Here is a 288,358-nt window from a genome sequence, read left to right as displayed (position 1 = left end):
CTCTCTAGTCACCCCCAAAACCAATTCTTTCTTTGGCCGCCTCTCCTTCCAGTTCTCTGCTGCCAATGACTGGAACGAACTACAAAAATCTCTGAAACTGGAAACACTTATCTCCCTCACTAGCTTTAAGCACCAACTGTCAGAGCAGCTCACAGATTACTGTACCTGTACATAGCCCACCTATAATTTAGCCCAAACAACTACCTCTTTCCAAACTGTATTTAATTTTAATTAATTTATTTATTTTGCTCCTTTGCACCCCATTATTTTTTTATTTCTACTTTGCACATTCTTCCATTGCAAAACTACCATTCCAGTATTTTACTTGCTATATTGTACTTACTTTGCCATCATGGCCTTTTTTGCCTTTACCTCCCTTCTCACCTCATTTGCTCACATTGTATATAGACTTGTTTATACTGCATTATTGACTGTATGTTTGTTTTTACTCCATGTGTAACTCTGTGTCGTTTTATCTGTCGAACTGCTTTGCTTTATCTTGGCCAGGTCGCAATTGTAAATGAGAACTTGTTCTCAACTTGCCTACCTGGTTAAATAAAGGTAAAATAAAATAAATTAAATAAATAAATAAAAGAGACAAGTGTCAGTAAGAGTATCCATGACTGAGTCTTTGAATGTAGAGATGGAGATAACTGTCCAGTTTGAGTGTTTTTTTAAGCTCGTTCCAGTCACTAGCTGCACCGAACTGAAAAGAGGAACGAACAATATGTTTTAAAGGTATTCAGAACAAGGTTAAGGGCAGAGAAAGCTTGTTGGACATTAAGAAAACATTGTTTCGTTCAGCACAAAATCTGGGGAGGGGCCAGCTGAGTATAAGATTGTATCATCTGCATATAAATGGATGAAAAAGCTTCCTAATGCCTGAACTATGTTGTTGATGTAAAAGGAGAAGAATGTGGGGCCTAGGATTGAGCCTTGGGGTACTCCCATGGTGATAGGCAATTGCTGAGACAGCAGATGTTCTAACTTTATACACTGCACTCTTTGAGAGAGGAAGTTAGCAAACCAGTCCAAAGACCAATCAGAGACACCAATAATCTATAGCCAACCCACAACAATGGAATGGTCTTTATATATCAAAAGCTTTGGCCAAGTCAATAAAAATAGCAGCACAGCATTGCTTAGAATCAAGGGCAATGGTGCCATCATTTAGGACCTTTAAGGTTGCAGTGACACATCCATAACCTGAGCCGAAACCAGATTGCATACCAGAAAGAATACTATAGACATCAAGAAAGCCAGTCATATGATTATTGACAAGTGTTTCCCAGCACTTTTGATAAACAGGCAATATAGACATTGACCTATAACAGTTAGGATCAGCTTGATCTCCACAAGGATCTCCCTGACTTCCAGGGGCAGCAACCTTAAAGAAGAAAGGATCTAAACCATCTGACCCAGATGTTTTTTGGGGGTCAAATTTAAGTAGCTCCTTTAGCTCCTCAGACTCAGTGACAGCCTGCATAGAAGAAACTATGTAGCGGGGCAAGGGAACGAGTGGGAAGAGCATCAGGGGTAGTCACATTAGAAGGGCTGAGAGATGAGGAAGTGTTGGATGGCAAGGAGGCATGGCTGAGTTAAATAGGAATCCTGACTTAATGGAGTCGTTATTAAAGCGCTCAGGCATATGCTCCTTGTCAGTAACAACCACATGATCAACAGTAAGTGACACGGGCAGCTGTGAGGAAAAAGCCAAACCTTGACCCAGAAAATATAAAAAACTATCGGCCTATATCGAATCTTCCATTCCTCTCAAACATTTTAGAAAAGGCTGTTGCGCAGCAACTCACTGCCTTCCTGAAGACAAACAATGTATACGAAATGCTTCAGTCTGGTTTTAGACCCCATCATAGCACTGAGACTGCACTTGTGAAGGTGGTAAATGACCTTTTAATGGCATCAGACCGAGGCTCTGCATCTGTCCTCGTGCTCCTAGACCTTAGTGCTGCTTTTGATACCATCGATCACCACATTCTTTTTTGGAGAGATTGAAAACCCAAATTGGTCTACACGGACAAGTTCTGGCCTGGTTTAGATCTTATCTGTCGGGAAAGATATCAGTTTGTCTCTGTGAATGGTTTGTCCTCTGACAAATCAACTGTAAATTTCGGTGTTCCCCCTTACTGGGGCTCTTTCATACCGTCCCTAGGAGGGGTGCATCACTTGAGTGGGTTGAGTCACTGATGTGATCTTCCTGTCTGGGTTGGCGCCCCCCCTTGGGTTGTGCCGTGGCGGAGATCTTTGTGGGCTATACTCGGCTTTGTCTCAGGATGGTAAGTTGGTGATTGAAGATATCCCTCTAGTGGTGTGGGGGCTGTGCTTTGGCAAAGTGGGTGGGGTTATATCCTTCCTGTTTTGGCCCTGTCCGGGGGTGTCCTCGGATGGGGCCACAGTGTCTCCTGACCCCTCCTGTCTCAGCCTCCAGTATTTATGCTGCAGTAGTTTATGTGTCGGGTGGCTAGGGTCAGTTTGTTATATCTGGAGTACTTCTCTAATTCTCTCTTTCTCTCTTTCTTTCTCTCTCTCGGAGGACCTGAGCCCTAGGACCATGCCTCAGGACTACCTGACATGATGACTCCTTGCTGTCCCCAGTCCACCTGGCCGTGCTGCTGCTCCAGTTTAAACTGTTCTGCCTTATTATTATTGGACCATGCTGGTCATTTATGAACATTTGAACATCTTGGCCATGTTCTGTTATAATCTCCACCCGGCACAGCCAGAAGAGGACTGGCCACCCCACATAGCCTGGTTCCTCTCTAGGTTTCTTCCTAGGTTTTGGACTTTCTAGGGAGTTTTTTTTCTTCTTTTTTTTCTGTACAGCACTTTGAGATATCAGCTGATGTAAGAAGGGCTATATAAATACATTTGATTTGATTTGATTTGATTTGCGGAGGAGGATTTATTCTTCAGGTTTTACCATTTTTTCTGAACTTCCTGGGGTTAGACCCACAGAGAGAGAACTGCTCCTTGGCCTTCCGGATAGCCTGAGTGCACTTAATTCTCATTTGCCTGAACAACAGCCAGCCGGTCTTAGTTTTTGTGTGCCGAGCCTGTCGCCAAATGGTGTTCTTGAGGTGAAGTAACTGCCAGATCACGGTTGAACCAGGGGCTGAACCCGCTTTTAATCCTTGTTTTCTTTATAGGGGAGTGCTTGTTAACAACACCACTGAAAATATCAAAAAGTAAGAGGGAATTTGACCTAGGGGATCAGACTGATTCTATACCAATTTACAGAGGCCAGGTCATGAAGGAAGGCTTGCTCATTCATGTTTTTCAGCAAACATCTATGATAAATCAGGACAGGTTGTTTAACTGAGCAGCCATTATGATCACTAAGTTCATTACAGAAAACATCAGACTAAATACAGATATCATCAGCAGTAATACAATCAGGGCACTGCAGAGGACTAGGAGAGCTTTGTCTGCAGTGTTGATGTTTTTATGACATTTGAATGTGCATCAGATGGCAACAAGATCATATGGTACAGCAATTATATCAGGTAACTTCAATTTTTAAAAAGAGGGTGTTAGAAGAGGATGGGAGGCCAAGAGCCCGTGTAACCACTAGAGAGTCAGAGTCACCAGTGTAGGAACAAACATTGTATGTCCCGCAGTCAGGTAAACGAGCAAGTTCATAGTCAACAAAGCGTATATAGTATGGCTTGGGGCTAGCCATTGTAAGTTCAAAGAGTCTGCCAGGGCAGATGGAGAGCAGATCGCTGGGTGGGATCCAAGCAGCAGTGCTGCAGGCAACGGGAGTAGGTGTCACACCCGCTTGGGAGAAGCTTTTGTCGGGAGGCTGAGTAGGATAGGAGGCATTGAACCTTATCAGACAGGTGCGTGGTAGAGCGTATTAAAACATCTGAAGCAAAAAGCTTAACGAAAAACGTTGGGCGAAGACAAAACCAAGTAGCCAGCAAAATCACTACATTTCAAAGCCAGATCAACAGCAGTTAAAGTAGAGTGAAAAGGTAAACTCTGCATATATCTCAGCAGTGTCCCTGGCCTCCATATGCCACCAGATTAACTTTTTTCAGCAGTATTAACAGTTACAGTAGGTTCAATGTCTTTCCACATCTCTCTAGATAGTACATTGCACTTAAGCACCAGTATCCAGTTTCATTTTGAGCTTGGCTTACTGTCAGAGTAGCGAGTGATCAGATCGACACTTTGGTAGAATGTATCACCAGCTTCATATTCAAGTTTACATTCCATATCATTAACTCCGCTGAAGTTCTGTGCTCTAGGTTGATATGCATTAGCATGGTATCTGTTGCTGTTAGCATAGCTGCCGGATGGTTGCTGTTGTGTTCGTGGATGCCTGGACCTACAACACTTGGTCCCTTCTACAAAGACGGATGCTTCCGACTTTTCCCCGGCGTCTGGTCCATCCAAGTTAGGAGAGTTTACGATTGAACTTTCTTTGCCTTGTCCGATATATACTGCAACACAGGTCTTCGCCATTCCTTCTCAAACTTTTTACAGTTGTCTGTGATATTTTCATTGAAAACCAGCTGGTCGATGGCACAATACCGGTGCCATTTCACCACTTTGACACCATGCAACGTGTGGGCAATGAAGGGTCAACGTTACTGCAGGTGTAAAATGTCCAATGTTTACTTCGCCATTGGGATTCTATACATTGTGTCATGCCTAATGATGTACGTATACACCAAACTTATAGTGTACTAGTTCCGGAGTGACATCCACCAATATACAGGAATCAATTGTTTGGTGCCCACAAGGATAGTAAAACAATGTCTGTCTGAATGTCTGTCTGTGGGTGTGCGTGCGTGCGTGCATGTTGTGTGACTGAGAGCGAGAGAGAAAATAATTTATGATAGATCGAGGCGTAAACATCTGAAACATAATACCATCAAATGTTATGAAAAGATGAAAGAATAGGCGGGAAGGAAAAGGCTTACAGGAACTGCTATCTTTATGAAGGACATTCTGACAATCTTGAAAAGTTGATTAAATAATAGTAAGAATTATATTGAGTGTGTTTTTCAACCGCGTTTTTCTAATGCCCACATATTTTCAAGTATTGATTTCTGGAAAGTCATGCCATTGCATGTCATCAGGGATGGTGACACGATCGTCACTTTTCACAGTCAACCAATAATAACTGACCTACAGTGTAAGGATATGGAACTCACCTCATAAGATACGTTTTATAGGTCAACAGTAGTCCTGATATTAGGGTCAAGTTCAGTAGGCACAGAATGGAACAAAACGTTCAGAAAAAGAGTGTGAAATGGGGAGTAACTGCATCTGAACTTGTCCAATAAGTTTTAGTTTTACGTTGCACAACATATTGAAATGGTGTGCCCTGATGAACGGAACCAACACTGAGAGTGGAGAGTATCTAGAACTCCCTTGTGGTCATGCGTTAGACATTAGTGAAGTCCGTCACATCTCTGTGGACCTTCACTGAGGATGGAATTAAATTAAAGGTCCATTAAAATGTAAATTCAGCTTCCATATGGAAACTGATAGAATTATTGCTTTCTACCCACTGGGCATAAAAATACATTGGATTTGAAGTTGTTTTGATGTAATTTCAACCACATGATTACGTTATCATGGTAACCTAATTACAACATAGACAAACCTTGTTTAAAATATGTTGAATTCATACCTTTAAAACAATGTCAGATCTTCAACGTCATATCCACAACATCATATCCACTATCAGAAAAAAATACTATCTGCTGAGGGCAGAACATCCTACTAAAGAATTGATCTACAGCTATAATTTTGTATCCCATTCAGGGTTTTAAGCAAACCCAGTTCTGCCTAGCTATGATATGTCACTGACTATTATCAATGTGCTATCGTGTTTGTCTACAAATTAACAACTGATATGTTGGATTCACATCTCCACCTCAACCAAAAATCGAATTTAAAGAATAGGACTCAATCAAATCCAACTTTAAAGTGCATTTAAAATTTGTTTTAGTCATATTCTTTGACTTAGATTTTTGGTTGAGATGTAGATGTGAATCCAACATAATAATTAATTTGTAGATAAACTACATTCTGACATTCTGATTCATCCACAACACTATCCAAGCAGAAGATTCAAACACACTATCCAAACACAATTCAATACCACTTGAAATACAGTAAATAGCCTATTAAGTTGTTGACAAGTCTCCAACTCCAAAAAAGTTAAAGAATGGGATTAAGCCAGTGTCTCAGCTAGAACTATCCAAACAGTACTGTAGATACAGCACATACAGTGCCTTGCGAAAGTATTCGGCCCCCTTGAACTTTGCGACCTTTTGCCACATTTCAGGCTTCAAACATAAAGATATAAAACTGTATTTTTTTGTGAAGAATCAACAACAAGTGGGACACAATCATGAAGTGGAATGACATTTATTGGATATTTCAAACTTTTTTAACAAATCAAAAACTGAAAAATTGGGCGTGCAAAATTATTCAGCCCCCTTAAGTTAATACTTTTAGCGCCACCTTTTGCTGCGATTACAGCTGTAAGTCGCTTGGGGTATGTCTCTATCAGTTTTGCACATCTAGAGACTGACATTTTTTCCCATTCCTCCTTGCAAAACAGCTCGAGCTCAGTGAGGTTGGATGGAGAGCATTTGTGAACAGCAGTTTTCAGTTCTTTCCACAGATTCTCGATTGGATTCAGGTCTGGACTTTGACTTGGCCATTCTAACACCTGGATATGTTTATTTTTGAACCATTCCATTGTAGATTTTGCTTTATGTTTTGGATCATTGTCTTGTTGGAAGACAAATCTCCGTCCCAGTCTCAGGTCTTTTGCAGACTCCATCAGGTTTTCTTCTAGAATGGTCCTGTATTTGGCTCCATCCATCTTCCCATCAATTTTAACCATCTTCCCTGTCCCTGCTGAAGAAAAGCAGGCCCAAACCATGATGCTGCCACCACCATGTTTGACAGTGGGGATGGTGTGTTCAGGGTGATGTGCTGTGTTGCTTTTACGCCAAACATAACGTTTTGCATTGTTGCCAAAAAGTTCAATTTTGGTTTCATCTGACCAGAGCACCTTCTTCCACATGTTTGGTGTGTCTCCCAGGTGGCTTGTGGCAAACTTTAAACAACACTTATTATGGATATCTTTAAGAAATGGCTTTCTTCTTGCCACTCTTCCATAAAGGCCAGATTTGTGCAATATACGACTGATTGTTGTCCTATGGACAGAGTCTCCCACCTCAGCTGTAGATCTCTGCAGTTCATCCAGAGTGATCATGGGCCTCTTGGCTGCATCTCTGATCAGTCTTCTCCTTGTATGAGCTGAAAGTTTAGAGGGACGGCCAGGTCTTGGTAAATTTGCAGTGGTCTGATACTCCTTCCATTTCAATATTATCGCTTGCACAGTGCTCCTTGGGATGTTTAAAGCTTGGGAAATCTTTTTGTATCCAAATCCGGCTTTACACTTCTTCACAACAGTATCTCGGACCTGCCTGGTGTGTTCCTTGTTCTTCATGATGCTCTCTGCGCTTTTAACGGACCTCTGAGACTATCACAGTGCAGGTGCATTTATACGGAGACTTGATTACACACAGGTGGATTGTATTTATCATCATTAGTCATTTAGGTCAACATCCTCACTGAACTTCTGGAGAGAGTTTGCTGCACTGAAAGTAAAGGGGCTGAATAATTTTGCACGCCCAATTTTTCAGTTTTTGATTTGTTAAAAAAGTTTGAAATATCCAATAAATGTCGTTCCACTTCATGATTGTGTCCCACTTGTTGTTGATTCTTCACAAAAAAATACAGTTTTATATCTTTATGTTTGAAGCCTGAAATGTGGCAAAAGGTTGCAAAGTTCAAGGGGGCCGAATACTTTCGCAAGGCACTGTATTAATATGTAATTGCTTTGCTTGTGTAATATAATACATAGTCTAAAGTTTAGGTTCTTACAAACTAATGTAACACTCAACTTTAAAAAGAGTAAGACACTCATGGCCACATTGAGGTTACAACAACTACACACTGAGTATACAAAACATTAAGAACACCTGCTTTTTCCATGTGATAGACTGACCAGGTGAATCCAGGTTAAATCTTTGATCACATTGATGTTGCTTGTTAAATTGACTTCAAATCAGTGTAGATGAAGGGGAGTAGACAGGTTGAAGAAGGATATTTAAGCCTTGAGAAAATTGAGACAAGGATTGTTTATGTGTGCCATTCAGAGGGGGACAAGACAAAAAAATATAAGTGCCTTTGAATGGGTTATGGTTGTAGGTGCAAGGTGCACTGGTTGGTGACAAGAACTGCAACGCTGCTGGGTTTTGCCACACTCCCGTGTGTATAAACAATAGTCCACCACCCATAGGACATCCAGCCAACTTGACACAACTGTGGGAAGCATTAGAGTTAACAGGGGCAAGCATTCCACAGGGATGCTGTTGACACTTTGAAGAGTCCATGCACCGACGAATTGAGGCTGTTATATTAATTGCTGTAATAATCTGTGCACCATATACTTTTAATATAATCTCAACTGCAATCCAGGTAATTTGATTCTGCTATTAGATGAAGCACAGTGATAACACAATCATCTGCTGTATTTCACATCTGCAGCCATGAAGGCCTTTGAAAGGCTGGTCATGGCTCACATCAACACCATCATCCCAGAAACCCTAGACCCACTCCAACTCTCATACTACCTCAACAGATCCACAGATGACACACTCTATTGCACTCCACACTGCCCTTTCCCACCTGGACAAAAAGGAACACCTACATGAGAATGTTGTTCATTGACTACAGCTCAGCATTCAACACCATAGTATCCTCAAAGCTCAGGAACCTGGGACTGATCACATCCCTCTGCAACTGGATCCTGGACTTCGACGGGCCGCCCCCAGATGGTAAGTGTAGGCAACACCACCTCTGCCACGCTGATCCTCAACACGGGGGCCCCTCAGGGGTGTGTGCTTAGTCCCCTCCTGTACTCCCTGTTCACCCATGACTGCGTGGCCATCACAACAGTGGTAGGCCTGATCCACGTCAACAATGAGACAGCCTATATGGAGGAGGTTAGAGACCTGGCAATGTGGTGCCAGGACAACAACCTCTCCCTCAACGTGATCAAGAAAAAGGAGATGATTGTGGACTGCAGGAAAATGAGGGCCGAGCACGACCCCATTCTCATCGATGAGGCTGTAGTGGAGCAGATTGAGAGTTTCAAGTTCCTTGGTGTCCACATCACCAAAAATTTGTGTTGATCCCCCCCCATTTTTTTTACGTTGATGCTGCTCGCTGTTTATTATCTATGTCACTTTACACCTACCTACATGTACATACAGTATCACATCAATTACCTTGACTAACCTGTACCCTCGCACATTGACTCGGTACCGATCCCCCCGTCTATAGCCTTGTTATTTTATTGTGTTACTTTCTTTTTATTTAGTAAATATTTTCTTAACTCTTATTTTTCGTCGAACTGCATTGATGGTTAAGGGCTTGTAATGGTAAGGTCTACCTAAACCTGTTGTACTGTATTTGGCGACAGTGACATACAATTTCATTTGAAATAAACAAAACATCTGACATTATATTCCCATTTTAACTTTGCAATGCTTTAAAATGGTTGAAAGAGCAGCGAGACATTTGGGTGACAACTAAACCAAAAATCGGACGTAGTTTTTCCATTGAAATTTGGTTGTGCTTTAAGATGGTTGAAAACATAGTGATAACACATTAGACATTCAACTAACTTTTGGCGGGTGAATACAGGCTGTAGTCTCATTGTTCAACATCTCAACCACATATTACCCAATTATCCAGGTTGAAATGACGTAGTGTGCGCAGTGGGTAATCTGTAAAACCTCATTATAACCTCAAACATTCCAAAATTAAGATTATTACAGTATAAAATGGTTTTGAGTAAGTATCCAATGATGTCCTTTATGGACATACTTTCATAGATAACACAGTATCCCTGGAGATATCACCAAAAGTATGTGGACATGCCTTCAAATGAGTGGATTCGGCTATTTCAGCCACACCCGTTCCTGACAGGTGTATCATTTCGAGCACATGCGATCTCCATAGAAACACACAAACACTGACAGTAAAATGGCCCGTACTGAAAAGTTCAGTGACTTTCAATGTGGCACCGTCATAGGATGCCACCTTTCCAACAAGTCCGTTCATCAAATGTATGCCCTGCTAGAGCTGCCCCGGTCAACTGTAAGTGCTGTTATTGTGAAGTGGAAACATCTAGGAGCAACAATTGCTCAGCCGTGAAATGGTAGGCCACACAAGCTCACAGAACGGGACCGCCGAGTGCTGAAGCACGTAACAATTGTCTGTCCTTGGTTGCAACACTAACTACCGAGTTCCAAACTGCCTCTGGAATCAACGTCAGCACAAGTACTATTTGTTTGGGTGCTTCACAAGCCTAAGATCACCATGCGCAATGCCAAGCGTTGGCTGGAGTGGTATAAAGCTCGCAGCAATTGGACTATGGAGCAGTGTAAACATGTTCTGTTGAGTGATGAATCATGCTTCACCATCTGGCAGTCCAACAGATGAATCTGGGTTTGGCGGATGCCAGGAAAACGCTACCTGTCCCAATGCACAGCACCAACTGTAAAGTTTGGTGGAGGAGGAATAATGGTCTGGGGCTGTTTTCCATGGTTCGGGCTAGGTCCCTTAGTTCCAGTGAAGGGAAATCTTAACGCTACAACATACAATGGCCTTCTAGACGATTCTGTGTTTCCAACTTTATGGAAACAGTTTGGGGAAGGTCCTTTCCTGTTTCAGCATGACAATGCCCCTGTGCATAAAGCGAGGTCCATACAGAAATGGTTTGTCGATAACGGTGTGGAATAACTTGACTGGCCTGCACAGAGTTTTGATCTCAACCCACTCGCACACCTTTGGGATGAATTGAAACGCAGACCACGAGCCAGGCCTAATCGCCCAACATCAGTTCCTAACCTATTTTAGTTTGGTCAGGGCGTGAGTTGGGGTGGGCATTCTATGTTTTGTGTTCTATGTTTTCTATTTCTATGTGTTTGGCTTGGTATGGTTCCCAATCAGAGGCAGCTGGCAATCGTTGTCTCTGATTGAGAACCATACTTAGGTAGCCTGTTTTCCCACTATGGGTTGTGGGTAGTTATTTTCTGTTTAGTGTTTTTTGTGCACCGTACAGAACTGTTTGTTTGTTTGTTTGTTTGTTTGTTTGTTTGTTTGTTTTTGTTCAGTATTCATCTTTATTAAAATGATTATGAATACGTACCACTTTGGTCCTCTTCTCCCGACGAGAATCGTTACAGGCATTATGGTTGCAATAATCTTGAACACATTTAGCCATTTCTATGAGCACTGTGCATTATCGACTGAGTGTTGCCGATTTTAGCTCAAACACTAAAAGGCCAGCTTTTGTGACTATTGCTTTTTCATACGCCATCATTCATATGTTGAGTCCTTAAGAACAATTATGCTAGAGTAGATGAAAATGTTGGAATGGTTGCACTCACAAAATCCATTGTGCTGCATGCGTCCTGACGTTATGGGCTACTATACCTAACGTCTCAAGCATTCATTTTCACAAGGATGCGTTTTTTTCACTAAAACCATTAGTATTCAGGTATGGCTCCCATGCCATCTCTTCTAAAGTTAGTTTTACAGGAGTCTGATTGGAAATACCATGACCTTATCACTGGGACCGGCTAGGAGAGCAACTCTGTGCACAGTCGTTGAGACAGCAAATGGATGGAAGGCAAACACCCACAGTTTAATGGAAAGGTTTATCAGGGCTTTTTCTGCACCTGGCGGGCACAAAGACATCCTGGGGTTTCAGGAGAGAGCGAGGGTGGGGCTGAGGGATGGGAGCTTTAAGTGTGCGTCTACCCCTGGTAAACATGGCTGTTTTGGCCAGAAACTGAGAGAAACAGATCATCAAAAGATAAGATTTCACAGCATCCTTTTTCTCTGTTTTTGTGTGCGTGCAGAGTGCCTTGGGACTTGAGTAGACTTGGGTATTGATGTAGTGCCAGACAGATGTGTCAAGTCTAAGGTTTGTTGTTTGATGATGATGTGTACATAGTTTGTTTTGGATTTGAAAAACTTTGGAATGCCAATCGAAATGCAGAGGTTTAGGGGAAAATATATATAAATTCTATATCTTGGATATCTCATGTTTGTTCAGACAGTGGCTGTTGGAAGACTACGTGTAGAAACAGAAAATGTTTGTGGCGTGTCTACACTTTAAAACCTTTCCCTGTAAATTGACAGCATTATACTGGCAGCAGAGATGCCAGTATAATGCTGTCAATTTGTTTTCTGTTGTGTGTCTGCACCAGCCAGAACTGTTTTTGGTCGTTCTCTTTGTTATTTTTGTTATTTACGTGTTCATTTAATAAATATGGACACATACCACGCTGCACCTTGGTCCTCCTCTTCTTCCACCACCAACAGCCATTACACTTGTTATACAGTAAGAAAAATAGCACAATACAGAAATATACTGTACATGAATGAGCCTACTGTAGTCATTAGCACAGCTGTATTATATAATTACAATAATTTGCTAGCAAATCTGCTGCCAGTATAATGCTGTAAATTTACCAGGGTTTGCATTTTACAGTATTTTAATGTAATTGGTGCAAGCAGGCCGGCTGCTTAGTAATGTATTTTCATATTACAGCATATCAAATATATTGTGTAAATGAATATTTCCAAACTTGCAGTGACTACAGGGCAAAACAGACATGACAAGCCACTTAGCCATACTATTGGAGTGGCTTGCCGCCACTCCAATCTGTCCTCTATACACGTAATTGTGTATAAATGTAGCCTCTTACAAGACACGCCTCAAAATATGTTAATGAGACAGAAACAATACCATGCACCCACTAGCTGTCAATCGTTTTTGGCGCTCAAAAATATACGGTAGGGTGCTGTATTCTGTGGGGTGGAATTACAGCACTATTTGAAATACACTACTTCTTTACAGTAATGTACTGTAAAATTAATGTTTCAATGTCATCTCCGGTATCATTTACCAGTTATGCCTAAAATCACCCAGAGTGCATTGCGATTTACGACTATTCACTGTACGTAACCAAAGCGGCGCATCATTACAACAGGTATTCAAAGAGTATATTGTGTGCGGGGTTGGGGGGAGAAGAGGTAGATGCAGTTTAAATTAGGATTCTATGATCAGGAACAAATATATTTGGAGTAAGGGAGCTTATAGTCTGAGCTTCATGCCTCTCAACCGACAGCATGAGGTTGACGCCTGTAACTGAAAATGTGATTCTAGTCTGCAGTAGGTGCGAGCCATTAGGCCTACTAGAAATACAGTATGTTAGAGTCCTTTTTCAGGAGTGTTATTCAGCATTTTACCCATAATACAGTGCAATCTACAGTATTAATTCTGTAAAACACATTTAAGGTATTTTACTGTGCATTCACCAACCAACACCACTACTATATTTTTCAGGAGGAACTTTTGACCCTCTTTACTCTTTCTCTTACAACTAGATACAGAAAGTGTTCCTTTCCCTCCAGACTATCTCCATGCACAAACGTAAACACTCACACAACTGAGACACACATACACACCGATTCTGTCCCCCACCTCATCACCACATCACCTTGGTGAGGCAGCGAATAACTTATAGGAAAGCCTGTGATGATAGAGTACATTAAGACATCAGTCCATGCAGTCCCACTTAAATTATCAAACAGACACAGGGGAAGAGCAAATGCCGCTCTCCCTCTCCTCAGACAATTTCCCTGGTAATCTCCCTCCCTCTGCGCTGGAAAGGGAGGCTCCTCCATTGACCTAGGGAAAGAACCGGTGTTGATTCAGCTATGATTGAACCAGCTATGATCCCTTATGATGTCACCTGTTAAATCCACTTCAATCAGTGTAGATGAAGGGGAGGAGACCAGCAGGAAACAGGTTAAAGAAGGATTTTTAAGCGTTGAGACATGTATTGTGTATGTGTGCCATTCTGAGGGTGAATGGGCACGATAAAAGATTTATGCCTTTGAACGGGTATGGTTAGGTGCCAGTGTGAGTGTGTCAAGAACTGCAACACTGTTCGGTTTTTCACTCTCAGCATTTCCCTGTGTGTATCAAGAATGGTCCACCACCCAAACGACATCCAGCCAACAGCAGGCCAGTGGTCGAAAACAGTTCATTGATCAAATAGGACAAAGGAGGCAGACACGAATTGTGCAGAACAACAGACTACAGTTAGTCAACTGACTATTTAAGATACTCTTTGAAGAGGTTGGGTTTCAGGTGCTTTTGGAAGAGGCACAGGGATTTCTGTCCTAGCTTCAGGTGGAATTTGGTTCCACCATTGGGGTGCCAGGACAGAGAAGAGCTTGGACTGGGTTGAACAGGAGCTGCCCTCCCATAGGGGTGGGAGGGTCAAGAGACCAGAGGTGGCTCGGGTTGGGGTGTAGGGTTTGAGCATTGCCTGGAGGTAGGGAGGGGCCGTTTCTGTTGCCGCTCCATAGGTCTGAGCGGGCAGGCTTTCCCCAAGAAGAAGAACAGCTCTGTCTTGTAAAGGTTGAACTTGAGGTGGTGAGTCAACATCCAAGCTGAGATATCTGCCAGGCACGCATGCGTGCCGCCATCTGGGTGTCAGAAGGGAAAAAGGAGAAAATGAGTTGCGAATCATCTGCATAGCAATGATAGGAAAGACCATGTGAGGATATGACAGAGCCGAGTGACTTTCTGTACAGAGAGAAGAGGGTCTTGAACCGAGCCCTGGGGGACACCTGTAGTGAGAGTACGTGGTGCAGACACCGATCCTCTCCACATCAGCTGGTAGGAGCGGCCTGTCAGGTAGGATGCAATACAAGAGTGTGCAGAGCCTGAGATGCCCAGCCCTGAGAGCGTGGAGAGGAGGATCTGAAGGTTCAGTGTTGAAGGCAGTGGATAGATCTAGGAGGATGAGAACAGATGAGAGAGTGTCAGCTTTGGCAGTGCGGAGAGCCTCCATGACACAGAGAAGAGCAGTCTCGGTTGAGTGACCTGTCTTGAAGCCTGACTGGTTAGGGTCAAGAAGATCATTCTGAGAGATAACCAGAGAGTTGATCAGAGACAGCATGCTCAAATGTTTTGGAAAAAAAGGGATACAGGTCTGTAGTTTTTGTTGTCAGATGAGTCGAGTATTGGTTTCTTGAGGAGGTGAGCAAATTGGGACATTTTGAAGTCAGAGGGGACGCAGCCAGTGGTCAGGGATGAGTTAATGAGGGGAAGTGAGGAATGGGAGAAGGTCTCCAGAAGGGAGGAGAGGATGGGGTCGAGCGGGCAGGTTGTTGGGCAGTCAGTCTTCACTGTAGCAGGATTTCATCTGGAGAGAGAAGGGAGAAAGAGGTAAAGGCGTAGGGTAGTTCTGTTTGAGTGGGACCTGTGGACTCAATGGGCTGAGTGGATGAGGAGCGGATGTCAACCTTCTTTTCAAAGTGTTTGACAAAGTTGTCCACAGAGAGGGAGGAGGGAGTGGAGGATTAAGGTTGGACGAGAAGGTGGAAAAGCGTTTCCTAGAGGCAGAAGCTTGAAATTTAGATTGATAGAGAGTGTCTTTAGCAGCGGATACAGAGGGAGTGGAGGGAGTGAAAGGATGATAGGTCCTCCGGAAGTTTAGTTTTCCTCCATTTGTGCTCAGCTGCCCACAGCCCTGCTCTGTAAGCTCGCAATGATTCACTCAGACACGGAGCAGGAGGGGACAGTGCGAGTCATAGAAAGGGTGAAGAGTAGGGTCGAAGAGGCAGAAACAGGACACAGAAGGGAGAAGGATTTAGCAGAATGGAGAGATAGGATACAGGAGGAGAGAGTAGTGGGAGAGATCATCTTGGTAGGCACTGAGTGGCTAGGGTTGGAGGAAAGAGAGACAGAAAAGCAAACAAACAAAGTAGTGATCAGAGACCTGGAGAGGGGTGTTGCAGTGAGATTAGTAGGCAAACAGCCTCTAATAAAGATGAGGTCAAGTGTTGCCTGCCTTGTGAGTTGGAGGGGATTGGGAAAGGGCGAGGTGAAAAGAGGCAAGGAGGAGAAATAAATTAATCGAAGGCAGACATCATGAGATTGAAGTCGCCTTGAGCTTATCAAGGGTGTGGTAAGTATAATTGTAACTTGGGGACCATTATGTAAGTGGTTAAATAATTATAGCCAGTTATAATTGTAATGGCTTAGCAGATACAAATAGCAATTTTAAATAGCTGAAAGAAACATAATATAATATCTATTGTTTACAGGAAACTCATTCTACAAATATAGTTGGGTGGAAAAAGGACTGGGAGGGAGAAATATATTTTTGTCATGGGCAAAGAAACTAAGAAGGGGTGATTATATTAATGAATACACATTTTGATCTGATTGTGCAAACAAATTCGCAAGGAAGATGGATTATTTTAAATATTCTATTGGACCAAAAACAGATCTGGCTAAATAACTTCTTATGGTATAGGGAACGCTTGCGTCCCACTTGGAAAAAAAACAGGGAAAATGCAGCGCGGCAAATTCAAATAATGATATAAAATCAAACATTCATTAAATCACACATGTAAGATACTCAATTAAAAATACACTTGTTGTGAATCCAGCCAACATGTCAGATTTTAAAAAGCTTTTCAGCGAAAGCATAAGAAGCTATTATCTGATGATAGCACAATGTCAACAAAGAGGAGAGCATATTTCAACCCTGCAGGCGCTACACAAAACGCTGAAATAAAATATAAAACATGCATTACCTTTGACGAGCTTCTTTTGTTGGCAGTCCAATATGTTCCATAAACATCACAATTGGTCCTTTTGTTCGATTAATTCCGTACATATATATCAAAATGTCCATTTATTTGACGCGTTTGATCCCCAAAAAAACAGCTGCCAAAAAACACAACGTCACTACAAAATATTTCAACAGTTGCCTATAATTTAAACTTTGCCAAAATATTTCAAACTACTTTTGTAATACAACTTTAGGTATTTTTAAACGTGAATAATCAATCAAATTGTAGATGGGGCTATCTGTGTTCAATACAGCAAGTAAACAAACCATGCTCCTTTTTACGTCTTGCGCAACTCTCAATAGTGTAACGTTGTTCCAGGATGTCCTTCTTCTTCATTGCACAAATGAATAACCTCAACCAAATTCCAAAGACTGGTGACATCCAGTGGAAGTGGTAGGAACTGAAAAAGGTTCTTATGAAATATCCCTTGGCAAAGACAACTCAGGGAACAGTCAGAGGCAAAAAAATAAAAAATCTGAACAGTTAGTCCGCTGGGTTTTGCCTGCTACATAAATTCTGTTATACTCACAGACATGATTCAAACAGTTTTAGAAACTTCAGTGTTTTCTATCCACATCTACTAATAATATGCATATCTTATATTCCTGGCATGATAGGCAGGAAGTTGAAATTGGGCACGCTATTTATCCAAAAGTGAAAATGCTACCCCCTATACCTTAAGAGGTATCTATATGGGCCAAATAATGATGATCCACACTTCTTTGAAAATATATATAATAATATATTTACCTCACAAGCATTGAAATAATCTATTTGTCACATGGAATGACGCTGGAGAGACGAACGGAGTCAAACATTTAATAGTACGCAGGTACTTATTACTTATTTTCCACCATAATCTGCAAATAAATTCATTAAAACATTATAACATAGGTTATTGACGGTGTTTGTGTTGCCATCAACTCCAATTCGGCTGGCACACAGTATTCTCATCCTAGTCCACTGTGGATTGATACTACAGTTTATTAAATAGCATTGGCTACATTTAATTCACATTTAATTCATGTTAGTTGACATCAACTAAATCAAAAATATATTGAAATGATGTCTGCCATGTGGGAGGCTATGCTTGGTTTATAATCAAATAAAAGGAAATTTCTAAATAGGATGTTTGTGGCACAAAAAAAAAATAGAAAATCCGTCTACAGGGCCAACTCTAGCCTTTTGGAGGCCCTAAACGAGAGTTGCTGCAACTCAAGGTTCCATTAAACCTTTGAGTTGCAGGTGTCCTTTGACAGCTCTTTGGTCTTGGCCATAGTGGAGTTTGGAGTGTGACTGTTTGAGGTTGTGGACAGGTGTCTTTAATACTGATAACAAGTTCAAACAGGTGGCATTAATATAGGTAACGAGTGGAGGACAGAGGAGCCTCTTAAAGAAGAAGTTACAGGTCTGTGAGAGCCAGAAATCTTGCTTGTTTGTAGGTGACCAAATACTTATTTTCCACCATAATTTGCAAATAAATTCATAAAAAATCCTACAATGTGATTTTCTGTATTTTTTTTCTAATTTTGTCTGTCATAGTTGAAGTGTACCTATGATGAAAATTACAGGCCTCTCTCATCTTTTTAAGTGGGAGAACTTGCACAATTGGTGGCTGACTAAATACTTTTTTGCCCCACTGTATATAGCCGTCTTGATTACTTCCTAGTCTCATTTTTGCTGGCATCAAAAGTTTTTTTAAAGTATTGTAGGAGACCAAATGTGATCTAATTGGCCTCCATATAACTATTATTTTGCACAACATAGGTACAGCAGATCCCCTTATTGTCTGGGACATTTTCAAATGTACTTTACGAGGCCATTCAACACAATACTCATCATTAAAACAAAGTTTAGGTCAAAAGAGAGTAGACCAATAAACAAAATAGAGGAAGTAACAACGCAGGTAGTTGGTAATGGAAACTGTACTATAGAGGCACAAAAAGAAATGGATGTACTTATTCAAGAACAATCAAGTGTAATGCATTACAAAAATAAAACGGATTGGTAATGAAAATGGGGAAAAAGGCACAACATTTCTCTTGAATCTTCAACATAGAAATTCTACCAAAAATAATCTACAGAAACTCGTTAGAAATGGTGTTATCCATGATTCACCAAATTATATTTCGAAAGAGGAAGCAAAATATTTTAAGAATGTTTCTTTTCAGTCTCCTCCATTTCCACTGAATGATGTTAACAGTAAGGATTTCTTTCATAATAATAATGTAAAATTAACAAATTTACATAAAGACCTGTGTGAAGGCGAACTTACAGAAGAGGAACTTCGAGGCAATAAATTATTTTCAGTCTGGAAAAACACCAGGACTTGATGATATACCAGTAGAACTAGTGGATATGTACTCAAAGATCCATTATTGACATGTTTAAATACTCTCATACAAATGGTAGAGTTTCAGGTACTCAACAAGATGATCTGATTTCATTACTACTAAAACAGGCTCCAGTGGTAAGTATAAAAATTCAGTCCATTTAAAAAACTGGAGGCCTCTAATGCTTCAATGTTGTGATGCAAAAATCCTGGCGAAATGCATAGCATATAGAATAAAAAAGGTTTTACCAGATATTGTTCATCCTGATCAGACAGGTTTTTTACATGGATGATATTTTGGAGATAATATACAACAATTACTTGAAACAATTGAACATTAAACACCAGAGATACCAGGCCTGGTCTTCATAGCAGATTTCGAAAAGGCGTTTGATAAAGTATGACTAGAATTATATAATTATGGTGAATTTATTTACTTTAATTTTGGTGAATCTCTTATACAATGGGTTAAAGTTATGTACAGCAACCCCAGATGTAAAATAGTAAATAATGGTTCATTCTCAGTATTAAGCGGAGTAAGAGGAGTAAAACAAGGCTGTCCATTGTCTCCGAAGCTATTTATTATGGCCATTGAAATGCTAGCTATTAAAATTAGATCCAACAAGAACATCAAGGTGTTAGAAATCCAGGGGATAAAAACAAGTGTCAATGTAAGCTGATTACTATTTTTTTCTTAAGTGTGCAATCTGGATCCCTGCACAGTCTCATTTGAAGATCTTGATCACTCTTCTAGCCTCTGGATTAAAACCGTATTATGACAAGTGTACCATATTGCATACTGGATCGTTTAAAAAATATACAGTGTTCACACGACCTTGTAGTTTACCAATAAAAGGGGTGGATGGTGAAGTAGACATACTTGGTATTCACATCCCAAAAAATATAAATTAACTTACCACAATTAATTTCAATATAATTTCAATATAAAGTAGAAGATTATGCAACCATGGAGAGATAAATACTTGACTATTCATGGAAAAATTACATTGATTAACTACTTGATCATATCACAGTTTACTTACTTACTAATGGCACTGCCTACTGTTATGACTTCTATGAATGGTGAGTGGAGGTGTCAAGCGCAGAGAGCAGGTAATTCCGTACGTGGATCTTTTATTTCAAGACAGGGGAGACACGGACATGCAAAACACAAAGGCGCATGAAACAACCCGTCCAAAATACACAGGACTAAAACTGTCCGGAAAAATAGAGATCACACTAATATACTAACACCAATAAACAGAGAACAAGCCCGCACATTACCCAGCGGGCCTAGTGCCCTTAAATAGCCTACAAACAAAACTAACTCAAAACAGATGTAACCAATTAGACCCAACTAACAGAAACAAAAGGAAAGGGAATCGATGGCAGCTAAAAGGCCGCGAAGACGACCGCCGAGCGCCGCCCGAACAGGAAGAGGGCACCATCTTCGGCGGGATTCGTGACACCTACTCCAGAATCATTTAAATCATATGAGCAAAATGTTTTTCATTTTATTTGGAATGCTAAGCCAGACAAAATTAAATGTGACTATTTATAATGAACATTGGTTTGGGGGGTCTAAAATTATGAAATATTAAAGCTTTAAATCTCTCACTAAAAGCTTCACTCGTACAAAAATTATACTTAATCTACTAAAGAACCATTTTGGGTTGAAGAAAGGCTCATCCTTTGTTCAAAAATGGCCGTTTTGCCTTCATACAGATTACAACTTCTCTTTTTCAACTAATTGATAATTAAATTAAGTATCGCCCTTTCTTAAACACGCCATACAAAGCTGGTTACAATTTCAGTTTTATCCTCCAGAAAAGATAGAACAAATATTACAACAAATGTTATAGTTAAACTCAAAGATACTGATTGTTTAAAAAAAAACATTCTTTATGGGATTTTTTTATTTTATTGATTTATATTTGTTAATGATATTACGAATAGAAACGGAAGAGTTACATACGCAGTTATGGAAAATATATTGGAATATCTGCTCAATACAAATTTACAACCAACTGATTGCAGCACTACCACAAAAATGAAGGAGGGAAGTGGAAAGAGAGAAGGTAGGGAACTTGTTTAAAAAGATACAAATTGACTGAATGGAACTGGCATAAATAGAAAAATACACCAGTTTCATTTGAGGACAAAAATGTTGACAGCTGCACCATACAGGTTGCAAAATAAATGGAAAGAGATTTGCGATGTACCAATTCCATGGCACAGGGTTTATGAACTGGTATAAAAAACTACACTTGATTCAACACTTGGATGATTCTGATTCATGCTGCTACAACCCAGCTGGCTCCACTGTGAGGGAACGAGAGAACAAACGATGGAGAGGACCTTAGTGTTTTCCAGGGTCAATATTCGGTCACTCTCTTCTTCCAAACCCAGTTGCTGTGGAGTGATCCATGTTCTCTGGAGGTGGTCTGGATCCAAACGTTTTTCAATTTAAATTATGTAAAATTCTTCCCACCAACAGAATGCTATATATTGGCATACAACAATCTCAGCTCTGTAGATTTTGATGAAAAGAGACAGTATCAATAGATAATTTATTCTGGTATTTATTCTGGTAGCTTGTTTCTGGTCACAGGTTCAGGAATGGTAAAAAAAATAAAACAATCACAACATGCACTTAAAATGTACCTTATAAATAGCAGTGTTGGGCGATTTGGAAAGCCATAGTCAGTCAATAAATAATGTGATAATACTCGTAGGAAAGGTTTTCATCGTCAGCTCACAATCTGTGGATAATATATGATTAGAAAGGTCAATTCATTATGTAAAACATCAAAACACAATTGAAAAATATATGGCACATGGAAACTGAACGAGGGTGTTCTATGGTGATATGTGGGATGGGCTGAGAGAGGTGGGATTAAAGAGCTGAGGTCTATGGTGATAGGTGGCATGGGCTGAGAGAGGTGGGATTAAAGAGCTGAGGTCTATGGTGATAGGTGGCATGGGCTGAGAGTTGGGATTAAAGAGCTCATGTTTGGTAATGTATTATTGTTATGTGATTGCTTGTGGACAGATGTCTTTTATACTGATAACAAGTTCAAACAGGTGCCATTAATACAGGTAATGAGTGGAGGACAGAGGAGCCTCTTAAAGAAGAGCCAGAAATCTTGCTTGTTTGTAGGTGACCAAATACTTATTTTCCACCATAATTTGCAAATAAACTCATAAAAAATCCTACAATGTGATGTTCTGTATTTTTTTTCTCATTTTGTCTGTCATAGTTGAAGTGTACCTATGATGAAAATTACAGGCCTCTCTCATCTTTTTAAGTGGGAGAACTTGCACAATTGGTGGCTGACTAAATACTTTTTTGCCCCACTGTAAAAGTACCATGTATGTAAAATGTATGTACAGTATATGCAGCAGAAAAAAGCTGTTAAAAACTAAAAGATATTTGTCCTCCGAAGAGGGGGGGTGGTGGAGGGGTGTTAAGCGCATTGAGGAACTCTCCAAGGGCACCTGGTGTGCGATCGATGACAACATTGTTAAGCTTGAGTAAACAAGTGACAGTATGGAATTCAAATGAGCAGATGGACAGGTGAGAGAGGTAGAATAGAGAATCTCCAGTTAGGAGAAATGAGTAGCCCTGTGCCACCACGACAATCAGATGCTCTTGGACTATGAGAGAAAACATAGTCAGATGAAGAGAGCAGCTGGAGTAGTAGTCTTCTGTGATCCATGTGTCCTCCAGGGCAAACAAGTCAAGTGACTGAAGGGCAGCATAGACTGAAATGACCTCGGTGTTCTTGACCTCAGATTGGCAGTTCTAAACGCTTACAGAGATTCCACATGGGTTGTTCGCGCATGGTAAACTAAATTAGAATGGTTACAGCCAAGGAGTGGGGAGCATCTGTATAGCCTACAGGGATATGAGCAAACTGGTATATAAAACACAAAGTTGCCAAAGCTACAAAAGAGCAAAATGAGAATCATAAAATAACTAGGTAAGATAGTCAAGTGAGAGAGTGGTGTGGAGCCTTCCTATCTTTCCTTCCTCAAAGAACTCAGCGGAAACGTCTTTGTTTCGGCGATGGTCTTAGTTATGTCGATGGGACTGACATGACTGCCTCTTACAGCTACTGCTGAGAAACCAGGAGAGACTGAAGTACTAACACTAACTGATAATTGCCTAGAAGAGGTGAAGGGAACACCTCCCTGTACTTATTGCTGATTGCCTAGGAGAGGAGAACTTGATCCTGGTTGATGTGTCAACAGTCATCTGCAAGTTATGAGCAGTCTGCAGTTCACACACCAAGTAGGCTACTGGGAAGACAGGCAGCACTTAAAGTAGATGGCCTTAGCTAGCAAAAAGACAGTACTCGACAACAGATGAAGACAAAAATTATCCTTATCACTTCTGGAGATGGCAGGAGTCCTTTTCAGCTTACTCTAGTGGCCTGTCCAGCAGTCACCAGATCTCAATCCAATTGAGCATCTTTGGGATGAGATGGAACGAGCTATTCGGAGTAGAGATCCACTACCAGCCAACTTGACACAACTGTAGGAAGCATTGGAGTCAACATTGACCAGGAGCGCTTTCAACACCTTGTAGAGTCCATGCCCCAACGAATTGAGGCTGTTCTGAGGGCAAAAGGGGGTTTAACTCGATATTAGGAAGGTGTTCCTAATGTTTTTTACACTCAGTGTATCATGTTAATCAATACAATATAATTTAAACAGGTCTTTGAGAATGATCACTTCTTTGGATTTGAGAAAACTAGGTTTTTGTACTAAACTTTTATGTTTTTTTAAAGTGTTACAAACATTTCTGACACACACACCTATTTATTATTGATATTGGAAATAATATATAATAAATATTGGAAATAAATAACTTAATAATAAATAACTTAAAAATCTGTGTGGTGTCTAATGAGTTATTACATTTAATCAAAGATTAATATTGGAGATTTCCGCTAGACATTTCAATCCAAATACCTGGTATTAGAAATTGGAAATAAGAATTGTGAGATTAACACATTTTATACTCTTGTAATTGCCTGTATCGGACAAATGATCCATTCCATCTCATGATAAGGAAATAAGCTAAAAGAAAACATGAGTAAGAGTTAGTGGTGTAACTTTGCAAACTACCTTCAGGTTTCTGCTGTTTGACCAAAATAACATGATAGCTGTTTATCCTGAAATGTAATTGGACCATTTCCTGTAGCCAGAATAATTGAGAGCTTCCAGCAGACGTAAATGCAGCTTTGATGGTTGAGGATAATTATGATTTGAAGGCAATTGGAATGTTAAGGTTCTGTTGGGGAGGGGAAGCTTTTTGCTGGGCTACCAAGGTAGGACATGCGGCATTCAGCAGCTGACACCTGTTTGAACGTTGAACATTCCCTTTCATCAAATTCCATATAAAGATGATTCTACCAGATACAGCATGTTTGTTTTCTTTGTGTTTAAGCCATGTACAGAAGGTCTATTTCTAAAAAAAAACATCTATGCTCACTGAAACTTTTTAAATGAAACACAGCACTGGAGTGAGTACTCAACTTCTGCCTCAGTTTTTGTGTGAGCTATGGTAAAGGGTTGCTTTAATACATTAAAAGTGGATTGCAAAGGAAGAGAACACAACACAAACAGATTTCTGCAGCTGTCGTTTCACCCTTTTAATCTCAGGAACACGATCTGTGCTTGTTTGCTGTTGGTTTGTTTTGTATTTTCAAAATGAGGCATCTATAGTAACTAAAAGCCAGAGGAGGAAAGGAAAATAAATAATCATTAGTGTTGATCTCCCTGGAGTGCTGGTGCAGACTGTTCATTCATAATGCATTGAGTTCTGTGGAGGGAGGTATCGTGGGTATTTGCGGAGAGTCCCATCATCCCATTATCTTGCTGTTGGAATCACCTGTGGTATTTGGTATTTTATTAGGATCCCCATTAGCTGTTGCAAAAGCAGCAGCTACTCTTCCTGGGGTTCACGTGAAACATAATACAGAACATCAATAGACAAGAACGGCTCTAGGACAGAACTACATTTAAAAAATGAAAAGGCACACGAAACCTCAAACAATGCATACACACAAACTATCTAGGTCAAATAGGGGAGAGGCGTTGTGCCACGAGGTGTTGCTTTATCTGTTTTTTGAAACCAGGTTTGCTGTTTATTTGAGCCATATGAAATAGAAGGAAGTTCCATGCAATAAGGGCTCCATATAATACTGTACACTTTCTTGAATTTGTTCTGATTTTGGGGACTGTGAAAAGACCCCTGGTGGCATGTCTGGTGGGATAAGTTGGGAGGGTGTCAGAGCTGTGTGTAAATTGACTATGCAAACCATTTGGGATTTTCAACACAATGTTTCTTATAAAAAGAAGTGATGCAGCCAGCCTCTCCTTAACTCTTAGCTAAGAGAGACTGGCATGCGTAGTATTTATATCAAACAAGCAAACTAGCTGCCGAATAGACATCAACTCACCACGTAGCTTATTCTTAATGTTTGTCCATAGTGAGGACAGACATTTTTCGGGATTAAACGCAGTGAGTGAAAAACCTAATTAAATTGCCCATTGCAGTATCGTACTCTTATTCTGCCGCTATACAACTTTGTATGCGTTGTTTGTTGGCAACCTTGTTATTTACGAAGTGTTTTAGAACAGACTCCATTTGGAACGTTCCACAAATTATAACCACCCACCAGGGGTGAACCGCATGAAATGCTGCTATTCATGTGGATGTGTTCAGTCTCTCTCTCTCTCTCTCAACTTTTTGTATTCATCCACACAGGAGGCTAAGCTCCCTTTTCACAAAAAAAACCCTGCATGTACATGAACTCACTTGTAGTGTTCTCGATGCAGACTGTAGTTGAGAAGTCAATATTTCCTCAAAGCTTAACTTTCTGTTTTGGACATTGTACAGTGTGACCTGTTTGCTTAGCTTCTACCAGACCAATAAGCATTGGCTGGAGTGGGTGATGTAAAAGGGATGACAGCTGTTCCAGTAAATAATGAAAGTACATTTCTTCTGTTGCTGCATATCCACTCTGACTATCATAGTGAGTGTGGACGAATACAAGTACACATCCATGCAAGTCTGTGTACCACTAATGAAATGAAAACATCTGATTTGATGTTATTATTATTTTGAGGAGGACAGAAGTGTCTCTTCTCTCCAGTGTTTTTTTTATTTATTTATTGACAAGAGCAAATAAACTAAAAGGATGTGTCCTTCTCTCCAATAATCAGCATTAAGCGTCACCATTTTCAATAAAAGCTTACCTGAATATTCATGAGAGAAAATACTAGAAATGACAGCTGTCGAGACACCTACTCAGTGACTCACCTCAGCATATGTGTCACGTTCTGACCATAGTTCTTTTGTGTTTTCCTTGTTTTAGTGTTAGTCAGGACGTGAGCTGGGTGGGCATTCTATGTTGTGTGTCTAGTTTGTCCGTTTCTATGTATGGCCTGATATGGTTCTCAATCAGAGGCAGGTGTTAGTCATTGTCTCTGATTGGGAACCATATTTAGGTAGCTTGTTTTGTGTTTGGGTTTGTGGGTGGTTGTTTCCTGTATTTGAGTTCTCTGCAACAGATAGGACTGTTTTTGGTTTTCACATTTGTTGTTTTGTAATTTGAAGTGTTCAGTTTGGATTTATTATTAAATAAGATGAACACTAATCACGCTGCCTGTTTTGTATTGTGGTTGGTGGGTTATTGTCTATGTGACGTTGCATGTTAGCACTCAGTTTTGATAGCGGTCACGTTCGTCTTGTTATTTTGTTTGTTTGGTTAGTGTACTTTTTCATCTTTAATTAAAAAGATGCATTCACATCACGCTGGTTGTAATGAATTTGAATTTACTTTGGTCTCCTCAATACGACGATAGTGACAGGTGCCATACTCCGGTTGTAATCTGTTTATCTGACCAGATAACAAGCAGCATATGACATTTTTACCATTCTCTATGTGAAAAAGATGAATTTACTGTACCTGGGCATAACAGAGACCAATTGGTTGGATTCTGGTTATACAGTCAACAAACTATCGATGATATGTTGGGTAGTTGTTTTTTTTCAACTCAGACCAACTGTCTGTGGCTAATTCATATTGAATCAGGACCAACTACGACTAACTATGTCCATCAGTGACCAACTGAGACTGCACGCTGAGCAATTTTTTTTCAACAACCGTCCATAAACATGCCTTATGTAGATATGTAAAGTCATTGTCCTCCCCCGCACAGAATCACCATTTTATTCTTATTTAAATTGCCTTATCACTGTTTACGCGGCCAAAAATATACAGGTTAGGGCAACATAATAATTCCATGCGGCAGCGCTAGAAAATGAACAAATTCATTGGGCTAGCGCCACTGCTAACTAGCATAGCTGGTCCCATTGTTGCAAAGAGATATGGGACGTTAGAATCCCGCTGTCTTAACCTATTGTCATCTTCAACCTAGGTTTTTGTATGGGCTTGCATTTCCAATTCCTGCATGCGCTGATGCAGCTGAGGCAAAGGTACAGCGCTGTTTGTCAGACCAGGAGTAATCCCGAAAATTGGTATTCTCACAAAAACATCTGTATAGTCTGAATGGTTGTAGATGACAAACTAGTATGACCCTACTATGGAAAGCTGAGACTCTGACAAACACTAACGTGTCGTCCAAGACTCATGGGAAGGTTACTGTGAGGTAAAACGTGAATGAAAATAAATATACCTGAATAGCCTTTTTTGGGACCTGGGTTTGTTGTCCCTGATGCTTTTCTATATTTCTCAGATGCATTTCAGACACCTCAAACCCAACTGTGCACTTGCACTAGTGAAATATATGAAAATGAGTCTCTCATTAGGAAGCTTGTGAGAAGTGCTCAGTATAGCTAGACTATTGTACCCTATTAAAATCCACCTGCCCAGTCTTTAAACCGCTGTAGAATTGAGGAGGTTTGGGGTTGTGTGGTTAGCTCTAGATAATAACTCTCTTTGTAATATTGTGCAATATTTGACGTTTCTGAATGGCTTAGTGTTCGACAGCCATGCCTACAAAAACATGATTATTCGGCACAGTGGTGTTACTGTCATTACATTACAACCAGCTATGAAAATGGTAGGGGCTGATATTGTCTGAATCTTAATACAACAGATGAATGAAGAGCAGCGGTGCATGGAAGTTTGCAGTGATGAGCCATTCCCTGCTCCATCACAAGAGGCGGACGTGAGGGTCGGCAGATGGAGTCACTTCTGAGGGGACAGTGCTCTTGAACAAGGCACTTTTTCTAATGGAATAGTTATATTGTTCAAGAGTAAATGACTACTATGACATGAATTTACAAGTCCAAAAATAAATGTATGTAGCAATCACAGACTGCCCCTAAGAGTCTATGCCTCTAGATGGTGATATCTACTAAACTGACATCCCACTTGGCACGCTATGTAATTTCAATTTGGGTGATTGGGTAATGTTTGGTTGAGACGTTGATCAATGAGATTACAACCTATATGTTATCACTATGCTTTATCACTATGCTTTCAACCATCGTCAAGCACAATGAAAATCCAATTTTTATTTTATTTATTTCACCTTTATTTAACCAGGTAGGCTAGTTGAGAACAAGTTCTCATTTGCAACTGCGACCTGGCCAAGATAAAGCATAGCAGTGTGAGCATACAACAAAGAGTTACACATGGAGTAAACAATTAACAAGTCAATAACACAGTAGAAAACGAAGGGGGGGTCTATATACAATGTGTGCAAAAGGCATGAGGAGGTAGGCAAATAATTACAATTTTGCAGATTAACACTGGAGTGATAAAAGATCAGATGGTCATGTACAGGTAGAGATATTGGTGTGCAGAAGAGCAGAAAAGTAAATAAATAAAAACAGTACGGGGATGAGGTAGGTGAAAAGGGTGGGCTATTTACCAATAGACTATGTACAGCTGCAGCGATCGGTTAGCTGCTCAGATAGCTGATGTTTGAAGTTGGTGAGGGAGATAAAAGTCTCCAACTTCAGCGATTTTTGCAATTCGTTCCAGTCACAGGCAGCAGAGTACTGGAACGAAAGGCGGCCAAATGAGGTGTTGGCTTTAGGGATGATCAGTGAGATACACCTGCTGGAGCGCGTGCTACGGATGGGTGTTGCCATCGTGACCAGTGAGCTGAGATAAGGCGGAGCTTTACCTAGCATAGACTTGTAGATGACCTGGAGCCAGTGGGTCTGGCGACGAATATGTAGCGAGGGCCAGCCGACTAGAGCATACAAGTCGCAGTGGTGGGTAGTATAAGGTGCTTTAGTGACAAAACGGATGGCACTGTGATAGACTGCATCCAGTTTGCTGAGTAGAGTGTTGGAAGCCATTTTGTAGATGACATCGCCGAAGTCGAGGATCGGTAGGATAGTCAGTTTTACTAGGGTAAGCTTGGCGGCTTGAGTGAAGGAGGCTTTGTTGCGGAATAGAAAGCCGACTCTTGATTTGATTTTCGATTGGAGATGTTTGATATGAGTCTGGAAGGAGAGTTTGCAGTCTAGCCAGACACCTAGGTACTTATAGACGTCCACATATTCTAGGTCGGAACCATCCAGGGTGGTGATGCTAGTCGGGCATGCAGGTGCAGGCAGCGACCGGTTGAAAAGCATGCATTTGGTTTTACTAGCGTTTAAGAGCAGTTGGAGGCCACGGAAGGAGTGTTGTATGGCATTGAAGCTTGTTTGGAGGTTAGATAGCACAGTGTCCAAAGACGGGCCGAAAGTATATAGAATGGTGTCGTCTGCGTAGAGGTGGATCAGGGAATCGCCCGCAGCAAGAGCAACATCATTGATATACACAGAGAAAAGAGTCGGCCCGAGAATTGAACCCTGTGGCACCCCCATAGAGACTGCCAGAGGACCGGACAGCATGCCCTCCGATTTGACACACTGAACTCTGTCTGCAAAGTAATTGGTGAACCAGGCAAGGCAGTCATCCGAAAAACAATACTGGGTTTTTGGTTTAGTTGTCACCCAAATGTCTATCACTGCACTTTAAACCATTTAAAAGGACAGAAAAATGAATTTATTTATTTATAAAAGACAATGCGATATCACTGTTCTTCATCTAATATCAAAATGAAATGACCTGGACTGCAGTTGAGATTACATACAAAAATAATGGTGCACGTGATCAATAGAATTTGATATTCTGAGCAGATTTTTACAGCAATTGTGAATATCTCCACAGACCTGCGATGACCTATTCATGCTATCTTGATGCACACTTTATATGATTACATATGAAGACATGTATAGTTACAGTAACCTCAAAATGTGGCCATGAATGTGTTAATTATTTAAGGTTGAATGTTACATTAGTTTGTAAAATAGGCATCATTTTAGGCTATTTGCTGTAAGACAAAAGTCATATTGAATTGTGTTTGGTTGACAACGCAACCAAATATCAACATTCAAAGTAGATGCACTGTATCTACTGCTTGTATAGTTCCATCTGGGCCAATTAATTAATCACATTCTTGAACTTTTGTTTTTGGTTGAATTGGAGACAGGAATCCAATTTGTTAACTTGTGGTCAAGTTAATAGGCTATTTATTGTATTTCAAAAGTGACATTGAATTGTGTTTGGTTGTCAACACAATCAAATATCAACATTATCTTCTGATTGGATATAGGCACACCTGTGCCACTGGCTTAGTCTGGTTTTAATTCCAGTTTAACTACAAATGGAAAATGTATATGCTGGATTCACGACTCCAAATCAACCAAAAAATGTAAGTGAAATAATATGCTGTAATAGAAATGTAAAAATCAAATCATCCTCCCTCATCTTAAAATGGCACCGACCGCCACTGCAGTGTCGTATGTGTGAGTGCATGGGTCTGGACTAGTGAGTGTGCATAGAGCCGGTGCAAGGGGGTCAGTGCAAGACAATGAAGATAAATAATAGAGAGGGTCAATGTACATTGTCCAGGTAGCCATTTTATTAACTGTTCAACAGTCTTATGGTTTGGGGGTAGAAGCTGTTCCGGTGTCTTTTGGTCACGGACCTGGTGATCCTGTACCACTTTCTGTGCGGTAGCAGAGAGAACAGCCTATGTGGGTGCTTGGAGGCTTTGACAATTTTTTAGGGCCTTCCTCTGACACCGCCTGGTATAGAGGTCCTGGATGGCAGGGAGTTTGGGCCAATTGATGTAATGGGACGAACGCACTACCCTCTGTAGCGCCTTGACGTCGGATGCAGAGCAGTTGCCATACCAAGTGGTGATGCAGCCAGTCAAAATACTGTCAATGGTGCAGCTGTAAAACTGGGGAGAACTGATTGTGTTGTCATAGAGGACTGATTGGGCTCATTGCTTGGAGTTGAAAAAGAAATGCTGCTTTCATGGAATGGCATGCTTTGAATGCTACCTAAAAGGGCTATTTGCATGTGAAAAATGTCTACCATATGCTGCATTTGCCAAAGGCCTATTGTTTACGTTTTCATTGGTGACACTTTGATATCTCGATAATTTACAGCTGTTTAAGTCTATCAAAAGTGTACAATTTTAAATCCGTTACTCCCCAAAACATTTTTTTTTTAACCACAATTCGTTGTATTACCAGCAACAATATCGTAATCAAATTATAGACACTTTTGAAAAACTAGATGATTACTTCTAGGATTACTTTTAAATTCAGAACGGATGTTTTGCAAAACCAGCATTGAAAAAGGCACAAGTTTAATAAGTTTGGTCCGCTGAGCAAGTCTGACCACAACTCAGAGACCACTATGACACACCAAATGAGTTTGATGGATCACGGGGAAATAGGGGGAATAGGCTTTTGTAGGCTACAGTCAAGGCTATGTCTTCCAATGATGCTACCGCAGACGGTATCTAAGCCATATCGTACTAATTTCTGTGTCCCGAATTTACATTTATTACATTACGTCTAGTCTATGAGGCCAGGCTGATTATTGATATCTATGTAACGCATTGATGTAAATCATACTGCTGCTCTCTCATTCAGCTATTTGCGCCTTACAGATTGTGGATGTTGTGAATGGCTTTTCACAAATGTATAAAGTACCAGTCAAAAGTTTGGACACACCTACTAGTTATAGGGTTTTTATTTATTTGTACTATTTTTGACATTGTAGAATATTAGTGAAGACATCAAAACTATGAAATAACACAAATAGAATCATGTAGTAACCAAAAAAAGTGTTAAACATTCTTCAAAGTAGCCACCCTTTGCCTTAATGACAGCTTTGAACACTCTTGGCATTCTCTCAACCAGCTTCATGAGGTAGTCACATGGAATGCATTTCAATTAACAGGTTTGCCTTGTCAAAAGTTCATTTGTGGAATTTATTTCCTTAATGCATTTGAGCCAATCATTTGTGTTGTGACAAGGTAGGGAGGTATACAGAAGATAGCCCTATTTGGTGAAAGACCAAATCCACATTATGGCAAGAACAGCACAAAGAAGCAAAGAGAAACGACAGTCCATCAATACTTTGACTGACTTTCATGTCTTAATCTGGAAAATTGTGAGAACTTTGAAAGTTTCTTCAAGTGCAGCTGCAAAAACTATCAAGAGCAATGATATTTTGATTTGTTGAAAACTTTTTTGGTTCCTACATGATTCCACGTGTTCTTGCACTGGTGGGGCTTTCATTACTCAATGCAATTTGTGCTGATAAAAAAAGAAAAATGTCTGACGGACAAATGCTCAAACTCGCACACTTTGACAGACTTAACCTTTTACTGCAGCGGACTAAATCAGACGGACACAGAGTGTTTCTTGGTAGTTTATAACAAATCTACTTCAAAACAAAAGTATACACCTGACACACATGGTTATGGGCTTACAAAAAAGAAGAAACCATGAAACCATGTCAGATATAGAGTACAAAAGTATTCAATTTTGAGTTTTCATCCCAATATTACACTTAATGTACATCACAGAAGACTGAAATATAACAATGTTTGACATAGAAACGCTGGATGTTTTACCCCCCCCCCACCCCCAAAACGAAATGTTTATTATGAAATTATGGAAAATACCAATAACATTCCACCCATGAGGCCACTTGGTCATTTGACAGCAGGAAAGGTCTACATACAGTAGCAGCAAATTGTCGTGATATCAAAGTGTCACCAACAAAAACAGAAACAATAGGCCTATAGCAAATGCAGCATATGGCATACATTTTTGACCTGCAAATAGCACTTTCTTTACTTGAAGCAATGAGCCCAATCAGTCCTCCATGACAACAGAACCATAAACAACAGAGTAGGCTAATAAGTTCTTTGTTTTTGGGTTATGCTCAGGTAAAACAATTTGGCTAATCTACATTTCCATATTTCTATGTCCTATTCTTGAAGATCGAGGGGTATTCAATTAATTGGAGTGACTGGAAATCTGACAGACTTGTGTTTTTATTGTAAAACCATATTATTATATACTGTATAGTAGAAAGCAATGGGTTAGAAGAAGCAATGGGGTAGAGGAAGCCTCTCCACCCACCCCCATCTTGTCATGAATGTGATGGAATTACTGCAGCCTTGCATACTGCTGTATTGATCAAGACAAACATTCACACACTTTAATTGAGGATTGAGAGAGTGAGAGCAAGTTGAGAGAGTGAGAGCAAGTGCACAGCAGTGGAGTCTTTTACTTTCCCTGTGTGTGTGTGTGTGTGTGTGTGTGTGTGTGTGTGTGTGTGTGTGTGTGTGTGTGTGTGTGTGTGTGTGTGTGTGTGTGTGTGTGTGTGTGTGTGTGTGTGTGTGTGTGTGTGTGTGTGCGCGTGCGTGCGTGCGTGTCGGGATACCATATCAGACAGTGGAGAGGAAGGCCTGGAGTGATCTCTATTGGCGTGCAAGATTACTTAGATACTGGAGCGAAAAAGATTAGAGGACACACAAAGCTTGTGTTGATATCCAGAATCAATGTCTGCCTCCAGGAGAGACACTAATAGCAAAGGCAAGGAGAGAGACAGGAGAGAGACAAATCACTAAAGCATTGGTATGAGCTGAAAGTCATGCTGTATGTTATGCAGCTCTGAGCCCCCTATTACCAAAGAATTAACGACTTGATAATGTTTTGTTAAACAAATCATCCCCCCCCCCCCCCCCCCAAATAAAAAACTATTACATTTCATATGCAGATGTCTACCATCTCTGCAATCGAATTACCGTTGAATTGGCCATTTAATGTAGTGAAGTAATTTTGTCTTATGGCTGTGTGGCCGGGAGTAACCTTGAGGGTTGAACTGTTATTTGGTTGGCTCACCTTAATTAAAGGGAGGGGGGGGAACTCACATGGAAATGCTCCAGCTAATTAAATTATATCTTTAACAGAGTCATACATCAGCCTCATAGGTGAACTGGTGGGTCTGGTGGGTTCCAGAATTAATCAACTATTTTCTGTTGAGTTTTTCTGGAAATGGAACAGAAGTTGAAAAAATCTGTGATCTGAATTGCAAATGTCCTTCTGTATTGGTCGGTATCTGGCTGAGTGGAGAGGAAGGCCTGGAGTGATCTCTATTGCCATGTGAGATTACTTAGCTAATGGAGTGAGAACGATCCAAAGTAACCAGAATCAATGTCTGCCTCCAGGAGAGAAATTCATCCCAAAGGCAAGGAGAGAGACAGGAGAGAGACAAATCACAAAAGCATTGGTATGAGCTGAAAGTCCACAGACTGCCTTTTGGATCTTCTGCAGAAATGTACAGAATGGTTACCTGGAGGAATGTGAGAGAGGGTCATGCTATTTAAATTTCAGGGAGGGTTTAGTGTTTTTTAAATCTAGTTCAGGGGAGGGTCATGTATTTGATGACATTTTGAATTTTCTCAGTGTTTTGGAATTAGTTGTTTACTAGGCTATACAGTGGGGCAAAAAAGTATTTAGTCAGCCACCAATTGTGCAAGTTCTCCCACTTAAAAAGATGAGAGGCCTGTAATTTTCATCATAGGTACACTTCAACTATGACAGACATAATTAGAAAAAAATTCCAGAAAATCACATTATAGGATTTTTTTATGAATTTATTTGCAAATTATGGTGGAAAATAAGTATTTGGTCACCTACAATCAAGCAAGATTTCTGGCTCTCACAGACCTGTAACTTCTTCTTATGGAGGCTCCTCTGTCCTCCACTCGTTACCTGTATTAATGGCACCTGTTTGAACTTGTTATCAGTATAAAAGACACCTGTCCACAACCTCAAACAGTCACACTCCAAACTCCACTATGGCCAAGACCAAAGAGCTGTCAAAGGACACCAGAAACAAAATTGTAGACCTGCACCAGGCTGGGAAGACTGAATCTGCAATGGGTAAGCAGCTTGGTTTGAAGAAATCAACTGTGGGAGCAATTATTAGGAAATGGAAGACATACAAGACCACTGATAATCTCCCTCGATCTGGGGCTCCACGCAAGATCTCACCCCGGGGGGTCAAAATGGTCACCAGAACGGTGAGCAAAAATCCCAGAACTACACGGGGGGACCTAGTGAATGACCTGCAGAGAGCTGGGACCAAAGTAACAAAGCCTACCATCAGTAACATACTACGCCGCCAGGGACTCAAATCCTGCAGTGCCAGACGTGTCCCCCTGCTTAAGCCAGTACATGTCCAGGCCCGTCTGAAGTTTGCTAGAGAGCATTTGGATGATCCAGAAGAAGATTGGGAGAATGTCACATGCTCAGATGAAACCAAAATATAACTTTTTGGTAAAAAAGTTGCATCCAAAGAACACCATACCTACTGTGAAGCATGGGGGTGGAAACATCATGCTTTGGGGCTGTTTTTCTGCAAAGGGACCAGGACGACTGATCCGTGTAAAGGAAAGAATGAATGGGGCCATGTATCATGAGATTTTGAGTGAAAACCTTCCATCAGCAAGGGCATTGAAGATTAAACGTGGCTGGGTCTTTCAGCATGACAATGATCCCAAACACACCGCCCGGGCAACGAAGGAGTGGCTTCGTAAGAAGCATTTCAAGGTCCTGGAGTGGCCTAGCCAGTCTCCAGATCTCAACCCCATAGAAAATCTTTGGAGGGAGTTGAAAGTCCGTGTTGCCCAGCAACAGCCCCAAAACATCACTGCTCTAGGGGAGATCTGCATGGAGGAATGGGCCAAAATACCAGCAACAGTGTGTGAAAACCTTGTGAAGACTTACAGAAAACATTTGACCTCTGTCATTGCCAACAAAGGTATTGAGATAAACTATTGTTATTGACCAAATACTTATTTTCCACCATCATTTGTAAATAAATTCATTAAAAATCCTACAATGGATTTTTTTCTTCTTATTTTGTCTGTCATAGTTGATGTGTACCTATGATGAAAATGACAGGCCTGTCTCATATTTTTAAGTAGGAGAACAGCCACAATTGGTAGTCTAGAACTACCAATGTAGAACTCAATCAGACTCGAGTTCTACATTATACAAAGGATCTTCCATGCAACCACGCCTTGCACTAACATACTGTAACCAGTTGCTGAAGTGTCAGGCAAAATGAAAGACTGGGCTGCCCCAGTGTTGCAGTATCTTCACCGGCTGCTTAACTGCATCGCCACTCATCGCAACCCATCTGAAACAAAGGGTTCATATACATCTGATCTGGAGTGCTCTCACAAGAAGAAACTGCTTTTTTTTCTCTCTCATTTCTCAGTTTCAACTTAGGACACTGGAAGACAATGTGTCCTTTCTCACAGCAGTATTGACAACTGGCTATATGAAATAACTTACGATCTGACGAACTTAAAGGACTGAAATCTTGCAGTAGGAGGTAACTTCTCTGGATTGCTTTTTGCGTAGGGATAAGTACTGGGTGCTTTTTTTGTGAAAGTAGTTTAACGTGTCAACACAAGCTCATCCTCGTGGTCATAAATCTAGGTAGCAACCCTTTCGTGAAAGCAATTTTTTAACTGCCCGCAAATTCTACGTGTCTGTCCTCGACTTCTTGAGAACCAAAAAGACGTGCTTGTTCCCTTGCGTACTCAACATGACTTTGAGATTGTGTCTTTCGTAATTGATAGAACTGTTGTCTGTATGCCTCTGGAACCAACTCGTAAGCCAGAAGGATAGCAGCTTTAATAGTGTCACAATCTGAACTCTGGTCAAGAGATAAAGCAAGAACACTTTGGTGATGCAGTGACCAAATATCTTGCAACCATTTTAGGCGTGTGGCAATCTGCAGTTCAACCTCTCGAGGAACATTACAGTGACTCACGCTGCGTGTTCCTGCATCGTTTTCTATTCAGACAACGTGCTCAACTGCCGGGTGAGTCCGTAGCACTGTCTCCCCCTTGAGAGAGCTAGTGGGACCATGCAGATTCGGACCACATGAAAACAAATTTGTACGTGATCAGTTCATTGAAAAAACATTATGTGCTCCACTGAGGGAGAAATTGTTGTGAGAGACCGATGATCTGGCACTGGCAAAAGCACAGAATATTGGAAAACAAATGGAAGTTGCTGTCTCTGACCTACATAAACTACAGAGCACATCTCAGGTGGGCATCACACACTGGCTGAAGCACCAGTGCAAAATGTGCATGAAACCACTGGGGGGGGGCGATGTTGTTCAAATTGTGGCTCCAATGGGCATGCAACAAGGGCATCTACATTGCCCATTGTGGTCGTTCAGCAGCGGCAGGACAGTATCGAGCAGATGCAGGTCGAAGTTGTCACTTTTGAACAAGGCCACTTAAAACTCCTTTTTGTCACGTGCCACCGCAGAGACCAGCAGTATCCCTCTACAGCTACAACCCCACACAGATCTCAATCACTACCAGTCTGATACAACAACACACCGGAGACCCAGTTCTATGTTGCAACAGATGGCGCAGGGACTGGACTTATTTCATGCACTAGTGTTCAAGCTGTCAGATTCAACTGGTGCACATATGCAGCACTTGCCTACATCAGTGCCTATGGAGTACTCACAACTGTTTGAGGGGCTAGGTCACGTCAGAGGATTCGTTCATTGGCCTACAAAGAGGTCAAGCCAGTAATCCAGCCATTGCAGAGGGTTCCACTGACCCTTCGGGAGCACATTGGCAAGGGACTTGACAACCTCCTGGAGGATGACATCATCGAGCCCATAGACGCCTCGCCATTGGTCTCAAACCTGGTCATTGCGCCCAAGAAAAATGGCAATCTTCGGATCTGCATCAGGGTCGTGAACAAAGCTATTATTAGTACCAGGTACCAACCGCTGAGGAGCTCACAACCCATTTTTATGGGTCCACAGTATTCAGCAAACTAGATCTGAGGCAGGGATACCTCCATGTTCCCCTGGCACATGAGAGTCGAGATCTCAATGTGTTCAATACACACAGGGGCTGTTCAGGGAAAAACACATGCCATTCGGACTTAGCTCCGCACCCAGATGTTTCCAGAAGATTAGGACTTTCTCCTGGAAGGCATCCCTGGAGTGTCAATCAATCTGGATGACATTGTGGTGCACAGTGCATCACAGATAGGAAAGATTCTCGTTTGCAGCAGGTATTTCATCAGCTCTTCGAGAATGGGGCCAGACTCAACACTGAAAAGTGTGTGTTCGGGGTGTCAGACGTTGAGTTAATTGGATACAGACTCTCTAGCCAGGGCATCACCCCCATTCTGTCCAATGTGTATGCCATTCTCACCTTGCCTGAGCCTCAGTCCGCAGCACAGCTGGCGTCATTCCTCGGCATGGCAACAGTTTCTTTCAAACTACGCTGAGACAACCACTCCTCTTCGATGGCTTCTGAAAAAAGACACACCATGGACTCATGACTGTCGGGATGCTGTGCAAGAGCTCAAGGTGCAGCTCACATCGATCCCAACACTGGCTCACTTCGACCCAATCGCACAAACAATTGTCACCTGTGATGCCTCGGCACTCGTCCTTAAAGCTGTTTTGTCTCAACTGCCTTGTCTCCGACTGAACAGAAGTACTCTGTGGGAGAGCGGGAGGCCCTGGCTTGCATGTGGGCGTGCCAGCACTGAAACTTGTAATTGTACTGCAGACCATTCAAACTCTGCACAGACCATCAAGCCCTGCTGGCTACACAGGGCTCCGGACACAAGCCTCTACGGCTTTTCAGATGGGCAGACCATCTGAACCAGTACAATTTCGATCTTGAGTTCACCCCGTGATGCCACAACGTTGTGGCTGACCTGCTGTCCAGGGCGATCTCACCTGCATCAATGGTGTGCATGGCAACTGAGGGAGAAGAAAAAAGGGGGACAACAACAATGAGTGTGAAATTGGGCAGACCCACTCCTGCACATCGGACACCAGTGGAATGGCCAAAGGCTCCCTGGGACCACATGGAGGTGGATATCTGTAGAGAGTTGCACAGGGCCCCAGCACACGCAAGATACCTACTGATCATTCCTGACTTGCATTCGCAATGGGCAGAAGCCGTGGCGTTGTCCTCTACCACCTTACAGATGATCATACAAACATTGGATAAGCTGTTCTGCCAGTGGGGGTTGCCCAGCACCATTACGACAGACAATGGCCCCTAGTTTGTCTCGAACGATTGTGCTGCTGCTCCAGCTTCAACTGTTCAACCTGCGGCTATGGAACCCTGACCTGTTCACCGGATGTGCTATCTTGTCCCGGACCTGCTGTTTTCGACTCTCTCTCTCTCTACCGCACCGGCTGTCAAACTCTAAACTCTAAATTCTCAGCTATGAAAAGCCAACTGACATAGACTCCTGAGGTGCTGACCTATTGCACCCTTATTATTTAACCCTGTTGGTCATCTATGAACGTTTGAACATCTTGGCCATGTACTGTTATAATCTCCACCCGGCACAGCCAGAAGAGGACTGGCCACCCCTCAGAGCCTGGTTGCTCTCTAGGTTTCTTCCTAGGTTCCTGCCTTTCTAGGGAGTTTTTCTTAGCCACCGTACTTCTACATCTGCATTCCTTGCTGTTTGGGAATTTAGGCAGGGTTTCTGTATTGGGGTGTCTCCTGGCTCCCTGATGATTGGCAGGGAACTGAAACTCCCTTTGGACTGCCTCTGCCCAAAACAAAAGAACAAGCCTGCTGCAGAAACTCAAGCCTATTTTAGAGCGACACAGCAACGAATGAAACAACGTTATGATACATCTCACAGAGTGAAACAGCCAAGCCTGAAGGCCCAAGACTTGGTGCAGATCAGGACTGACAACCGTCGGAACAAGCGTGGAATGACAGCTAGTGCCTGCAACATTCCAACTTCAGGATGGATTCCGTTGGCATGCAAATCACCTCAGAAAGGTCCAACTCACCATGGGCAGGAGCAAGGTCAAGGGGCTCACACACCTCTACCCCTGCACCAGGCTCAGTTCAGGGCCCTTCCACCAGTCAGAGGGGAGGGTTGGGGGGGTGTTGTGTTCATTAATATGGTGTTGTAGCTCAGTTGAGAATAGAATACTGTTGCTTTAAGAATGTATCAGGCATGTTGTATGTGAATGGAGGTGTGAGGATTCGATGGGTGAGATTTGTAGAAGTTGTTAACATGTTGATTTGAAGGAAATTACGTTCAGTTTAATTGCGCAACAAGTCACCGTGCATTTGTAACGCTCACGTTCTCTTTCCTTGTGCTCAAGATCAAATTTCTCCTGCGCCAATCTCTCCTCACGTTCTCTTTCCGTTCCTTGTGCTCGAGCTCTAAGTTCTGTTACTCCAATCTCTCCTCACGTTCTCTTTCCTTTTGCTCGAGCTCTAAGTTCTGTTACTCCAATCTCTCCTCACGTTCTCTTTCCTTTTGCTCGAGCTCTAAGTTCTTTTACTCCAATCTCTCCTCACGTTCTCTTTCCTTTTGCTCGAGCTCTAAGTTCTGTTGCTCCAACTTTGCTTTTAGTTCTAACTGTCGCAGTTGTGCGTTTTACGGGACTCACCCTACTACCAGTAGGACCCTTTTCATCAACCTCCCTCTCTGGAAGGATTTCCTCCTCCACCAAAGCAGTACATATCAACTCTTTGACTGCTGCTTTGGCTCGACAGCTGCCACACTGATGTCATAATGCTTTGCAATAACGAGCAGATTCACCTTTGTACATTTATCAAACATCTCCCATGTAAGGTTTACCACAAATGCTTCCAACTTAAAGTCCATGGCTTTAATTTGATAAACCTGAGTGTTTCAGCAACTTTCAAAATGAATCCACCAATCTTATAACCCCTCAGGGTAGACGTTAGTGACGGAAACTCTAGTAAAGAACAAGAAGGCCTGCACACTCTTTACGAGCCACGGTTTTATTGGCTACATTTTGATCCAAAACAGATCTTCATCAGGTCAAACAAACCAACTGAGTGCTCACTTCCCAAAACATACATACTTCACCTCACATGACCATAACGCGCATGACGCATGGTGGGCGTGGAAACAATTAAATTCACTTTTTGTGCATAATCAATCATAATTCATTACAGAGGTTCATATGGGCATTAAGGATTATATACATACAAATGGGTTCAAGTTTAAACCTGGGTAATAGTAAAAATATATTATGTTGGAAACTGTTATGCTTTGCATAATATGACCATTATTCACAAGAGTCAGGTGGCCCTAGATATAATTCCAGTGACCTTTTTCAAAAACAACTTGTGTATCTCTAATACTGACATACAGGCGTCACTGAACTGTTTCATTACGCACAGCTGGTTCCCATTCCCCCTGATTTGTAATTGTATATATGTGCCCTGTTCACCATTATTTGGTTGATTAATGTTACCATGTCCGTTGGTCTTGTCAGTACCTGTGCTTTGTTGTTTCGGCTTTCATGCTGCATATATTGTGTATTGTTGTGCACTTGTTATTACGGGTCTTGTCCAGAGTATTTATTAGATGTTTAACCTCAATCGTTTGTTTGGGTTTTTGTAAACATTTGTCCCCGTGCCTTTCATGGAATGTTGTATTTTTGGGTGGAGTATTAAATCCCCCTACTACCTATCCCCTGTTACCCATGCCTGTCTCCAATCATTTATACAACGTGACATCAATGAGATGAGCACATGTAGTAATTACAGAATCTAATATACAGTACCAGTCAAAAGATTTGAACACACGTACTCATTCAAGGGTTTTTCTTTAACTATTGTCTACATTGTAGAATATAAGTGAAGACATCAAAACTATGAAATAACACGTATGGAATCATGTAGTAACCAAAAAAGTGTTAAACAAATCAAAATATATTTTATATTTGAGATTCTTTAAAGTAGCCACCCTTTGCCTTAAACAAATTAAGAAAAACCCTTGAATGAGGAAGTGTGTCCAAACTTTTGACCGGTACTGTCTATGTGCAAAACAACCAAGTAGGAGACCTGGAAGGCAGGACAAATCAACATGACATATTCTTGTAAGGAATGGTCTGATATCAAACTTTTGGTTCAAACCTTTAGGAGACATGATGCGCAAACGGTAAATCCAATACCCCCCCCCCCCCCCCATTTGTCGGGCATGGACTCTACGAGGTGTTGAAAGCATTACACAGGGATGCTGTCCTATGTCAACTCCAATTCTTCCCACAGTTGTGTCAAATTGGATGGATGTCCTTTGGGTGGTGGTCCATTCTTGATACACACAGGAAACTGAGTGGAAAAACGCTTTAGCGTTACAGTTCTTGACACAAACTAGTGCACCTGGCACTTACTAGCATACCCCCATTCAAAGGCACCTAAATATTTTGGCTTAACTATTCCCCATGTCTCAAAGCTTAAAAATCTTTTTTTAACCTGTCTCCTCCTTTAACCTGTCTCCTTCTCGTTTATGTAGCCACTGATTGAAGTGGATTTGACAAGTGACATCAAGGGAGAGCAGGTGTCCTTAAAACTTCTTAGGGCTGCAATCCCGTTAATGGGATGATATGACAACAGCCAGGGAAAGTGCAGGGTGCCAAATTCAAAACAACAGAAATCTCATAATTAAAATTCCTTAAACATACATGTATCTTATACCGTTTTAAAGGTCATCTTGTTGTTAATCCCACCACAGTGTCCGATTTCAAATAGGCTTTACAGCGAAAGCACCACAAACGATTATGTTAGGTCACCACCAAGCCAAAGAAAAACACAGACATTTTTCCAGCCAAAGAGAGGAGTCACAAAAGCACAAATAGAGATAAAAATGTAATCACTAACCTTTGATGATCTTCATCAGAAGACACTTCATGTTACATAATACATGTATATTTTGTTTGATAAAGTTCATATTTATATAAAAAAATCTGAGTTTACATTGGCGCGTTACGTTCACTAGTTCCAAAAACATCCAGTGCTTTTGCATAGCCACATCGATTCAACAGAAATACTAATCATAAATGTAGATGATAATACAAGTTATACACATGGAATTATAGATATACCTCTCCTTAATGCAATCGCTGTGTTAGATTTAAAAAAATAAACGTTTTTTGGAAGAAAAAAAAAGGCGCTCAGAAAATAAATAACATTTTCCGCCAAATATTCCCTTACCTTTGTTGATCTTCATTAGAATGCACTCCCAGGAATCCTAGTTCCACAATAAATGCTTGATTATGTTGGATAATGTCCATTATTTATGTCCAAGTAGCTACTTTTGTTAACGTGTTAGGTACACATATCCAAACGCTCATGCAGGTCCCGCATAATTTCAGACAAAAACTTCAAAAAGTTATATTACAGGTCGAAGAAACATTTCAAACTAAGTATAGAATCAATCTTTGGGGCGTTGTTATCATAAATCTTCAATAAAGTTCCAACCGGAGAATTCCTTTCTGTCTAGAGAAGCAGGTCGATATCATGTGGAATGTGCATGACCAGGAAATGGCTCTCTGCCAGTAACCTGACTCATTCAGCTCTTATTCAGGCCCACAACACAGTAGAAGCCTCATTCAAGTTTCTAAAGACGGTTGACATCTAGTGGAAGCCGTAGGAAGTGCAACTTCATCCATATCCCACTATGAATTTAATAGGGCCTGGGTTGAAAATCGACAAACCTCAGATTTCTTACTTCCTGTTTGGATTTCTTCTCAGGTTTTTGCCTGCGATATGAGTTCTGTTATACTCACAGACATCATTCAAACAGTTTTAGAAACTTCAGAGTGTTTTCCATCCAATACTAATAATAACATGCATATATTAGCAACTGAGACTGAGGAGCAGGCCGTTTATTCTGCGCACCTCTGGGCACCTTTCATCCAAGCTACTCAATACTGCCCCTGCAGCCATAAGAAGTTTGTTATGTGTACAATACACTTCAAAGTAAGATATTGTTCTCATGTATTGCTTGTGCTAGCTTGATGGTTTCCAAGCTAGCACAAGCAGTGGAAATGACTAGAATGGCGATTCTATGTTGAAATGTTCTAAGACTGCAGAAAAGGTATATACTGCAAAGGTATCACAGTTGTAATAACTATGGAATAATGTGAACCTACACTACGTAACTACCAAGTACTGTAAATATTACCAAAAACAATAAACCCAAGACAGAAGCCACTCAACCCTGTCAAGTTCACAATAAACAGAGTTATATTCAAAATGTACTGAATGTGGAACAGGCACAACTTTTAATGGATGTCTGTTAGTGGAATTCTAAATTCCTCTGTATTATTTCCCAATCAGAGATAGAGATAGTCCGTCCCTGCCATCTGGAGATAGTTCATTCATTTGTACAAAGGAACAGACCGTCATTGTTACTAAACTTCTGACTATATTATATACAATTGGGAATGGGAGCAAGAGAGAAAATTAATATATGTACAGTACATAATAGCATTTGGACTAGTCAGTCCTGATTGAAATGTATACATAATTAGTCATCATTGATAAAAATTCCCTTAACAATGTCGCAAAGCAATCATAGGTGACTTGTTTCAGGAAACTAAGCGTACGCATGTCACTATTTTACAAGAGCGGCATTTGAATGTAAACACTTTTAATTTTTTTATCAAAATGCGTTGTGTTAATTAATTTGGTTTCTTCCATTCCTTGAAAAGCTCAAAAGAATACTGCGTGTCCCCGTCTTCACTTAGCCTAAATCAAATAATGCAGACTATCCATTGACAGTACTGCTTTGTGTCTAGTTTCAAACGCGCTCTCCTCTTTGAACCATGTTGCCTTGTGGGGAGAGACTGATCTTTCCAGAACCTATCAGACGAATGGTATCTTCAAGAGAACAGTATGCCAAGGGAGGAGAACCTTTGCTGCTCCTACTGTATTTGGAATATGGCAGAATAGCCAGGACTTCATATGAAAGTAAAAGAACACCTCTGAGACACATGCAGGAACTGAAAATGAAAAACAGACGGGTTTGGAAGTGACTCAGTGACGTGTGTGTTCAGAAAATGAAGCTTTATGTCCTCCATCTGTGCAGTCTCCAGAGGGTTTATCCAATCTGAAATACCTGTAATATGCCAATGGACTTTCAGTAGCTAAGGACATTTTATCAGGAGTTGGAGCATGTACTAACACCTGTCCTCCCTAAATGCAGAACGTATCTACCTGTCACGCCCTGGTCTTAGTATTTTGTGTTTTCTTTATTATTTTGGTCAGGCAAGGGTGTGACTTGGGTTTATTATTGTGGTGTGTTTAGTCTTGGGGTTTTTGTAGGTATTGGGATTGTGGCATAGTGGGGTTTTCTAGAAAAGTCTATGGTTGCCTGAAGTGGTTCTCAATCAGAGACAGGTGTTTATCGTTGTCTCTGATTGGGAGCCATATTTAGGCAGCCATATTCTTTGAGTGTTTCGTGGGTGATTGTTCCTGTCTCTGTGTTAGTTTGCACCAGATAGGCTGTTTAGGTATTCACGGTACGTTTGTTGTTTGTGTTTATTCGTTTTATTAAACATGTATCAAAATTACCATGCTGCATTTTGGTCCGATCCTTGCTACACCTCCCCTTCAGAGGAGTAGATTGAAGAAAACCGTAACAGAATCACCCACCACAACAGGACCAAGCGGCGTGGTGACAGGCAGCAGGAGCAGCGAAATCCGGATTTCTGGACATGGGAGGAGATATTGGACGGAAAAGGACCCTGGGCACAGCCTGGAGAATATCGCCGCCCCAAAGAAGAGCTGGAGGCGAAGAAGGCTGAGAGGCGCTGGTATGAGGAGGCAGCACGGCGACGCGGATGGAATCCCGAGAGTCAGCCCCAAAAATGTATTGGGGGGTGGCTCACAGGGAGTATGGCTACGCCAGGTAGGAGACCTGCGCAAAACTTGCTGTGCTTACCGGGGGGCTAGAGAGACCGGGCAGGCACCGTGTTATGCTGTGGTGTGCACGGTGTCTCCAGTGCGGGTGCATAGCCCGGTGCGGTACATACCAGCTCCTCGTATTGGCTGGGCTAGAGTGGGCATCGAGCCAGGTAAGGTTGGGCAGGCTCAGTGCTCAAAAGCTCCAGTGCGCCTGCACGGTCCGGTCTATCCAGTACCACCTCCACGCACCAGCCCTCCGGTGGCAGCTCCCCGCACCAGGCTTCCTGTGTGTGTCCTCGGCCCAGTACCACCAGTGCCAGCACCATGCATCAGGCCTACAGTGCACCTCGCCTGTCCAGCGCTACCAGAGCCTTTCTCCTCTACAGCAATGCTGGAGTCTCCCGCCTGTCCATTGCTACCAGAGCCTTTCTCCTCTACAGCGTTGCCGGAGTCTCACGCCTGTTCTGCGCTGCCGGAGTCTCCCGCTTGTTTAGCGCTTCCCGAGCCATCCTCCTCTACTGCGCTGCCGGATCTCCCGCCTGTTCAGCGCTGCCAGAGCTGCCAGTCAGCATGGAGCAGCCAGAGCTGCCAGTCAGCATGGAGCAGCCAGAGCTGCCAGTCAGCATGGAGCAGCCAGAGCCGCCAGTCAGCATGGAGCAGCCAGAGCCGCCAGTCAGCCAGAATCTTCCAGATCTGCCAGTCAGCCAGGATCCGCCAGTCAGCCAGAATCTTCCAGATCCGCCAGTCAGCCAGGATCCGCCAGTCAGCCAGGATCCGCCAGTCAGCCAGGATCTGCCGGAACCACCAGTCAGCCAGGATCTGCCAGAACCACCAGCCAACCAGGATCTGCCAGACCCAACTACCTGCCCGAGCTTCCCCTCAGTCCCGAGCTTCCCATCAGTCCCGAGCTTCCCCTCAGTCCCGAGCTACCCCAGTCCCGAGCTGCCCCTCAGTCCAGTGGGGCCCTTGGTGAGGGTTACTAGGGCAAGGTCGGTGGCGAGGGTCGCCAATCAAAGGACGCGATGCAAGTGGACTAAGACTTTGTTGGAGTGGGGTCCACGTCCGGAGCCGCCACCATGGACAGACGACCACCCGGACCCTCCCCTATGGGTTTAGGTGTGCGGCCGGGAGTCCGCACCTTGGGGGGGGGGGGATTCTGTCACGCCCTGGTCTTAGTATTTTGTGTTTTCTTCATTATTTTGGTCAGGCCAGGGTGTGACATGGGTTTATTATTGTGGTGTGTTTAGTCTTGGGGGTTTTGTAGGTATTGGGATTGTGGTATAGTGGGGTTTTCTAGAAAAGTCTATGGTTGCCTGAAGTGGTTCTCAATCAGAGGCAGGTGTTTATCGTTGTCTTTGATTGGGAACCATATTTAGGCAGCCATATTCTGAGTGTTTCGTGGGTGATTGTTCCTGTCTCTGTGTTAGTTTGCACCAGATAGGCTGTTTAGGTATTCACGGTACGTTTGTTGTTTGTGTTTATTAGTTTTATTAAACATGTATCAAAATTACCACGCTGCATTTTGGTCCGATCCTTGCTACACCTCCTCTTCAGAGGAGGATATAGAAGAAAACCGTAACACTACCGGTACTCCATGTGTTTTCATTCTTGATTGCCAATCAAGAGCTAAGGGAATTGATTTGATCTATTATGTAATTAAGAGTTTGAGCATATTACTGATGAACCACTTAATCTCAGACATCAGAGAACCACTTCATCTCAGACATCAGATACACTAGTTTCTCTGGTGGACATCAAATTGATGTCAGAAGTGAAGCCATGATTCCCCTTTGAATGGTGAATTTTATCTTTTGAGTCTGCTATGAAAAACAGTACTGTTATTACAGGCACCCTCCACAAACAAGCATCAACAGTCAGGGTCCTGAAATTAGTGGTGGAAAAATTATTAAATTGTCATACTTGAGTAAAAGTAAAGATGCTTAACTCTTAAAGATTGTACCCTTTTTTCCCATTTTTGCCTAAAATGGCATGCCCAAATCTAACTGCCTCTAGCTCAGGCCCTGAAGAAAGGACATGCATATTCTTGGTACCAAATTTATTTAGAAAGCCCTTCGTACATCAGCTGATGTACAGAAACCCAGCCTGAAACCCCAAACAGCAAGCAATGCAGGTGGAGAATCACGGTGGCTAGGAAAAACTCCCTAGAAAGGAAGAAACCTAGAGAGGAACCAGGCTATGAGGGGTGTCCAGTCCTCTTCTGGCTGTGCCGGGTGGAGATTATAACAGAATGTGGCCAAGATGTTCAAATGTTCAGAAATTACCAGCAGGGTCAATTAATAATAATCACAGTGGTTGTAACAGGTCAGCACCTCAGGAGTAAATGTCAGTTGGCTTTTCATAGCCGATCATTCAGAGTATCTCTACCGCTCCTGCTGTCTCTAGAGAGTTGAAAACAGCAGGTCTGGGCCAGGTAGCACTTCCGGTGAACAGGTCAGGGTTCCATAGCCGCAGGCAGAACAATTAAAACTCCTTGCTGTCCCCAGGTGGACTGGGGACAGCAAGGAGTCATCGGCCAGGTAGTCCTGAGGCATGGTCCTATGGCACAGGTCCTCTGAGAGAGAAAGAAAGAAAGAAAGAGAGAGAATTAGAGAGAGCATATTTAAATTCACACAGGACACCGGATAAGACAGGAGAAATACTCCAGATATAACAGACTGACCCTAGCCCCCCGACACAAACTATTGCAGCATAAATACTGGAGGCTGAGACAGGAGGGGTCGGGAGACACTGTGGCCCATTCCAAACCCCAGACAGGGCCAAATAGACAGGATATAACCCCACCCACTTTGCCAAAGCACAGCCCCCACACCACTAAAGAGATATCTCCAACCACCAACTTACCATCCCGAGACAAGGCCGAGTATAGCCCACGAAGATCTCCCCCACGGCACAACCCAAGGGGGGAGGCGCCAACCCGGACAGGAAGATCACATCAGTGACTCAATCCACTCAAGTGACGCACCCCATTTGAAAGGAAACACTTTGAAGTTTGTGGAAATGTGAAAGGAATGTAGGAGAATATAACACATTAGATCTTGTAAAAGATAATATGAAGTAAAAACCAACCGTTCTTTTGTATTTTTTCGTGCCATCATCTTTGAAATGCAAGAGAAAGGCCGTAATGTATTATTCCATCCCAGGTGCAATTTATATTTTGGCCACTAGATGTGCAAAGTTTTACATTGATCCAATGAACCATTGCATTTCTGTTCAAAATGTTGTCTCTATACTGCTCAAATGTGCCTAATTTGTTAATAACTTTTCACGTTCAAAAAAGTGCACTCTCAGTGTAATAGCACTGTAAATTGGACAGTGCAGTTAGATTAACACAAATTTAAGCTTTCTGACAATATCAGATATGTCTATGTCCTGGGAAATGTTCTTGTTACTTACAACCTCATGCTAATTGCATTAGCCTAAGTTAGCTCAACCGTCCCGCAGGGGCCCCACCCATCCATATAATTACTTGATTATAAGTCCAAAAGTATTCCGTTTAAATATAGTTAAGTATCAAAAGTAAATGTAATTGCTCAAATATAATTAAGTATTGAAAGGATAAATCATTTAAAATTCCTTATATTAAGCAAACCAGACAACACAATTTTATTTTTTATTTTTTCATTATTTACGGATAGCCAGGGGCACACTCCAACACTCAGACATCATTTACAAATGAAGCATTTGTGTTTAGTGAGTCCCCCAGATCAGAGGCAGTTGGGATGACTAGGGATGTTCTCTTGATAAGTGTGTGAATTGGACCATTTTGCTGTCCTGCTAAGCATTCAAAAAGTAATGAGTACTTTTGGGTGTCAGGGAAAATGTATGGAGTAAAAAGTACATTATTAAAAGTAAAAGTTGTCAATAATATAAATAGTTAACTTTAAAGTACTTTTACATAATTACTTTACAACACTGCGTGAAATCAACTCAGTGTGCTGGGCACCAATTCCATTTGATGTGCAAAGACCAAATGATTTGATATCAAGTTTGTTATTGTAGATTTTCATCTCATGGCCATCAAACACTCAAAGACCAAACATTTGATTTTCAAAAAGAGGTTCAATCAAATGTTTACATGACTCTGTGTGGAGAAGGTAACACATACTGACTTGACCTATTATGTTCCCTAAATATTTGAGATAGTTATTTGATAATGATTCCCAAGAGATCTCATCAGGCTTACTTAACTACTACTGTAGTAAGACATTTCTTTCCTTCATTCTGAATGAACTGAGAGGAGTCTTTTGAAGCTGGCGCTGGCAACTGATTAAGTGATGGCTAGGTGAAAACCTACAGCTTGCATTCCATAGATAAGATGGGGAACATAATCCTTACTGTGTCTAGTCATCCTTGCATCTGGCAAACAGCACCAGAGGCAGATGACCACAGGATAAACCCAAAGTGGCTTAAGGTGCCCCCCAATCTATATGGGAGAGGTGACTAAGCATTATTGGTATCAGCTATGTAAGAAACAGCATGGTCTGTAAAGGGTAGACTCTCGGCTCAACAGTCGAGACTGTTGAGTTGACAGCCTTATTATTGCAATAATTCATCGATATTAAATAAAGATGATTGTTTGAAGAACTTACAAAGTCTCTCTCGGTACTGAATTTCCACGACAAACACTAATGCACTTTATGGAACACAGCTTGAGAATTTGACTTCCAGCTATAACCCTTAGGGTATCTCATACATTCAAAATGAACTGAAAATGAACTCATCCGCAACACCATGTTTTTATTATGTTTTGGTGATTGCAAACTATGATTCTCAGAAACGTTGATGATACAGTGTCAGTGATCATGTGTCAATATTTTCACATCTGTCCCTATTCATATGAACTATAAATAAATAAACAGCTTCCTGTTTGTGCTGTGTGGAAGGCTTGAATAGACACAGGATGTGTCACGCCCTGATCTGTTTCACCTGTCCTTGTGCTTGTCTCCACCCCCCTTCAGATGTTGCCCATCTTCCCCATTATCCCCTGGGTACTTATACCTGTGTTTTCTGTCTGTCTGTGCGAGTTTTCTGTCTGTCTGTGCGAGTTCGACTGTCTCCAGCCGAATGCATACGCATACTTGAGGCCCAGAGTTGTCTGTATTGCGGTACTGCCGGTCATTATGTGTCTACCTGTCCCTTCAAAATACCTAGCTCATTCATTGGAGCAAGTACTCTGGTGGGCCTTAAATAAACATTTGTCTCCTCTGGCTCGCCCCCCTCTCTGTGCCATCCTGCAGTGGGGTGACCAGTCCGAGGCTATGCAGGTACTCGGGGACCAATGTGAGTCTCATGGACATTGCCCTGGTGTCCAAACTGGGAATCCCCACTCAACCCCTCTCCATTCCCATGGGTGTTAGAGCGCTGGACGGGTGCTCTATAGGCCGGGTCAACCACCTGACCACCCCCGTCAATCTATGAGTGTCGGAGAACCACAGCAAGACGATCCAATTCCAGCTGGTTGATTCTCCACAGGTTCCCGTGGTATTGGGAATCTCTTGGCTCCAGCGACTCAATCCCTCCATTGACTGGGCTACTTGTGCCATCGTGAGCTGGAGCCTGTCCTGCCACACTCATTGCCTGAAGTCAGCTCTGCCTTCCCCGGGACATCTTCCAGGAGTCTTGCAAATTGCCCCGGACCTCTCCGCCAGCTCTGCAGAGTACCAGGACCTCCGGGAGGGGTTCAGGAAGGCCTGGGCCACTTAGCTTCTGCAGCACCACCGGGTATCCAAGAAGGTCAAGCCTGAGGTGCTGGCACGCTGCTATGGTGCCACGGCTACATCCCCCGGAAGCCGAGACCTTCCCCCCCCCGCTCCAAGACAATTTCCCCCTCTGCTCTTCGTCCTCTGTTGCCCTGTACCCTCCATATTTTTTCCTACCTTTTCTGTGTCTAGAGTTAAAACATGTCTGAATGCCCTTTGTCTTCTGTTTCCAGGCCCACCCCTCTCCCCAGTCTCATCGACGGCCGACCGCCGTACATGGTGAGACGTCACCTGAAGGTTAAACCTCTGGGCAGGGGATTCCAGTACCTGGCTGACTGGGAGGGTTATGGCCCGGAGAGGTGCTGGGTCTCCTCTAGGGACATCCTGGACCCAGGAGTTCCAGCGCTGGCACCCCGCTCAACCAGGTATGTGACCAGGTAGGACGCCAGGTGGCGCCCCTAGGGGGGTACTGTCACACCCTGAACTGTTTCACTTGTGCTTGTCTCCACCCACCTCCCCCATTATCCCCTGGGTACTTATACCTGTTTCCGTCTGTCTGTAGAATTTCATTTTGTTCTTCAAACCTCCCAGCGGTTTTCCCCTTGCTCCTGCTTTGTCTATGTTCCTGTTTTGTCCTTTCTGCCTGACCGCCATCCTGTACCTTTCCCTTCCCGTGTTCGAATAAATCAACTTTTGTCAATTCGACACTGTCTGCACCTGGGTCTTACCTTCAAACTTGATAGGATGTGTCCTCCTGTCAGTGGGAGGCAATGTTCTAACCTTGACTTAACTCACTGAAATCTGCATAAAGCCTTATGCAAACTGCAACCTTAATACTCAAATCACTGACTGTCCAAACAGCAAGTTACAAGTGACCAAATCGAATTTGTGTGTGTTCAGACAGCAGTTTTTTGCTGACCTGTATATGTAAGTTGTCATAGACGAGTGTATGTGTAAGGGTGTGGGCCGATTGGTGCTCATGCTTCCTATCACTCAGAAGTTATGTAGCAAGCTAAGGTGATGACAATACCTGCCATGGATGTTTCCCAGTCGCTTTGAGTGTTCAAAATCATAGTGTAAAAACACTTGTAAAGACTCAAAAGATAAAATTCACCATTCAAAACTAGTAGTTTTTGGCTAACCACAACAGTCAATTATCTAGCTAGGTACAGTAGCTGTTTATCTTTCTAGCACATTCAGTCATTTTGTTTGTAAACAATTAACAAGCTAGTTTAGCTACCACATGTTTTTGTCAAACTGTCAACAGAGTAGCTCGCAAGAAACGTATGCCAAATAACAGTCTAAAAGCACTTCAGGGAAAACAAATCTGAGTTGACCGTTCAGACAAGTTGCATTTGTATCTGATTTCAAACTGTGAAATCAGTGGTCTGAAAGCGGTTTGAAATGTGGCTTGAATTGATCATATTCCATGTGCTTTTTAGCTGTTCAGACTGCCGGACAAAACAGATTTGAGTGTGTTTGAGCACCCTTGTGAGTTTTTATTTGTAACTTATTTTGTACATAATGTTTCTGCAACCGTATCTTCCAGCAAAAACATAGCTTCTGGATATCAGGACAGCGATCACTCACCTCGGACTAGACAAATACTTTTTCTACAACAAGGACGACGCACAAGACATTCTCCAAACACCCCACATGGTCGACATCCCCATTATTTGCAAGAGGAAGCGACGCAGGTATCGAGGACAAAGAGCCGGATGCCTGGTCAGGACCCAGAGAAGGTGACTGGGAAAGCTGCCGTTACCGTCAATACTACTCGCCAACGTGCAATCATTGGAAAATAAATTAGACGAGGTACGATCACGAATATCCTACCAACGGGACATCAAACATTGTAATATCCTATGTTTCACAGGAATCGTGGATGAATGACGACATTGATATTCAGCTAGCGGGATATACGCTGCACTGGCAAGATAGAACCGCTCTCTCCGGTAAGACGAGGGGGGGCTGTCTGTGCACATTTGTTAACAACAGCCCTCTAGATTTTTGCTCGCCTGAAGTAGAGTATATTGTGATAAATTGCAGGCCACACTACTCGACTAGAGTTTTCAGCTATACTTTTCGTGGCTGTTTATTTACCACCACAGACAGATGCTGGCACTAAGACTGCACTCAGTCAGCTGTATAAGGACATAAGCAAACAGGAAACCACTCACCCAGAGGGGGCGCTCCTAGTGGCCAGAGACTTTAATGCAGGAAAACTTAAATCACTTCTACCAAATTTCTATCAACATGTTAAATGTGCTACCAGAGGGAAAAAATTCTAGATCACCTGTACTCCACACATAGAGAAGCGTACAAAGCTCTCCCTCGCCCTCGATTTGGTAATTCCGACCACAACTCTATGCTCCTGATTCTTGCTTACGAGCCAAAATTAATGCAGGAAGCACCAGTGACTCTATAAAAAACTATAAAAAACTGGTCAGGTGAAGCAGATGCTAAACTACAGGACTGTTTTGCTATCACAGAATGGAACATGTTCCGGGATTCTTCCGATGACATTGAGGAATACACCACATCAGTCACTGGCTTGATCAATAAGTGCATGGAGGACGTCGTCCCCACAGTGACTGTACGTGCATACCCCAACCAGAAGCCATGGATTACAGACAGCATTCGCACTGAGCTAAAGGGTAGAGCTGCCGCTTTAAAGGTGTGGGACTCTAACCCGGAAGCTTACAAGAAATCCCGCTATGCCCTGCGACAAACTATCAAACAGGCAAAGCGTCAATACAGGGCTAAGATTGAATCTTACTACACCGGCTCCGACGCTCGTCAGATGGGGAAAGGCTTGCAATCTATTACAGACTACAAAGGGAAGCACAGCCGCAAGCTGCCCAGTGACACAAGCCTACCAGACGAGCTAAATCACTTCTATGTTCGCTTCGAGGCAGGCAACACTGAGGCATGCATGAGAGCATCAGCTGTTCCGGACGACTGTGTGATCACGCTCTCCGTAGCCGACGTGAGTAAGACCTTTAAATAGGTCAACATACACAAGGCTGCAGGGCCAGACGGATTACCAGGATGTGTGCTCCGGGCATGTGCTGACCAACTGGCAGGTGTCTTCACTGACATTTTCAACATGTAACTGATTGAGTCTGTAATACCAACATGTTTCAAGCAGACCATCCTAGTCCCTGTGCCAAAGAACACAAAGGCAACCTGCCTAAATGACTACAGACCCGTAGCACTCACCTCCGTAGCCATGAAGTGCTTTGAAAGGTTGGTAATGGCTCACATCAACAACATTATTCCAGAAACCCTAGACTCACTCCAATTTGCATACCACCCAAACAGATCCACAGACTATGCAATCTCTATTGCACTCCACACTGCCCTTTCCCACTTGGACAAAAGTAACACTTATGTGAGAATGCTATTCATTGACTACAGCTCAGCATTCAACACCATAGTACCCTCAAAGCTCATCAATAAGCTAAGGATCCTGGGACTAAACAACTCCCTCTGCAACTGGATCCTGGACTTCCTGACAGGCCGCCCCCAGGTGGTGAGGGTAGGTAGCAACACATCTGCCACTCTGATCCTCAACACTGGAGCTCCACAGGGGTGCGTGCTCAGTCCCCTCCTGTACTCCCTGTTCACCCACGACTACATGGCCAGGCAAGACTCCAACACCATCATTAAGTTTGGAGACGACACAAGTGGTAGGCCTGATCAAAGACAACGACGAGACAGCCTATAGGGAGGAGGTCAGAGACCTGGCCGGGTGGTGTCAGAATAACAACCTGTCCCTCAATGTAACCAAGACTGGGGAGATGATTGTGGACTACAGGAAAAGGAGGACCGAGCACGCCCCCATTCTCATCAACAGGGCTGTAGTGGAGCAGGTTGAGAGCTTCAAGTTCCTTGGTGTCCGCATCAACAACAAACTAGAATGGTCCAAACACACCAAGACAGTCGTGAAGAGGGCACGACAAAGCCTATTCCCCCTCAGGAAACTAAAAAGATTTGGCATGGGTCCTGAGATCCTCAAAAGGTTCTACAGCTGCAACATCGAAAGCATCCTGACTGGTTGCATCACTGCCTGGTACGACAATTGCTCAGCCTCTGACCGCAGGCCACTACAGAGGGTAGTGCGTATGGCCCAGTACATCACTGGTGCTAAGCTGCCTGCCATCCAGGACCTCTACACCAGGTGGTGTCAGAGGAAGGACCTAAAAATTGTCAAAGACCCCAGCCACCCCAGTTGTAGACTGTTCTCTCTACTACCTCATTGCAAGCGGTACTGGGGTTCCAAGTCTGGGACAAAAAGGCTTCTCAACAGTTTTTACCCTCAAGCCATAAGACTAAATGGCTACCCGGACTATTTGCATTGTGTGCCCCTCCCCCCAACCCCTATTTTTTACGCTGCTACTACTCTCTGTTTATCATATATGCATAGTCACTTTAACTATACATTCATGTACATACTACCACAATTGGGCCGACCAACCAGTGCTCTCGCACATTGGCTAACCGGGCTTTCTGCATTGTGTCCCACCCACCACCCGCCAGCCCCTCTTTTACGCTACTGCTACTCTCTGTTCATCATATATGCATAGTCACTTTAACCATATCTACATGTACATACTACCTCAATCAGCCTTACTAACCTGTGTCTGTATGTAGCCTCGCTACTTTTATAGCCTCGCTACTCTATGTAGCCTGTCTTTTTACTATTTTATTTCTTTACCTACCTATTTTTCACCTTATACCTTTTTTGCACTATTGGTTAGAGGCTGTAAGTAAGCATTTCACAGTAAGGACTACACTTGTTGTATTCGGCGCATGTGACAAATAAACTTGATTTGATTTGTTATGCCTTCGGTTACTCTGTTTGCTCTCATAATATGAATAATTGACTTACTCTAGCTATGTGTGTGAGGATCATTTATTCTATGTGAAACTTCTTAGAGCTGAGTTTCTTAAAGCATGACAGGGTATTAATTCTGGGCTACCGAGTGGTGCAGCAGTCTAAGGCATTGCATCTCAGTGCAAGAGGCGTCACTACAGTCCCTGGTTCATATCCAGGTTGTATCACATCCGGCCATGATTGGGAGTCCCATAGGGCGGCGCACAATTTGCCCAGCGTCGTCCGGGTGTGTTTGGGGTAGGCTGTCATTGTAAATAACAATTTGTTCTTAACTGACTTGCCTAGTTAAATAAAAAAATATTTGCAACTTCTGGGGTAGCAAGCTAGCTTTAGCTTGGAACCTAGCTGGAACCAATGCAACCAGCCTGAAAACAATGACCAGAAACTGCAATAATGTTTTTAGATTCTTAACAATCATTTAGGAATCCATGTGACTAAGTATTAGCTAGGCAGCCACTTGTTTTTCTCTTATTGAAAATAACTCTACCTAGCTGGCTAATGAAATAAACAAGCTAGCCAGCTACCTAGCTCTGTTGCCCCAAGCTAATGTTATAAGCAGCTAGCTATCTTCATTTGGCAAGCGTCCGTCATCAACCAAATGCGAAAACTGATTTAAAACCCTTTAGAACTTATAGTGGCCGTCGATGGCCTTTAAATTACTATGGCGGCTGTGAAACAGCCTTGTTTTTCTAACAATAATATCTGTGTCAATATCTCAAAATGAACTTGATAAGAACCTGATGACATATTCGCGTGGCTGTTGTCATCAACCGGAAAACAGGGTGACCTGTCATTTGACTTTTCATTTGACATTACTCAAAATGACGCTGCCAAAACAGACACCACTTTTCACTATGAAAGAGGCTGCGTCTATGTTCGTTGGTGATACTGATGCGGACACGTTGTTGCACTTAATAGCTCTCATGTCATAACTTGGTTGGTACAGGCGAGCACATCAACGGTGGAGCTCAAATGATTGCTCTCTATCTCATGGAATTAGTTGCAGTTTTTCACTGTATACAGTACATTCTGAAAGTATTCAGACACCTTGACTTTTTCCACATTTTGTTATGTTAGTCTTCTAAAATAGATTAAAGAGTTGTTTAATCTACACCAATCTACACACACTACCCCATAATTAACAAAGCAAAAACAGCAAAATTTTTATTTTAGCAAATGTATTTAAAAATATATATATTTATGACATTTACGTAAGTATTCAGACCCTTTACTCATTACTTTGTGGAAGCGCCTTTGGCAGTGATTACAGCATTGAGTCTAATTGGGTATGATGCCACAAGCTTGGCACACCTCTATTTGCGGAGTTTCTGCCATTCTTCTCTGCAGATCCCCCATCCATCCATGTCATGTTCGATCAGGTTCAAGTCCGGGCTCTGGCTGGGCCACTCAAGGACATTCAGAGAATTGTCCCGAAGCCACTCCTGCGTTGTCTTGGCTGTGTGCTTAGGGTCGTTGTCCTGTTGGAAGGTGAGCCTTTGCCCCAGTCTGAGGTCCTGAGCGCTCTGGAGCAGGTTTTCATCAAAAATCTCTCTGTACTTTTCTCTATTCATCACTGCCACAATCCTGACTAGTCTCCCAGCCCCTGCCCCTGAAAAACATCCCCACAGCATGATACTGCCACCACCATGCTTCACCATAGAGATGGTGTCAGGGTTCCTCCAGACGTGACGTTTGGCATTAAGGCCAAAGAGTTCAATCTTGGTTTCATCAGACCAGAGAATCTTGTTTCTCATGGTCTGAGAGTCTTTAGGTGCCTTTTGGCAAACTCCTAGTGGGCTGTCATGTGCCTTTTACTTAGGAGTGGCTTTCGTGTGGCCACTCTACCATAAAGGCCTGATTGGTGGGGTGCTGCAAAGATGGTTGTCCTTCTGACATGTTCTCCCATCTCCACAGAGGAACTCTAGAGCATTGAGTGACCATCGGGTTCTTGGTTTATGATTTACAAAATATTTTATCGTGACTTATGAAAAGCTTCTCCAAATGGATCCCAATGACTACCCTAATGTCAGCTATATGCTAGTCCCGCCAAATATGCATATAGAAACAGTGGAATGCATGCCAGTTGTCCTCCACCATAAACCACTGTCAAGTATAGCATAGGATACAGCAATGCAGATACAGCAGTGATAATCCAATAGAGACCTATTTATTAATTAGATGAGTTGAAGAATGTATTGCTTCACTTTAATTACCTTCCCTTTTTCATGGCTGTGTTTAATTGGGCTGGCATGCAGTGAAAGGCCTCTTGTAGAGGTTTTAACATTCTTATTTCCTCTATTAGATACTGAACCATTACCCTCATGCCTGGCATTGTAGGGAAAGACTACGGTGTTGTGACAGCCCTTCTTAATTAGACCTACTGTATACAGCCTGAGACATTTGTGTGCAAAATTGTGTAACGGTTCCTTACAAGCCAGAATTTAAACTTGCTCTACCAGTTGTCTGGTCGGTCGGGTGCGATTTGTCCTTCGGCTGCTTGAAAATTTTGACAAAATATCCACAGATTAGTGTTATTAACGAGACTTTCAATACTGATGCAATTCGCATATGACAAACACTTGCACAACATGGCTGACCCTAACTGAACCACAGACCAAACGGCAAACACTTCCAGCTGATTGCAAGGTAACATGCTTCGGTTGACTACGTTCGTTTACATTCACCTATTGTTTAACCATTGTGCAATGCGATGAGATTGACAATACAAGCGACAGAAGCTACCGGCGCCGCAAAAAGTCAGGGTATCCATAGGAAAGGGATGTTTACCTATCTCCACCTCCTACCGTCAAAAGGACCAACAGTATATACAATTGGTAAAGTAACCTCATATAATTGTATTCAATATTCTGGCTTGTTGAGACTATTGCTTCTTTACAGTGACTTCTTTCAGACTTACAGCTATGGAGAAACCATGGTAACAGCCTGATGTTGAGGCAAGTACCCTGTCTATCTAACATCAAGTTGTAAAATACTGAACTTCTCCTTTAAAGTCTTAATGCACAAGCATTAATGAACCTCTTACAATGCCTTATCATGTATCATACTGATTGACTGAATACCAGCCATTTTGACTCAGTTGTATACCTACAGAGACATAACATACTTATTATTTCACATTACAGACGTGTATACTTGCTTATAAAGCATTAAACCATGTGTTATCATCTTTTTGCAATGGTTGTTCATATCACACACTATTATGACAGAGAGGTAATGTGATAGAGAGAGTGTTAATAGACTCAGACAGGTTGGTTTTGCTAATAGTATGGTAATCAGGGCTCAGTCCGGTGTCACTCAGCAGGTTACAGCAGTGACAGGCTGGGCTATGACATTTACAACCTTGAATAGGAACCTGGGTTGATAGCTGATCATCTGGGCTGATCTTGTTTGATTTCTTGTGATATTGGCTAGAATAGAGTGAAAGAAAGGAATAAGGATATGGAGAACTGTACTGAATGTACAAAGAGAATGATACAGAAATGTGCGTATGCGTTTACAGCGTACCAGATTTAAATTCACAGTCAGTCGCAAACCTGATGCCATTCTCTCGTTCAACATGTCGTTGGGGCCTGGAGTGATAAGGAGATACTGGATCACTTCGGGACCTAGGGACACACTGATGTTTTACTGTAATGGTACAGGTGTATGCAGAACATTTTGCATTCACAGGCAGTTTGTGAGAGATGAAACCACCTTGGGACACAAGTTATTTTTTTATATCTCTCTCATGATTAGAAGGAGACAGAATCAGAGCAGTAATCAGTCCATACTCCTGCCTGGCAGCAGGTGGCTAATGGGGGGCCTTGGGCACCCACATCCTGCCTGCATATAGAACATCTGATTTGCTCCAGTGCATCTGATTGTAATTCTTGCTAAATGAAAAACCCTGAGGACTGAGATGTTCTGAGAAGACCAGAGATAATGTACTTGCTACCTGGAAGGAACAAACCCAGCATACTCAGGATGCAGAGTACACAACCGGTAGAGTTAATTAAAAACAGAATGCACATTTTTAAATTGAACCATACAATATGCACAACACATCTTTGCAATGTTATGCCTTGATTTTCTTTTATTTTTGTTTTAGGTCTCTGAAAGGGGATAAGGAAGGTCTGAAAAAGCTAAATGTTATGAGCAAAGGGTAGTTTCGACTGAGTGCACCTTCGGTTTGGGGACACACGTTGTTTCCCAAATGTCTTTCTGGGAAATGTGGCATTGTTGGAGTAATTGGTTTTTTGCCCAGGGGTGTTTTGGCAGAGCCAATATCTTGTACGATCACTGTGACCTCAGACATCAGACTTGAGGCCTGAAACTCTACCGTCTTATCTATTTTAAAGAATATACATGTGTCTGTTGTTCCTATATATCTGTACATATACAACTGTGTACATGTTTTTTTCTCCACTGAAAGAGAGGGACAACAATTTTCCTGTGTACTCTGGGCAGCCCAAGGAGCTCAGCATGTGGTCTCATAATCCTCCTGCATAATCCTTCCTGGATCACACATTTTAGATTCTAGTGGTCTGTTCCATGTTTTGCAATAGACAAGTTCCAAAGACAGCGAGACCGGTTTGTGTCCAGTGTTATACAACGGGTGGGTCTAATGCTGATGGGTTAAAACCGCATTCCAGCTGGTGTCTATTCCACAAGTTGCCACCGGCTAAATCTGATGTCAAAATACCTACTTACTCTGGTCCATCTAACTGCACAATCCACTGTCTCATCAGCCCAGCCAGGCAATTTATAAACTTAATCTCCTCTATAAAAAAGTATCTAGACATTATGTCACATTTCTTTTAGACTCACATTTCATTTTAAACAGCAGAGATTTGTATAAACTTTGCTGTTTGTCTCTCCAACATTTGCAACATTGTTTCAATATTCAAATTCAACCTCCTGCTGTCCCATAGTAATTAGTATTTTTTATTTTACCTTTATTTAACTAGGCAAGTCCATTAAGAACAAATTGTTATTTTCAATGACAGCCTAGGAACAGTGGGTTAACTGCCTTGTTCAGGGGCAGAACGACAGATGTTTCCCTTGTCAGCTTGGGGATTTGATCTTGTAACCTTTTGGTTACAAGTCCAATGCTCTAACCACTAGGCTACTAATGAACGAGTTGGGACGAGACAGACAGGCAGGCAGCATTTCTCAGCCAGTCGAAATCATGAATCAGCTGGCATCATTTTTATGGATTGTTATAGTGTGGACACTATATAAATAATTACATTGAATATGTTATTGTACTTACATGCAGTATAGTATGATTACTATTCATGTGTTTCTGGTTGTTATTGACATTGGCCTTGACCGCGACCGTTCCGCTTTGATAATGTCTTTGCCCAGAGTTGTACCTGTTCAATGTGACTCTACCACAGGTTGAGTGGGCTGTAACGCTTTGCTGCTTTTGTACATGGCTGTACACATTTTATATATTAGGTTGAAAGTCAAGGAAAGTAATATTGAATTGCGTGTGGGCATTCCTTGTCAAGGAACATGGATATATACCAAAAAATGTAATTTAAAAAAGGTCAAACGAAACGCAGCTAATGTATAGTCTTTCCAGCTAAAGTTTGAAGTGATTGTGTTACTGTAGCTGTGTTGTTGGTTAGCTCCTATGAACAACAGTGTTCTGACGAGGGAGCACATTTTCAATGCGTCTCTAGCAACCCTATATTTGTGGCGGGACTATCTTGTAGAAGGATGAAATAGTATTCAATATGTTGGTAACCCGTTGTATAAAAGTGATAATGCCCCCAAAGCCGGTGTTTGGAGGATATATTGTCATGGTTTGCTGGCCCTCAACTTAATCTCGGGCCTAACAACAACCGTGCCAATATATCCTCCAAACACCGGCTTCGAGGGCATTATCACTATTATCATTATCATTATTTTTACTATTTTCTACAATGTAGAATGATAGTGACGACATCCAAACTATGAAATAACACATATGGAATCATGTAGTAACCAAAAAAGTGTTAAACAAATCAAGTAGGTGAAAGGATGATCTCTGCATGTGCGGTTCCCACCGTGGAGGAGGAGGTGTGGGTGTGCATTGCTGGTGACACTGTCAGTGATTTATTTAGAATTCAAGGCACACTTAACCAGCATGGCTACAACATCATTCTGCAGCGATACGCCATCCCATCTGGTTTGCGCTTAGTGGGACTATCATTTGTTTTTCAACAGGACAATGATCCAAAACACACCTCCACACTGTGTAAGGGCTATTTGACCAAGATGGAGAGTGAAGAGTGCTGCATCAGATGACCTGGCGTCCACAACCAAATGAGATGGCTTGGGATGAGTTGGACTGCAGGAAAAGCAGCCAACAAGTGCTCAGCATGTGTGGGAACTCCTTCAAGACTATTGGAAAAGCATTCCTCATGAAGCTGGTTGAGAGAATGCCAAGAATGTGCAAAGCTATCATCAAGGCAAAGGGTGGCTACTTTGAAAAATCTAAAATACATTTAGATTTTCTGTTGTAACACTTTTTTGGTTACTACATGATTCCATATGTGTTATTTCATAGTTTTGATATCACTGTTATTCAAAATTTAGAAAATAGTGAAAATAAAGAAAAACCCTTGAATGACTAGATGTGTCCAAACTTTTGACTGGTACTGTATATATATATATATATTTTTTTTTTTTGAAAAATGTAGCTAATTTGTAAAAAAAAAAATATAAAGGGAAATATCACATTTATATAAGTATTCAGACCCTTTACTCAGTACTTGTTGAAGCACCTTTGGCAGAGATTACAGCATCGTCTTGAGTATGATGCTACAGCGTGGCTCACCTGTATTTGGGGAGTTTCTGCCATTCTTCTCTGCAGATCCTCTCAAGCTCTGTCAGTATGGATGGGGAGCATTGCTGCACAGCTATTTTCAGGTCTCTCCAGAGATGTTCGATCAGGTTCAAGTCTGGGCTCTGGCTGGGTCACTCAAGGACATTCAGAGACTTGTCCCGAAGCCACTCCTGTCTTGGCTGTGTGCTTAGAGTCATTGTTCTGTTGGAAGGTGAACATTCACCCCAGTCTGAGGTCCTAGGGGCAGGTTTTCATCAAGGATCTCTCTATATTTTGCTCTGTTCATCTTTCCCTCAATCCTGACTAATCTCCCAGTCCCTGCCGCTGAAAAACATCCCCACAGGCTGCCACCACCATGCTTCACCATAGGGATGCTGCCAGGTTGACTCCAGACGTGACGCTTGGCATTCAGGTCAAAGAGTTCAATCTTGGTTTCAACAGACCAGAGAATCTTGTTTCTCATGGTTTGAGAGTCTTTAGGTGCCTTTTGGCAAACTCCAAGCGGGCTGTCGTGCCTTTTACTTAGGAGTGACCACTCTACCATAAAGGCCTGATTGGTGGAGTGCTGCAAAGATGGTTGTCCTTCTGGAAGGTTATCCTATCTCCACAGAGGAAGTCTGGAGCTCTGACAGAGCTCCAATCGGGTTCTTGGTCACCTCCCTGACCAAGGCCTTTCTCACCTGATTGCTCAGTTTGACTGGACGGCCAGCTCTAGGAAGAGGTGGTTCTTGGTGGTTCCTAACTTCTTCCATTTAAGAATGATGGAGGCCACTGTGTTCTTGGGGACCTTCAATGTTGTAGAAATGTTTTGGTACCCTTCCCCAGATCTGTGCAATCCTGTCTCGGAGCTCTACGGACAAGTCCTTCAACCCCTTGGCTTGGTTTTTGCTCTGACATGCACTGTCAACTGTGGGACATTACATAGACAAGTGTGTGCCTTTCTAAATCATGTCCAATCAATTGAATTTACCACAGGTGGACAATCAAGATGTCGAAACGTCTCAAGGATGATCAATGGAAACAGGATTCACCTGAGCTCAATTCCGAGTCTCATAGCAAAGGGTCTGAATACTTATGTAAGTAATATATTTCTGTTTTTTGCAAAAATGTCTTTAAACCTGTCATCACTTAGTTATTATGTGTAGATTGATGAGGGAAAAATACTTTAATCAATTTTAGAGTAAGACTAACATAACAATGTGGAAAAATTCAAGGGGTCTGACTACTTTATATGTCTATATATTTATGGTGTTCTGTGCCATGTTTTGCGAAAGACGTGCAAGAGAGGTTTTAGCCCAGTGTAATTCAACAGAGTGAATTGTGTTTAAGCTACTAACAAAATAATGATTCACATTGCAATGTTTAATAATACTTCGAGCCTACAGCAATAATATAACATTTGACTAATTATCTAAACTAAGCTTGTGTAAATGTTGCATAATGAATATATATAATGCCTGAAATGTTTACAAAATCTATTCTTGCATGGATATCCAAATTGAACTCCATATCACCAAACATACCGCAGTCCTCAAAGTCATAGTTATTGGGTTAGTTTTTCATCCAATGCATAGTTGTAGCTGTTGTGCCGTCAAACCACTCCCAGTCTCCCTCTATTTTGATGTCATGCAGGCCAATCCAGACTTTCAGAAATGTTTTGAATCCATATATAAATTCCTGTTCCGCTTCGCTGTTATATTCACCAGGTCTAACACTCTCTTCTGACAGTCCAGTCTTCTCTCATGCCAGGATTTCTTCTCAGTGGAGAGGTAGTAGATTGATTCTCCAAATGAGCTCCATGTCCAGTTTGTTCACCTTTTCCTATAACTGGTCTCTCTCTTTCGTGAGGGTATTTAATCTGGCTTGTTGGTTTTCCCCTGCATAGTAGTACTGACCAAGAAGTCAATTTTATTGAACAGTCAGTCCAATGATCCCAACCAGTAGGAGAACACGCAGCAGCCCCAGACGCATAGCTCTGGAGGGTCTCTTCCGCCTCTGAAGATGTAGTCTTCATTGTGCTGGATTCCTCGTTTTCAAATCCATCTTCCTTTGCAACAAGGTCCGCATTACAAACTTGTATGATGAAATAGAGTAACTTGTGGTGTTATCTCAGCTCTAATGTGGGGCTTGTACCTGTGTCTCTGCCCATTTATAATGCTCTGATTTGTGTGTGTGGTTTACTGCGATTAGCTGTTTTTTTGTAACAGGAAGCTGACACCAAAAAGCACTGGCCTCATTTGACTCCAAATATTCCTAGTTGGAATTTAGTAGCTAGCATAACAGGAAATCTAGATGTACACTTGGCCACAAAGTACTAGAAATCTGTCCCTTCAGATTTAGCTGACAATGCAGTGACCATGCGCAAATACCACACACACAGGGCCCTAACTATAATATACACTACCGTTCAAAAGTTTGAGGTCACTTAGGAATTTTTTTGTCCATTAAAATAACATCTAATTGATCAGAAATACAGTATAGACATTGTTAATGTTGTAAATTTGTATTGTAGCTGGAAACGGCTGATAATTTCATTACTTTCCAATGTATTAAAAAGTGGAACATTTGAATGTTTGAGTGTTACGTAGGCTATATCACTGTCAATTGTTAAAGTTTTAACATCGATACGTCATTTTGCGCTGGAACTGTAATTGTGAAAATACATTTTATTTATCTAGTAAGTGTCAGTAATTACATGGAGTTGAAACAAACGTTTTTGGTGAAAATGGGCCGATTTGCGAGTGCTAATCAATCAACCATCACTAACGTTAACTATCATAGCTACGTTAGCTGAACAGTTAATTCGCCACACATTCACCCAGCGACCAACAATGGTGCTCACGGGCGTATTCAACAAACATGAAATTCTTTATTACGTTATATTTGTCAGAAAGATGGATTTTAAATGTAAGTTGCGCTGCATGTGTAATTTATGTAGACTGTATAGCTGTACTTTCTTATGATTAATAGCATTATTAGTGTTTGTTGATTAAAGTGCACGCCGTTTTATTACAGTCAGCTTTCATTCACAGTGAGTGTCATCATGAGCAAGAGGAAGGGTGGCAGTGACATTCATCAGTTTTTTGGGCAGCCTGAACACCATGGCAAGAAACACCACTTTTAATGATACAATTTCTTTCATGTTCACTCTGGTGCGTTCAGAGTAGAGAGAGGGCGACAGGACATCGAGAGCAGGTGACATGGAGGTGATTGAGAAAAGGAGCAAATATTGATGGTTAAGACCGAATAATGATGTCACAAGAGTCTAATCCTAATGTTAATTTAAGCTGAGATATTCCTAGAAGTATGGCTTCTCATGTGTATTTTAGAAGCTGGCTGAAATTCTCACTCTCCTTATCAACGCCTCGAAAAGCCTGACCTTGCCGCGCCAAGTACTTCACACACCGCAACAATCTTCATCAGATTTCTCCTCGCTTGTTGCTGCTGTCTTTCCAGCTCACGTGAAAGTTGCACATTAACAGGCTTTGGCTCCTGAATCTGAGTCATCACAGCTAATTTGTGACACTGGCTGTCTTTATGCGCACTAAATTTCTCCAGTGCCGCCTTCCAATTTTGAAAGCCAGTCTTGACAAAATCTGAATCTGCTTTTGACGCAAGCTTAGACTTTTGTGTTGCAAAGTATTTAGCACAATAGAAACAGAGGACCCCCTTTAAGGAGGGACTGTAATGGAGCCCGGTATAATCTTTAAACCATTTCTCCTGAAAGTAGTGTGTCCTATTTGATAGGGTTTGACTAGGTATGACCCTCCCTCTCCTGCACCTTCATCTTCGCCTGCCTGTCTGCTGTCTCTCTCTGTCTGTCATTGTCTCAAACTCACTCTCCCTGCTTGATTGTATTATCTTAAATACAGTAAAAGACAGAAGGCTTAAAGGTCACTTTGATTTCACCAGTCCCCAAATGCAAAACTAGATTTTGAAGCTGGTGGGCTATACAATCATCAAATAAATTGTGTCGGAAATAACATCAATGCCAGTGGTCCAGTTCACACTTATCATTGATGGAACCCAGGATATATCAGGAGTCAATGTGTTTGAATAGACCCAGGATATATCAGGAGTTGAGCAGGAGTCAATATGTTTGACTCTTCATAGATGCAGATCTACAACCAGAAGGAAGAATTGCTGGGACTCTACGAACTGTCATCAACGACAGGGCAAAATATAGCCAAGATGGCGTGTGATGTGATGATGCGTCTAGGCCTTCCTCTGTCCCAACTTCGAGGACAAGCCTATGACGGTGCCGCAAGCATGGCTGGACAATTGCAGTGGGTGCAAGACATTTTAAGGAAAGAATGTATTGTCAATGTGGTCCACACTGCGTGAACTTAGTTACGCATGCTGCCTGTGGAGCCTCTCCACTAGGAAGAGATTCAATGGGTCTGGTGCATGAATTGGGGGGCTTCTTTAATCAATCTAGCAAGGTCAAGGTGATTTTCCAGGAAATCGCTAAATCAAAGCATGGTTTCACCTCGTTGAAACATCTCTGTCCCACCAGGTGAACTGTTCGCACCCCTGCCGTCTACTCAGATCTCAGCCAGTATGAGTCATTGCTGACAGCCCTTGAAGAAATTCATCATCATGCAGCTCATCTGGTACTTCAACTAAGGCTAATGGTCTTGATGGAACATTTCTAAAAGGGAACACTGTGCTCGGCCTTGTAATGGCTGAAGACCTGATGGGGGATTTGGAGTGTCTGAACACCTCCCTGCAGCTTAGGAAACAGACCGTTTCAGGCATGTTGGAGGCTGTGGACCATTTCAAAACAAGCATGCAGGACAAGCGAAGGAGCACTTTGATGTCTTGTTCGGGAAAAGCAACTGCTATGGCCACAAAGTTGGACCTACAACCTATTCAGATGCCTCATATCTACAAACCTACAAAGCGTTACACTGGTCAGCCCATATACATCCAAATGCCCAGTCTTTGTAAAGAGCCCAATTATACAACACCTTGGACACAGTGAATACTCAATTTATAGAGAGGTTTGATCAAACTGCAGCAGCTTGAAAATGTGTAGCTACGCGGAGACTTGGACAAGGTGGTAGACGAGTCTCCTGAATTCAAGACTACTGCCGGTGCAGCTGGCCATGTTTGGGGCTAGAGAGAGATTAAAGTAGACGTCACGCGTCAAAGTAATTGATTTATGACCCTGCGTCATGATGACGTGTGCATGTCTAAATATGGGGCTCCGCCCCCGTCCCTCCTGTTCCTGTGGTCACGTGTTAGAGGGTGTGTGTTATTTTATATCTATATGGCATCCTTTGAAGTAGTCATGGTGATTGGTGTCTAGGGGCCTGGTTGAACTGGGGGGGTTGAGTGTTTGAACTTTTGGAACGTGTATGTCCCCCACCCCCAGTTTTATTGCCCTTATGTTTGTTATCTGATGAAGCAGGAATGTCCTGGGGTATAGGGCTGGGGCATCTGCATTATAAATGTCACGAAAAAGGCGTGCGAACCCAGAACCGTAAACATTATTTTTAAACATGGATTTTGCGATCAGTGGCAAGGCTGTGATGACTGTAGCAACTGAAGCAGGACTGCGGCTGAAACATAGAGAAAGGGCAAAGTATACAGCCGCAATATACGATGCAAAAAAAAAAAAGGTTTCTAAGTGTGTATAGAACCCAGATACCGCCCGCAACTGCGCTAAAAGATGAAGTGCTGATGTCTAATGGACAGCAATGGGGGTATCTGTTTGATTACTTGGCCTGTAGAGTGAAACTCTATACGGTAGCCGAAGGAGAAGAATATACCGACCAGACATTAGGAGTGGCCTATGGGGTTGAAGACTGGACGGTTTTTCGCCAGGTTTTGTGTCCCGAACTGAGCCGTATCACCAAGGGTTACAGCTTGTTCACAGGCTACGAGACCCGTTGGGAAGGTACCCCGGACACCTCCGGAAGAGTATTTCACCGGGTGAAAATACAGAGAAAGAACGGACTTCCCTGTGGCTGCGTGGAGCACCGAGGAAATCCGCAACCAAAACATCCGGGATGGCGGTTTGGTCGGTGATTTTAGGCTTCGCATGCTTATCCCCTTTAAAAGTTGGCCTTTAATGAAATTGAAAATGTTGGAGTTGTTGGACGCTCTGTTTGTACAGAGCCAACAGCGCCAGAGCATTGTTCGGCTAAAGAAGTGCATAATATATACGAATCCGGAGGATTACGACTCAAAGCAGCCCCAAGAAGGTACATCGTCAGAAGGGTCAGCCCCCGAAGAAAACTAGGTAAGCGGCTGCGTTAACCACGCCCAGATACCCCGAGGGCTGGTTCAACAATAACCTACAGTTCTTAACCTCCGCATTAACCATGGATATTCCTAACGCATACCAGAACTCCGAAACGTCATGGGGGCCAGAAACTAAGGACTGTATGCCGCGCAGCCCTACATTCTACTCCCCACTGGCAAGACCCTCGACACCCCCTACATGTACACAGCCTGAGGACGTGTTTGATGGGGTGGTCAGTACTATTTTTGTGGACACCATCAAGGCCTCTGTAGCCACGCTTTTAGACGTGGTGATTGGAGAATATATACGAGAAAAATGCATCGGCTGTGAGATTAATCACCCCAGCCAGCGCAGGCATCGAGGCCTGTACGAGCCCCCAAGATACTACTTCTTCAACAATTTTGAGGCGCTGGTGAAAAGACTTTGGTCCTGCAGGTTTATACCATCGCTGGTCAGAGCCCTGGAGGCTATGGGCCTTGTGCCGTCTATCCCCAGAGTTTACGGGGTAACAGAGGCATTCCTACATGAACTGAAGGAGGCGATCCACATCCACGAGAAACTCAAAGAAATCCGACACATGTACGACATGCGGGCGAGTGTCTACAATGGACACAAATGGTAACCCGGCTTGGTGGTGATTCTGAAGAACTAGAAACAACCTTGTCTAAGATTTTACTTTATTTGTTTGAAACACCATTTAATTGTAACATGTATCATATTTGTTGTTTATATACTTTTATAGCGGATGTGTGTGTTGTAAAAATTCAGCGAAACAAACCGGTTAATCTAAACCAAATATACAGGGTTTTGCATGATGCGATCATTGAGAAAGGGGGGACATGTATCCTGCAACGAATTCTGAATTGTCTGTATACGTAATACATCATGTTTTCTTGAAAATAAAAATCCCAAAAATGAAAATGAAATGTTGTCGTTATTTGAAAGTGGCTCATTAACGTTATTGTACCTCAGAGAGGCAAGAAGGATGGCACAGCAGATGTTGAAAAACATTTATTATAATCCCTATAACCCAGGGTCTTATGGGGGTAAGGAACGTTTACAGAGAGCTATAGCCGAAGAAACAGGTAGCCGGTTAAGTGATGCTAAAGTGAATGAGTGGCTATCAGAGCAGGATGCGCACACTCTGCATAAGCCCATAAGAAAACATTTTCCCAGAAATAGAGTTTTTTCTACCCAACCATTGTCGCCCGTGACCCGGGCCTTTGACTCTATCTTGAAGGAAGGCGGCGCTCCCAAGAAAGTGCAGACTGATGGCGGAAAATATTTTTTTAATAAGACTTTTCAGAAACTCATGAAGAAGCACAATATAGTACATTTAGCTACGGGCTCAGATTTGAAAGCTTCAGTTGTTGAACGCTTTAACAGAACTCTGAAGGAGCGGATGTGGTGCTATTTTACAGCTCACAACACGCATAGATATATCGATATAGTTCAAGATTTAGTAATTGGGTATAACAATAGTTATCATAAGAGTATAAGGATGAAACCCTCCGAGGTCTCTTCGGAAAACTCTTTTCAAGTCTTTAAAAATCTGTATGGTTTGCTCCCCCTTCGCCGTAAGAAAAAAATACATTTGAAATTCATTGTGGGGGACTTGGTTCGTATATCCAAGTTGAGGGGTGTTTTCGATAAAAAAAATACGTGCAAGGATACAGTGACGAGCTATTCACGGTTACAGAATGTCTGCCGCGCATACCCCCGGTCTACACATTAAAAGATTATGACGGGGAACTTATAGAGGGATCTTTTTATGAGAAGAAATTACAGAAGGTACAGGTGGGTAAAGACAAAGTGTTCCACGTGGAGGAGATTCTAGATCAAAAGAGAGAAAAGGGTCAAAAATGGGTGCTGGTTCGCTGGAAAAACTGGCCCCAAAAGTTCAACAGCTGGGTATTAGAGAAGGATGTGGTGGAGGCATCTGGGGGGTTAATTTAAACCCCCAGGCATGATAAAATACATCCTCATTCGGGTGTACACCGGAGTGTATAATGGAACACAGCGGCTTCTACCTGACTCTCCCCAGTAATGCGTCCGCACATATATATCGTAATAATCGAATTCGATTTATACAACCAATTTTCCAAAGCCTATAGAGTTATCAGAGGCCTGGGAAGTAGGTCTCAGCGAGATTACATACCCCCATAGCTGGTATAATATCAAAGATAAGGACCGTGATTTTTATTTCAAAAACTTATCGGAACCTGGGAAACTTATTAAGGTTAAAAAAGGGTTCTATAGAACCGTCGACAGGATCGTCTCCGAGTTGAATGAACGCCTATCGCAGAACAGTATGGAAATATTCCTGATGTACAACCCTATACATAAACGTGTACAAATCTCAGGAGATGCTTCCAGGGGGATAAAGACCGGCGGTAATTTAGCATACATGTTGGGGATGGGTCCCAATAAATGGACGTATGTGAAAGATAAATTATTCCCATTCCACGCGGATATACATGCAGGATTTCACAACATATTTGCGTATACCGACATCATATTCTATCAAAGGGTCGGAGACAGCTGTGTGCCACTCCTGAGAACGGTTCATATAGACGGAAAGGATGGGGACATAGTCACTGTCACCTACGACAAGCCACACTACGTACCTGTAAGCAAGAAATATATTGAAAACATTCTTGTTGAGCTTAAAACGGATCAGAACGAAAACATTGAATTTACTTATGGTAAAACGATTGTAAAAATCCACTTTAGACCCACCAAAACCTCTCTACATATATAATATTAGTATTATATATTTTATATACATAAGACATCTAAATTAAAATTATGGAACACCGACATCTCGACCCTAACCGGTATGTCTCATACTATGTTGATCAAGTGGGTGATGGGTTACCCGGCTATTATGGTTCCCCCACCATGTATGGTTCGGGGATAGGAGGTATATTTCGTAACCTCTTTAGGATGGTTTTACCGTTTATGAAGAGAGGCCTCAGCATAGCCAAACCGCATTTAAAATCAGCAGCAAAAAATATAGTAAGTGAGGTTGTAGCCAATGCTATGACCAGAAGGGCGTCACCAGATGTCGAGAGTCAAGAAGGCTCAGGGTTGATAAAAAACGGAGGTTAACGGTTAAAAGAAACTCAGTTAGTCAAAGACGGGGTAAAGTGAGGAGGTCTGGACCAAAAACGGTAAAAATAATACTCTGAAATATTTTCTAAAAGAACAAGCACCATGGCTCTTTTACACCGCATGTCCTCTGAAGCTATAAAGACAGAGCTCGATCTTTTCACGGCCCCCTTAAACCAACATTAAGTAGAGAGGTCCAGTTATGTGGAGATAGCCCCACTCTCTGCCATTACAGACAATGGTCCCATAGAGTTTTTCATACCAGGCCACGGTGACAACTATCTGGACCTCAACAACACCTTGGTGCATTTGCGTCTAAAAGTGACCAAAAGAGATGGTACTGATATTGCAAACGATGCCAAAGTGAGTCTCATTAATTACCCAGTGGCCACCATCTTCTCCCAAGTGGATGTGACTTTGGGGGAACATCTAATCAGTCAAAGCAGTGCCACATACCCATGCCGGGCCATCATGGAATGCTTACTCAACTACTCTGAAGACACTCTCAAGACCCAATTCAGCGCAGGGCTTTTTAGCAAGGATACTGCAGGAGGCTCTATGGAATCGACAGACCCATCCACCGGTGCAAATAAAGGACTGGAGGCACGGGCTCGCTACTGTGCAGAATCTCAAGAGTTTCATCTGCTAGGCCCTATACACTCTGACATTTTCTTTCAAGAACGTTTACTCTTAAATGCGGTTGATTTAAGACTAAAATTAACCAGGGCCAAGGATGAGTTTTGCCTGATGTCTGCACAGGACAGGGACTTTAGTTTAAAAGTGTTGGGGGCACCGCTTTATATTAAAAAGTGTCTGTATCTCCGGCAGTTCGTCTGGGTCACTCACAGGCTTTGATGAAAGGAAATGCCCTTTACCCTCCAAAGAATTACCATGAAAACCTTTAGCATACCTGTGGGCAGCAGAATCTGCAGTCAAGAAAACCTATTTCTAGGCCCTTTACCGCGATACGTGGTTATAGGTTTGGTTGATCACGCCGCCAATACGGGCAGCTTAAATAAAAACCCATTTAATTTTCAACACTTCAATGCAGAGTATGTAGCTCTGTGTCAGGAAGGACGTCAGGTCCCTGCTAAGGCTTTCCAACCGCAATTTAATAACAACATATCTGCGAGAATTTTACAATCTATTCCTGGCTACCGGGAGGCATCTAAAAGATCTCTCTTTACCTATTGACAGAAATGATTTTGCAGAGGGTTACACAATGTATGCTTTCAATTTATCCCCTGATGATGACACCTCAGGAAATCTTTCGGTGGTGTCCCAAGGTAACCTCAGGCTGGAAATGCGTTTCCGTACACCTTTAGCCTGTACCGTTAGCATGATTGTTTATGCCTGCTCTGATTCAAACTTGGAGGTGAATAGCCGAAGACAGGTTTTAGTAGATTATTATTAAGGATCGTTGAGCAAAGACATGAATACCCAAGAGTTGGAAGGGCTCATGAGCCGACTGATTGGAAAGCAATTTTGCGGAGTGTTGGCTTGTGATTAATTACCTATGGAGAAATGGATGGTGCGGCCTGCCATGTTTATTGTCAATACCCATCCTAAACACATGCCGGGTGAACATTGGCTAGCTCTGACATTAGAAGAGGAAGGAGGAAGAAAAATCTCAACTTTTTTTTATTCCTATGGCTTTCCCCCCGGTTTTTCACATTTCCCCAAATCTATTAAAGAATTTCTGACCAAAAACTGTTCAAAGATATACTACAACATCAAACAGGTGCAAGATAACCTCCACTACATGCGGTCAACACTGTGTATTCTACCTATGCTAAAGAGCCCGGTGAGTTTCTTTTGAAGATGTTATGTCTCTTTATAAGGATGATTTAAGAAGTAATGATAACGTTGTAGCTTGTTTTGTTAGAAAATATCAAAAGTGTTCAAATGTGTATCCTTTAAGAACGTGTAATCAAGGCGTATGCTCACGCCAAATGTTTCAAGAATGCCACAAATGTTAAATTGCTTTTTTTTTAATTTTTTTTTTATTGAATTTAATCATAGTCATTCAAAAGTCTAACCACCCAGAGAGATCAGGATTAGGGAAAGGTCCGAAGGCGTTCAGGGGGGTAAATGGGTTATCGTCATTCATTTCATAAGGATGCGAGGGTTTTGGGGCATCTTTAGGGGTGCTGTATCTCGTTGAAGGTTTGTGTTTTAAAGAGTGAATCTGTTGACGAAGCTTACAGTTGGGTACACCCATTCTGCACCAAGTAAAGCACGGACAGGTTTCTATGATGAGTATATCGTCCAAAACCAGCAGATTGTTTTTATAAGGAGGTAAAAGTTCATCATCAGACAGGGAATCAGGTATTCCTTCAACAAACTTGATTTTTATTGTCTTCAACAATTCATCATACAGAGGTTGATAACAAGAATAACACCACACAACATTATCAGGCTTTTTAAAAACTTTTTACAAAACAAGTTTTACCACTATTCGAAGGCCCTGCGAGTAAGGCCGAAAATGGGAGTTGCAACCGGGGGTCAAAACCTTCTACAGCAGTCATTATATCTTAAGCTTTAAGACACCCTGTAGCTTGTAGCATAAGTCAGTAGCCAAAGGGACAATGTGGTCCAGTCAGGCAAAAGCAGTCTCTTGTCATAGACAACCCTGAATCTTTTAGTGAGTGGGGCATTCCTCAGATGGAAGCCCTTTTTATCCCTAACAATCTGTTTGTAGGAGCTCAAAATCTCCAAGTCACTATTCCTGTCATTTAGGAACCCCTCGACCAAGCGTGTGATTGATTCCAAGTTTACACGCTGGGCATTGTCATAGTTTTGAGTCACGCCTTTGGCTTTCAACACCACGTGATTCTTTTGAGTCCTAAAAGCATAGCTTTTGGGACCACAGGAGGACCATTCTGTGATATGGTCACCCTCTGTGAGTTCACTCGTTAAGCCACCCAGATAGTTGCTGAGTGGGGGGCTCCAATCCCCCGGTTTGCTTACATAGACCACAGAGTCTGTGTCGTGGTAAAGAACCCGCCTCTGAAGCTGCTCCATGAGCTTGTACAGTTCAAGTCGGCCATAGGCCGTGGTAAATACTGCAAGAAACATATTTACATTACCCGGGGGTTGAACCCACTTCTTGTTACGTCGCCATTGCACCAAGGCAATGTCTTGACTCAAGAATGAAAAATGTGAAATTTCGTATTGGTCCGAAAAAACAAATTACAAAAATTATTCAGGGTCTTTAATAATCGACGTTGTTAGCATATTACACCTCTGCGCTAATTTGCCCCAAAGCGAATTTAAGTACAATTTTGACACGTTTCGTTTGGTTTTGTTGACCTCTATTCTGTCAGGGTCAAGAAGGATGCCTTCTCTGTCGTGATAGTCTTGAATGTACCTGTCTTTGCTCTCTTGATCTGTGACCGATGCAGGATAGCCTGAAGCCATTTGCTTACATCTCAAGAAGGTCATGATGTACTCTTTAAAAAGAGTGTCTGATTTCTTGGAAAAGTTCCATACTTCAAAGATTGGCCACACGATACCCCATCTCTAAAGCCTTAGAGAATTCAACTGTGACCCACACCCCTGTCAGGGCCCTTTCTTGATCGGAGTGATCACATGGGGTTTGTTGTTTGTTTTCACTGCAGGTGCGACAAAGGGGAAAGAAAAGTTTTCCTTGAGGGCCCCTGTAAGGCAACACTGGTATAAACAAACCCCTAGGAGGGTAGACTGTTGCTTTGATCAGACCATGCCTGTCGGGGTTCCAGGGGTTCTGGGGTGTCAAAGCTGGAAAGGAAGGCTTGAACATGAGGATCAGACTTTTTGAGGGCTGTCCATTCGTGCTCGCACAAAACCACCACTTTTAGACCGTAAGTAGCCTGTAAAGAATTAAATTTGTCTTGAAACTCTTGGTACATTTCCCCAAAAGTCTTTTGGGTTAGGACACACATGGTCTGGGGCACAAAGCAAGATTTGCAACCATGGAAGAAACAACCGCTGTACTCATACACGGTCTCAACCCCGTCAATCTGGGTGTAGCCATCTACATGGTAAGAGCCAAATGCCTTCTCCCCTCGATTCAAAGCATGTTGAATAAAAATGTCTTTATCCTGGGCCATATACTCTAACCATTGAATGGACCCACTAGAGTATGACTTGAATTGGCGTCGGTAGTTGTCAGGCGAGGGGATAGCTATAGAGGCTGTAGGCAGATAGTGTATACGGTAGGTTTTCATGCATGCCGATGCAATAGTTGTACAACTCCAGGGGTCAATGCCTGCATCTTTGATTACCTCTTCTCTGAATCTGAGGCATCCTTCACGAAGTATAACCACATCATTGTCACAGTATGATTCCATCTCTTTATGGAAATCAAAGGTGCCATGTCTTACTGTCTCGTACCACATCATTAATCTCTCATGCTCTTTGGGAGACATTTGATCACACCCGTACATTTCAGGGCTGGGATATGATCCGACATAATGTAGATTCTCATCAGATGTGAAGAAGTGGGGGAACCAGCCTTTCACAGAGTTTTCAAAACCCAAGGCCTCTGGCATATGAGCCAAGCGCATGGGTAAGAAGCTTAAACTGTCAATGTATCTCTGGTTGAAGGCTGGGTCTACAAAACACAAGATTTTACCACCTTGAGCTATGACCCTGGGTGCCACGCCTTGCTGTATCAATGGATTCAGAAGCAGGTAAGAATCGTAGGCTCTAGCATTGTGGGCTATAAACGTGAAGTTTCGGTACTGTGGCTTTCTAAAATGTTTTAGAAAGAGTAGTGCACAATTGGATCCTTCTGCAGACCACTTTTCCCCCTTGAATGTCGTGGTAGATACAAAAATAGATTGCTGATTTGTCTCAAAATCAAAGAACACATATTTCTCTGAATGTTCATCTTCAGCCAAGGGCTGAATATAACACTCGTGTGGCACTTCTTGAACCACTTCAGCGTCTCTGCTTTTCAATGGCCCTTTACAGATTGGACAATGTATGATTCCACACACATGCGGTTTAGGGCTATCTATTTTAAGGTTGTAAATGCAATGACATTTTGGGCATTTCTTGTTAATGGCACAAATGCTTACAGATTTACATGCCTTAGGGTGCCATGTTTCAATTTTGTTTATCGTAACAGTAGGTCGAACGACATGTGCGGTGGCAATCCTCACAGGGTGTCAAGTTTAAGGGTTGCATTGGGCACTCTGCATCCTGACATACAGAACAGTTATAATGGCACGAGTGCCCCCCCTTTCGGGTGTAGCCGGTATGGCAGGATGGACACACATATGGTGCGCCTAAAAATGCCGTGATGTTGGTAACGGCGTAGTACTGTTCGTTTTGCACATAAAAGTACAGAATTTGAGGGTGCGGTTGGGGGGTGTTTTGGAACTTCAAGAGAGCTGCATTAGCTCTACTGTGGTACAAAACCACAATCTTGATATTCAGAAGGTTTTCAAATTTGACTATGTCCGAGAAAGCCACCACATCCTGTATACCGAGACCCACCGCTGTTTGAATCTCTCTAGCCTTTTGCAATGCCGTCAGATCAGTACATCCAGGGTTAAGTAAATGCACTAGGCCTATTGCAAAACATAGCTTATTATCGGGATTGTGAACGTTTATGAGGTAGGCCCTTTTATTGCTTATGATTTCTGACTGCATTAGGCTATCAAGCTTCCTTCTCTGCCCCCCACCACCCTGGGGTTGACATATTATTTGCACTACAAGCTCTAGGGTCCGATCAGCTATGATGGCTAAATTTGACTGAACAAGGCGATCTAGCAGCGCGATAAATTGTTCAAGATCTGCTTTGCCATTGGGTAAAATAAGAGATACTGTGTTATGCAGGCTATCTCCACAAATTTCCAACTGTAAGACATCCTGTGGTTCGCCATAATCTCTTGCCGTCTCTAACAGATTGTTTAGAGTGTCCATTATCATCATGTAAAATACCGCATAGTCAAGATTCTGATTCCCCCATAGGAAATTGAAAAACTGTCGAATCTCTGTATTGTTGAATTTATTCCGGTACACAACCCGGACACGTCTATCAAGACCATCTCCCGCCAGATTTATTAGACAAATTTCCAATTCCCCAAAAACATCTTGTGGCGTTTCAGACTCTACGGACCTGGGCGTTACTGGTTGGTCTATCGCTGTTGGGGTGGCAGGGGCCGAAAATGTCTGACTCTCGTTCATCCGATTAATTAAGGTTATGAGGGCTTCGGGAATCTGTGATAACATGTTTTCATCGGGCGTCCCTGACTCGTTCATGCGATTAATCATTTCTAGGAGTTTGGCTGGAATCTGGGATAATATGCTTTCATCGGACGTCCCTGACTCGTTCATACGTTTAATAACTTCTAGGAGTTCTGGCGGTATCTGTGCTAAGAGGCTTTCAACTGTCTCCCCTTGTTGCTGTAGTTCTGCCATTTGGACAATTAAGGATGTGCGTTTTTGGGTCTTTCTGGAATGATTGGTGTTACATGTATGATTTTAGCGTCTGTATTTGCGTTTTTTAATAGGTTTGCTGTTTAACATGCGTGGAATTGTTCTATGCCAGAATAACATATCGTCTCTGTACTGTCTCTCAATTAAAACCCCCAGTCGTTTGTATAGCAAAACATTCCTCGATTTCAAAGCCCTGGAAAATAATGATGCCGTAGAATTGACGGGGTCGATAAGGTTGACCGCATCACAGAATAACTGGTCGTCAACATCTGAAATGTCATGTAAAAACAGGTCTATCGGTTGTTTCATCGGGAATGTTCGGTGCGCCTGAATTCCCCAGCTTTAGATGTATGTGTCCGTCTGTGCCGTTTTTTCGCCGGGGAGGAGTCTGAATGAAAATAATACATACCAAATTACATTATTAAATAAAAAAATATGTTAGATACATACAATGTCAAAGACATTTCAGGTAAAATAATATATATTAACAATACATAGTTAAAATACCTCGGCTTTTTTTGGCGCTGGCTGTTCTGACGAATTGCGGATAGGGAGGGCTCTAGGCTTTTTTCATCTAGCGTTCCCGATTCTGCCGGGCCTGTCTCCTGGCAGTCTGAAAAAACGCTCGTACAGAACGGGAGAATTGCATCCAAGTCACCCGATGTGTCCGATGTCCATAACGAATCCTTTATCATTCTTGGCTGTATGTCGGCTGTAAATACATAAAATAGTTTTTAAAATAGTACACACTATTTTTTCATTTTTATATATAAATATTCTTGGGTATGTGTTTAATTATAAGGACTTACAACGAAAAAATGCTGATGGCGACTGACTGCCTGGTTTTTGAGACTGTGAATCCCCCTCATGTTGTTCCAGATCCGGTAAACCGCGTAAAAGCTGTGTAAATGTTTGGGATCCTAACAACCGTTAGACAATATTAACAGTTATACGCTATATATACACTTTTTAACTTAAATTGGCCTTTGGCCTGAAATACCCAAATAACTCTGGTTTAATATTACAATAATATTCAAACAAATCTTAAACTATATTTTTCATTTACTCACCTCCAGAAATATCCATTATGAGAGATTCACTTTTCACTTTTTTTTTTTTCATCTGTCCGGGCAGCTAAATATTCGGGCCTGTGGGTTTGCGCTAAAGCTGTGGTAACATAGTGTTAAAGTATATGCTCCACGTTCTGTCCCTAACTATCGAATGTACGGAATGAGTTTCGAGAGATATCCTGTATGCAACCCCCCCTGTATGTTTGGTTTAGAGACCAAAAGGCGGTGAATTCAAAGAGACATTCTGTCTACAAACGGTTTGGTGGGGTACCGGTGCGTTGATTAGATATCAGTGTTTAACCCCGGGCGGTCGGCCGATATCTGGACATGCCTTATGCCGGATAGTGCAAACCTTGGTTTCAAACGATTCTCTACAGATAGAGCGCTGGGACCCCTGTTGAACCCACACCCTTTGGTTTCTGTAACGCACACACACACACACACTCCTGCTGCTCCGTCACACGCCCACTCACGCACGCCCCCTGATTCTCCAGGTCTTTTTCCTTCGCGACAGAGCTGGGTGATGATGTGATATACCTTTTCCCATAGTTAAGGGTGAGATACTGTTTTAAATTCCTTTTATTGAATTCCAAAATATTTCGTACAACCTTTAAGACATGTTTGAATTAAGTAACAAAATTGAATAATATTTAAACATGCATCACGCGTGTTTTATGTAAAAAACCTTGGAGGCCTGCCGTTGTACATAATTACAAACTTTAATAACCCGTAATGTTCATAACACACCATTGTAGGAAAAGACTATAAAATAATACATCTTTTTTTCAGATATTACAGTTGTCTGCGCCAGACCCTAGCGTGAGAGAAAAGACCGCTCCCCCTTTAGTTAAATGGGTGAGATACATTTTCAAAACCAATGATTTAATTCTAAATATTTAACACCTACATTTTAACACACGTTATAATTCAACATGTTTTACTATTTCTTACAGATATAGGGTCCTGTTAGCCCTGACCATTATCCGTTTCCAATTCCCCATCGCAAAGTCTTTTGCCCGCTCCATCGAAGCCGTTTTCACTCCAGGAAAAGATCCGCCTTCGGCCTTGTGGGTCCTGGGTATGTCTCAACGATAACCTCTGCCATTGCCGTAATTGTTCACGATTTTCGAAAAGACTGTCCAGCTTATTCATCAGTGTTCAGAAAATATGGTAATCGCGCCATTTAAAACTTACATCCTTGCATGCTTTGGAAGATACATATGAACTGACTGTTTTCGACGCATTTGCACTATCAAATTGTTCACATGCTAAAATTGTCACTCTGGAGTCCGGGGTATACGCCATTGAAGCGACTCTTAGGGCCATTAGACCATTTCGTCCACAGACCTGTTCTTCCAACGCATATCCGGGCAGCCTTGAAGCACTCAGGGCGAGTTCCATTTGACACAGCGCTAGTCTTATTTTAAGCCATTCTCTCATCCTTAGCGCTGGAGAAAAACTCTCAGGTTCTGCCCGATAAAAGGGATGGGACACGCTGTCTGTGAATATCTTAACCGTAGATTCCTCAGGGTGGAATATGTACGAAATATGTCCCTCACTTGTACACAAAAATCCTTTAAAACATTCTGGAGCCTCACGCAAAACATCCCCAGGCTTTTGTCATTGGATTCATGACATGAGCTGCAAAGCACCCCGAGAATTGGCCTTGTAGACATATTTTAGATGTTTAATATTCAGGCCTTTATTTTAAAAATGGCTTGTTCTGGACATTTATAATGCATATGCCACAGCCCTATACCCCAGGACATTCCTGCTTCATCAGATAACAAACATAAGGGCAATAAAACTGGGGGTGGGGGACATACACGTTCCAAAAGTTCAAACACTCAACCCCCCCAGTTCAACCAGGCCCCTAGACATCAATCACCATGACTACTTCAAAGGATGCGATATAGATATAAAATAACACGTGACCACAGAAACAGGAAGGACGGGGGCGGAGGCCCATATTTGGACATGCACACGTCATCATGACGCAGGGTCATAAATCAATTACTTTGACGCGTGCCATCTACTTTAATCTCTCTGGGGCTAATTACACATATCAATATATATGCTAACATTTTTCAGGAAATGGTGCCAGAGGTGAGAGGTCTCTTCAGTCAGGTGAAAGCTTTAGTAAGTCTTCTGCTGGTCATCCCTGACTCCTCTGTTAGAGGCTGAGAGGAGTTTTAGTGCCCTGAGGAGGCTTAAGACATGGTTTAGATCAACAAGGGTGAATAATGTGGCCATGTGTCACGTGCACCAGGAGAAACTGGACAGACTGCACCTTGAAGGAATATGCCAGTCTATTATCGGTGTCAACGATAAGCGCAAAAAGGCCTTTGGATCCTTTGCTTGAAGAACGGCAAGTCAAAACACATGTCATTGCCTGGAGATGAGAGGATAGGAGAGAAGAGCAGAGGAAAGGAGAAGAGATGACTGGAGAGCAGGGGAGAGGGGAGGAGAAGAAATTACTGGAGAGGAGAGGAGAATATAGGACCGGAGGAGAGAGGACGAGTGCAGAGCTCAATGTTGACTCCATGGCTATGGCCTTACATACACACACAATTCACAATGCAATGTCTAATAATACTTCCACCCTACTGTTCATTACTTTATATACACCAAAAACAAACAATTTAACTAATTACTACTGCCCAAAACCTGGTCTAAACTGAGTTTGTACAAAAATACACCCTGCATCTCACCCTTCTTTTTGCCAGTATTGTAAATATTGACCAAACATATTTCAGACTTTCCAGAGATAATCCGTATTTTCCATTATCCTTAGGAGAAAGCTGTCATCGGTAAGTATATTGCCCTAGACTGAGAATAGTATCCAGTTATGGTAGGGGTGAAATAAGTATAGCCAGTTATAATTGTAACGGTTTAGCAGATTTATAAAAAAGATCCGTCTTTACATGGCTGAAAGAAAAGGAATATAACATGAACTGTTTACAGGAAACTCACTTTACATCCTTAGATGAAGTGGTGTGGAAAAAGAAATTGGGTGGTGAAATAATTTTCTGTCATGGACAAAGGAACTCAAAGGCTGTGATATTAATTAACAAAAATGTTGATCTGAATGTGCAAATTGTTAGGAATGATTCACAAAGGTGGATCCTTTTGAATATGAAAGTGGACGAAAAAGAGATTTGGCTCATTAATCTATATGGTCCAAATCAGGATGATCCGTCTCATCCTTTCCCAATGAATGAAGATTATGGTAAGGAATTCTTTCCAAATAATGTAACAAATTGAAAATTAACACATGTATAGAAAGATCAGTGGGAAGGCCAAATTACAGAGAAATAACTTTTTTGAGGCTATTAAATCCTTTCAGTCTGGAAAAACCCCAGGGCCTGATGGCATACCGGTAGAGGTATGTCAAGTATTTTTTTTATATACTTAAAGCTCCATTGTTAGATTGTTTTAACTACTCTTATAGAAATTGTAGTCTGTCAGGTACTCAGCAGGAAGGTCTGATTTCTCTATTTTTAAAACCAGACCCAGATGGCAAATATAAAGACCCAGTCTATCTAAAAACAAAAACTGGAGGCCCCTTACCCTTCAATGTTGTGATGGAAAAATACTAGCAAAATGCATAGCACTCAGGATGAAAAGGGTTTTAAAAGGTATTGTTCATCCTGATCAGACATGTTTTTTACATGGACGATACATTGGAGATAATATACGACAACTACTAGAAATAATAGAACATCATGAAACATATAAGAAGCCAGGAATTGTATTTATAGTGGATTTTGAAAAGGCATTTGATAAAGTAAGACTGGATTTTATTTATAAATGCCTGGATGTCAATTTTTGTAATTCTCTTATAAAATGGGTAAAAAAAAATGTATAGCAACCCCAGGTGTAAAATAGTAAATAACAGCTACTTCTCAGAGTTTTGAATTGTCAAGAGGAGTTAAACAAGGGTGTCCGCTGTCACCATATCTATTCGTTATGGCCATCGAAATGCTAGCTATTAAAATCTGATCCAATAACAACATTAGAGGATTAGAAATCCAAGGCTTAAAAACAAAGGTGTCCATGTATGCCGATGACTCGAGTTTTATATTAAGTCCATAAGCTAGATCCTTGCAATGTCTCATTGAAGAGCTAGATAACTTTTCTGTACTCTCTGGACTAAAACCTAATCATGATAAGTGTACAATATTACGTATTGGATCCTTAAAAAATACACATTTTACATTACCCTGCAGTTTACCTATAACATGGGCTGATGGTGAAGTAGACATACTCTGTATTCATATCACAAAAGATATAAATAAGCTCTCCACAATGAATTTCAATAGAAAACGTATAAAAATAGACAAGACCCTGCAACCATGGAGAGGTAAATACCTGTCTATATATGGAAAAATGGCCCTGATTAACTCCTTAGTCAGATCTCAGTTTACTCACTTACTTATGGTGCTGCCTACTACTGATGATTCGTTTTTTCAAATCATATGAGTGAAAAATATTTTGCTTCGTCTGGGACGCTAAACCAGACAAAATAAAACGTGCCTATCTATATAATGAATATGAATTGGATGGATTGAGATTATTAAATATAAAAGCACTGAACCTCTCTCTAAAAGCTTCACTCATTCAAAAGTTTTAGTTGAACCCTAAATGGTTCTCAAGTAGATTACTAAGAAAAGCTCATCTATTGTTTAGAAATAGCCTTTTTGCCTTTGTGCAGATTGCCATGTCTCGTTTTCGATTACTTGAAAATGATACTTTTTTCAAAGTATCTCTCTTTTTCAAACAAGCATTGCAGAGCTGGCTACAATTTCAATTTCATCCCCCTGAAAAGATAGAACAAATATTATGGCTGAACTCAAATGTGCTGGTTGATAAAATACCTGTATTTACGGGAAAGATGTTTGAAAAGTGTATTTTGCTCTTAAATTATATTGTAAATTGGAATGGTAGACTTATGTCCTTCATGGAGTTATCAGAATTGTACAGAAAGGTCTGCTCAATCCAAGAGTACAACCAATTGATTACAGTATTACCCCAAAAATGGAGTAGGCGGGAGGAGATTGGGAACTGGTCTGTCTGCCCAATATAAAGGATCAAAACTGACGGAGGAATAAAAATAGCATAAATAGGGAAGCATACCAGTTTCATTTGAGGACCAGGATGTTGACAACTGTGCCATACAGATTGCAAAATAGTTGGGAAGAGATTTTTGATGTACCAATTCCATGGTACAGGGTGTATGAGTTGATATATAAAAACGACGCAAGATTCAAGACTTCGTGCATTTCAGCTAAAATTATTATATAGGATTCTTTCTACCAACAAACTGTTGAATATTTGGTGCATAAAATCATCAAAGCTTTGCAGATTTTGTTGTGAAGATACAGAATCAATACACCATTTATTCTGGTATTGCCCTCAGATGTTTCTGTTCTCAGATTCAGGAATGGCTGAAAATGCATAGCATTGATCTAAAATTGACCCTGCAAATAGTACTGTTAGGAGATCTGGAGAGACTGGGTCAGTCAATTAATAATATACTAAAACTCTTGGTAAAAAATATTTATCTTCAACTCAATTCTATTCGATTAGATAGATTGAAATTGTACGTTAAGCATCACAGCATAGTTGAAAGATATGTGTTGCGTAGAAACCCGAAGTGGGTGGCCAGCAGAGATAGATGGGATGGGCTGAGGGAAGCTGAGGGTTGGTATGTGGAATTGGAGACAAGTGGGAGTGGAGTTGCTGTGTGGGAGATAGAATGATGGTCAAAGGTCAAAGTTTATTTTTTTTTAAGTCAAAATAAAACATAATAAAAATTACATTTCAATGACACTGAGTGGCAGTGTTTTTACAACTAATGTCGGTTTGCCTGAGGCCGATGCCATGCCGGTGTGTGTACACAAACATATACACACACTCTCATTCAAATAAACACATACAAGAACACACACATACATGTAATAGTGCCAGACATGTACACAAACATATACAGTTGGCATTGCTGTTATGATTCCAGTTGTCCTTGATGTCCTTTGTTTTAAATGTATTTTCTATTTTTTTTATAAAAAAATTGCATTGTTTGCTATTTTCTGTCTTTTCCTTTTTTCTCTTTAGTTCATTCTCTTGGTTGTTGGTGCATTGTGGGGTTCTTGGGTGTGGGGAATGGAATTAATTGTATTTTACATTTTTATTCCTGGGGGGTACTGTGGGAGGTGTCTCAAATGTTTGAGGGACAGCTATTGGGGAACTGTGGGAGGATCTTGGAGGGTTCGGGTACACATTTTTTGGCCTGGTGGTAGATCGGTCAACGTGCCCTTGAGCAGGGCATTGACCCTGGATGCTTCTGTGTGTCGCTCTGAATGGGAATCTGTTGGATAACTGATATGATGTAGTTGTTGAGCGGCTTCACTGCATGTTTCGAATATTCAATAAATAAATAAAAAGTTTATTGCATGTTCAGAGGATCCCTTAGCTAATATATTTTATTCCACAGGAGACAGATGCATGATTAATGATCTTATTCATATTAATTAGCTTTGGAGGGCAGCTTCTCTAAAATGTTTACAGTCTCATAACATGGTGTGTACAAACCCTCCTCCACCCCGTGTATAGTCAAATATAAATCATAATTGTGCTGGCGAAACAGTGTCAGCAGCCTCTAACCAAACAGTGCCATGTTACAGTACATATGCTGTTTAATCATAAGTAAACAGTGAAAGCTGTGTGGAAACATAAGTGGGAAGGTAAGATAAAAACCCTCACATACTCCTAGCATATGTTACATGCAAGGGAGGGAGCAGATACCTTGTTTAGTCCAATGTTATTTACCTGCTGGGTCGATAAACTAGAATTCATAGAGCAGATATCTTATCAACTCACAAAATACCAGCACATCCACCAAAGCACAAAATGTGCTAAATATACTTGAACTACACATGAATATTTGTACCTCCACGTGGGTAGAAAGAACCCAAAAAACGTATCCCAAAAGCATACCCAGGATGAAACCAGGTTTGACTGGTATAGCCCTCAACAATAGTCTATAATAGCCCTTACTTTCATCCTCTTCGGAATTAAATAAATATATCTCAGTCCTCCAAAATCAATTGCACAAGACGTGTTTGCGCTTTTGAGAAAAATAGTGACCTTGTTATAGTACTGTAGGCTAGAACCGTGGATGTTCTCTGCATGATTAAAGAGTTTTATTTATTGCCTAATAACTTTGGTTCAGATGTAGGATCTTAATTTGTTGCTGAGAATTTTCCTGTGCCACAGGAAATGGAGATGAGTTTTGTGATTTACCTAAATTCACTGAAAACCTGCACTAGCACACGGTTATTTTAACAGTACTGCACTTTTCATGTAGCCCAATTTCAGCCAGCTAATTGCCTAACCACGGTTCAAGCAACATTATGGACTAAAAGTTCAAATCCAGTTGCTGCAGGATTATGCTGCGACAATACTGGTCAAATTAAGATCCTACATCTGTAGGGGACAGCGTTATTTATTATTCTTATGGGTGAGCATGGTGACCCAGAAAAGAAAGTAGTAAAAGTATGAGGTTGTAAAATAGCTAGCCAAGAAGATTATGAGAAAGGATAAAGTGGATATTTGGATGGGAGCTAGTGGTGTTTACTGTCCTGAAGGGAGCATGCTACCAAAAAAATAATTCACAATAAAAATTGGTTCTGGAATCAACTTCATCTCCATTCTTGGGCGGCTATGCTTCCGGGATGAGATCGTTTTCATGTTTAATGTATTATGTATGTTTTGTGCTCCAAGTGTGTTTACTAAGACTTGGCTCTTAAAAAAAAAGAAAAGCTATTTTTAAGTACTACAGCATTTTTCACGCATTCTGATGTGAGACATTTATTCCTGCAGAAGTGGGTGGCGCTGGATGATGTGGCTGATGATTGGTTGCTTTCTAGTGCAAGAAGATAAGCACATTTTGTATTCATGCATTGTAAACCAATCTATTCTGAGCGATGCCAGTGGTCCATTGCCTGGGCTAAACAGTCCAATTCAGCACATTAGCCAAATGCCACTTTCAGGAAATGTGTTCTTCTCTCATGGGCCAGCTGGTTGTTACCTGTTACCGCGATGGAAAGGAAGACTTGATTGAGGGAATGGAAGTGAACTACAGATGGTCAAATCAATCTACCTTCATCACGATACTGTATATTGTATGTGCATAGTAGAATGAAATACAACAAATGAAATCAGTGAGTCTTTTCATGAGGAAACATATTGCTTGTCACAACAGTTTAATGTGATATCAACATGTATAAGCACTGCATTGGCATAATATTAAAGTGTAGATTTTTGTCAGCATAATATGGCACAAAAACAAAAACAAAAAAGAAGCGTTTTACATTTTCCCAAACATTTTAGAAATTCAAATACAGATAGATATGTGTAGAACGTGTATTCTATTCCAGAAAGCAAATATTTGATTCACAGTGTTCTGGAGCAGAAACGAAAGAATCATTCAAGAGTCTTAATTCATCAAGAGAGTCTTCATTAAAACACACCGATAACGAGTAATGAGGGATAAAAAATGAATAATTTAACATGATTATCACTTGATAGTCTCTGGGTTGCATTAATCCGTAAATACAAAGTGAAATAAATAATTAGTAGTTCCAAATCATTAGTAGTTCCAACGATTCTACGTGCAGCTGAGTGTAATTGTAACGCCCTTATGTGGTGGTGAGTGGGAACGTGACAAGAGTCACGTTGCTTGGTTGGGGATTGTGGGCGAATGTAAATTGCAGGATTTGTAATCTGCGAGTACCAGCAGTTTCCACTCCATGCATGTCCTTGTTTTCCAACCTTACCCTAACACTTACCGTAGCCACTTGCTACAGTAGCATACCTAAACTTAGCCTTACCCTGCCTACCACTTACCCTAACCACTTCATAGCATGCCTAAACCTTACCCATTCTAGATGTTCATTACTGACATTCGTTTACGCTTAAGTAAGAGTGTGCAACTGCGCCTCCCTATGGAGATAGCCACGCACCGTACAATGACCACGAAGAGAGTTTCCCATGGCAGTACTCAAATATATACAAATCCGTATGAGAGACTTTTCTCCTATACCATGGATAGAAATAACCAAAGTGCTGTCTCTTCCATGTTTTTAGTTTTTTACTGTGTTCATTATTGTTCTCTATCTAGAGTAGGCAATCCCTGATTGGCTTATGTTAACCAAACAAAATATTTAAAGAGTACTAGCTAGCTTTCGACACATAAAATGAGAAGAAGTAACTTTTTTTTCAAATCTCTCTCACATATACTGAACTACCAAACATGGATGTGGTGTTAGCTGTGAAAAGGGGCAGGATATGCTTTTGTGAGAATAATTGTGTGTGTTTTTTTTCTGCCTACTTCTGATTGTAAGTGGTTACCACAGACAAACAAAATCTTGGCACTCTGATCTTTGAAGATTTTTCTTTAGTTTACTCTCTAATGATGGGCAGAAATGGAAGTCAAAGGGTAACGAGATCCCACACAATGCCTTTGAACCACATACAGCACCTGTACAAGCTCTAATGTACAAGCCAATGTCATGACAAAACAATACGCCATAAAACATGGACTTTGCATATCATACACCGATTCAATTACCATACACCGATTCAATTACCATACACCGATTCAATTACCATACACCGATTCAATTATCATACACCGATTCAATTATCATACACCGATTCAATTAATAAGATAAAGTAGGCTTATATTGAGTACACATTTGAATATTTTTTAAAATAGTTTATACAATAGCGTTATTAAAAATCCCAACTCGTGTTTTTTATTTTCATTGCAAAGTCTATTACAGATGGCAAGACAGGTTTAGGTTATACAGACAACATTTCCCTTGTATACACGTTGGCAACTCACAACAAGAGAATTGACCATTACATTCAAACAACAAAATGTTTTCTCTTCAAACAGTATTCAACTTTAAAGACATAATTACACTGTATACATTTTTTATATTCTGGGCAACATCTAATAGAGCAATAGCTAATATGTTTTGACAATTCAAAACTACTCCATGATAGGCTACCATGTAACATATACAGCAGTAACATCAGGCTTTAATGTGTAGAGTGAAGCTATATTACAGACACTCATTTCAATTGCTACTGAAGAGAGCAGCAATACAGCATCACAAAGGACCAACAATATGCACATGCACATGTAAGAAGGCAATTGACCAAACATTCACAGTTTTGATGTATAATAAGATTGGCCAGTGAAATATCAAAGTCCACATTCTCTCCTTTCCCGAGAGTCAGACTCTGCAATCTTCCTGTGATAATGACAGAGAGAACGAGAGAGAGGAAGCAAGATAAAGAGAGAGAAAGAGACGCTCACTACACACGTCCAGTATGGCACATCGTCTGGCGTGGCATCATTTTGACGATGGAATCCAGTTTTCTTCATATTGTCTTCATACCGTTTCCGAATCGAAACATGGAACCACATAGCATTATGTCTCAGGAGGACCCTTGAAAACAGCCAATCATCATGGCCGTAGTTGAGCTGGCACTCGGTGACCTCCAATCAGACGTTGGTGCAGTTGGTGGAGGGCGGTGTGTTGTCCACCTTGCTGCGGAACTCCTTGAGTTCATTGAGAGGGGAGTTGGTAACCTGACACCTGAACACCTGCTTGTAGGCCTTCCTGAAGTTCTCCGAGAGGAAGGCATAGATGACAGGGTTGACGGAGGAGTTGCTATAGGCTAGGCAGTGGGCTGCCACCCGGAACAAGAAGGACCACTGGGTCAAGGGGAAGTTGCCAAACTCCACCCACAGGTGGACCACATGGTGGGGGAGCCATGACAGGCAGAACACCACCACCACTACAAGAACCGTCTGGGCAGTCTAGTGGAGAGAGAGAGAGGAGAGGGGGGGCACAGGGTAAAAGATCTTCAAGTATGAAGAATTGAATTTACCTTTCATTAATAAAAAAAATGGACTTCTGAACGCATCTACCAATGTCAATACATTGTCTAGTTGTTATAACTACGTGCGTCCACTAAGCATGTGACGTGTATAACCTTGTCCCTTTATGAGATTGTCTTTCAGTAGAATCTGGGATGTTCTCATGTCTTTTGCCAAAACTAGCAGAGCTAAAGGTGGCATCTGTCGGATGAAATGCCAATGTCATGCTTGCTGGCCTGCTCTGGCTTTCCCCTGCATTCCTGGCTTGCAGATTGATTTACCGCCGTGGTCAATAATTAGCACGCAACATGGGAGATACATTAAAGAGCGGGAACATACAGAGTAGGCATTGGGGCAGGGCTGGAGATGTTTACAAATGGGTCTGCTTGCTTTCCGCTGCTATTTGAGTGTCTGCCTGCCACAGCAGTTCCTGAGCCCCGCTAACAGGGAAGCACATGGATCTTCTCCAGGAAACTGGGAGGCGATGCTCAGAAAAAAGGAGGGAGGGAAGGAGAAAGGGAGATGAAGGACACAGAGAGAGGAGTGAGGCGGGGAGAAAGATAGATGGTCAAAGACCGATAGGAACGCTCACTATAAAAAAAACAGACGAAATCAGACGAGATCAGACACAGAGGGATAGATGTAGCTAAGTAATGAATTGAATGAAGTGAGGTTTTCAGTAAGCTTGATGGCATCATGAAAATGTACATAAGTCCAGCTCAAATACCTACCATTCAGCACTACAACCAGCCCAAAATCAACATCAACCACATTGTTGCAAAAGGCACAGCCGCATAAAAAAATCTCCATTTAACCTGTTCCCAGGTCTCCCTTGAAGACCAGCAGAACTGACTGTACCCTGAACTCCCAATCATTCAGAGCTGTCAAATTGGTATGTGTAGTGTTCAATTATTTGTTCAACAGTCAAATCCCAAAATTAAAACGGAAATAACCTTGTTCTGTTATTTATTTTACCATCATTAGTTAAGTCTAGGTGTTTGAGTCTATGTGTTCGTTTCTCTTGGAGAACGAACACAGCTAATTTGATGGTGACAACTTGTGAATCTATAAATTGTTCTTGGGCTCATATATGGAAATGTAAATATATAAATCATATATAAATCACTGTCTTAAGCTACTGTATATGGTATGGAAGAGGAATCGGAATCTGTTTGTATAGTACAGCACACATACACAACCAACACACACACACATACCCAAACACACACGCCCACACACACACACACAGTCAGAGGGGCTCAAAATCCCCCAAAAGACAAAATCAATGAAGTGAAACAGTGGAGGTAGGACATTGTGACTTCCCCTCTGCCATCCTCACATTGAAGGGCTTTATTTAGGTCTCCATTTAGAGGCTATTGGAAGAACAAGTCCAGCATTGGCATCCATAACAATTCCTGTGTGCTGTTAAATTAAACGCCTAATTGAATTAAATAACAGAGTAAAACTGTTAAATCTGCTAATTAACTGTGCCTCACACCTCCTACACTGGGAATTCATTAAAACATAGTGGCATGTCAATCAAAAACAAACCCATTGCCTAGTCCAGGGAACACCTTTTTTTTGCCTGAACAGCCTAAAGATGACTGCAATCGCTAACAACCGTCTGTTGACATATCATTTATTTAAGTATGTATATTATGAAGTGTCAGAAAGTACTGGAATTCATATGACGCATCCCATTTATAACCAAGTGCATGATACAAGAAATCCATGTTTATCTGGCCTCCATTGATCTCCCATGTTACGATTCCCTTTTATAATAATCCAAACACATGGTCAAGATTATTTTTGAGGAGTGGATTGAAACTAAAACATTTGCTCAATACACTTGTCAAAGTGAAAGGACAAAGAGGATTACAGGAGCTTCCCTATGAGCACAAGATGTTGAAAATCTGTCATTTTTTGTTGTGCTGGGATGCCACACACGACAGTCTATAAACACCATGTCCTCCTCCTGTGTGTAACTAGGGCTGATAAGTGGAGACGTTTTATAATAGTGGCAATAGTAGCATTGTTTCTCCTGATACGTTGTTTCACAGCATTGGAGGAGTTACTGAACTGATGGCTGGAGGTCGAGGCCAGCATCCTCCTACTCCTCACACATGCACACACATATGCGAGCGCACACATGCATACATACATACATACATACATTGAGTGTACAAAACATTATGAACATCAGCTTTTTCCATGACATAGACTGACCAGGTGAATCCAGTTGAAAGCTATGATCCCTTATTTATGTGTTAAATCCACTTCAATCAGTGTAGATGAAGGGGAGGAACCAGATTAAAGAAGGATTTGAAGCCTTGAGACAGTTGAGACATGGATTGTGTGTGTGTGTTCCATTCAGAGGGTGAATAAGCAAGACAAATGATTTAATTACTTTTGAACAGGGTATGGTGGTAGGTACCAGGTTCACCGGTTTGTGTCAAGAACTGCATCGCTACTGGGTTTTTCACACTCAACAGTTTCCTGTGTGTATCAAGAATGGACCACCACCCAAATGACATCCAGCCATCTTGACACAACAGTGGGAAGCATTGGAGTCAACATGGGCCAGCATCCCTGTGGAACGCATTCGACACCTTGTAGAGTCCATGCCCAGACAAATTGAGGCTGTTGTGAGGGCAAAAGTGGCAGGTGGATTCAATATTATGAAGGTGTTCTTAATGTTTTGTAGACACACAAGCACACACACACAATTGATTATACCTTTAATTGAACACCTTGTGTCTTGATCTGCCTATGGACACAGCCTCTGTTTTCTTTACTCATTTGACACATTTAATTGTATTCACAGTGAAAGCTTTAAGTGTAAATAAGTTAGGCTGGTTGGGTGAGATGATTGACGGCTCAAACATGCGCATCGATTTGAATCAGGCAGCAATATCTTTTCAGCTAGGTTTCCATCCAATTGGCAACATATTTTCATGAGAATATTCAAAAAATCTGCATAAAAACAATATGTGCATGTTCCCACCAGAGATGTGTTTCCATCCAATTGACTTATTGTGGATGTGCGCGATGACATAGTCCACATAAAAATCACTTTTGTTATTAAATTCCCATGTACCGGATAAAAAATATATAAGTTAAATGGGTTTCCATCACATTTTCAACTCTACTGATGGTTTTGTTACATTATATAGTGCATGTGCCCCATCTGGTATTGGCAAGTGCGTTCTAGCCAACAGCTCTCAGATACCATTTTTTTTTAAATAGGCAAGTCAGTTAAGAACAAATTCTTATTTTCAATGACAGCCTAGGAACAGTGGGCTAACTGCCTTGTTCAGGGGGAGAATGACATGTGTTTATATTGTCAGCTCGGGGATATGGTCTTGTGACCTTTCGGTTACTAGTCCAACACTCTAACCACTAGGCTACCTGCCGCCCCAATGGCTATATAGCCTACGTTATGAGATTATTATGGACAAAATAGCGCGATAAGTTTTATTTGTCAAATTGCAGCCAAGCATCGATCATCATGTCACCAGACTAAGACCCTCGATATTAATTGGAAAGGAGCATCAAGCCCATCCCCTTTCACTTTCCCTCCCTGTGAAGTTCCTCGTCATTTATTTCATTTGTAGCCTAATAAACTGAAGGATGGCCTGAGTCGTAGTGGGAGGACCTCACAGCGTGTAATCGAGTGACTCCGAGTGACATAAAGATCCCACCTTGTCTAGCGTATTTAGCTTTGTCGACATTTGGAAAGTTTACCGACAAATGAACTGTTTCCATCAGGCCTATCGTGACATTTTTTTATCCGGCATAAAAAAGGTTGGATTATAGTGAAGATATTCCTACAGACAAATAGTATTTCATTAGTCAGAGTTTATACTCATTGAATGACATTTGAACTGTCTATATGTGACCAAATGAGAATACATTTTTGTGAACGCATAGTTCAGACCAACATGAATCTTTTATTGTTTAGTTATGCGTAAGCCATGTGGACCAGTGTCTGGGCATATTGTTAACGGCCAACACTAAAGAGCCAGGCGAGCAGCAGCAGCGGGTTGGTTTAGACAGGCAAATGGCCATTAAGAGTAATGGCTGAAAGTCCAGTTTAATTGCACTTTCCCACTCTGCTGCTTCACTCAAGTGTGGTAATTGACAGGTGCTTCAGGGACATGGTAGATGGAATGTACTGCCGATACCAAGTGCCTTATATTCAATTTACAATTGGTTATTTTTCTTCACTAGACTATTATTTTTGCCTAGAAAACTGCCAATGGGATGTTGGTTGTTCAATAGTATACGTTGAAGCTCTATGCAGGTGCGCCAGTATGTGAGGGAGGCTAGGGGGTGGTCCGAGCGGGGGCTAAGCCGCTAGTTTGGAAGTTGGAGATTTTGGCATTTTTCAAACACCGGAAACAGCCTTTTCCTACAATCCAGAGTCATAATCATTATAATTCATTCTATGTCAACAATATTTATATTTGTCTGCATATCTAAACATACCTCTTGAGCTGTCTGTGGTTCTTCTTTTAAAGAAAACTAAATATGCTTCTCTGCATCTCTGCTCAAAATCTGGGTAAAAGATTGAAAGGAATGTGAGTTTTGTTCAGTACATGTAGTTATTGCTTGCTTTTCTGAAGTCTACCAACCTTGCCAGAAGACATGTCAGCTAAGATAGTTAGACAAGCTAGTTACTCTAACTTGATTGATAGCATGGAATGGCTTCTTGGTAGCCAGATATGAGGTTGGGAGATTGGGAAGCTATCTGTGCCTGCTAAAGCCAACTTCATAAAATTGCTAGGTGGCGAGAAACAACAACCAATATATATTTTTTTACATGAATATATCTTTGAAAACATCTTATCCAAATAGTGTTTTTAGGCTAGAAGGATGGAAGCCTTATAAATCTTAAATTATATTGAATGTTTTAACACTTGCCTAAAGCTCTTGACAACATGTCTATAAAAAGCATTAAAGTAAAAATGTCAAAAAACAACCAAACAGGTTCCCCGCCTCTTGTTTGGCATATGGCTGAGCTGAGTGATGAGGCATAACTCCTTTCAAATTCATAGACAGCTCTTTAAATTCAAGGACTGACATGCCAAGATGGTCAAACTCCTTGATATAGTTTTAACCATATTTTGACGCTAAACCATGTATCTTTACATTCTTGACATAAACAAGTAGTACAACCTTCTATTTTGGTTTATGATAAAGCCATAGTGGGTCATAGTGCTAAGCTCATGAGACATGTATAAGTTATATTCTTCAAGAGTCATTAAGTAAATACTAAGAATTGAAATGACGATTGCACAGCTTCCTAAATCCCAGACTGTAGCTTTAAATCCCAGACTGTAGCTCTAAATCCCAGACTGTAGCTTTAAATCCCAGACTGTAGCTCTAAATCCTAGACTGTAACTAATGTTGGTCCTGTTCCCCTACTATTGCTGCTGGACAACTGGTGTGGGAGACTGTAATACTCCAACATACTGCATTTGTGGGACTGTCCGCCATGATCACCATCAACAGTCAATATGAAAATGTCATGAATGGTTTTACATACCTTCTTTTTCGATGCCTCTGACTTTCTGGACATGTTTTTGAGTTTTTTGTGCAGGTGATTTAAAACCTGAAAATGCATAAAGAATTGTGTGATGACCTATCAAACGATGAATTAAAGCCTGTGCTATAACAAATATGTATTAACATTGTATTGAAATCATTTATTTTCAAAGGCTATCTAATTTATGTCTTAGTTGTCCCCACCTTAGATTACACAAACTGACATATGTTGACATATGTTGACAAATTGGCAAATGTAAAGGGAATTATCTATCAATACAATAATAAATAAATCAGGATTGCCTGCGTACCTTTGCGTAACAGAACGAAATCAGCAGCAGGGGCAATACATAACCAAAAACAAACGTGCACACAACATAGACTTTCTTTTGGTTTTGATCCGGCCACACTTCCCAGCAATAAGTGTGATTCTCGTCTCTCTGGTATATGTTGTGTATGACCGCGACTGGCGCCGCCATGGCCAAAGATAGTATCCAAATGACCACCACTCCGATCAAAGCGTGCTTTGACACGCGGATGTAGGACGACTTTCTGGAGTGAACAATGGCAATGTAGCGGTCCACCGACATTGCGGACAAGGTGAAAATACTGACCAGCATGGAAACGGTGAAGAAATAATGAATAAACTTGCAGATGAAGGCACCTAGAACCCATGTCGGCATCATGTAAATAGTTGACTGAAAAGGGATGCAGAAAAGCAGATAGGACAGGTCGGCGATGCTAAGGTTGAGGATGAATATGTTGGTGGTGCTCCGTGGTTTTCCGGGTTTACTACGTGCCAGTACCGTGATGACCATGGAGTTTCCCAACACTCCAAGCGTAAAGATGAGTCCGAAAACTAAAAGCGTAATGAAGTTGTCCATGCCAATCCCGAACAGAAGTTTCTGATTTTCCTCCTCGACATCCGTTCTGTTGAGATACCATGATGCAAATTCGGTTAGGTTGTCCGAAGCAGACGAGTTCATCACTTTTTCTAGTGCTGGACTATTTTCAAATTTAACTGTAGGGCGCATAAATGCCTTCATATGTCTTCATGGGTCGTTTGACAGTAGCTTGTCAGACGTTTTTGCCTATTCAGATAACAAAAGCATAATTTGTTTCAAAGTCTCTTGAGTCTCTTGAATACAGCCATCACACAATATTGTATCTCAATTCGTTACAATGTTCCTCATTGTTTTTCGATACAATGTAAGTGAAGATACTTTTTACGATACATTTTGTCAATATGTCTGAAGTTAGCTGCCCAGAGTGTACTGTTCTATATATTCTTGGTGCGTAATGCAGTTGCTGTCTGAACCTGGTGCGTCCTCAGTCGCTGGATGGCTCCGCTCAAATCCCTCCTCGCCCTATTTCCCACTCCATATTATAGAAGGGGCTGGGCTGCGCGTCTCACGTCAGCTTTCAGTACCACCGCCCAAGATGTACTAAAAAGCACTCCAAAATTAAACTTGACCCGTCCACGTTCTCGCGGTCATAATTATGCACAATGCGATGTATAAGATATCGAATGACATCATTCTCGTGTAGGCTAACATCTGGGGTGATTGAAATTGAGTGTACGAAATATGTACGAAATATTCGGAACACCGTCCTAATATTGAGTTGCAGCCCCTTTTGGCCTCAGAACATCCTACATTTTTCGGGGCTTGGACTCTTCAAGGTGTCGAAAGCATTCCACGGGGATGCTGGCCGATATTGACTCCAAAGATTCCCACAATTGGCTGCATGTCCTTTGGGTGGTGGACCATAATTGATACACACGGGAAAATGTTGAGCGTGTAGTACGTGACACACTCAAACGGGTGCGCCTGGCACTTACTACCAAACCCTGTTAAAGGCACTTCAATATTTTGTCTTTCCCATTCACCCTCTGAATAGCACACATACACAATCCATGTCTCAATTCGTCTTTAAAACCTGCCTCCTCCCCTTCATCTACACTGGTTGATGTGGATTTAACACATAAATAAGGGATCATAGCTTTCAACTGGATTCACCTGCTCAGTCTACGTCATGGAAAGAGGAGATATTCCTAATGTCAAATCAAATTGTATTTGTCACCTGCCCTGAAGACTTTATGGTGAAATGCTTATACTTACAGGCCCTTAACCAACAATGCAGTTCTATGCAAATAGTCCGGCAGGCCATTTGATTAATTGTCCAGCATTATCTCTTGAAAATGTTGTGTACACTCAGTGTAGTTGGCATTCATCATGTCTGTGAAATGGGCCTGTTGGTTTATGAAACAAGGGTTTGGATATGTGGTTAGCCAATGAAGGATAGTGGTCCAGGCTTGACAAACATTATTTCATCCCAAATTATTATATATATTTTTTATATGACAAGCATTAGCTCCTCCCTGATAATGGTAAATGATTGTGCCGGGCTCTTGTTCTGGCAGTAGGCCTACAGCATGTATTTGGGGACAGGATACTTCATGAGATGGAGGCATTTACAGTAAAATATACAGAATCCACAATAGCCCATTAGTATATCCCCCTTGGTTTCTACCCCGTGGATGGCCCAATATTGGTGCCATTCCTATGCTGAACACCATCTGGACAAGGGAAAGTGTGCTCTCCAGAACAAATCATTTCAGTTATCTCTTCTATCCTTCAATTTGCTTCCACTCGCCCATATCATTTACTAATTGATGTTACAGCCCTCTGGTTAATGGAATTCTCACATATGTGCAGGACGAAACAGTACAGACAAGATTCATGACTGGTGGATCAGGGTTAAAACACACACATACATACACGCATGGATGCACACACACACACAGACATACATGCACAGACACACACACACGCACTGTTACGGATACAGGTATCCTGTGTGTCTATCCTGTGTGTGTATTTCTTTTCTCTCCTCCTCACAGGTGGCAATCATCATTCCCCAATCAGTCGCTAATCAGAAGACACACCTCCTGTTTCCATTACCCTATCACATTCCCTTTCCCTTGGTTTAAAAACCCTGTCTGTTGTTTGCTCTAGAGCTCAATCTCTCTGTCAATGGCATCTGTCTGTAGATCTCTCTGTAAATGCCATCTGTCTGTAGATCTCTTGTTTGGTTTTTGCAACTACATGCAACTACAAGATGTCACCCATGGGCATACATTACCCGTAGGAACACTTTGTATAAAAACACTAGTCAGAACTGGGCGGACCACCCACTATATTTTTGGTTAGTTAGTTAGCTGTTGGTGAAGTAGGCTTGTCTAGCTTAGGGGTGTTTTTGGATAATTATTATTTCTTTCCTTGGGTCCAGCTCAGCCCCTTTTCCTGCTCCCCCCATTTACCGTGTGTTTTCAAATAAACCATGAGTGTTTGACGGTAATTTAGTTGTCTGTGCTTATTTCGTTCTCACTCTTACTTTTTCACTATTATAATTTGTATGAGTTATGTTACGGGTCTCGTTACCACCCCCCCTCCCTAGACTGTTACGGGTCTCGTTACCACCCCCCACCCCCTCCCTAGACTGTCGGGCCCAAAAGGGATTCGTAACATAAGTGGGGGCTCATCCAGGATATTTCTTTACTGACAACAAATGCCGCTCATGCAAATTGTTGTAGTGGCATAGTTCAGTGTTGAGCGTCATAGCTGATGTAGCATTAGTGTTTGCTATTTGTTGACTTGTGTGTAGTATTAAAAGATGGCTCCATTTGATTTGAAATCCTTTTTGGATAAACCTTCGTGGGAGGTTTTTGATAAATGTCGTAGAGTTGATTTAATGACCTTGGCTGACCATTATTCGTTATCGATTCTGCAGAGTTTAGTTAAAGCGGAGGTTAAACAGCTGGTGTTAAATGTTTTGTTGGAAGAGCAGGTGCTTGTGTTACCGCTGCCTGAGCCTACTACCCCTGTAGGTGGAGGTTGCTGCTCCTGTAAGCCCGTTGGTGTCTGAGAACGAGGGCGAGCCTAAGCTCCAGCCACATTGCCCCGTTTTGATCCACTCTCCCCACTGTCAAACGGTGATGCCAGGAGGGCTTATTAAAAAGAACGAGAACAGCGGCAGATGGAGTTAAAAATGTGCCAGATGGAACTGCAGGCAGAGACAGCGAAGCTAGCCTTCGTTCCTGCTGTGACTGTTAGTGAGTTGTCCTCACCAGATGGAGCTTCCAACACTTTTGACATTAGTAGGCAGATGCTCCAGATGGAACTGCAGGCAGAGACAGCGAAGCTAGCCTTCGTTCCTGCTGTGACTGTTAGTGAGTCGTCCTCACCAGCTGGAGCTTCCAACACTTTTGACATTAGTAGGCAGATTGCATTGGTACCTTTGTTCCGAGGTTGACTCCTATTTTTGTGTATTTGAATGTATAGCCGTAGCATTGAAATGGCCTGAAGAGATATGGTGCCAATTACTTCAGTGTCAATTAACTGGTAAAGCCCAAGAGGTTTTGTCAGCGCTACCTCTGGAGGACAGTATGAATTATGAAGTGGTCAAAGCTACTGTTCTTCGCGCCTATGAGCTTGTGCCTGAGGCATACCGACAGATTTAGGTCTCATAAGAAGTCTTCTAGTAAGACGTATGTGGAATTTGCTAGAGACAAGAGAAATCTGTTTGATAAATGGCATGCTGCTAGCAAGGTAATTGATTTCAACTCTCTCCGGGAGTTAATCCTGGAAGAGTTTAAAAATTGCTTACCCGAACGCATTGCAGTTTACCTAAATGAACAGAAAGTATCCTCCCTGTCAGTGTTGGCAGACGAGTTTGTGTTGACGCACAAGAGCGTGTTTTCGGCTCATACTGAGAGTAGAGCCACTGAATTGCCTACTTTAGTCCTAGTCGGCCAGCAGTAGTATATCAAGCATGCCAGAAAAATGAGTGTCCCTGTTTCTATTGTCATAAGGTGGTACATATGATTAATGATTGCTTCCAGCTAAAATGCAAACATGGGATGCCTCTTCGTGCCATGCCACCAACAGGTGTTGGTCTAATTCGTACAGTTGTGCGGTCTGAAGCGAAACAGGTGCCTCAGGGTAACTGTAGTTTGAAAGGTCCAGTCCCCGACCGTAGTTATGAACCGTTCATTTTCGAGGGGTTTGTGTCCCTAACGAATGACGAAGCGTCTCGGCGTCCGGTTAAAATCCTTAGAGATACTGGTGCGGCGCAGTCGTTTATATCGTCTGATGTGTTGCCCTTATCCGACGATACATAGGGTGGTTCCAATGTGTTAGTGCAGGGTATTGAAATGGGTTTTGTCCCAGTGCCGTTGCACTTTGTGAAAGTACACTGAGTTAATCAGTGGAATATTCAGAGTGGGGATACGTCCTATGTTGCCAGTAAAAGGTGTGACCTTTATAATGGGTAACGATATTGCCGGAGGAAAGGTAGTACCCGTATTGGATAAAAGTGACCACTCTCTCTCTAATGAGCTTGCACAGAGTTATCCACATGTGTTCCCCGATTGTGCTGTCACTCGTGCCTGACAAGAGGGTGACGTGATAGATTTGTCGAACACTGTTCTGTTCAAAGAGGTTGATCAAGAGGATGGGTTGTGTGATACCTCTGGGAAGCTGATCACCTCTGACAAACAACCCAGGAAAGAATCGAAGAATGTTGAACTTATTGCTGATGCAATACAGTTACCAGTCACTCGTGAGCAGCTGATTGCTTGCTAAATGTTTTTCTAGTATTGTCTCATTGGAACAGGTAAAGAAGAAGAACGTGGCTTATTTAATTGATGGTAATCTCCTCATGCGTAAATGGACATCCCATGCTGATGCGGGCGGAGATTGGAATGCTGTTTACCAAATAGTGATCCCTACAGCCTTTCGACAAAATGTGTTATCCCTTGCTCATGATCACCAGTGGTCTGGTCATTTAGGAATCACAAAGACTTATGATCGGATCCTTCACATTTCTTTTGGCCGGGTTTAAAACAAGATGTGGCTCAGTTCTTTGTCGGAAATGCCACACATGTCAGATAACAGGAAAACCAAGTCAGGTTATTCTCCTCTGCTTCTACTGCTATGATAGTGGACTGTCATATTGATGATGGAGATTGTGCAATACTCGGCAGCAGTGCATTAGATTGCCCAACTCAGAAATGCTACTGTCTCTCTCCAGTCAGGTCTGGTTCATTTAACGGACGGACAGGCCAACGATATTTGGAGGCTACTGCACAGTTTCCCATGTCTCTTTAATGACGTTCCTACTCGCACAAACACGTTGGAACATGACATTAATGTTGGAAATGCTACACCTATCAAGCAACACCCATATCGTATCAAAGCTTCCAAGAGGAAGATAATGAGGGATGAGGTGAGATATTTGTTGGAGAATGACCTGGCTACGCCAAGTTCAAGCCTTTGGAGTTCTCCTTGCATTCTGGTTCCTAAACCTGATGGTATGTCCAGGTTATGTACAGATTATTGAAAGGTAAATTCTGTCACAATGCCAGATTAATTTCCGTTACCCAGACTGGACGACTGTATCGACACTGTTGGTGCTGCTAAGTATGTAACTAAGTTGCAAAAGGTTACTGGCAGGTTCTGTTAACTTCACGTGCTTCTGAGATTTCTGCCTTTGTGACCCCAGACAACTTCCTACAGTACACAGTCATGGCTTTTGGGATGCGAAATGCACCAGCCACTTTCCAACGACTGGTTAACTCTGTATTAGCTGGAGTTCCCAATTGTAGTGCATACCTTGATGACCTAGTAATTTATTTGTCTGTGGTCAAATTATGTTGACTCTCTAAGGGTAGTATGTGAACGGTTGGCAGCTGCTTCTGTGTAAGATAACTTTTGAATCCGCTAAAGCACTCTTATGTAATAGCCCTGCACTTGCTGCTCCGGATTTTGAACAACCGTTTAAACTGGAGGTAGATGCTAGTACCAGAGGTGCTGGTGCTGTTCTACTCCAGCAGGACAAGAGTGGAGTGGATCATCCCGTTTGTTATTTTTCTCGTAAATTTAACAAATGTCAAACAAACTATGCGACAATTGAACAAGAAGCTCTTGCTTTGTTGTTATCTCTATAACACTTTGAAGTTTATATTGGTTCCAGTGCCCTACCAGTGATTGTATATACTGATCATAACCCCTTAGTGTTTCTCCATCGGATGTACAACCAGAACCAGCAATAAGGGCGTTGGGCCCTTATTGTGCAAAATTATCATTTGGAGGCATATTTTTGTATGTTTAGTAAGGTTGACTTTGTTGTTGTTCTTGTGGGTGTTCATTGTAATACTTTGGTCCCAATTCCCCCTAGGGTTGCTCTTTTAAGGGTGGGAGTGTTACGGATACAGGTATCCTGTGTATTTATTTTCTCTCCTCACAGGTGGCAATCATCATTCCCCAATCAGTCATCAATCAGTCACTAATCAGAAGACACACCTCCTCCTGTTTCCATTACCCTATCACATTCCCTTTCCCTTGGTTTAAAAACCCTGTCTGTTGTTTGCTCTAGAGCTCAATCTCTCTGTCAATGCCATCTGTCTGTAGATCGCTCTGTCAATGCCATCTGTCTGTAGATCTCTCTGTCAATGCCATCTGTCTGTAGATCTCTCTGTCAATGCCATCTGTCTGTAGATCTCTCTGTCAATGCCATCTGTCTGTAGATCTCTCTGTCAATGCCATCTGTCTGTAGATCGCTCTGTCAATGCCATCTGTCTGTAGATCTCTCTGTCAATGCCATCTGTCTGTAGATCTCTTGTTTGCTTTTTGCAACTACATGTCACTTTGTCCCCACCTGTGAGTTTTGTCATGGTGTTTGTTTGCCGGTGGGAAAAGGGGGTACCAAGATAAGTCGCCCATGGACATACACTACCCGTAGGAATACTTTGTATAAAAACACTAGTTAGAACTGGGCAGACCACCCACTGTATTTTTGGTTAGTTAGTTAGCTGTTGGTGAAGTAGGCTTGTCTAGCTTAGGGGTGTTTTTGGATACTTATTATTTATTTCCTTGGGTCCAGCTCAGCCCCTTTTCCTGCTCCCCCCATTTACCGTGTGTTTTCAAATAAACCATGAGTGTTTGACGGTAATTTAGTTGTCTGTGGTTATTTCGTTCTCACTCTTACTTTTTCACTATTATAATTTGTATGAGTTATGTTACGGGTCTCGTTACCCCCCCCCCACCCCCCCCCCCCCCTCTAGACTGTCGGACCAAAAGGGATTCGTAACATGCACACACAAACACACTATGTTGTGGGACTTTACAGTTCCTTGGTAGCGTATGGGACTCTATAGTACACTGTGAGTTATGACCTATTGTCCAAGATAGTGAATGTTAATTAAGATTAGACTGTCGGGCCAAAAGGGATTCGTAACATGCACACACAAACACACTATGTTGTGGGACTTTACAGTTCCTTGGTAGCGTATGGGACTCTATAGTACACTGTGAGTTATGACCTATTGTCCAAGATAGTGAATGTTAATTAAGATTAGACAGTGTGACACAAACCCTGCTGTGGCCTATTGTTGGGGTGTCATAGAGCTCTTGGGAATGATTTACCAATATACCTGGAGCTATCAAAGAACAACAATAATCATGCTATAACTGGAATTGAGATGGAACTGACCACCATCTCTTCTCAGGACCTCCAGGCATTCTGGGGGTTATTTTTCTATGCCTGTGTTAATGCTTTGGCGCTGGCCTAAGCTGGGAGATGAAATGGAATGGACCCAGAAGTTCAGCAAGCGCTACCCTAGAAGCTATGGTAACAGAGCCACGATGCAAGGTAGCGTGTATTTCCCTCATCGTCCTGGGTCAGGGTCTAGTGGCTTTTCTCAGCCCAGCTAGCGCCAAGCTATCAGTGCATGCCCAAACACACATTTCCACACAGCACCCATATCACCCCAATCATGCAGCTGTGTTTACCCACATCAGCAAAGAGTCATCAACAACAAAGGCAGCATGAAGTAAACCTGCCATTTGAGTCAGAATCACTCCATTGGCTTCAAGACCTTTTGCTTCACAGACAACAAAGGCATTGTGGACGAGAGAGTTGATTTATAAGCTATAGCTTATTCTTCATTTGGCTGAATGTCATTGTTTACTGCACTCTGTCATTCAAAGAACACAAGGAAAATGTACTTTAGACAGCCCTATTATTTTCATAAGACATGATCAATAACATGCAGGTTTTATTCGCTGGGATTAATGCGATTGAGATTCAAATGGAATGATGTAAACAGATTGACACCAAACAAATGACGGCAATCAAAGATTATTTGTCAAATAAATATATTTCAAAATGAAAGTAAACAGTAAGATTTATATAGTTATTTGATTTTAGATATGGTTTATGTGAAGCCTTATGACTCCAGATGATGTTCATGGTTCAGAAAGAGAAAAAACAACAACATTGAGACAGGACAACGTACAGCATCAATAACACACGCACCAACATACCAAACCAACACAATACATTTAAGAATATTCTTCAATATACTTCAAACAGATTGATGAATACAACATCCATTTACACTGGCAACTTATCGGCATCAACCTTTTTCAGAATGTTTCATATGGCCAAACAAATAGAGATTATAGGTTATAGAAAAATGGACCACATGGTTACTATGGAATTTGACATCCACTAGATGGGGCTATTCTATGTTGAAGAGATAAGGTTGTCTAAAGCAGCTGTGACGGTAATTGATTCGCTGATTAACTGAACTAGTAATTGATTAGCTGATTAACTGAACTACTTAGTTTAATCCTTAGTAGATGTGAGCATTAGCTGTACTTACAGAAGCGAACATGCAATAAGAATAAAAGCCAACCTTTACAATCAAATAAGTATGTAGAATGTATATGCAAATATTTGGTTTGGACAACCAACAGATACTGTTTACTAGACTGTGAGCACTAAAAGCTAAATTGGGAACACCCGTGTTGCTGGCAACGCACCACAAATAAGACTGTTTCCCTCTGTGATTGGTCTGTCATTTTGTCAAATATCAGAGCTTTGTTGTGCCTCTATTTTATGCTATTTCATCCTTGGCTCACCTAGCTACAGTTAGAATGCCCATTACAGGCTTTCTGAGCACTAGGTGGAAAACCCCCAGAATGGCCTGTCAATTTTCTTCCGGTGTTGTTGCAGTGGACATTGCCTGAGTGTTCTGAGGGAGACTCACTATTTCCAGAGCACCTTAATCACTGCTTCTGATGTGAAGGTGCCTCCGACTCCAATGATATGGCAATTACCCGCTTGTTGTTGTCCAGGAAAGGAAGCTAGCTGGCTAGCAGCATGCAGGAAACGTTTCGGGCATTATAGACTACCAGCATACAGTTCTGGTATCAGTACAGTCTCCTAAGTGGCAGACATAGAGGAAACATAACAGCAGCTCACTTGTAAAGCCCACTTATTGAGGCTTTAGCCATATGCAAATGTGCAATAGTGAGAACAATGACAATAGCCAACTGAACACATATCCATCTCAATCAGATGGTAAAAATAATAGTATTAGGTTGTAGCGTCAATAACACAATGATAATTCACAAATCAACGTGAAGTCCTGTCTTAATGGTGGTTTTAGCACCCCCCCCCCCCCCCCCCCTCCACACATACACACACACTCTAGATGATTGCCTCCCGAAGGAGAAACCAGGCCTTCTTGATAATGATGACTGATTATCAACGTAGGAAGATAACAATAAAACAGAGTAACTTGAGATGGAAAATCTCTGTTTGCAATCTCTATATTTCCTGCTCCTAGGTTACCTGAACAGAAGACACATCACCTGTGTCCAAAAGTCTCCAATCAGCATAATTGAATTGGTCATTATTGATGAGTGACAAACACAGATTCCTGTAATAACCATAAAGCGGTTGTTCAGGGTCGTATTCACTTGGCACCAAATGGAAGAAAACGGACTGACACCGAGAGGGACTAGTGTACCTCAAATGGTTCAATATGAATCGCTCGTTTTTGTTTTCCGTTGCAATGTTTTGCAATTGTGTGCACTAATGAATACGACCCAAGATTGTATGGCTTGCTGTATGGTCTATTGCAAATGAATCATACCAGAGATCTTTGGACACATGCTTCCTTGTCTGAGCTGGAACTCAGAAAGAATATCAGTTATTACAACCTATTTCTTCCATACTTTTTTTTCTTAACATTTATTGTGTAATTTGATTCCATCTGACAACTATAACGGGGCAGAAAAGCACAAACTTTCAAGGAAATAGAAAGTGAATGACTAATTGTTTTGCATTTGTCTCTGAACACCTGATCCTGTGGGTCTACTGCGTTATATGCTTCAATGCGTTATATGCCCCCAAACAGATATAAAATGAGCTATTTAAATTCTGGGCTTGATTAGAATTCAAGTATAGTCTTTTCAGGAATTGGAAAAATAAATACCCTGTACATTTCTTTCATAAGACCTTGATGTGACTTGGTTATTTTACAATAAGGGTGTATGGGTTGTCACAGGGCGACATCATTTACAAATAATCTAAATGTACAGTGAAATATAAATTTGTGCCCCCCCCCCCCCATTGTTTACATTTTTATTTAATATAGCAACAATTATTGTTAAAAGTGAAACTGATATTTTCAAGGAGACTTGGCGATTTAGCCCTCTATAGTGAAAGAGCTCTCCAGAGCTGACAATGTTGCGGCCTTACTTTGTGAACCTCATTTTAAATCATGTAGAACATAAAACCGGTGTGTGCTCTTATTGCCAACACCTAGCTAATATGGCGTGGCTTTCTTGCTCTTTTTGTTCGTATGAAGTTGAGCTAGTTGAAGAAGCTCGACTATGGACACTACTCGTGAATGTGTCAAAACAGACAATGATACTGTTGATGCGTCTCAATCCCATCGCATCCGCCTACAGTGGTTTCTCAACTAAAAGTATTGAGATTATGCGGGATTTAGAGGTAATTTGTGGTTTAGTACGGTACCTTGCGTCACTGCTTCATTGCTCCAGACCACCACAAGGGGGAGTTAGAGCACTGATTATGCTTTTGGGTCCCAAGGCGCTAATGTGTCTCTAACTGACAATGAATGGGCGACATAAACCAATGTCAGATGAGCTGTTGTTACACTAAGGTTTTTATTCTAAGAGAAACTAAAATGTTCAATTATATTCCATGATATTCTTAAGATATATGTCTTGACTGAATGTAAGCAAGTGATGTCTGCTAAATAATCAAGTTGATGGCACAGTCATATAGCCTCGGCACCTACATAAAGCTAAGTGACTCACTCATTCATGGCTTTGGGTCAAAATAAATAAGTATCAACATTGTTTAATAAATACATGTTTTGGTTATCCTGACCTGGACACCATGTATTATAGTCTCTAAAAGTTACCGTCTCTTACACATGTCATTTTCCACATGGATCCATAACGAATTACTATGGGAATAAATATCACTGAATGACAGAAATGTTGGAACAAAGTTGGCTAATGAAGGTTAACAAATTGTTGCTTACTGGGAAATACTCTTTCAAAACTAATGAAGGAGGCAAGTGGAAGGGGGAAAATTTACATAGGTATTCAATCCCTTTACTCGGCACGTTGATGAAGCAGCAATTAATTAGCTTCAAGTCTTCTTGGGTATGACGCTACAAGCTTGGCACCCCTGTATCACACCTTCCTCTCTGCAGATCATCTCAAGCTCTGTCAGGTTGGTTGGGCTCTGGCTGGGCCACTCAAGGACATTCAGAGACGTGTACCGAAGCCACTCCAGTGTTGTCTTGGCTGTGTGCCTATGGTCATTGTCCTGTTGGAAGGTGAACCTTCGCCCCAGTCTGAAGTCTTGAGCGCTCTGGAGCAGGTTTTCATCAAGGATCTCTTTGTACATCACTCCATTCATCTTTGTCTCGATCCTGACTAGTCTCCCAGTCCCTGCCACTGGTGTCAGGGTTCTTCCAGACGTGACACTTGGCACTCAGGCCAAAGAGTTCAATCTTGGTTTCATCAGACCAGAGAATCTTGTTTCTCATGGTCTAAGAGTCTTTAGGTGCCTTTTGGCAAACTCCAAGCAGGCTGTCATTTGTCTTTTACTGAGGAGTGGCTTCAGTCTGGCCAATACCATAAAGGCCTAATTGGTGGAGTGCTGCAGATATTGTGGTCCTTCTGGAAGGTTTTCCCATCTCCATAGAGGAACTCTAGAGCTCTGTCAGAGTGGCATTCCTGTTCCAGTCGCGGCCGGCTGCGACAGAGCCTGGACTCGAACCCAGAATCTCTAGTGGCACAGCTAGCACTGCACTGCGATGCGATGCGATGCAGTGCCTTAGATCACTGCGCAACTCGGGAGGCAAATTATTGTTTGTTATAGAATGCTTGATATGATCTGGATGCGTATTTCAAAATATAAATCAAACAATAGATATCCTTTTTGCCCTTTTCTTTAACAAAGTGTATGTGATACCCTCACTCAATTCAAGCCCTGGTTTTGATCAAAGGTAGTATTTAATCAGTGCAAGCAACAGTATTCGAGTATTTGGCTATACCGACATCTATGGATATGATAATTGTGTCGGTCAAACAGGTAGGATTACCACTTATTTATTGGAAGATGAAGAAGTAAGCTCCAATTATTTATGTACAGTAATTCTATATTTAGGCCCATAAAAAAATGTGGTGCAGGCGTGCACATATAGAAGGTCCCTTACCAGGCATAAGGGAGTTTTACTTGAACCCCTGCACCGGAGAGTTACATTGTTGCTATCACTATGCAACCTACTACCTATAGTAGAACAAGTTTATTATTAATAATATCCCACCTGTTATCATACATGGCACAACCCCATAATTGTTTCGACCCCATAATTGTTTCAATTACAATAAAAATAACACCTTTTATATTACATATTTAACATATATTCTAATATAATATTCTAATAGAACTGTAAAACAGAGTAAGATCATTTGAGCTTTGGAAACAAGTCCTTTCATAAATGTCGGGCCTTGTTTCGCTGGAGCAGTGTAAAATAAGATCTATGTCAATGACCCAGCCTTAAAGATTTTTGTTTATTTACATATCGAATTTGATTGTCCAACATCAGTTTCAGCATTTATTTATTTTGGCATTGTTTGGAGGTGTGGCTAGGCCTGGTGCGACCACCTGTTCCTGTCCAGCCAGAAAGCTGTCGGCCTGGTTAAATACATGTAATAAAGAAAACAAGGAACAAATGTATCCTGATCTTTGTTGTATCTCTCAGATATAGGAGAGACACTTCAGAACAAACTTCCTTTTGATATGTTGTTCCATGTAGTGAATATGTTATTCAATGTGTTTGTATGGGCTAATAGCAGTAAGACCCTCCAAAAAATGTTGGCAAATAATTGTTTATGGGTTTTTTTTATACTTCAAGGACGTTATCAAATTCAAAATCCAAAAGCTAAATGATCCTTGGTATGACCTTCTTAAAACGATTCCATATAGCTTAGTAGAAACCCCCACCCCACTTGTTAAATGTCATGGAGGAATGGCTACTATTCTTCTGGCTGCAGTATAGTGTTTTGTAACATTGCAATTAGGGTAGCTGTCACACTGGTATAAAGGATTTTGGAGACAGGTGCAGGAATACACAATATGGGTTTTTAATACACCCAAAACAAACACGTATACAAAAACACTGGGCTGTACCCAAAGAAAAGAGTGAGGGTAAACCTTGTTGAACGGTAGGCAATTAAGGTCACAGTTATGAAAACTTAGGACACTAAAGAGGCCTTTCTACTGACTCTGGAAAAACACCAAAATAAAAATGCCCAGGGTCCCTGCTCATCTGCGTGAACGTGCCTTAGGCATGCTGCAAGGACGCATGGGGACTGCAGATGTGGCCAGGGCAATAAATTGCAATGTCTGTACTGTGAGATGCCTAAGACAGCGCTACAGGGAGAAAGGACGGACAGCTGATCGTCCTCGCAGTGGCAGACCACGTGTAACAACACCTGCACAGGATCGTACATCCGAACATCACACCTGCGGGACAGGTACAGGATGGCAACAACAACTGCCCGAGTTATACAAGGAATGCACAATCCCTCCGTCAGTGCTCAGACTGTCCGCAATAGGCTGAGAGAGGCTGGACGGAGGGCTAGTAGGCCTGTTGTAAGGCAGGCCCTCACCAGACATCACCGGGAAGAACGTCACCTATGGGCACAAACCCACCGTCACTGGACCAGACAGGACTGGCAAAAAAGTGCTCTTCCCTCACAAGTCGCGGTTTTGTCTCACCAGGGGTCATGGTCGGATTCATGTTTATCGTCGAAGGAATGAGCGTTACACCAAGGCCTGTACTCTGGAGCGGGATCGATTTGGAGGTGGAGGGTCCGTTATGGTTTGGGGAGGTGTGTCACAGCATCATCAGACTGAGCTTGTTGTCATTGCAGGCAATCTCAGCGCTGTACGTTACAGGGAAGACATCTTCCTCCCTCATGTGGTACCCTTCCTGCAGGCTTATACTGACATGACACTCCAGCATGACAATGCCACCAGCCATTCTGCTCGTTCTGTGTGTGATATCCTGCAAGACAGGAATGTCAGTGTTCTGCCATCGCCAGCGAAGAGCCCGGATCTCAATCCCATTGAGCACGTCTGAGACCTGTTGGATCGGAGGGTGAGGGCTAGGGCCATTCCCCCCAGAAATGTCCGGGAACTTGCAGGTGCCTTGGTGGAAGAGTGGGGTAACATCTCACAACAAGAACTGGCAAATCTGGTGCAGTCCATGAGGAGGAAATAAACTGCAGTACTTAATACAGCTGGTGGCCACACCAGATACCGACTGTTACTTTTGATTTTGACCACCGCCCCCTTTGGTCAGGGACACATTATTCCACTTCTGTTAGTCACATGTCCGTGGAACTTGTTCAGTTTATGTCTCAGTTGATGAATCTTGTTATGTTTATACAAATATTTACACATGTTAAGTTTGCTGAAAATAAACGCAGTTGACAGGGAGAGGACGTTTCTTTTTTTGCTGAGTTTATATAACATACTAATCACTGGAAATGGGAACCAGGTGTGTGTAATCAGACAAGACAGTCCTGGGTTGATGATAATGAATCCCGTTCAGTGAAGCCTAGATAGCCGGTGACGTAGACCTCCGGAACTGGTGAACAGAATGAGCTATCCGTGACAGTAGCAAAGTTACCGTCAATTTACCAATGTTACCAGAATATTCAGTAACTTTGGTATTCAACAGAAAATATATGTCAATCTATTGTAACTTTGTTAATTTGGATTTTTTTAAATTCAAATATAGTTTTAATTTGTATTATCTGTGTTCATATTGTCCATGAGTTTCTAGTAGATAAGCCGTAAGGTTAACGAAAAAATAGCTTAATTAATGAAGAAAGACTCATTTTCAGTTAACTCTTACAACTCTCTACTGCCACCAGTTTGACGCAAAAACATTGACAACAAATATATATTGATATAGGCAATTTCTATGTAAACAAATCTAAATCTATTTTATACTTGAGATTCTTCAAAGTAGCCACCCTTTGCCTTGATGACAGCTTTGAACACTCTTGGCATTCACTCAACCAGATTCACCTGGAATGCTTTTCCAACAGTCTTGAAGGAGTTCCCACATATGCTAAGCACTTGTTGGCTGCTTTTCCTTCACTCTGCGTCCAACTCATCCCAAACCATCTCAATTTGGTTGAGGTCGGGTGATTGTGGAGGCCAGGTCATCTGATGCAGCACTCCATTTCTCTCCTTTTTGATCAAATAGCCCTTACACAGCCTGGAGGTGTGTTGGGTCATTGTTCTGTTGAAAAACAAATGATAGTCCCGCTAAGCGCACACTAGGTGGGATTGTGTATCGCTGCAGAATGCTGTAGCCATGCTGGTTAAGTGTGCCTAAATAAATCACCAGCAAAGCATCCCCACACCATCACACCTCCCCCTCCATGTTTCACGGTAGGAACCACACATGCAGAGATCATCCATTCACCTACTCTGTGTCTCAAAAAAAGACACGGTTGAACCCAAAATCTCAAATTTCGACTCATCAGACCAAAGGACAGATTTCCACCAGTCTAATGTCCATTGCTTGTGTTTCTTGGCCAAAGCAAGACTCTTCTTCTTATTGGTGTCTTTGCAGCAAACCAAACTTGAAGGCCTGATTCGCTCAGTCTCCTCTGAATAGTTTATGTTGAGATGTGTCTGTTACTTGAACTGTGTGAAACATTTATTTGGGCTGCAATTTCTGAGGCTGGTAACTCTAATGAACTTATCCTCTGCAGCAGAGGTAACTTCCTTTCCTGTGGCGGTTCTCATGAGAACCAGTTTCATTATGGGGCTTGATGATTTTTGCGACTGCACTTGAAGAAACATTCAATGTTCTTGAAATTGTCCAGATTGACTGACCTTCATGTCTTAAAGTAAAGATGGACTGTCATTTCTCATTGCTTATTTGAGCTGTTTTTGCCATAATATGGACTGGGTCTTTAACCAAATAAGGCTATCTTCGGAATACAACCCCTACCTTATCACAACACAACTGATTGGCTCAAATGCAATAAGAAGGAAATATATTCAATTGTGTTGGTTGTCCATAGCTTATTCCTGCCCATACCATAACTCCACTGCCACCATGGGAACTCTGTTCACAATGTTGACATCAGAAAACCGCTCGCCTACACGACATCATACACGTGTCTATGGTTTTGAGGCAGGTTGGATGTACTGCCAAATTCTCTAAAACAAGGTTGGAGGTGGCTTATGGCATATAAATGTACATTCAATTATCTGGCAACATCTCTGACAGACATTCCTGCACTCAGCATGCCAATTGCATGCTCTCTCAGTACTTGAGACATCTGTGGCATTGTGTTGTGTGATAAAACTGCACATTTTAAAGTGGCCTTTTAAATCAAATCAAATCAAATGTATTTATATAGCCCTTCGTACATCAGCTGATATCTCAAAGTGCTGTACAGAAACCCAGCCTAAAACCCCAAACAGCAAGCAATTTTTATTTTTTATTTTATTTCACCTTTATTTAACCAGGTAGGCCCAGGTAGGCAATGCAGGTGTAGAAGCATGGTGGCTAGGAAAAACTCCCTAGAAAGGTCAAAACCTAGGAAGAAACCTAGAGAGGAACCAGGCTATGTGGGGTGGCCAGTCCTCTTCTGGCTGTGCCGGGTGGAGATTATAACAGAACATGGCCAAGATGTTCAAACGTTCATAAATGAACAGCATGTTCAAATTATAATAATCACAGGCAGAACAGTTGAAACTGGAGCAGCAGCACGGCCAGGTGGACTGGGGACAGCAAGGAGTCATCATGTCAGGTTGTCCTGAGGCATGGTCCTAGGGCTCAGGTCCTCAGAGAGAGAGAAAGAAAGAGAGAAAGAGAGAATTAGAGAGAGCATACTTAAATTCACACAGGACACCGGATAGGACAGGAGAAGTACTCCAGATATAACAAACTGACCCTAGCTCCCCGACACATAAACTACTGCAGCATAAATACTGGAGGCTGAGACAGGAGGGGTCAGGAGACACTGTGGCCCCATCCGATGACACCCCCGGACAGGGCCAAACAGGAAGGATATAACCCCACCCACTTTGCCAAAGCACAGCCCCCACACCACTAGAGGGATATCTTCAACCACCAATTTACCATCCTGAGACAAGGCTGAGTATAGCCCACAAAGTAATCCGCCACGGCACAATCCAAGGGGGGGGGGCGCCGACTCAGACAGGAAGATCACATCAGTGACTCAACCCACTCAAGTGACGCACCCCTCCTAGGGACGGTATGAAAGAGCCCTAGAAAGCCAGTGGCTCAGCCCCTGTAATAGGGTTAGAGGCAGAGAATCCCAGTGGAGAGAGGGGAACCGGCCAGGCAGAGACAGCAAGGGCGGTTCGTTGTTCCAGAGCCTTTCCGTTCACTTTCACACTCCTGGGCCAGACTACACTCAATCATATGTCCCACTGAAGAGATGAGTCTTCAGTAAAGATGTAAAGGTTGAGACCAAGTTTGCATCTCTCACATGAGTAGGCAGACCATTCCATAAAAATGGAGCTGTATAGGAGAAAGCCCTGCCTCCAGCTGTTTGCTTAGAAATTCTAGGGACAATTAGGAGGCCTGCGTCTTGTGACCGTAGCGTACGTGTAGGTATGTACGGCAGGACCAAATCAGAGAGATAGGTAGGAGCAAGCCCATGTAATGCTTTGTAGGTTAGCAGTAAAACCTTGAAATCAGCCCTTGCCTTGACAGGAAGCCAGTGTAGGGAGGCTAGCACTGGAGTAATATGATCACATTTTTTGGTTCTAGTCAGGATTCTAGCAGCCGTAATTAGCACTAACTGGTTTATTTAGTGCTTTATCCGGGTAGCCGGAAAGTAGAGCATTGCAGTAGTCTAACCTAGAAGTGACAAAAGCATGGCTTAATTTTTCTGCGTCATTTTTGGACAGAAAGTTTCTTATTTTTACTGTCCCCAGCACAAGGTGCACCTGTGTAATGATATGATATGCCACACCTGTCATGTGGATTATCTAAAAAAGCTTTTAGTGCGTATTGAAAATTTCTGGGATCATTTATTTCAGATTAAGAAACTTGGGGGGGGGGGGAACTTTACACGTTGTGTTCTTATTTTTGTTCAGTGTACATAACATTGTAGCAAACGTTAGGGCAGGGAAATGAACCTAAGTTGCTGGCATGAAAGGCAAACACCCTACTCATTGCGCCAATATGATTGTAAAGGTTTCTAACCAATTATTACATGCTTCAGATAGCTACACTGCACCCTCCAAACAGGAAGGCATGTCCCTGTGATTCAACCGACTGCTTCCCCCTCACATGTACGGTTGTGCGTTCCAATGGCCTCACGGCCGTCATCCTACTTCTGGCCCCAGTGTAGCGAACAACGGGACAGGAAAGCAAACCCAGGTGGCTGGTGTAAAAGGCAAACAGCCTACACATCGTACCAATAGGATTAAAACCTCTACGGGATCGGTGTTGTCGTCCCCCAATTATGAACTTGAAAATGTATTAATAAACAAATTAGGCACATTTGGGCAGTCTTGATACAACATTTTGAACAGCTATGCAAGGGTTCATTGGATCAGTCTAAAACTTTGCACTGCTGTCATCTTGTGGCCAAAATCTAAATTGTGCCTGGGCTGGAATAATACATTATGGCCTTTCTCTTGTGTTTCAAAGATGATGGTATTATCTTATACCAGATCTAATGTGTTATATTCTCCTATATTAATTTCACATTTCCACAAATGTCAGTGTTTAAAAAAAAGGGGGGTCGGATCCTTTAGAGTTTTTAACTCCCTTGTTGAGAATTGTAACGTGGCTCAAATAGCGAGGATCAGTACAATATTTTAATTCCTGTGCAATTAATACTGTGCAATTAGTGGCCCTGACTGATGTGAATAAGAAACAGAATTCACAATGTCCAATTCCATTTTATTCAAAGCCTGTGTATGAATCTTATCCTATCTGCAGTAATGACATGCTTTGCCTTTTAAAGAAATATAGTACATTGCAGCAGGCATACCATGTTTTACAACAAAATATGGTTTCTTCACTAACTGTCAAGTGCAGCAACCACTCTATCACATACCTTGAACGAACGTGTCTCGTGATACAGAATACAGATATCACAATAACGAGTGCGTGCGTGTACGGGCATGCTCTGCTCTTTTGCCCACATTTCTTTGCGGAGTATCAACATTCCGCCCCACCCCGAAGAAACAATCAGCACTGTACCTAAAACAGGAAGCAACGAGACATACATTTTTTTTACGAAGGCAGTCTGTGAAAACAACGTCAAACCCGTGGAAGAAAAAACGTTCTTGTCCACGAGAAGACAAACTACACATCAAAATCACAGCCTCTTATTGTGGATGCATTTGATTCAATCTAAACGGAGAAGGGTATGTAAAAGACAGTCGAAAACGAAACGCAAATAATAGTACATTGTGGTCGTAGCAGCGCGCAACCATGTGACGGATACGTTGTAATTCTGTTGACAGCTGTTTTGTTGCGCCTCTTGCCGCATCAACCGATTTAGTAAACATGTACGTGGTCTTGTTTAGTCTGTAAGAGCTTGTTGGGTTTCGACCTGCATACGATGCGAGGAATGTCGTGTTATTCATCAGTTCTATTCGATGTTTGACAAAGCGACACATGCCTATTGAAAATACGCATATGTTTCTATAGCCCCACTTAGGCCTACAGAACAAATTAGGCTAGACTATCACTGTCGATCGAAGATCACATCATGCTATCACAGTGAATGTCACAATACGTTTTCCTCCAAGTAGTGCTCACGCCAACTCTCAGTTGAATATTATGCTAGTACAGGCACCTTGGCCAGAACTATTTCATAAAGGAGTGGATGGAGAGAGCAGCCCACTCTGCGTGAAAAAAACACCCTATTATAAACCTAGTTAGGTCGCTGACGAAGATGTAAACAATACTAACATCATATAGCCTACCTGTAGTCCACAGTCTGGACCCGCTGTGTTATAATCTAAGCCTATTGTATTCTAGCTGGTGAGAGCTGGCGTTATCTACAATGTTTCAATGTAATTAGTTAGCTTGCACACAGAGAAGGAACCAAGCGAACAGAAACGCATAGGCCTACTCCCTTTTACTGCTTTGAAATTATTTGTTTACATGTAGGTTAGTCACCTAACCAGGCAAATGCGGATCAGAAAAAAAACATTTGACATTCTCATCCTCTATCTTGATGTGTGACGTTCCATAAATAAAAACACATGCACATGAGTGGGTTTTTCTATCTAAACTCCACTGATTTAGTGAATGAAAAGCCTATAGCCACAATTCTCTTCAGGACTGGTAACATACAATAGAGGAGAAAAGGAAATGATACCAGACCTGGGTCAAACTGGACACAGATGGGTGCACAGTGCACTTTTGGGACTATTTCCAGAACATGTCAAATACTATTATAGCCCAGGTCCAAACTGACAGACTTACGTCATCGACATGTGTCCTCTTCTAAGTGCTGTTTTCAAAGAAGACATCTGGTAGTAGCAAATGAACAAATCACTAACCCTAACTAACTAACTAACTGAATGGAGAGGGGGGAATCTGTAAAATCTATTTATTATGTACAAAAAAATACAATGTACTTCTCTTGTGGTGGAGAAGTGAGACCATTGTGCTTAAGTGGAACTTTTGCATTCTCAGTTGTAGTTTTGAACAGAATTGACAGGAAAGCGATAGTTCTAGATTTTCCACTGAATAACCAGGTTATTGGAAGAGATTCCATAATATGTTGCAGAGGTGTTAACTCAGTCAGTCAAAATTGCTCCGCTGTTCATTCAACAGTCACATGCTTTAACGTTCCTTCATTTGCCTTTCACAAAGCACACCTTCTCGCACCTGACACTCTGCGTGAACACGATTTAGAGTGTGTCTATTGGCTATAACCCTCAGGCTGTCCTTTTATATAAGTTGGGGTGTTTTGTGACTATTCATAGTATTGTTGCTGCTGTAGAGACCCAGGGGAATGGCTGGCTCTCTACGAAACCAGAGCAACAGTAAAGTCTTCTAGTTCTTTCCTCAAGCTGGTCCATATTAGACATGCATATATCGGGGTATGAAGTAGCTTACGGATGCACTTCCGGATGAAATGTGTGTAAATGCATCTGTGTGTATGTTATCATGCGTGGGAAAGAACACGGAAGTGTATGTTAGAGAGTCTCCTGTTTACGTGTCTAATGTGTGTGTAGGTGTACGTGTCTGCATGTGCATGCCTGTGCAAGCAGGTGAATCACCAAGATAACTTCCCTCACCAACTTCCTCCCTTCTGTCTATCTCACTTCCTCTCCTGTCTGCGCCAGTTGGTGTTGCTTTCAGGCAGGTTGATTCATATCACCTTGAACCTCGTCATGTGACGCAAGAGAGGTTGCAACTCGACTGTTCGTGCACACAGAAAGCCACGATGGTGACAGCATAGTTGGCTGACGTGTTGAGTTCACCAAGCGTGGTCGGACCGTGCGTAGTGTCTACAACATGCGGTAGAAACAGATGGCAGGGATCATTTTCATGTGCCAAGTTTAGAATGAGAATTTAGTGGTGAACCCCAGGTGCCCGTGGATTGTGTAAGCTGTGGGGGAAGAGTATCAACGTACACTCCAGAAACCACGCTCTCTGGGAACACACAAACAAACATCGACAGCGGTCCTTAGGGCTGAGATTTATATCGCTGTACTCTTAAATGCCTTCCTATGTTACTTATTTAGCCTGATGACAAGACTAATGATATTCCACTTGATGCAATCTCTCGCACTCTTCAAAAGCATCAGGGTTGTTTTTACTCTCAGATTTGTTCTGGGGGATTCTACAGAACATAACCCAAGGATACTACTAACCCGAAACACACTTCTCTGCTGTGAAGGTCCTCCAGAAATCACTCTAAGATATCAGGGAAATCAGGGAATTCAGTGTCTGCTTCTTCTTCCCAGGGGTTGGGAGAGACTGTGTGGCAGTATGAGAGTTAAGTGATGGACAGGCCCCTGCCTGGAAGTGGAAACATCACAGGTCATATGGTGTATCAAGACCAGATGTTATGGAGCGGAGAACAACTGCCCAAACTTCCTACTGTAAAAGACACAGCTGTCCGCATCAATAGATTCAGTGCTGACTGAATGTGCCTAAAGCAAAGCTCGGTTCTGACGCTCATTTCTGGGCTTGCTGCGTAGAACAGGACCACAGTGATTCTGCAATGGGGTCTATACTGGCATTTCGGCAAATTTTGCACTTAGACAGTGGACTGTGGTGTGACCATGGTGTTTACGGTCATCCTTTCTGTGAACTTCTAAAAATGACAAAAACGTCTTGAATCGCAGTGAAAAGGGGATTGGGACAGAGCCTTGCCCACAAGCAGGACAATCAAACACTCACAGATGTCTCTTCCCAGAGCTTGAGGGAGCGATGAGTAGAGCTCAGAGGAAGGAGTGGTAGTGAAAGAGGAGAAGATCGAGAGAAAGAAACCAGGACAGAGAGAGATTTAAACAATAGCCTTTCTCTTCCCAGAAATTGAGAGAGATGAGTATAGAGGGAAAAGGAAGAAGTGAAAGAGCATAAAGCGATAAGAAACAGAGATTGAGAAACATGAGCCTCTCTCTTCCTAGTAAAGTTTTCTCCCATTCAACTCTGTGTCCAGGTTCATGTTCACTAGACACGAAACGCAATAAAAAGGTACTGAAACAAGGAAGGGATAACATTCTTCAGTTGTGCCCTCATGAACACCACCTTGGTTGCTGTACAGCAGATGCTCTCTCCAAGGACAGATGTTGACCTCTGACCCTGGCTCTAGTGTCACTACCAGGGACTTAGTATCACTGAGTTTCTCCAAGTGGGTTACGTAAGCCCTTGGGCAACCAAAGGCACCTGGAGGGTTAAATGAAGCACTAGTCCACCTTCCACAAGGACAACTGTACATTAGCTCATTTCCATGGAGTAGCCACACACCCACACTAGCCCCACATGTTATCTGACATAATGACAGGAAATCGGTCTGCGTGTGCGTTCATGTGTGTGGGGTGTGTGAGAGAGACCGAGATGATGAGTGAGTGTATTGGTCTGCATTCAGCACCATGGACAGGGCAGTGCTTCTCACCCTTACTGAGACCACACACAGCTGGGAGATACTACTGGCATGCATAACCTTCTGGGACTTTATCATTGTGGCCAGTTAACAATGATGATATGAGGACTTAGAGGGAGCGAGTCATGGGACAGTTCTACCCTGATATCTTAGATTGATATCTTAGTCCCATGGGAAAACTGCTCAGCAGCACTGTGAATTGTTTTCTTGTCTTTCCCAATCTCCGGAGTTGACTCCGAATAGAGAGTGTCTACTTCACTCGGTGTGCTCGCTGACCCTGTGTTTGGTACAGTGACCAGTATAACGTGTCAAAGAGGAGGAAAGTCAAATGTTTATAGCAACATTTAGGTTTGTTGTTCTCTGAGCCTGTAAAATGTATACACCCAGTGATGGGAACAAGAATATGTGTTCATTCTGTCAAACTTGAGAAGTGTATCACATTGTCTCTTGATTGTATTGTGCCTACTGTTTGTATTACAGGATAATCCATAGTTCCTTCCATCAGCAATCATAAATAGCTCTTTATCCCTAAAGGACGATTTATGTTGCAGGAAAGTAATATCCGTTTCGGTCTCGCAGTTTGGGAAGCAGAAGAAATGGATACTTATGTTTCTCACTGTAGAGAAGGAAGATTGCTTTTTCTGTTGATACTTAAAACCATCACTCTCAGATGGAGATCTGGAGGTATGGCTTATGAATTGAGCTGTGATGCCTTTATCTCTAAGGTGGTACATTTTAAAAATGGTGAGCTCTCCTCTCTTACGCTATGGGAGAGCAGTCATTTACAGGTGAAGTCGGAAGTTTATACATACACCTCAGCCAAATACATTTAAACTCAGTTTTTCACAATTCCTGACATTTAATCCTAGTAAACATTTCCTGTTTTAGGTCAGTTAGGATCACCACTTTTTTTTAAGAATGTGAAATGTCAGAATAATAGTAGAGAGAATGATTTATTTCAGATTTCTTTGAAATCACATTCCCAGTAGGTCAGAAGTTTACATGCACTCAATTAATATTTGGTAGCATTGCCTTTAAATTGTTTAGCTTGGGTCAAATGTTTTGGGTAGCCTTCCACAAGCTTCCCACTAAGTTGGGTGAAATTTGTCCCATTCCTCCTGACAGAGCTGATGTAACTGAGGCAGGTTTGTAGGCCTTCTTGCTCGTTCACGCTTTTTCAGTTCTGCCCACATATTTTCTATAGGATTGAGGCCAGGGCTTTGTGATGACCACTCCAATACCTTGACTTTGTTGTCCTTAAGCCATTTTGCCACCAGTTTGGAAGTATGCTTGGGGTCATTTGACCCATTTGAGTCCAAGCCTTAACTTCCTGACTGATGTCTTGATGTTGCTTCAATATATCCACATAATTTTCCATCCTCATGGTGCCATCTATTTTGTGAAGTGTACCAGTCCCTCCTGCAGCAAAGCACCCCACAACATGATGCTGCCACCCCCGTGCTTCACGGTTGGGATGGTATTCTTCAGCTTGCAAGCCTCTCCCTTTTTCCTCCAAACATAATGATGGTCAGTATGACCAGACAGAGGACATTTCTCCAAAAAGTAGCATCTTTGTCCCCATGTGCAGTTGCAAACCGTAGTCTGGCTTTTTTTAAGGCGGTTTTTGGAGCAGTGGTTTCTTCCTTGCTGAGCGGCCTTTCAGGTTATGTCGACATAGGACTAGTTTTACTGTGGATATCGATACTTTGTACCTGTTTCCTCCAGCATCTTCACAAAGTCCTTTGCTGTTGTTCTGGGATTGATTTGCACTTTTCACACCAAAGTGCGTTCATCTCTAGGAGACAGAACGCGTCTCCTTCCTGTGGTATGACTGCTGCGTGGTCCCATAGTGTTTATACTTGCGTACAGATGAACGCGCTACCTTCAGGCGTTTGGAAATTGCTCCCAAGGATGAACCAGAATTGTGGAGGTCTACAATTTTTTTTCTGAGGTCTTGGCTGATTTCATTTGATTTTCCCATGATTTCAAGCAAAGAGGCACTGAGTTTGAAGGTAGCCCTTGAAATACATCCACAGGTACACCTCCAATTGACTCAAATGATGTCAATTAGCCTGTCAGAAGACGCTAAAGCCATTACATAATTTTCTGGAATTTTCCAAGCTGTTTAAAGGCACAGTCAACTTAGTGTATGTAAACTTCTGACCCACTGGAATTGAGATACAGTGAAATAATCTGTCTGTAAACAATTGTTGGAAAAATTACTTGTGTCATGCACAAAGTAGATGTCCTAACTGACTTGCCAAAACTATAGTTAGTAAACAGGACATTTGTAGAGTGGTTGAAAAACTAATTTTAATGATTCCAACTTAAGTGTGTGTAAACTTCTGACTTCAACCGTACATCCTCCGTGGATAGAGAGTGAACATACATTTAAAAAAACAATTATACCCCCTTTTCTCCCCAATTTCGTGGTATCCAATCTTGTCTCATCGATACAACTCCCGTACGGGCTCGGGAGAGATGAAGGTCAAAAGCCATGCATCCTCCGAAACACAACCCAACCAAGCCGCACTGCTTCTCAACACAGCGCGCGTCCAACCCGGAAGCCAGCCTAACCAATGTGTCGGAGGAAACACTGTGCACCTGGCGACCTTCGTTAGCGTGCACTGCGCCCGGCCCGCCACAGGAGTTGCTGGTGCGCGATGAGACAAGGATATCCCTACCGGCCTAACCCAGACGATGCTAGCCCAATCGCCCCACGGACCTCCCGGTCGCAGCCGGCTGCGACAGAGCCTGGGCGCAAACCCAGAGTCTCTGGTGGCACAGCTAGCGCTGAGATGCAGTGCCCTAGACCACTGCGCCACCTGGAAGGCCCGTGAACATACATTTTAAACAAACCCCCAGTTTCTTATGGGACTAGTATTAAATAAAAATACATGAACTATTAGCTATCAGACAAACATCCGACTGACCGTAGATGGGCAACCAAGTCAGAATGCAGTATGTTGATATGAGGAAATGTGTATGAGGTATTTTGTCATGAATTAAGCCTCTCAGCCAGACCAAATCAAAAGATTTGAGTCTCATGGCCCTAGGTAACGGACAGAAGCAGAGTAATCACACAAGCAGAACTTAGTCAGAGGGACTATAGATAATTGCTCATATGCACTGATGGCTGAGTGCTGTGAGTGCTGGCCTATATGTGAGGAGGGTCATCCTATAATTAGCATGCTGCCCTGGTGCTGTATCTCCCATACAACCTTCAAATAGAATAGGCAAGGTTCATGACCCTGGGGGGGGGGGGGGGGGGGGGGTCATTCTCATCCACTGTCTCTCAGTCTCTGTATGTTCTCTTCCCCTGCCTGTAGTCTACCTCCCATTGATTTGCTAAGTGTTTGAGTCATAGACTCTTATAGAGGCCTATGTGCAAAAAGGCATATGTGCATATTATGTTGGATTGGAGGCTGCTGTGTCGAAGTTTTAATTACAGCATAGATTTTCCTATTATTGTTATGCAACGGCCATGTTTTGCAAGTCCTCGCAGGCTCCGGTTGTGTAATTTTTCTTTCAGGGAAACCTCTTCTCAGAAGGCCAGGTACTGTATACTCTCACCACTTTTTTTTTGTGACATAGATATTCTCCGGGTGTTATTTTGGTTTCCCAGAACCTTGCATATAATACGTTCACAGAGTTTCTCACACTCCCAACCTTGGGAAGAATGTTAACACGTTCTCGGTGTGGTTACTTGAAAGGTGGTCTTGTTCACAGGCAAAGCCAGGAATGCATTTAATCTTTCTAGTCTGGAGAAAGATGGCAAAGCAAACAGAAGGGTCGGCGTCTTACTTTGGTTTGCTAGTTTTTTTGTCAATTAGTTTTCTGCGTTACATTTTCATCTAGCCTAGTTGTCTTGTCTTTCTTGGTTATAAGCTATTGAACTACGTAACCATGCCTACATGATTGAGCCAGAGAGTGTTGTTTTTAAGAAAGGATTCAAACTTGTTTCAGGACCTTGCTCCATAAGAGACCTGAGCTAGCCAAAGCTCAGGCTATATGGCAGTTGTACAAAGTATGTCATTTTCTGTTAGTAACAGCAGATTAATTCCGAAGCCAACGTGTATTCTGTTTTGTAGTTAACTGAAGTCGTGGCTGTGCATGACTACCGTAGTTGTTAGACTCATGTGTTTGGGCGCCTACTGTAAACGAACCAGCTTGCCAACTATTGTGATGATATATTTTTCGCCCTTTTAAAGGGACAGTGGAACCATCACCAGGCTACTCTGATCTGCTAAGACCTCTTTTTGTTTTGAAGGGAAATGTTGAATTCACAGAGCAACTCGCATACACTCCTCCTATCTTTGCCTTCAGCAGTCTGCTGAAATCTATCACCCATAACTCAGGCATCATGGCTGCTTTCAGTCTCACCTGTCTGTTTGAAAATGGAGACATTCTCAAGATGACAGGCGGTGTGCTCTGGTGGTGGGATGAGCTTCCAAAAAGGCCCGTAGCAACAAAGCTGGAGTTTTTTGGCTCTGGATCTGAAAGACCTATTTAATTGGAATTTGAATGGCTATCAAGATGCTGCTTTGTACTCTGTTTATAATCCTAAACCATATGCGGTAGTATACTGTAGGTGACATCAAGGGCGACATTTGGCCTCTGAAAAATGCTCTAATCTGCTCTATACTGTATATGCTGCAGGTAATACTCACTATATTGCAGAGGTAATCATCTTGTAACTTTCTTTGATGATGTCCATGAGAAAAGGTTGTTCCCGCACATTTACTTTAAACTCACATTTATAATCACAACCACTACACGGGACTCGTAAAAAATAAAAGTTATGAGATTGTTGCTGCTGCAATATTGTGATTATTAAAGGGTCAATCTGCCGTTCAAATAATAATAATAGTAAGGCATCTCTCTACCACTTTTTGGGGAAAAAGCTGAGGGATGGGGCTGGAGAAAAGTAACCACTCTCAAATTCATAGACAGAGCTCCTGATTCAAGGGCTGCCCATCCATTTCATAAAAATTTATAGTTTTACCATGTTTTGAGGCCATACAGTGTTTCTTTACATTTACAGTTGAAGTCGGAAGTTTACATACACTTAGGTTGGAGTCATTTAAAACTCGTTTTTCAACCACTCCACAAATGTCTTGTTAACAAACTATAGTTTTGGCAAGTCGGTTAGGACATCTACTTTGTGCATGACACAAGTAATTTTTCCAACAATTGTTTACATACACTGAATTATAAGTGAAATAATCTGTATCACAATTCCAGTGAGTCAGAAGTTTACATACACTAATTTGACTGTGCCTTTTAAAAAGCTTGGAAAATTCCAGAAAATTATGTCATGGCTTTAGAAGCTTCTGATAGGCTAATTGACATAATTTGAGTCAATTGGAGGTGTACCTGTGGATGTATTTCAAGGCCTACCTTCAAACTCGGTGCCTCTTTGCTTGCTTGCCGTCATACCGCTCAGGAATTAGACGCGTTCTGACTCCTAGAGATGAACGCACTTTGGTGCGAGAAGTGCAAATCAATCCCAGAACAGCAGCAAAGGACCTTGTGAAGATGCTGGAGGAAACCGGTATAAAAGTATCTATATCCACAGTAAAACTAGTCCTATATCAACATAACCTGAAAGGCCCCTCAGCAAGGAACACGCCACTGCTCCAAAACTGGCATAAAAAAAAAGCCAGACTACGGTTTGCAACTACACATGGGCACAAAGATCGTACTTTTTGGAGAAATGTCCTCTGGTCTGATGAAACAAAATTAGAACTGTTTGGTCATAATGACCATCATTATGTTTGGAGGAAAAAGGGTGAGGCCTGCAAGCCAAAGAACACCATCCCACGGGGGTGGCAGCATCATGTTGTGGGGGTGCTTTGCTGCAGTAAGGGACTGGTGCACTTCACAAAATAGATGGCATCATGAGGAGAGAAAATGATGTAGATATATTGAAGCAACATCTGAAGACATCAGTCAGGAAGTTAAAGCTTGGTTGCAAATGGGTCTTCCAAATAGACAATGACCCCAAGCATACTTCCAAAGTTGAGGCAAAATGACTTAAGGTCAACAAAGTCAAGGTATTGTAGTGTCCATCACAAAGCCCTGACCTCAATCCTATAGAAATTGTGGGCAGAACTGAAAAAGCGTGTGCAAGCAAGGAGGCCTACAAACTTGACTCCAGCTCTGTCAGGAGGAATGGGCCAAAATTCACCCAACTTATTGTGGGAAGCGTGTGGAAGGCTACCCGAAACATTTGACCCAAGCTAAATAATTTAAAGGCAATAATACCAAATACTAATTGAGTATATGTAAACTTCTGACCCAATGGGAATGTGATGAAAGAAATAAAAGCTGAAATAATAACCTCTACTATTATTCTGACATTTCACATTCTTAACATGAAGTGGTGATCCTAACTGACCTAAGACAGGGAATTTTTACTAGGATTAAATGTCAGGGATTGTGAAAAACTGAGTTTAAATGTATTTGGCTATGGTGTATGTAAATGTCCGACTTCAACTGTACATTGTTAACAAACATTGGAGTGAAACAAGCTTATATTTTGCATTCCGATGGGGTAGGTAGGCCTATATCTAGTGCAGATCCATGCATTTATGCCTGCCCCCTACCTCCCCACTGTGAATGCTATAGCCAATGGAAACAGCTCCCTATTACAGGATGATATCCGAACCCATTTGAAGCCCCATGTGACAGAAAACTCATCTCTCATCCTGTGTAGCCTACTGTCACACAAGTAGGGCTGCAATTCAGTCCCAGCAAAAGACAATGTAACAAAAATGCATCATAGCTCCCAGCACACACGGATCACATCTCGGATTCACTCAATGAATGCCATTACAAGTAAATGAAGTGTTTCAGCGCGCTCATTATTTCTCATGATTGAATTGTCCAAAAGCATCACTCAGTTGTTAGGACTGTGCCAACCCCCTTGCGTACAGGCCCCGAGATCTGGGATATATTCTAATGCTTTATCGAGCATAGTGTGGGCACCACGCTCAGTGTGTTTTTAATCAGGATCTCGCTCTCTGAGACACCGGAAGTGTATTATCTGAAATGTGCGGTAAACAGTGCTCCCTTGCTGCCAGAACAATGAGAAAAGTTTCATCAGCCGCTCAGTCCGTGGTTTTGTCTCTAATTCCAGACTGTTCTGCTCAATGTTTCATGTGGTAATTTGTTTCGGCATGAGGGCTTTAAGATTTTGACCTTTTTGTGAAGGTAAAGATGAGATTGGAGCATTGATGCAGGATTTATTCTTCATTACCTTGTCAATTTGATCGATGTTATTACAGGAGACATATCCAATTGATTTAATTCTACATTTTTTTTCTGGCCTCTGGACTAAAACCTAATTATGACAAGATAAAGTGTGCCTATTTCTATAATGAATATGAACTGGGTGGGTTGAGATGATTAAATATAAAAGCACTGAACCTCTCTCTAAAAGCTTCACTCATTCAAAAGTTTTACTTTAACCCAAAATGGTTCTCAAGTAGATTACTAAGAAAAGCTCATCCATTGTTTAAAAATGGCCTTTGTGCAAATTGCCATGTTTGATTTTCAATTAATTAATCTTTTTCAAACTAGCATTGCAGAGCTGTTTACAATTTGAAATTTCATTCCCCAGGAAAAGATAGAACAGATATTATGGTTGAACTCAAATTTGCTGGTTGATAAGACCTGTATTTATGGAAAAGATGATGGGTATTTTGTTTTTAAATTATATTGTAAATTGGAATGGTAGAGCTGTGTTTTATGGAGTTATCGGAATTGTATAGGAAGGTCTACAAAAATCCAACCATTACAACCAACTGATTAAAGCATTACCCCAAAAATGGAGGAGGCAAGTGGCAAATCAATTGGTCACAAACACATGGTTAACAGATGTTAATGCGACTGTAGTGAAATGCTTGTGCTTCTAGTTCCGACCATGCAGTAATATCTAACAAGTAATCTAACAATTTCACAACAACTACCTTATACACACACAAGTGTAAAGGAATGATTAAGAATATGTACATATAAATATATGGATGAGCGATGGCCGAACAGCATAGGCAAGATGCAGTAGATGGTATAGAGTACAGTATATATTCATATGAGATGAGTCATGTAGGGTATGTAAACATTATATAGAGTGGCATTGTTTAAGTCACAAGTGATACATTTATTACATCCAAATGTTAATTATAAAAGTGGCTAGAGTTTGAGTCTGTATGTTGGCAGAAGCCACTCAATGTTAGTGATGGCTGTTTAACAGTCTGATGGCCTTGAGATAGAAGCTGTTTTTCAGTCTCTCGGTCCCAGCTTTGATGCACCTGTACTGACCTCGCCTTTTCTTTTTATTTCACCTTTATTTAACCAGGTAGGCTAGTTGAGAACAAGTTCTCATTTGCAACTGCGACCTGGTCAAGATAAAGCGTAGCAGTGTGAACAGACAACACAGAGTTACACATGGAGTAAACAATTAACAAGTCAATAACACAGTAGAAAAAAAATAGTTTCATTTGAGGACCAGGATGTTGACAGCTGTGCCATACTGATTGCAAAATAGCTGGGAAGTGATTGTTGATGTACTCATTCCATGGCACAGGGTGTATGAGTTGATTTTTAAAACGACACAAGATTCAAGACTTCCTGCCTTTCAGCTAAAATTATTGTACAGAATTCTTGTCACCAACAAAATGTTGAATATTTGTGGCATACAATCATCACAGCTCTGGAGATTTTGATGTGAGGATACATAATGAATACACCATTTGTTCTGGTATTGCCCTCAGGTATCCTGTTTCTGGTCTCAGGTTCAGGAATGGCTGAAAATGCATAACATTGATCTAAAATTGACCCTAGAAGTAGCATTGTTTGAAGACCTGGAGAAACTTGGTCAGTCAGTTACTAATATACAAAAACTCTTATCAGTGAAAGTATTTATCTTCAACTCGCAATCTGTGGATTCTATTCGATTAGATTCAAATTGTATGTTAAACATCACAGCGTAGTTGAAAGATATATGGCACGAAGAAATCCAAAGGGGGTGGTCAGCAGAGATGGGTGGGATAGGCTGAAGGAAACTGAGGGTCGGGATGTGGAACTGGAGACAAGTGGGAGTGGAGTTGCTGGGCCGGGGTTAGAATGACAGTCAAAGATATTAGTCTAAAATAAAGTTTAAAAAAAGAGAAAAAAAGAATAGGTTTTGAATGACACTATGCCTGTTTGCCTGAGACTGATGCTGCGCAGGTGCTTGTACACATGCATATACACAAACTCGCATTCAAACGCACACATGTGACACACACGGGCGCACACACACATACACGCGCACACACACAGGTAAATAGTGCCACACATGCACTGAAACGTATACAGTTGGCCTTGCTGTTTCCATTAGAGTTTTCCTTGATGTGTTTTTATTTTGCGTGATCTTTTGGTTTTCCTTTTATTTTTCTCTTTTAATCCCTCTTTTGTTAATTTTGTTGGTTCTTGGTGCATTGGGGGATGGTGGGGTGGAGAATGGAGGAAGAGGGATTTATGTCATTTATGAAGTAGTGTTTCTCTTTTTTTTTAATGTCCGCTCTCTCGGTTTCAGTGGCAGCAGAGAGTCTCTGATTTAAAGGAGTGTTGTATTTCCAGATGGGTCTGATACCATTCTTCTCTTTTCTCCACAGTCTCTGTTGACAAAATGGGACAGCATCTAGGAAAACGCGAGCCACAGCCGCAGAGCAAGGTAAGCGTCTCAGTTGGAAGTGTATGAATGCATGATTTTGTGCAAGTATACAGGACATTAGTGCTCAGCGATTAACCGAAATGTTGGTTCATTTTCATTTTTGTATTTTTTTAAGTAATTGACCAACATCAGTTAAATTATTTGTTTTCTGTGCGCTCAACGCGCCGTTTGTGCCGTTTCTCTAGAGAGATTACTCTCTGGGACACGTTGTCCAACTCATCATAGTTAAATGAAGTAAATGTGGTAATTAACTACAATGACCAGAATCCAATCCAATCCAGTGGAAGAGCGATAGAGAGACACGAGAGGGATAGAGAGCAGTTGCTTAGGTTGTCTCTACCTAATGCATCTTAGAGATTCATAGGTGTTATTTAGCCGTCTTAAAATCAACTTTGAAGAACTGCTGAAACAGTGATTTTGTCAGACAGCCGGCAGTTAGCCAGCTAGGCTAGCCTACTAGCCTGAAGGATAACTCGTTGGGGAACAGAGGTAGATGGCTGGCTACTGCCTGAGCAGAGATTAGATAATGACTTGAAATAAAATAGTAAATCATCAAATATATCTAGATTTTTGTATATGTACACAACAACTGAAATGTTTTATTGAAGTCATGTGAATTAAGGATGGTTTATGAATAGAGGATATGCAGAAATGGGCAGTCATTGGGTTGTGTTAATGAGATAATATCATCATACATTATCAACCAAAGTAATGTGAGTAAATGATGGTTAGAGCCTGAGAAGTGATAGTAATGGGCAGTCATTGGGTTGTGTTAATGAGATAATATCATCATCAAAGTAATGTGAGTAAATGATGGTTAGAGCCTGAGAAGTGATAGTAATGGGCAGTCATTGGGTTGTGTTAATGAGATATCATCATCATCATACATAAACAACCAAAGTAATGTGAGTAAATGATGGTTAGAGCCTGAGAAGTGATAGTAATGGGCAGTCATTGGGTTGTGTTAATGAGATATCATCATCATCATCATACATAAACAACCAAAGTAATGTGAGTAAATGATGGTTAGAGCCTGAGAAGTGATAGTAATGGGCAGTCATTGGGTTGTGTTAATGAGATATCATCATCATCATACATAAACAACCAAAGTAATGTGAGTAAATGATGGTTAGAGCCTGAGAAGTGATAGTAATGGGCAGTCATTGGGTTGTGTTAATGAGATATCATCATCATCATACATAAACAACCAAAGTAATGTGAGTAAATGATGGTTAGAGCCTGAGAAGTGATAGTAATGGGCAGTCACTACCAATCAATTGTTTTATTCTGTGTTGTCACAGCAATGAATCCACATAATGCATTTATTGTTTAAAAAAAAATATTGAAATATAAATAATTTAAAAGCATTAATCGCTCAGCACTACAGGATCATACACAATATACACGCTTTTAGTGCACATAGATGTGCATAGTGTGTAAGATACGTTTTGATCCTTTTGGTAGTTTTTTGTGGGCGTAATACTGATAATGGTAAAGTTCAAAGTGATTGTAGACTCTGGAGCCTTTTATGTCATTCACAGCTTAAGCCTTCATCAGGGAGGTGAGGCAGAACTTTGGACCCTGCTGCAGCTTAGTCATGCAGTCGTACGTCAGAGTTCTGAGTTCAGAAGCTCTCAATCAAATTTGAAGCACTCTGAAAAATACAAAATGGTTTCAAAAAAGAGTCTGGCTCGGCACTTGAATAATGTAACACTCAAATGGATGCCAGACAAAGGTTGCATTCCAAGTGGCACCCTTTTCCCTCATGTAGTGCACTACTTTTGACCAGAACCCAAGCTGTTTACACATACATATTACACATTTTCATAATATTTAATTGGAAATAATAATGGACCTGTATTTGTGAACTTTTCACTCTGTCAAGCTTGCTAAAATTAATCGAAACTAAACCTAGACATTCAGGGAGCATCGAAAATTCCAAAATCGATGGATAAGAGGACAATATTTTTTAATAACTTTTGACAGCGAGGAAATAAAATAAATTGTAAGTGCGGACCTCCAGACCTTGGTGAGGTCCGGATGCGGCGCTCAGGGCAAAATGAGCTTGACACCCTTGCTATTTTTAAAAAATCACTCCCTCTTTTTTCTGCCACTGCTTCTCTCTCTCCATGCTTCTGGGGAGATGATTTTCTTTATGGGCAGTCCAGTCCTGAGAGAGGTGGGGCGGGGAGTTATTAGTGGGAGTGTTGCGACTCGGAGCCGCTGAGTCTTCTTATCGACTTGCCAGATCTTAGAGTGGTGGACTGGCGTTGTTGCCAGGCAGTGGTTGATTAGCTACTATCAGAGTGTGCCTGGGTGGTCAGGACACTGGGATTTCAGTAAGTGATGACAAAGTTTGCCTGCTATAGAGGAGGAAAGGTTATGTCAGGTCAGGTCTCAGGAGCTAGCCTGGTTATATAACTAGGCCGTTTCAGGTTAATGTCGGATATGATGTACAGTATCTTTTTGATTCATCATTTTCAGCAGATTCGTAGCCCTGTCTTGTTCGGGGGCCACAGAATCAGAACAAGGTTTTTCAAATGACAAACTGACGAATATTAGAACACTTCTGGTGATGGACTGATTCCCAACTCACATTCATTTAGAATATCACCCTGTTGTTACACCTCAGAAAGATGCCATTTCCTTGCTTATCATTGCCATGGGTTGGGACCCCTATGTAAATCTAAACTGCTCGCTCATAATGATAAAACAGATCTTTAAACTGTAAAGCTGTGGAGGATACAGTGTTGTTACTTACTCTTGAAGAGACATTGGTGTGTTTGTTCATCAAAATGTGAAGGGGAAAGCACTATCTCCGTGGCACGATACATGTATTGACAGATGGTTGTTTAGACATCCCACCAATGAAATTCTCACTCTTGGCGGGCATATATGTTGCCATGGCGATATCTGATGCGTTATGTTAGGCCATTCAATGGCACATTTCATCCCACCCACCTCACACAATACACAGAGACGAACGCAGGGTCAGTGTCCCATTTCCTTCTGTAAGGATGAATGGACTATTGGGAAGATTATTATGAATTACATTTGACATTTTAGTCATTTAGCAGATGCTCTTATCCAGAGAGACTTACAGTAGTGAGAGCATACATTCGTGCGAATCAGTTTATTGTCAATTTCATACTATCATTTGCTCAGGGCCAATGGTCCACAAGAGCCCATTCAGCACTCCCACCCTAAGAACCCAGCTGTCCAGTAACGTTGAGCTCATCTCAACCATCCTACACATTTGATATCATGTCTCAAACACGGATGCTTTTACCCTTTTGGGGAAGATTAGTCAGTTCTATCATCAGATAATTTGTTATTCTTTTCTGTTAAACTAGCCTAAATAAATTATTAAATTAAAGAGCTTTTAAAAGTCAAGTATCATCAGTCAATGGGGGTGTTTGGTAGTGATGGGGGGTGCGATAAATTGATCATGTTGAGTGTCGCAATATTGTTTTTTACGATATTATATAGACTCTGACGCCAACTATGAATTCTCTAAAAGTAGAAAGTTAAATTAAGCTACTGCTAGTCAGCTGTTCCTGCGCAAAAAAAAATATGTTTGGGACATTGAATCGCAATAAAATTGCAGTATCAAATCGCAATACATATAGAATCGTGATCCATATAGAATGGCAATACATACTGTATCATATCGACACCTATGTAACGTGATATCACGTTGTGAGGTCCTGGCAATTCCCAGCCCTATTGTTTGGGTGTTTGGGTGTTCATTCTGAAGCTGGTTAGCCCTCTGTGGTTTGGTCTGTCCACTCAGTAGAATAAACTGGATTAAGCCAAAGCCTTAGAGAGCCTTTGTGCAGAGGAGGACTGGCACAGATAAGATTGGCTGTGGGGTTGCTTGACTCATAGAGGATAGTTATTCTTCTATTTCTATGGCTTGATGTCTGTAAGTCCTTGGGTGGCTCTGTTACTGTAGGTAGTGAACACAACATGTATGATTTTAAAAACAACATTCTCACCTTTTTGTATGATTAATTTGTGTTCCATGTTTGTGTCTCAAGAATTGTCAATATGACCTAACTTAAAGGCCTACATTTTTATAAGTGTAGAGGTCCATGCTCAAACTAAATCTTTTGTCTTTTTATAGATAGTAGACCTACACATGAAACCGTTTTCTGAGGAGGTTTAATCTGCTGTTATTCCATGTGCTCTATACATACGGAAAGAGATCAAGGGGGATAACACTTGGCGCCATTAAAAAAAACATGGATCTAACAAAGTGGATATTTGTCAAATCCGTTGCTACTTTTGTGTCCTAACAGGCCCCACAATGTGGTTACTAAAATCCGATTTGCATATACTGTACACTACCGGTCAAAAGCTTTTGAACACCTACTCATTCAAGGGTTTTACTTTATTTTTTTACTGTTTTCTACATTGTAGAATAATAGTGAAGACATCAAAACTATGAAATTACACATATGGTATTATGTAGTAACGCCAAAAAATACACTTTATATTTGAGATTCTTCAAGTAGCCACCCTTTGCCTTGATGACAACTTTGTACACTCTTGGCATTCTGTCAACCAGCTTCACCTAGAATGCTTTTCCAACAGCCTTGAAGGAGTTCCCACATATGCTGAGCACTTATTGGCTGGTTTTCCTTCACTCTGCGGACCGACTCATCCCAAACCATCTCAATTTGTTTGATTTGGGCGATTGTGGAGGCCAGGTCATCTGATGCAGCACTCCATTACTCTCCTTCTTGGTCAAATAGCCCTTGCACAGCCTGGAGGTGTGTTGGGTCATTGTCCTGTTGAAAAACAAATGATAGTCCCACTAAGTACAAACCAGATGGGGTGGCATATCGCTGCAGAATGCTGTGGTAGCCATGCTGGTTAAGTGTGCCTTGAATTCTAAATAAATCACTGACAGTGTCAGCATCAAAGCACCCCCACACTATAACACCTCTTCCTCCATGCTTTACGGGGGGAAATACACATGCGGAGATCACAGCGTTTGGATCCAAAAATCTCCAATTTGGACTCTAGACCAAAGGACAGATTTCCACCGGACTAATGTCCATTTCTCATGTTTCTTGACCCAAGCAAGCCTTCTTCTTGTTGGTGTAATTTATTAGTGGTTTCTTTGCGGAAATTTGACCATGAAGGCCTGATTCACACAGTCTCCTCTAAACAGTTGATGTTGAGATGTGTCTGTTACTTGAACTCAGGGAAGCATTTATTTGGGCTGCAATTTCTGAGACTGGTAACTCTAATGAACTTATCCTCTGCAGCAGAGGTAACTCTGGGTCTTCCATTCCTGTGGCAGTCCTCATGATAGCCAATTTCATCATAGCACTTGATGGGTTTTGCCACTGCACTTGAAGAAACTTTCAAAGTTATTGAAATGTTCTGTATTGACTGACCTTCGTGTCTGAAAATAATGATGGACTGTTGTTTCTCTTTGCTTATTTGAGCTGTTCTTGTCATAATATGGACTTGGTCTTTTACCAAATAGGGCAATCTTCTGTATACCCCCCCCCCCCCCCCACCTTGTCACAACACAACTGATTGGCTCAAACTCATTAATTAAGAAGGAAAGAAATTCCACAAATTCACTTTTAAGAAGGCACAACTGTTAATTGAAATGCGTTCCAGGTGACTATCTCATGAAGCTGGTTGAGGGAATGCCAAGAGTGTGCAAAGCTGTCATCAAGAGAAAGGGTGGCTATTTTGAAGTCTCAAATATAAAATGTATTTTTTTGTTTGTTTTGGTTACTACATGATTCCATATGCGTTATTTCATCATTTTGATGTCTGCACTAATTATTCTACAATGTAGAAGAAAAAAATGAAAGGAAAACCCTTGAATGAGTAGGTGTTCTAAAACTCTTGACATGTATAGCGTATATTTGCATAATATTTAGAAGTTGTCCTTTTTCGGGTTGAATTTTTTATTTATTTATTTGCTAATGGTTAACTACTGTTTGGATAAGGTGGTTGCATAGCTTGCCAAAACAAAATTGGTGGTAGAAGTAATGGTTTAACTGTAATGCAGTTCATTGGTGCTTAACATTAATTAAATTAACATAAACTGAGGTTGACATCCAAACAAGCCAACTACCTCTACTTGTACTCCAACATAGTGTTGAATACACATATAAATAAATGTAGGCTAATTTAGATGGGCTGCACTGAGGAGATTCTGGATCTATCCCCCATGGGGAGACTTACGCGTGGTGTTTCCATGGTTTAAGTTGAACTCTTACCCGATCTACAGTATATGTTTTGCATATACAGCAGCTGCCTTAATGCTGTGTGGTCCACCGATAAGGACAAGTAGAGGCTTATTTAACAATAACACACCACTGTGTTCAGTCAGGTTGGGTCTGAGAGCAGCTACTTTACTGAAAAAGAGCAGAATGCGATGCTGTCCATAATTGAACAGAACAAGGTGAGTTGTTTTCTCTCAGTGTCTCGCCCTCTGAATCCCGAAATTGCACCCCACCTATTGTTCCTGTCTGTTACGGCGTGGGTGGGGAGGAAAGAGGGGGCTTTTAAATGGCGAGTAATGTACTTTAACGACATCAGGTAATTAACCTCCGCCTTGCCGGAGTCAATTTGTCACCGATTTTTCAAATTACAGCAGAGAAAATGGGCGAGCCGTTAAAATTCAGCTGTGGACGCAATCAACTTTGACCCTTCTCCTCTCCCACTGCATAATGGAATTAGAAAAGACAGAGGGAGAGAAGAAAAAAGAGAGAGAGAAAGGGAAGACGGCCTTTTTGAACGAGGCCTTAATATTCCTGGCATGGGCTTGCCTAGACTACAGGACAGTGACGGTGAAACCCGGGCTGGGCCTGCCTGTCCTGGCCACCGACCCCGGGGTTGATGAGAATCTATGGGGCTCTGTCAGACTCAACCAGCCTGCTGGGGTACCATGAAAAACAGGAGAGCCCAGGCAGACTCAGTGTTGAGGCAGTGTATATTGAATTGTAATATTTTTCACCTGGTGATCCAACCAGGGGAGGGAGTGGTAGGGATCAAAGAAAAAAGGAGGGGGATCAGAAATGATGCAAGTAATGTTATTTGATGTACTAATCTGCCTGCTTGTACCATAGCTGATAGCTGATATACCCCCCCCCCCCCCCCACACACACACACACACACAAAATATTTTACAGTTTAAAGAGTGTCACAACATTGATTCCAAGCAACCATTATGGTGCTGGCTATAAGGCCTTATGCATACACTGAGACACACGTACATCGGGGATAGGACTATTTATCCACCCTCACAAAGCAGATTTGGGTGACGCGGTTGTGTCTGAGGAGAATTCATGCATTGTCAGGCCTGTGGTAGAATCCAATCTCATGTCTGATAAGCCTGCATTGTGAACTGTTGTGGAGACCCCAATCCAGGTCCAACTTCCAGACCTGTTGATCATGTTCTGCCATTTTGAAAGCCACCTTATTGGCTTTTTCTCAGTTTCAAGAAAAAGACGATGTTGTATTGTGTGAATTCATTGAGGATTAAGACGAGAGGCAGCGTGTAAATCCAGTCTCCAGTGGAGGGAGCCTGCGGCCCAGTTAGTGGTCCTGAAGTTAGGCTATTGTCCACACTTTCCTGCCCGAGAGGAGTTTCTTTTTGTGTTGAACTGTAACTTACAGGCTCCCATCTTCAGCTCAGCATGCTGGCTCAGGTACCTGCATGACTGGAATTGTGTTCAGTAGCAGATATGGGTTGAAATACTATTTGAAATGTTTCAAATACTTTTGAGCGTTTGCTTTAGTCTGCCTTGGGAATGCCAAATGGGCGGGGTTTGCCGTTTCAAATAGTATTGAACCCAGGTTTGTTCAGTTTCTCTCCCTAAAGCTAAGGGGGTCGTAAATAGCTCCTTCTCATTTGTTCCAAACCTGTTCATGCTTGGGTAGCAGCAGAAGCGATCCCTTCCTGTACTTGCTCTCCCCCATGTTACGCAATCATGCTCCATAGTAACATTCATGTTCACTGCTCTCCGAAACAAGGAAGTAAAGCTCCCCACACAACATTTCTTTAAGGGTATAGAGGGTACCTCTGGATATTACTGTTAGAACGCGAATACATTTCACATTTGGAGACCTACGCAGGGACAAATACAGCAGATATATTCATTTTTTATTTAACCTTTGTTTTTGCAGAGAATAACAGATTCTAATTTGCAATGACGACCTGTCGAACACAGCAGACAAGCACAGCAGAAAGACTTTGACTAGGTAATATTCATGTGACTAGTGTGGCTTGCAGTTGTACAGATGAGTATTGTTTGATGCGGATACTTGTTTTCACCATTAATGTCACAGCACCACTGACATTTTATCCTGTTGCACACTAATTTGTTTTACTCATAATTAAAGTGGGATACATGCTGTTAAATTACCAGCTCTTTGACAATTTAATATTACAATTTAAAATATATACAATTCCCTGAGCGCTATTATTTTCACTTATCTCAAGTAATTGTATGTTACAGTTTAAGTTCAATGGGATCCTTCTTTGTCTATTTCCTGACAGTGATTTTATATCTGTGGCCAGCAATATTGCTTCACTCTCTGTTTGAAATGTATTCCTTAGGATGTGGATTTAGAAGTTGTACAATCCCTCAGTAAGATTACCAGGCTTTCTGTTTGGTAACGATGAGCTATAGGCTCTACGTATCTCTTGGGAATATAATATTGTTTTCTTGTTCAAAAAACAATGTCAAATTGCTAGGTGGCCACATTATTTGCCATGTCATGGGTGCTTAAGACTTTTGGCTAATTACCCTATACTCTAGTTTGTTTTTGCGGGTGGTTTGAAAAAGTATATTTTTCAAGTTTGAAGCTTTGAGGAGCCTGAGGCGGGGGACTTGTGAGCAATCATACTTCATGTGAGCCGGTCTGTGAGATATTGTGAACATTTGCAGTGTGAGCACATCCTGCTGTTCGAGAAGAAATCTGTGGGATGGAGTCTCCAAATCCCCATTCACCATTCCTCTTGGGAATGAACACAAATGCTTAAGGGCACACCTATCAGAGAGGAAATGGATAAAACCATGACCTTTGACTCTCTAAGAAATTCCTAAGTCATGAGAGGTTCCAATTATGGTTGCACATTTTGGTGAATATTCAGGTGGAAACTGTGGGAATTAACGGGAATATATGGGAATTAATATTAATACCATTTAAATGTAGATTTATTTGCATTGGATATATTTACCATATCATATGGAGACATAAACCTTTTACCTTATCATAAGTAGACATAATTGCAAATGATGAAATCCTTCCAATAGAAAAATATTATAAACATTTTGTTACGAATTGAACTTTAATTAAATGAGTTGACTCTTCACATGGGATGATTTCACTGTACAACAAAAGAAAGGGAATATTGAATGATCGCCAACAATCCATCGCATCTCCCAAAAACCTCAACATCTGTAAAATGATAGTCTAGAAACTAAAGCTTTGGTTGTCTTCCTCTCAGGCTTCCATATCTTCTCCCTGGACCTCCTCAATGTCCACCTCTTGAACATCAGACTCTGAAGCCTCATCTTCACTGTCACTTTCCAACCTTGTTGAGGATGGCTCATTGTCAGGCTGAAAAAGCCTCAAATGCCTCCCTAGTGGCGCAGTGGTCTAAGGCACTGCATTGCAGTGCTAGCTGTGCCACCAGAGACTCTGGATTCGAGCCCAGGCTTTCGAGCCCAGGCTCTGTCACAGCCGGCTGTGACCTGGGGTGACGCACAAATGGGGTGACGCACAATTGGCCTAGCGTTGTCCGGGTTAGGGAGGGCTTGGCCGGGAGGGATATCCTTGTCTCATCGCGCACTAGCCACTCCTGTGGCGGGCCGGGCACAGTGCATGTTAACCAGGTCGCTAGGTGTTTGGTGTTTCCTCTGGCACATTGGTGCGGCTGGCTTCCGGGTTGGATGCGGGCTGTGTTAAGAAGCAGTGCGGCCTGGTTGGGTTGTGTTTCGGGGGACGCATGGCTCTCGACCTTCGCCTCTCTGGAGCTCGTGCGGGAGTTGTAGCGATGGGACAGGACAGTAACTACTAACAATTGGATACTACGAAATTGAGGAGAAACGGGGGTAAAAAAAAGCCTCAAGATGGCCACCAATTTTTCAACCCTTGTATTGGTCAGCCTGTTGTGTCTTTGGTGTGTCTGTTCCCAAACAAGGACCAGTTGCGCTCTGAGGTGGCTGATGTTGGTGGGATTTGGAGGATGATGGAGGCAACGGGAGAAAGAGCTTCAGATCAACAAAGTCCCTTCCACCATGTGGATGAAGAGATATGTTGGCCCTGGAAGTGTACTTTGCCAGACTGCCAAGAACCTTGCCCTCATCCAGGCCAAGGTGGCGAGACACAGTAGTGATAACACCATAGGCCTTGTTGATCTCTGCACCAGACAGGATGCTCTTGCCAGCATACTTGGGGTCCAACATGTATGCTGCAGTGTGTATGGGCTTCCGGCAGAAGTCTTCACGCTTTTTGATGTATTTCAGAACTGCAGTTTCCTCTGCTTGGAGCAACAGTGAAGTGTGCAGGGCAGTATGGATTTCTTCTCTTACATCTGTAAGCAGAGTCTGAACATCAGACAGGATGGCATTGTCTCCCTCAATCCGTGAAATTCTACTACTGTAGGCTGCTTATCACTATATCCCAAAATACATCATCCAGGGGGATCCTCTTGATGGGGCTGTCCACATCGGCAGACTGTGATATGGCCATTTCTTGTAGACTCCTTCCCCTCCAGGAGACTGTCAAACATTATGACAACACCACCCCAACGGGTGTTGCTGGACAGCTTCAATGTGGTGCTCTTATTCTTCTCACTTTGCTTGGTGAGATTGATTGTTGCTATAACTTGATGACCCTTAACATACCTAACCTTTTCATTGGCTCTCTTGTAGAGTGTATCCATTGTTTTCGGTGCCATGATGTCCTTGAGGAGCAGATTCAATGCATGAGCAACACAGCCAATCTGTGTGATGTGTGGGTAGGACTCCTCCACTTTAGACCAAGCAGCCTTCATGTTCGCAGCATTGTTTGTCACCAATGCAAATACCTTCTGTGGTCCAAGGTCATTGATGACTGCCTTCAGCTCATCTGCAATATAGAGACCGGTGTGTCTGTTGTCCCTTGTGTCTGTGCTCTTGTAGAGTACTGGTTTAGGGGTGGAGATTATGTAGGTAACTCCTTGCCCACGAACATTTGTCCACCAATCATAGATGATTGCAATATAGTCTGCCTTCTCTGATTTGCCTTACCTTCACATGAACTCTGTTGAACTGTGCATCCAGCAAATGAGAAGAAAAAGCATGTCTGCTTGGAGAGGTGTATGCTGGGTGAAGAACATTCAGAAATCTCTTCCAATACAATTCCAATCTTCCAATGCCTGTGAGCGTCAGAGGTGAACCAGTTGAGGTGAACCAGTTGCATACACGACTCGAGCAAGACATTCATCATAATTTCTCTGACTGCGTTCCTCCATTGAGTCAAAGAAAAATCTGATTCCAGGAGGACCATAAGCTGTTGCTATTGATAAGGTGTCTGATTCATCATTTTCACCTCGAATATAAGTAGAGGGACTTTTGTCAGAGGTTGCTTGTTGTGAGTGCAGAGGGAACTTTATGCACTTGGCCAGATGATTCTGCTTCTTTGTTGCATTCTTCACACATGATTTGGCACAGTATTTGCAAATGTACACAGCAGTTAGATTAAACAACTCCTTTGTAAGATACATGTTTTAAAATGAAACCTGTATGGGAACAGGTGAATTAACAATCCTCAGTTAGCAGGCTCAAGCAAGCTAAAACCCACATGGTAGCAAAAACTAACTAAAAAAACTAAACACACTTTGCTGTAGGCTACTATTTACTAGTTCACAAAAAATCCTGTATGTCATATAAAATATATTCCCCCCCCCACCCAGTATTGTAATCAAAACTTACCAGAAAGCATGTAGTCCTTGGCTCAGACAGTGTAGTAGTGTGGGCTCAATAGCATCTCATTAGTGTGCAAGATCTTGAGAATGAGCTGTACATGTGATGGAAGAGTGCACTGCCTTTGTGATGGAAGAATGCACTGTGCATGCAGAGGGTTGCAATTCAATTGAATTGTGGATAGTTTAACCAAAATATGCCACAAGACCCAGAATTGCCTTATCTGTATCCCACAAAAAAGGTTCACTGTTATAAGCTAACTTTTTTTGATGAATTTAAGCAAAATTCCCCAAATTCCCAGGCTTAACTTCCCATGGAAGATTTCCGGAAGGTTTCCGACCCTTTGCAACCCTACTTCAATCACTACACTCCAAATCCCCCCAGACTATAAGAGCTTAGAAAGCTTTTGGAAACTACACATGGAAAAAAGGGGAACCAGCTCATCTTTTTATATACATCCATTTGAAAGCCCATCCAATTGAAATCAGACATTTTCAAAAGGTAGCATTTCAAGAAATATCAGACCGACATGCATAACCTTGGAGAAACAGATAGGCATGCTTTATATGAAGAACCCCATTGAATATAGAGAACAGACAGATTCTGGTTGAGATTGCATATTCTCCCAGTCTTACCTATTTCTGCAGCAAGAGTAGCTATTATGCTGCTTGATTTAGCATTAACCTCTGCCTCGGCCCTCCTCAAAAAGTTGAATTTGATTCCCCCTTCATTGTGGTGCGAGTGGCTGGCCTTATCTCGTTCTGTGTAGCTGTGCAGCTTCCCTCCATCCCTCCGTCTGTCCTCTCCCCCTGGGATGCTCTTCTCAACAAGATAGAAATATCATCCCTCCTATTATGATAAGCAGGTGCAAAGAAGTCACGTCGTCAGCTCCTACCTGCGGACGGTGACAAGCAGGCTAGGCCGCCACTCGTGGCTGCATGGCCCACTTTGTTGAAATAGCCGCGTTTTTAAAGTCCCCCACGGTTTGTGATAAAAAGCAGTCCGAGAAGAGAGGAGGTGTATTATATTTCTGGAAGGAGATGGGAAATGTGACTGGAAAGGTGATTTCAAAATGTTTCGAATGGTGTCTAATGGGAAATAATACAGTATATTGTAAGATTCAAAGTAAAGTTAATGTACCACACAGTGCTCAGATAATGGTACATTTTATTTGGAATTGATGGAACGGGATACGTAAGACGCTATTGACTTGCCTGGTATGCTTGAAAAAGAACACAATCAAAGTCCAACTGAGTCACCATAATATTCTGAACACAGAGGGACAATTTTCTATATTTCTAATATACAGTGCTTTGCGAAAGTATTCGGCCCCCTTGAACTTTGCGACCTTTTGCCACATTTCAGGCTTCAAACATAAAGATATAAAACTGTATTTTTTTGTGAAGAATCAACAACAAGTGAGACACAATCATGAAGTGGAACGACATTTATTGGATATTTCAAACTTTTTTAACAAATCAAAAACTGAAAAATTGGGCGTGCAAAATTATTCAGCCCCTTTACTTTCAGTGCAGCAAACTCTCTCCAGAAGTTCAGTGAGGATCTCTGAATGATCCAATGTTGACCTAAATGACTAATGATGATAAATACAATCCACCTGTGTGTAATCAAGTCTCCGTATAAATGCACCTGCACTGTGATAGTCTCAGAGGTCCGTTAAAAGCGCAGAGAGCATCATGAAGAACAAGGAACACACCAGGCAGGTCCGAGATACTGTTGTGAAGAAGTTTAAAGCCGGATTTGGATACAAAAAGATTTCCCAAGCTTTAAACATCCCAAGGAGCACTGTGCAAGCGATAATATTGAAATGGAAGGAGTATCAGACCACTGCAAATCTACCAAGACCTGGCCGCCCCTCTAAACTTTCAGCTCATACAAGGAGAAGACTGATCAGAGATGCAGCCAAGAGGCCCATGATCACTCTGGATGAACTGCAGAAATCTACAGCTGAGGTGGGAGACTCTGTCCATAGGACAACAATCAGTCATATATTGCACAAATCTGGCCTTTATGGAAGAGTGGCAAGAAGAAAGCCATTTCTTAAAGATATCCATAAAAAGTGTCGTTTAAAGTTTGCCACAAGCCACCTGGGAGACACACCAAACATGTGGAAGAAGGTGCTCTGGTCAGATGAAACCAAAATTGAACTTTTTGGCAACAATGCAAAACGTTATGTTTGGCGTAAAAGCAACACAGCTCATCACCCTGAACACCATCCCCACTGTCAAACATGGTGGTGGCAGCATCATGGTTTGGACCTGCTTTTCTTCAGCAGGGACAGGGAAGATGGTTAAAATTGATGGGAAGATGGATGGAGCCAAATTCAGGACCATTCTGGAAGAAAACCTGATGGAGTCTGCAAAAGACCTGAGACTGGGACGGAGATTTGTCTTCCAACAAGACAATGATCCAAAACATAAAGCAAAATCTACAATGGAATGGTTCAAAAATAAACATATCCAGGTGTTAGAATGGCCAAGTCAAAGTCCAGACCTGAATCCAATCGAGAATCTGTGGAAAGAACTGAAAACTGCTGTTCACAAATGCTCTCCATCCAACCTCACTGAGCTCGAGCTGTTTTGCAAGGAGGAATGGGAAAAAATGTCAGTCTCTCGATGTGCAAAACTGATAGAGACATACCCCAAGCGACTTACAGCTGTAATCGCAGCAAAAGGTGGTGCTACAAAGTATTAACTAAGGGGCTGAATAATTTTGCACGCCCAATTTTTCAGTTTTTGATTTGTTAAAAAAGTTTGAAATATCCAATAAATGTCGTTCCACTTCATGATTGTGTCCCACTTGTTGTTGATTCTTCACAAAAAAATACAGTTTTATATCTTTATGTTTGAAGCCTGAAATGTGGCAAAAGGTCGCAAAGTTCAAGGGGGCCGAATACTTTCGCAAGGCACTGTATATATATATTTTTTTATGTGTGTGTGCATCCATGTGTGCGTATGTGTGTGTTTGCACGTGTGTTTTTGTGTTTGTGTGTGCATTTACACTGAGTGTACTTTCCATGACATAGCTGGATAACTGGATTCACCAGTTAAGTCTATGTATGATCCCTTATTTATGCCCCTTGTTAAACCACTTCAATCTGTGATGAAAAGGAGGAGACCGGTTAAATAAGGATTTTTATGCTTTGAGACAATTGATTGTGTATGTGTGCCATTCACAGGGTGAATTAAGTGCCTTTGAACGGGGTATGGTGGTAGGTGCCAGGCACACCGGTTTGAGTGTGTCAAGAACTGCAATGCTGCTGGCTTTTTCACGCTCAACAGTTTCCCGTGTGTATCAAGAGTGGTTCACCACCCGAAGGATATACAGCCAACTTGGCACAACTGTAGGAAGCATTGGAGTCAACATTGGCCAGCATCTCTGTGGAAGGCTTTCGACACCTTGTAGAGCCCCAACGAATTGAGGCTGTTCTGAGGGGGAAAAGTGGGGAGTGCAACTCAATATTAGGAAGGTGTCCTTAATGTTTTGTACACTCAGTGTACATGCATGTGATGGCATAGGTGTGTGTAAGTGTCTAGAGGAGAGGGGGGGTTAATGCATTTAGCAATGCTTTTATGATAATAAGGACGTCCCAAAAATACTGCAAATGTGTCTGACTTTTGTGTGCTGCGATAATTCAGGTAAGCCTCTAAACAAATATCAGATTCAGCTCCATGTGGCTGATAATGAAAAGCCTCTCTGCTCTGTTGCCATGGTATCTCAGCTCACCTCTTTCTGTTTGTGCTCTCTCTCTCTTTTAAAAGCCTTCGTCACCAGAAGCAGAACAGACCATAGAACCAGCACCCATTGGTGAGATCATGGCAGAACCCGAATCACAAGATGAGGTCTTTGGTAAGGAGTTTTTATTTTATTTCAGATGTTTTAGTTGTATGCCAGTTTTTGGTAAAGAACAAGCAGACACAAAGCAAAGTCAGCCATAATACATACAGTTACAAAAGATGTAAAGGGTTGTCGTGGTTACGCTCCAATGCTGTTGCTTCATAATGATTGAAAGGTTGTAGTAAAAAAGTGTTCCCTAAATGCCTTATCTGAGAGCCCCTCACCCGAAAAGCTCTCTTAAACATTGCTTCAAGTGGAATAAAAATAGCTGACGGTCCTCATTTTGGGTGCCGGTACACTTGGGGTGCCAATATTTTGCAAGGGGTGCTGGTACTAAAGCAGACAATTTGAGTTGGTGGTACTCTATACCAGTCAGCACTGGTCCACTTCAAGCAATGCTCTTAAATGTATTTTCATCAGCAGAAAAAAAATGCAGTGCTTCATAACAGCATAACACACATGCAGCCCATCTCTCAATGCAGAGTATCTTTCAGTGAAGGAACCCGAGTGATGACAAGGTATCCGTGGCCCAGGGATTCATTGCTAATGGTGATGGGTGTGACCCAACCTGGTAATGGAAAGAGTGCTACATTCCCTGTTCCCTCCCTCCGCACTCTGTCAACCTGTAAATGAAGATTGTTTTCCATCCACCTCTACTCCTCTAGGCTACTTGGACTGTCTGCTCTAACAGTGAATTGAAAGCTTTGCACATGTTGTATACATTGTGGGTGCATCCCAGGGTATGCCTAGATAAATAAAAAGTGTAGAAATACAAGGAATGTATAAAAAGATGATTGTGCCCTAAATGTAGTACTCCAACTTAACAGGTGAGGGCAGAATCCATTGTGTTATAGCAGAGCCACAGAAAGCTGGCTGAGAGTCCTAGATGGTTGGCTACTTGTGATTTCTCTACAGTGATGGAGATTTCTACCAGTAAGGAGGCAAACAGTGCACTTTAGAAATGCTGGTGTGAGTTAATTTACATTTTACATGCAGATGAGGTTTCCCATGAAGTGTTATGTCAAATTAGGCGGACATACAGCACCAGTCAAAAGTTTGGACACCTACTTATTCAAAGGTTTTTCTTTATTTTTACTATTTTCCACATTGTAGGATAATAGTGAAGACATCAAAACTATGAAATAACACATATGGAATCATGTATATTTTTCAACAAATCAAAATATATTTTAGATTCTTCAAAGTAGCCACACTTTGCCTCTGGCAGCTTTACACACGTTTGGTATTCTCTCAACCAGCTTCACCTAGAATACTTTTCCAACAGTCCAAGGAGTTCCCACATATGCTGAGCACTTGTTGGCTGCTTTTCCTTCACTCTGTGGTCCAACTCATCCCAAACCATCTCAATTGGGTTGAGGTGATCTGATGCAGCATTCTATCACTCTCCTTTTTAGTCAAATAGCCCTTACAAAGCCTGGAGGTGTGTTGGGTCATTGTCCTGTTGAAAAACAAATGATAGTCCCACTAAGCACAAACCAGATGGGATGGTGTATCGCTGCAGAATAATATAGTAGCCATGCTGGTTAAGTGTGGCTTGAATTCTAAATAAATCACTGACAGTGTCACCAGCAATGCACCATCACACCTCCTACTCCATGCTTCACGGTGGGAACAACACATGTGGAGATCATTCGTTCACCTACTCTGCATCTCACAAAGAAACAGAACCAAAAATCTCACATTTGGACTCATCAGACCAAAGGACAGATTTCCACCGGTCTAATGTCTATTGATCGTGTTTAATGGTCCAAGCAAGTCTCTTCTTCTTATTGGTGTCCTTTAGTAGTGGTTTCTTTGCAGCAATTCGACCATGAAGGCTTGATTGACGCGGTCTCCTCTGAACAGTTGATGTTGAGATGTGTCTGTTTCTAGAACTTATTTTTATTTGGGCTGCAATTTCTGAGGCTGGTAACCCTAATGAACTTAACCTTAGTTGGGCTCCCGAGTGGTGCAGCGGTCTAAGGCACTTCATCTCAGTGCTAGAGGTGTCACCACAGACTCCCTGGTTTGATTCCAGGCTGTGTCACAACTGGCTGTGATTGGGAGTCCCATAGGGCGGCGCACAATTGGCCCAGCGTCGTCCGGGTTTTGCCGATGTAGGCCGTCATTATAAATAAGAATTTGGTCTTAACTGACTTGCCTAGTTAAATAAAGGTTAAATGTAACATTTAAAACATTGGCATCCTATGACGGTGTCACGTTGAAAGTCACTGAGCTCTTCAGTACGGGCCATTCTACTGCCAATGTTTGTGTATGGAGATTGCATGGCTGTGTGCTCAATTTTATACACCTGTCAGCAACGAGCATGGCTGAAATAGCCCGAATCCACAAATTTCAAGGGGTTTCCACATACCTTTGGTGATGTAGTGTATCTTTCAATGTAGAAAATCTAAGTCTGCTTCACTCATTCATACAGTTGAAGTTGGAAGTTAACATACACTTAGGTGGGAGTCATTAAAACTTGTTTTTCAACCACTCCACAAATTTCTTGTTTAACAAACTATAGTTTTGGCAAGTCGGTTAGGACATCTACTTTGTGCATGACACAAGACATCATTTGAGTCAATTGGAGGTGTACTTGTGGATGTATTTCAAGGCCTACCTACAAACTCACTGCCTCTTTGCTTGACATCATGGGAAAATCAAAAGAAATCAGCCAAGACCTCAGAAAATAATTGTAGACCTCCACAAGTCTGGTTCATCCTTGGGAGCAATTTCCAAATGCCTGAAGGTATCACGTTCAACTGTACAAACAATAGTACGCAAGTATAAACACCATGGGACCACGCAGCCATCATACCACTGAGGAATTAGACTCATTCTGTCTCCTAGAGATGAATGTACTTTGGTGCGAAAAGTGCAAATCAATCCCAGAAAACCAGCTAAGGACCTTGTGAAGATGCTGGAGGAAACGGGTACAAAAGTATCTATATCCACAGTAAAACGACTCCTATATTGACATAACGGGGCGGCAGGGTAGCCTAGTGGTTAGAGCATTGGACTAGGAACCGGAAGGTTGCAAGTTCAAACCCCCGAGCTGACAAGGTACAAATCTGTCATTCTGCCCCTGAACAGGCAGTTAACCCACTGTTCCTAGGCCGTCATTGAAAATAAGAATTTGTTCTTAACTGACTTGCCTAGTTAAATAAAGGTTAAATTTAAAAAAAAATTATAATAACCTGAAAGGCCCCTCAGCAAGGAAGAAGCCACTGCTCCAAAACCGCCATAAAAAAGCCAGACTACGGATTGCAACTGCACATGGGGACAAAGATCATACTTTTTGGGGAAATGTACAATGACTCCAAGCATACTTCCAAAGTTGTGGCAAAATGGCTTAAGGACAAGAAAGTCCAGGTATTGGAGTGGCCATCACAAAGCCCTGACCTCAATCCCATAGAAATGTTGTGTGTGGAACTGAAAAAGTGTGTGTGTGTGTGTGCAAGGAGGCCTACAAACCTGACTCAGTTACAGCATCTCTGTCAGGAGGAATGGGCCAAACTTATTGTGGGAAGCTTGTGGAAGGCTACCCGAAATGTTTGACCCAAGTTACAATTTAAAGGCAATGCTATCAAATACTAAATGATACTAATTGATTGTATGCAAACTTCTGTCCCACTGGGAATGTGATGAAAGAAATAAAAGCTGAAATAAATCAATTCTCTCTACTATTTTTCTGACATTTCACATTCTTAATTAAAGTGGTGATCCTAACTGGCCTAAGACAGGGAATTTTACTAGGATTAAATGTCAGGAATTGTGAAAAACTGAGATTAAATGTATTTGGCTAAGGTGTATGTCAACTTCCAACTTCAACTGTACATATTTATCGCAAGATTGTTTTGAGAACCCCCTTTATCCCTCGTACAATGGCTTCGCCGAACGATCAAAGGAAAAATGTGAATTTAAGGTAGCCTCGACATATTTCAGCATATGTTTAACCAGACACAATCGGATGGAATATCATCTAATTGATCCTCTATCAAATCCTGAATCAAAAGCCTCAGTCACAACATACCAGACACTGTGAATTGAACAGCAAACGGTCATTCTCTCCCCCTTTTCACCATTTATCAGTTCTGATTAAAAGAGCTGAGGTCTGGCTGTTGCACCCGTGGCGTTGGAGAAATGTTCTTTGTGTTCCTGCACATGAGCACACCCCTGGAACACCGTATCGACTGGGAGCCGAACAACAAACAAGCAGCTCAAAGCTGACCCCTGTGGCGCACCACTGCCTCTGATCACCATACACATGGAGACACAAAGACAACACTAATTAATGGGGAGAGGTGTGAGGTAGGCAGGGGGTGGAGAAGGCCACTGCCTGTTATTCTGTAAGGGTAATGATGACCCTAGTGCTTATCGTGTGGCACAGTGCAAAGGAAGGTCTTAGGGCTTTCGTCACGTCTCTCATTGAGAGAAGGGAGGGAAGACAGAGGGGGAAGAGTGAGAAAAGGTAGAGAACTCAAAGAGAACCAGGTAATAGAGAGCTGTACGTTAGAGAGGGAAGGGAGATTGGGCAAGGAGACAGAGAAAGAGGCCAGGAATGAGCGGAGGGAAGGAAGTGAGAGAAAGCGGGGAGACTGAGGGAGGAGAGAAACCGAGAGAGCAGGAGAGAGAGCAGGGAGGGAGAGGAAAGGTAGAGAGTGCCCCCAAGTAGCAGAACAAGAGATGAAAGCTCAGTGTGCCTTGGTTACAATGGGCACCAGATCAATAGAAAAGCCATTTTCTCTGTGTCTCTCTCTCTCTCTGTGTGTGTGTGTGTGTGTGTGTGTGTGTGTGTGTGGAGGAGATGGACGGAGGGAGGGATTCAGGGTTGGGGAACAAGGTTAACTACAGGTCAAGAAGCATGAGATGTGGCATGTAACTGGGATTATTGACTGATCTAGTGTGTTTTGTTTTTGTTTTGTGTGTGTGTGTGTGAGTTGGTGCTTGCACATTCTTGCTTACATTCACCCCTGTGCACATGTGCGCTTGTGCATGCAGGTGAGTCTGTATTCATGCACCTGACAGTGAGATGTTCTGTTATTGGCAGGTATCCTTTCATCCTCAATAATGCACCTTGTTATCAGCTGGGGATGTTAGTGCACAGCATTTAGATTTATCCGTAACTAGAGATCCACCTGCAGCCAATTCATGTCCCATGAGTTAAACACTTGTCATTGGTCAATGCTGTGTCGGTCTAGGCTCTCCAATCAAAAATCGGTTGTTTCAAACCCCCCCCCCCACCTAAAGGGAACAATGTTTTAACCTGGGGAGGTAAGATATAGTATCACCTGATCCTAGAACAACATACACAACTTGTCAATTATTAAACATAAACATGTGTCTGTCGGTGTACCTTGCTGATTCTGAGACGGGGGAAGACACAAAATGGTCACCGACCAGTGACGTTCAACGAGTGACAAATTTATGATTTCAGGAAGGTGGCGGAAGGGACTAGGAGTGGGATGATACCCTTTTGTTTATACCGTACAAAGTTGAAAATGAGGAAGCTCTTTCTTGAACTGGAACTTTAGCCCGGCTCAGGTTCTGCTATAAAGTGTTAAGGGATTTGAGAGAGTTCCGATGCAGGTGAAAGTCGTTGATCTCATTAAGAAAGGAGACACTTACCCTGACACATCGAATGCAATTATTATCTCTGCAGCCCTCATCAACTTTTTATAGGGATGCGCTTCAAAGCTGTTCGTATGCAACTCACCTGGTGGCAATCTGTATAGAGAAAATCACTGGATTAGCTTTTTGATTCATTAAGATAAGGACACAGAGAGAGAGAGATTGGGGCTTGATCTTTTCTTTGTTGAATTGACAGCTCTCTCTTGCAAAACAAAATGTCATGTCAATGAGACAAATTATCCAATTATCCAATATTATTACTATTATTGTTGTTGTTGTTGTTGTTAATATTACATTAGAAGTGTGGGCTATGTTAGGGCACTGACACAACAGGTATGTAACATTCAGGTTTGATGGATCCTGATCTCGTGTCAGTCTGTAGTCCAGGCTCTTTTATGGTGTGCTGTTTTTATCAGGTGTTGTTAATATCAAACTGTTCTTAACAGGCTGTTTAGCACTTTGTTATTTTGTCAAATGCCTCTTTCTAGAACTCTCATCAACTTCGAGAGAGGAAAGAACATTCATTATTGTTCTCAAGCACATTGACCGAAACAATTTGACGGCTTGGTACGGAGAGTAAAAAATATGGAATTTCCCACCAAATTGCCATGGTTAAAGTGGTTTGTGAGAGCCAGCTTAGTGGTGTGTTCTGTTTGAGTTGGCATCAGCAAACCTCTCCTGTCGCTGAGGCCTCTCAAGCGATAAGGTCTCTAACGTATCCACGCCACACTTTCTGTTAACAGACTTTGCACTCGTTTTCCAGTCCTGAGCAAACACACCCCAGTCAGCATTTGTGTGCTGTTAAAAGGCCATTATGGCTCCATTACCTAGGTCTGCTCCGGGGCCTACACTCAGGCTGCAGCCACAGTCCAGGTCTGTCTGTGTCCGCCCTGGCTCCAGATCCTCCTGACCTGTCTGGGTTTCCTTAGCTGACCCTCTTCCCTGCCTGTCAGTCTGTCACTCCACCCCGTCCGTCCATCTGTCCTTCCCCTCTTCTCGGAATAGAATTAAACCAACATTAGCTGGGATATTCTAATCAAGATCTCTCGTGGTGCTGTCGCTGTGGTTCTCTTTCACTGAGGACAGGGTGGTCTAGGCCTAAGGGTCGTCACAGGGATGTGAGAGGCTCTCTGAGCATATCCCAATGCAGGTGAATGTTTTCTCATGCTGGAGAAGGTTTCAGGCCACGTGGGTGTATATATCTTTTTTGATCCACTTGAACTGCGTTTGCTCTTTAAGCTCAAGGAAAGTGTGACCAAAGTCTGTGGGACCGACATTATGAAACCAAAACTGTGTGCTCAAGTAGTCAACCTTGAAACCCGGGAAAGTCAAAATAGCTAAAATGACTCGATTCAGATATTGAATTTAATTCAAAAGCAACTGGAATAAATTGTTGAATGTCTTGGCTATAAAAGAAGGGAAAAAATAGAGGAATAGACATGGGTCTTCTACCTTTTATCAACAAGCAATTCCGTTCAAGATCTCCACCGTCTTGCCTCTTTCAAGAAAATTGAATGATTTCACCATAAGTCAATTATTACTTATTTCATGTTTGCGTCTTGGTTCTGATTGCATTTGTGACCTGGCCCGTCCTCTGCCTTTTCTAACGGACGTGCTGCTGCCTTGCCTATGCTGCAGCAGACTGCATTAGTCTGTCCCAGGGCTGATTGGGTTAAGAGCTCTATGCTCTTCTGTTCTGGCTGAAGGAGAAGAGGATATGAGTGGGTGCTCCTGGCTCCCTTCGCTCCATCCGTCGATCGCTCGTTTGTCTGTTCGTTACTAACTCCATTGTAAAGCTCCAAGGGTCAGGATGTAAAATGAAAAGTGAACCACAACATGCCAGAGAATTAGATTTTCTTATGGGCCTGTTAAAGGTTTTCTTGTCTATCAGACAAGACTGCGAGGGATGTTGGACACCTTATCCAGATAAAACAGGGCCTGCTCTGTGTACTTTATTCGTTTATTGTTTGCTGCTTGCACTTTAACAACATAGACTGGGAGAGAATTCCTCTGTTTTGTCTCTCTTTCTCTCTCCCGTCCTTTGTTCCTCTCTCTCTCTTTATATCTACTGGTAACTGACAAAATAATGGAAACACTTGAATACATGAGGGATACAATGTACAGTACATTGAAAGCAGGTGCTTTCACACAGGTGCAGTTCCTGAGTGAATTAATCAATTAACATCCCATCATGCTTAGGGTCATGTATAGAAATGCTGGGCAGGCCATTATTTAGCTACATTCTTTCGCTGTGCCTTATGTCAGGCCGTATATAAGAGGCTGATGGCTCAGGCATTTGTCTCGGTGGCTGGGGCTACCACTAGCTGGTACAGCGGGCACTAGACCCTGGCACTGCCACAGCAGAGCTCCTCGCCACTCAAAAGCGTTGATTGTTGAGAGCCACCATTCATCACTGGGCCAGTGTTCTCTGCTTTGACACCATTGTTCAGATTCTCTCACTGTCTCTGTCTTTATCTCTCTGTCTTTCTTTCTGTATTTTCTTTCTTTCTCTTCTCTTTTTTCCTTTCTCCTTTTTTTCTTTCTCTCTCTCTGTCTCTGTGTCTGTGAGAAAAGCTAAATGTGAGAAGTAGTTTGACAGTGAACTTGCTAACCCATAAAGTTGGTGCACTACTTCTGGCCAGAGTCTCCTATCAGGCAATAGAGTGCCATTTTGGACACATACTAGGTTGATATCCATCTGACCAAGCGTGTGCTTCACTGGAGGGACTGGTCAACAGGTGCAGTATAGGACCTGGGTCCACGTAATGCTTCCACAGAGAGAGAGAGTGGCCGATAGTGAAATGTACAATATAACCGAGAATGGTCGGCAATGTCTTATTGAGTCATTCATTCAGTGATGGGGCTACATGCATTGTGTGGGAGTTTGTGTGTGTATCGCATGTGTGTGAGTTAGTGGGTCCAGAGTCCCAGGGTCCACCTCATCTTGCCTTGACCATCTGGCTGGACAATTAGGGAGTGTGTGAACAGCTGGTGATGGATGGACGATGGCTATTGTAGAGGAAGGAATGGACATCCGTCACTCATCACTCTGGGAAAGCATTTGGACCTAGTGTAGCCCACTGCTTCAAGCATGCTTTACAAATAAAGCTGTAAATCCCCCCCCCCCCCCCCCCCCCCAAAGTCGACAGATTTCTGATGCTTCTTCCCTAACAAACTTGCCAGAGCGAGTCACATAGCTTTTGACGATTGCTTTCTGAACTTTCCGTGAACCTGTGTGATAAGATAGTGTCTTCAGGAAATTGAGCGAGCAGTGTTTTTCTGTCCTGTCAGTACTAGTACGGATGGTAGATTCAGATATGTATAGATGGTCTGTTTTTATGGTGTTTTTCTGACTCTCCACTTGACACAAGCACTCAGGATGATGATGTAATTATGCGAGTGGTCAGAAAGCGTATTGAACAACGTGATGAAGCTTCGTAGCAATTTGACTCGTAAACTCATGGGTACATTCGTAATGGCTATCTGGTATGGTGGTGCAACAATTTCCATGGTAGTGTAGAATATGAATTCAAATTATGTAAACTGATGTGGCTCATACAATGGAATGTCTTTTTCGTAATGCCAGTAGAGTTTTTAAAAAAGACTCCATCTACAACAAGAGTCATAATCAAGCCATATTTGATATATGGACAAAAAGCTTAACGTAATTTTTTTGCACCATTTTGTGAATTAGCATAGAAAAGTTGCAGTATGAGATATTCCCAAGGTATCTTTGAGCAAAACACTCACTTGGTAACACCCCCATCTGTAAAACCTGTTAGCGAAATCAATGCAGGGATCCAACCGGTGTGTCATTCTAAGTTAAAGTACATGTAATAAAACAAATCCCCATCAAAATCCTTCTGTCTGGTTGTGTCCGAACACAAACGAATGAGACCCCACCTTGGAAAAGGGAGATTCTAACGAACACGATGGTGTTCTCTATGACCCCCACAAGTGTCACGGGATGCGTCTGAAGGTAACTGGTATGTTTTTTTTATTTATTTTTAAACGAATGGAAGTATATATATTCTATGAATATGTATAAAAAAATTACAAAATAAAAAATATAGATTTATATATACACACACACACACAGTTGAAGTTTGAAGTTTACATACACTTAGGTTGGAGTCATTAAAACTAGTTTTTCAACCACTCCAAAAATGTCTTGTTAACAAACTATAGTTTTGGCAAGTCGGTTAGGACATCTACTTTGTGCAAGTAATTTTTCCAACAATTGTTTACAGACAGATTATTTCACTTATAATTCACTATATCACAAATCCAGTGGGTCAGAAGTTTACATACACTAAGTTGACTGTGACTTTAAACAGATTGGAAAATTCCAGAAAATTATGTCATGCTTTAGAAGCTTCTAACCGGGCTCGAACCATCACTTCTTTACCCATCACTCCACAAAAGCCGCGGCCCTTGCAGAGCAAGGGGAACCACTACTTCAAGGTCTCAGAGCAAGTGATGTCACCGATTGAAACACTATTAGCGCGCACCACCACTAACTAGCTAGCCATTTCACATCCCTTACACTCACCCCCATTTTGATCTCCTCTTTTTCCACAGCAACCAGTGATCCAGGTCAACAGCATCAATGTAACAGTATAACTTTAGTCCGTCCCCTCGCCTCTACCCGGGCTCGAACCAGGGACCCTCTGCACACATCAACAACTGACACCCACGAAGCATCGTTACCCATCGCTCCACAAAAGCCGCGGCCCTTGCAGAGCAATGGGAACCACTACTTCAAGGTCTCAGAGCAAGTGACGTCACCGATTGAAACGCTATTAGCGCGCACCACCACTAACTAGCTAGCCATTTCACATCCGTTACAGAGTCTTGAAAGCCAAAGAACACCATCCCAACCGTGAAGCACGGGGATGTCAGCATCATGTTGTGGGGGTGCTTTGCTGCAGGAGGGACAGTTGCACTTCGCAAAATAGATGGCATCATGAGGAGAGAAAATTATGTGGATATATTGAAGCAACATCTCAAGACATCAGTCAGGAAGTTAAAGCTTGGTCACAAATGGGTCTTCCAAATGGACAATGACCTCAAGCATACTTCCAAAGTTGTGGCAAAATGGCTTAAGGACAACTAAGTCAAGGTATTGGAGTAGCCTGCTCTGTCAGGAGGAATGGGCCAAAATTCACCCAACTTATTGTGGGAAGCTTGTGGAAGGCTACCCGAAACATTTGACCCAAGATAAACAATTCAAAGGCAATGCTACCAAATACTAATTGAGTGTATGTAAACTTCTGACCCAATGGGAATGTGATGAAAGAAATAAAAGCTGAAAGAAATAATTCTATCTACTATTATTCTGACATTTCACATTCTTAAAATAAAGTGGTGATCCTAACTAACCTAAGACAGGGAATTTGTACTAGGATTAAATGTCAGGAATTGTGAAAAACTGAGTTTAAATGTATTTGGCTAAGGTTTATGTTAACATCCGACTTCAACTGTATATAAGTCAAAAGTTTGGACACACCTGCTCACACCAGGTATTTTCTTAATTCTTTCCTTTTTCTACATTGTAGAACTATAGTGAATCATCAAAACTATGAAATAACACATATGGAATCATGTAGTAATGAAAAAAAGTGTTCAAGCTGTCTTGTTGACAGCTTTGCACTCTCCTAGATTTAGGACAGAAACTTCAAAACCTTGTTTCTTATGATTCATTTTTTGACTGTCCTCTTTGCCATTTAGGAATATGTTATTCAATGATTTTCTATGGGCTTTAGTAATCAAGGACAACATCTATATTTTTATCAAATAATTTTTTTGACTCTTTTTTTATTACCTAAAGAGGTCCTTAAATTGAAAATGTGATTTGACCTTCTTAAAACAACTCCATATGTCAGCTTAGCACCCCCTCCTCCCCCAACATCTTAGACTTTAAAGAATGAAACATAACGTAAAGAGGAAATGGAATGAAGCAAGAAGAAATGAAGCCCACGTTTTATATGTTCATCTAAAGCAGGATAATGGTGGATTGTGCTCGGGGCGTAACAAAATCCATTGTCACCGACTGGATTTACTCCTTTTCCGTTTAAGTTTGCCATTGATCCAGGACAATGGTGGTGAGAGAGGAAACTAACTAGTGTATTCTATGGGCATACTGTAAATGGAGGCTGCGTTAGCCCACATTCACACAGCAAACAGCTGTCTTGTCTAGGAGATGGCAAGGCAAAGTCCCTGTAAATACGCACACACACACACTGTGGATTGATCAATAGCAACCTGTTGATGCTGTATCTGCCTGCTCTGTCCTGTTCTGTGCTGTTGTTACCTAACACCTTTTACTTGAGAGAGGAGAGATTATGGGCTAGAAACCCCATGAGAGAGAGAGAGAGAGAGAGTAAAAGACAGCGAGGGAGAGAGAGACGGGGAGAATGAAAGAGAGTAAAAGACAGCGAGGGAGAGAGAGACGGGGAGAATGAAAGAGAGTAAAAGACAGCGAGGGAGAGAGAGACAGGGAGAATGAAAGAGAGTAAAAGACAGCGAGGGAGAGAGAGACAGGGAGAATGAAAGAGAGTAAAAGAGACGGAGTAAAATACTGAAAGAAAAAGAGTCTTGAGAGAGAGAATGCTCTGAGTGAGATGTTCTTAGCCAGTAAACAGATCAGTTCGCAAAGCTTTGGCCGGTGTTGACAGAAGAGTTGAGGTTCTATCATCGCTGGCAGTGGTGCCAGCCTCACTGGGACTAGATCAGATTACGATGTAAACCTCAACACTGAGTGCATGCTGAATAGTGAAGATTGGCACTACCACTGACACATTTTTATCATCAATTTTGTCCTGGGTAAAAGCTGATATCACATACATGCTTTCATTGTTCCCCATAGGAGAACCCTTTTTGGTTCCAAGTATAACCCTTTTTGGTTCCAGGTAAAAGCTGAACCAAAAACCCTCTGTGGAAAAGGTTCTACATGGAACCCGAAAGGGTTGTACCTCGCACCAAAAGTGCGTACACAGGTTTGGTTGAGCTATTATTTCTGACGTACACATGATTCCACATTTGGAATGAGCAGTTGTAGGAAGTGAAGATCACAGAAGTCATGCAAGGGGCTTGGCGGTTCAAGGACCGAGGCGAAAAATAAGGGGTTTAGCATCTGTAGCATCTCCTCTATCTGCCACTGAGAAATCTCCGGAGGACAGCCTGTCCATGAATGCCTGACGAGTCTGAAGACAGAGGGTCATTCTCCCCGGGGCCTGTGGGCGGAGGTCCGGGATCCATGATGAATGCTGTGACAGAGTGGGTGGTGGCAGTTTTTTACTCCTGGGTGGGTGGTCTGGTCAAGGGCCACATAGCTGCTTCTTAGAGGAATATTTCCCGTGCCTGGGTCCCACCACTATGGGTGGATCCTAGCTGGCTCCTTGTTGTCGTTACAGACCCTGGTCCACCAGAAGGCTAAACCGTCCTCTGCACTACAGGGGCCCATGAGGGGAGAGGAGAGAGATTGAGATCCAAGGCCCACTCGCTGCATTTTTTTCCTCCCCTCTCTTGTCTGTTTGTCACTGTGGGTTGTCGCTTCTCCTTCTTCTCCTCTCACTCGGGCACTACAGAGCTTCTTGTTATGGATTAGTCATAGCTTGGTAAATAAGCACATATTTAAAGTGAACTCTTAGAAAAAAGGCTTCCAAAAGGGTTCTGCGGCCATCTCCATAGGAGAACCACTTTTGGTTCCAGGTGGAACCCTCTTTGGAAAGGGTTCCACATGGAACCACATGGGATTCTTTTAAAGGCTTCTCTGACTTTAAAGGGTATGGAAACAGCCGAAGAAGCCGTTTTGGTTTTAGATAGCGCCTTTTTTTTTCTTCTAAGAGTGTAGATCAATAACAGGCCTGATTTTGAAGTGGTCCGTCTCCCCAGAGAATATGTACTGTGACACGATGAGTGGCTGTGTGCTTTTCAACCATTTCAACCCAGGCCTATCATCTGTCTCCAGCCAGGCCCTGTGCCTGCCTCAGCCTGCCCTGTGACGGACACGTTGCCCGTGAGAGCCTCATTAGATGTTCTCATCGGAAGAGCAAGAGATCAAGAAAAGTGAGCGCAGCGTGTTACATTGCAAAACCCCGAGCAGCTCTGTAGAGACCTTTCTACCCCCCCCTTCAGTGTTCTGCGTCAGCCCGCCCATTCATTTCCCTTTCATGTTGTTGACAAGCACCAGTGTTTTATCATCCCCCGCTATCTCTGCTACTGCATCTTTTCTTGGGGAGAGGGGTAAGCATGGCTGTGTTAATGTAATGAAGGGGCACGCTGTGGATAAACCGCCTCTTTTTTTTTTCTCTCTCTTTCGATCCCTGTATCTCACTTTTCATCTGGCTTTTTTTTTTGGGGGGGGGGCTCTTTGAGTCTTGTTTTCCCCAAAGATGACGCAAATGTTTACTTGTAGGGTTTTTGCTTTGGGCCTGCTTTCGACATTCCAGTGCCACTTCGTTAGGGCCTTACAATGTACAGTATATTGCGTATAAAGTGGGGCTGACGTTTGTGACACAACTCGTTGTCTTACAGCAATGTAGTTAATGAAATGTAATCGTTCACAATTGTTGAACGGCGGCGTGGCGATGCGCTACACTTGTCCTGAGCATGCGACTCAGAGCTTCCCAATAGAAAACAGAGTGAGATTAAGCTTGGTTATCTGTGGAGGGAACCGTGCTCTTAACTTACTTGCCAGGGAGAGTGTGTTGAGAGAGACTTTATTTAATCAGCGTTCCCGCCCTGATGATTGAATGACTGACGATATGTGTTATTAGGATGAAGTGGAGACGGTGGCCCGGTGCAGACAGATTCTGATTGCACCTGCAACTAGTGGCCGAGCCTAATGGAGACCGAGAGTCCTGTTCAGGTCTCTGTCGCAGTATTGCTGTCAGGGAACCAAAGACAAAGCACTAAAGGGGTATTCCACCTCAAAATCAAAGTCAGTCAGATGTGTTTAGACATTTTTTAAACGCAGTCTAATATCAAGATGACTATCGTTCTAAACTTTATTCATAACTGTATTATTATTATTATTATTATTAGATGGACAATGCAAAACTATAAAACTGTACGTTTGTTGGAGTTTCAATATGCAGAGGTGTTTCAATGTGAAAGCATGTAACACGCACCTAGATAACCGCACCTATGGATTACCTTTCCCAGAGTCACAGAGCGAGGGGAAAGGGGTTAGACAGATTATTCAGCGTTTTTTTTGTTGTGTTTGCCAAGCATACAAGATGCGAGGTGACTTGTCATCATACTGTAAGTGCAGTGGAAAGGGCTTATCAGAGCAACGCTAGTAGTTTTGTTTTGCTGAGATAGTGGGTTTGATGGTAGTTGATGATGGAGGTGATGGAGCGAGATGGCTCTGTAACATAACAGGGCCACTGCCGGGAGGAAATACGTCTGAACAGTTTGCTCATATTGGGGAGCTGCTGGAACACCAGAGCACAGGCACTGCTTTCATCATCATTTTATAACATCAAATCACTATGTCTTTATAGCATTGTCACAGCAGCACAAACCTCAACCACGTCTACTGGGGAAATATCTCTCTCATCCTCTCTCTCATTCTCTCTCCTTCCTTTTCATACTATATCAATGAATCTCTCTCTCTCTCTCCTGATCTTTCTTTTCTCTGTCCTGCTCTTCTAGTCTCTCATATTCCATGTTGTGAGGTGTAGGATCGCAATTACAGTTGCCTTTCACCAAGGTGACAAGGGATGTTTGGTTCTGTGATTTGTTCACTGGGAAGGTCTTAGTGACTCCTAGAGAAATAAGGAAAGATGTGCTGGTGGCATCCTGGTTCCCCAATGGGCTTTGAGCTTCGGTTGAGACCAGCCGTCCTTTCATCCTTTTACACAATCATATCTAAGAGCAATTTGTTTTAGTAAGTAAATAGCTTCCGCTACAGAAAACCTGCTTTCATGGTAGATATTTAATTTCAGTGTTGCCAGTTCAAGTGCCTGTGATTTGTCGTTGCAGCTGACTCGAGCAGTATGGCTCTACCTCCATGTACATCATTCACACAACTCTAACAGTCTCAGCGTCCGTGCTTTAGTTGTACTCAGATGTACGCGTCTCTTTGATCATAGAATCTGAAGATTTGTCAGTAGATCCAGATCTGGAAGTTCGGTTTGGTTCTCCAAATTGCAATTTTTTTATATATTTTTTAAAATGTTTTATTCTAAATGCTGTGATATCCTTCCATCTGAACGCCTTGTTGATCCATTTTGAGTTATTGTTGAGGTCTTTCTCGAACCCAATGGTCTGCTCAAACCGGCTCAAACCAACGCCTGCCTTGCAGTTGCTCAGGCGTCAGATAAGTGTCACTGTGCATCGGGTTGAAAATCCATACTTATAGGAGTTATTTTAGGGACACTGGCCTCCTTGTCCCACATAAATAACTATGCGGCTCTGACAATAGACCACTGTTGAGGAAATATTAGCATGCGGATTCCACTGTTGTTTTTTCCTACACCATTTCGTCCAGTATAGTGTCTACATTGTTCTTCGGGGAGCGCTGTGCTGCATGCCCAGTGCTCCGGTAGCTAGCTAGCATGGTGGCTTCTGTCAGAAGGGATAAGTTACAGGTAATGCCGTAGATCTCAGCGTCCCACTGATGGCCTTAGTGTCCATTCGCACATGTGGAAAACAAATGGAGAAACGTGTTAATTAGAGTGTCAGCGTTGGACATTCAATGACAAATGACTGACCTCGGGATATGAGTACCACCCTGCATCCATCTGCTGGCCTGGCTCTGAAGCTAAGCAGGGTTGTTCTTGGACGCGAGACCAGATGCTGCTGGATCTGGTGTTGAGGGCCAGTAGGAGGCACTCTTTCCTTATGGTCTAAAATATATATATTTCCTAATGCCCCAGGGCAGTGATTGGGGACATTTCCCTGTGTAGGGGTGCTGTCTTTCGAATGCGACATTAAACAGGTGTTCTGACTTTCTGTGGTCACTAAAGATCCCATGTCACTTATCTTAAGAGTAGGGATGTTAACACTCGGTGTCCTGACTAAATTCACAATCTGGCCCTCATACCATCATGGCCACCTAATCATCCCCAGCCTCCAATTGGCTCATTCATCGCCCTTCCTCTCCCCTGTAACTATTCCCAAGGTCATTGTTGTAAATGAGAATGTCTTCACAGTCAACTTACCTGGTGAAAGTATTCCTGTACAGGAATGTGGAAAGTATGCCATTATAATTCCAAGAGAGTTATTGGGCTTGTGGTGGGGGGTTTGGGGAAGGATATGTGTGTGCTATGTTACTTTTATACAGTATTAGAACTGTAAGGAACTTTTGGCATGGACTGAGGGAGGAGACAATGAAACTGTTTTGATAGTACCGTAGGTAATGTCCCTTGCTAACAATGTATGGTTTTCCCAGGTGCAATAATCTCCTAGCTATGCATTTGATCTGTGTTCTAGATCTATTACAGGGCATGTCACTCAGGATCCCTTCTCTGTTGAGTTTATCTGGCAGAAAGGGCAGGGTCTTGTCAAAGGGACTCATTGTGCAGGGCCCTTGTGCGCCATGCAGGCCCCATGGTCCAATAGATAACCCTTGTTGTTTCTGCGCAGGCCTGGGTGAGGCAGATGTGAACCCGAACAATGGCTGCCCCTCTGAGAAGGCGTCGGCGGCGACTGACTCCACGGGCACTGAGGGGCCCAGCAGTTCCTGGAACGAGGCCAGCACAGCTGATGCTGACGATAGCACCGCGCCACGCCCCCACCTGGTCCGCCTCTTCTCCCGAGATGCCCCGGGCCGCGAGGACAACACCTTCAAAGACCGCCCTTCTGAATCAGATGAGCTACAGACCATCCAAGAGCACAGCGGAGCGGGATCAGAGTGCGGTTCAGAGGATCAGGATCTAGACTAAGTTTGTTTCTTTGCCCTCGCTTTCTCGATCTTTAATACCCCCTTCGCTCTTACCTGAGAGACCGAACCCCACTTACAGAGATACTAGCAGCATTACCCAACCCTAACCACCGACATGGCAACTGCAAGCTCCTCTGGACTGTCTAGCCTGGGAAGGAAAAAGAAGGCCCCTGGCCTTATGGATCAAATTGGGAACTTCTTTGGAGGGGACAAGAAGAGGAAGAGCAAGGTGAGGAAATCAGAGAGTTTGATTTGTTTCAAAGATACACCTCTAAAGTACCATGTTTTATTTTTGTGTTCAGTCTTAATTTGAGGGACTAATGTCTGACTTATGGTTTTGGCAGATTGTGATCTGTTTTTGTTTTTGTTTCAATTTGCTTAGATTTGATGTCATTTTTTTTTCTTGTGATGTACCAAAGTTTATGACATTCTCCTGAAATTTGCTTCTTTGCGAATGAATAGCATTGAAAGCTACATTTACACTGGATAACTGATTTGGGTGTGGTTTGAGATTGGTGTAACGCAAAGAGGCTTTGGCTTAAAGTCATTGGACTAATTGTTCTGTGATTGTTAGTACCACAATAAAATGTCATTTAAATGTTTTATTTTACATTTTATTTCAGTTATAGCTTCAAAGCATATGTGCTACTTATATGTTCATAGTTGTGGTACAGGACAGGTGAATGATTGAATTGATCCGTGTGTGTGTGTGTGTGTGTGTGTGTGTGTGTGTGTGTGTGTGCTTTCATTCCAAATATACTCTATGCTTAACTCATAAATATATCTAAAACTGGAGCCATTTTAAAGTTGTGTATCAGGTATTTTTAAGAGAGAGTAATGATTCGGGAGATTTTATGGGGAAAATTGGAATAAATGTCATATGTCAGCACCCTTACTTGGATGTATTTTGGGAGAGACTGGTATGATTGTTAGGCTACCAATTTTCCTGATTTCTCAGTCTTTAGTAGTTAGCCATTTTAACTGTGGATAGTCCATGGTGGGGAACTATAACCTAAATGCCTTGCATGGACCTCCATTGGGTGTGGAGAGACTAGGATTCTCTCACTCCTTCTTTACAAAGACAGCTCTAGCCCATAATATTTTACATAATCCAACATAAATAATATACTATAAACCCATTTATCTCGGCTAATCCTTATCCTATATGGGTTTATGTATAATTCAAGATGCTGCGTTGTGTCGTCGGAGTTCAGATAATATATGTCATTTAGGGGACGCTTTCATCCAAAGCGATTTACAGTCATGCATACATTTGAAGTATGGGCGGTCCCGGGAGTTGAACCCACTATCCTGGCGTAGCAAGCGCCACCTGGACCCAGATGTGTGTGTGGATAACTGTTGCGGTACAGTGAGAATAGTTGAGCCCACATTGCCATGTTTGTCTCGCTCTCTCTCTCTCTCTCTCTCTCTCGATCTCTCTGTGATATACTAAATGCTAAATCCCAAAGCCTCTCCTTTGAGCTGGTGACGAGGGATGTAGATAAATTGATATGGCAGCCCAGTGCAGTGCACATTTCAGTCTGCTTGGCACTGTTTGTTTATCAGTTGTCATCTAAAACAAAATGTACTGTATATTTCAACAGTTATGTGTTGAAGTTGGTACACTGTATTGAAGAGAGAGTTCAAGTCCAACTCCGTTATGCTGTCCAGCTCTGCTTCACTCTGGGGATTGGGAGTGACTTCCTCATTGGTTCAGAGAGGAGAATGGTAGTTTGAGATGGTGATCCAATAGGTTGCAGAATGTGGACTGAACTGTCTCAACAATATGCATTCCTCCCATGCCTTTGTAACAACTTCAGAGAGGACAAAAATCTTTTGACCGTTGCATATTTGAATTAAATCCCAGATCAAAGTCATTTGAGCAGTTTTTGTTTTTCATTTCGGGAATTATTTGGTTGTGTGCATCGTAAGATGAGATTCTTTCACGTTTTAAACATCATTGGAATGTGCTGCTAAAATATCTGCCACGAGTGAAAATTTCAGTGTTTGCCTGTCAAAATTGAATGAACAAAATTATTGTAAAAGAGCCAGTATTAGCTTTTTGTTTTTATCTATTTGTTTGAATTTAATTGTCACCGCTTTCTGTTCTTTCAGGAAATTGTACGTTGTTTTCTACATCAGAGTAGTGGAGTTGCCTTCAGATGTGTGATAAATGTTTTGTATTTCAAATATATGATCCCTAACTCTGTTGCCTCGAGCAGAATTTTTTTTCTTTCTGCACTGATCAAAGTTTAAAAAAGGATAAACAGGTTCAACATTTTTTTTTTTTATCTTAAAAGTCCAATGTAGACGTTTTAAAAAATCGAATATCAAATAATTTCTGGGTGACAGTCAAGTACCTTTACTGTGATTTGTTTTCGTTTTGGTCAAAAGAAACAAATTGCTTCTTAGCAAAGAGTCATTTCTCAAGCAATAATTTAGCTAGGACTATGTGGGAGTGGTCTGAGTGGCAGAGTTATTGGCAGAGAAGTTTGGAACTGTTTCTTATTGGTCTATTAACTAATTGACTGCCTGGTAATCCTACCAAAACAGGCTTAAATTTCAGCCTGTCTTTTCAAACAGCTCTTCCACTAAAAGGGAATTGTCATAATTTTCACAGTATTATTTATTCCAGCCTCATAGCGTGGAAATATACACTGGGTGTACAAAACATTAGGAACACGTCCTTTGGAGGGTGGACTATTCTTGATACACACGGGAAGCTGTTGAGCATGAAAAACCCAGCAGCATTGCAGCTCTTGACACACTCAAACCGGTGCGCCTGGCACCTACTACCATACCCCGTTCAAAGGCATTTCAATATTTTGTCTTGCCCATTCACCCTCAGAATGGCACACACACTACAATCCACATCCCAATAGTCTCAATGCATAAAAATCCTTCTTTAACCTTTTACTGCAGTTGGCTAAATCAGGGTCAGTGTTTCTTGATAGTCTTAAACAAATCTATTTTGAAACTAAAGTATTACACCTCACACACATGGTTATGGGCTTTAAAAAAAGAAGACACCTGTACCATGTCAGATATAGAGTTGAAATGTATTCAATCTTGAGTTTGCATCCCAATATTACACTTTATATACATCACAGAAGACTGAAATATAACCAAACCTTTTGACATAGAAACACCAGATTTGCAGTTAAATTTGCATTTATTTATTATTAATTAAGAAAAAAATATGAATAACATTCCACCCATGATGCAACTAGGTAATTTGACTGCAGGAATGGGCTACTGTTATTGACTGATATGAATGTTCACTGTTGAGCCATGGATCCTTTTACAACCTGGAGTTATCTCTTTCTGTTGTACATTCTTGTCTTGGTTTCACCTGTATTTTTTGGGGCCTTTCATTAGTTGATTCTGGTTTCGAAACTAGTTCATGGGAATCTGCATGGTGATGTCATATATATATATATATATTTTAAGAAATTTGAAAGATATCACCAAAAAACAAAGACAAAACTGATTTAACCTCAGGAACTGAAGCCAATTTGTTACCTGTCAAAGCTGATTGGTTAATCCGTATTATTCAAAAAGGGGAAGACCTTATTAGACTAATTTGATGGATAAATGAGTGTCTATGTGCAGGCACCATGAAACTGAACTCCATGACAGCAAAATAAGTCAACTTAAATACGGGGTCTATTGAGTAACTTTGTCAGGACTAGGACCCGATAGCCTGAAGAATGTTAAAAGTACAGTACAACAACTGTTTATGATTCAGAACCCAAAAGCTTCTAAGAGCTGAACTCCTCCCGCCAGCTTGATGGAGCACCGCTCAGGTTCACTGTTGTCTTTTTACCCAGACCTGGATCAAATACTATCTAAAATCATTTCAAATGCTTCAGCTGAGCTTGATTGAGCTTGCCTGGCGCAATGGAGCCAATAGAGTAGTCTCAAAAGTGAAAGCCCTGCCCAACTGGAACTCAGGGCAGACTAAAGCAGACGCTAAAAGTATTTTTAAGGAGTTCAAATAGTATTTGAACCCAGGTCTTCCTTGACCCTGTCAGGAACTGTGTTTGTGTGTGTGGGAGTCTGTTTGATCCCAGGGTGGATCCATGGATCCTATTCGATGATCCCTTTTGTAATGCTTTGAGACATCCAACTGATGCTTGTCATTTTGTTTTGTATTTCCTGTGAATTGTAATGACCAACATCTGTTCCTAACCTGATCCTGTTCTGAGCTTTTGGATAAATGGCTTGATTAAACTCTCTTAACAACACTCACCCTAAGCAGTGTTTGTTATGCTTTTTTATTGTTGTTTATTATGTAATGTCACTTTTGTTGTGATGTGAACTTCATTAATCTGATGACTGCTATTTGTTCAATCCCCTATCTATGTTTAATTGTTACCAGATTTAAATGAATCATGAAACAACTAACTCATTAGGAATTTGGGGCACAACGGAAGAAGTTGTTTAACGAGTTACCATCTCCCGAATTAAACTCAAGAAGATATATATGTATATATATATAAGTTATATATCCATAACAGTCACTTATTAATCATTACCTCATCAGTTCTCATTCTGAACAGTCGTTGCTGATTATTCAGTACTACACAAAGTGGTTTAATCATTTCTTTACTAACTAAATAACACAGAATATACACTTACATGAGACAAAAGTCCCTAGTAGATTGACCAGATATGACGGCTTGTTACACATATGGAGAGGGGGTGGGGAAAGAGAGAGAGATAGAGGGGACATTATTCTGGTCTGGTAGGTGAGGTTAAGTTGAGACTAAGTTCTAATCATTCCCAGCATATAGCTAACGTTCCATGCTTTACTGGTCTGGTAGGTGAGGTTATCTTCTGATCTAGTGTTGAGGTTGAGAGTTTCAGCATTTCCGAGACTATCAGCGTTTCCAACCATTTCAACGTGTGGACCATGGTCTCACTTCTTTTGGTCGAGTATGTTAATTCTTAGCGAGTCCTTTTAAGCACTCTGGCCAACGGGGGTGTTCCGTCATCGTCGTACTGAGCGTGGCTAGTCACTGTGCATAGTTTATATGAAAAACAATTATCTTAAACTCTCTTAAACTAAAATCACATTCCTGTCTTAACAAAAATAGTTACATCCATTTTCATATCACATAGACAACATATTGGATGGAAACTAGACTGCCGGCGGGGGTTTCCTTCCTAAGTTACGGTATTTGGTTCATACAGTTTTTAATAACATCACAAAATGAAAAGCAATATGACATTTGTTTTCGACATCTACTCATTGACCATTTCCCACATTCGGATGTTAGAATTGTTTGTTCCAAAGTTCATCTTTGGACGTTAGAGTTTCTGGCATGCATAAGTCTCTTTAGACAAATTGTTGTCATGCCAAACAGTCTGGCCTCACCTCAATCTCCATATCTGATCATGCTGTCATTGATGGGCACAGTGAGAAGTTAATCATGTTTGACATGACAATGACCATAGGATTTGGCAAGACAGCATTAACAGATCTGGGACCAGGTTAATATGCTGAATTCGTTCTTTTGGAAATGCATCTTAGTACTGTCTGCCTTATGACTTTTATTCAACTGAAAATTATATTTCAGTCACATTTGTATTTTAGGCTTTTTTAATTGAACGTATTTTTTGAATTGCTTTTTAATTGAACATCTTGGAAAGCTTATCAAGATACAGTAAATCAGGATAAAACAACAGTGTTTATTTCTTGTTTTCATTTTGTATTCAGGCTAGCAAAGGGGCAAATAACAGCTATTTTCAAAACCAACCGGAATACAAAATGAAAACAAGAAAGTCTGTCTCACTTTTGTCTGTCCCACTTTTTGGAGACCTCCAAGTGAAGTATTGTCATGCTACTTCTCATTGAACCCATTAGATGTTCCTCGTGGTCAACAATGAAAGAGTCAAGGAGTCAATGCTACCTTGTTCTTAATGTGTAAATGTGTAAATTTGACCAATATCTAAGACCCTAATAGTGATAGCCAGAGTCAAGTCAAGTATTCATACCTGAGAGCAAAACAAGGACATGAAACAGAACCTGAACTTGCTCTGAGCACTACATGTATTTGACTGTGGTATAGTTGGTGTTTTGTTTGTTTTAGGATCCAGAGGTGATGAGGACTGAGGAGTGTAGAGCATACCTACTATTACCCTACTTTCAGCTGGCACTGTAAGACAAGCACGGTCAAATGTCAAGAGCTAGGCCTCACTAGACGTCCAGTCCAGTACCCTGGAATTGGATGGTAAAAGAACCAGTTCAATTATGGTTCACAAGATTGTAGTCCCCAACGTTGTCTTGTGATTGTTGTCAGTGTTAGGGAATGACCTAGAGCGCCACTGCTTTCTCATATGACACGTTGTTGTAAACTGTCAATCCCCTGAGGTAGTTGTCCAATTCCTGCTAGCTTCTCTTAAATCGTTGGAGAAGTTGCTGCAGAGACAACTGATGAGGTCATCTGGCAGTAGAAGTACTTCAAAAAGTCTGTCCTCCTGAGACTACGAACTGTTACAGTAGATGTCACTTCAAAGGAGTCAGTCAGTGGCTAGTGGATCTGCAGCCGGTGAGTCTTGTTTGTTCTATGTGAGCAATCAAATCTAAGTCAAATGTAAAGCTGTGCTGGATTGAGGAGCATGCACTATATATTCAGTTGAAATCGGGAGTGTACATACACCTTAGCCAAATACATTTAAACTCTGTTTTTCACAATTACTGATATTTAATCCTGGTAAAAATTCCCTGTCTTAGGTCAGTTAGCATCACCACTTTATTTTAAGAATGTGAAATGTCAGGATAATAGTAGAGAGAATTATTTCCTTCAGCATTGCCTTTAAATTGTAACTTGGGTCAAATGTTTCGGGTTGCCTTCCACAAGCTTCCCACAATAATTTGGGTGAATTTTGGCCCATTCCTCCTGACAGAGCTGGTGTAACTGAGTCAGGTTTGTAGGCCTCCTTGCTCACACACGCCTTTTCAGTTCTGCCCACAGATTGTCTATAGGATTGAGGTCAGGCTTTGTGATGGCCACTCCAATACCTTGACTTAGTTGTCCTTAAGCCATTTTGCCACAACTTTGGAAGTATGCTTGGGGTCATTGTCCATTTGGAAGACCCATTTGCGACCAAGCTTTGACTTCCTGACTGATGTCTTGAGATGTTGCTTTAATATATCCACGTAATTTTTTGATGCCATCTAAGTGCACCAGTCCCTCCTGCAGCAAAGCACACCGACAACACCTGCCACCTCCGTGCTTCACGGTTGGAATGTGTTCTTCAGCTTGCAAGCCTCCCCCTTTTTCCTCCAAACATAAGAATGGTAATTATGGCCAAACAGTTATATTTTTGTTTCATCAGACAAGAAGACATTTCTCCAAAAAGTACGATCTTTGTCCCCGTGTGCAGTTGCAAACCGTAGTCTGGCTTTTTTTTATGGAGGTTTGGAGCAGTGGCTTCTTTCTTGCTGAAAGGCCTTTCAGGTTATGTTGATATAGTACTATTGTACCTGTTTCCTCCAGCATCTTCACAAGGTCCTTTGCTGCTGTTCTGGGATTGAGTTGCATTTTTCACATCAAAGTACGTTCATCTCTAGGAGACAGAACGCGTCTCCTTCCTGAGCGGTATGACGGCTGCGTGGTCCCATGGTGTTTATACTTGACCACTATTGTTTGTGCAGATGAACATGGTACCTTCAGGCATTTGGAAATTGCTCCCAAGGATGAACCAGACTTGTGGTCTACAATTTTTTTCTGAGGTCTGGCTGATTTCTTTTGATTTTCCCATGATGTCAAGCAAAGTGGCACTGAGTTTGGAGGTAGTCCTTGAAGCACATCCACAGGTACACCTCCAATTGATTCAAATGATGCCAATTAGCCTATCAGAAGCTTCTAAAGCCATGCCATAACTTTCTCGAATTTTCCAAGCTGTTTAAAGTCACAGTCACTTGTGTCATGCACAAAGTAGATGTCCTAACCAACTTTCCAAAACTATAGTTTGTTAACAAGAAACATGCAGTTGAAAAACAAGTTTTAATGACTCCAACCTAAGTGTATGTAAACTTCCGACTTCAACTGCATGGGTAAGATCTGTTTATTTGACAGTGGGCAGTTTGTGATTTGTGTGTGTCCACAATAACTCACACACTGTCTCAATAGGATAGGATGTAGTGATAACTATGTGGCCCACATATCCTCCTGCTCCTTAGTAAATAATATATTATTACAATTCATTTATTCCAGAATAAATGATTGACCGTGATCCATTTCTGAAGGAGTCGGCTCCAGGTTTGACCTCCAGCACCTCCGAGGAGAGAGGTTTGACAGTAATTAAATCCTCAGGGATGAGGTGTCCTATGAGTCCTGAATACTCTCTCTACCTGGGTCTAGGTGACCTTGTTCTTCACTGCAGGAAACTTTTGGTTACTATGACATTAACATGACGGTGTAATCTGGTCTATAATCCATTCAAGACTGCAGTTCTAATTTATGTTGTCACGATAGAGGTAAGATTTTTGCATTACGACTGTACTGACCTAACACCTCTGGATAACAGCCTCTATGTCAGAGGTGAAACGACACTGACGTGTTAATGGGATAGTGAAGTGTCAAGCGAAGTGTTACCGAACTTTCTCTACGACGCCTGGGCTGCCATGAGAGCAGCTCGCTGAGTTTAGAACGTATAAATGGACGTCCATTGTTATGCAAATCCAATCATGTATGTTGAGGATGAAACTGGATTTGTAGCTTTATGAAATTTGGATGGCAGTGTGATGCATTTTTATTGTTTTTCTTTTCCGCGGTGGAATGAGCACAGCTACTTTGTGACGTCTGAATTGTGGCCAAATAACAATGCGCTCCGTGCCAGGAACACACACTTACCTCTCATACTCTTCGAACATCAAACAGAGAGAGAACATTCCCTCCGTCCCTTCCTCCCTCCCTACGCAGCTATCCCCCGCTCTGCTCTATCCTGAAAGGACCCTCCTTGCTTCAGAATACCGTTGTCCTTTGAACACTCTTCTTGTGTTGGAAAATACTATACTATACTGACAACGTTCAATGCAACATGTTTCAGTAAAGGACATGTGAAGTTCATAACTGAATATTGTGATCCCTCTTTACTAATATATCCAAACGGATTCTAAATTCTGAATTTAGGATTACTCAATGTAAAATACGGTCAAGTAGGAGTTTAAAAAAAGAAAGAAGTTTTATCAACAAAAAATATATATATTTTCAGAACTATTGCCTGATTCACTGATGCATTTTGAATGACCTTTTACTCCTGGCACAGGAGGCTGCTGAGGGGAGGACAGCTCATGATAATGGCCGGAACAGAGCAAATGGAATGGCATCAAACACCTGGAAACCATGTGTTTGATGTATTTCATACCATTCCACTGATTCCACTACAGTCATTACCACCAGCCCGTTCTCCCCAATTAAAGTGCCACCAACCTCCTGTGACTCCTAGAGTCATAAAAATTCCACGGAACAATACTTTCCCAAAATTCTGAATCAGCTACAATTTAGAAGGATTTCTCAAGCTGCCAACATGATGTAACATACAATACTGTGTAATTGATGGTCTAGTTACATTATCTGAAGACAAAGCGTGGGTTTAAGGTACAGACAAACCCAAGGGAACACTGAAATCCCCACTGGGCACCTCTCTCTTCACGTCTATTCCTCTTTTGCTAGCTCCTTGCCTGTCTTTCAATGTCTTTCTCTCTCTACTTCTCTCCCTCCACTTTCTGACTTTCTCTTCCCAACTCTTTCTCTCAGGCCGCTCAATCTCTGGAACTGTATTTAGTGGGAACATAACTGGAACTTCTGATGTGTGTGAGACGCGGCTGTGAGACAGATCAGTTCTTCACAACAACCACAAGGCGGTGAAGTTACTTCACCTGTACCAGCTCCAGCACAAACCCAGCGAGCACTTTTTTTGGTTGAAAATAACTTATTTTCCACTTATTTTCAACATCTTTTTGCTCATAGGGAACGAACTGACCAACCAACAACCATGCTACCTATTGGCTATTCTACTGAGCGTCATCTGTATTCATAAATGTGTTGGATATTATCATCCACTTCCAATAGAACGCATCGCTTAGTTTGATAGATTCTAAATGACCTCTGGTCCTCCGGGTTTAGATACCTAGTTATTGGAGAGGATAATGCTCATAAAAACACAACACATTTTCTATAGCAATGTGTTTCTTTCCAGAGGTCATTGTCTGCATGAGTCTGCATCCATCCATCCATCCAACCATACATCCATATATGGGCATAAAAGACAGTGAATGAGATTCAATTGGAAACCCTAATGAGTGTATTATATTGTGAATGATGCACAGGGGTGAAAGTTTACCCTCTCATTTTGGTAAAGTTCTCTCATAGGGATAATCACAGGGATTCAGTGAGAGCCTCTCCACTCTCTTCACTTACTGACATGAATGGGGGCATAAAGGTCCCCTTGCTCTCACTTCACAAAATACCACAGAGAGAGAGGCACTCATTAGGAAGAAATGGGTTTCGCTATATCAAAGGATGTTATTCACAAACATACCCCTAAATAGCCAACCGGGAATAATCAGGGTTATTATTGAGAAAATGACAATGAATCTTTTCAGAATCACACAATTTTAATTAAGGTCCCAGTTGTGTGCGTCTGGAAGGAACATGTTGAAGCCTATTGTGAGAGCGAGGGGGGATGCTATTTATTCAAGTTCAAGAGAACGAGACATAGAGCTAATTTTGCATTCATCCCCATCCAATCCTCTAAAGATGTATCTGTCTGAAGTACAACTTAATTGTATTGATCTCTACTTAACTTCCCCTTCAACAGCATTTAGTGTTGATATTTACCACACTTTGCAAAAGATCCCAAACTTTTTCTTACTGACTTTATTAATTAATTTATAATTCCTTCATCAAATTAGTTTTTAACCACTTATTTTCCGTTTGAATGAGTTTTGGATGGGCGTTATCTGTGGACACCTACGTGAGTCTGCTGTGAATGACTCAGAGCTTATCTCAGGTCCTCTGTGATGTAAGAGCTCCCCAGGTAGTCCATCCAGTGGAAGAAGTCGTTCCACAGCCACAGAAAATGTGCTCCAGCATCCCTGGTGTTTGGCAATATGCCACCAGCTGTTTCCAATGGTAACACCTTTCAGAAGCTGGAGAGTGGAGGCAGAGTAGAGCCTGGTCTGGTTCAGGGAACACGCTTTATTGTTAGGTTGTGTTGGGCTATATGTATTCCCGCTGTGCCTTTATAATGTTCTTCCATCCCTCCCTCCTTTCCTTCTTCCATTCCGCCCTCCTTTCCTTCTTCCATCCCTCCCTCTGTTCCTTCTTCCATCCTGCCCTCCTTTCCTTCTTCCATCCCGCCCTCATTTCCTTCTTCCATCCTGCCCTCCTTTCCTTCTTCCATCCTGCCCTCCTTTCCTTCTTCCATTCCGCCCTCCTTTCCTTCTTCCATCCCGCCCTCCTTTCCTTCTTCCATCCCGCCCTCCTTTCCTTCTTCCATCCCGCCCTCCTTTCCTTATTCCATCCCGCCCTCCTTTCCTTCTTCCATCCCTCCCTCTGTTCCTTCTTCCAACCCGCCCTCCTTTCCTTCTTCCATCCTGCCCTCCTTTCCTTCTTCCATCCTGCCCTCCTTTCCTTCTTCCATCCCGCCCTCCTTTCCTTCTTCCATCCTGCCCTCCTTTCCTTCTTCCATCCTGCCCTCCTTTCCTTCTTCCATCCCTCCCTCCATTTCCTCCAGGGTTCTTTCCGTGGCCTGTCCTCTCCTGTCAGACCTGCCAAGGCAGCCCCTAAGGGTGGGGAGAACGCTGTTGTGCGCCTCTTCAGAACGATCGTGAGTCACCCCATTTGCATAGTTTTCCACTGTTGATGTTTGACTTGTTGATATGAGGGCGTCAGGTAGTCTACCAGTTAAGAGCAGGTAGCCTAGCAGTAGAAATGACTTTAGGCCAGTAAACGAAAGGTCACTGGTTCGAATCCCTGAGCCAACTAGGTGAAAAATCAGTTGAAGTGCCCTTGAGCAAGGCACTTAACCCTATTTGATCCTGTAAGTCGCTCTGGATAAGAGTGTCTTCTAAATGACTAAAATGTAATGAGAAATACCCTCATCTATTGTATTTCTAAAGATCTCTGTCACTCTCTCCCCTCAGGTGTCCCCTGCCCCTCCTAAGTCTAGGGTGAGCCCCATTTACTCTTACTCTTTTTCAATATTGTCCAATTGAGGAGTCGAAGGTTGTTTTCGTCTTTGGATGGGATTGTGTATTTGGCTTTGTTAATAACATGTGATGTCACTGAGCGTATCTCACTGAGTCTGTGCTCTCTCTGGTGACGCGAGCGTCTGCCTTGCTCTGCTCTGCTCTGCTCTGCCCTGGATGTGGACTCATCTCTTCATGCTGCACTGCCTTTGCTCTGTGTAAGGCCTGAGTGATTAACTCTCCTCCCCTCACCCCTGTGTCTCACCCCTGTCTATTCCCTGTCTCTGTCTCGTACGTGTCCTTGTCCAGTGGACGGCAATGACTGCGAAACTAGGCCAGGTACGTGGTTAAACGCTACAGCTAAAGCAAACAAAGAGAAAACAGTCTTTAACAGTCTATTCTGTAACCATTTTAAGGCTGGAGAGCTTGTTGTAATCCAAGCATACATGCATAACGCCCTCATCGGTTTTTCTATTTTATTAAATCATGTTTTGAGTGGTTTTGTTTGGCAAGCTCTCCGTCTCTGGCTCAATTGAATATCCAGTTCTTTATTTGCTGAAGTCGTTTTTCCCTTTTGGTATGATAACCAGCAACTTAATCCTTTTCTTATTTGCCTCGTCCTCTTCTCTTGGCCCCTGTTGGCCCCTGTGCGAGCGTGCATGCACGTGTGTGTTTGTGGTTTGTGTGTGTGTGCACATGCGTTTGTGTCTTTCTGTGTGTCTCTGTATGTCTCTGTGTGTGTGTCAGTGGTGGCTGCTGATGAGGAGGACGGCTCATATTAATGCCTGGAACGGATTCAATGGAATTGTATCAGCTACATGGAAACCGCGTTTGATGCCCATTCCATTTACTCCATTCCAGCCATTATTATGAGCCGTCCTCCCCTCAGCAGCCTCCGCTGGTGTGTATGAGTGTGTGTGTGTTGTAGATGTTATGAGTCACACATAACAGTTAACATTGTGTGGGGGGGGGGGGGTGAAATAACAGAGTGATAAGGGATGAGACCTTTTAAGCTCTTCTCTGAGGTAAGGGATCTTTAAGTAACACTTTGAAGTGTTCCTCCCCAACATTTCATTCATCCTCATGCATGTTTATTGGAGTTTTGCGTGAACGGTTCCCAGTCTAAACCCCCCCTGTGAGAGTCAGAGCAGCCACAGCTCAGCTGTTACTGTGATTGAATTTAGAAAGTGCTTAAGTGGAAGCACTTCCACTTTGACTCCGATTGATTTGCTCCAATGAGCCACTTTTTGATCTAGGCTAGACTAGTTCAAAACTGTAGGTAAAATTTCACTCCGTGATAAGAGTCACTGACTCGAAGGCCATCTTTTCTATAAGCTCGTCACCTGCTGGCTTTCAGTTGAGCTGTCGCTGATATGATATTATCAGAAAACATTCTTTAAAACACCATGCAATACCCACGTAAGATATGTACACGATGCCGCTTTTTAGCCATTAGTAAATCATTTAGATGAACAAACACAGAGACGAGCTGGCAAAAGCACACACTGACTGGGCCACCATGCTAGGTGACAACAACAATGTCTCCCGGTGTCTTACCTCACCCCTGCTCTCTTCCGGGTGTCTCAGAAGTCAACAGGATCCGCCAAGGCGAAGAAGGCCGGTGCAGGCGACAGCGGAACCCTGTCCAAGATCTTCAAAATGGTAAACGAACACGAAACCCATTTATAAAGGAACAAAAACGCTCTGATCTGTCTTTGACAGTAACATGAAAAGGGAATATCCAATTATATAATTCCCTTTGTATGTTATCGAAACTAATTCCAGAATGTGCACTTGATTAAACAGATGGGATCTTTCTTTCTCTTGTATTCCTCCCTTCTGTCACTCTCTTCTTCTTTCACCTCAGTGATGATAGCCACCATTCAGTGAGTAGCTAATGAGTCATGGGCGGCAATATATATTTATTCTTACTTGCTATGAATTTATTCAACGTTGGTAGGCTAAGGTGGCACCTTCCATTGCCTATCATACCACCGGCAGAATAACTGCACCTTGAGACAGCCTCTAGACAGTGATAATTACAGTGTCTGGCTGATGCTACAGGCTTCATGCATTAAAGAGTGCAGTTTGATGTCAAAGGTAACGCTATTTGTGGCTTGATACAGACATGCAGCACCTAACATAATTGGCAGCTTACTTGCAGGCAGTGATCATGCACCTGTGGGCCTACACATCGAAACCAGCTTTAGGGATAGTAGTCTTGCTTACTCTTAATGGCTGTTCTAAGACCTGTGCTAACTGCAATGGGACATGCTTAGCAATTACAATTGTGGCGTGTGGTAGCTTTGCTCACTTTGCCGATGGCTTCCGCGACTTTAAACACACCGTCAGGTAAACCAAGCTGTTATGGAAGCAGTGCCTTGCATTCTTTCTACAACTAGGACATTGCGCTTTTAATTAGATTGACCATCTGGTTCATGCATGTGTGTACCAAGCACACTGTATATCATACTGGGATACTACACAGACAGACTTATTCAAGAGGTCCTTCTCCGATGCAGTAGGCCACACGTAAAGGTAAGGCAGACACACTTATATACACTTGAGTGAATACTTAATGACTTTTAGAGGAGCTGCATAGCACCCCGGTGTGTTCGTCTCAAACGGATGACGGAGGTGTTTGAACAGAGGGTATACCATTATAGATATTTTTTACTACAGTCTCTCCTGTATCTTTCTCTACCCTCTCTCTTCTGGTCTCCACCTCTGTCTGTCTCTCTCCTTCTCCTACGCTCCCCGGTTATCCTTCTCACCTCTCACTCTGCCCCGTCGACTCACTTTCTCCTCTGATCAGTGACTCGGAGAGCTCCTGCATTCTGAGCGGCTGTTGTTTGTTTGTCTCTCCTTGCGTCATCCATGGCATGGTGAATGCTAATCTCTAGGACATGCTCTGGAGGTCTCTGGCAGTTTTAATTACCCAGTCTGGCCCAAGCTTCAGATACAGTTATTTAATTAGGCAGAATAGGCACTGAGAGCTTATGTTCCGGTAGGTACAGTCAGTGCACTCACAGTGATTAGCAAGGCAACCAAGCACAGTCATCTCCCTCATACCATACAGGGGGCCTACTTTTAAAAATGTTTAGAGAGTCTGTATATATCCCTGCATAGGTGTCTTTGCTAGTTGGACTATGTGGCATTATGAAACTAAAAGATGGAGACGATCAAGTCTATAAATGTGTGGGTAAATAGTACACCAATCTTCTCTTGCTTATAGCTTGTTTCCCCACAATCTCTCTGCCTAATTGGCGTTAAGCTAAAGCCACCATCTTTAGCGCTTCCGATTACCGTTTTGTTTGAATCATTATCTGGGGACGGACTTTTATTTCACGTTTTCTTTTCATTTGTTTTCCATTCTCCAGTTCTGTTACCGCATTCTAATTAGTTTGTTTTTCGAACCGATAATGATTTTAAACTCAAATTGCTGTAAGAATTGCTCAGAGTCTGGCCCTTTTCCTCTGATCTCCTTTTGTTTCAGGAGATTTGAAGGCTTTGTACGTTGTGGATTATATTCATTCCAATAGTTCTCCCTAAAGAATTGTCTCATTTGTATAATCTTTGTTCCGTTCCAATCCTCCCCTCTTTCTCCTACTTTTATATCCCCATGAGAAAATGCACAATCTATTCTTAGGGATTGAGCTTGGTGAACACAGCACAACACATCATTGATCAGTTTTGGAAACGACATGCAAATTAGAACTGGGAGATGTCTCTTTTTAGGGCATAGCCGAGAATTCACAAAAGAAACAATTCTGATAATACCTAGAACTCACCCACCTACTCGAACAAAACAATTGTACACAATGCTCAAGGCCACGTAGACTGTACGTCTATATACAGCTGGACATTTGTGTCCTAATTAGCAGGTCCCTTTAGTGAGCATCGTTAGCGAATGACAAAAACAATCCATTTCCTGATTATTATTTTGTCTCTCACTCTCTTGCAGGGCACAAGCCGGACTGGGTCCCTACCCAAAAAATGAGGTCCCTTTCAAGAGCACAAAGGCAGACGTCAAGGAAAGGGACACGAGTGGGGGAAAACAAAGAAGATAAAAGAACGAATCTTTGTCGACTCACACACACCTCTTCCCTGCTTTTCTAACCCTTTCATTTTATAACTCAAATGCCTCCGCCACCGCACCCGGCTGGTAGATATAGCGACACAATCTGTGCCCCCACACCCCGCCCCTGCTCCTCCCTCCCGCCTCTCCTGTGCAACCATCTTGGATGTGAACTGTTGCCGAAGTCATCCGGACCCCCCTCTCACAGCCTAAAGGACCCCTGTCGTAGCTCTACAATACCTGTGTCTTCATTTCTATTTCTCTGTCTGTCTGTATAGAGTCGTCTAACAAGGCTGGCTATCTGGACCAGACCTGGCTGAAGTAGCTTAGGTCCAATTGACCTGGCCCTGACCGCCTGTGGTTGTGAAAGTGTGACCAGGTCTGGTTCTGGTTCAGAAACGAATGATTATCTGTCTTGTCATGCTCGTCTTTGTCGTTACCCCCCCCCCAAACCCCACACATTCTCCCATTTCCTGTACAACCTGACATGAATTCATAGCTAAGCATCGTCTTACTCAGCTTGCATGGGTTGTTGCGATGGCCAGTTGGCCATGTGTTTGTACGTCTTTACCGTCCCGTGTCATCAGTGTAAGTGTCCTGTCTTACGTGTTGCTGTCCTTCCATGTTTTTACATTAGGGTCTATGGCTGGCTGTGATCTTCCGTGGTAAAATGACATCGAGCTACTGAAAGTTAACCCACTAAAAGTCTCGCCTGTAGTATCCACTGAATTGTAGAAATCAATGGATGATGTTATCATTTCTAATATTATTTTCAGTACATGTAGATTGATTAGGACACTAATGTGTATGGTATTGGGAGTTTCCCCATCCAGATATAATGGAGATTTGTCTAAAGTGCACTGTTTTGACCTTTGAAAAGCAGACACGGACTGCTCTGAAACCAAGCTCGCGCTGGACCTGCCACAACCATGGCATTTCCAATGACAGGACAGATTCAAACCCTTTCCCCCCATTAGGTGTGGTCTTCTCTGTCTTAAGTATCTCTTGCTTCATATATCTATCGAAGCACTGCACAAAATATGAATACAAAACAGCTAGCTAAGCAATACCATTTCTGACTGCCAAAAACTATGTGCTGTGTTTACTCCATGTGGATATTAAAACACCAACACTGTCATAAAGGTGCTCCTTATTTACCTGTGTAAAAGCATAAATGTTATTTAAAAAATAGATGAAGATGGATACAGAGGGCGTGGAGTTTGTTGACCAAGGTACGAGCGATGAGTTGCATAAAACTGCTTATTACTGCCACTGTACTGTCCAATATCCTCCCACCAGTCTTTCCTCCATTTGTTTAAGTAAATAAAAAACATGTGTAATCTGTAGCATACTCTGCCTGTCCCCCCCCCCCCCCCCCCCTCTGTCACCCCTCCCCCATGTCTTAATGTGCGCGTGTGTTTTTGTATGGGTCCTGTGAATGAATGTAAATGAAACTCTCGAGACCCTCATTGTTGTATCGGTAATAAAAAGATGTACGACCAGCCACTTAATAACTTGGGAAAAAATAAAGGAATTAAAAATCATTAAATCGTTATGGGTCTCTGGTTGTGTTGTTTTGATAGACATTTAAAAAGTAGTGTACACACATGCAGTAATTTGCCGGTGTAGGGTACAAGAAGTGATGAAATATTCAACTCTGTTGCCGAATCAATCTTTGTTTAGGTCAGGTCATTGTGTCGTTTGAAGCAGACTCATGCCAGAGCTGCATCTCACTCCTGCTTCCAAGAGTAATTGTGTTTGCTCAATAATTGCATAATCAAGGAGAGGAATTGAATAATTCATCAATGTGGGGGAAGAGACATTTGTTTTTATAGAAGTTGAAAGAGGCCATGCTCTTTCCATATGCTGCGAAAGGTTAATAACTCTGGGACTAATGAAAGATAGTCAAAACCCATTTTTGTACCTCTATGTGGCAATGGATTTTTCAATCGCTAAACACTTGCCTTTTCTAGAGACAAGGTTTTTATTTATTTATTTATTTTTATTTTATTTTACCTTTATTTAACCAGGTAGGCAAGTTGAGAACAAGTTCTCATTTACAATTGCGACCTGGCCAAGATAAAGCAAAGCAGTTCGACAGATAAAACGACACAGAGTTACACATGGAGTAAAAACAAAACATACAGTCAATAATGCAGTATAAACAAGTCTATATACAATGTGAGCAAATGAGGTGAGAAGGGAGGTAAAGGCAAAAAAGGCCATGATGGCAAAGTAAATACAATATAGCAAGTAAAATACTGGAATGGTAGTTTTGCAATGGAAGAATGTGCAAAGTAGAAATAAAAAATAATGGGGTGCAAAGGAGCAAAATAAATAAATTAATTAAAATTAAATACAGTTGGGAAAGAGGTAGTTGTTTGGGCTAAATTATAGGTGGGCTATGTACAGGTGCAGTAATCTGTGAGCTGCTCTGACAGTTGGTGCTTAAAGCTAGTGAGGGAGATAAGTGTTTCCAGTTTCAGAGGTTTTGATGCAGAGACACAGACAAAATGCAATCAACTTCACACAAATTATTTCTAAAACAATTGGTCCACATTAAATCTGTAAAAAAATGACTGGTTTTATTAATTAAATACTTTTCAACATTACAAAATACATTCCTGCCAAAAAAAAACAACAGCTTACAGTCTGTAAACTGGTTCAGCAATTGACAAAAAAATGAACAACCAATTTGATAAGGAATCCAAAAATATATGCAATCATACACTATTTACATTGCAACATTAAATATCAGATTACAAAATGGCTGTGCATAAGCTTACAACTAAATGACAATTTCATGCAACACCTTGTGAACGTGGAGAGTCAACCCCTGAAGCCCTTATACAGCAGCCAAGAACAATGGTATCACAGGTCATCGACATCATTGTCAAAATTTACAGGCATAACGTTTCAGAAGAGAGGGATCAAATCCACACCAGACCTAAGTTCAAATACTTTTCGAAATCATTATACTTTATCTGGGCTTGATAGAGCTTGCCTGGCGCAATGAAACCTAGAGAGTAGTCATTTGCAAGATTGCATTCTGCAAACCCTGGCACTTCGGGCAGACTAAAGTGAATGATTTCAAATAGTAGTGTATTTGAACCCAGGTCTGACCCATATGACTCTTAGCGCTTTATAGTCTCACCATTCAAGGCTACCTTCAACTTTATGGCAAAAATATATGTATATTCTTTACAACAAATTAATCAAAAACAAAACGTTTAGCTTGCCTTTTAGAAAAGTGTATAGCATAAATATGCAAAAATATGTGACTTTAAAAAGAAATGTACTTTTCTGGTAAACTGCACATAGATCACTCCAATGTGTGTGCCTGTTAAAGCACAGCTCAGTTGTCAAACAGTTAAGTGTGGGCCTGTTCGCAGTGTGTGGAGCTGCCCCGGGAGCACGGGAGAGATCGAGTCCCTGTCTAGAAACCATGCCTAGACCCTGCCCCAGCCCGTTATACACTTGTGTAGATCTGAAATGATTGGATAGGAATACGCAATAAGGCAAACCTTTCTATCCAGCCTTTCAGAGGGCAAGGTGGAGTTCTAACACTATTGCTTATACCTAGTCCAGTCCGTAATAGGTCATACGGAGCAGTTTGTCACTGACTACTGCTGACTTATGGACCGCGGATCTACAGGGGTGCCTCGGGGGGGGGGGGGGGGGGGGGGGGGGGGGCTGTTTCCGGATGGGGCAGGTGAGTGGTTATTCTACTCTACAGGGTGATGTGAACCAGTACCGCAGGACTGACAGTGCAGCCATGCAGATCTCTAGCGTTCACTCCTCTTATTGGCAAACAGAGTAAACAACAGTCTAGGGATAAAACCGCCGGTAGTCTACCTCAGCTAGCTACAGCCCCGACTGGTGAACTGTACTGGGAGGTCAGCGTATGATTACTAAACAGCTTATTGACTAAAACGTCTCGTAAGGGACTCATACTAATGAGAATCAGAGCGCAGGTTGATTCAGCAATTTAGTCAATGGAGGGACCAGTTCTCTGCCTTTAAAGGGACAATCTGCAGTTCAAACAATAATAAAAGCGGGCAATCCGCCACCGATTTGGTAAATAGCTGAGGGATGGAGCTGGAGAAATGTAACCAAATTCACAAGACAGAGCTATGAATGCAAGGACTGAACAACCATGATATGAAAAGGATAGATTTAACCATATTGAGGCGATAATATGTTTGTTGCTTGTTTTTTTGTTCGTTTTTTTCACAAAAAAAGAGGAACAAGCTGAACTAAGCTCATGAGGCATGTTTAAGTTATACTCTTCAATAATCAATGGGTATATATCATGAATTTAAAAGTAAAAAAAAAAAATGGATGTAGCAATCACAGATTGTCCCTTTAATGCATATCTGAGGACAAGAGAAATGGGCAGAAATAGCTGCTGCTAAGGACCTAATGTATGTAGAGGTACGGCCGCACACGCTTTCTATTTTCAGTATGTGCGTGGCAGCATCGCTTTAGAAAAAGTGCAGAAATGTCCAACGCAATTAAAAAGAGGTGAGGAAAGGAGGTGGTTGATCTGAGGGGTAGGTTTTCCACACCTACTTGTGGCCAAATCAGTGCTTCGTATCATCAGTGCACAGACGCCTAGTAAAGAGTCTATGCTGGGATAAACTGGGAAGGTCAATTCAATTCTGAGTTGGGGGCTAAGGGAACACGTTGGGAATACCACAGTGCCAGTCTCCAGAAGACTCCTGGACAACCTCTTCCATGTCATTCAGCTCGGGAGGGACATCCACTCCAGTCTCTGTCCCCTGCTCCAACGTCACCTCCTGGGTCCGATCGGGACCTGTGTCCAAGAAAAAGAAAGACAGAGAGAGAGAGAGAGAGAGAGAGAGAGGCAGAGAGAGAGAGAGAGGCAGAGAGAGAGAGGCAGAGAGAGGGAGAGAGAGGCAGAGAGAGGGAGAGAGAGGCAGAGAGAGGGAGAGAGGCAGAGAGAGGGAGAGAGAGGCAGAGAGAGAGAGAGAGAGGCAGAGAGAGAGAGAGAGAGGCAGAGAGAGAGAGAGAGAGGCAGAGAGAGAGAGAGAGAGAGGCAGAGAGAGAGAGAGAGAGGCAGAGAGAGAGAGAGAGAGGCAGAGAGAGAGAGAGAGAGGCAGAGAGAGAGAGAGAGAGAGGCAGGGAGAGAGAGGCAGAGAGAGGGAGAGAGAGGCAGAGAGAGGGAGAGAGAGGCAGAGAGAGGGAGAGAGAGGCAGAGAGAGGCAGAGAGAGGGAGAGAGAGGCAGAGAGAGGGAGAGAGAGGGAGAGAGAGAGGCAGAGAGAGGGAGAGAGAGGCAGAGAGAGAGAGAGAGAGAGAGAGGCAGAGAGAGGCAGAGAGAGGGAGAGAAGAGAATGAAAGAGAGAGAAAGGACAGAGTGAGAGGGACAAAGTTACTCATGAACGTCCCTGTTAGAACGGAGAGTGCCAAGGGAACTCTTTAGGTTAAGTTTCAGAGTTTAGGAATGAAAGAAATACAGTGCAACACACAACGCATTTATCACTTGTGAGGTATGTTAGAGTAAGGGGTGGGTGACAGGTGAAATTTTACCAGAGCCCTTTCTCAATTGTCAAAAAAAAAAATCCTCTCCTCGCCTCCTCTCCTTCGATGCATTGATCTGGAAGATTTGGCAAGGTGATGATGAGTCAGCCTGAGGACGACGAGTTGCCTTCAGCCATATTGTTTTTCCCAATCATTGCAGATGAAGAGGTGGTGAGGACAGATGTTGTAAGCAGTCGAGACAGAGCCTTTGTGTTTGGGATCCAGCAATAGACACGAGAGTCAGTTCAGCAGAGGACATTTCCTTTGTACTAACCATCAAATGTTTAAATGGAGGTATACAGAACCAAACAGGCCCTATGGGGAGAGTGCATCACAGCAAGGTTCAATAATTAAAACCAATCTATCTATTGAATGAACTCACCTAAATTTGACTGACGCTCTCAATAAAAAGAGCTATTGTGAATCATCCAGGTGAATGTTTGTTAGAAATGTCCTTGACATTTTTGTTGTTGTTGCTAGGCTTCCCCTATAAGCACGCAAAGACTGATGCTCACACTCACCCCCCCCCCCCCCACACACACACACAGTGCCTGGATACAGGCCTTAGCCGTGGTATATTGCCAGAGTTTCATATTCCAGACAGTCCTAACGCCAACATCCAACATAATAATCCATTGAAAATGCTAAATACCGTTCAAACATTTGCCACCGCCATAAGCAATTTGTCACAAAAAAGTTGGCGACTCCCCGTTTCAAGTGAGAATCAGAGCGCTGACTTACAGCTCCAGTCAATCGTATGAACGTCCGGACGAGAATGAAAAGGACAGGTTCTGTCATCACAAGTCTGGCTAACCTTCTCTGTCAAAAGGCCTTTCAGGCAGGGAAAGGTAGCAGAATTGAGAGATGGAGTATCAGCCTGATTTGTGCGCTTTATCCCTATGCTCCCTGGTCAAAAGTAGTCCACAAATCAAATCACATTTTATTGGTCACATACACATATTTAGCAGATGTTATTGTGGATGTAGCGAAATGCTTGTGCTCCTAGCGCCAACAGTGCAGTAGTATCTAACAACACACATACATCTAAAAGTAAAATAATGGAATTAAGAAATATATAAATAATAGGACAAGCAATGTCAAAGTATCATTGACTAAAATACAGCAGAATAGAATACAGTAAAAACAGTTGAAGTTGGAAGTTTACATACACTTAGGTTGGAGTCATTAACTCTTAGAACTACCCATCCCGGATCCGGGAGAATTGTCATCAACTACACTAATTAGCATAGCGCAACGGTCAAATAATATTACTCGAAAATATTCATGAAATCACAAGTGAAATATAGTGAAACACAGCTTAGCCTTTTGTCAATCGCCCTGTCATCTCAGATTTTGAAATGATGCTTTACAGCCAAAGCAAGACAAGCGTTTGTCTAAGTTTATCGATAGCCTAGCATAGCATTATGTCCAGCTAGCAGCAGGAAGCTTGGTCACGAAAACCAGAAAAGCAATCAAATGAACCGTTTACCTTTGATGATCTTCGGATGTTTTCACTGACGAGACTCCCAGTTAGACAGCAAATGTTCCTTTTGTTCCATAAAGATTATTTTTATACCCAAAATACCTCTGTCACGTTATGTTCAGAAATCCACCGGAAATAGCGGTCACAACAACGCCGAAAAAAAATACTAATTATATCCATATATCGACAGAAACATGGCAATCCTCAAGGTGTTTTTCAAATATCTATTCAATAATATATCAACCGGGACAATTGGCTTTTCAGTAGGAGCGAGAGGAAAAATGACTACCTCTGTCTTTTACGCAAGAATCACTCTGAGAGCCCTCAGCTGGACGTAATGTAGTCGTTTACGCTCATTCTTCAACATAAAGGCGTGAAACTATGTCAAAATGCTGTAGACAACTTAGGAAATACGTAAAAAAAAAGGAATATGGTTGATATCCCTTTCAGTGGCCAATAGGGGTGCATAGGAACACAACGGTTTCAAAACTGGATTTTTCTTAGGCTTTCGCCTGCAATATCAGTTCTGTTATACTCACAGACAATATTTTGACAGTTTTGGGAACTTTAGAATGTTTTCAATCCTAAGCTGTCAATTTCAACTTCCTGCTAATCATGCCAGGAATATATTATATGCATATGATTAGTAGGTGTGGATAGAAAACACTCACTCACAATCATGTATGTGACTATAACAGAACTTATGTAGCAGGCAAAACCCAGAGGAAAAACTGTTCAGATTCTTTTTTTTTTTCCTCTGACCGTTCCCTCAGTTGTCTTTGCCAAGGGAAATTTGATAGCGACCATTTTACAGTTCCTACGACTTCCACAGGATGTCATCAGTCTTTGGAATTGGGTTGGAGTTAATCATTGGTGCAACGAAGAAGAGGCACATCCTGGAACAACGTTACACTGTTGATAGTTACGCAAGAGGGAAAATGGTGCATGTTTTGTTTACTTGCTCTATTGAATACAGATTGCCCCGTCTACAATTTGATCGATTATTAACGTTTAAAAATACCTAAAGTTGTATTACAAAAGTAGTTTGAAATATTTTGGCAAAGTTTATAGGCAACTTTTGAAATGTTTTATAGTGACATTGTGTTTTGGAAAGCAGTTTTTTCCGGATCAAACCTGCTTTATAAATGGACATTTTGGGTATACATGAACGGAATTAATCGAAAAAAAGGACCAATTGTGATGTTTATGGGACATATTGAAGTGCCAACAAAGAAGCTCGTCAAAGGTAATGCATGTTTTATATTTTATTTCAGCGTTTTGCCTGCTTACGCTAGTTCTTCAACTGGTTCAGGTGGGTGCATGCTATCAGATAATAGCTTCTCATGCTTTCGCCGAAAAGCATTTTTAAAATCTGACGTTGGCTGGTTTCACAACGCGTGTAGCTTTAATTGAGTACCCTGCATGTGTGATTTAATGAAAGTTTGAGTTTTATCGCGTTTTATTTGAATTTGGCGCTATGCATTTCCCGAGGCTATTGGCCACTTGAGACGCTAGCGTCTCACTATCCCCAAGAGGTTTTAACAAACTATAGTTTTGGCAAGTTGGTTAGGACATCTACTTTGTGCATGACACAAGTCCAACAATTGTTTACAGACGGATTATTTCACTGTATCACAATTTCTGTGGGTCAGAAGTTTACATATACTAAATTGACTGTGCCTTTAAACAGCTTGGAAAATTCCAGAAAATGATGTCATGGCTTTTGAAGCTTCTGATCAAAAGAAATCAAAAGAAAATCAAAATAAATCAGCCAAGACCTCAGAAAACAATTGTAGACCTCCACAAGTCTGGTTCATCCTTCGGAACAATTTCCAAACGCCTGAAGGTACCACGTTCATCTGTACAAATAATGGTAAGCAAGTATAAACACCATGGGACCACGCAGCCGTCATACCGCTCAGGAAGGAGATGTGTTCTGTCTCCAAGAGATGAACGTACTTTGGTGCGAAAAGTGCATATCAATCCCAGAACAACAGCAAAGGACCATGTGAAGATGCTGGAGGAAACAGGAACAAAAGTATCTATATCCACAGTAAAACGAGTCCTTTATCGACATAACCTGAAAGGTCGCTCAGCAAGGAAGCCACTGCTCCAAAACCGCTATAAAAAAGCCAGACTACGGTTTACAACTGCACATGGGCACAAATATTCTACTTTTTGAAGAAATGTCCACTGTTCTGATGAAACTAAAATAGAACTGTTTGGCCATAATGACCATCGTTATGTTTGGAGGAAAAGGGGGGATGCTTGCAAGTCGAAGAACACCATCTCAACCGTGAAGCACGGAGGGGGCAGCATCATGTTGTGCGGTGCTTTGCTGCAGGAGGGACTGGTGCACTTCACAAAATAGATGGCACCATGAGGATGGAAAATTTTGTGGATATATTGAAGCAACATTTCAAGACTTCAGTCAGGAAGTTAAAGCATGGTTGCAAATCAGTCTTCCAAATGGACAATGACCCAAAGCATACTTGCAAGTTGTGGCAAAAAGGCTTAAGGATAACAAAGTCAAGGTATTGGAGTAGCCATCACAAAGCCCTGACCTCAATCCCATAGAACATTTGTGGGCAAAACTGAAAAAGCGTGTGCAAGCAAGGAGGCCTACAGACCTGACTCAGTTACACCAGGAATGGGCCAAAATTCACCCAACCTATTGTGGGAAGCTTGTGGAAGGCTACCTGAAAAGTTTGACCTAAGTTAAACAATTTAAATTCAATGCTACCAAATACTAATTGAGTGCATGTAAACTTCTGACCCACTGGAAATGTGATGAAAGAAATAAAAGCTGAAATAAATCACTCTCTACTAATTATCCTGACATTTCACATTCTTAAAATAGAGTGGTGATCCTAACTGACCTAAGACAGGGAATGTTTTATTAGGATTAAATGTCAGGAATTGTGAAAAACAAAATTTAAATGTAATTGGCTAAGGTGTATGTAAATGTCCGACTTCAATTGTACATATGTAGATATGTAAAACAGATATGTAAACATTATTAAAGTGACTAGTAACCGGGTGATAGCCGGCTAGTGACGGCTGTCTGACGGCCTTGATAGAAGCTGGTTTTCAGTCTCTCGGACCCAGCTTTTATGCACCTGAACGGATGATAGTGGGGTCAACAGGTCATGGCTCAGGTAGTTGATGTCGTTGATGATCTTTTAGGCCTTCCTGTGACATCGGGTGCTGTAGGTGTCCTGGAGGGCAGGCAGTATGCCCCCGGTGATGCATTGGGCAGACCGTACCACCCTCTGGAGAACCCTGCAGTTGCCGTACCAGGTGGTGATACAGCCCGACAAGATGCTCTCAATTGTGCATCTGTAAAAGTTTGTGAGGGTCTTAAGGGTCAAGCCGAATTTCTTCAGCCTCATGAGGTTTAAGAGGCGCTGTTGCGCCTAGGGCTGTGGCGGTTATGAAATTTCATCAGCCGGTGATTGTCAAACACTAACTGTCGGTCTAAAGGTTATTGACTGTTAATTAACAATTAGCATCTCCTGGATTCCACACATAGCCAACAAGCCATTTTAAAATGTCTAATAAATCCATGTAATATAGCCTACACCTTCACAATAAATCAATTCATTATTTATTTTATTTTAGGCAGGTCTAAAGAAGCATGCTATGTAGTCTATTTCGGAAGAACAGAATAGCATACTCAGAGTTGACCGTATGTTAGGTTCTGATGTGGCTATGCCATATGGCTGTGGGCTTCACTAGTCATTCTGCAGACAAGATTTGTTTATAAATCTGTGGCGTTATTTTATAATATGAAGAATAAAGCTGAATAAAATATACAGGCCCAGTCGAGAGTTTGGACACATCTAACCACTCTTATTTATTTTTTGTATTTTCTAAATTATATAATAAACACATATGAAATCATGTAGTAACCAAAAAAAGTGTTAAAACAAAAATATAAATATAAAGTAAGTAGCCACCCTTTGCCTTGATGACAGCTTTGCACACTCTTGGCATTCTCTCAACCAGCTTCACCTGGAACACATTTCCAACAGTCTTGAAGGAGTTCCCACATATATCGAGCTCTTGTTGGCTACTTTTCCTTCACTCTGCGGTCCAACTCATCTCAATTGGGTTGAGGTCGGGTGATTGCGGAGGCCAGGTCATCTGATGCCGCACTCCATCACCTTCCTTCTTGGTAAAATAGCCCTTATACAGCCTGGAGGTGTGTTGGGTCATTGTTCAATGATAGTCCCACTAAGTGCAAACCAGATGGGATGGTGTATCGCTGCAGAATGCTGTGGTAGCCATGCTGGCTAAGTGTGCCTTGAATTCTAAATAAATCACAGACAGTGTCACCAGCAAAGCACCCCCCCCACCACCTCCTCAATGCTTCACAGTGGGAACCACACATGCAGAGAACATCCATTCACCTACTCTTCGACTCACAAAGACACGGCGGTTGGAACCAAAGATCGCACATTTGGACTCATCTGACCAAAGGACAGATTTCCACTGGTCTAACGTCCATTGCTCATGTTTCTTGGCTTCAAAAGGCTCTACAGCTGCACCATCGAGAGCATCCTGACCGGTTGCATCACCGCCTGGTATGGCAACTGCTCGGCCTCCGACCGTAAAGTGTTACAGAGGGTAGTGCGTACCGCCCAGTCCATCACTGGGGCCAAGCTTCCTGCCATCCAGGACATATAAACTAGGCGGTGTCAGAGGAAGGCCCAAAAAATTGTGAAAGACTTCAGTCACCCAAGTCATAGACTGTTCTTTCTGCTACTGCATGGCAAGCAGTACTGGAGCGCCAAGTCTAGGTCCAAAAGGCTCCTTAACAGCTTCTACCCCCAAGCCATTACTGCTGAAAAATGTATCAAATGGCCACCTGGACTATTTACATTGACACTTCCTCCCACCCTTTGTTTTTACACTGCTGCTACTCGCTGTTTATCATCTATGCATAGTCACTTTACCCCTACCTACATGTACAAATGACCTTGATTAACATGTACCCCCGCACATTGACTCGATACCGGTACCCCCTGCCTATAGCCTCGTTTTTACAGTAAGTAAGCATTTCACGGTAAGGACTGCACCTGTTGTATTCGGCAGATGTGACAAATAACATTTGATTTGATCCTTGCTTCCGGTCCTGAGCTACAGGCAGTTAGATTAGGGTATGTCATTTTAGGCGTGGGAACAACATCCCCTATACACTTCCTGATGAACTCAGTCACCGTGTTCCCGTGCACGTCAATGTTATTCTCAGAGGATACTCGGAACACATCCCAGTCCGCGAGAATTTAGAGAAAAGGGTGTCATCTGGGCTGTGTCAATAATGGACTGGCCTCCTCAGAGAGAAAGCATGTAGGGACGCTCAGGATTTTAGGGGCAGAACGTCAGATTTGTACCTTGTCGGCGCGGGGATTTGAACTTGCAACCTTTCGGTTACTAGTCCAACACTCTAACCACTAGGCTACTAGTGGCTACCGCCCCACTCAATGGTTGGTATCGGAGACTGACAAGCAAGGTTTTGTCTGGCTTTGAATTTCGCACAAGGTCACCTTTCATCTCAGCTCAACCACACACACACACACACATGCACAAACACTTGAGAGGTGCTCGGGCTTTAGAGTTTTTTTGCCGCGTCTCGAGTGTGATATTCTTGCGGGGGGGGGGCGTGTTTTGTGTCTCTGTGTGTCCGTGGCTCACCGTAGCCGTGCGACCTCTTCATGTGCAGCTTCATGTTGCTCTTCTGTGTGAAGCTGATGCTGCAGATCTCACACTTGTAGGGCTTCTCCCCTGTGTGTTTGACTGTGTGTACCTGCAGGGCACTCTTCTGGTTGAAGGCCTTGTCACACTGGGAACACTTAAAGGGCCGCTCACCTGAAAAACAGAGAGACACCTTCTCAAGACTTTCAGTACAAAGGTTACTCGCACATGGTGGTGAACTTCGCCGGATGAATACAAAACACACATTCTAATTCAATCTCGTGTGCGGTGAAGAAGGCAATAAAAAAGGTGTCTCGCACTAAAATAAGTTTGAAATATGGAACAGAAGTACGTCTAAAAAGTGAATGCACGTACAGTAATTGATGCGTTGCACTGTATTACTGCAAGCGGTAGCAATTTACATCCAATTTAATAAATTTTTTATACAAAATGAAAAGGTCTTGTCAGCTTACATTATCGGCTGAAAGATGTGAACCGCCGGCAAAGTGTAAATCCGTAGCCTACTGTGCATAATCTTGGAAAATAATGACCTGCCATAATCGGTACCATTACAGTCAAAAATACATTGACTTATTTAACTGAAATTGAGCAAAGACCTGTTATGTCTGTAACTAAGTCCATGAACAGTATTTAAGTACCTCTTCCTCAATCTAAACCATAAAAACGGCACTGTGAGAAAACAGCTACACAATTTGTTGAAGACAATGGATCTGCCTCTCTTCTGATGTGGAGATGGAGATTAAAACACATTTCTAGTACGACGGCTCCCCCCGTTTGCTTAAAGAAGCGCTAAGAGCGACGGTTGTGATTGTGATGCTTTTCGCTTGCTGACGTGACGCTAGCAAGCTAGGCTATGTCATTTCATATCGTGTGTACGAGCTCTCTTACAGTCTCTCCTGCTGGGGATGATAAGTGGTAAGACAGGACCCACAACATTACAGTTATCTCACCCCGGCCTGCCACTGACACAGCCATTGAGTGGGTGGCCATAAGTAGAAGGCAGTAGGTACCAACGAGTCAAAACGTTCAAGTCACACTTCACCTTAATACTTACCTCTCCAGAACAAAAAAAGGTCCCAATTCAAGAGAAGCAAATGCACATCCCTACTTTGTTGTGTCGGAGTTGTGTTAAATTCATTTTAGGAGAGTCCATGATTTGCTTTGAAGAAGATCATTTGGTCATTTTGCCATTGAGGCATATACATGAAAATGTTTTCCCTAAGGTCTTTGAAAGTGTCCCAAATGCCTGATGAAAGGCCACTCTAGTCGAGGACTAGCATAGCATCTTCATTCCTATGGTATATTTTTACTTTTGCGCCTTCAAGGCTGGGATGTACAATAGACCTAAACAGAATAGTAGTCAGGGATTTATTCGAGTTAACGTTGTGCGTGCGTGTGTGGGATTACCTGTGTGTGTGCGGTTGTGTCTCTCTAGTTGGCTGGGCTTGGCGAAGGCTTTGTCACAGGAGGAGCATTTGAAGAACTTGGGCCTTTGGGAGCCCAGTGAGGGTCCTCGCTGATGGACACGCTCGTGCTCCTGTAGGAGAAAGAGGTCAAAGGTCCGGGGACACAGAACACAAAAATCTTTCAGAAGAAAAGGTGAAACATAGCAAATATATATTTTTTATTTTTTTAAATCTGCAATTTGCACGAGAACTGGCCCGCCAACTGCGCCAGCGTACACTTAAAACCGTGAAAAAAACATCTGGGAACATTGGAAACCCAAAAGTCTAAAGAGGGACCCCCCCCCCAAAAAAATGCAGAACCATCCAGAAACCCCAAAGTCTACTAACAAACCATCAATGAAGCTCAAAGTCCAATGACAACCCATCAAGAAACTCCAGTCTAATAACGAATCCTCAAGAGACTCCTAAGTCTAATGAAGAAGACTGAAGAAAACTCCCATCTACAAAGAAACAAGAAGGCCAGTCTCGTCACAGGGTAGTGTGATGAATGAGAGTTTGGCCTGCGGGCCCCACTTTGAGCAGCCCTAGTATTGACCTTTAAATAAACGCTACTCAACTCCTAAACATTATTGATAAAAGTACTGGTATTTCCCTCTTAACTATTGATGAAACTGTTGCCGTTTGTCTCTCTCCATCGCTAAATGACATCATAAAGTTAATGAACCCAGCAATAGTTTGTAAAGTGGAGAAATAAAACAAAACATGAATTAAACATTCTCTAATCTCAGACACCCAGATCTAAAATCTGTTTGCGTAATTGCATCAGATGCTTGATAAGCTTAATGTACTAACAAAGTATCCACTCATCTAAATGGAAAATCAGCCAGTTTCAGGGAAGTCTATGAGCCAAATGTCCCCTCCGGGGTTACATGGGGCTGCCGATTAGTACGGAACAGGCTTTGATACGGTTCCAGCCGTGCTCCCCCTTTCCAAAGGAGCGTTTAATTCCGTAAATGAGATGAGGAAAGCTTTTGGGAGCTGGATGAGCAAGGAATGAGGGGGGCGTCACTGAGCCAGAGATCTTAACACACACAAACTCTCTCTGAATGAAACGCACATCTAATGTGCTCTCTCTCTCTTGTTCATACACATGGACACAGACACACCATCAGGGGATCACACGTGTCATATCAGGTAAAGACGGTCATACGCTCGCTCGCACACACACACAGTACACACACACAGTACACAGCCAAGGACAGAGGAGGACGTTGAGGAGTTGCAGAACAGCATGGCTCCCAGGCTGGATGAGAGCAGCTTGCTTCTGCTTATAACCCTAGAAATTAGGTCAAGCTCCTGCCTCTCCTCAATGCTGAGAGCTTCCCACTGTTTACGTGCTGGGGTGGAGATATTAAATGGAGAGCCTCTCTTCCTTAGGCAGCCGTATCCTCGTGAGTAGCATTGTCAAAGGAGAAAATTATCTGAAATTGGACTTCAGCTATTAACTTTTACATCTCGCTCCTCCCAGGGCTATTATTACCCTGTCAGGAGGCAGTAGGCGTTTGGGACACAGGGAGAGTGACAGTTGATTTATAGTTGTTACGAGACCCCGTCAGAAACTGAAGCAGCAGAAGAAAGGCGTTAGCCATTGTGCTCAAGTCCTCTAAGGCGATTGTGTTTAAAGTCCCCTGAATGCAGAGAAACCCTCGGCCGTTTGACTCCTGTAACCCACCACCCAGAATACACCCAGAATACACTCAGAATACACTCAAGAGTACTCAGAGCTGGTCCCACAGGAAACGATTATCCAGAGTTGAAATCTGCTCTGAGGGCAAGACAGGGCAACTACTATCAGGGAATGGAAGGAATACATACAACATACAAACATGCTATAGTGGGTGTGTGTGTCTGCCCAGACCTACTGTGTGTTTTTTTTACCACACACTCTGCATACTTGACAGTGTTCCATGCTATAGTCCAGTCTCCAGTGTGTGTGTGGGCGACTGTGTGTCTGTCCTTGCTTACCTTTAAGTGAGTAGCTCTTTTGAAGGCCTTGCCACACACTCTGCAGACGTGGCACCGGTCCTTGCCGTGGGCCTGCCTGCAGTGGCGTCGCAGCGTGTTGGCGCTCTGACACACCTGATTGCAGTAGAAACACTGGTTCTGCTTCTGGTTCTCCCCCTGGTCCTCCTTCTCCACCACCTGGCCCTCCTCTGACAGCTGGTTTCAACACAACACACACGTTACACGCACGTTATCCTACCCACCGCCTGGTCCTTCTTAGATATCTGTTAACAACACAACACACGTACAGGTACACGCATACACTGACTGACCCTGTAAATATTGTCGGGCTGTTCCTCAGTGGCCTGGGGGTGGTGACTGACCAGTATGACCTGCTGGGTGGAGCCGGCCTGTTGTCCTGAGAGATCCTGGTCACTGAGCATAGTTTGGTACTGCTGACTCTATTGAGAGAAGATACTCACTGTTACTGTGTGTGTGTGTGTGTGTGTGTGTGTGTGTGTGTGTGTGTGTGTGTGTGTGTGTGTACACTTTTTACTATACTTGTGAGTACCAGAAGTCCTCACAAGAATAGTAAACAAACTCAAATTCTGAGAAGTGGTCTTCAATTTAAAAAGTATATTTTAGGCTTAGATTTAGGGTAAGAATTAAGGTTAGTGGTTAGGTTTAGATTTAGGGTTAGAATTAAGGTTATTGGTTAGGTTTAGATTTAGGGTTAGAATTAAGGTTATTGGTTAGGTTTATATTTAGGGTTAAAATTAAGGTTTGTGGTTAGGTTTAGATTTAGGGTTAGAATTAAGATTCCAAGATGGCGTAGCAGTCAGACGTCTTTGTCTTTGTCCTGTCGTGTCCCTTGTATATATATTTTAATATATTTTTCTTCGCAGATCTTTTACAAATATTTTCCTAAACCTCAACTTCTAAATACTCTCCTGCAACCCGCCTCACCCAATGTGGCGTGGATCTGCTTTTTCTAAAGTATTTCTATTTACTTCGGATCGGGAATCCCTCAACTGAAGCTAGCCAGCTAACTAGCTACTAGCGATCAGTCAACAAACCACTGCTAGCTGTCATCAGCTAACCTGTAGCTCAGAAAGCTCTCGCCAGTTGGTACAACGTGACTCAAACCAGAGCATAACGGACATATTTTTCTCTCCATATCCCCGGATTCCTACCGCAAACTCTGAACCTTTTCATCTGGATCCTCGCAACTAGCTAACCGCAATCCCGGGTGACTACTCCTGGCTAGCGTTTCCATCCCGGAGCAATCACAAATTAGCCTGAAGCTAGCCCGGCTAGGGCTCCTGGGCTACCACTGAAGCCCACTCCTGGGCTACAATATCCGGACCCCTTCAACTGCCGGTACGGTGCACAGAACCCCGCAGATCCTCTACAACTGGAATACCGACAATCTGCCCGAGGATTCCAACAGGCCCCTCAGGCGCAATGTCCGCTGAAGGCACATTCTGCTAACCGCAGCCTGCTAGCTATCTAGAGCTACTTGGAACCCTACTAAGCCATGACTGGTCTATCGACATTACCGCACGAGGAGGCAAAAACAGACTTACCTCCATCGCGACGCACCCAAAGGCGTTTCTGCTAACTTGCTAGCCCCGGTCTGCTAACTGTTAGCTTGCTATTTCCGGTCTGCTAACTGCTAGCTTGTTATCCCCAGCCTACTAACTGCTAGCTTGTTTGGCACGGCATGCTAACTGTCTTAATCGCCGTGTCCCCAGCCAGCCCAACCACTCACTGGACCCATATGATCACTTGGCTACGCATGCCTCTCTCTCTAATATCAATATGCCTCGGCCATTACTGTCCTGGTTAGTGATTACTGTCTTATTTCACTGTAGAGCCTCTAGCCCTGCTCAATATGCCTTAACCAACCATGTTGTTCCACCTCCTACATATGCGATGACATCACCTGGTTTAAACGTCTCTAGAGACGGCATTACTCAATGCCTAGGTTTACCTCCAATGTACTCACATCCTACCTTACCTTTGTCTGTAAGACTATGCCTTGAATCTATGCTATCGTGCCCAGAAACCTGCTCCTTTTACTCTCTGTTCCGAACGTACTAGACGGCCAGTTCGTATAGCCTTTAGCCGTACCCTTATCCTACTTATTTCTGTTCCTCTGGTGATGTAGAGGTTAATCCAGGTCCTGCAGTGCCTAGCTCCACTCCCACTCCCCAGGTGCTCTCATTTGTTGACTTCTGTAACCGTAAAAGCCTTGGTTTCATACATGTTAACATTAGAATCCTCCTCCCTAAGTTTGTTTTACTCACTGCTTTAGCACACTCTGCCAACCCGGATGTCTTAGCCGTGTCTGAATCCTGGTCTGTGAATTGATTGCCCCCCATCTATCTTCTGAGCTCGTGCTACTAGGTGACCTAAACTGGGATATGCTTAACACCCCGGCCATCCTACAAGCTAAGATTGATGCCCTCAATCTCACACAAATTATCAATGAACCTACCAGGTACAACCCCAAATCCGTAACTCGCCCTCCAAATACACCTCTGCTGTTTTCAATCAAGTTCTCAGCGATCACTTCCTCATTGCCTGCATCCGTAATATATCTGCGATCAAACGACCACCCCTCATCATTGTCAAACGCTCCCTAAAACACTTCTGCGAGCAGGCCTTTCTAATCTGCCGGGGTATCCTGGAATGACATTGACCTGATCCCGTCAGTAGAAGATGCCTGGTTATTCTTTAAAAGTGCCTTCCTCACCATCTTAAATAAATAAGCATGCTCCGTTCAAAAAATGTAGAACTACGAATAGATATAGTCTTTGGTTCACTGCAGACCTGTCTGCCCTTGACAAGCACAAAAACATCCTGTGGCGTTCTGCATTAGCATCGAATAGCCCCCGTGATATGCAACTTTTCATATACACAAGCAGTTAGGAAAGCCAAGGCTAGCTTTTTCAAACAGAAATTTGCATCCTGTAGTACAAACTCAAAAAAGTTCTGGAACACTGTAAAGTCCATGGAGAATAAGAGCACCGCCTCCCAGCTGCCCACTGCACTGAGGCTAGGAAACACTGTTACCACCGATAAATCCACTATACTTGAGAATTTCAATAAGCATTTCTCTATGGCTGGCCATGCTTTCCACCTGGCTACCCCTACCCCGGTCAACTGCCCAGCACCCTCCACAGCAACCCACCAAAGCCCCCACCATTTCTCATTCACCCAAATCCAGATAGCTGATGTTCTGAAAGAGCTGCAAAATCTAGACCCTTACAAATTACCCGGGCTAGAAAATCTGGACCCTCTATTTCCAAAATGATCTGCCGAAATTGTTGCAACCCCTATTACTAGCCTGTTCAACCTCTCTTTCGTATTCTCTGAGATTCCCAAAGACTGGAAAGCTGCCGCGGTCATCCCCCTCTTCGAAGGGGGTGACACTCTAGACCCAAACTGCTACAGACCTATATCTATCCTTCCCTATCTTTCTAAGGTCTTCGAAAGCCAAGTTAACAAACAGATTACCGACCATTTCGAATCCCACCGTACCTTCTCCACTATGCAATCTGGTTTCAGAGCTGGTCATGGGTGTACCTCAGCCACGCTCACGGTCCTAAACGATATCATAACCACCATCGATAAGAGACATTACTGGGCAGCCGTATTCATCAATCTGGCCAAGGCTTTCGACTCTGTCAATCACCACATTCTTATTGGCAGACTCGACAGCCTTGGTTTCTCAAATTATTGCCTCACCTGGTTCACCAACTACTTCTCTGATAGAGTTCAGTGTGTCAAATCGGAGGGCCTGTTGTCCGGACCTCTGGCAGTCTCTATGGGGGTGCCACAGGGTTCAATTCTCGGACCGACTCTCTTCTCTGTATACATCAATGATGTCGCTCTTGCAGCTGGTGATTCTCTGATCCACCTCTACGCAGACGACACCATTCTGTATACTTCTGCCCCTCTTTGGACACTGTGTTAACTAACCTCCAGACGAGCTTCAATGCCATACAACTCTCCTTCCGTGGCCTCCAACTCCATTGCCCGCAGCTCCCCGCCCGTCCAGCATCACTACTCTGGACGGCTCTGACATAGAATACGTGGATAACTACAAATATCTAGGTGTCTGGTTAGACTTTAAACTCTCCTTCCAGACTCACATTAAGCTTCTAAATCTAGAATCGGCTTCCGATATTGCAACAAAGCATCCTTCACTCATGCTGTCAAACATACCCTCGTAAAACTGACCATCCTACCGATCCTCGACTTCGACGATGTCATCTATAAAATAGCCACCAACACTCAACAAATTGGATGCAGTCTATCACAGTGCCGTCCGTTTTGTCACCAAAGCCCCATACACTACCCACCACTGCGACCTGTACGCTCTCGTTGGTTGGCCCTCGCTTCATACTTGTCGCCAAACCCACTGGCTACAGGTTATCTACAAGTCTCTGCTAGGTAAAGCCCTGCCTTATCTCAGCTCACTGGTCACCATAGCAGCACCCACTCGTAGCACGCACTCCAGCAGGTATATTTCACTGGTCACCCCCAAAGCCAATTCCTCCTTTGGCCGCCTTTCCTTCCAGTTCTCTGCTGCCAATGACTGGAACGAACTGCAAAAATCACTGAAGCTGGAGACTCATAACTCCTTCACTAGCCTTAAGCACCAGCTGTCAGAGCAGCTCACAGATCACTGCACCTGTACATAGATGGACTGTTTACAGATGGGCTATCTACCTCACCGCCATACTGTATGTATTTATTTATCTTGCTCCTTTGCTCCTTTCCAGTATCTCTACTTGCACATTAATCTTCTGCACATCTACCATTCCAGTGTTTAATTGCTATATTGTAATTACTTTGCCACCATGGCCTATTTATTGCCTTAACCTCCTTATCTTACTTCATTTGCACTCACTGTATATAGACTTTGTTTTCTTTTTTCTACTGTATTATTGACTGTATGTTTTGTTTATTCCATGCATAACTCTGTGTTGTTGTATGTGTCGAATTGCTATGCTTCATCTTGGCCAGGTCGCAGTTGCAAATGAGAACTTGTTCTCAACTAGCCTACCTGGTTAAATAAATAAATACAAATAAAAGGTTTAGATTTAGGGTTAGAATTAAGGTTAGGTTTAGATTTAGGGTTAGAATTAAGGTTAGGTTTAGATTTAGGGTTAGAATTAAGGTTAGTGGTTAGATTTAGGGATAGAATTATGGTTAGGTTTAGATTTAGGGTTAGAATTAAGGTTAGTGGTTAGGTTTAGGGAAATATGAGGGGGTTAGGGTTAGGGTTAGGGTTAGGGTTAGGGTTAGGGGAATCAATTGTTGGTCCCCAAAAAGTATAGTAAGACATATCTGTGTGTGGGTGAGTGTATGCACGCCCATGTGTGTATTTTTCAGAGTGGTTACCTGTGTATGTGCTGTTGTGTACCTGCATGATTGTGTGTGTGTTTCAGAGTGGTTACCTGTGCGTTGAAGTTGAGCGTGAATTGAGGTTGAGCGTCCAGCATACCCTGTGTGTCCTCCAGTGTGAGAGTCACGCTGCCGTCGCTGGCCATGCTCGATGACGACATCACCAGACTCTGGGAGCCAGCCGTCTGTGATAGGGAGGTGCTAGGCGGCAGGCTGGTGACTGACAGGAGAGACAGGAAGTAGGTGAGAATTTAGCTCGACAGAAATACTTGTGAGATTTTAATAAGCCGTGCTGGTGTCATGCCATTGAAAATGAACTGGCAATGCATTTTCAAATGGGTAGAATGATGCACTGTGGCATATGGTAATCGGAAGGAGAGCAAGCCAGTGGAAATTGACGGAGTGGATTGGGCAGATGCCTGAAAACGCCACATGAACAGCAAATGCATGAAAAAAAACCACATTTTATAAGAGGTCACCAGATAATTGACTTGTTCTCTGCAGGCATCATTTAAAATTGAGATGTGACAATGTGAAGGGAAATTAGGCCTAGCAGCTTACCGACACTCACAAGGAATATTGCCAACTATGTTCCGCAGCGTACAAATGTGAATGACCAAGAACCCCTAGGCCTAAATTGAAGCAAGTTGAACTGTCATGGTCAAAACTTGTTGATACAACAATAGCTAAGATGTGGAGAAGTCTGTCCAGAATCTTAACAACACTATCAAGAATGCAGGCCCTAGTTTTGTCGCACCTTGACTACTGTTCAGTCGTGTTGTCAGGTGCCACAAAGAGGGACCTCGGAAAATTACAATAAAAAAAAAAAGTTTTATCCTTTATTTAACTAGGCAAGTCAGTTAAGAACAAATTCTTAGTTACAATGACAGCCTAGGAACAGTGGGTTAACTGCCTTGTTCAGGGGCAGAACGACAGATTGTCGTCACCTCAGAGATTCGATCTTGAAACCGTTTGGTTACTGGCCCATCACTCTAACCACTAGGCTATCTGCCGCTCCAATTGGCTCAGAACAGGGCAGCATGGCTGGCCCTTAAAAGTACACGGAGAGCTAACATTAATGACATGCATGTCAATCTCTCACGGCTCAAAGTAGAGGCGAGATTGACTTCATCACTACTTATTTTCATAAGAAATGTTGACATGGTGAATGCACCAAGCTGTCTGTCTAAACTACTAGCACACAGCCCAGACACCCATACAGTGAGGGAAAAAGTATTTGATCCCCTGCTGATTTTGTACGTTTGCCCACTGACAAAGAAATGGTCCGTCTATAATTGTAATGGTAGGTTTATTTGAACAGTGAGAGACAGAATAACAACAAAAAAATCCAGAAAAACGCATGTCAAAAATTTTATAAATTGATTTGCATTCTAATGAGAGAAATAAGTATTTGACCCCTCTGCAAAACATGATTTAGTACTTGGTGGCAAAACCCTTGTTGGCAATCACAGAGGTCAGACGTTTCTTGTAGTTGGCCACCAGGTTTTCACACATCTCAGGGGGGGATTTTGTCCCACTCCTCTTTGCAGATCTTCTCCAAGTCATTAAGGTTTTTGAGACTGACGTTTGGCAACTCAAACCTTCAGCTCCCTCCACAGATTTTCTATGGGATTAAGGTTGGGAGACTGGCTAGGCCACCCCAGGACCTTAATGTGCTTATTCTTGAGCCATTCTTTTGTTGCCTTGACCGTGTGTTTTTGGTCATGGTCATGCTGGAATACCCATCCACGACCCATTTTCAATGCCCTGGCTGAGGGAAGGAGGTTCTCACCCAAGATTTGACGGTACATGGACCCGTCCATCGTCCCTTTGATGCGGTGTTTACACCTCCATGTTTGACGGTGGGGATGGTATTCTGGGGTCATAGGTAGCATTCCTCCTCCTCCAAACACGGTGAGTTGAGTTGATGCCAAAGAGCTCCATTTTGGTCTCATCTGACCGCAACACTTTCACCCAGTTGTCCTCTGAATCATCAGATGTTAATTGGCAAACTTCAGACGGGCATGTATATGTGCTTTCTTGAGCAGGGGGACCTTGCGGGCGCTGCAGGATTTCAGTCCTTCACGGCGTACTGTGTTACCAATTGTTTTCTTGGTGACTATGGTTCCAGCTGCCTTGAGATCATTGACAAGATCCTCCCGTGTAGTTCTGGGCTGATTCCTCACCGTTCTCATGATCATTGGAACTCCACGAGGTGAGATCTTGCATGGAGCCCAAGGCAGAGGAAGATTGACAGTTCTTTTGTGTTTCTTCCATTTGCGAATAATCGCACCAACTGTTGTCACCTTCTCACCAAGCTGCTTGGCGATGGTCTTGTATCCCATTCCAGCCTTGTGTAGGTCTACAATCTTGTCCCTGACATCCTTGGAGAGCTCTTTGGTCTTGGCCATTGTGGAGAGTTTGGATTCTGATTGATTGATTGCTTCACTCCCTTTAAGAGTGTGCTCCTAATCTCAGCTCAGCCCTGGGAGCCAGAAATCTTTCTGATTGAGAGGGGGTCAAATACGTATTTCCCTCATTAAAATGCGAATCAATTTATAACATTTTTGACATGTGTTTTCGTTGTTGTTATTCTGTCTCTCACTGTTCAAATAAACCTACCATTAAAATTATAGACTGATCCTTTCTTTGTCAGTGGGCAAACTTACAAAATCAGCAGGGGATCAAATAGTTTTTTTCCCTCACTGTACATACCCCACAAGACATGCTACCAGAGGTCTCTTCACAATCCTCAAGTCCAGAACAGAATATGTGAGGCACACAGTCCTACATAGAGCCATAGCTACATGGAACTCTATCCCACATCAGGTAACTGATGACAGCAGTAGAATCTTTTTTTTTTTAAACAGACAAAAAATAAACCTGTGACTGTGACGAGATACAAACACACAGGAACAGACACGCGCACACAAACTCTACACACACGTACATTGTAATATTGTTGTATTATACGTTTTGATTTGTAGATTCGTATGGGGATTAATAATGTTATATGATGTACTCTTTTGTTTTATGTGTGATGCAAGTGCCTTAATGTGTTTGGATGCCTGGAAGAATAGCCTCTGCCTTGGCATACAAACACACAATTCTCCATTCATCCAACCGAAAGCTTTACTATCGTCTCATTCTTTCATAACGTCTCTTGATTAGATGACTCACTGTTGTTAAATAAGAATACATTTGTAAAATGACCAAACTCCTCTCAATGCCTATTCATTGTTTGTCACAGAATATTGTCCACTTGAGTTGAGAGGAGAGTGATGACGATGGCTCAGAGAAGTTGATTTAACTGCACAAGTGATGAGCGTTGAGAGGTACTGCAATCAGCCTGCTAATTGACCCAGCTCTTCATCGCTCCCGCTGAACGAATCACTCAACACAATTTACATCACAGGCCCTTCACTGTGTGCTCCCAGTGGGCTGCACATTGGGTGAGTAGACGCAAACATACATACACACACACAGCCGTGCTGCTGCCAATCCTTACCAGTCAGGCCCGCGTTGCTTTGAGGTAGGAGGTGGTCATTGCACATGGTGAGGGTGGCACCTGTGGTTTGGTGGGATGCCAGCCTGATCCCGCCAATCATCTCTCCGCCACCAGGGGCGCCGTGCTGCTGGAGGAGGTCTTGACCTTCAGAAAGAGAGAAAATACATTTCATCTCCAGCCCACAGTGACGTGATTCAATTATCTTCCTCCCGGCCCTTCTTGCTCTTTTTCTATGTCTGCAGTCTTCATCTCTCCGTTTAGTTTTTTTTGTTTACATTCATGCAAAGTTTGGTAACAGAACGACGGCACAAGAAGCACAAACCAGCAATCTGCTATCAAACTTGGCATCTGCACTGTTCGTCAAGTAAATGTGTTTTTGTAATATTTTCCGTGGAAATTGTTAAGAGTCGTCCTTGTGCATAGAGTTGTATGTTTAACTTTGAAAGCATTGTTCTTTTGTTTGGCATTAAAAAAAAGAAGTAAAGTCTCAGCATCACTCGGCTACCGTGAAATTGCCCCTCCGTGATGATGCACTTTAAATGAAATTTTACGACTGAAATTGAATTCCGGGCAGAGTGGATGGATTACGTTTTGGGCATTGAAGGCTCCGTGTGTGTATGTGTGTGTGTGAGAGAGAGAGAGAGAGAGAGAGAGAGAGAGAGAGAGAGAGTGTCCAGTATGTCAATTGACATTTTTGTGGCATGTGAGTGCCGCAACGACATATTTATAAAAATAGGCGAAGAGAATTCTTTGTGAACTATTCATACATATTTTGAGTATCTCACGATGAAGTATCCTTGAAGCGCTGTCGATGCATCTGGACAGTATACCAATTATAGTCTCATGAAAATATGTGTTACTCTCAAGGGCAACTGTAGAAGACACAGTTCTTGATTTTCGGACCTTTTAATGAACTTGGTTTGTTGAATTAAGGTGAAGAGAAAAATAGATTGATTTTGCTCCTGTGAGCCAGCTTGTTTAGCTGCTACGTGTGTGTGTGGGCATGAGCGAGTGAGTGTCTGTGGTGAGTGTTTGTCTGTAGCTGTGTGTGTGTTTTCCCAAAGTGTGCACTTGTGTCAGATTTTAAGCTACAATACGTAACTTTTTGGATGACCTGACCAAATTCACATAGAAATGTGTGTTGTAGATCTGTCAATCTCATTGAAAGCAAGTCCTAAGAAGAGGTAGAAGTGTTCTATGTGTGCCTTTTCTATGCTTCCCTTTCTTAAGGTTCGTTTTTGAGTCATTTACTTTTGGTTTTGCACACAAGCTTCAAACAGCTGAAAATATTTTTCACAGCGGTTTAGATGATACTATGATTTGCTACACTATATATACTTGCTCGTTTTGTCACATAAACTGAAATTAGGTGAACTATTCAAATTTTAAAGCAACCAGGAAATGGCAGAGAAATGTCTGCATAGTGCATATTTTAAAGCATATTGGATTGATTGAAAGCATTAGTAGGAGAGTTTCCTTCATTGATACATCCATTACGGGGAGCGTGCAAGAGTACACTTTGGGAGAAGTATGGAGAACAGGGACAGATCATTTGTGTGTGTCTACCTGATATGGTGAGTGTGATCTCCTGGGGGTGGTTGCCTGCAGCAGTGTTGCCCCCAGCAGCAGCGTTGGCCTGGGCCTGAGCTAGAGCCTGGGTGAGGCTGGAGTTGTTGATGGTCAGAGTGATCTCCTGAGCCCCACTGGACACCAGGCCTGGACCACTCATCACATGACTCAGGTCCTGATGAGAGCCTAAAGGGGAGAGAGAAAACAGGGAGTTACAGAAGTCATCATGAACTAATTGACTCTCCTCACTCCATTCCTTCCTCTCTTTTTGTCTCTCCTATCCTCTCCCCTTTTCATCCCTCCTCTCCATATCCCTCCCCCCTCTATCTATTCTCTCCTCTCCTCTATCCCTGCCACCCCCCCATCCCTCCCATGCCTTAAGCTGACACCCTATGCCGTCAAAGTAGGTCCAGCTGGTGTGAAAGCATGGCTGTGGAACAAACTCATTGTGACAGTTTCCTCTCGGTGGGGCCACACATCACAGACACTCACATAAACAACAGAAAGCTGTGGGGCCCAAAAGAGAGGAAAGGATAGGAGTAGAAGAGAAGAGACACGGTCAGCTGCATAAATTAGTTTAAAAAAATACTTCAGTGAAACATCTACCCATTTTGAGTTTGGCTGCAAGGAACAAAAGGATTCGGTGTGTTCGAGGAAAATCCAGAATTTTATGAATTATTCTGAGTGATAATGTTATTATTCACAATACTCAAGAATTCTGTTTTTGAGTTGATGCATATAAAACATCAAATCCCGTTTACAATAACCCGAAAAAGCTTGTATCCCGGTTATGAGAAACCCGGATAAGCCTGGGATATGCTGATCGAAGACGGGGTAATGTGGCATGTAAAAATCTTATACGGTTTACTGTTGTTTTTGTGGTCTGCGCAGGCTGAGTTTTGCTTATCATGGGTGTTGTGCGATGATGTTTTCACCTGATTGTCAAACAAAAATCACTTCAAAAAGTGGGCTACCTGTGCAGTTAAATCCACATGAACAATTCCATAATAATGTTGCCTACTATAATTAATTTACTGTAATAATAAATAAACCAAATCTGACATTTGGTAGGCCATATTATAATTTCCAACATTTGGTAGTCCATTTGTCATCTAAAGTTTGATACACGCAGCTTCACTTCTCTCATAACTTGTTGCCCTAGAAGACTAAATAAAATAGGGCTCATCAGAATGTCTTACATCGATAGAATGAATGCATTAGTAATCAAGTAAACACCAGTAAAGTTGTCTGGTTCGTTTAGGGACCGGGGAGAAAACGCATTAACTCCAAAAAACAGTCAGTTTGAGCGGTTTTGAGGAAATTAAAAGCTGAGAAAATTACCAAACACTTTCTGGAAAGACTTCTGTTCGTCTTGGTTGCATATTTTATGTGGTTGAAATACTGTCTGCTTGCATAACAGTGTCAAAGACAACACATTACACGCGCAGTCACATTTTCTCAAGAGATGCCGAAAGAATGAAATCATATTTCTCCACTCTTGTTCCCGGGACAAAATTAACATTTGTTGTGAAATTTCACTGCCAGAAATGCATCATTCTGCAGGAGTTAAAGTTATATTATGTGAAAGGTTATAGGCCAAAGTCAGCCTCCATATTTCAGTCACTATTCCATTTAACCCATATGACCTTTAATGAGGAATATTCTGTAAATTTATGAATAGCGGGATATGAGCGGATAAGACCTTAAGCGGGATATGAACTACTATCAGGAATACTGTGCGCATGTAAACGTGGTCAATGGTAGTATTGGAACGCATATGAAAGGTACCATGCACCCGTTTTGTCAAAGAAAATATATGCAACTGTTGAAGGAACAGGTAAGTTGAGGAGAAAAGTGTTTGCTTTGTACAGAAAATGCTCCATCTTCAAAACGTGACTGCTGACATGCACAATGTTTTGGGATCGTAGTAACAGTTGACTAATAAACATAATACAAGTGAACCTTCCGAGTGAACTATCCCTTCAATTCTCCTGAGTGATCATGTTAGTATAGGAACAGAAATGCAACGTTCCGGGGAGAAGACGGGACCACCATGCACCTGTGTTGTCGTGCTCGCCAAGGCTGCCCATGGTGACGTGGCCGGGGCCGATGACGGAGGGCTGCAGGGACAGGCTGGTGAGCGGGTGCAGGACCACATTGGAGCCGGGCGCCGAGGGGTCTCCCGTGGCCATGAGGTGGGAACCGGGGTGGCTGGTCAGGCCTCCGTCTCCTGTCAGGGCGTGGGAGAGGAGACCTCCCTGCTGGAGGATGGCTGGGTCAATCTGGAGGGGATGGGAGAATCCCAATGAGTCAACACAGGAGAGAGGGAGGTGAAAGGAGAGAGGGAGGCGAGAGGGAGGTGGAGAGAGGGAGGTGAAAAGAGAGAGGGAGAGCGATAGGGGAGCAGTGGAGAGTAGGACAGATGATGAAAACAAGGGAACCAAGGGAGGAGAGGTGGAGCAAAGGAGAGAGAGTAAAGAGAGAGGGCGAGAAGTAGGTGACACTGGCGGGGACACACACCCCTCATTACCTGCAGTGTGATGTTGTTGATGTTGCTAGTGTCGATGCCAGAGATCTGGACGTTGGGACACACTAGGTTGGCAGAGGTAAGCTGGAGGTGGATGCCCTCCAGAGTAGCCAGACCCTCCGACAGAGACACTGTCAGGTCACCACCCGCTACAATACAATCACAAACCACACGATTAGATCAGAAGACATATTGTCCCAAGCTTGGATAACTGGATTTTTATTTGAAGTTTCACATCAGTAAGGCACAAAATGTCATCAAGTTTGTACACAACACAAAACGGGCTGTTATAAAAAGAAGACTCCCATTCTGTGATATTTACAGCCATTTTCTATCACTTAAATGAATCACAAACACCCATCTATTCTGGAAAAATGTCACTTATAAATGCATTATGTGCCCAGTTCAAGTGTCTAGCCTCTAAACCCACCATAAAACAACATTTAAGGTGTGGGACTTTGAAAAATAACTTCAATAACTTAATTTAATGCAGATTCGCGTCTGATTTTTCTGTGTTTGCTCGATGTGCCTTCTGTCTGCTCGGACAGATGAGAGGAGAGTGGCTCGGAGTGAGTTATCATCCAATGGGGGGGATCTTCGAGGGAACTAGGGGGCTACAAGCGGGGCTGTGTGCCAGCAATGAGCACGGTGCGTGGAAGCCATTTCGAAGCGCTACTACGTAGATTTTCAAACAGCACTGAGGGAAATTCATTTCACGGATGCTTTTTTTGGATGGCTTCCTCCTCACCGCCAGTTTGAACAAACGACAGATTAGAGGTGAAGTGAGCCAGAGTTCAGTCAAAAGATTTCAACTCTTTAAGTGTTGATGCGTTTCAGACTCCACAAATGTTGTTTCAGATTCCTTATTCCATCCCAGTCTGTAGAACTAATTAACAGATACATCATACTATAGTTGTAGCCTAGAATGTCTTAATGAATTGGATGGAACAAATACTTATTTTCCGAAAGTCTACATAAGATGGAAACTTGTCTTTGACATGGAGGCTCACACGAGGCAAACTACAGGAAAAATGCTTTTCAATATTTGCAGAACATCGGTCTTGCTTTTGAACCAGCCGTGAAAGACGATGCCTGGCGACCCAGACTCCTTGCTCCAGCCAAATGCCCACGGACGTTAGTTACTTCTCCACAATGACCGGAGTGCCTCCTCGACCCCTCACCGAATTCAAACACATTTGGTGCCGACTTATTGGTCCAGAAACCGATGGGTTGGGCCAGAGACAGAACACAAGTGGGTAAAGGGGCAGTTTGGACTCTGATTGGTTAGAGACGACCCAATCTCTGATGACTTTGTTTCGTACAACACACCTCGTGCCCCTCTTCACCTCAAACAATTTCAGTCTCAGACTAAAGTATGTAGTGAATGACAGAGCAGTGGAAGAATTTAGTGAGAGTCATCAGGCTATGAAAGACAAGCATGTCCTTCTTTACTACCAAGTATTCTGATTTTTAAAAATGAATATGAATACTTTTGATATTTTACTGGACTAAACTATTTGACCTCACTCTCAATTCGCTGAAATCCCCGAATATGACAACAGTGACAATTCTGCCTGGAAATGAGACAGAGCAGGCAAAACAGTTGAAATGACTCTGTTACAACCAGAAACGGGTTGAAATGAAGACAGTATGATGTAATGTCCCACAAGGGATGCAATATCCAGCTCTCATCCTCCGTCTCCCAGTGTATCTATGCATTTATGCATCTACAGCCAAACACACCTAGTGCAGAATAGACAGGTTGTTGTGTACAGTGATGAAGCACCCCTTAGTACGCATCTCCTCAGGCCTAGTGATGACACTAGCCCAGTAGCTGTAAACACCATTCATCAGCTCTTCCTGGGTGGCTACTGAGAACAGACTGTACTTAAGACTCAGGATTCAAACCTCTCCTCTCCGTCTCAAACTATGGTTTAAATGTAGACTCGGCTAGGGTTGACTGTTCAGGTGAAATATGGTTGCTGTCCTGAGCAGCACTTGGGTGCATGCTTCATGTCAATAGTGGAAGGGGTGAGCTAGGCTTGCATAGGGTAATAAGTATTGGCAATAAGAATGAAACAATGATGTGCTTGTGGCAATGGACGGTTGTGGGAATGTGAGGGTGTGCCAGGGTTGGGGTGAATTCCACCTAAACTCAAGTCAGGAATTGAATTGCATGTGTACATTTTATGTGCAACTCAATATATTAATTGAATTGGAATTGAGCCCCAACCCTGATGTGAGTGAGTCCTTACCTGACATGGAGGTAGGCAGAATAGCCTGGCCCACCAGGCCTTGCTGCAGCAGGTTCTGATCAAACTGGCCTGCGAGGACCTGGTTGGCTGGGAGGTAGATGTTATGGTCTGTGGTGGTAGCCTGGAGCAGACCCACAGGGTGCAGGGTCTCTGGGTTACCCGCGTGCTGCTGCTGCTTCTGGTTACTTCTGGACGATGCCGCTCGCTTGGCCTTCCGACTCTCTGAGCTGGGCCGGTAGTGACACTGGATGTGGGTCTTGCGGTGGCCTGAGGTGCGGAAGCGGAGCTCGCAGAAGGGGCATTTGAAGGGCTTGGAGCCCGTGTGGAGACGCATGTGGACTTTCAGACTCCCTTTGGTGGAAAAGGACGTGTTGCACATGTGACAGCTGAACAGCTTCTGACCTGCAGGGGAGAGAACAGAATGATAGCATTGTTATCATGATATCATAGTATGTAGCCCTACAGTGTACCACTGATTCTCATTATTTGACATAGTGGTAGGTTTTGCAATAATGCGGCTGAGGTCTGGGATCGGGTGATGGCCGCCAAGGTTTTATTGTGACCCTAGATTGACGTGAATCAATACAAAGAAAAAATGATTCTCAAACAACTTGAAACTGAGTGTTTGAATGTGATTGTTCCATTGGCGACTGTATCGCACCTCCATTCTGACAAGACGCCTTTTCCTCGATTTCGCCCCCCTAGAGTACCAATAAAACAAGTCACTTTTCTGATTACTGCCGTTCCAAAAGTTCATTCAGACGTCGCTAAAGAGGCCACTAACCCACAGCTCTTCAACAGTAACTTGGTAGTATGAGGCCTACTTAGCTAATGTCTGGGCCTTCTCATTAAATTCAGGGAGAATGAGTGTGTCTGCTCCAGGGTCAAACCACAGTAATTACCAAAAGAGAACAAGGTGTGAGGAGATATCATCTCCTAATATCCCTCGACTGACAAAACGTTTCCGCTGCCATCTCGCGCCGGGCGATCAAACCTACAGCTCCGTCCCATAAATCATCGGGCACAATTACTCCCCACGGCACCGTGTAACGGCATTCCTCCTCTTCTGAGGAGGAGGAGTAGCGAGAAGGATCGGAGGACCAATGCGCAGCGTGGTAAGTGTCCATAACGTTTTATTTTAAGATATAAACTGAACACTATGAAAATACAAAACAATAAACGTGAACATGAACGAAACCGAAACAGTGCCGTGTGGCAACAAACACACACACGGAAAACAAACACCCACAAACCAAAAGTGAAACCCAGGCTACCTAAGTATGATTCTCAATCAGAGACAACTAACGACACCTGCCTCTGATTGAGAACCATACTAGGCCGAACACAAAAACCAACATAGAAAAACAAACAGACTGCCCACCCCAACTCACGCCCTGACCATTCTAAAACAAAGAATAAAATAACCATGGTCAGAACGTGACACACCGTTAGATGATAAGACATGCAAATGAGGCCGATTTAAATATTGTTTATAATACATTAGGATTACGCATCCTAGAAGCGTATAAACTCTCTTGTTTTGAGTACAGACCTTCTTTCACTGCATTTACTGATTGATTTACGTAATATAACTTTTAAATCGCGGAATTAAAGTGCACTCTACACCCACAGAATATGGTTGGACCATATTGAAAACATATTGTGGCTAATGTAGTAACAACCCTAACGTCATTAAAACGAATTAACAGGGACAGATCAGCGGCATTTTAAACTCCTGTTCCCTACTACTGATCAGATGAGGTGGAAGTACACACTGTGCACTACACACTGACCTGTGTGGGTCTTTATGTGGCAGTCCAGGGTGGACTTCACGGTGAAGTTCTTCCCACACTTGTCACACTTGTAAGGACGCTCTCCTGTGTGGATCCGTATATGTCTAGAGAGAGAGAGAGAGAGAGAGAGAGAGTGAGCGAGAGGAGGGAGAGAAAGAGAGAGAGAGCGAGCAAGTTACTCATGAACCTTCCTGTTAGAATGGAGAGAGTGTCAAGGGGACGCGTTAAGAGTTTCATAAAAAAAAGACAGTGCAACACACAATGCATCACCTGTGGCCATTCTGATGTTTTCCTATTGTCATTTTGCATGCTTTGTGCTTACCAAGGCTCCCATGAAATTAAATAACAACACGTGGACGTCTTCGCTTTCTGAACTTGAAATCGGCAAGGTTTTCAGGCACAAGGCCACTGACTCAGAAAAATTGTTAGTTTACTCATTCTCATAACTTTGGCCTTTGTAATGTGTACTAGGTAACTTTGTTAGGGGGGGGGGGGGGGGGGTGTACGTTTATTTTTATATTATTACATTTTTGCTGACAAGGGAGAAAGTTTTCTATGAGAATGGGTAGCTTGTCAGGGTAACTTGTCTTTGCCAAAAACAGGTCAGCTTTATTGTTTTTGATAAAAGAGCACCATGAAATGAAGTGAATACATCTTTGTTGCAGCCATTCTTGTGGTGTTGCTGTCATTTCCCTTTGTTTTTGGCAGGCTTAGTGAATCCATAATCCAATGAGGCTACTTTTGAAGAACTTCTGAAATTAAAAAGCTAAGCCTATCCCGTAAATACTTCAATATGGCCTTGTGTCACGGCTGGTCGCAAGGGGGATGTTCGACGATGCAATAATGATCATTACTTAATATCTTAATACCCCAATCTAATATTACTCACCATTAATTGCAACCAAAATTTTATGGCTCAATAAAACCAGAGTTAATTTCTTCCATACCTATTTCTATGAATTTGAAAGTGGTTACATCACTCAGCTGTTTACCCAAACAGGGGCCGCTGTGTTCTTGCTACTGCAGATTGACGTTTTAAGAAAAATGTTGCCTGTCACACACCGGTGGAACACCTAGTGTCAAACAAGAGGAAAATGAAGAGGGGAAACAACTCATTTCTCCAGCGCCTGATGATGACAATCATATATACATAGGAGATTAAAAAAATCTAATCGGCTGTTTAACAGCTCTTGTTTGGCAGTGATCTCACAAATTAACACCCCAGTAAACATGTGTGTGTGTGTGTGTGTATTGGCAGGGTGATAAGCACCCAACTAAACACTAACCCTGTCAAGCCAGCCTGTGAGTGCTGTGGGCTGTGTTAATAACTTCAGATAGGGTCTATTGTGGAGCCCCTCTCAGAGCAGAGGTCTGCAGTGGAAACTGTAGTAGTGACTGGCAGGAGGGCTCTTATTCTGGGAGAGAGGTTGGGTCAGGGCTGCAGTTTGGAGCCTGTTCAGGGCCCTGTAATTGGGCTCTCTGTGGTGGAGGGCTCTTCTGGGATATGGGATGGGTGTGGGTGGGGAGACAATGAGCTGGGCATTGCTCTTTGAGAGGTCCAGGAAGAGGGGGCGGCTGGAACGACAAGGTAACTTCAACCGCTGGGAAAGACAATCATGACAGAATAATGAGAAAGAGAGAGAGAGAGAGGTGGAGATGGAAGAAGAGGTGGGCACACAGGCTGGCCTGCACCTGAACAAGACTACAGAGAAGAGCCCCCTGTCAAAGAGCTCAGAGAGGTGGGAGAAACTTCAACCCCAAGAGCAAGATATTCAGAGACACAGAGAGAGTCTGAGTCGCTCAGAATCAGAGCATGAGGGGGAATAGAACCAGGGCCTAAACGAACACCTGCCACGTCTATTTCAGCAGCCACGTTGGCGTGTGGTCAGGGCTCCCCAGTGCAAGCATTTCACTCGCATTCGCCAATAAAAATAAGAGTTAAAAGCCAAGTATGATCACATATAGCAAAATAAATGCTGAGTAGCCGTTTTCAAAGTGTTTCTGTCGTTTTGTTTCATAGCTGGTAGATAATCACACAAAGAATTACAAATCCTATAATATCCCATCACGTGCAACAACACTGCCTGTGCTGAAGAAGTGCTGTGCACAGGCATAAAAAGTGCAGTGTTAAATAACAATATTGTTTGAGAACAATATTTGTGAACAAATGTTTTATTTGATCTTTATAATACGGTTGGTACCAACATGTGAAAATTGATGTGTAAATGTGGAAATCTGTTGCAGTGCAAGTCAACTACAAAACCCACAATGCAATGCTCTCTCTAAGGGCTGGCTAGCTAGCTAGCAAACGTAGCTACACACAATAAAACCAAAGTTATCATCAGCATGTGAAGTAGCTAGTTAGCTGTAAAATCGCCTAAACAAACGGCACTATCAATTTAGGACTCTACAATCTCACCATGTTCAACCTGCAGAGTTTGACATGTGCAATGCACCCTTAAATTACACATTTCTCCAGGTAGGAATATTGCAAAAATATGATCAGTGGCTCATTTGAAGACAACCTCTCGCATTATGACATCGGCCAGTATTGAAAACTGATATGTATGATAATGTAGATGTTTTTGTGATCTGAAAATATTCCTATTAACTTCCAGTGTAGTGAGATGCCTCATACCACCCGAATGTATGCCTGCTTGAACAGCAACAGCTCAGATACACATGAAAACATGAAATGAAACAGGGATAGAACGTCGCTCCAAATGAGCGACTCTTTCCTTTAAAGGGGCAGCTGAATTTTTTGTCTCATCTGTGGTATTTGATTAAAAAACTCAGGTCACAAAAAAATGAAATAGCATTGGATATTAGATTTTGGAGGGGGGGTTTTGGTGTAATTATGGAGAAAAAAACATTTTGGCAAGTAAAAAATCTGAGTGGCTGGTAAATTTTTAAATCTAACGTTACCTGCCAGAGTGGCTGGTGAACAAAAAACGTTTGTTTCAGGCCCTGAATAGGAAAGAGAAAGAGAGACAGAAAGTAGCTGAAGAGAGAGAGTGAGAAAGAGCATATAACAGAGTACAGGACAGAGGGAGACAGTTCTCCGACACTCAGCTCACCTGACGAGGTCGCTGGGCTTTTTGAAGCTTTTGGGGCAGAAGTTACAGCAGTTGGCGAACTTGGGCTCCGTCTCCAGCTCCACCGCCTTGTCCTTGATCTCGCTGATGCGGTCGCGCTCCGCCGCCGACTGGGCCAGCACCTTCTCCGACACCGACGCCTCGTCACCAGGGTCATTCTTGGCCAGCTCCTCCGCCTGCTCCTCCGTGAAGGTTATGATGTTGGCCCGGTTCCTCTTCATCACGGTCTGCTCACCCTCCTCTTCCTCCTCGCCGTCCTCATCCTCCAGCCCTGCGAGGGGAGATGCATTATAGGAGAAAAGGATACACGTACTCCTTAAGTGTCACTCAACATCAGGACCATGACTCGAACTCAGACCTGGTCCCATTTCAGATGCATTTCTAAATAATTGCTGCTTGTCAATATAAGCTTGTCTGGCAGAATAGAATAAAATAGAATATTACTAAAGGTGCTCACTCTATATGGAAGCAGACCAGCTAAATCAAGTATTTCAAATATTTGGAAAGTGTATGTGACCAAGGTCTGATTTAACTGTTATGTAACCATGGCTGATTGCCTCATTTTCTTTCCCAAATTCTTTCTTTGCAGAGGTCTGGAGGGCCAAAATAAAAATGGTGTATATTGCCTTGGTGTCAAAATCCGCATAAAACCTCACGAAAGCTGATACTCATTTTATCCTCACTTTTTTGACAAAATGTGCAAGACTACATCTTTAAAAAGAGCACATCTCTACAGAGTATACACTACATGACCAAAGGTATGTGGACACCTGCTTGTTGAACATCTCATTCCAAAATCATGGGCATTAATATGGAGTTGGTCCCCTTTGCTGATATAACAGCCTCCACTCTTCTGGGAAGGCTTTCTACTAGATGCAGGGACTTGCTTCCATTCAGCCACTAGCATTAGTGAGGTGTTCGATGGAGTTGAGGTCAGGGCTCTGTGCAGGCCAGTCAAGTTCTTCCATACGGATCTCCATTTCTGTATGGACCTCGCTTTGTGCACAGGGTCATTGTCATACTGTAACAGGAAAGGGCCTTCCAGAAATTGTTGCCACGAAGTTGGAAGTACAGAATCATCTAGACTGTCATTGTATGCTGTAGCGTTAAGAGTTCCTTTCACTGGAACTAAGGGGCCTAGCCTGAACCATGAAAGACAGCCCCAGACCATTATTCCTCCTCCACAAAACATTACAGTTGGCACTATGCATTGGGGAAGGTAGCATTCTCCTGGCATCTGCCAAACCCAGATTTGTCAGTCAGACTGCCAGATGGTGAAGCGTGATTCATCACTCCAGAGAATGCATTTCCACTGCTCCAGAAGAGCCCAATGGCGGCGAGCTTTACAGCACTCCAGCCGACGCTTGGCATTGCACATGACAATCTTAGGCTTGTGCGGCTGCTCAGCCATGGAAACCCATTTCATGAAGCTCCCGACGAATAGTGCTTGTCCTGATGTTGCTTCCAGAGGCAGTTTGGAACGCGGTAGTGAGTGTTACAACCGAGGACAGACGATTTTTAAGCCCTACAGACTTCAGCACTCAGCGGTTCCGTTCGGTGAGCTTGTGTGGCCTACCACTTCGCGGCTGAGCCATTGTTGCTCTTAGACGTATCCACTTCACAATAACAGAACTTCCAGTTCACCAGGGCAGCTCTAGCAGGGCAGACATATTACAAACTCGCTTGTTGGAAAGGTGGCATCCTATGACAGTGCCACATTGAAAGTCACTGAACTCTTCAGTAAGGCCATTCTACTGCTAATGTTTGTCTATGGAGATTGCATGACTTTGTGCTCGATTTTACACACCTGTCAGCAAAGAATCCACTAACTTGAAGGGGTGTCCACATACTTCTGTATATACTGCATCTCTGTACCCATATAATTAAATAGAACACTAACCAATATGGCTGCCATTATCAGCAAATCTAGAGCTAAACAGATCTATGACACTAGCCACTCTAAATACAAATGTAATGGTCACATACACATATTTAGCAGATGTTATTGCGGGTGTCACGAAATGCTTGTCTAGTGTATATCTCTATGGCAGTGTCCCAAATACCTCTCCTTCCTCCCCAAGTGTGCACTTGTTCACTTCCCTTCACTGATTTGGAAGGACATGACTGGTATAAGAAATATCATATAAACTCCTACTAGCCCATACCGCCACCAATCCAATGCTTTTAGATTTATGGAAAGTAGTGAGCGAACGCACACTTTAGGAGAAAGGAGATATTATTGGGACGCAGCCTATGTCTGTACCTCTGTCCACTTCGGCGTGGTCCTTCTTCAAGTGCTTCCTATACAGCACGCTGTTGCGGAAGCTGTCCTCACACATGTGACACTTGTAGGGCTTCAGGTGGACGACCATGTGGCGGTTCAGACTGCCGTTGGTGGTGAAGGAAGTGTCACACATGTTACACTTATAGGCCTTCACTCCTAGGAGCGGGAGCAAAGGAGATGAAAATATAAACAACCATATGTTTCATCAGTGTTGACCAATAAAGGTTTTGGTTTCCACAGAGGTGGAAAAAGTACCCAATTGTTAAACTTGAGTAAAAGTAAAGATACCTTCATAGTAAAATACTACTTGAGTAAAAGTATAAAAGTATTTGGTTTTAAATATACTTAAGTTTCAAACGTAAATCATTTCAATTTGCTTATATTAATCAGCAAACAAGACGGCGGGATTTCATTTTAAAAAAACATTTATTTAAGGGGCTAATTTACAAACAAAGCATTTGTGTTTGTGAGTCTGCCAGATTAAAGGCAGTAGGGATGACCAGGGATGATATCTTGATAGGTGTGTGAACTGGACCATTTTCCTGTCTTGCTAAGCATTCAAAATGAGATGAGTACTTTTGGGTGTCAGGGAAAATGTATGGAGTAAAAAGTACATTATTTTCTTTAGGAATGTATTTGAGTAAAAGTAGTCAAAAATTGAAATAGTAAAGTAAAGTACAGATGCCCCACCTCCCGAGTGGTGCAGCGGTCTAAGGCACTGCATCTCAGCGTCCGGGTTAGGGGAAGGTTTGGCCGGGGGAGCTTTACCTGGCTCATCACGAATTAGCGACTCCTTGTGGCGGGCCAGGCACCTGCAGGCTGATCCTGGTCGTCAGTTGAACGGTGTTTCCTCCGACACATTGGTGCGGCTATCTTCCGGGTTAAGCGGGCAGTAAGTTACTAAAGCCTCTTAAGGATCGGTGTCCAACCAACGGGACGGTTGAGCTAACTTACGCTAATGTGATTAGCATGACGTTGTAAGTAACAAGAACATTTTCCAGGACATGGGCAGAAAGCTTAAATTCTTGTTAATCAAACTGAACTATCCAATTTACAGTAGCTATTACAGTAAAAACATACCATGCTATTGTTTGAGGAGAGTGCACAGTTATGTACTTGACCAATTAGACATATTTGAGCAGACTTGATACAACATTTTGAACAGAAATGCAATGGTTTATTGGATCAGTCTACAGTTTTGCACACACACTGCAGCCATCTAGTGGCCAAACTCTAAATTTCACCTAGAGTCCTAAATCAGATAATGGCCTTTCTCTTGCATTTCAAAGATGGAACCATTTCTTTTTATTTATTTTTTATACAAAAGAACATGTTTTTTTCTTTGTATTATCTTTCACCAGATCTAATGTGTTATATTCTCCTACATTAATTTCACATTTCCATAAACGTCAAAGTGTTTCCTTTCAAATGATATCAATAATATGCATATCCTTGCTTCAGGTCCTGAGCTACAGGCAGTTAGATTTGGGTATGTCATTTTAGGTGAACATTTTAAAAGGAGGGGGGTGGGGTATGATCCAAAGAGCGGTTTGGCGGGTCATGTTTCAGAGGACGCATGACTCAACCTTCGCTTCCCGAGCCTGATGGGGAGTTGCAGTGATGAGACAAGATCAGGGGTAAAATACAACAACAAAAGAATACAGATCCCCCAAAAAATGAATTAAGTAGTATTTTAAAGTATTTTTACACCACTGGGTATCCCAAAGCATTTGTGGCTATAGTATTATGTCATTTCTCTCAACAACCCACCTGCACAGCCACGAGAGAGAAACAATTATGAAATCGATATTTGACGGCCGCACGTGAACGAACAGAATTCGTCAAATGAAGCACTTTGCTTGTCCCACGAGAGGCGTGAGTCTGGGTTGGTGAGATCAATAGCGTGCTATTTTAACTATGCATGCAGTGTTGAGGTACACTGTTCTTACCTGTGTGTGTGTTGAGGTGGGACTTGAGGACCCCTGCTGAGACAAAGCATCGGCCACAAATGTTGCAGCAGTAGGGTTTCTCCCCGGTGTGGGAGCGCACGTGTTGCTTCAGATGGCTGGACTTCTTAAAAGGTTTATTACACATGGTGCACCTGGGTGGGGGGGAATCAAAACACACAGGTTCATTAGGACTCAAACTGAAGAAAACAGGCTAAACACGGAGGGACTAACTGACCACCAAAAGAAAACACTAAATTTGGTCTGTTGCAAAACATTTTCCATCGCGTACCATGATGTAACAGAGACGGTCTGTTTCTGTCAATGAGATGTGTATCAATAAAGCTCCTATCAAAAGTCACAAACCATCAGTAAACAATACCGACAACAGGAATCATTTCAAAGTTCCACCACCGATTCACAAAGCAAGTTGAGGTTTATGAATGTACATCAGACTTTTTGTGAAGAGTGGAATAATTGAAAACCAAACTTTTCTTTGGAAAGGTCACTAACTCAGCCCAATGGCATCTGTTTGCGCTCTCTGTTTGGAAGGTGTGAGTTAATTGTGAGTTATGTGTTGAAGCTCCACCACTATGTCTGCGTTGGCCTTTAGAATGAGACAGAGAGATCATCTCCCCATAGATATGTGAATGTATGTGTATACTTATCTAAACAGAATGTGGAGTCTAATTTTGATACATATACAGGACTCCATACAGAGCATTTACACCCAAACTGAAGTCACACCATTCCAGACACTACACTCTTTTCTCACTGCTAAAACCAGTCTCGATTTACAGCCGTGTCGTATCTGAAGGAGAAGGTTCAGTAGTTCACAATCTCAAATACACATTCCCTTCCCATATCTATCTAGGTCGTCCTTTCTCTTGTTTTGTCTATACCGCTAGTCGTTTCAGCCTAGACCGGCACTAATAATGCATGGTGTGCTGACGTGGTAGGGATTTATTATTTTTTTGTGTTGCATCCTTTCTGAGTGCCATGGGGAACAACAGAGGCAAAGCTGAATCAAAGCATGACGCATTACTCAGTCCCCTTGCCGTCCCACTCTCTGCTTCCACAACGCAACAACATCAGTGGCTGGTGTCCTCCGCCTACATCTGACGCACACGTTAACTGGAAAACTAAGAGCTTGTAGCAACACAGGCTGCCGCCGTCACCTCCACAGGCATCTGACGCACAAGTTCGTCACAAAACAAAAAAGCTTGTAGCAACAAGCTGCCACAGTCACCTTTACAGACAGGAAGCTAGCAGAGTTAAAATCGTTGTCTGCTTCCCAAATGGCAACATATGGGCCCTGGTCAAAAGTAGTGCACTAGATAGGGAATAGGGTGCCATTTGGGACACAGTTATTTCGTTGCGCAGGTTCTAAATAAACAAATTGAAAGCTAGCGGTAGTGGGGCTTCGAGGAACTTAACGAACGGCTTTAGAAAGAAGGAGACAAAGACTTGACTATATGAGCGGGAGTGTTGTGCGGTGGTAGATTAAAAAACAGCTTGATTCTAAAAAAGACCCGAATATGATTTATGTGTCGCTCTCAAAATGGTCACGGTATCAGGGGACAATGACAGCAACAGAGGTGCAATTCTGATAGTGTTATCGTAGCTTTGCATTCCTCGGTGTCGACTGCTAATGCTGTTTACAGCCCTAGAGCACAACCGTTGATAAAGGTGCTAAACAGTGTTATCTGCAGACGAGCCGGGAACCTCAAACAATGACAGAAAGTAAATGTATCTATTACTTGCCGAAAGTTATAGGGCTCGGTCTCGCTTGCTCACACACATTTACATTTTAGTCATTTATCAGAGGCTCTTATCCAAAACGACTCACCGCAGTGAGGGCATATGTTTTTCATACCTTTTATTTTAGTACTGGTCCCCGTGGGAATCGAACCCACAACTATTGCCATCACCATGCGCTACCAACCGAGCCACACCGCACACATACGCATGCAGACACACACACACACGTGTACACACACACATACAGACACACACCTGTAAGCCCTCTTGCTGTTGTCCTCGCTGTCTTCTGGGTCTTGGTAGTCTTGCGTCTGGTCGGACAGCTGGAGGTCTCCTTGGCTAGTCTCCTGGAGCAGGCCACTCGTCTAAACAGAAATATAAGCAACCATTAATTAACTGCATTGTGATTAATCACTGAATGCAAAATATTCTTGACAATATGCTATACAGTCTATTTGAATGGACTACTTAAGGATACAATTAATTCAGCCGTTTTCAGCTTGATAGAACACCTGCTAAATTATGGTGGCAAAACAGGCTCTGAGACAGCTTCTATCCCCAAGCCATATGTCTGCTAAATAGCCAGACTGCTAAATAGTTCATTAAATGGTACCCAAACTATCTGCACTAACCCTACGCACTCACTAGACTTTGTATAATAACACCATATACATACAATCACACACTACACTGTCACTCCCACGCAAATCCCTCACTCAAACACCACACACGCACACACATTACAAAGACTTTCAGACACATATTTTGCTGCTGCTACTCTGCTCTTTATTTTACGCTTATTATTATCTATCCGGATGCCTAGTCACTTTACCCTGTCTTCATGTATATATCTACCTCAAGTACCTTATTATTATCTATCCGGATGCCTAGTCACTTTACCCTGCCTTCATGTATATATCTACCTCAAGTACCTTATTATTATCTATCCGGATGCCTAGTCACTTTACCCTGCCTTCATGTATATATCTACCTCAAGTACCTTATTATTATCTATCCGGATGCCTAGTCACTTTACCCTGCCTTCATGTATATATCTACCTCAAGTACCTTATTATTATCTATCCGGATGCCTAGTCACTTTACCCTGCCTTCATGTATATATCTACCTCAAGTACCTTATTATTATCAATCCGGATGCCTAGTCACTTTACCCTGCCTTCATGTATATATCTACCTCAAATACCTTATTATTATCTATCCTGATGCCTAGTCACTTTACCCTGCCTTCATGTACATATCTACCTCAAATACCTTATTATTATCTTTCCGGATGCCTAGTCACTTTACCCTGCCTTCATGTATATATCTACCTCAAGTACCTTATTATTATCTTTCCGGATGCCTAGTCACTTAACCCTGCCTTCATGTATACAGTGGGGCAAAAAAGTATTTGGTCAGCCACCAATTGTGCAAGTTCTCCCACTTAAAAAGATGAGAGGCCTGTAATTTTCTTCATAGATACACTTCAACTATGACAGACAGAATGAGAAAAAAAATCCAGAAAATCACATTGTAGGATTTTTTATTAATTTATTAGCAAATTATGGTGGAAAATAAGTATTTGGTCACCTACAAACAAGCAAGATTTCTGGCTCTCACAGACCTGTAACTTCTTCTTTAAGAGGCTCCTCTGTCCTCCATTCGTTACCTGTATTAATGGCACCTGTTTGAACTTGTTATCAGTATAAAAGACACCTGTCCACAACCTCAAACAGTCACACTCCAAACTCCACTATGGCCAAGACCAAAGAGCTGTCAAAGGACACCAGAAACAAAATTGTAGACCTGAACCAGGCTGGGAAGACAGAATCTGCAATTGGTAAGCAGCTTGGTTTGAAGAAATCAACTGTGGGAGCAATTATTAGGAAATGGAAGACATACAAGACGACTGATAATCTCCCTCGATCTGGGGCTCCACGCAAGATCTCACCCTGTGAGGTCAAAATGATCGCAAGAACGGTGAGCAAAAATCCCAGAACCACATGGGGGGACCTAGTGAATGACCTGCAGAGAGCTGGGACCAAAGTAACAAAGCATACCATCAGTAACACACTAAGCCGCCAGGGACTCAAATCCTGCAGTGCCAGGCGTGTCCCCCTGCTTAAGCCAGTACATGTCCAGGCCCGTCTGAAATTTACTAGACAGCATTTGGATGATCCAGAAGAAGATTGGGAGAATGTCAAATGGTCAGATATGGTAAAACTCAACTCGTCGTATTTGGAGGACAAAAAATGCTGAGTTGCATCCAAAGAACACCATACCTACTGTGAAGCATGGGGGTGGAAACATCATGCTTTGGGGCTGTTTTTCTGCAAAGGGACCAGGACGACTGATCCGTGTAAAGGAAATAAGGAATGGGGCCATGTATCGTGAGATTTTGAGTGAAAACCTCCTTCCATCAGCAAGGGCATTGAAGATGAAACGTGGCTGGGTCTTTCAGCATGAAAATGATCCCAAACACACCGCCCGGGCAACGAAAGAGTGGCTTCGTAAGAAGCATTTCAAGGTCCTGGAGTGGCCTAGCCAGTCTCCAGATCTAAACCCCATAGAAAATCTTTGGAGGGAGTTGAAAGTCCGTGTTGCCCAGCAACAGCCCAAAAACATCACTGCTCTAGAGGAGATCTGCATGGAGTCATTGTGTGATAAATAACATTTAAATTTGACATTTCCCAAAGTCCCTGTGTTTTTCAGAAATCCCTATGGGAGGGTTTACTGAGAACTTTGGGGAAATTTTGCAACCCTACTCTCTACATAGGGCCAATGCCACGCTATGATGGTGAGATGGAAGCCCCCCGTGGAAGGTGTGGCGGTCAGAGGCTGACGGTGCTGGACTCACCACCTCTTGGCTGGGCACATGGAGCAGGTTCTGGGGGTGGTAGCTGGAGGACAGGGCCTGAGACTCCAGGGTGCTGGAGTCCTGTAGCTGCTGCACTGTGGAGAACTGGGCCTGGGCATAGCCGTCCGCGGTGATGGTGAAACCTGCACGAGGACACAAAAGGGGTACAGTCAGCACTACAGCATACAATGGGTTAACCCTGTATGAGAACTTAAGGGACCCTAGCAACTCTAAAGGAGGGTGTACAGTGCATTCAGAAAGTATTCAGACCACTTGACTTTTTGCACATTTTGTTACGCCTTATTCGAATGTATTACTATTATTATTCATGTTTTACTTAAACTGACTTGCCTAGTTAAATAAAGTTTAAGAACAAATTCTTATTTACAATGACGGCCTACCGGTGAACAGAGGGATAACTGCCTTGTTCATGGGGCAGAACGACAGATTTTTTACCTTGTCAGCTTGGGGATTCGATCCAGCAACCTTTCGGTTACTGGCCCAAAGCTCTAACCACTAGGCTACCTGCCGCCCCTATTAATAAAAACAAAATACATTGAAAAAATTCTCATCAATCTACACACTATACCTCATAATGACAAAGCAAAATATTTTCTTTTGACATTTTTGCTAATTTACTTAACTATTCAGACCCTTTGCTACGAGACTCAAAATTGAGCTCAGGTGCTTCCCGTTTGCATTGATCATCCTTGAGATGTTTCTACAACTTGATTGGAGTCCTTCTGTGGGAAATTCAATTGACTGGACCTATCTATATAAGGTCCCACAGTTGACAGTGCACGTCAGAGCAAAAACCAAGCCATGACGTTGAAGGAATTGTCCGTAGAGCGCAGACATCAGTGTCGAGACATAGATCTGGGGAACGGTACCAAACAAATTCTGCAGCATTGAAGGTCCCCAGCAACACAGTGGCCTCCATCATTCTTAAATAGAAGAAGTTTAGAACCACCAAGACTCTTCTTTTGGGGACCGAGTGGCGCAGTGGTCTAAGGCAGTGCATCGCAGTGCTAGAGATGTCACTACAGACCCGGGTTCGATCCCGTATCACAACCGGCCGTGATCAGGAGTCCCATATGGTGCCGCACAATTTCCCTAGCGCTGTCCGGGTTAGGGGGGGGGGGGTTTGGCCGGGTTAGGCTGTCATTGTAAATAAGAATTTGTTCTTAACTGACTTGCATAGTTAAATAAAGGTTAAATCAATTTTTAAAATCAGAGCTGACCACCCGGCAAAACTGAGTAATCGGAGGAGAAAAGGGGATACCTAGTCAGTTGTACAACTGAATGCCTTCAACTGAAATGTGTCTTCCACATTTAACCCAAGCCCTCAGAGAGGTGCATGGGGCTGCCTTAATCGACATCCACATCTTACAAGAACCTGATGGTCAATCTGACAGAGCTCCAGAGTTCCTCTGTGGAGATGGGAGAACCTTCCAGAAGGACAACCATCTTTGTAGTACTCCACCAATCAGGCCACAAAAGCCACTCCTCAGTAAAAGTTACATGACAGCCCGCTTGGAGTTTGCCAAAATGCTCCTAAAGGACTCTCAGACCATGAGAAACAAGATGCTCTGGTCTGATGAAACCAAGATTGAACTCTTTGGCCTGAATGCCAAGCATCACCTCTGGAGGAAACCTGGCACCATCCCTACGGTGAAGCATGGTGGTGGCAGCATCATGCTGTGGGGAAGTTTTTCAGCGGCAAAGACTGGGAGACTAGTTAGGATCTAGGGAAAAATGAACTCAGAGAGATCCTTGATAGAATCCTGCTCCAGAGAGCTCAGGACCTCAGACTGGGGTGAAGGTTCACCTTCGAACAGGACAACAATCCTAAGCACACAGCCAAGACAACGCAAGAGTGGCTTCGGGACAAGTCTCTGAATGTCCTTGAGTGACCCAGCAAGAGCCCAGACTTGAACCCGATCTCTGAAAAAAAACTGAAAATAGCTGTGCAGCGATGCCGCTTCCCAGCCAACCTGACAGAGCTAGAGAGGATTTGAATACGTATGTAACAGTGATATTTCAGTTTTTACTGTTAATACATTTGCAAAAATGTCTAAAAACCTGTTATGGGGTATTGTGTGTAGATTGATGAGGGGAAACAAATATTTAATCAATTTTCGAATAAGGCTGTAATGTAACAAAATGTGGAAAAAGTCAAGGGGTCTGAATACTTTCCAAATGCACCGTATACACATGTGGAAGCTTGAATTCGAAGGACGGGCTCATTGTCATGGCTGTAAGGGAATGAATGTGTTTGATACCGTTCCAATCATTTTAATTCCAGGTACCTGTCCTCTGATTTCTCCCACCACAAGTCTCCACTGGTACACAGCTTGAACCTTAGAATAGGTTAATTGATTACAGAGATAGAAGTGGATTTGAAAAGCCTATTATGGATAAACCTCACACTTCCCAACAGGAGATGCACCACAGCACGAAATGAGTTAACCCTGTACATCTGGATATCTGGCTAGAGGCTAGAGCCTTTGCCAAATTAGGAGGAGGACATTAATTAATGACTTACTGCAAAACATGGCTAAAAGTGTGATTGGAAAAGTTCCTCAAAAGCTAATTAAGGATCGCAACGGCTCATCCTCCTACAACGCGCCATTAACAAACTGATGCTTCCAGAGCCCATGCCGCCAGTCTGTGCGCGCGTGTGGACAAAGACTGTGCAGGAAACTTCCTGGGCCACCAGTCGGATTGTCTTCGGGTGCAAATTAGGGGACTCACTGAAGCACACAGTCCTTCATTAAAGCTCCACTCACTGATATTAATGAACGGACACGGTTCATTAAAATGCTGGCAGACGGCAGAGAGAAGTACCCGGATTCCTCTAATAATTCCTTGCTTTCCTTCTTGAAAAGAACAAGAGAGGAGAGGAAATGTGTAGAAGTCCACCTGGTGGAGTGCCACACACATGCTCACGAGAAACACACACACACACACACACACACACACACACACACACACACACATATCAATATCCTCCCTGCTGTCGGTCTCGGGTTTATTTATGACATCAAACTTTTTACTTTATCAAAACTATACAGAGAGTATAGGGAGGCCTTGGATGTGGCAGGAAACCTGTCGAAAGAGAACGTGTTCTAGTGTTTGATGCACCTCTGTAGGAGGGGGAGAGCAATATTGCTGTGGGCAATAGAGGCTGGATGCAATCGTTACGGAGACAAAAGGTTAGGCTACCCATTGTGAAAATGTTACATCTGATGTGCCAAGCAGATGCTTTCTGACAGTCCTCGCTGTAAATGGGCTCTTCTCAGCCAGAGGTCAGAGGCAACCATGGCGTTTGTCCATTACACTGGATTGAGACAGCCCGCGTGGCTGCCAACGCGTGTATGTGTGTGCCAGTGCATAATTTACCCCGGGTTAACTCAGACATTGTTAAATGTACCGAGAGAAAGGTTTGTATGGCACTACCATGCAGTGTGTGTTTGTGTGTGTACGTGCATGAGTTACCTTGAGTAAGTGTTTGCTGGTCAAAGCCAGGCTGCGGGAGTGTCTGTGTCTCAAACTGGCTAATATTCTGAGGCAGAGCATGCTGGGTAGTCACAAAGGTGTCTGGAGTCAAGAGGGGGAAAGATAAGAAGACAGAGGAACAAAGCAGGTTAGTCTGGGTAGACTGTGTAAATAAAAGACCAAAGTATTACGGTTCACTTAAAAACAGCTGCATTGGACCTTTGTCTCAACATCAAATAATTACTGTGATTTTTTTTCCAATGAAAATGGTCAGAAAGAAACAAAACCCCAAAATACTGTAGCTTCTTAGCAAAGAAGGATTTCTCGAGCAAGAAAAAAATTATAATAATTTTGCTAGGACTGTGTGGGAGTGATTTGAGTGGGGAGGGGGAAACAAAAAATGGGCACTTATCGGCAGAGAGGTTTGGAACTCTTTCTTATTGGTCTATTAACTAATTTACCGCATGGTGATGTCAACATGGAAGGCAAAAACTCCCTCCCACCAAAATAGGTAGAAAGTTCAGGCGTTCTTCTCAAACAGCTCTTACACTAGAAGGTCATTATCATCATTTTCACACTATTATTCCAACCTCATAGTGTGGAAATATATATAAAGCACAGGAAAAAAAATCCCGCTTCCGATTGCTCTAGGCCGTTAAAGCAATACAGCACGCAGACAGCATCAAGAGAGCAAGTCAGGGTTCAGTCGTCAAATTGGGGTTCATCTTTAATTTACTGTCGGTCTTTGGACCCAGGCTGAATGTCAAGCACAAAGCATTGGAGAACTAGAGATGCTTCACGTAGAGCAAGTCCAGTTTTTCTTTGTACTTTGTACTGAGAGGAATTATAGACTATGGATCTTAGATGGTTTTTATTCGGCCAGTTCTACCGGGCACGGTGTTTCAATTCAAACCTTATAGATGGCAATCAGGATTACCCTCGGAACAGAGGTTTCTAACACCCATGGTCTATCCTGGCAAAATGAAAGTCATATGAACATATTTTTTGAAAGTTGAGATTGAGAGTCTAGAGAGAAAGGTCACTAATCAAGTCTCCATTTTCGTTTGCCCTCTAGTTTTTTGAATGGCAAAAAGACTGCCACTGACAATAGTGACCTTTCTTGAAGACAGACAGGCGACCTGTCCTCTGGAGTACCAACCTGATTCCAGTTTGCTGACCTTTGATCCGCCTAAAGCTCCCCAGGCCCAATCACTGTCACACTGTGATACTCAGACTGCATTCCAAGTGGCTCCCTATTCCCTATATAGTGCACTACCTTTGACAAGAGCCCTTTGTGGGACTGCAGAGACCAAGAATACCTTTCCTACCCAATCTTAGATGGAGAAAAAAAAAATACTTTAGAGACTTTCCTGTAGACTCAAACAGCCTCTCTATGTCGACTGTTGTTTGGCGTTTAACTGAGGCAAACATGATATGACAAGGCAATTTTGTAGTTCGAAGGTTCACCTGTACAGGTAATTGCAAAAAAAAGAAAAAAAGTTAAGACCAACATAAAGTGTCTTAATAGGATGTTGGGCAACCACGAGCCGCAAAAACAGCATCAGGGAACCTTGGCTTATATTCTACAAGTGTCTGGAACTCTATTGGAGGGATGCGACACCATTCTTCCACAATAAATTCCATCATTTGGTGTTGTGTTGATGCAGTCTCAGGCGCCACTCCAGAATCTCCCATAAGTGTTCAATTGGGTTGAGATCTGGAGACTGACACACCCTTTAAACCCCCAATGCTCCTTTCAGACCCCTCTTTCAAAGTCACTGAAATCTCATCTTCTGGTCATGGTAACCAAAATAATGGGCAACTGGGCATTTTTATACATTACCCTGAGCATGATGGGATGTTAATTGCTTAATTAACTCAGAAACCACACCTGTGTGGATGCACAAGCTTTCAATATACTTTGTATACCTCATTTACTCAAGTGTTTCCATTATTTTGGAAAGTACCTGTATATATTACACTGAACAAAAATATAAACACAACCATTTTGAGACATCTGTGGCATCGTGTGACAACACGGCACATTGTAGCCTTTTATTAGCCTTTTTATTGCACAAAAAATAAGCTTTTCGTGCATATGGAAAAAATCTTTTATCTTTGAAAGTCTTGGTTTCTGGCTAGTGTGAGCCTGTAATCGAACCCACAAATGCTGATGCTCCAGATACTCAACTTGTCTAAAAGCCAGTTTTATTGCTTCTTTAAATCAGGACAACAGTTTTCAGCTGTGCTAACGTAATTGCAAAAGGGTTTTCTAAAGATCAATTAGCCTTTTAAAATGATAAACTTGGATTAGCTAACATAACGTGCCATTGGAACACAGGAGTGATGGTTGCTGATAATGGGCCTCTGTACGCCTATGTAGATATTGCATAAAAAATCTGCCGTTTCCAGCTACAATAGTCATTTACAACATTAACAATGTCTACACTTTATTTCGGATCAATTTGATGTTATTTTAAATGGACATTTTTTTTTTTTGCTTTTCTTTCAAAAACAAGGACATTTCTAAGTGACCCCAAACTTTTGAGCGTTAGTGTGTGTGTGTGTTTATGTATGTATGTATGTATGTATGTATGTATGTATGTATGTATGTATGTATGTATGTATGTATATATATATATATATATATATATATATATATATATATACACACACACACACACAATTTTTTAAATTATTTTTGAATCCATAGGCATCAGTGAATCAAATCAAGAGGTTATCTGTTCTCTCTGTGAATGGGTCAGGGGTTAGCTCATGCATTTAAGCCTTTTTTTTACAAACGTTACGGTCTTAAGCGATAGCTCTAAAAAGGACTTGATTGAAGGCTGAGAGGACGAATACTAATCTAAATCATGTACAATGGTAAAGCTAGGATGAGTTTATTTTTTCCCCTCTTTCAGGTCTCTTTTCTTTTACTCACCGTGAACTCGTGAGGTTGAAAGGGTAATGTAACAATTTTTATGAGGATTGAAGCTTGACCTCTGGCCCAGTTTCATGTGTTGTGCTATATGCTCTTCTCTCTCTCTGCTGAGGTTAAATATAGCATATGTTGGAACGGTTTTAAAATGTTAAAAGCTACAAGGTCAAGGACGTGGTTCCGTCAGTCACACACCATGAATCCTAACGAGACGCAAACTCATTGTATAGAAAAACCCATTGGAATAACAATTCCAAGAAAGGCACCAATAAGAAAAGAGAAGGTTTCTGAAGATCCAGCGTTGGGATGGAAATAGCGTTTGAGTAAGGGACAGATATACAGTGAAATAAACGGACTTACTATTTGGAGTTTAGGAAGGAAGAGAGATGGAGGAGTTACACAGACGGACAAGATGAGTGCCCGTGTAGAAACCCAGATTTGTGCCCTTTGCCCTCTTAAAGGAGTGTCGTTTAGAAAGATATTGATATTCAAAATATGAATAAGATTCCATATTCAACAGTTCCTTGCTTTATTTGCGAACACAGTTGTGGCGAACCAATGTCCCTGAAAATGAAACACCTTGCCGTGTAGACTGGTCAAATGAAAAATACAGTCTAAGATCAAGAGAGACGGGTGGAGAGCAAAAGTATCTCTGTAGAAGTGTCTGTTGATGTTGGGAAGGATTCAGACACCTTCACTTTGTTCACATCATCCTTTGTACAGCCAACATAGAACTACGTGGATCCCCCAATGAAAGTTAGAGGGATGTGTACGGGGTCAATTTCACACTATATGATTTGAATTGAAAATAAGATAAATCATGAACATGAAAAATAAAGTTGAGAATGTAAACATATTTTCGAGGACGGGGGAAATAATTGATGTTGAAATCAAAAAGCCAAACAATTGAAAGCATAGTATAGTATAGTATAGTATAGTATAGTATAGTATGTATAGAATTGTAAACAAAAATAACACATCAAAAGCTAAATCCAAAAACTTCAAAGCCAGAGCAAGACTCTGACAAATGAGAAAAACTAGTGGACCAATGGAGACTCATTGTCTACGCCTCCCTCTAATAATGGCAAAACTCGCAATCGAAAAGACTGGCAGTGAAAGCAAAGAAACAGACATCAAAAGCAGAGATATGAGTAGCATAACCAAAAGGTAGTACATGCTGGCAAGTGTGTAGGAAAAATGTATTCAATAGGATTGGTTGCTGGGAAAGTTTCACCAAAAAGGATTTTTGCATATGTTTTCAAATATATATTTTTTAGCATTTGTCATAGTTTTGCTCTCGCTTTTAAATGATTTGCTTACAAGTTTGTGCATTTTGATGTCTTATTTTAGTTTACAATTATATACATTTTGCTTTCAATTGATAGGTTTTTGATTTCAACATACATTACTTCACCCGTTCTCGAAAATATGTTTACATTGTCAACTTTATTTTTCATGTTCATGATTTATTTAATTTTGAAATCAATACACATGGTTTGAAATCGACCCCATTGATGTGGCAGCAGGCCTATAAAGATGTGGCATGATTGTCATCGACATGAAAAGACTATGTTCGAGATCAGACTGCCGTCAGACTGCACAGAATCACTGATCTGGCAATCACCATGGGTCCCTAATAACTACGTTTTACGTGTTCAAGACTGATGCCTTCTAAACTGATGCCTTCTAACATGCTGACACTCTTACCCTCTTCCTGTCCCAGGGGCTGGTCACTCAGCTGGGTCTCCAGCGGCACCTGTTGGCCGCCGTCCACCACCTGCGCCTGGCCCAGGTCCAGCATGCCCTGCTGCTCCGAGCCCACCGTGGGAGGAGCCTCCTGCTGTAGGGTGCCGTCCTCCAGCTCCACCTGTAGGTCGTGGGTCACGGTGGTGCCATCCATGGGGTCGTCCAGCGGCGAAGGCTCCGGGTTCTGCTGTTGGTGGAGCTGCTGGGCCAACTCATACCTGGGAGGGGGAATGAGGAGGTGGATTCAGGTTGCTTACTACTTTGACCTACAAAACAAACAGAAATCAGCCATTTCCTATGGAAATATTAGATATCTAGAGATTTAGAGTTGAGAAAGATTCAATTTCACACAAATTTCAGCAATGTGACAATAACCAAATTGGGAGAGCGACGCAGTGCTAGCCACTTAGCTAGCCAGTATTCTTGATCACATGCCCTGAATTAGGGCCTGTAGTTTTTCCTTTTTCCACCTGGTCAGATCACATGACCTGAAACAACTCTGTGCCCGACAACACATGAGCATTACTAACCTGTGGGTCTTCATGTGCTTCCTGCAGTTGGGTGAGGACTTGAAGGTCTTCTGGCAGTAAGGGCACATGTAGGGCCGCATGTCGCTGTGGGTGGTCATATGGCGGCGCAGGCTGCCGCTGGTGGTGAACGTGGTGTCACAAATCAGGCACTTGTAGGCCTTGAGGCCCGAGTGGGTCCGGATGTGGGCCTTCAGCACCCCCGAGGAGGCAAAGCCCTTACTGCACTGGACACACTTGTACGGCCTCTCTCCCGTGTGAGACCTGATGGAAGATGACCGAACAATATTAATATCATGAGACAGACCGTGCATTCAGAAAGTATTCAGACCAAGACTTTTTACACATTTTATTATGCTACAGCCTTATTCTAAAATTGATTACAAAAAAAAAATATATATATATCCTCAATCTACATACAATACCCCATAATGACAGGTTAAAAATATTTTTGCAGAGTTATTACAAATAAAAACAGAAAAACTCCAAATTGAGCTCAGGTGCATCCTGTTTCCATTGATCATCCTCAGAAGTTTCTACAACTTGGAGTACACCTGCAGTAAATTGAAATGATTGGACATAATTTGGAAAGGAACACACCTGTCTATATAAGGTCCCACAGTTGACAGTGCATGTCAGAGCAAAAACCAAGCCATGAGGACGAAAGGAATTGTCAGTAGACCTCCGAGACAGGATTGCGTCGTGGCACAGATCTGGGGAAGGGTACCAAAAAATGTCAGCAGTATTGAAGGTCCCCAAGAACACAGTGGCCTCCATCATCCTTAAATGGAAGAAGTTTGGAACCACTAAGATCTTCCTAGAGCTGGCCGCCCAGCCAAACTGAAAAGGGCCTTGTTCAGGGAGGTGACCAAGAACTTGATGGTCACTCTGACAGAACTCCAGAGTTCCTCTGTGGAGATGGGGGAACCTTCCAGAAGGACAACCATCTCTGCAGCACTCCACCAATCAGACTTTTATAGTAGAGTGGCCCAACAGAAGCCACTCCTCAGTAGAAGGCACCTTAATAAGGACTCTCAGACCACGAAAAACAAGATTCTCTGGTCTGATGAAACCAAGATTATATTCATTGGAATGAATGCCAAGCATCACATCTGGAGGAAACCTGGCACCATACCTACAGTAAAGCATGGTGGTGGCACCATCATGCTGTGGGGATGTTTTTCAACGGCAGGGACTGGGAGACTAGATGAACAGAGCAAAGTACAGAGATGAAAACCTGCTCCAGAGCACTCAGGACCTCAGACTGGGGCGAAGGTTCGCCTTCCAACAGGACAAAGACCCTAAGCACACAACCAAGACAACGCAGGGGGCTTCGGGACAAGTCTCAATGTACTTGAGTGGCCCAGCCAGAGCCCGGACCTGAACATCTCTGGAGACACCTGAAAATAGCTGTGCAGTGATGCTCTCCATCCAACCTGACAGAGCTTGAGAGGATCTGCAGAGAAGAATGGGAGAAACTCCCCAAATACAGGTGTGCCAAGCTTGTGGCGTCATACCCAAAAAGACTCGAGGCTGTAATCGTTGCCAAAGGGGATTCAACAAAGTACTGAGTAAAGTGTGATATTATTTATTTTTTTATACATTTGCAAAAAATTCCTGACAATGTTTTATACATTTTGCTTTGTCATTATGAAGTTTTGTGTGTAAATTGATGAGGGGGAAAAAACTATTAAATCCATTTTAAAATAAGGCTGTAAGGTAACAAAATTTGGAGAAAGTCAAGGGGTCTGAATACTTTCCGAATGCACAAGAACAGAAAGGCCCTCACACTGAATATGCTCCCAAAGACCACCTTTACTGACAACGTTTTGATCCGCAAGAATCTCCCTCTGGACATATCACAAACACTTTGCATATCAACCCTGGGTATAGTAGAATGTTATGACTGGGTGTGTTATGGTCTGAGTCAATGGCTCAAATTAGGGAGAATAAATAGTTCTATACATGTCAAGGGACTCGAACTTGCAAATCCCCCCCAAAAAAGAACCGTAAAGCATTATACGTTATGATTGGTGTATGCAGTAAATTCCCTCTGAGGAACACGTTTATCAGTATAATGTGACAGAGTTTTGACTTGGGCTCGGTCCTAGGTCTAACGTAAACAGACAGGAGGGAGTACAGAACATCAATCTCAGATAGGCTGAGCAGAGCAGCGAAGGCAACGTCGTTATTAAGGTTTTATATTATATTATATTAACATTAAGGTCAACTTTTGTTTCCTTGTTTATCGAGACTGTGACCTTTGTTAAATAGGCTGTTACTTTTTTCTTTTCCCCACAGTAGTGAAACAAAGAATCATTTTTGTAAAAGGGGAAGATTCGATGTGTCAGCCCAAAGGGCAAAACGACATCTTGAGAGAATCAATGAATATCGCTCGCCAATTACTCCTTGGAGCCCCAAACTTCAATCTCCCATTTTTCTCATCCTAAGAAAAAAACTCTGAAACTGAATGTGATACTCATTGTAGAGGGATTTTGTTCCTGTGGTAAATGGCGGGATGACATTTTCCAGATACATTTGCTAGTTAATGGACCTGTAATGACTTAGGCTACTGAAAACAAAAATAAGACCTATCCATCACTGTGACATTACACGTTATTCCTGACAACAACCTGGAGATTAAACCAGACAAAATAAAATGGCCTGTCACACATTTTAGTCATTTAGCAGACGCTCTTATCCAGAGCGACTTACAGGAGCAATTACTGTTTTGGTTACTGGCCCAACGCTCTTATCCACTAGGCTACCTGCCACCCCACATCTGAATATTTCTCTCCCCCTCTCTGTCCCTAAATCCCTTCAAATCGTTTTCCTCTCTAAACTGGCCTGTCCTATCATAAACCAGGCCCACAGGGCATAGACAGTAGACATTAGCCAGACCTGGGTTCAAATTGTATTTGTTTTCTATACTTTAAATACACTTCATGACGAAAAGTATGTGTACACCTGCTAGTTTAACATCTAATTGCAAAATTATTGCTGCCAAAACAGCCTCCACTATTCTGGGTAGGCTTTCCACTAGATGTTGGAACATTGCTGCGGGGACTTGCTTCCATTCAGCCACAAGAGCATTAGTGAGCATTAGTGATGTTGGCCGATTAGGCCTGGCTCGCAGTCCGTGGTCCAATTCATCCCAAAGATGTTCGATGGGGTTGAGGTTAGGGCTCCGTGCAGGCCAGTCAAGTTATTCCACACTGATCTCGACAAACCATCTGTATGGACCTCGCTTTGTGCACAGGGGTATTGTCATGCAAAAACAGGAACGGGCCTTCCCCAAACTGTTGCCACAAAGTTGGAAGAGCAGAATCATCTAGAATGTAATTGTATGCTGTAGCGTTAAGATTTCCCTTCAACGGAACTAAGGAGCCCAGACCATTATTCCTCCTCCACCAAACTTTACAGTTGGCACTATGCATTGGGGCAGGTGGCGTTCTCCTGGCATCCGCCAACCCATATTCGTCCGTCGGACTGCCAGATTGTGAAGTGTGATTCATCACTCCAGAGAACGCGTTTCCACTTCTCCAATGGCGGCAAGCTTTACACCACTCCAGTCGATGCTCGACCTTGCGCATAGTAATCTTAGGCTTGTGTGCCATGGAAACCCATTTCATGAAGCTCCCGACTAACAATGATTGTGCTGACGTTGCTTCTAGAGGCAGTTTGAAACTATGTAGTGAGTGTTGCAACCGAGGACAGACAATTTTTTATGCGGGATTGCGCTTCAGCACTCAGCACTCGCGTTCTGTGAGCTTGTATGGCCTACCACTTCGCGGCGCCTAGACATTTCCACTTCACAATAACCGCACTCACGGTTGACTGAGGCAGCTTGACGAACTGACTTGTTGTAAAGGTGGCATTCTATGACGGTGCCACGTTGAAAGTCATGGGCAATGGGCGTGGCTGAATCCACAAATTTGAAGGGGAATCCAAGCACTTTTGTATACACTACCATTCAAAAGTTTGGGGTCACTTAGAAATGTCCTTGTTTTTGAAAGAAAAGCAAAGAAAATTGTCCATTAAAATAACATCAAATTGATCAGAAAAACAGTGTAGATATTGTTAATTTTGTAGCTGGAAACGGCAGATTTTTTAAGGAATATCTACACACGCGTACAGAGGCCCATTATGAGCAACCATCACTCCCGTGTTCCAATGGCATGTTGTGTTAGCTAATCCAAGTTCATAATTTAAAAAAAAGCAAATTAATCATTAGAAAACCCTTTTGCAATTATGTTAGCACAGCTGAAAACTGTTGTCCTGATTTAAAGAAGCAATAAAACTGGCCTTCTTTAGACTAGTTGAGTATCTGGAGCATCAGCATTTGTGGCCTGAAACTCGTCAGTCTATTCTTGTTTTGAGAAATGAAGGCTATTCCATGCGAGAAATTGCCAAGAAACTCATACAACGCTGTGTACTACTCCCTTCACAGAAGAGCAAACTGGCTCTAACCAGAATAGAAAGAGGAGTGGGAAGCCCTGGTGCACAGTTTGAGAAACAGATGCCTTACAAGTCCTCAACTGGCAGCTTCATTAAATACTACCCGCAAAACAACGTCAACAGTGAAGATGCGACTCCAGGATGCTGGCGTTCTAGGCAGGGTTGCAAAGAAAAAGCCATATCTCAGACTGGCCAATAAAAATAAAAGATTAAGAACACAGAAACTGGACAGAGGAAGACTGGGGAAAAAAGTGTTATGGACAGACTAATCTAAGTTTGAGGTGTTCAGATCCCAAATATCAACATTAGTGAGACGCATAAAAAAATGAAAAGATGCTAGAGGAGTGCTTGATGTCATCTGTCAAGCATGGTGGAGGCAATGTGATGGCTTTGGTTGAGGTAAAGTGGATCTTTAAGAAGGAAGGCTATCACTCCATTTTGCAACACCATGCCATACCCTTTGGAGTCAAATCTTCCTACAACTGGGCAATGAACCAAAGCACAGCTCAAAACTATGCAATAACTATTTATGGAAGAATCAGTTATCTGGTATTCTGTCTATAATGGAATGGCCAGCACAGTCACCGGATCGCAACCCTATAGAGCTGTTGTGGGAGCAGATGGAAGTGAAGTGCCCATCGAGCCAACCCAACTTGTTGGAGGTGCTTCAGGAAGCATGGGGTGAAATCTCTTCAGATTATCTCAACAAATTGACAACTAGAATGCCAAAGGTCTACAAGGCTGTAATTGCTCCAAATGGAGGACTCTTTGACAAAAACAAAGTTTGAAGGACACAATTATTATTTAAATTCAAAATAATTATTTATAACATTGTCAACATCTTGACTAAATTTCCTATTCATTTTGCAACTTATGAACGGTAATGTATATACTGTACTTTAGCTGCGCATGATCAAGTTAGTCTGGCACTCTAGGCAGGCTCAATAAAACCCTCAAAGTATTTGAAAGAAAACAAATACTACTTGAACCCATGTGTCTGCCAGTGGCTCAAACCCTCTGCCATGTGCTGAGCCCTCCTCCCCCTGCCTCCTTGTCCATCCCCGGGCTCTGCTCAGCCCGGCTCATCCCTCTCGCATCAAATGAGGAGCTAATGCCCCTAAGCCACAGGGGTGGACTCTAACTCCACTGATAACGGCAGCTCAGCAGCTGTCTGACATGCTACAGCAGGCTTATCCCAGTGACAAGGTACAAGAGGATCTAAACTGAGGCGAAATATATAACTTCCTCTCACTACTATATATCCCTGCACTGTATCAGAAATACATTCACTGGTATATGTCGGCTGCTTCAGAGAGGATGCTATTTCTAAAGGAATACATGTGAATACAAACTGTGTGTGTGTGTGTGTGTGTGTGTGTGTGTGTGTGTGTGTGTGTGTGTGTGTGTGTGTGTGAGACACAGTACGTGTGTGTACGTGAGTGCGTATAGAGGATAGCTGTACCTAACGTGCTGCTTGAGGTGGCTGGATTTCTTATAGGCCTTGTTACAGCAGGGACACTTGTATGGCCGATCATTGTCCACCATCTCCAGGTATGTCTGAAAGACCAGGCGAGGGTTCTGGGACTGGATGAGACCTGGGGAGGAGGGGACAATATGAACAAAGTGCGTGTGTGTGTGCATGCGTGAATGTGAGGGAGCGAGCGAGTATTCATGCGTTACCGAGGTCCGTGATGAGTATGGGCTCTTGCAGGGGGATATCAGGCAGAGGTAGGTTGCTCTTGGACACCTTGGTTCTGTGGATTTTGCGTGGGAACTTGTGCTTCTTCTGCTGCAGGCTCTTGAAGTGGGAGGCGATGTGCGTTTTTCTGTGGCCTGACGTACGGAAGATCTTGTCACAGTGAGGGCACGGGAACGGACGCACACCTGACAACAAGAACATTCGCCTCAATTAGCACGTAGAATGAAATAACAATAACGAGAACAAACTGCATCAGTTTTGAAATGGAAATGTATTCATGTCAGTTTAATCAAGAGACACACTAGAGAAAATACATACTTGAAATCATACTTGAAATCGATTTAACGTACCAATGTCTCCTGAGAGATGACATGAAATCAAAAGAATCCTGTGGAACGCCAACGCCTAAAGTTGTCAGCAACTAGCCGAACCGAACTACTGTACTCGCTTTAAAGACCTTCACTTTTCTTTTTCAAGCGGCTATAGTACTGTTTGTCCATTTTGAGACACCATAGCCAGTATACGATTCCTCCGAATAGTCAGAATTAATCTAAGATAACTAGAAATCTGTCATTCATTTTTACGTTTTTACCGAAGAGATCTTAAATCGCTCAATTTTACATCTAACTAGAATGTTTGGTGCAGTATTTTCCAATATTTTTTGTTGCATGAAAACGAGTAATCTCTTTGAATGACAACAAAGACTTTATTGAAGAATCCCTACTGTTGACCAATCACAGACGAAGGGGCGTAGACTCGCTTGATTCCAGCTGCCAGAACAACTGAAAAGAACTTCACCGAAGTCCATAACGGGCAAAATGTTGTCATAATACTACTCTGGAAAAAATTAAGAGACCACTGCAAAATGATCAGTTTCTCTGGTTTTATTATTTATACAGTTGAAGTCAGAAGTTTACATACACTTAGGTACTTTTTTCAACCACTCCACAAATTTCTTGTTAAACTATAGTTTTGGCATGTTGGTTAGGACATCTACTTTGCGCATGATACAAGTAATTTTTCCAACAATTGTTAAACAGACAGTATTTCACTGTATCACAATTCCAGTGGGTCAGAAATGTACATACACTAAGTTGACTGTGCCTTTAAACAGCTGGGAAAATTCCAGAAAATGATGTAATGGCTTTAGAAGCAACTGATAGGCTAATTAACATAATTTGAGTCAATTGGAGTTGTACCTGTGGATGTACTTCAAGGCCTACCTTCAAACTCAGTGCCTCTTCGCTTGACATCATGGGAAAATCGAAAGAAATCAGCCAAGACCTCCACAAGTCTGGTTCATCCTTGGGAGCAATTTCCAAACACCTGAAGGTACCACGTTCATCTGTACAAACAATAGTACGCAAGAATAAACACCATGGGACCACGCAGCCGTCATACCGCTCAGGAAGGAGACGCATTCTGTCTCCTAGAGATGAACGCACTTTGGTGTGAAAAGTGCAAATCCCAGAACAATAGCAAAGGACCTGGTGAAGATGCTGGAGGAAACAGGTACAAAAGTATCTATATCCACAGTAAAAACGAGTCCTATATTGACATAACCTGAAAGGCCACTCAACAAGGAAGAAGCCACTGCTCCAAATCCGCCATAAAAAAGACAGACTACGGTTTGCAACTGCACATTGGGATAAAGATCGTACTTTTTGGAGAAATGTACGCTGGTCTGATGAAACAAAAATAGAACTGTTTGGCCATAATGACCCTCGTTATGTTTGGAGGAAAAAGGGAGAGTGTTGCAAGCCGAAGAACACCATCCCAACCATGAAGCACGGGGGTGGCAGCATCATGTTGTGAGGGTGCTTTGCTGCAGGAGGGACTGGTGCACTTCACAAAATACATGGCATCATGAGGAGGGAAAATTATGTGGATATATTGAAGCAACATCTCAAGACATCAGTCAGGAAGTTAAAGCTTGGTCGCAAATGGGTCTTCCAAATGGACAATGACCTCAAGCATACTTACAAAGTTGTGGCAAAATGGCTTGAGGACAACAAAGTCAAAGTATTGGAGTGGCCATCACAAAGCCCTGACCTCAATCCTATAGAAAATTTGTGGGCAGAACTGAAAAAGTGTGTGCAAGCAAGGAGGTCTACAAACCTGACTCAGTTACACCCATCAGGAGGAATGGGCCAAATTACACCCAACTTATTGTGGGAAGCTTGTGGAAGACTACCCGAAACATTTGACCCAAGTTAAACAATTTAAAGGCAATGCCAACTGGTCAAAATAACAAAAAAGATGCAGTGTTGTCAAACCTCGAATAATGCAAAGAAAATAAAGTTCATAACCATTTTTATACAACACAATACTAACGTTTTAACTTAGGAAGAGTTCAGAAATCAATATTTGGTGGAATAAGCCTGATTTTCAATCACAGCTTTCACGCGTCTTGGAATGCTCTCCACCACCATCATTAAGTTTGGTGCCAGGACAACAACGTCTCCCTCAACGTGAGCAAGTCAAAGGAGCTGATCATGGATTACAGGAAAAGGCGGGCCGAACAGGCCCCCATTAACATCGACAGGGCTGTAGTGGAGCGGGTCGAGAGTTTCAAGTTCCTTGGTGTCCACATCACCAACGAACTATCATGGTCCAAACACACCAAGACAGTCGTGAAGAGGGCACGACTAAACCTATTCCCCCTCAGCAGACTGAACAGATTTGGCATGGGTCCCCAGATCCTCAAAAAGTTATACAGCTGCACCATCGAGAGCATCCTGACCGGTTGCATCACCTCCTGGTATGGCAACTGCTCGGCATCTGACCGCAAGGCGCTACAGAGGGTAGTGCGTACGGCCCAGTACATCACTGGGGCCAAGCTTCCTGCCATCCAGGACCTATAAACTAGGCGGTGTCAGAGGAAGGCCCAAAAAATTGTCAAAGACTCCAGTCACCTAAGTCAAAGACTGTTTTCTCTGCTACCGCACGGCAAACGGAACCGGAGCGCTAAGTAAGAACTGCTACTCGTTGTTCATTATCTATGTATAGTCACTTCACCCCTACCAACATGTACAAATAACCTCAACTAACCTGTACCCCCGAACACTGACTCGATACCGGTGCCCCCTGTATATAGCCTTGTTATTGTTATTTTATTGTGTTACTTTGTATTATTTTTTACTTTAGTTTATTTGGTAAATATTTTCTTAACTCTTCTTGAACTGCACTATTGGTTAAGGGCTTGTAAGTAAGCATTTCACGGTAAGGTCTACACTTGTTGAATTCGGAACATGAGACAAATAGTTTGATTTGATCCCTGTATCTTTGTAGTGACTGGGTGTATTGATACACCATCCAACATGTAATTAATAACTTCACCATGCTCAAAGGGTTATATAATCAATGTTTTTTGTTTTTACCCATTGACCAATATGTGCCCTTCTTTGCAAGGCATTGAAAAACGTCCCTGGTCTTTGTGGTTGAATCTTTGATATTCACTGTTGCGGTGACCGTATTACCGCCACACCGGTGGACACGAGTCATGAAGGCAGTCAAATTACACATAACCGTATAGTCACGATAATTAGGCTTCTCCAAGCTCTGATGCTGCTGATAGTAACCTACCAAACTTGCTAACTGACTGGTACTCAGCACTCTATTGTCCCTCTAAATCACTCTGACATCAATGCAAATGTAATCGAAAATCGAATCAAACACTTCATGAGAGCCCATGAGCCCATGTTGCTCAACATTTCTATAGGCTATGCAATTGCGTGAGAAAACAGAGTGATGGCCTCTACTAAATAGAGGAGGATCCCATCAGCTTTATATAGACTAGGCCTACTATATTTATTTCACATCTTTCCTAATATTAACAAATATTAAGCACATTGCTTATCTATACAACAGGAGTATAGCCAACCTGGCTGGCATGAAAATGAACCAAATGTGTATCTATGAATACAATCAAAATGGTTGAGTTCAAATCTCAGTTGGTGCTAATATCACACCATAATGACAACGCCATAATAATCACTCACCTGTATGTAGGCGCATGTGGACCTTCCTGCTGCCCGACGTGGAGAAGCACTTCATGCAGCACTGGCACTCGAAGGCCTTGACGCCTGTGTGCGTCTTCATGTGGGCAGTGAGGGTGCTCTTGACGGCAAAGGCGCGGAAGCACTGCTTGCACTTGAAGGGCTTCTCGTGTGTGTGGATGCGGACGTGGCGCACCAGGTCGCTGGGCTTCTTGAACTCCTTGCTGCAGTAAGGGCAGCTGTGCCACCGCACGCCGTTCTCCTCCCTGATGGAGCCTATGGGGAAGGGGGAAAGAGGTGGCATGGGTTGTGTTCATTAAGCATCAAATGGAAGAAAGACAGACAAACAGGGAGAGACTACCTTGGACCTGGCCAATAACAAACATTCATTTTCGTGTTAGGTTTCAAAACGTTTTGTTATAGTGCACCCTAATGGATACGACACCGGTCCCACATGAGGCGAGCAGGCACAGAGCCGAGACGAAATACACTTAAATTCCATCAATTCTGGGGATCAATTGAAACTCCCAATATATAGTGCATTTGGAAAGTATTCAGACCCCTGGACTTTTCCACATGTTGTTATGTTACAGCCTTATTCAAATATGATTTAAATGGTTGGAACCCTATAATGCCAAAGCAAAAACAGATTTTCTTTTTTTTTATTCTTTGCAAATGTATTTAAAAAAATTCAACTGAAATATCACATTTACTTAAGTAATCAGACCCTTTACCCAGTACTTTGTTGAAGCACCTTTGGCAGCAATTGCAGCCTTGAGGCTTCCTGGGTATGACGCTAAAGGTTTGGCACACCTGTATTTTGGGAGCTTCTCCCATTCTTCTCTGCAGATCCTCTCAAGTTCTGTCAGGTTGGATGGGGAGAGTTGCTGCACAGCAATTTTCAGGTCTCTCCAGAGATGTTCGATCGGGTTCAAGTCCGGCTGGACCCCTCAAGGACATTCAGACACTTGTCCTGAAGCCACTCCTGCTTTGTCTTGGCTGTGTGCTTAGGGTCGTTGTCCTGTTGGAAGGTGAACCTTCACCCCAGTCTGAGGTCCTGAGCGCTCTGGATCTCTCTGTATTTTGCGCCGTTCATTTTCCCCTCTACCCTGACTAGAACCTTCCATCTTTCCTTCGATCCCGCAGGGATGGTTTCAGGTTTCCTTCAGACCTGATGCTTGGCATGCAGGCCAAAGAGTTCAATCTTGGTTTCATCAGACCAGAGAATCTTGTTTATCATGGTCTGAGAGTCCTTTAGGAGCCTTTTGGCAAACTAAGTGGACCTGTCATTTGCCTTTTAATGAGGAATGGCTTCCGTCTGGCCACTCTACCATAAAGGCCTGATTGGTGGAGTGCTGCAGAGATGGTTGTCCTTCTGGAAGGTTCTCCCATCTCCACAGAGGAACTCTGTCAGAGTGACCATACGGTTCTTGGTCACCTCCCTGAACAAGGCCATTCTTCCCCCGATCGCTCAGTTTGGCCAGGTGTCCAGCTCTAGGAAGAGTTTTGGTGGTTCTAAACTTCTTCCATTTAAGAATGATGGAGGCCACTGTGTTCTTGGGGACCTTTAATGCTGCAGACATTTTTTGGTAGACCTTCCCCAGATCTGTGCCTCGACACAATCCTGTCTTTATGGACAATTCCTTCTGCCTCATGGCTTGGTTTTTGCTCTGACCTGCACTGTCAACAGTGGGACCTTGTATAGACAGGTGTGTCACTTTCCAAATCATGTCCAATCAATTGAATTTACCACAGGTAGACTCCAATCAAGTTGTAGAAACATCTCAAGGATGATCAATGGAAACAGGATGCACCCGAGCTCAATTTCGAGTCCACTAGCAAAGGGACTGAATACGTTTACAAAGACTTTTAAAAACCTTTTTTCGCTTTGTCATTATGGGGTATTGTGTGTAGATTGACAAGGAAAAACATTTATTTAACCCATTTTAGAATAAGGCTGTAACGTCACAAAATGTGGTAAAAGAGAAGGTGGTCTGAATACTTTCCGAATGCACTATATGCAATATACCTGTTTATTGTCAATGGACATTTCACGCACTAGTAAACTGATGGGAGTTGAAACGGAACGGAGAGACGGTGACATACACAAGCACACATGGACATTATTTGGGGTATGCCCTACCTGGCATCTGTACAGGTTTTTTGAAGATACTTTTCTTCTCCTTCTTGGCGGTTTTGTCCTGGCCTGGTAACTTCTTACTGTCAGGTAGAGCCCCCTCAGCGGCAAGGCTCTGAGTCTGTCTGGCCGCTCCGTTGGTCTGGGACTGAACCACGCTCAACCCACTGTTCTCCAGGGCTTGCTGTGTGGGTGTGGGTTCAGGGGTGACAGGGTTCAACATAAAACTGTGACTAATACTATGAATTAGTACATTTTTTTCCCATCCACAGTATTGGTGTACTTTGCTGTATGCCTCGATCACATTATTAGAGCTAGGCTACATGACGCTAGGGATTAACACCGGTAACCAGGATCCCAGGACTATCCTGGGCCCACTCTTCACATTTCTTCAAAAAAGGGAAATTACAATGTTTTACCCCAATGTCGCACTAATGCAATTCCACGGAATACACAACATGCGTCGCAGCAGATTTGCAAGAAATAAAATATCACATTGTCCAAACAGGTTGTCGCAAAGAAGCCTTAAGCCTAGTGTATTTACTTCACAAAAAGTCCTCATAAATTCAAAGCACACGCATAATTCAAATCAAATCAAATCAAATTTATTTGTCACATACACATGGTTAGCAGATGTTATTGCGAGTGTAGCGAAATGCTTGTGCTTCTAGTTCCGACAATGCAGTAATAACGAACAAGTAATCTAACTAACAATTCCAAAAAAAAACTACTGTCTTATACAGAGTGTAAGGGGATAAAGAATATGTACATAAGGATATATGAATGAGTGATGGTACAGAGCAGCATAGGCAAGATACAGTAGATGATATCGAGTACAGTATATACATATGAGATGAGTATGTAAACCAAGTGGCATAGTTAAAGTGGCTAGTGATACATGTATTACATAAGGATGCAGTCGATGATATAGAGTACAGTATCTACGTATGCATATGAGATGAATAATGTAGGGTAAGTAACATTATATAAGGTAGCATTGTTTAAAGTGGCTAGCGATATATTTACATCATTTCCCGTCAATTCCCATGATTAAAGTGGCTGGAGTAGAGTCAGTGGCATTGACAGTGTGTTGGCAGTAGCCACTCAATGTTAGTGGTGGCTGTTTAACAGTCTGATGGCCTTGAGATAGAAGCTGTTTTTCAGTCTCTCGGTCCCAGCTTTGATGCACCTGTACTGACCTCGCCTTCTGGATGACAGCGGGGTGAACAGGCAGTGGCTCGGGTGGTTGATGTCCTTGATGATCTTTATGGCCTTCCTGTAGCATCGGGTGGTGTAGGTGTCCTGGAGGGCAGGTAGTTTGCCCCCGGTGATGCGTTGTGCAGACCTCACTACCCTCTGGAGAGCCTTACGGTTGAGGGCGGTGCAGTTGCCATACCAGGCGGTGATACAGCCCGCCAGGATGCTCTCGATTGTGCATCTGTAGAAGTTTGTGAGTGCTTTTGGTGACAAGCCGAATTTCTTCAGCCTCCTGAGGTTGAAGAGGCGCTGCTGCGCCTTCTTCACGATGCTGTCTGTGTGAGTGGACCAATTCAGTTTGTCTGTGATGTGTATGCCGAGGAACTTAAAACTTGCTACCCTCTCCACTACTGTTCCATCGATGTGGATGGGGGGGTGTTCCCTCTGCTGTTTCCTGAAGTCCACAATCATCTCCTTAGTTTTGTTGACGTTGAGTGTGAGGTTATTTTCCTGACACCACACTCCGAGGGCCCTCACCTCCTCCCTGTAGGCCGTCTCGTCGTTGTTGGTAATCAAGCCTACCACTGTTGTGTCGTCCGCAAACTTGATGATTGAGTTGGAGGCGTGCGTGGCCACGCAGTCGTGGGTGAACAGGGAGTACAGGAGAGGGCTCAGAACGCACCCTTGTGGGGCCCCAGTGTTGAGGATCAGCGGGGAGGAGATGTTGTTGCCTACCCTCACCACCTGGGGGCGGCCCGTCAGGAAGTCCAGTACCCAGTTGCACAGGGCGGGGTCGAGACCCAGGGTCTCGAGCTTGATGACGAGCTTGGAGGGTACTATGGTGTTGAATGCCGAGCTGTAGTCGATGAACAGCATTCTCACATAGGTATTCCTCTTGTCCAGATGGGTTAGGGCAGTGTGCAGAGTGGTTGAGATTGCATCGTCTGTGGACCTATTTGGGCGGTAAGCAAATTGGAGTGGGTCAAGGGTGTCAGGTAGGGTGGAGGTGACTAGTCTCTCAAAGCACTTCATGATGACGGATGTGAGTGCTACGGGGCGGTAGTCGTTTAGCTCGGTTACCTTAGCTTTCTTGGGAACAGGAACAATGGTGGCCCTCTTGAAGCATGTGGGAACAGCAGACTGGTATAGGGATTGGTTGAATATGTCCGTAAACACACCGGCCAGCTGGTCTGCGCATGCTCTGAGGGCGCGGCTGGGGATGCCGTCTGGGCCTGCAGCCTTGCGAGGGTTAACACGTTTAAATGTCTTACTCACTTCGGCTGCAGTGAAGGAGAGACCGCATGTTTTCGTTGCAGGCCGTGTCAGTGGCACTGTATTGTCCTCAAAGCGGGCAAAAAAGTTGTTTAGTCTGCCTGGGAGCAAGACATCCTGGTCCGTGACTGGGCTGGGTTTCTTCCTGTAGTCCGTGATTGACTGTAGACCCTGCCACATGCCTCTTGTGTCTGAGCCGTTGAATTGAGATTCTACTTTGTCTCTGTACTGGCGCTTAGCTTGTTTGATAGCCTTGCGGAGGGAATAGCTGCACTGTTTGTATTCAGTCATGTTACCAGACACCTTGCCCTGATTTACTTCCGGCGCCGACAGAGATGGCCGCCTCGCTTCGCGTTCCTAGGAAACTATGCAGTTTTTTGTTTTTTTACGTGTTATTTCTTACACTAGTACCCCAGGTCATCTTAGGTTTCATCACATACAGCCGAGAAGAACTACTGAATATAAGATCAGCGTCAACTCACCACCAGTACGACCAAGAATATGTTTTTCGCGATGCGGATCCTGTGTTCTGCCTTACAACCAGCGCCACGGGATGGTTCCCATGCAGCGACCCAAAAAAACGACTCAGAAAAAGAGGGAAACGAAGCGGTCTTCTGGTCAGACTCCGGAGACGGGCACATCGTGCACCACTCCCTAGCATTCTTCTTGCCAATGTCCAGTCTCTTGACAACAAGGTTGATGAAATCCGAGCAAGGGTAGCATTCCAGAGGGACATCAGAGACTGTAACGTTCTCTGTTTCACGGAAACGTGGCTCACTGGAGAGACGCAATCCGAAGCGGTGCAGCCAGCGGGTTTCTCCACGCATCGCGCGGACAGAAACGAACATCTTTCTGGTAAGAAGAGGGGCGGGGGCGTATGCCTTATGGCCAACGTGACATGGTGTGATGAAAGAAACATACAGGAACTCAAATCCTTCTGTTCACCTGATTTAGAATTCCTCACAATCAAATGTAGACCGCATTATCTACCAAGAGAATTCTCTTCGATTATAATCACAGCCGTATATATCCCCCCCAAGCAGACACATCGATGGCTCTGAACGAACTTTATTTAACTCTCTGCAAACTGGAAACGATTTATCCGGAGGCTGCATTCATTGTAGCTGGGGATTTTAACAAGGCTAATCTGAAAACAAGACTCCCTAAATTTTATCAGCATATCGATTGCGCAACCAGGGGTGGAAAGACCCTGGATCATTGTTACCCTAACTTCCGCGACGCATATAAGGCCCTGCCCCGCCCCCCTTTCGGAAAAGCTGACCACGACTCCATTTTGTTGATCCCTGCCTACAGACAGAAACTAAAACAAGAAGCTCCCACGCTGAGGTCTGTCCAACGCTGGTCCGACCAAGCTGACTCCACACTCCAAGACTGCTTCCATCACGTGGACTGGGAGATGTTTCGTATTGCGTCAGCCAACAACATTGACGAATACGCTGATTCGGTGTGCGAGTTCATTAGAACGTGCGTTGAAGATGTCGTTCCCATAGCAACGATTAAAACATTCCCCAACCAGAAACCGTGGATTGATGGCAGCATTCGTGTGGAACTGAAGGCGCGAACCTTCAGTTCCACTGTGTGCAGTCTGGCAGTCTGACACTGCCAGACTGCACACAAGACCCCAATGAAGTTCTCATCAGAAGCAAACTGAAAATTCGATCCCGGTCCAACCCAAGCCTGGTCTGACATTTAAAGTAAGCCAGAAATTGATTCCCATTCAAAACCAGGTTTAAAACCAAGATATGGTCACTATGCCAGGATTCTCACAAAACAAGATTGTCGCTGTGGCACTATTTAAAGAATTCACAGCAAGTGAAACTGATATTTAGTAACGACACAGTAACTTTGATTGCTAATGACATTGTTGTGAATTGCGAAATCATGTTCCTCAATTAATTCAGCGCATTTCAACAGTAGGCCTAGGCTATCTGGACACAGAGCACACACAGAGTGCACCCCGAGACAGTCTATAGCATTGTCGAATAACACCAACTTTGTAATCGCCATCAAACAAAAATAAATTGAGCAAAATTGCTAAGCTTGCTAGATAACCTCCAACGAATGACAGGAGATATTCTATTTGGCTAAATCTAGATGATTATACAGATGGCAGATCAGCTCAGGAATAACGGGGAGATGGAGAGAGGAAATTGTTTAAATATCAAGGTGTTATATTTTATCTATGTTTAAAAATGTAAATATCCATATCTACTCTCACCATTTGTTGATCACACATTCTCTAGGGAAGCTCTCATAATGGGCGGCAATACAAGACAGCGCAGAGAAGCGTGTGAAATGTTATAGCGGTATTTGCATTGGGGCGGCAGGGTAGCCTAGTGGTTAGAGCGTTGGACTAGTAACCGAGTTCGAATCCCCGAGCTGACAAGGTACAAATCTGTCGTTCTGCCCCCTGAACAAGGCAGTTAACCCACTGTTCCTAGGCCGTCATTGAAAATAAGAATTTGTTCTTAACTGACTTTCCTAATTAAATAAAGGTCAAAAAATAAAATAAAATAGATGAGATGCGCTTGGATAATCCAACCCCTGGATTACAGAATATAGTTAGGATTTTTCATGCGAGACAGGAGTCAAGATTTTGGGTTTCAGCGGGATTGGGACGATAAGAAAATAGCCTTGGCTCTATATAAGGCAAAAGATAAGTATATTATTCGATTTAGGCTACATTATTGCATGCTAAATGTTTCTGGTCAGTGAACGAATAAACGAGCTACCAGCCAGACATCAATTAACCAAATATACAGACAGATTCAATGGGGGTGAAAAAATCACATTGATTGACTATGAGTCAAGTCACAGGCTTTTTGAAGGGAGTAAGACAGGCTACTACGCGAGTGAAGAGAAAAATCCACTTGCATAACATGCAAGCAAAACGTTCTGATCAGCTAATATAATGAGCAAACTAGTATAAAGATGATCATTAGCACACAGCTCAATTGAGATCCAGTGAGAAAGAAAATCCCCAACGCTTGCATCAAAGCAGTGCGATGGCACTGTCCCAATCAAAACAGTGCTGAAATTATCATCTAGGTGACCAAACACACACACACGACTATTGCTTTAAATGAGCATAAAGGGTTGGATATGACTTTGGGAGTTTCAGTCCAAGCAAGAATTTCATACATGCCTTCAATTGCATTAGCCTACTTTAATCTAATATTTTCATCATTCAGTTGATCATAATTAACTTCTTGGTGACAGGGGGGCAGTATTGAGTAGCTTGGATGAATAAGGTGCCCAGAGTAAACTGCCTGCTACTCTGTCCCAGATGCTAATATATGCATATTATTAGTAGTATTGGATAGAAAACACTCTGAAGTTTCTAAAACTGTTTGAATGATGTCTGTGAGTATAACAGAACTCATATGGCAGGCAAAAACCTGAGAAAAATCCACCAGGAAGTGGGAAATCTGAGGCTTGTAGTTTTTTAACTCAACCAATATCTGTATCTACAATATGGGCTATGTTGCTAAGGCTTCCACTAGATGTCAACCGTCTTTAGAACGTTGTTTCAGGCTTCTACTGTGAAGTGGGACCGAATGAGAGAGGAATGAGTCAGGGGTCTGGCAGATTGCCACAGGCTCTGAGGCGCGGTCACGAGAGAGTTAGCTCTCGTTCCATTGCTTTACTACAGGCAGGAATTCTTCGGTTGGAACATTATTGAAGATTTATGATAAAAACATCCTAAAGATTGATTCTATACTTAGTTTGACAAGTTTCTACTGGCTGTAACGGAACTCCGACTTTCGGCTGGACCTGAACGCGCTTTTGGATTTGTTTACCAAACACCCTAACAAAAGAAGCTATTTGGACATAAATTATGGACATTATTGAACAAAACAAACATTTATTGTGGAACTGTGATTCCTGGGAGTGCATTCTGATGAAGATCATCAAAGGTAAGTAAATATTTATAATGCTATTTTTGACCAATGTTGACTGCGCAACATGGCAGATATTTCTTTTGGCTGGTTTGGGCCCTGAGCGCCGTGCTCAGATTATGCTTTTTCCGTAAAGTTTTTTTGAAATCTGACACACAGTTTGCATTAAGGAGAAGTGTATCTAAAGTTCCATGAATAACACTTGAATTTTCATCAACATTTATAATGAGTATTTCTGTGAATTCATGTGGCTCTCTGCACAATCACCGCATGTTTTAGAACTACTGAACGTAACGCGCCAATGTAAAATGAGACTTTTTTATATAAATATGCACTTTATCGAACAAAACATACATGTATTGTGTAACATAAATGCCTATGAGTGTCATCTGATGAAGATCAAAGGTTAGTGATTAATTTTATCTCTATTTGTGCTTTTTGTGACTCCTCTCTTTGGCTGGAAAAATGGCTGTGGTTTTCTGTGAGTTGGTGGTGACCTAACAATCGTTTGTGGTGCTTTCGCTGTAAAGCATTTTTGAAATCAGACACTGTGGCTGGATTAACGAGAATTTTTATCTTTAAAATGGTGTAAAATACTTGTATGCCTGAGGAATTTTAATTATGAGATTTTTGTTGTTTTGAATTTGGCGCCCTGCACTTTCACTGGCTGTTGGCGAGGTGGGACGCTACCGTCCCACATATCCCAGAGAGGTTAAGGTGAGTGTTCCTCTCTCTGAGCTTTTTCTAGGCCCAATGGCTGTTTCCCCGTCTCCTCACTCCGCTGCCACCCACCTCTGCCACGTTGTTCTCAACACCAGTTTAAATCAATATAGCCTATTGTTTTCTAGAAATCTGTACCAGAAGTTTGCCGGTCCTCCCTTGTAAAAAGGCTATTTTAGGCTTAAGGCTAGGGTAAGGTTTAGGGAAAATATGACTTTGAATTGGTCCCCAAAAAGTCCTCTCAAGTATAGCAGGGCAGGTGTGTGTGTGTGTGTGTGTGTATACACATGTATCCATGAGTGCGTGCGTTCGTGTGTCTGTGCGTGCATGTACGCTTATGCGCATGCGTGTGTATGTACATGTATGCGTGTGTATGTACATGTATGCGTGCATTCCTGAGTGTGTTATGGTTCCCACCTGTAGGATGTCCTGGTTAATGGCCGTCTCCATGGTGATGGTCTGTTCTTGGGGCTGTGACTGGGTCCCCTCCCCTGTCACCTGCTCTGACAGCTCTAGGAGCTGCTGGATCACGTCAGTCACCACTTCGCTGCCCTCTGACCCCGCCACGCCCTGACCCGACTCCTCCACCTCCTACGGGACATCGAGGGAGGTTGTGAAGGTGGAGAGAATGAGAGGAGAAAAGGGAATACTGAGAATGGAAGAGGTTAGTTGATCTGAGCAGCGTAGAGCATTTTCTATCTTTCGTTTTTTGCAGTGCATCATTGATGAGCGAACATTTTTTATGGAAGCCTAGTTCACCTAATTACTAGTGAACCTGAACACCTGATTTTCAAGGTTCCATTTACTTACAAAAACACAATGACATATTATGAAAACGAGAGGATTTTTTAATATTGAGCCCCTCACATAAGAATATGCATGTAGTGGTAGAGCTACAGGGAGGTTCCAGTGTCGGTGTGTGTGTGTCTGATCCCTCAGCATCAAGCTAGCTGCAGCGTGAGGCAACAAACTGAATGCAGAGGTCAGAAACCGAATCAGGAGAAACTTCTAGAAGTTTACATCATCTGCATGCACTCGCTCACCTGTGTGTTGGCCGATTCCTCAATGAGCAAGATGTGCATCTTGCTGATGTGGGCGTTGAGACTGCCCAGCTTTTTGAACACACAGCTACAGTCCATGCACGGGAACAGTGGTACTCCCGTAAGCTGAAGAGACACATATACAGGAAACAAAATCAGTATACACACAACTGTGATTATTACTTTATATTAAATGAGCTGTTAAAGGCCTAAATGCTTTCATTGGATATGATGCCGTTGGGAATTAGCAGAAAGCTACATTCTTCATCCATTTTTATATTAAAAATACATTATTTTACATTAGGTAAAAATAAACTACCTAATGCCATGTCATTCTAATTTAATACCAACTAAGATGTACACTGAGTGTACAAAACATTAGGAACACCTTCCTAACATTGAGTTGCACCCCTTTTGCCCTCAGAACAGCCACAATTCGTTGGGGCATGGACTCTACAAGGTGTCGAAAGCGTTTCACAGGGATGCTGGCCCATGTTGAATCCAATGCTTCCCACAGTTGTGTCAAGTTGGCTGGATTTCCTGTGGGTGGGTTCTTGATACACACAGGAAACTGTTGAGCGTGAAAAGAACTGGAATGCTGCTGGGTTTGAAACTCAAACCGGTGCGCCTGGCACCTATTACCATACCCCATTTCAAAATGACACCGAAATCTTTTGTCCTGCCCATTCAACCTCTGAATGGCTAACATACACAATCCATGTCTCAAGACTTAAAAATCCTTCTTTAACTCGTCTCCTCCCCTTCATCTACAATGACTGAAGTGGATTTAACTGACCATAAGGGATCATAGCTTTCACCTAGGTTCACCTGGTCAGTCTATGCCATGGAAAGAGCAGGTGTTTCTAAAGTTTTGCACAATCAGTGTATACATTATACATATTTTATCTTCAGCCAAGACAAATATCCATCTTCTGATTATTTTAATGGACAATCTAATATAAGGCAGCGATTAGGAGGATAGAGAACAATTTCATGCAAAAACCTTGAGATAATCTAAAAACAATCCCACTTCCCTGTCCATACTCCAGATGCTGCTTATGAAATGCATTCCCACTCCCATCCGACTTTAATATATTCATAAAGCCCGTTCATAAAGCCGAGGTCCTGACTGCCAGAGTAGGTTGAAGGACACTCGTGAGAATCACATGCATTATTCAAAAAAAAAAGTTGAATAAATATGATTTGGGGCTTTCGGGGCAGATTCAAATCAACTCACCGCATCATTGCCAATTAGCACTGACGGACAACAACACGCTACAGGCGCTCTTTAGAATCTTTAGAATCATTTGTTTAAAAATGGTCAGTTGATAAAACGACCACATGTATTTGTTGTGAGGGGTGGGGAAAATTGAAAGGCTATCTGATTGAGTTGGCCCCTCAATAAAAAAGGACGAAGCCTCACATTTGCATGTCCTCATTTGCATCGATGTAAGTAATGATGACTACTGGACACAAATTCGATGAAAGTAGCACTCAGATCCAGAAGAGCATATACAGCCAGTCACTCAAAAACGGCTGTCTATAAAACACCAACTCCTCGACTGCCATCGTCATACTGAATAACCCAGAGACTGCTTTTCATTTAGGATCATTATTTTCCACATGGACTGTCAAATATGTGAAAATATCACATTAGATGTGTGCAATTTTGTTACATCAGTAATAGAAGCTTCTGTTTCATAAGAATGTCCTATATTATTTCCGTATATCTAACTGATTAAAGACAAAGGGGCAAGGGGGGAGGGGGGTTCAAAGGTCAGAAGACACAAGACCCACCTTCACATCAAATCCATTTCCTACCATTGACAATGTACGATTTTGTCTGTGATCAGAATGCATGAAGAGGCATTTTTTAAATGAACAAGCTCCGTTGCAGACAGTGTAATAGAATGTAAGCCTTCTTTTCTGAGTGGTAAAATGCGACAGCAGATCATGAACTATTGCAGCATTAGTCTGGATCCATCCATCGATCTGTGTGCCCTGCCCTGCATCCCTGACGGAGTCATCTCTTCATGTGCCATTACCTATTCATGACCCCACAGAGCTGCCTCTCCATCGAGGCTACAGGAGCTGGGAGCTATCCTCGCTCTCTGTTCCTCTCCATTAGTCGCCTTCATTTTTTATGGGCCTGCACCCGACGGAGGAGTCATGCTCTTCTATGGACATTACAGGATATTGAGGGAGCCTAAAATGACCTGGCTGGCATATAATAGAGAAACAGCCAGGTCTTGCGTTCAGCTAGATGACTCATAAGATACATTTTCGAATGACAAAGGCACATAGGTGACAAGGACAATTAACAGTAATTTAAGCTCATTCTCTGTCTAAGAGACTGAAACATTTTTTTAATGCAACAGAGTCTTGCTCTATTGAAGCAATTGAGCCGGGAGGAGGGTGACCGTGTGTGGGAGTAAGTGAGAGAGAGAGAGCGAGACAGGGGGGCCTGTCCAGAGACCCTTACACCATGCCCAGACAGGACACGCACAAATATATTTTGTCCTCCCCACACCAAACGCGATCACGGCACGCAGGTTGAAATATCAAAACAAACTCTGAACCAATTATATTAATTTAGGGACAGGTCAAAAAGCATTACAAATTTATGGCAATTTAGCTAGCTAGCTTGCAGTTGCTAGCTAATTTGTCATATTTAGCTAGCTTGCAGTTGCTAGCTAATTTGTCATATTTAGCTAGCTTGCAGTTGCTAGCTAATTTGTCAAATTTAGCTAGCTTGCTGTTGCTAGCTAATTTGTCCTGAAATATAAATGTTGAGTTGTTATTTTACCTGAAATACACAAGGTCCGCTATTCTGACAATTAATCCACACACAAAACAGTCAACCGAATTGTTTCTCGTCATCTCTCCTTCTTCCAGGCCTTTTCTTCTTTGGACTCTATATTGCGATTGACATCTAACTTTCCTAGTATTACCACGACGACCGACCTCAGTTAATCTTTCAATCACCCACGTGGGTATAATCAATGAGTAGATGGCACGTGGGTATCTGCTTCTATAAATCATTGAGGAGATGGGAGAGGCGGGACTTGCACCGTGTTCAGCGTCACAAATAGAACTGACTTCTATTTTAGCGCTTGGCAAAGCAGACGCTCGTTCGCGCACGTGAGTAGTGTGGGTGCAATGATTGAATAACACTTATGCGTACATTTATTTTGCAATGCTCGCTGTAAGGTGAAAGCAACATGGTGGATTGTAGAAGCGAGTGATGTGGTCAGCATTTTAGACTCTACCCTAGACGTATATACAGTGGGGTCTGTAATTATGCACACCCTTGATAAAGATCAGTGGTGGAAAAAGTACCCAATTGTCATACTTGAGTAAAAGTAAAAGGTACCTTAATAGAAAATGACTCAATTAAAAGTCACCCAGTAAAATACTACTTGAGTAGAAGTCTAAAAGTATTTGGTTTTAAATGCACTTAAGAATCAAAAGAAAATGTAAATCGCTAAAATATACAGTACCAGTCAAAAGTTTGGACACACCTACTCATGCCAGGGTTTTTCTTTATTTGTACTATTTTCTACATTGTAGAATAATAACGAAGCCATCACAACTATGAAATAACACATATGGAATCATGTATTAACTGAAGAAAAGTGTTAAACAAATCAAAATATACTTCAGATTCTTCAAAGAAGCCACATTTGCCTTGATGACATCTTTACACACTCACCTGGAATGCATTTCAATTAACAGGAGTGCCTGTTAAAAGTTCATTTCTGGAATTTCTTTCCTTCTTAATGCATTTGAGCCAAGGTAGGGGTGGTATACAGAAGATAGGGCTATTTGATAAAAGACCAAGTCGATTTTATGGCAAGAACAGCTCAAATAAGCAAAGAGAAATGACAGTCCGACATGAAGGTCAGTCAATCTGGAAAATGTAAAGAACTTTGAAAGTGAGGTCGCAAAAACCATCAAGTGCTATGATGAAACTGGCTCTCATGAGGACCGCCACAGGAAAGGAAGACCCAGAGTCTGCTGCAAAGGATAAGTTCAGCAGAGTTAACTGCACCTCAGATTGCAGCCCAAATAAATGCTTCACAGAGTTCAAGTAACAGACACATCTCAACATCAACTGTTCAGAGGAGACTGCATGAATCAGTCGTTCATGGTCGAATTGCTGCGAAGAAACCACTACGAAAGGACACCAATAAGAAGAGACTTGCTTGAACCAAGAAACACGAGCAACGGACATTAGACCGAAGGAAATCTGTCCTTTGGTCTGATGAGTATAAAATTTGGTTTGTGAGACGCAGAGTAGGTTAACGGATGATCTCTGCATGTGTGGTTCCCACCATGAAGTATGGAGGTGTGATGGTGCTTTGCTGGTGACAATGTCAATGATTTATTTTGAATTCAAGGCACACTTGACCAGCATGGCTACCACAGCATTCTGCAGCGATACGCCATCCCATTTGGTTTACGCTTAGTGGGACTACCATTTGTTTTCCAACAGGACAATGACCCAAAACACACCTCAAGACTGTGTAAGGGCTATCTGACCAATGCGAGTGATGGAGTGCTGCATCAGATGACCTGGCCTCCACAATTACCCGACCTCAACTCAATTGAGATGAGTTGGACCAGAGTGATGGAAAAGGAGCCAACAAGTGCTCAGCATATGTGGGAACTCCTTCAAGACTGTTGGAAAAATATTCCTCATGAAGCTGGTTGAGAGAATGCCAAGAGTGTGCAAAGCTGTCATCGAGGAAAAGTGGGGCTATTTTGAAGAATCTCAAATTTGGTTACTACATGATTTCATATGTGTTATTTCATAGTTTTGATGTCTTCACTATTATTCTATAATGTAAAACTCTAAAATGAGTCGGTGTGTCAAGTTTTGAATGGTACTGTATACACACACACACACATTACCTTGTAGACACTTGTGGACAACTTTGAGGATCAGACAGGTGAAAGTTATTTGCCAATAATAATTCCACCCAGCCTACTGATTAAAGACAAGAGCAACAGAGATGTGCCAGGTGATGTAGTTAGTTGGTTGTTTACCTCAGAGTGCACTCTCTGGACGTGCGAGTGCAGGTTGCCCTTCTGCGAGAAGGAAGCGGGGCAAAAGGTGCAGAGGTGGGGCTTCTCTCCCGTGTGCCTCACCATATGGGTCTGCAGCACCACTTTCTGGTTGAAGGCCTTGCTACAGTGGCTGCACTTGTACGGCCGTTCGCCTGGGTGGGAGAGGAGAGAAAATAGGAGGGAGAGAGGACACAACTCAATACACCTGAGTGGTATAGATCAGTGGTTCCCAAATTGTGGGTCAGCAGAATTATTAACGGAACTCAGTCAGGTGTTCAACTTACTTTTGAAGGTTGGAATAGTAGAACGCACAAGGTGCAATTTCGAAATAGGGTATTGCATCATCAGTTTTCCTGTTGTCATGTCAGTCATTGTATACTTCAGAGAGCTATTTATAAGACATTTCAATCTCAACTAGCCAGCTAACGTGTTTTTGCCCATAGATTTTGTTGTAATGCTCGAGCTGTGAGTTCTCTGGAAAATAACGTATGACCTGGAATGTGTGCTCCACAACACGTTATCGGAGTGGAACGAACCTGCCGCGGAGTTGCATTATTCTCCAGAGAATTCATAGAGTCCTGAGGTGATCATCTATTTTATACGCTGGCTATAATTTAAAGTATTTGCCAGTAGAGATGTGACAACATCCACTGAAGTAGCTAGCATGTTTACTAGCTAGCTAGATAGCTAGAGTAGTTGCCTTGGTAACCAAACAATTAGACTTGCTAGCTGATATCCTAGCTTGCTATTATGAAAATCGAACTCAACAATGCCATTGATATTTTCAATTCGACTTTGGCTTTCAAAAGCAGCTAAAAAAAAAAATGAAAATGTAAGAACGAACTACATTGCCATTGAATTATAAGGAAATAATGCACGCTCTAGAATGCCATTCAAGCCAATCAGAAACGAGTACTCAACAATCCCATGGTATAAAACTCATTATAAACTCGGTGGTTTGAGCCCTGAATTCTGATGGACCGTATACCACGGGTATGACAAAACATTACGTTTTACTGCTCTAATTACATTGGTAACCAGTTTATAAAAGCAATAAGGCACCTCAGGGGTTTGTGATATATGGCCAATAAACCACGGCTAAGGGCTGTGTTCAGGCACTCCACGTTGAGTCGTGCTTAAGAACAGCCCTTAGCTGTAGCCATATACCACACCTCATCGGGCCGTATTGCTTAAGTATACCTCGTTGGTGAGGTGTAACACACAATATTCAATACACCTGGGGGGTAGGAGAGAGAAGAAGAGCGAGAACACACCACTAAATAGACCCATTCCCAGCACATGACACACTGACGTCAAGCAGTAAGAAATCCATCGCCATCTGTGCCCATTGAACATTTTTATTGCCTCTAAACAAAATACTTCTTGCTTGAACAGTCGCTAAGATTATATTTGGTTGTGATCTTTGCAAATTGTTTTATTTAGGATGCAGCAGTTGTTAGCTAGAATGCTAACGCTCATTGATATAGCCTGTAGCAAAAGCTAGCAAAGAGCCATTTTACTGGTTGAAGTTGAACTTAGGACACTAAAGAGGCCTTTCTACTGACTCTGGAAAATCACCAAAAGAAAGATGTCCAGGATTCCTGCTCATCTGCGTGAACATGCCTTAGGCATGCTGCAAGGAGGCATGAGAACTGCAGATGTGGCCAGGGCAATAAATTGCAATGTCCGTACTGTGAGATGCCTAAGACAGCGCTACAGGGAGACAGTATGGAGAGCTGATCGTCCTCGCAGTGGCAGACCACGTGTAACAAGACCTGGACAGGATCAGTACATCCGAACATCACACCTGCAGGACAGGAATGGCAACAACAACTGCCTGAGTTACACCAGGAACACACAATCCCCCCATTAGCTCTAAGACTGTCCGCAATAGACAGAGAGGCTGGACTGAGGACTTGTAACCCTGTTGTAAGGCAGGTCCTCACCAGACATGACCGGCAACAAAGTCGCCTATGGGCACAAACCCACCATCGCTGGACCAGACAGGACTGGCATAAAGTGCTCTTCACTGACGAGTCGCAGTTTTGTCTCACCAGGGGTGATGATCGAATTCGCGTTTATGGTCGAAGGAATGGGTGTAATACCGAGGTTTGTACTCTGGAGTGGGATCGATTTGGAGGTGGAGGGTCCGTCATGGTCTGGGGCAGTGTGTCACAGCATCATTGAACTGAGCTTGTTGTCATTGCAGGAAATCTCAACACTGTGCATTACAGGGAAGACATTCTCCTCCCTCATGTGGTTCCCTTCCTGCAGGCTCATCCTGACATGACCCTCCAGCATGACAATGCCACCAGCCATTCTGCTCGTTCTGTGTGTGATTTCCTGCAAGACAAGAATGTCAGTGTTCTGCCATGCCCAGCGAAGAGCCCGGATCTCAATCCCATTGAGCACGTCTGGGACCTATTGGATCGAAGGGTGAGGGCTAGGGTCATTCTCCCCAGAAATGTCCGGGAACTTGCAGGTGCCTTGGTGGAAGAGTAGGGTAACATCTCACAGCAAGAACTGGCAAATCTGGTGCAGTCCATGAGGAGGCAATGCACTGCAGTACTTGTTGTTGGTGGCCACACCAGATACTGACTGTTACTTTTGATTTCGAACCCCCCCTTTGTTCATGGACACATTATTCAATTTCTATTAATTCACGTCTGTGGAACTTGTTCAGTTTATGTCTCAGTTGTTGAATCTTGTAATGTTCATACAAATATTTACACGTGCTAAGTTTGCTGAAAATAAACGCAGTTGACAGGGAGAGGACGTTTATTTTTTTGCTGAGTTTATAATGCAGTTGATTTGCGATGACACAAACATTAATGTTAAGCAAGACATTCATACGAGCCTTAAAATCTAATTATAATCCTAAAGTACTGTGAAATGCACTCATAAGCAACATGTAAATAGAAGATTTTTGTTGATGCCGTTCTATTAGAACTACCCCTTGTTCTGCCACCAACTTGCACGCGTCACCCTCATGTGACAATGTTTGCAAACGCAGAAAGGGGTCTATATCCCATAGGAAAACCATTGCTTACATTTACATTTTAGTCCCGAGATGAGGATTATTTAAGATACAGTTTGAAGAGGTAGGGTTTCAGATGTTTTCGGAGGATGAGCAGGGACTCTGCTGTCCTAGCTTCAGAGGGAAGCTGGTTCCACCATTGGGGTGCCAGGACAGAGAACAGCTTAGAGTGGGAGGGCCAAGACATCTGAGGTGGCAGAATCGAGTGCTCAAGTTGGGGTGTAGGGCTTGAGCATAGCCTGAAGGTGGGGGCAGTTCCTCTTGCTGTTCCGTAGGTAAGCACCATGGTAGTAGTGGATGCGAGCTTCAACTGGAAGCCAGTGGAGTGTGCGGAGGAGCGGGGTGACATGAGAGAACTTGGTTCAAACTAGGTGGTCTGTAAAATTCTGGATAGGTTGAGCTTGAGGTGGTGGACCGACATCCATGTTGAGATATCTGCCAGGCACACAGAGTTGTGTGTCGCCAACTGGGTGTCAGAAGTGGTGAAGGAGAAAAGTAGTTGAGTGTCATTCGCAAAGCAATGATAGGAGAGAACATGTGAGGATATGACGGAGCCGAGTGACTTGGTGTACAGAGAGAAGAGGACGGGGGCCTAGAACCGAGCCCTGGGGGACACCAGTAATGAGAGTACGTGGTGCAGCCACAAATCCTCTCCACGTCATCTGGTAAGAGCGGCCTGCAAGCCATGATGCAAACCAAGAGTGCGCAGAGCATGAGACGCCCAGCCCTGAGAGGGTGGAGAGGAGGATCTGATGGATCTATCTGCTGCCTTTGACACCGTGAACTAAGAGGATGAGAACAGAGGAGAGAGAGTCAGCTTTGGCAGTGCGGAGAGTCTCCGTGACACAGAGAAGAGCAGTCTTGGTTGAGTAACCCGTCTTGAAGCCTGACTGCTCAGGGAGATCTGAGTTTAGCTAAGCTAAGAAGCCCACAGGGACTAACCTGTCTTGCTTTAGACAATGAGGATGCAGAATCAGAGCAGAAGTGGATACTTAGCTGAGGATACCGGATTTGGTTTCAGTTAGCTAACTGAAGCCTGCAGACTGAGCTTGAAGCACCATAGCTCCCCTCAGCACATCCCCTTAATGTGCTGTTTGAGATTCAGAGCACAGACCAACCATCTCCAGCACAACATTAGTCATCCATCCAGCCCACAAATTAATATAAAGATGAAGTGGCACAGAGGGGCTCTGTGAGGAAGGATAGCTGAAACTCTGAATGAACTCAGAGTAGTCTGGGCTTAATGTGCACTTATCTCAGGTGATATGTCTGAAAGGAAATCAGTAGGTGTATTAGGAGGTGGCAACTTTTGAAAATGTTTACGTTTATTTCAAATCTAACAATTCCCCAACAACTACCTAATACACACAAATCTAAAGGGAGGAATAAGGATATGTACATATAAATATATGGATGAGGGGTAAAGGGATGGTACAATAGATGGTATATGGTACAGTCTATACATACAGTGCCTTGCGAAATTATTCGGCCCCCTTGAACTTTGCGACCTTTTGCCACATTTCAGGCTTCAAACATAAAGATATATTTTTTTGTGAAGAATCAACAACAAGTGGGACACAATCATGAAGTGGAACGACATTTATTGGATATTTCAAACTTTTTTAACAAATCAAAAACTGAAGAATTGGGCGTGCAAAATTATTCAGCCCCCTTAAGTTAATACTTTGTAGCGCCACCTTTTGCTGCGATTACAGCTGTAAGTCGCTTGGGGTATGTCTCTATCGGTTTTGCACATCGAGAGACTGACAGGCTCCTCTGTCCTCCACTTGTTACCTATATTAATGGCACCTGTTTGAACTTGTTAGCAGTATAAAAGACACCCTTCCACAACCTCAAACAGTCACACTCCAAACTCCACTATGGCCAAGACCAAAGAGCTGTCAAAGGACACCAGAAACAAAATTGTAGACCTGCACCTGGGCTGGGAAGACACCAGGCTGGGAAGACTGAGGTAAGCAGCTTGGTTTGAAGAAATCAACTGTGGGAGCAATTATTAGGAAATGGAAGACATACAAGACCACTGATAATCTCCCTCGATCTGTGGCTCCACGCAAGATCACAAGAACGGTGAGCAAAAATCCCAGAACCACACGGGGGGACCTAGTGAATGACCTGCAGAGAGCTGGGACCAAAGTAACAAAGCCTACCATCAGTAACACACTACGCCGCCAGGGACTCAAATCCTGACGTGTCCCCCTGCTTAAGCCAGTACATGTCCAGGCCCGTCTGAAGTTTGCTAGAGAGCATTTGGATGATCCAGAAGAAGATTGGGAGAATGTCATATGGTCAAATGAAACCAAAATATAACTTTTGGTAAAAACTCAACTCGTCGTGTTTGGAGGACAAAGAATGCTGGGTTGCATCCAAAGAACACCATATGAACTGTGAAGCATGGGGTGCAAAAATCATTCTTTGGGGCTGTTTTTCTGCAAAGGGACCAGGATGACTGATCCGTGTAAAGGAAAGAATGAATGGGGCCATGTATCGTGAGATTTTGAGTGAAAACCTCCTTCCATCAGCAAGGACATTGAAGATGAAATTGTGGCTGGGTCTTTCAGCATGACAATGATCCCAAACACACCGCCCGGGCAACAAAGGAGAGGCTTCGTAAGAAGCATTAGGTCCTGGAGTGGCCTAGCCAGTCTCCAGATCTCAACCCCATAGAAAATCTTTGGAGGGAGTTGAAAGCCTGTGTTGCCCAGCAACAGCCCTAAAACATCACTGCTCTAGAGGAGATCTGCATGGAGGAATGGGCCAAAATACCAGCAACAGTGTGTGAAAACCTTGTGAAGACTTACAGAAAACGTTTGACCTCTGTTATTGCCAACAAAGGGTATATAACAAAGTATTGAGATAAACTTTTGTTATTGACCAAATACTAATTTTCCACCATAATTTGCAAATAAATTCATTAAAAATCCTACACTGTGATTTTTCTGGATTTTTTACCCCTCATTTTGTCTATCATAGTTGAAGTGTACCTATGATGAAAATTACAGGCCTCTCTCATCTTTTAAGTGGGAGAACTTGCACAATTGGTGGCTGACTAAATACTTTTTTGCCCCACTGTATGTTAACATTATTAAAGTGGCATTGGTTAAAGTGGCCAGTGATATGAGTCTCTATGTAGGCAGCAGCGGCTCTGAGTTAGTGTCTTGGAGGGCAGGTAGTTTGCATTGTGCAGACCGCACCACCCTCTGGAGAGCCTTGCGGTTGAGGGCGGTGCAGTTTCCGTACCAGGCAGTGATACAGCCGGACAGGATGATCGATTGTGCATCTGTAAAACTTTGTTAGGGTTTAGATGACAAGCCAAATTTCTTCAGCCTCCTGAGGTTTAAGAGGCGCTGTTGCGCCTTCTTCGCCACACTGACTGTGTGGGTGGACCATTTCAGTTTGTTTGATGTGTAAGCCGAGGAACTTAAAAAACTTTCCACCTCCACTACTGTCCCTTCGATGTGGATAGGGGGTGCTCCCTCTGCTGTTTCCTGAAGTCCACAATCATCTCCTTTGTTTTGTTGATGTTGAGTGAAAGGTTGTTTTCCAGACACCACACTCTGAGTGTCCTCACCTCCTCCCTGCAGGCTGTCTTGTTGTTGTTGGTAATCAAGCCCACTACTGTTGTGTCATCTGCAAACTTGATGATTGAGTTCGAGGCATGCATGGCCACGCAGCCATGGGTGAACAGGGAGTAAAGGAGGGGGCTGAGCACGCACCCTTGTGGGGTGGGGCCCCAGTGTTGAGGGTCAGCGAAGTGGAGATGTTGTTTCCTACCTTCACCACCTGGGGGGCGGCCCGTCAGAATGTCCAGGACCCAATTGCACAGGGCAGGGTTGAGACCCAGGGCCTCCAGCTTGATGATGAGCTTGGAGGGTACCATGGTGTTGAATGCTGAGCATTAGTCAATGAACAGCATTCTTACATAAGTATTCCTCTTTCCCAGATGGGATAGGGCAGTGTGCAGGCGATTGCATCAATATTTGGACCTGTTGGGGTGGTATGCAAACTGATGTGGGTCTAGGGTGGCTGTATGCTGTATAGAATTTAGGTAGCCTTGTTCTCAAATTTGCTTTGTTAAAATCCCCAGCTACAATAAATGCAGCCTCAGGATATATGGTTTCCAGTTTACATAGAATCCAGTGAAGTTCCTTGAGGGCTGTCGTAGTGTCTGCTTGAGGGGGTATATACACAGCTGTGACGATAACTAATGAGAATTCTCTTGGGAGATAATATAGACGGCATTTGATTGTAAGGAATTCTAGGTCGGGTGAGCAGAAGGACTTGAGTTCCTGTATGTTGTTACGATTACACCATGAGTCATTAATCATGAAGCATACAGCCTCGCCCATCTTCTTCCCAGAGAGGTGTTTATTGCCGTCTGCCCTACACATGAGGAAGTCCGGTGGCTGATCCGACTCCGACAACGTATCCCGAGAGAGCCATGTATCCGTGAAACAGAGAATGTTACAATCTCTGATGTCTATCTGGAAGGCAACCCTTGCTTAAATTTCATCTGACTTGTTGTCAAGAGAATGGACATTGGCGAGTAGTATCCTCTGAAGCAGTGGGCGGAGTGCCCGTCTACGGAGTCTGTCCAGGAGGCCCCTATGTCTGCCTTTTCAACGGCACCTTGTTTTGGGACGGCTTCTGGGATTAGATCCACTGTCCTGGGTGGTTGTCCGAACTAAGGATCCGCTTCGGGAAAGTCGTAATCCTGGTCGTAATGTTGGTAAGATGATGTCGCTCTTATATCCAATAGTTCTTCCCGGCTGTATGTAATAACACTTAAGATTTTCTGGGCTAACAATGTAATAAATAATACATAAAAAAAACTAAATACTGCAGTTTCCTAAGGACTTGAAGCGAGGCGACCATCTCTGTCGGCACCTTCTTAGCATCATACGTGTGTGTGTGTGGGGGGGGGGGGGGGGGTGCATGTCAACACAGCTGTCAGTAGCTGTGTATGAAGCTGTGGGTTTAAACAGGGTCACTCTCCTCACCACTGGCAAGATACTTTTGTATATATTCAGTAGTGTATGTGGACACCCCTTCAAATGATTGGATTTGGCAATTTCATCCACAGCCGTTGATGACAGATGTGTAAAATCGAGTACACAGCCATGCAATCTCCAAAGACAAACATTGGTATCAGCATGGCCTTACTGAAGAGCTCAGTGACTTTCAACGTATCACTGTCATAGGATGCCACCTTAACAACAAGTCAGTTTGTCAAATTTTTGCTCTGCTAAAGCTGCCCCGGTCAACTGGAAGTGCTGTTATTGTGAAGTGGAAACTCATCATCGTTCCTCATCAAACACTCACTACCGGGTTCCAAACTGCCTCTGGAAGTAATGTCAGCACAAGAACTGTCCGTCGGGAGCTTCATGAAATGGGTTTCCATGGCCGAGCAGCTGCACACAAACCTGAGATCACCATGCGCAATGCCAAGCATCGGCTGGAGTGGTGTAAAACTCGCCGCCATTGGACTCTGGAGCAGTAGAAACACGTTCTCTGGAGTGATGAATCATGCGTCATCATCTGGCATCCGACAGACAAATCTGGGTTTGGCGGATGCCAGGAGAACGCTGCCTGCCAATGCATAGTGACAACGGTAAAGTTTGGTGGAGGAGGAATATCGGTCTGGGGCTGTTTTTCATGGTTCAGGCTAAGCCCGTTAGTGCCAGGGAAGGGGAATCTCAACGTTACAGCATACAATGAAAGTCTAGATGATTCTGTACTTCCAACTTCGTGGCAACAGTTTGGGGAAGGCCCTTTCCTGTTTCAGCATGACAATGCCCCTATGTATGACTATTATATTTTAGTGGATGTTTTGGGAGATTTTTTTAAAAGGCTATATGCCATATCTATTTCAACCCATTTTACAAGGGGGAAATGTAGAAACATGTATGGGACAACTGTATGGCCCTGTTGTATTTCTCAGGGCAAATGTGGCATTTGCCTCCTGTGTATTAACTAGGTTGGTGGCACCTTAATTGGGGAGAACGGGCTCGTAATAACAACTGGAGCGGATTGCTAATAAAATACATCAAACACAGGGTCTCCGGGTGTTTGATGCCATTCCATTCACTCCGTTCCAGCCATTATGAGCCGTCCTCCCTTCAGCAGCCTCCTGTGACAGAATCCTTAGTAGGTGCAACAGTGAAAAGGAGTCCTTGTTGATGAGAGACAAGGATTATTCCCAATCATGGTGGAGACCCCTGGTGTCCAACAGTGATACAGCACACTGACTGGGCCTAGGGCTGAAGAGGCCATTATTTCATCTCATGCTCTCCAATTAATTTGCTTTCTGAAGTTACCAACTCCAAATCTGAGTCTTCAGTCGTGTTCATTAGGCATGAAATGGAAGAAAACATACAAACAGGGAAGGACTCACTTTCAGTTGCAAAATGTTTTTCAATGTTTTCTGATGCGTACCATAATGAACATGACCCAGCTGTCTTTTGCTTACCTGTGTGTATTCGTGTGTGTCGAACGAGCTGGCTGGGCTTTTTAAATGTCTTGCCACAATGCTGACAGCTATTGGTAAATCCACTGCGATCAATATTCTTCTTGTAGTTTCTGGAATTCGAGCTGAGTGGCCTGATGGAAAAAAACAAGTGCAGAGAAACAGAAATCAACGCAATGTGGAAACAGTCTTTGGGTCAGGTTGTTCTTTTGAAACACAATTTAACTGCTGGTCCTCCAAACGAAAAATAGGAAACAGAAAGACACAGGGAGATAAGAGGCACCCAGTACACTTAGTAATGTGTTGCTAAACAAGCACTTTAGACAACAGTATCAATAAACCTGAGACCCTCTGTGCTACTGTCCCCTCACTCTCTAACCTCATCTTGATGTGGGTCTTGGTGTGTTCCTTGAGCTGGCCCGCCATCTTGAACTCCTTGCTGCAGGTCTTGCAGGTGTACACCTTGGCCCCAGACAGCTCTTTGCGGTGCTCCTCCAGATGCAGCATGAGCTGACTGTGGAGAATGAACTCGTCGCCACACTCTGTACAGATCAGATTCTAGAGGAGGAGAGGGGGAAAGAACAGAGGCGGAGAAAGAGATGAGAAGATGAGGTCACAGACAAGAGGAGGAGGACGGAGAAGGACCCCAATTCAGAAGACATGCATGCCCTTTAGAAAGATGTCACCTATATAAATGATATGTATTATCATTATTATTATTGTGAGGATGGTTGTGATCTGATGTGAAAAAGTCCACAGATATTTAGTAATTCATTGAATAAATAAGATAATTAAAAGTAGTAGCCAAATTACATTTTAACCTTCGATAAACCATATTTCACAGCAGATAGAAGACAATCACATTTTTTTAATTACATGTTTGAATGAGTTCAATCATATTTTTTTATTTTACCTTTATTTAACTAGGCAAGTCAATTAAGAACAAATTCTTATTTACAATGATGGCCTCAGGGGCAGAACGACAGATTTTTATCTTGTCAGCTCGGGGATTCGATCCTGCCGCCCCATACCACTGATGGGCCCCCATCAGCGTAGCCTAGTGGTTAGAGCGTTGGACTAGTAACCAGAAGGTTGCAAGTTCAAACCCCCGAGCTGACAAGGTTGTTCTGCCCCTGAACAGGCAGTTAACCCACTGTTCCTAGGCCGTCATTGAAAATAAGAATTTGTTCTTGACTGACTTGCCTAGTTAAATAAAGGTACAATTTTTTTTTAATTACTGACCTCCTCCTTCTCATGCAGCATGATATGGGACTTGAGACTGGCCACGCGGGAGAACTTCTTGTGGCACACCGGGCAGGTGGGGTTGGAGGTGGCGTGTGTGGATTTGTGGAGCGTGAGGTTGAACTCAACGTTAAACGTCTGGGCACACTGGTCGCACCGGTGAGGCTGGAAGGGAGAAAGAGAAAAAAGACAGTGAGTGAGTTGACACAAGTGAGTGACTGTGTGGGCTGCAGGTAGCCTGGTGGTTAAGAGTGTTGGGCCAGTAATTGAAAGATCGCTGATTCGAATCAGCAAGCAGAGCAAGTGAAAAATCTGGAAATGTGCCTTTGCAAGGCCTTATTGATCCTGTATGTCACTCTGGATAGGACTGTCTGCTAAATTACTTAACAGTTCTTTAAAAATGTGACTGAGTAACTGAGTCCTACAATAACAAATAGTCCGGACAGTATATTTTCTCTCCTGTTATAATTTTCAGGCAAATGTCAGTTGGTCTGCGTGGCTGAAGATCTTATTTTCTAATGTATTTATTTCTTCAATAACTCTTGTCAGTTGCATTTTCTCTCTAGTGGCACTACATTTCCCTCATACATGGGGCTATTTGTCTTAAGAGGATGTCTGTCTGACTGTTTGCTCACTGGCCTGCAAAGATGCTCTCTCACTCTTGACGGCTGAATAATGAATAGTAAACACAAACTTAAATCTACTCGTGCTGTATCTCTGTGGACAAGCTACAACTGTTGTCTGAGGACAACTCATCCGTGTGTCGGGCAGAAACATCAGTAAAAGGACTAGGCCTATATGCTGGTACTTTTTTGGGGGTTCTTCACCTTCATCAACAATGAATGTAACGTATATCTAGTGTTTTCACATCCGGCACACCATTCATACATACACAAAATCAATCATGTGAATGAGGTACATTTCTATCCATATCAAATGAGATCATTAAGGTAGGTCTGTACTAGCCTGGTCCCAGATGGGTTTATGCTTTTGCTTACTCCATTGTCATTGTCAAGCTAAACATTGGGATGACAATTCCATAAGGCGTTGGCAAAAGAGCAGAAAGAGACTGGCACCCAGGCTAGGTCTGTCCAGCCTATGTCGTATCAAACGGCCTCGTCTGGCCCTTTGCACTATGCTTGCCTTGTCGTTGGCCTCATGGTTGCGCTGGTGCCTCTGTAGCTGGCTCTCAGTAGTGAAGCTCTGGGAGCAGACGGTGCACTTGTTGTCCTTGGAATCTTCATGGCTGTAGTCCTGCTTGGCTCCAGATATACCCTCTGTTGACAGAAAGAAAGAGGGAGACAAAGACATTATAATTACCATCATTACCATCATATAATTACCAACATACCATCGTGCTTCTACACCTGCATTGCTTGCTGTTTGGGGTTTTAGGCTGGGTTTCTGTACAGCACTTTGAGATATCAGCTGATGTACGAAGGGCTATATAAATAAATTTGATTTGATTTGATTTGATATTACCATGGTGCTCATAATTAGGTTACTTAAACGGTAACTGCAATTTCCCTAATGCTTTGGTCCACCAGCCTATTTCCCAGCAGATTCAAGACTGTAAAATATTAGGTTTAGGGTTTGCAGGGTTCTCCCCAGGATTTGTTTAACAGTGTGAAGCTGCTAAGTCTGGCAATGGGAGGGGGGGGCAGCATTTGAACATCTGCAACTGCCATTTCATGTGATCTAGAGAAAATAATGGCCTTATATGATAACACAGTTTAAAAATATATAAATAGTGGTGCAGCCAGTCCACAAGGTGGCACAGCGCATCTTACATTAGTTGGGGAAAACCCTGGGTTTGTATGCATTTTTCAGTCTGATTGATGTGTGATATTTAGAACTAAACAAATCCAAATAACAAGCAGCCAAGCAATGGAATAGCCCTAATAAATCACATTTTATTGTAATTTTCATATTTAAACTAAAAAGAGGGTTAAGACAGAGACAGATCATCCACTAATATGTTTTGGCCTATTATGCTAGCCTTTATCTGGTAGCCAAATCAGGTAATGGGCAGGTCTACATGGGGTAACAGATACGAGCCTGTCCCAAATCACTACAAACCCCTTCCCCTTGGTACTAGCCTAATCTTTCAATGTTTGCAAATCTGAAAGGTCTGGATAGGTAGCCTACGCAGTGCAGTGGTGATGCTACCACCATATTGATACACCTGACCAGGTTAGGCTGATCTTACAGATCTGCAAACATTGAAGGATTAGCGCCAGGGGCATGGGCTAGGGAGCAAACAGGGAGTTCAGTTTCAATAGTATGCACAATGCTCAAAATGATTTGTTCTTTAAGTCTATGAAATTAGTGACCTGACCAGGGGCCACATAAGATGTCAGGGGCCAAATTTGAATATCAGGGGGACTATGAGTTCTTTCTGGATTGGGCCTACTTTTTATGACAACTGTTGCAATCTCATAATTGCACCTCATTTGGTCATATTGTATATATGTATAGGCCTGTATATTTTCTGGAAGTACTACATGTGCCCAGCTCATTGATAGAAAATTAGAGGTACACAAGTTGTTTTTGAAATATGTCGCTGTAATTATATCCATTGCGCATGTTGCGTGTAATGGTCATATGGGCGGGTCATATGTCGTGGTGGTAGTGATTGACCTCAGAAATATCCCTCCTTGTCTAACATATTTTGTTTTGTCGACAATTGATTTTGAACCATTTCATGTGTCTGAAGGTACAAACTCTGCCTTCCTGGCATGCCCGGAGAGCAAATCAAGTGCACTATAGGCCCAACGCTGACCAATTGGATGGCTAAGATTAGTGTCTGCAGTAACATAGCAGGCGTAAAAGTAAGCTACAGAAAGGTCAATACTGTGAGATTTCAAAAACTTTTGAAGCCATTACTAGAGACTGTCAACAAATACATCAAAGAGCTGCCGTTTTTATGAGTGAGTCCTTGTTTTTACTCCACACTGTCAAAAACTTTTATTCAACACTTTTATAAGCCATAAAATGTAGGTTCTTCCTACTTCCACTCGCACTACAACCAACACTGAGTTGTAATGAGTAGGAAATTGTATCAATAGGCCTGCATTATTATTAGCAGCTCGGGTCTTTCATTATTTTTCTATATCGAGGAATATTTCACTTTCTCTGTTCATAGGAGTAACATGAATTTGTGCATGAAGCAGAAATAATGCGGTGCGACTCGAGTTTCACCATCAACTGGAAGACTGTCACTTTTTGGTCAGTGTGAGGGGTGGAAAGGGAGGGAGTGGAGGGACATTGAGAGGCAGACCCTCAGTCTGCCCTCTCTCTCCACTGAGACTGGCCAGATGCAGGCACCATCAGCCCAGTACAATAAAAAGCAAATTATTTAAATGTATGCTCACTCAGCTGTACCTCAGAAGTAACACAACAAATGACCCTTACTGGTGTGATCCTATAGCTTACCTTATATATATATATATTTTTTTTTTTTTAATGGTCCAAACAACAATACGTTGGCAGGGCAATTCAAGCAATGTGGTGATAATGTATTGGGCCTATAGGCTAGTGCACAAACCTCATTGCTACAGTACTGTTTTTAATAGGCTAATGTTGCATAGGCTTGCTTTTTTAAGTCATGTTCAAAACAAATCTGAGTGGTAGATCTCGCCTTGCATTTTGACCAAATGCACTAAACAAACCCACTGAATATTCCTGGGGTGTAATCACAACTTTTGAACAAAAACTAGCGTTTCTATTGGACCGGATCAGCTAATTAGGGATGGACCTACCTGAATCTGACCAATAGAAACGCTAGTTTTCTAGTAGTAATGATTACACACCTGATGGCCTAGCTGGTAGAACATACTTTACGCTAGCTAGTTCCTTGGACGAGTTAGTAAGCTGTCGTGGGACACTAAACGTGGGGAAATGATCTGATACTATAGCTAGCTCGTCTAACTAACGTTACTACTCTTACGATACCAGCTAGCTAACTACCAGTTGACTTAATTCTGGCATAGGGATATTCTTCGTTTTTTGTTTGTTATTACAGCTGTATCTCGCTGGCAACGCGCTAGTTAGCAATAGAATGGCAACTAACTTTAACTTAGCCACATGCATAAAACCCATTCTCTTCTGATCACTGAACCTGAGTTGGATGCTAACTAGCTAAACTAATGTTAGTTAACAGTAGTAGTTATAACTCGCTGATGTGGCTATCGAGTTGCAGTGAACTGAGACCGGATGGTGAAACACTCCACTTTCTTGATGGTTTGGCTAGCCGAGTGACATCTAGCTAGTGGTCTCCTCGCACACACAAAAAATAAAAACAAAGGCTAGCCTGTTACCCAACTGCCTAGCACCAACATGCTAACACACGAGTCAGAAAAACACATCGAACTAACGTTACTTAGCCAAATTCTCTATATTTGACAGGACTCTACGGGAACTACTGCCTCACTGAAGTGTAAATTAGACTGAATCTGGATAAGTAGAGCCACCGAAATGTTATTAATATCATTCCGCCTCAATCACTACTTTACAGTACAAAGCCATGGACACCCGGAATACTATATCCGGGGACTATATACACTATACTCAAGTGAGTTTATCTCAGCTACGCAGCAGCTTGTCCATTCATTACGAACTTGTGTAAACAGCATGGTTGCTGCCTTTTTTTATTCGTGATATTTTGGACTGATTACCTGTTCCGTCGTTGGTTTTATCCCTCAGTTTGCGAGGCCGGCCCCGCGGCATAGTTCCAGGTTTCAGGGCGGGTGTACTGTGAACGATTTGGGTTTCAAAATGGCAACTGCCTCACCATGAGCACTTCGCGAACACATGAACTCTTTAGTGCGGTAGTAGTGCACGTCTAGCTAGGCTACTTGTTGTGAGGCTCCGATGCATGGAGGAGGGAGACATCTAGCGTATATGGATATGCATTGTCTCAAGGAGAAGTAGGAGTGTCATCAAATTCTTAATAAGAATAGGGAATAAAGTAAAAAATGGTCTTTATTTTTGAAGAACTGGTTCAATAATCATATCCTGCGTGTGAGTCAACTTTTTAATGCAGAAGGATTGTTACTCAATTATGAGTATTTAAAAAAAATCTCCTTACAATATCCCGGCTACACCTACAGAGTTCGCCATAGTCTTTGATGCTATTCCATCTGGAACTCTCATGTTATTTAGAGGTGTAGCCAGACCTCACCTTCTTGACCTACCCTCGCTTAATCCAGTTGACTCTCCAATAGGGAAAATATGTTTCTCTTTGCTCCCTCAGAAGAACAGATCTATACGTGCTTTATTTCAAAGGGATATTGTATCCATTCCTTATGTCACAAGTTCCTGGAATACATTGGTCACTAATATATGTTGGGAAAAAATTGGGTTATTACCACACAAATATTTGCTTGTTAACAAGGTCAAGGAGGTCTCTTTCAGAATGATCCATAAGTATTACCCTGCGAATCATTACCTGAAGAAACTCAAAAAAGACTTTAACATTGATTGTACATTTTGTGTTGAGCATCCAGAAACAGTTTCGCATTTATTTTAGCATTGTCTACATGTAAAATAATTATGGAAAGATATTCACAGTTTTATAATTGTTAATATGCTTGATGACTTTTGTTATGGGAGAATGTGCTGCTCGGTTTCCTTTACTATAATAAAGATAAAGAAAAACAATTTTACCTCAATCTAATTGTGCTCATGGAAAAAATGTCATATTCATAAATGTAAATTCACTAATAAAAAACACTTCTGTGTTTTCTATAAGGAATTCGAGCAGTACATTAAGATCATTTTACATTCTTCTAATAAGAAAGTTGTAAAAACAATCAATATGGTTGTTTCTTTTAAGGTCTTTGTATAATCTGTAATTTGTTGTACCCCCTAGCATATGTTATCATTGTCTATTTGTGTACTTCTTGCATGTATACAGACTATTCAAAAAAAAAAAGAAGAAGAAGAAGAACTAATTCTTTTTTTTAAACACTGTAAAAGGAAAGGGGAAAGTCGTCGATCACGTGACACCATTCAAATCTAAATCAAATTGTATTTGTCACATGCAACTGGTGTATACTTTTAAAAGAAAAAAAAAGAATAGAGTCTATTTCTTTTTTCATGTCCAATGACCGCATATAATTAGGCACTTTTATAAAGTAGGCACAATTCCTGTTCAAAATCATGCAAGAAAAAGCAAGGATAGGCTGGGGGGAAAGCAACATTGAAGCATTAATACATGTATTAAGATGTATTATCTTCCTGTAGGCTAATGTGGTCTAGGCCTACCTGTTCCTGTGCCATGATTATGGCATTGGACATGTTGTCCTCATAGGATTGTGGGCTACATAGTTTGATAGATGCAGTACATGTAAACTCAATAAAATGTTATGTGGAATGTGATGAGCTTTAGAACTAAAATGCATTGCCTATAGGGATAGCCTATATCCCTAAACCCTGTTTACTGCATATACTGTATATAAAACACTGATATGCATCACTGACTGTACCCTAACTTGTGATGCAAAGATTGACCAAATATGATTGTTGTCACATTCTGACCTTAGTTCCTTTGTTTTGTCTTTGTTTTAGAATGGTCAGGGCGTGAGTTGGGGTGGGCAGTCTGTTTGTTTGTCTATGTTGTATTTTGCGTTTGGCCTGGTATGGTTCTCAATCAGAGGCAGGTGTCGTTAGTTGTCTCTGATTGAGAATCATACTTAGGCAGCCTTTTCCCACCTGTGTTTTGTGGGTGATTGTTTTCTGTGTCTGTATGTTCCACACTGAACTTTTTCGGTTTTCGTTTGTCTTTCAATTTCTTATTTTGTATTTTCGTGTTCAGTGATTTTGTTCATTAAAACATGGCGAACACGTACCACACCACATATCGGTCCGATCTCTCATACTCCTCGTCAGAGGAGGACGAATCCCGTTACAATTGTAACCTTTCATGTATATAAGGCTATAAATTCGATCTGCTCTGATAACAGAGTGACAGATTCACTTTATCAAGCATGTCTCAGATAAACATATGGTCCTTCACATAAACTATTTGTCTTATCCTGGCATAGGTCTCATAGGTCTACTCTAAAAGCTGTATGGCAAGTCTATCACTGAACAGAGGGAGGGAATCATCCCAACAGGCAGCATCACTACGCAGATGTTTGGGAACCTACCAACAGCCACCGTCCCTGTTCAGAGGGAAGTGATCCTTCCAGCAGCCAGCATTGTCACTGCACAGAGGGAGGAGATCATCCCAACTGACAGCATCACTCCACAGAGGGAGACAGGCAACAAGCATCACTGTGCATAGTCCCTGTTAAGGAGGGGATTCTCCCAACAGGCATTGTCCCTGGTCAGAGGGAGAGGAACCCCCCTGCAGCCAGTATTCCTGTGTTGACGGAGGGGATCCTCCAAACAGACAGCATCCCTGCAGAAGCAGGGAATCCTCCCAACATGCATCAACCCTGCGAAGAGGGAGGGGATCCTCCCAGCAGCCAGCGTCCCCTGCGAAGAGGGAGGGGATCCCTTCAACAGGCATCATAAATCTGCCACCTCCCATCATCACCATGGTATGACCAGGGTGTGATGCTGGAATGAATACTCCACATGGATATTTCTATTCCAGGAGAAAAGGTAGTTTAATCTTGAGCTAACAGGCATTTTGCACTGTTTTGCTATGGCTGTATTCAAATCAAATTGTATTGGTCACAAACACATGGTTAGCAGATGTTATTGCGAGTGCAGCAAAATGCTTTTGCATCTAGTTCTGACAGTGCAGAAATATTTACAAATCTAAGTAAAGGAATGGAATAAGAAAATATACATATAAATATATGGATGAGCAATGACAGAGTGGCATAGGCAAGATGCAATAGATGTTATAAAATATAGTATATACATATGAGATGAGTAATGCAATATACGTAGACATTAATAAAGTGCCATTATTAAAGTGACTAGTGGTCTATTTATTGAAGTGGCCAATGATTTTAAGTCTGTATGTAGGCAGCAGCCTCTCTGTGTTAGTGATAGCTGTTTAACAGTCTGATGGCCTTGAGATAGAAGCTGTTTTTCAGTCTCTCGGTCCGAGCTTTGATGCACCTGTACTGACCTCACCTTCTGGATGGTAAACGGGATGAACAGGCAGTGGCTCGGCTGGTTGTTGGCCTTGATCTTTTTGGCCTTTCTGTGACATCGGGTGCCTTAGGTGTCCTGGAGGGCAGGTAGTTTGCCCCCGGTGATGTGTTGTGCGGACTGCACCACCCTCTGGAGAGCCTTACGGTTGTGGGCGGTGCAGTTGCCGTACTATGCGGTGATGCAGTCCGACAGGATGCTCTCAATTGTGCATCAGTAAAGGTTTGTGAGGGTTTTAGGTGACAAGCCAAATTTCTTCAGCCTCCTGAGGTTGAAGAGACGCTGTTGCGCCTTCTTCACCACACTTTCTGTGTGCACCATTTCAGTTTGTCCGTGATGTGTATGCCGAGGAACTTAAAACTTTCCACCTTCTCCAGTGCTGTCCCGTCGATGTGGATAGGGGGTGCTCCCTCTGCTGTTTCCTGAAGTCCACGATCATCTCCTTTGTTTTGTTGATGTTGAGTGAGAGGTTTTTTGCTTACACCACACTCCGAGTGCCCTCACCTCCTCCCTGTAGGCTGTCTTGTCGTTTTTGGTACTTAAGCCTACTACTGTTGTGTCATCCACAAACTTGATGATTGAGTTGGAGGGCTGCATGGCCACGCAGTAATGGTTGAACAGGGAGCACAGGAGGGGGTTGAGCACGCACCGTTGTGGGGCCCGAGGGTTGAGGATCAGCAAAGTGGAGATGTTTTTTCCTATCTTCACCACCTGGGGGCGGCCCGTCAGGAAGTCCAGGACCCAATTGCACAGGCCGGGGTTGAGACCCAGGGCCGCTAGCTTAATGATGAGCTTGGAGGGTACTATGGTGTTGAAGCAATATTTTGAATAGTGTAGTAGTGTGGTGGCAGGTAGCCTAGCGGTTAAGCGTGTTGGGCCAGTAACCGAAAGGTCACTGGTTTGAATCCCCGAACTGACTAGATCTGTCAATGTGCCCTAGAACAAGGCACTTCACCCTAATCGCTCTGGATAAGAGTGTCAGAGCCTTGGGAAACTGCTAAATGTATCCCCCCAGAAAGCTAGGCCTTTGACTTTCACCTGTAATTGTTTATTTATGTCTGAGAAAAACAAACTTTTCAACCATATGATCTAGTACATAATGAAAGCATAATAAACCATATACAGATATGATAATATGATTGTAAATTCATGATATGAAAGACCAAGCCATTTCATACTTTATAATATATCTATATATAGATCAGTTTTCGGAACATCTACCCCAAATATTAGGCTTCCCATTTCGAATCCACAGGTGACACCTTGTGTGACCATATGGTCTCTGTGTGACCTGGCACAGTAAAATAGGTTTCAAAAGAAACTGGCTATAGGGGTATACTACAAAAGAAGCTAGATTTCCGCAGGCGTTTATAAAGCTAGCCAGCCTCGTGTAGCTTCACATTCCCGCTCAGGCTTCATCTGTACTACAACTGTGGATATTACTCATCCACCTGCCGCTTGTAACTGTGCATGCCCATGTTGCACGTGGCTGGTCGAACGCCGAACTCTGCCCTACACAATAATATAAATATAATTACTATCGGGATGCATAATTGCCATGGTTTACTGTTGTGATGCATAGTTGCCATGGTAATTTGCAATATCCAGTCAATGAGCATTATGGACTATGTACTAATACTACAGATTCAAAATTGGCCTACAAATGCTTACAACATTCTCATCATGACAGCATTATCTCCCAAAGCAATTACGGCATTCCAAACACAAAAATAATTGAAATATATATATATTTTTATCAGGGAGTCATACTGAGATCAAGGTCTCTTTTACAGATGAGCCCTGAATTAAATAAATGACAGAAAATACACACATCAAATTATTAATACAAAATGCAAGCAAAAAGAAGAACATGGTCCTAAAAAAAACACATTCATCAGTATTAAGGTCCTCAAATTGAAAAACATTTTGAAGATTGTCAAAAATGTGGTCTGGTAGAGGGTGATATAGATGTTGGGGTTAGACCCCAGTTGCCAGTAGAGGGAGTCCACATGATTTTGGGGAATCGTAAACTTTTCAGTAGTAGTGTCCCCCCTGACCAATCTGTTGAAGGCTGAATTTATCTGGTCCACCCAGTGTCAAGAGGCATTTGATGCAGTTAAGGCTCTTTTGTGTTTGGCACCTGTATTGGCAGCACCAAATTTTGGGAAACCTTTCAAATTGCAGGTAGACGCCAGTCAAATCGGCGCTGGGGCTGTGCTTCTCCAGGAGAATGATAACAATGTTGAGTGTCCAGTTAGTTTCTTCTCCCGGAAATGTAATAAGTATCAGAAAAACTATTCTGTAATTGAAAAGGAGGCTTTAGGTCTCATTTGGGCTTTACAGCACTTCGAGGTCTATGTTGGTTCTGGTTTGACCCCTTTAACTGTGTTCACTGACCACAACCCACTTATTTTTCTGAGGCCCCTGCAAAATCCCAACCAGCGCCTGATGGGTTGGGCTTTGTTCTTGCAACCATTCAACCTTGATATTAGACAAGTTAGTGGTAAAGATAATATAATTTCTGATGCTCTGTCCCGTGCTCCTTTAACCTCGTTTGTATCTTCTCTCTGCTGCCCCCTACGGGCTGTCTGCACCTCTTTCCTCTTAAATTGCTCCCCAGGTACCAGGGCTGCCGAGTTTGAGGGGTGGACAGTCAATTGGGGGACACGGGGCTACTACTAGGAGCCGGGACTGGTATCCTTTTTTTTTGTTTTTGGTGAAATTTGAATTGTTTTGAAAATGTTGGAGGAGGTTGGGTTGAGGGTGGGACCCTCATTTTAAGGAGGGGGGTGTCACGGCTCCTCTGCATTGCAGGGGCTGTTCCTCCTGCAGGCAGAGGAGGGTCATTAGTGATTGGAGTCACCTGGGATCAGAGTATTTAAACGGTCACTAATCACCTCTCTCTCCGCTCCTCTAGGTATGAACCTGTTTTGTTTGTTATTTTGTAGTGTTGCATAGTTTTCACTCAGTCATTCACACACACAGATTCACGCATCCATACACCTTACATTATGATACTTCCACACCTCATTCATTTTTAAAGTTAAAGTTAATAGTTTTGATTACAATAAAGATTTTTTTTAAATTGGCCTATACCTGTTGTTCACATCCCCTCATTGTTGCCACAGGCTGTGAGCCGGCCTGTGACAAGATTGTTCCATAAAGAAGGTGCAAGAGAACCACAAGCTGATTTTCCTAACTCAGTAGAGACCAAGGGAATTTCCAGAATTAGCCATCCCTACTGTATGTCCAAAGTTTAGTAATGATTTTAGATACAGTGGGATGTTGTCAAATGGCTTCAACCTAAGTGACATCAGAGGGCCAACCAACTTTCTGGTAGAGAATTCAGTGATGAGTACTAAAATTGTTGCCCGTAATAAAGCACAGTGTGCTATGATAAACTGCATCTAACGGCTTTAATGAAGTGGCAGTTGCGTTCATGTAGATGGTGTCGCCGTAGTCTAGGACCGATAGGAACGTCGACTGAACAATCTGCTTTCTCCTATTTAGCGAGAGGCAGGATTTATTTCTGTAGAATAATCCCATTTTCATTCTCAGTTTAACTAATTTATCAATATGCTTTTTAAAAGACAGCTTTTCATCTATCCAGATACCCAGATATTTGTAATCACAGACACAATCAATATGGACACCATCCAAAGCCTTCCAAACCTTGAGGATAGTACCAGATATTATCGTCAGATTAAAAATATGGGTTAATGATTCAGCAATCGGGGGGCAAATAGCTGCAGCGAAAATGGATCAAGCATATCTCCAGTGGATTTTGTTTTTTAGATTAATGTGTGTATTCTGGTTTATGAACACAACCAGGAGCTCACATTTTTTGAACATAAATATTTAAAGATTGGGATGCCATGAAATTTGATTTGACTTTCTTTTTTTTTTACCTTTAACTAGGTAAGTCAGTTAAGAACAAATTCTTATTTACAATGATGGCCTACCAGAAGGAAAAAGGCCTCCTGCGGAGAGGGGGGTGGGATTCAAAATAAAAAATAAAATACAAATATCGGACAAAACACACATCACGGCTAGAGAGACACCATAACACTACATACACAAAGAGAGACCTAAGACAACAACCTAGCATGACAGCAACACATGAAAACACAGCATGGTATCAACACAACATGGCAGCAGCACAACATGGTAGCAGCACAAAACATGGTACAAACATTATTGGGCACAGACAACAGCACAAAAGGCAAGAAGGTAGAGACTACAATACATCACGCGAAGCAGCCACAACTGTCAGTAAAAGTGTCCATGATTGAGTCTTGAATGTAGAGACGGAGATGAGACGGTCGTTTGAGTGTTTGTTCCAGTTCGTTCCAGTCGCTAGCTGCAGCGAACTGAAAAGAGGAGTGACCCAGGGATGTATGTGCTTTGGGGACCTTTAACAGAATGTGACTGTCAGAAAGGGTGTTGTATGTGGAGGATGAGTGCTGCAGTAGGTATCTCAGATATGGGGGGAGTGAGGCCTATGAGGGTTTTATAAATAAGCATCAACCGGTGGGTCTTGCAACAGGGAAACAGAGATGACCAGTTTACAGAGGAGTATAGAGTGCAGTGATGTGTCCTATAAGGAGCATTGTTGGCAAATCTGATGGCCGGATGGTAAAGAACATCTAGCCGCTCGAGAGCACCCTTACCTGCCGATCTATAAATGAGGTCTCCATAATCTAGCATGGGTAGGATGGTCATCTGAATCAGGGTTAGTTTGGCAGCTGTGGTGAAAGATGAGCGATTACGATAGAGGAAACCATGTCTAGATTTAACCTTAGCCTGCAGCTTTGATATGTGCTGAGTCGAAGGACAGCGTTCCGTCTAGCCATACTCCAAAGTACTTGTATGAGGTGACTACCTCAAGCTCTAAACCCTTAGAGTTAGTAATAACACTGGTGGGGAGTGGGGCATTCTTCTCCTTTGTTTTGGAGGTGTTCAGAACAAGGTTAAGGGCAGAGAAAGCTTGTTGGACACTAAGAAAGCTTTGTTGTGGAGCGTTTAACACAAAATCCGGGGAGAGGCCAGCTGAGTATAAGACTGTATCGTCTGCATATAAGTGGATGAGGAAGCTTCCTACTGCTTGAGCTATGTTGTTGATGTAAATTGAGAAGCGTGTGGGGCTTAGGATCGAGCCTTGGGGTACTCCCTTGGTGACAAGCCGTGGCTGAGACAGAAGATGTTTTAACTTTATACACTGCACTCTTTGAGAGAGGTAATTAGCAAACAAGGCCAATGACCCCTCAGAGATACCAATATTCCATAGCTGACCCACAAGAATGGAATGGTCTACCGTATCAAAAGCTTTGGCAAAGTCAATAACATTGCTTAGAATACAGACAGTACCAGTCAAAAGTTTGGACACACCTACTCATTCAAGGGTTTTTCTTTATTTTTTACTATTTCCTACATTGTAAAATAATAGTGAAGACATCAAATCTCTGAAATAACACATGGAATCATGTGGTAATCAAAAAAGTGTTAAACATATCCAAATATATTTTAGATTTGAGATTCTTCAAAGTAGCCACCCTCTGCCTTGATGACAGCTTTCCGCACTCTTGGCATTCTCTCAACCAGCTTCTTGAGGTAGTCACCTGGAATGCATTTCAATTAACAGGTGTGCCTTGTTAAAGTTCATTTGTGGAAATTCTTTCCTTCTTAATGTGTTTGAGCCAATCAGTTGTGTTGTGACAAGTTAGGGATGGCATACAGAAGATAGCCATATTTGGTAAAAGACCAAGTCCATAGTACGGCAAGAAGATCTCAAATAAGCAAAGAGAAATGACAGTCCATCATTACTTTAGGATATGAAGGTCAGTCAATCTGTAAAATGTCAAAAACTTTGAACGTTTCTTCAAATGCAGTCGCAAAAACCATCAGGTGCTATGATAAAACTGGCTCTCACGAGGACTGCCACAGGAAAGCAAGACCCAGATTTACCTTCTGCTGTAAATGATAAGTTCATTAGAGAGTTACCAGCCTCAGAAATTGCAGCCCAAATAATGCTTCACAGAGTTCAAGTCTCAATATCAAGTGTTCAGAAGAGACTGTGTGAATCAGGCCTTCATGGTCGAATTGCTGCAAAGAAACCACTACTAAAGGACACCAATAATAAGAAGAGACTTGCTTGGAAACACGAACAATGGACATTAGACCTGTGTAAATCTATCCTTTGGTCTGATGAGTCCAAATTTGATATTTTGGGGTCCTCAGTGTCTTTGTGAGATGCAATGTAGGTGAAAAGATACTTTTTTTGCATGTGTGGTTCCCACCATGAAGCATGGAGGAGGAGGTGTGATGGTGTGGGGGTGTTTTGCTGGTGACACTGTCTTTAATGTATTTAGAATTCAAGGCGCACTTAACCAGCATGGCTACCACAGCATTCTGCAGCAATACACCATCCCATCTGATTTGCACTTAATGGGACGATCATTTGTTTTTCAACAGAACAATAACCCAAAACACACCACCAGGATGTGTAAGGGATATTTGACCAATGCAAGTGATGGAGTGCTGCATCAGATGACCTGTCCTCCACAACCACCCAAGCTCAACCCTATTGAGGGAGTTTGGGAAGAGTTGGACCGCAGAGTGAAGGAAAAGCAGCCAAAAATTGCTCAGCATATGTGGGAAATCCTTCAAGACTGTTGGAAAAGCATTTCTCATGAAGCTGGTTAGGATAATGCCAAGAATGTGTAAAGATGTAATCTAGGCAATGGGTGGCTACTTTGAAGAATATTTTTTGGTTACTACATGATTCCATATGTGTTATTTAATAGTTTTGATGTCTTCACTGTTATTCTACAATGTAGAAAATAGTATAAAAAAAATGTTTTTTAAAAGCCAAGTTTCCAAACCTTTGACCGGTACTGTATATAGAGTATTTCATGAACATATTGCAAATATATTTCAATGTATTTTGAATTTACCACCCTACATTTCAAAATATAATGTAACTTATTATTTAATTGATCTTACAGTATGGGTACAATTCACTGTGAGTCATTAGTCTCTCTCTATGTTTCGTGCTGTGCTTGTACTGGAGCACAAAAAAAAACTTTGTTTTGATGTGACCCTTTCCCTCACCCAGAGGTCATACAGCATCTCTATATCCATCACTATGCAAGAACTAAGCACTTCTGGTGGACACACGCGTGTATGCACTCCAGATTGCATAACACCCCCCCCCCCCCCCCCACACACACACACACAGTATCTCGGGTTGGTTTTGTTGTGTGAAAAAGGTAAATAAATCGACCAGTAGAGGACAGCAGTGACTTGTGAATTTTTGCCATAGTTGCTACAGAAGCGATATTCTGCAAATTGTCAATAGGCTGCCATTGCTGCTCAAATAAGATACGGTCCATTGAGATCAGTTGTTCAGCCTGAGAGGCAATCTCAACTTCCTGAATCTTGCAAAAAATGAAGAGTTGTTGGTCCTCACCTCCTCGATAACCTCCTTTTGGCGAGGAAGGACAAGTATATCCTACCTGAGTACTTCGCAGAAGACTTTTGAAATTTGCCACAGCCCCTTAGAATCAGCTATTGTTCTCTGGAAAGAGGAAAATATGCAAACATTTAAAAACAATGTTACTTATCCTTTTATCTATACTTGCACAACTAGCTACATTAGTTTTTTTCACTTCACACATTTACATTGGGATTCCACCCTGTACACTAAATGTGCCTGATAACGCGCGGTTGGACGAGAGTCTCATTTCATACAAGCGCATGTTCGTCCACTCCTTGTTGCCTCTCCCCGATTACCTTTGACCTTTTTCTAAAGGAGGCCAGAGAGGAAGGACTGCTAACACAGGAGGTGAGCAAATCTAATTGAGAAAAGGCCAATTAAGATCCTCTGCTTTGTCACTCCTGCTCAAAAAGGGAGAGTCACCTGAATGTTAAATGTTTGTCCTTGGCAGTGAATGACCCGTGACAGGTATTAATAACAAAGCTTTCATACACTGACAATGACAGGAAGTTGAGAGAATTGATGTTTGTGATTCAGCGTGACAAGCATAATGTCTCTGTCTGTGGAATCAAGCCCATTATAGCCGAGGTGGCAGAGGGAGAGCTAGAGGAGCCTCACAGCCATGTGAACACAAAGGAGAGGAGGAAGCACGGGAGCGAGAGTGAAAAGGACACGCTGCTTGTATGCCATAGCCTTTGAGTGCTTGTTGATAACATGATGCTGTGGGTTTGCGTGGCAATAATCTTACATTATCAATGTAACCACATGTATAAATGTGGCTATCAAAGTAACTCTCCACATAAAACCAAGTGATGTGTTTACATGTACTTTACATCTCTGTTATGCATAGTCATTGGAATGCAGTGTGGCTCCCAGTTGATTTCTGGTTGGAGGAAGCCACACTCTCGACTCCGACCGAAGAAGAGATCCATGTTCATTGTGTTAGAACATCTGATCCTGCCACCTGAGCTACACTCTCAGAAAAAAAGCTTTCCAAAAGGGTTCTTTGGCTGTCCCCATAGAACCCTTTTTGGTTCCAGGTTAAAAAAAAAACATTTTTGTTTCCTGGTAGAACCCTTTTGGGTTCCATGTAGAACCCTCTGTGGAGAGGGTTCTTCATGGAACCCAAAATGGTTCTACTTGGAATCAGAAAGGGTTCCTCAAATGGGTTTTACTATGGGGACAGCCGGATAACTCTTTTAGGTTCTAGATAGCACCTTTGTTTCTAAGAGTTTATTCTGCCTGTCCCCCTCGTGGTTCGCCGGGACCACTGATCTGAGTGGTGAAAACAAAAGCCGGGGACATCACACTGACCTTGAGGGATCCTCAACGCCCCTGTTTTTCTCTCCTTTCTTATCCAGCAGTCTGTTTCTCTCTCCACGGTGAAGGGGAGAGTGATCAATCATGAAGATTGTCATTGCCAAAGGCAGGGCGATTGTAAAGCCCAACTCTCTGAGAGGGACACTGCAAGAACGTTGAGGACACGTGATGAGAACGTTGTGATAACCTCATCCCTACCCGAGTCCAAAGCTTCCCCACTAACAAGTTTCACCTCTTACACTGACATCAGAGATACTGAGTGCCTCACTGCAGACATTGAGTCAGACTTGAAAATAGAGAGCTAATACTCTTCA

The 288,358-nt window shown here is 42.6% G+C and overlaps 3 protein-coding genes across 13 annotated transcripts; 1 reads left to right on the top strand and 2 right to left on the bottom strand.

Annotated features, from left to right (window-relative positions):
- Window positions 1-88,802: 88,802 nt before the first annotated feature.
- On the bottom strand, window positions 88,803-98,635 carry LOC109902182 (galanin receptor type 1). The gene is made up of 3 exons (XM_020498322.2): window positions 97,386-98,635; window positions 97,076-97,141; window positions 88,803-91,467 (listed from the first exon to the last, which is right to left on the bottom strand). Exons 1-3 carry the CDS (start codon window positions 98,118-98,120, stop codon window positions 91,150-91,152), a joined length of 1,119 nt encoding a protein of 372 aa, XP_020353911.1. The 5' UTR covers window positions 98,121-98,635; the 3' UTR covers window positions 88,803-91,149.
- Window positions 98,636-117,668: 19,033 nt separating this feature from the next.
- On the top strand, window positions 117,669-182,523 carry LOC109864460 (myelin basic protein). 11 transcript variants are annotated; one of them, XM_031792084.1, is made up of 10 exons: window positions 117,669-117,921; window positions 131,291-131,349; window positions 147,083-147,170; window positions 164,388-164,914; window positions 176,437-176,529; window positions 176,846-176,872; window positions 177,200-177,229; window positions 178,478-178,552; window positions 178,758-178,776; window positions 180,855-182,523. In XM_031792084.1, exons 4-9 carry the CDS (start codon window positions 164,801-164,803, stop codon window positions 178,758-178,760), a joined length of 342 nt encoding a protein of 113 aa, XP_031647944.1. In that variant the 5' UTR covers window positions 117,669-117,921; window positions 131,291-131,349; window positions 147,083-147,170; window positions 164,388-164,800; the 3' UTR covers window positions 178,761-178,776; window positions 180,855-182,523. The 11 variants fall into 11 exon arrangements, 6 of the variants coding, with proteins under 6 accessions (XP_031647944.1, XP_031647954.1, XP_031647926.1 ...); XM_031792094.1 differs by lacking the exon at window positions 177,200-177,229; XM_031792066.1 differs by lacking the exon at window positions 178,758-178,776.
- Window positions 182,524-184,641: 2,118 nt separating this feature from the next.
- LOC109864453 (zinc finger protein 236-like) lies at window positions 184,642-275,971 on the bottom strand. The gene is made up of 32 exons (XM_031792021.1): window positions 275,794-275,971; window positions 272,261-272,394; window positions 271,118-271,282; window positions 270,255-270,433; window positions 269,879-270,009; window positions 260,334-260,506; window positions 255,288-255,410; window positions 254,662-254,835; window positions 247,142-247,319; window positions 245,002-245,274; window positions 240,982-241,185; window positions 240,764-240,896; window positions 234,847-235,107; window positions 234,278-234,534; window positions 229,633-229,734; window positions 226,135-226,277; window positions 223,533-223,642; window positions 221,520-221,671; window positions 219,550-219,726; window positions 217,269-217,557; window positions 214,192-214,295; window positions 212,399-212,800; window positions 210,147-210,292; window positions 209,676-209,898; window positions 207,614-207,802; window positions 206,048-206,191; window positions 202,593-202,759; window positions 197,454-197,582; window positions 197,143-197,337; window positions 195,119-195,248; window positions 193,691-193,864; window positions 184,642-185,784 (listed from the first exon to the last, which is right to left on the bottom strand). The coding sequence occupies exons 1-32, from the start codon at window positions 275,843-275,845 to the stop codon at window positions 185,642-185,644; spliced, it is 5,556 nt and encodes a 1,851-aa protein (XP_031647881.1). The 5' UTR covers window positions 275,846-275,971; the 3' UTR covers window positions 184,642-185,641.
- Between the last annotated feature and the right edge of the window lie 12,387 nt (window positions 275,972-288,358).

The sequence above is a fragment of the Oncorhynchus kisutch genome, linkage group LG2, assembly GCF_002021735.2.
Source record: "Oncorhynchus kisutch isolate 150728-3 linkage group LG2, Okis_V2, whole genome shotgun sequence".
Lineage (NCBI taxonomy): Eukaryota > Metazoa > Chordata > Actinopteri > Salmoniformes > Salmonidae > Oncorhynchus > Oncorhynchus kisutch.
Note: the sequence above shows the minus strand (reverse complement) of the source record. Positions and strands in the feature narration are given on the sequence as shown.

Excerpts from the sequence above, each read along its gene's own strand:
- LOC109864453 (XM_031792021.1), bottom strand. The coding sequence starts at position 275,845 with ATGCCGCGGGGCCGGCCTCGCAAACTGAGGGATAAAACCAACGACGGA. Across the intron at positions 270,434-271,117 it reads TGCTGCATGAGAAGGAGGAG|AATCTGATCTGTACAGAGTG; the intron begins GTCAGTAATTAA and ends CTCCTCCTCTAG. Across the intron at positions 217,558-219,549 it reads CCACGCCGAAGTGGACAGAG|GGCTGGAGGATGAGGACGGC; the intron begins GTACAGACATAG and ends CTCCCCTCGCAG.
- LOC109864460 (XM_031792053.1), top strand. The coding sequence starts at position 160,829 with ATGTTCTCATCGGAAGAGCAAGAGATCAAGAAAAGTGAGCGCAGCGTG. Across the intron at positions 161,040-164,387 it reads ATCTTTTCTTGGGGAGAGGG|GCCTGGGTGAGGCAGATGTG; the intron begins GTAAGCATGGCT and ends GTTTCTGCGCAG.
- LOC109902182 (XM_020498322.2), bottom strand. The coding sequence starts at position 98,120 with ATGAAGGCATTTATGCGCCCTACAGTTAAATTTGAAAATAGTCCAGCA. Across the intron at positions 97,142-97,385 it reads TTTCGTTCTGTTACGCAAAG|GTTTTAAATCACCTGCACAA; the intron begins GTACGCAGGCAA and ends ATGCATTTTCAG. Across the intron at positions 91,468-97,075 it reads CAGAGGCATCGAAAAAGAAG|ACTGCCCAGACGGTTCTTGT; the intron begins GTATGTAAAACC and ends TCTCTCCACTAG.